The sequence below is a fragment of the Melanotaenia boesemani genome, chromosome 13, assembly GCF_017639745.1.
Source record: "Melanotaenia boesemani isolate fMelBoe1 chromosome 13, fMelBoe1.pri, whole genome shotgun sequence".
In the NCBI taxonomy this organism is placed as follows: Eukaryota; Metazoa; Chordata; class Actinopteri; order Atheriniformes; family Melanotaeniidae; genus Melanotaenia; species Melanotaenia boesemani.
In genome coordinates, this window is record NC_055694.1 from 1,291,755 (window position 1) to 1,578,697 (window position 286,943).

The following is a 286,943-nucleotide window of genomic DNA, read 5'->3' on the forward strand; positions in this document are numbered from 1 at the left end:
ACCTCATCAGACAGCTGTGTAGGTCTGAGGGATCTCAGGTTTCTGCGGTAGGACGCCATTTTTAGAGGCTCTTGAGTGACATGAGGAAGGAAGACAGAGAATTTAACCAGGAAGTGGTCTGAGAGGTGCAGCGGGGTGACGGACAGGTCGGCTGTGGAGCAGTTTCTGGTCAGAACCAAGTCAAGAGTTTTACCAGCTTTGTGTGTTGGAGGAGTCTGAACCCGTTTGAGACTGAAAGAGTAGATGAGAGCCAGAAAGTCAGTTGCTGTGGTTTGCAAATGTGAATGTTCATGTCTCCCATGACAGTTAGTGGTGTGCCATCATCAGGAATGTCAGAGAGAATCATGTCCATTTCAGAGACAAACTCAGCTATACAGCCACCCGGAGGCGGTAAATGACCAGAATGTATGTAGTGATGGGTGTAGAGACCTTTACTGCGTGATACTCAAGTGATGAGCAGGTAGCCATAGGACGGAGAGATAAAGTTCCACTTTTTAGAAATAAGAAAGCCCGTTCCACCTCCTCGTCCAGCTGAGCGAGGTGTTTGGGTAAATTCTGCATTGACAGAAAGGGCAGCTGGTGTAGCTGTGTTTTCTGGACGGATCCAGGTTTCAGTCAGGGCTAGGACCTGAATGTCTGAGAGATTTATCAATGAACTGATGAATTCTGTTTTGTTAACTGCAGACTGACAGTTCCAGAGACCAAAGGTAACAGAGGGTGTGACTGACATGCAGACAGTAAGCAGCAGCAGCCTCATCTTACCTGCACCTCCTCTTCTTTTTCTTCTTCTTTCTCCTCCTCTGGTTTCTTCAGAACCCAGTGATCTCCCCAGACCTGAAACCAGTGGAGAACAAACACTGAACACATGCCGCCATCTTGCTGGGGTGGAGGGTCTGTGTGTCCTGGGACGGTCACCCTCAACAAACAGGTACTAGGTGAGGGCCCAGACCAACACAGCCTCATCAAGACCTTCGAATCTTTGTTGAAGGTATTACAGCGATGAAACAGTAATAAAGCCCCTGTATCCCTCTCTTAACGACACACACACACAGTCAGCAGACAGTGTGTGAACACGCAGGTCGACAGACCTGTTTAACCTGCTAGTTGGCTTAGAACTAGTCCTTATATACACCCCATTCCCATCTGGGAACGCCGTTATCTCCATCCGATTATTGAGGTTTTAAAATGACAGAAATGAAAATTTAACATGCTTTTATAGCTGTTCTCAGAGACACTCCAAAGACAGAAACCTGTACAGAGTTCTGGTCACTTCTGACCATCTGTCTCTATCACAATATCATCCATACAATCATTTCATCACACTCACCCTCCCCAGTAGACCTGGAGGGGCCATGAGAGTTCACCCAACCAGGATCCCCCGGGGAGTCCTGGAGGAGGGCTCTCATGATGGACGGATGGATGGATGGATGGATGGATGGATGGATGGATGGATGGGTGGATGGATGGATGGAGGGTTAGTTGGGTGGATGGATGGATGGATGGATGGATGGAGGGTTAGTTGGGTGGATGGATGGATGGATGGATGGATGGATGGATAGCTGGATGGATGTATGGATGGATGGATGGATGGATGGATGGGTGGATGGATGGATGGATGGGTGGGTGGGTGGGTGGATGGATGGATGGATGGATGGATGGATGGATGGAGGGTTAGTTGGGTGGATGGATGGATGGATGGATGGATGGATGGATGGATGGATGGGTGGATGGATGGATGGAGGGTTAGTTGGGTGGATGGATGGATGGATGGATGGATGGAGGGTTAGTTGGGTGGATGGATGGATGGATGGATGGATGGATAGCTGGATGGATGTATGGATGGATGGATGGATGGATGGGTGGATGGGTGGATGGATGGATGGATGGGTGGGTGGGTGGATGGATGGATGGATGGATGGATGGATGGAGGGTTAGTTGGGTGGATGGATGGATGGATGGATGGATGGATGGATGGAGGGTTAGTTGGGTGGATGGATGGATGGATGGATGGATGGATGGATGGATGGATGGATGGAGGGATGGATGGATGTAGTGTTGTGTTACCTTCTTAAACACGATGCTGTGTTGCATCTTCTCTGGAAGAAAATCAAAGAGAATCATAAACAGGAATAATGTCTTTGTTTACTGTTGTTAGGAAATAAACCAGATTTGTTACGTGATGGAAAGTTTAGGCCCCACCCCCAATCAGGTGGATAGGTGCGTGCTACCTGGAGAGAAGCAGCAGCAGTCTTTGTGTCCGCAACAGGACGGCAACCTGTAAACAACAACCAATCTTGATATCACACCTGTGGTGATGTCACTGAGACAGTCTCCTGTTAGCTTCTCCCTTTCTTACCTGACATCTTCTGATTGGCTGTCACTTTCAGGTTCATCTCTAACCCCCCTGTGGAGGCAGTAGGTGTGGTCCATCATCAGGTGCAGGGGGGCGGAGTCAGTGTTGACATCAGAGGACTGTTTCAGGCTCAGCTGTCTGTGGGGTCTCCCTTGTCTATCTTCAGGGGCATGCTGAGCCTGAAATCTGACCTCCACCTTTTTTACAAAACTCTTTGATCTGCCATCACACTCCTGCGGCTCCAGCGGCTGCATCCAATCACAGTCTGTACCCGAGTCATGTGGCCTGCAGTGGTGGCCCCACCTCCTCCACTTCCACGCCCGCAGCTGTTCAAGTGGAGGACGGACGATCATGATCCGGCACTTCTTGATGTCGGGGAACAGCTTCCTCCATCGCTCCTCCTCCTCTTCCATCCTTTGGGTCGTCATGGAAACCACAACATCCTTCCTGGTTGTGGAGCGTGTATGGGTCAGACGGACCTCCCCTATGTCTGGAAGTCCTACTGCCTCTGCAGGACAAACAGAACCTGGGTCAGAACCCAACAATATGAAGCATCACAACAGTAGCAGAAGCTGACAGACACCAAACAGAGAGGTACACATACATATGTGGTGAATGGATAGCTGTAGGAAAGTTTGAATTCCACGGGGACATTTTACAAAAGGGCGAATATTAACACCTTCTAACACACCTTTAGGAAAGACCTTTAATGCTACTGCATAACCACCTCATGAGGGCAATCAAACAGAGACAACAGCCCCAGTGATGAATGAGACGAATGAGATGAGAGAGCAACTGACTCAGACGTCGCCTGGTCAAACAAGGTCATAAGATACTGGGATGGGATACTGGAACACAACATAGGACACAAGATGTGAAGAAGTTACTGCTGGAATTCTACGACTCTAGTAACCTAGTGAGTGGGTCTACATGAAGAGAACGTGGGATATGTGGATTCTTTGATACCCACATTCTACCTGACATCAAAATAACTCGTAGTTCAGTGTTTCAACATCCACAGGAGATACAACACGCCAATGCTACAGCAAGGGGGAGCCAGGCGATAGGTCAGATGGGGAGTTAACATCGACTACCCCAGAGACGGGGTACCGAGCCCAAGAGATGAATGAGAAAAGAGAGCAACTGACCTGAGGGATGAGAGCCTGTCAACCCGACACCGACTAGCAAGACGAGAGAAGTACCACCAGAAAGTCTTCTAGCTGATGTGAGTGCAGCGATGAGAACAATTCCTACTGAAACCATCACTGAAACCAATGAGCTGATATTCAGCACAGCAGCAGTGATCCTGGAGATGCTCGGCCAACATAACATCAATTTGAAGGGTGCCATGGAGGAAGAAGTTGGAAGCCACAATCAAGGCAACTCAGAGGGATGTTAGTCAACTGTCAAACCTCCAGAAGGGTTCAACCACAAAAGGATACCCAATAGGTTCGACCAGGTGTCCATACCTGAGGCTGGAAGCTGAAGAAGCCACAAGGAAAGCTGCCACAGCCACATATCTGCAACGAGTGAGGCAAGTCCGGAGAAGTCAGCTCAATTGAAAGAACGAGATCAGGGCAGCTAACAGCGATGGCCTGCCAGTGATCAGATACCCTGCTGGGATAATCAGCTGCCAAAGGAGGAAGCTCAGACCACAGATGTTAAAACACGGAAGCTGTTCACCATGCATGGAGGGTTCCACCCCAAAGCCAGAGTCCAGAGGCTCTATGCTAAGCACAGAGACGGAACCAGAGGACTAGGGAGCATCAGGGTCACTATCAAGATGAAACATCCAAGTTTCATGAATACATCAGGAAGATGGACCAAAGGGATGAAGCACTAAGTGAATGCTTCAGGCAATGGAACCTGGATGAGAATGAAATGGAGGAACCATCATGGAGGACAAGCCCTGCATGGGATGAACCACCGACACAGAGCTGAAGTGGTGGATATGAACAAGTCCTACCGACGGCTAGAGAGGGCTGGACTGAAGGACAGCACAGAGGCGGTAACCATGGCAGCGCAGGAGGAAGTCTTAAATACCAGGGCAATGGAGGCCCAGGTCTACCACACCAGGCAGGACCCAGATCTACCACGCCAGACAGGACCCAGATCTACCACGCCAGACAGGACCCAGATCTACCACACCAGACAGGACCCAGATCTACCACGCCAGACAGGACCCAGATCTACCACACCAGACAGGACCCAGATCTACCACGCCAGACAGGACCCAGATCTACCACGCCAGACAGGACCCAGATCTACCACGCCAGACAGGACCCAGATCTACCACACCAGACAGGACCCAGATCTACCACACCAGACAGGACCCAGATCTACCACGCCAGGCAGGACCCAGATCTACCACACCAGACAGGACCCAGATCTACCACGCCAGACAGGACCCAGATCTACCACACCAGACAGGACCCAGATCTACCACACCAGACAGGACCCAGATCTACCACGCCAGACAGGACCCAGATCTACCACGCCAGGCAGGACCCAGATCTACCACACCAGACAGGACCCAGATCTACCACGCCAGACAGGACCCAGATCTACCAAGCCAGGCAGGACCCAGATCAACCACACCAGACAGGACCCAGATCTACCACGCCAGAGAGGACCCAGATCTACCACGCCAGGCAGGACCCAGATCTACCACGCCAGGCAGGACCCAGATCTACCAAGCCAGGCAGGACCCAGATCTACCACGCCAGGCAGGACCCAGATCTACCGCGCCAGGCAGGACCCAGATCTACCACACCAGACAGGACCCAGATCTACCAAGCCAGGCAGGACCCAGATCTACCACACCAGACAGGACCCAGATCTACCAAGCCAGGCAGGACCCAGATCTACCACGCCAGGCAGGACCCAGATCTACCACGCCAGACAGGACCCAGATCTACCAAGCCAGACAGGACCCAGATCTACCACACCAGACAGGACCCAGATCTACCAAGCCAGGCAGGACCCAGATCTACCACGCCAGGCAGGACCCAGATCTACCACACCAGACAGGACCCAGATCTACCACACCAGACAGGACCCAGATCTACCACGCCAGGCAGGACCCAGATCTACCAAGCCAGGCAGGACCCAGATCTACCACGCCAGACAGGACCAAGATCTACCACGCCAGGCAGGACCCAGATCTACCACGCCAGACAGGACCCAGATCTACCACACCAGACAGGACCCAGATCTACCACGCCAGACAGGACGCAGATCTACCACGCCAGGCAGGACCCAGATCTACCACGCCAGACAGGACCCAGATCTACCACACCAGACAGGAACCAGATCTACCACGCCAGGCAGGACCCAGATCTACCACACCAGACAGGACCCAGATCTACCAAGCCAGGCAGGACCCAGATCTACCACACCAGACAGGACCCAGATCTACCACGCCAGGCAGGACCCAGATCTACCACGCCAGGCAGGACCCAGATCTACCACACCAGACAGGACCCAGATCAACCAAGCCAGGCAGGACCCAGATCTACCACACCAGACAGGACCCAGATCTACCAAGCCAGGCAGGACCCAGATCTACCACGCCAGACAGGACCCAGATCTACCAAGCCAGGCAGGACCCAGATCAACCACACCAGACAGGACCCAGATCAACCACGCCAGAGAGGACCCAGATCTACCACGCCAGGCAGGACCCAGATCTACCACGCCAGGCAGGACCCAGATCTACCAAGCCAGGCAGGACCCAGATCTACCACGCCAGGCAGGACCCAGATCTACCGCGCCAGGCAGGACCCAGATCTACCACACCAGACAGGACCCAGATCTACCAAGCCAGGCAGGACCCAGATCTACCACACCAGACAGGACCCAGATCTACCAAGCCAGGCAGGACCCAGATCTACCACGCCAGGCAGGACCCAGATCTACCACGCCAGACAGGACCCAGATCTACCAAGCCAGACAGGACCCAGATCTACCACACCAGACAGGACCCAGATCTACCAAGCCAGGCAGGACCCAGATCTACCACGCCAGGCAGGACCCAGATCTACCACACCAGACAGGACCCAGATCTACCACACCAGACAGGACCCAGATCTACCACGCCAGGCAGGACCCAGATCTACCAAGCCAGGCAGGACCCAGATCTACCACGCCAGACAGGACCAAGATCTACCACGCCAGGCAGGACCCAGATCTACCACGCCAGACAGGACCCAGATCTACCACACCAGACAGGACCCAGATCTACCACGCCAGACAGGACGCAGATCTACCACGCCAGGCAGGACCCAGATCTACCACGCCAGACAGGACCCAGATCTACCACACCAGACAGGAACCAGATCTACCACGCCAGGCAGGACCCAGATCTACCACACCAGACAGGACCCAGATCTACCACGCCAGACAGGACCCAGATCTACCAAGCCAGGCAGGACCCAGATCTACCACACCAGACAGGACCCAGATCTACCACGCCAGGCAGGACCCAGATCTACCACACCAGACAGGACCCAGATCTACCAAGCCAGGCAGGACCCAGATCTACCACACCAGACAGGACCCAGATCTACCACGCCAGGCAGGACCCAGATCTACCACGCCAGGCAGGACCCAGATCTACCACACCAGACAGGACCCAGATCTACCAAGCCAGGCAGGACCCAGATCTACCACACCAGACAGGACCCAGATCTACCAAGCCAGGCAGGACCCAGATCTACCACGCCAGGCAGGACCCAGATCTACCACACCAGACAGGACCCAGATCTACCAAGCCAGGCAGGACCCAGATCTACCATGCCAGACAGGACCCAGATCTACCAAGCCAGGCAGGACCCAGATCTACCACGCCAGGCAGGACCCAGATCTACCACGCCAGGCAGGACCCAGAGCTACCGCAGGGTGCAAGATACTGGCAGGAAAAAATACATGGAACATCAAAACCAAGTAACCGGCATAGTGTCCAGAAACATCTGTGCAGAACATGGACTGGAGACCCCTCGGTCACAATGGAAACTACCTCCCAAGGAGGTGCAGAATTAGAGGACTAAGATCCTGTGGGACTTCCAGATACAGACCAACAACATAATGGAGACCAACTAGGTGGACATTGTGATCGTGGACAAGCAGCAAAGGAAAGCCGCAGTAATGGAAGTATTACATATTATATATTTGCATGATATATTTGAATATATTTACAGATTACAGTACAGTAAACATCATTATGTTTACAGATCCGGTATGTAGCTGACATACTGACAGGCTGGACATGGAATGACCAGATGAGCTGGTCAATGAGGCCTCCAGTAATGAAGTAGCCAAGAAATAAGCCAGAAATACTCAACACACTCACGGGGCGTCATCGCGCCATCACTACTGCCAAATGATTGAAGTTTTTAATCCGAGTAATCCCAGCTTCAGCTTACAAATGAATTAATCATGATTAATCACTATGCCTGAAATTTGCCCGTTTTTACTGCAGCCGATGCAACAAATATTTAGTGTCAACTGACCTTAGATGTCCCAGGGTCAGTAAATGCAGCATGTAATGTACTTCTATTTGTTCTTCATCCTCTCTACCATGTTCTAGATCATAATGCAGAATTCATCCAGCATCATCTCACCACCCGTCTCCATGGTGATCATTTCTGTCCTAAAACCAGCAGATGTTGACAAATGATGTTAAACAGCCGACACTGATGAAGAAACTGGATAAAAACACAAAGGTCTCATTTATGCCCCCGTCACAACTTTACTAGCCCCTCCGCTGCAAACCTGAGGTTCAAATCCTGGCTACCGACCGCGTGTCAGCGACTGTGTTTGAGAACGGTCCTTCCAAAAACAATAGTTTGGAATAAATATTTGTTTTCCATCAAAGTTCTTTTCATTCTCCAGTCCATCCATAGAGCCAGCCGGCTCATCTCTTCCACCTGGCCTGGGGCTGTATGTCAGGCCCCGCGTTAAAAATATTAACACACAAATTAGTTACCACTGTTAACGTGCTAATTATTAACGCCTTCGATTTTTTTTGTCTGTCAACGCAAAGTTCTTGCTACTGGCTCTGAACCAGAGGAACCTCATACAGAGGCTGCATCCAGGCCTCTTCCTCCATGTCTGGTCCTGCTGCTGCGGCTTTATTAACATGAAGAGACATTTTCCGTCTGGAACTGAAGAAGAAAAAGAAGCCACGTTTCTCCGTCCGTCTAAACGCATGCACATGGTGGAAAGTTGTGATTTCTGGAGGAAACTGAATTTTTTTCTTAACTAAATGCAGTTTTGTCCTGGAGGACAAAGGTGAGACATTTTACCTGACAGGTCTGTGACACGCTGCAGCAGTCACATGACTGAACAGAGTCTTACCTCCCACTTCAAGCCCCGCCCCCAAACACAGCTCGTCCAATCGCTCCACGTCCATCTCAGGATCTGTTTCGAGACCGCCCAGTCCGCTACCGTAGCCAATGAAGGTGAGTCCTGCACCTAGTGGGCGTGGCCTCTCTGTCCATCTTGTCAGAGTGAGGGTCCTCAGGAGGTCATGTGACACCAACAAACCTGCTGATTTGTTAAAGGAAGGATCTGCTTTTAAACCAGGGACTGTCAATCATGGTCGATGGATGGCATCAGGAACCTGGAGAGGAAAGAAAATAAATATAAACATAGATGATGTGAAAATTGAAACAGAGACCAGAGAGGGGGTCTCGCTCCACATGTCCCCATTTCCTTCTGAACCTGTTTACTCAGGTTCTGTTATTCAGGAGCTGGAGGAGGAGCCAGAGGAGGAGGATTCCTCCTGATCCGGTGCTACACTAGATGTCACATCCATCATGGGGACGCACCTAAATCTATGTCACTGGAGGTCTTAGAGCCGTATTTCAGCTTTAAATGGATCCAATATTCTCTGTAGGTTTTATTAACATCATATTAAATATTATAACATTTCACCTGAGATCTGGACTTTATGAAGATTTACAGATTTCATTACTGTTCCTGTACCAAGTAGCTTTTGTTGTGTTGTGGTTTTAGACCAAGCGGCAACCTCCGGCGGTAAAATGTGAAGCCTGTGCAGAAGTACAAATAAACTGCAGTTCCCCCCTCGTCCACTAGGGGCTCCAAAACAGAGCAAATCTCCATAGACTCCCATGTTAAAAAGACCAACTTCACAGCAGAAATAAACATGTTTAAAGCCTGGTACAAAAATCCATTTTAGGATTAATAGGTCAAGTTTACCTTCATGACGACTGTGAGGGGGTGAATTTTTTCTGACTCATCAGTTTGGATGTTATTTAATCTTGAAATTTGGCATAATTAGGGGCGTGTCCATTTGATTGACAGGTATCCAATATCTGCAGAAAGAAGGGAGAGTGTAGCACAACCGCGGTTTTTAGTCGGCTAACTGCACGCCTTAGCTTTAGCCCGCCTACCTTCGTTAGCTGGTTAGCTACCGTTGCTCCGGGGTAGCGCTTAGCTACAGGCAGCTCGGAGTTTGATGGGTATCAATCATCCACCCCCACCTTCACAGTCCCCATCTCAGCTCCACCTCTTTGACCCTTTTTTGGATTTTTTCGGGAATGACGACAGGCGTGAAGCTGCCAAGATGGCGACGGTGGGAACGCCCAATGAGCTTCAATTCAGCTCTTCAGAAACCTACGGGTGACGTCACAGAGGCTCCGCCCATCTTTTATATACAGACTATGGTTTAGACAGAAATCCCCTCTTTGCTTATTTAGGAAAACTGGTCTGGAAATATGACGTGACTTCCCAGCTGAGTCCTGCTGTCACATGATGTTTAAATCAGGCTATGGTGGACTTAGCTCTAGCCTCTGGGTCAGGCCTCATATCTGGACTCGGGTGTGGCTCCAGAACTTTCTCTGCAGACTCTTGAGTCCTGAGTCCATGGAGGGAAACTGAATGAACCTCCAGCTGAGCCAATCAGAGTGGAGTATGCTGGGACGTGGAGTCCGCTGCTGTTCGGGTCTCTGTTGGTCCGTGAAGGCAGAACCGGGACATAAACGGACTCCAGAGACCACCAGGGACGAACCGAACTTCACCACAACACGCGCACTATCAATGACTGACACACATGCACGTGCACATTAGCATGTTCATGCGCACGCACGCCGGGACCAGCGGAAATGTTTCTCCTCTGCGGCTCCGGAGACCCCAGCGGGGCTCTGCGCCTCCTTCTCCCGCCTTGCAGCTCCTCTCTACGGTGCGCGTGTTCACAGGTCCCCGGTCTCAACCTCGGTGCGCGCGCTCGTTAATAAATCTGGAAATGTAGATGAATTAAAGCTGTTTTTGTGTCTTACCGCTCCGCGAGACCCTCCGCTGCTCCGCCTCTGCTCCGCCGCCGCATTCACAGACCGCAACGAGCGTCGGAATTCATAAAACAACAACCAAAACGATTCTTCTGGAGAATTGTGTCTTTGGAGGCTTAAATCAATTTAATGGATTATTAGTATTTTACGTAGATGAAACAGATATTCTATGACGCATAAGCTTCTGTAATTAACCATTCCTGTGGAAAATAAATATATTTTCTCACATGTTTTGATTAATATATTCATTTTTGTTGAGTGAGAACTTTATTAACTTTATTCATTTGGCTTTTTATTATTTTTAAAGTCTGTAAAAGGGCAAAAATAACTTTTTCATGGGTAGGAAACAGAAACCTGCTGAACTCGTTTTCCTCCGTGAATTTATTATACCTGCAGGTGTTTCCAGACTGAATCTTCCAGGTCCTGTTACACATTTATCTCGGTTTGACTAAAAGCTTCATGATATCCATTGTTGTGGAGTCCACTGACACAGTCTCATCAGTAATGTCAGATTCTATTACCTTTAAACTGACATTATTAGCAGAAAGATTCAAGACAACTTTATTGATCCCACATCACATCTCAACAATCATTCACCAGAACAAAGGACGGTTCATGTCAACCCCAGCAGTCCCCACCAAGATCATCAGAAGCATAAAACAATCAAAACCTAAAAATAAAAATAGAAGAAAAATGAATCAAACTTCAGGTTAAAACTGGATTAGAAAACTGCTGCCAGGATCCTGATGGTTGAAGGAATAAATGAACCTGGACTACAAGGCATCAGAAACCTAGCAGCCATAATGTGATGATGATGATGATGATGGTGGTGGTACTGATGATGGTGATGACAATGATGATAATGGTGGTGGTGATGATGGTGATGGACTGATGCAGACTGATCCAGTCATCTTTGGACTGATCGTTGTTCAGGCTGTTCAGGGAGCCCAAAAACCAGGAGAAATAAGAAAAAGTTTAAATAAAAACGAATAAATGGACTTTAAACATGAAAAGACGTCATCTTCCTCAGTTTTCTGTCTGAAGCTGCGGCTGCTGGAGGAGGAAGATCATCTGCGCTGGTCTGCAGCCTGATGTCCAGGAGAACCTGAAGGCATCATCATCATGGCACTGTGAGCATGCGCAGCGTGTCACTGGGATCAATTGGGTCGATCAGTTTGGAAAGTTTGTGTGAGGAGGAACATGCTGGAAATAAAACCTCTTTTTCTGATCTGAAATCACCTGAACATGCCTGATGAATTCAGGTGATTATGACGGGATGATTCGACCACCTCCAGTTACCCGGAAAACTTTTATCCTGGAAAACTTTCATCCTGGAAAACTTTTATCCTGGAAAACTTTCATCCTGGAAAACTTTTATCCTGGAAAACATTTATCCTGGAAAACTTTCATCCTGGAAAACTTTTATCCTGGAAAACTTTCATCCTGGAAAACTTTACATGGTTTGCTTGTGGAAGCATTTAAATATTTTATTGATATATTTATATTTGGTTTTAGTTTGTTTCTTAAACATTAAAACACCAGTTCCCAGTTTGGTTCCTGATCCAGAAACCAGGAGCCTGGTCCAGAAACTAGGAACTAGGAACCTGATCCAGAAACCAGGAACATGATCCAGAAACCAGGAATGTGATTCCGAAAACCACTTTCCTCTACCCTCCCTTCCCACTCAGACTTCTCCTTACTGTCTGTTAATGAGGCTACAGAAACACTCTGCTCCTCTCTCGCCTCCTCTCTGGACAAACTCTGTCCTCTGGTGTCAAAACCAGCCAGACAAAACCCTCCCAGTCCATGGCTCACAGAGGTCCTAAGGGAGCACAGAGCCGGACTCAGGGCTGCAGAAAGAAAGTGGCACAAATCAAAAGAGCACACTGGCTTGTCTGAGTAGCAGCAAAAACCTGAAACTTTCACATCCAGCCTAAAGGCGGCCAAGAAAACCTTTTATCAGAACAAGATCCGCAATGCTCCCAACACACGACATGTTCATGGTGTTTAACTCTCTTCTATCTCCACCACCTGCTCAGCCTCCCACTGTGCTGACTGCAGAAATGTTTGCTTCCTACTTCACTGAAACGGTCGCTACCATCAGTAACCAATTCACTGAGCCTGATCAACTCAGCCTTACCAAACCAGCTACTGGTTCCTCACTCTGCTCCTTCAGCTCTCTAAATGAGGACCAAGTCTCTAGACTTCTAGTCAGCTCAAAACCCACAATCTGTCCTCTTGATCCTGTTCCCTCTGACATCCTGCAGAGCATTTTACCTACAATCAAACCTGCAGTAACCCATATTATCACCTCCTCTCTTAAATCCGGTGTCTTTCCTTCTGCCTTCAAGCAAGCTCGGGTTACCCCGCTGCTGAAGAAACCCACACTCAACCCAGCCCAGGTTGAAATTACCGGCCGGTCTCACTGCTTCCATTCATGTCTAAATTACTAGAACGTGCCGTCTTCAGTCAGGTCTCACAGTTCCTCCAAGACAACAACCTGTTAGATCCATATCAGTCTGGCTATAGGCAAGGTCGCTCTACTGAAACTGCTCTCCTGTCAGTTACTGATTCCCTACGGGTTGCCAGATCCACCGGTCAATCCTCAGTCCTTATACTGCTGGACCTGTCTGCTGCCTTTGACACGGTCCACCATCATATACTGTTCTCCAAACTCTTGGAGCTTGGCATCTCAGGAGCTGTCCTCTCGTGGTTTATGTCCTACCTCACAGGAAGATCCTTCAAAGTATCTTGGTGAGGGGGCGTGTCCAGATCACATGGGCTGACAACAGGGGTGCCTCAGGGCTCGGTGCTTGGCCCTCTTCTCTTTTCACTATACACCTCCTCACTCGGTGCATCATTAGCTCTCATGGTTTCTTCTACCACTGCTATGCAGATGACACTCAGCTTTTCCTCTCTTTCCCACCTGACGACACAACGTCTCAATGTGAATATCAGCATGTTGCTGATATCTCTGCATGGATGAAGGATCGCCACCTTCAGCTAAATCTGTCCAAGACCGAGCTTATTGTCTTTCCAGCCAATCCTTCCACACTCCATCATGCTTGTGCCTACATCTTCTACCAGGAATCTTGGTGTCATGGTAGACAACCAGCTGACCTTTAAGGACCATGTTGCCTCGGTCGCTCGATCTTGCCGATTTGCTCTCTACAACATCAGGAGGATCAGACCCTACATGACTGAACACACGGTCCAGCTCCTGGTCCAGGCTCTGGTCATTTCACGCATTGACTACTGCAACTCCTTACTGGCTGGCCTGCCTGCATGCTCAGTTAAACCTCTGTAGATGATCCAGAATGCAGCAGCACGTCTGGTCTTCAACCAGCCCAAAAGAGCTCATGTCACTCCGCTGCTAATCGCTCTCCACTGGCTTCCAGTTGCAGCGCATCAGATTCAAAGCTCTGCTTCTGGCTTACAAAACAATAACCCAAACGGCTCCGGTCTACCTCCACTCCTTAATCCAGAGCTACACTCCCTCTCCACAGTTACGCTCTGCCAGTGAAAGACGCCTAGTGCTCCCACCACAAGGTGGCGCCACATCAGTAGCTAGACTCTTCTCCTCTGTTGTTCCCCGGTGGTGGAACCATCTACCAAACTCCGTCCGATCCGCAGAGTCCTTATCCACTTTTAAAAGCAAGTTAAAGACTCAGTTATTTATGGAGCATTTCCACACTTAGTTTAACTCTTCTACTCAGAATAAGGTAGAAAGATTTGTCCAGATCTTTGGCTCAACAAGGTACTGAAGAAGCTGCTGCACTTATGTCCAAGATGATTGATGAAATCGGGATGTTTGTATTTAAACAAAATGACTTACAAAAACTACAAAAAAACAAAACAAAAAAAATTATTACATGCACTGCCTCTAGAACTACATGACACACCTGGTCCACCTGGACTCCAGCAGTCTGACTACAACTTAATGACAACGTCCTGCTTGTGTTGTTCTTCTTCTCAAATGTAAGTCGCTTTGGATAAAAGCATCTGCTAAATGACTGTAGAATAGAATAGGAGCCTGGTCCAGAAACCAGGAACGTGATCCAGAAACCAGGAGCCTGATCCAGAACCCAGAACCTGATCTAGAAACCAGGAACCTGATCCAGAAACCAGGAGCCTGGTCCAAAACCAGGAATAATTATTTACATGCTAATTTTTTAGCAGTTAAATCAGGAGCTGGCTGGTAGAAGTTGTCATGACAACCAGTTTTAGCTGATCATCACAGGAAGTGGAGCTCCCAGATGATAACAGCCAATATGGCCACTCTTAGCTTCCGTACGGATTCTACACCTCATTTGACGGTTTCAGTTTGTTTCTGACGGTTTAATGTGCATGTGTGTGTGCACGCTGTGGTTGCTGCCCAGACGCCACACACACACATTGGTGGTGTATGCACGCCGTCTCTGGCCGGCCTCAGACCACCAACCGCCTTCTCTTCATCTCCCTTTTCCTTTCTTGGCCTTGTTTTTCCTGACTCCGGAAAACCAGAACCTCCTGCATTGCACAACATCGGCCTCCAGCAGCAGGGGCAGGGGGGGCCTCACTGTCTGTTTTTAGACATGATGGTGGTCTCCGATCTGCTGCTGAAATCTCTGTGAGGTGTTCAGGAGCAAGGGACCTACAGGGGTCTGACGGGGCTCTTAGGGTCAACCGTCCAGTCCCATACAAGCCTGTGGGGGCAGTCTATGATCTGGGGTTGCTACAGTTGGCCAGGTCTAGGGTCATGTCGAGAGTCAGGTGTAGTATCAGGTCTGGCTTCAGAAACATTATGTATCCAACAAATGAGGTCAGCTGATACCTGAATATGCTGAATGAGCAGGTTATTCCATCTTCCCTGATGGCTCAGTGCAGGATTCATGGAGCTCAGATTGTGAAAGAGTGGTTCAGGGAACAGGAGACATGTTCACACGTGGATCCAGACCTGAATCCCATGGAGGATTTTTGGGATGTGCTGGAGGTCAGACTCTCCATCATCAATACAAGATCTTGGAGAAAAATAAATGCAACTCTGGATGGAGATAAATGTTGATGTTGCAGAAGCTTCTAGAGACGATGCCTCAGAGAAGCTGCTGGAATGAGAGATGAAGGAGGTCCAACCAGATATTAGAGAGTGGGACTATTTTTGTTTTACAAAAACATGATAAAAGTCCATAAAAACACTTTAAAGAGACGTGATTAAATTCAGCAGTTCCCATTTATCCCCCGTGTAAACAAAACTGTAAATATTTGGTTTTCTTCAGTGATTTTTAATGAGGTTTATGAAAATAATCAAATATTAAAGGTGAATGATGAAGAACAGCTGATCATGTCCTCAGTTTAAATTTTATGCTGAACATTATGTTTGTCTACATTCAAGAAATGAAGCAGGATCCTGAGTTTGGTGCCAACCGTCAAGACCTGGAGCCACATGTACAAAGACGAGCGTGGATTTCCCACTGAAACATGGCGTATGCTCAAATCCAGAAAATGTCTAGAGCACATCCCTTAAAGCTGCTGATAGTACTTACCTCAGACATGCACCTTACTGTTTTAGTTACCTGCTATTTATTTACAGTGTTTTTATTGTTGCTTAGTATTTATGTGTTTTAGGATGTGTTATATGTTTTTTAAGCTTGTGTTTTGTATGTTTTGTCTGTTTAAATGTTAACACTGCCCTTTGAGCTCTTTGCAACTGTTTTCTAAAGTTCTTTTTTTTACTGCAAATGGCAAATAAACTGAACTGAACTGATGAGCCGGTTGTCATCATGTCCAGTAAATCCTCTCACTGCTAACACTGCTAATGCTGCTAACGCTGCTAACACTGATAACACTGCTAATGCTGCTAACGCTGCTAACACTGATAACACTGCTAATGCTGCTAACGCTGCTAACACTGCTAACACTGCTAATGCTGCTAACGCTGCTAATGCTGATAACACTGCTAATACTGCTAACGCTGCTAATGCTGCTAAAACTGCTAACACTGATAACACTGCTAATGCTGCTAACGCTGCTAACACTGATAACACTGCTAATGCTGCTAACGCTGCTAACACTGCTAACACTGCTAATGCTGCTAACGCTGCTAATGCTGATAACACTGCTAATACTGCTAACGCTGCTAATGCTGCTAAAACTGCTAATACTGCTAACGCTGCTAATGCTGCTAAAACTGCTAAAACTGCTAATACTGCTAACGCTGCTAACGCTGCAAACACTGATAACACTACTAATGCTGATAACGCTGCTAATACTGCTAACACTGCTAATGCTGATAACACTGCTAATACTGCTAACGCTGCTAATGCTGATAATACTGCTAATGCTGCTAACACTGCTAATGCTGATAACACTGCTAATACTGCTAACGCTGCTAATGCTGATAATACTGCTAATACTGCCAACACTGCTAACACTGATAACACTGCCAATGCTGCTAACGCTGCTAACACTGATAACACTGCCAATGCTGCTAACGCTGCAAACACTGATAACACTGCTAATGCTGCTAACAATGCTAACACTGATAACACTGCCAATGCTGCTAACGCTGCTAACACTGATAACACTGCCAATGCTGCTAACGCTGCTAACACTGATAACACTGCTAATGCTGCTAACAATGCTAACACTGATAACACTGCTAATGCTGCTAACGCTGCAAACACTGATAACACTGCTAATGCTGCTAATGCTGCTAACGCTGCTAATGCTGCTAACGCAGCTTAACTTCTTGGACTGTTTCTAGACGATGAAAAAAAGTGTGTGAACTGTGAAACCAAAACAACGATTCTGTGGAGGAAGAACAAGGACTGACAGTCGGTCTGCAATGCCTGCGGGCTGTACTACCGACTATACCAGGTACTACTGCTACAGACTACACCAGGTACTACTACTGTACTACAGACTACACCAGTTACCACAATGGTGTTTCTGTAGCCACTCTTATCACCAAAGCATTAACAGCTGTAGAAATGTGCGTACACCAGCCATGAAGATGGCGTGAGGCGCCACACATTTCCATGGTCATTTCACTCTTCATACATCTGAACTTTGCCAGTGTATACCACATTTTTGCGCATACATCTTTGTACATGAGGTCCCTGGTCCCCTTCCTCCTCTTCTTCCTGTGGCATCTGACGATGAGGCAGAAAATCATCATCTCAGAGGTACGTATCCATCCACTCAAACACAACAAATAGTTCCATTAAAAGCAGCTGACATTACCACAGATTACTGAAGAGAGGAGGAGGAGGAGGAGGAGGAGAAGGGAGGAGGATGCTGCTGAACAAAGGAAGAAAAGGTGGCATCCTGACTGGGAGGGGCTAGCCAGGAAAACCTGCTCTCTGATTGGCTGGTTCTCTTCTTATTCTTGTTCACTTTACGGTTTCTGGTGCGGACTCCATCCTTCTTCAAGGTCAGAGGTCGCTGCACCTGCAGACAGCACAGTAATACTTATACTACCAGTACTACAACACAGTAATACTACCAGTACTACAACACCTTATTACTACTAGTACTACAACACAGTAATACTAGCAGTACCACAACACAATAATACTTACACTACCAGTACTACAACACAGTAATATCACCAGTAATACAACATAGTAAAACTACCAGTACTATACAAAGTAATACTACCAGTACTACAGTACAGTAATACTACCAGTACTACAACACAGTAATATTACCAGTACCACAGCAAAGTAATGGTGTAGTCTGCAGTACAGCAGTAATCCCCGGTGTAGTCTGTAGTACAGTAATAGGATCCAATGTAGTTTGTAGTACAGTAGTAGTACCTGGTGTAGTCTGTAGTACAGCCCACATGCGTTGCAGACCGACTGTCCGTCCTTGTTCTTCCTCCACAGACTTGTTGTTTTGGTCTCACAGTTCACACACTGAGATTTTTTCATCGTCTGGAAACAGAAAAACCATTTTAGTCAAGTAGGACTGTTGTAATGTTAAGATGTTCATGTTATTGTGTTCATGTCGTTGTGTTTATGTCATGTTCATATTGGTGCGTTCATGTTGATCTTGTGCTCATGTCGGTGATCTTGTGATCATGTAGTGTTCATATCAGTATGTTCATATCGTTGTGTTCATGTCGGTGTGCTCATGTTGATGTGTTCATCTTGTGTTCATATTGGTATTTTCATGTCGTGTTCATGTAGTTGTTTTCATGTTGGTGTATTCTTGTTTTCATATCGGTGAGTGCATGTCATTATGTTCACATTAATGTGTTCATGTCAATGTGCTCATGTCACTGTGTTCATGTTGTGTTCATGTCTGTGTGTGCATGTCGTGTTCATGTCAGTGTGTTCGTGTTGTGTTCAGGTTGATGAGTTCATGTTGGTGCACTCATGTCGTCTTCATGTCGGTGAAGTCATGTCAGTGTGTTCATGTCGTGTTCATGGCAGTGTGTTCATGTTCATGTTGGTTGTGATTATGTCGTGTTCATGTTCATGCTGGTGTGCTCACATTGGTGTGTTCATGTCATGTTCATGTTGATGAGTTCATGTTGGTGCGCTCATGTCGTCTTCATGTCGGTGAAGTCATGTCAGTGTGTTCATGTCGTGTTCATGTCAGTGTGTTCATGTTCATGTTGGTTGTGATTATGTCGTGTTCATGTTCATGCTGGTGTGCTCACATTGGTGTGTTCATGTTATGTTCATGTTGATGAGTTCATGTTGGTGCGCTCATGTCGTGTTCATGTCGGTGAGGTCATGTCATTGTGTTCATGTCATGTTCATGTCGTTGTGTTAAAGTTGTTCAGATCATGTTGGTGAGTACATTTTGTGTTCATGTTGGTGTGTTCATATCATTGTGTCATTATGTTGATGTGTTCATGTTGTGTTTATGTCGGTGAATTCATGTTAGTGTGTTTGTGTCATGTTCATGTCGGTGAGTTCATGTCAGTGTTTTCATGTTGGTGTGTACATGTCATGTTCATGTCAGTGTGTTCATGTCATGTACATATAGATGCGTGTTGGTAAGTTCATCTTGTGTTCATGTCAGTGTGCTCATGTTGGTGTATTTATGTTGTTTTTATATCGGTGAAGCCATGTCTGTGTATTCATGTCATGTGTTCATCTTGGTATATTTATGTTGTTTTCATATTATTGAAGTCAAGTCTGTATATTCATGTTGTGTTTATGTCGGTGTGTTCATGCTGATGTTTTTATCTTGTGGTTATTTTGGTATGTTCATGTTGTGTTTATGTCATGTAGTTATGTTCTTGTTGTTTTCATATCGATGAGTGCATGTCAGTATATTCATATTTGTGTTCATGTCAATGTGCTCATGTCATCGTGTTAATGTTGTGTTCATGTTGGTGTTTTCTTGTCTGTATGTGCTTGTCGTGTTCATGTTGTGTTCATGTCATGTTCATGTCGATGAGTTCATGTTGATGTGTTCATGTCGATGTGTTCATGTCGAGTTCATGTCGGTGTGTTAATGTCGTTCAGTTCATGTTGGTGAGTTCATTTTGTGTTAATGTTGTTTTCATGTTGGTGTGTTCATGTCATTGTGTTCATGTCAGTGTTTTCACGTCTGTGTGTACATCGTCGTGTTCATGTCGATGAGTTCATGTTGGTGTGCTCATGTCGTATTCATGTCATTGTGTTCATGTCGTGTTCATATTGTGTGTTCATGTCATGTTCATGTCGACGAGTTCATGTCAGTGGGTTCATGTCAGTGTGTTCATGTCGGTGTGTTCATGTCGTTCAGTTTATGTCGGTGAGTTCATATTGTGTTCATGTTGGTGAGTTCATGTCATCATGTTCATGTCGGTGAGTTCATGTCGTGTTCATGTCGGTGAGTTCATGTCGTTCAGTTCATGTTGGTGAGTTAATTTTGTGGTCATGTCATGTTCATGTCGGTAAGTTCATGTCATCGTGTTCATGTTGGTGAGTTCATGTCATCGTGTTCATGTCGGTGAGTTCATGTCATCGTGTTCATGTTGGTGAGTTCATGTCATCGTGTTCATGTCGGTGAGTTCATGTCGTTCAGTTCATGTTGGTGAGTTAATTTTGTGGTCATGTCATGTTCATGTCTGTGAGTTCATGTCATCGTGTTCATGTTGGTGAGTTCATGTTATTGTGTTCATGTCGGTGAGTTCATGTCGTGTTCATGTCGGTAAGTTCATGTCGTGTTCATGTCAGTGAGTTCATGTCATTGTGTTCATGTTGGTGAGCACATTTTGTGTTCATATCACTGTGCTCATATCGGTGTGCTCATGACGAGGTGTTCATGTCTGAGTGTAGGTGTGTGTGTCCTTACGGTTCTTCTTCTCTGTCTCAGCAGTGGTGTGTTGTTGCTGTCTTCCTGTTGGAGGCTGCAGGTGTTACACAGGTGTTGACCTGAAGCATCTCTCCTCCATAGGGGGGAGCTCTTCACCCCACAGCTCACACACACACGCCACCCTAACATAAACAACATCACACACGTGTTGTATTCACTGTTATTCATTCATTTTCTTTATTACTCATTCAAATTCACGGTTGCCTGGAAGCTGGAGTCTATCCCAGCAATCAGCAGGTGAGAAACAGGTACACCTGGACAGGTCACCAGTTCATTGCAGGTATTGACTGTTAGTCGATATAAAATCCTGAACAACAGCCGAGGTTGTTAGTAATGACTTTAATTTCTTCATTACATTGACTTGAAGGAAGAACTTCTAAGGATAGTTTTACTGCATCATAATTTTAGCAAATACTGTATGATTACATTTTTTTTACACAAATCATGCATACAGGCCAGCTAGCATTGATAGTAATGAATGGAAGAAAATCTGTCTATGCAGAATTACACCCTGTTGCCTTCGAGATCCAGGTTGCAGACCACTGGTTTAGATGGATCCTAGTCTTGTTAGTTTAAATAATTTCAATGATGAAAAAGGAGTCTCACATATGTACTCTTTTAGTGTTTTGAAACATTTAATTAAATGCTGCATAAGCTAATCATAGCACTATACATTTTCTGTGGAGGAATGAATCAGCGTTAGCTAGCTTAATCCTCATAAACTGATTTTTCTGTCAACAGAGGGTCCACTCCAACAACATGAAGAAGTAAGCAGAACTAACAGACAGAAAATGAAAGTTCTCTTCTGAAGTAACGCTACTCTACCACCTCTGAACTCTAAACTCTTACCTGGTGAACAACAAAACCCTGAATACACACTGTCAGGTGGAGTCCAACCCCCTGAACAGGAAGGGGGCGGAGTTGAAGTGTTCCATCTAGTTGCTGAGGGCAGGACAGAGATGGGAGGCGGAGTCAGAGTGAGATGCCCATATAAGGATGAGGACAAAGCAGGAGAGCTGTTAGCAGAGCTGAGGTGGTCCAACCAGGGGGGACGGCTGAGGAACTGGGGGCTGGCTTCACTACAAGGTGATTGGAGGAGGGCATCTAAAGGGGAGGAGCCAAACTGAAAACAGGAAATGAAGAGTAGAAATGAGCCAGAAGCAGCAAAAAGCGGAGTTTTACACCATAATTCTTTCAGCTACATATGACCCGCATGAGGAGGAGGAACCAGCTGGTGGATCTTCATCACTACTGAGAAAAATAAGCAGTAATTCAGTTTTTCCTTCTTACTGTGGGAGAGTTCACTCACCCAACCCACCAAGAACCTCAGAACCAGACTGAGCACCAACAGGAGAATATTACAGGGGTTTGGACATTTAAGGAGAAACTACCTTCACATTTAGCTTGTTACGGCGACCATGTTGGATGCAGCATTACGGACTGAGCCAGGTCTAATGTCCTAATATGAAAAAAGAAATCAATTTTTCTGTTTTTAGTTTTATGAAAACAATAACTTTGTGTTGAAATATTGGCATTTCAAGGGTTAAAAAGAATTTAAATTATTTAATATTTGGTGTTTTTGGTTAGAACTGAAGATGATTAAAACATCTGAGCAAAAAAAAGTGTTAAAAAATATTATTTCATCATTTTCAATAGCAGTTTTTAAGAGGGGACTTTTTTTCACCAACGACCTGAAAGGATAATAAATTTGTCCCCAATGAGCTGTTGACCTCTGAATAAAACTGAAATTGGAATATCAAAGTTCTTCAAAAGAAACACTTTCTTACAAAAAATCAACAAAAATGGTGGCCAAAAAGGACAAAAAAGTCCCTGATTACCCATAAAGGTTAAATCAGTTTTTGTGCAGTTTGCTCATCAAAAAGAAGTTTGATTACATAACAAGTCACATGACCACTGCTCTCTCTCAATTCCACTAAGTGATTTAATCCACAGCACAGTAATGGATCAATAACATTCCTCCACACATGAAATCATTTACATCTGAGTAAATAAGCAATATTATAAATAAAGAGTTTGTACAAAAAGTAATTCATAAATCAACTTTTACAGTCGTAGTAAGGAGAGAAATTCTGATGAAAACTTAAATAAATCCTGAATTTCTGATAAATGCCGTCTCATTTCATTAACTGTTGCTGTTATTATATTTGAAAGGACTTTCTGAATGGAAATGATTCAGTTATTAGCTGTTATTACATCATTGGCTCTGTCATGATGAACAGCTGAGGATCAGAGCAGGAAAAGTTCCTGCAGAAATGATCAACATCAAGCTGAAAATCTAAAACTAATTCAAATAAACAGGAAGTTTAAGACTTTAACTGTTTAAAGCCAAACAGACAAACAGATCCTGGGATTAAAACATAATCAGAAAGATGAAACTTGTGTCTAATCCGACATCTGAGCTCCAGGCCAGCATCATCCACTGGTGACAGATTCACCGTCAAGTTAGCTTTTTCACTGGTTTCACTGCTCAGAGGCACTTCAGTAGCAGGACAGATTCTGACCTTCGCGTTGGAGCCTGACGATGTTTCGGTTCTGCTGTTCGGAGCAGCTGAGGACCAATCAGGAGACGGCCAGGGAGCAGACATGGTCAGAGCGAAAGGAGGCAGAGTGAGAGCTCCGTCCGCTCAGAGGATCTCTGATTCAGCTGCTGCAGAGTAAAAGTTTTCTGGTGTGATGCTCAGTGTGGAGGAAACCTTCATCTGAGGAGGAGGAGGATGTTTAAGCTCCTCCTACAAACTCTGAGCTGCTTCCTTCGGCTTTTCCAGCAGCTTGTAAAAGTTTTCAACCCGTTTTTTTCTGGTTTTTGTTTCTTTATTATAAACTGAAATAAAAAAAACTGGTGGGGGGTTTATATATATATATATATATATATATACATACTTGCCTCCATCTCTCAGCTGCACTCGTAGAGCCTGCTGAGGACTCTTGGACGACTACGTGCTCGAGTCTGTTGGTCCTGTGGTCACGTGTTGCCTGGCACACGGGAACCTGGATTCAAGTCCAGCCATTCTCCCCCTCTGACGGCTGTGGTCCTGCTCAGCCTTCCTTTTACAGATGCACCCTGAAGTAGTGTTTATTTGATCGGCTGCTTCTTGTTAACTCTGGCTGCACCGTGCCAGTGGCAGGAGGAACGATGGCTCCTCACTGCAGGCGTTTAAACCAGGAAGCTGCAAACTGCTGCTCTGTACCACAGCATAGTTTATTTCTGAAGTCATCCACAGGCTCTTGTTTGTGTTCAGGAAGCGACGCCGCGAGTAGCTACGACTAGAGATGTGACGTTCATGAACGAATCGATTCTTATGAACGACTCTTTTAAATGAACGATGGGAACCGATTCACAGCTGTGAGCCGTTCTTTTTATATACAAATTTTTGACACTGCTTTCATCAAATCAAATCAAATCAAATCAAACTTTATTTATAAAGCGCTTTTCATGCCATAGGCAACAAAAAGTTCTTTATATGATTAAAAACATATTAAAAACACTCAATGAAATCTTTCACACAGTCACACGCACACACGTGTACACACACATGCCAAATACATATTTGGATTGTTTGTCATTCTTACATATTGTGAAATTTTGTAAGATATTGTGAGAACGAGCCAGTCTTTTGAATGGCTCTTTGAAAGGAACGGCTCCTTAAGATCCGGCTCCCTTCAAAGAGCCATAAATCCCATCTCTAGCTACAACACACTGCGGTCTCTCTACGTTACCCCCCACTGACCAGTACCACTACTCCACCTTCTCCTGGTCCAGGGCAAGACACGCCTTTTTTTGTACTTGAAGTCTTTGCTCTGGATCCATCATTGGTACTTTCAGAAATTTGTCCTGTTTTGCTACCAGTGCTGTGCCCCCCTGGGGGCCGGCCCCACAGTTTGGGAACCACTGCTTTAGTTACATGATTTCAGTATAAACGGGGTCCAGTTATCTAGAGCCGCTTTTTATAAAACGTGTTCAAAGGTGATGAAACCAGAAGATCAGGGTTTAGCTGGAAATGATCCAGAACTTGTGAATATGGGAAAAACTTTGCAGCAGAGCAACAACTGCTGGAAAAAACTAATTAAATATCAAATAAATTCATAACTATAACTGACTGAAGCTCTTCCTCCGTCTCACAACCTTTTGGTGAATCATTTCTGGAGGTGCAGATGTTTAGAACTTTCCTGGTCCGGAGAATATTAAAATCTTTGTACCCTGAGAAGCTGTCGATCTCTCTTTAATCCAGTTCAGTAAAACAGACTTCCAGCCAGTCAAACGCCGTCTGGAACGACGCCGTCAGCTGCAGCAGCTCAGAGGGAAGACCAGCACCTGCATCTGGTCCTCATCTCCACATCAAAAACCTACAAATGGGTCTGCACTCCCAGAAACAATGAGCAGGTCCATCTGCTGCCGTGGTGAACCGCTTCCAGGAGTCCGGTCTGCTGGAAACAAACGCATGAACCAGCTTTTCCAGGCCAAGGACACATCAGTCCTTGAATTCTGGAAATATTCTCCAGGTGACACAAGGCGGCTTTTGTACGTGATTTAATGTGACGGTTAAATTCAGCTCCGAATCCTGAATAAGACCCAGATTTCTGGCTCGGTTTGTGCCAACTAACAGCAACATCCTGTTCAGCTGTAAGAAACCACAAAGAACCTGCAGAGGACTGAAAGTCCGGTTCGGTGGACTCGGCACAGCTCTGGTAACTAACCCTGGATGAACAGACCAGGCCCAGACCAGATCCCTGTGGTCCTCCACGTCAGGGTTCTCCGTCTGTCAGACAGGATCCGGGTCGGTGGCAGAGGCCTACCGAGTCTTCCAGGATGTTCACAAGTACAAGACGTTCCACTGTTTACGTTTATTTAAGACACACACACACACACACACACAAATACAGCCACGTGAGGTGAACATATCCCGTCAGCCTCCATCAGATTTTATGAACAGAAGCAGTTTTGTTGATTTCTTCTGGTCTGTTAGAAGCTAAAGGCTAAAGGTTCTGGATCTGGTCAGAACCAGAACGGGATCCGAGGAAAGTTCTGCTCCTCCTGACCTCCATCAGAACCGCTCAGAGACAGGAGGCGTGCTGCTGCAGCAGCGCAGGGTTCACCACGCTGTTCTGCAGGGGCAGGTCCACTGAGAAGTCAGTGGGCGGAGCCTGGAGGCGCTGGCGGGGGGGTCGACCCCCCCTCTGAGGGATGGGCAGCTCCGAGTGGTGAGCAGGAAGAGGAGAGGAGAAGAAGTATGGATGGAGGAGAGCCTGGAGGGAAGATCAATAATCTGTTAATCAATCAGCTGCTAGCAGGACTGATCAGTTATATAAAAAATAATTAATAATCACCAATCAGACCAGCAGGGGGCAGCAGAACCACCGGACAGTTAAACTCCGCCCCATCTGACACCAGCCTCTTACATAACCCTGTCCCCATCTCCCTTCCTACCCCACTTCCTGTCTGACCCCGCCCCCAGCTTGAACCCGCCTCTCACCTGTCTGGCGGAGCAGCGCTGTCTGGACGGATACACCAGGAACTTGTAGAGCAGGTCGACGGCCTGAGGAGACGTGTCAGGGACAATCTCGTCCAATGGGATCGCTGGATTCTCCTTAAAGGTGATCTTGTTGTAGTCGGGCAGCTCTGCAATCTCCTAAAGAAAGCAGCAGAGTCCAGCAGTTAGACTCCAGACTGGATCGGTTCTTTAGAAGCTTTCAGAAGGAACCTCTAGAAGACCTAGAAGAAAACATCAGAACTCTTCAGGATATCCTCTACATCAGGTCCTCAGTCCAGGTCCTGAGTCCAGGTCCTCAGTCCTTGGGACCTGGACTCAGGACCTGGATACAGACAAGCTGATCCCCTGTCTGCATCCTCACCACCACATCTCATACCATCCCTGAAAACCACAACCAGAACCCGCTCCACCAGAACCCCGACAGGACCCAAACCCGCTCCACCACAAGTTCGACAGGACCCAAACCCGCTCCACCAGAATCCCGACAGGACCCAAACCCGCTCCACCAGAATCCCGACAGGACCCAAACCCGCTGCACCACAAGTTCGACGGGACCCAAACCCCGCTCCACCAGAACCCCGACAGGACCCAAACCCGCTCCACCACAACTTCGACGGGACCCAACCCCGCTCCACCAGAACCCCGACGGGACCCAAACCCGCTCCACCACAACCCCGACAGGACCCAAACCCGCTCCACCACAACTTCGACGGGACCCAAACCCGCTCCACCACAACCCCGACGGGACCCAAACCCGCTCCACCACAACCCCGACAGGACCCAAACCCGCTCCACCACAACTTCGACGGGACCCAAACCCGCTCCACCACAACCCCGACGGGACCCAAACCCGCTCCACCACAACCCCGACAGGACCCAAACCCGCTCCACCACAACTTCGACGGGACCCAACCCCGCTCCACCAGAACCCCGACGGGACCCAAACCCGCTCCACCACAACCCCGACAGGACCCAAACCCGCTCCACCACAACTTCGACGGGACCCAACCCCGCTCCACCAGAACCCCGACGGGACCCAATCCCGCTCCACCACAACCCCGACGGGACCCACACCCGCTCCACCACAACCCCGACGGGACCCAACCCCGCTCCACCACAACCCCGACGGGACCCACACCCGCTCCACCACAACCCCGACGGGACCCAACCCCGCTCCACCACAACCCCGAGGGGACCCAACCCCGCTCCACCAGAACCCCGACAGGACCCAAACCCGCTCCACCACAACTTCGACGGGACCCAACCCCGCTCCACCAGAACCCCGACGGGACCCAATCCCGCTCCACCACAACCCCGACGGGACCCACACCCGCTCCACCACAACCCCGACGGGACCCACACCCGCTCCACCACAACCCCGACGGGACCCAACCCCGCTCCACCACAACCCCGACGGGACCCACACCCGCTCCACCACAACCCCGACGGGACCCAACCCCGCTCCACCACAACCCCGAGGGGACCCAACCCCGCTCCACCAGAACCCCGACAGGACCCAAACCCGCTCCACCACAACTTCGACGGGACCCAACCCCGCTCCACCAGAACCCCGACGGGACCCAACCCCGCTCCACCACAACCCCGACGGGACCCACACCCGCTCCACCACAACCCCGACGGGACCCACACTCGCTCCACCACAACCCCGATGGGACCCAACCCCGCTCCACCACAACCCCGACGGGACCCACACCCGCTCCACCACAACCCTGATGGGACCCAACCCCGCTCCACCACAACCCCGATGGGACCCAACCCCGCTCCACCAGAACCCCGACGGGACCCAAACCCGCTCCACCACAACTTCGACGGGACCCAAACCCGCTCCACCACAACTTCGACAGGACCCAAACCCGCTCCACCAGAACCCCGACAGGACCCACACCCGCTCCACCACAACTTCAACGGGACCCAAACCCGCTCCACCACAACCCCGACAGGACCCAACCCCGCTACACCAGAACCTTGACGGGACCCACACCCACTCCACCAGAACCCCGATGGGACCCAACCCCGCTCCACCACAACTTCGACGGGACCCAAACCCGCTCCACCACAACCCCGACAGGACCCACACCCGCTCCACCACAACCCCGACGGGACCCACACCCGCTCCACCACAACCCCGATGGGACCCACACCCGCTCCACCAGAACCCCGATGGGACCCAACCCAGCTCCACCAGAACCCCGACAGGAACCCAACCCGCTCCACCAGAACCCCGATGGGACCCAACCCAGCTCCACCAGAACCCCGATGGGACCCAACCCCGCTCCACCAGAACCTTGACGGGACCCAACCCAGCTCCACCAGAACCCCGACGGGACCCAACCCGCTCCACCAGAACCCCGACAGGAACCCAACGGGACCCACACCTACACCCGCAGAACCAGAACTTCACCAGAGGGCAGTGTTGAGCAGTCTAACTGAAGAAGAAGAAGAAGAAGCTGCGATGCGTTTAATGTCCTCTCAGACCGCCTCCATCTTCGGTTCTGCCTCATCTCTTGTCTTTCTGACAACGAACACCATCATCATCCTCCACGTTTGTTATTGTCTGGAACTGAATCAGAAGGAGGTGAGCTCTCAACTCGGTGCTGCCCTCTGGTGGATGTGTTGGTGAACAACCACGCTAACGTAGAGGACGCATGGGGACAGGGACGTTTGGAAAAGGACAGACCTTCACCAGACCAGGACAGCATAAAGGACTCAGAAATGAGGCTTCAAACCAAAACCTGACCCCCCATCTAGAACCACGATGTTAATGAGGCTTCACAGAACCTCCAGGGTATTTTCTGGGTCTGGAGAGGTGGTGTCATGAACCCCTAACACCACCTGAATTCACCTGGACCAGCTCAGAATGGTTTGGTCTGAAGGTCTATGAAAGGGGCAGGACCTAAAGCAAAACCGCCACCAGCTGATCAGCTGATGGGAAGGTGGTCCACCACTTTTTATATGTCGGAACCGGATCCAAATGGCCCAGCAGGACTCCTGGTTCTATCAGCTCATCTGGATCTGAGTAAACTTTGGCGGCCGTCCATGATGTGTGTGTGTTACCGGCCAGCTATCCTGCGTTGGCGTTCCCAGCACTCTGAGAACGCAGCAGAGCTGCTCGATGTCGTTCTCTCCAGGAAACAGAGGAGACGAGTTCAGCAGCTCCCCGAAAATACAGCCGACCGCCCTGACACACACACACACACACACACACACACACACACACACACACACACACACACACACACACACACACACACACAGGGAGAGGTCAGTTTGAGCGCAGGCTGCTGCCCCCTGCTGTTCACTCCTGATCACTGCATCATTAAACACAGTCTTACCACAGATCCACTCCCTCGTCGTACTTTCTGGCTCCGTAGAGCAGCTCAGGAGCTCTGTACCACCTAAACACACACACACACACACACATACACACAGATGTAACTCAGTTGGGCTCATTTAAACAGAAGTAGGTCTAGGACGCCACATGCTGGAAAGAAAAGTGGAAACATGGAAATAGTTTCTGTTGTGTGTTTGTTTCAATAACAATATTTTTTCTCCTGAAAGCCAAGACTTGAGAGAACGATGAGATGAGAAAAGGTTTGGTCACTGTTGGTCTGTGTGTTATTTCTACAAAGTTCTGTTAGTAATAAATTCTGCTTTCTTCTTCTGGTCGACCTTTATGCTGCTAAATCTATTCATACATTCATTTTACATCATTTTACCTCCCAGTCTGACACCTGCTACAGACTGGTTTATACTGGGATTAAAAGCTGCTACACACTGGTTTATACTGGGATTAAAAGCTGCTACACACTGGTTTATACTGGGATTAAAAGCTGCTACACACTGGTTTATACTGGGATTAAAAGCTGCTACACACTGGTTTATACTGGGATTAAAAGCTGCTACAGACTGGTTTATACTGGAATTAAAAGCTGCTACAGACTGGTTTATACTGGGATTAAAAGCTGCTACAGACTGGTTTATACTGGGATTAAAAGCTGCTACAGACTGGTTTATACTGGGATTAAAAGCTGCTACACACTGGTTTATACTGGGATTAAAAGCTGTTACAGACTGGTTTATACTGGGATTAAAAGCTGCTACACACTGGTTTATACTGGGATTAAAAGCTGCTACACACTGGTTTATACTGGGATTAAAAGCTGCTACAGACTGGTTTATACTGGGATTAAAATCTGCTACAGACTGGTTTATACTGGGATTAAAAGCTGCTACACACTGGTTTATACTGGGATTAAAAGCTGTTACAGACTGGTTTATACTGGGATTAAAAGCTGCTACAGACTGGTTTATACTGGGATTAAAAGCTGTTACAGACTGGTTTATACTGGGATTAAAAGCTGCTACACACTGGTTTATACTGGAATTAAAAGCTGCTACAGACTGGTTTATACTGGAATTAAAAGCTGTTACAGACTGGTTTATACTGGAATTAAAAGCTGTTACAGACTGGTTTATACTGGGATTAAAAGCTGTTACAGACTGGTTTATACTGGGATTAAAAGCTGCTACAGACTGGTTTATACTGGGATTAAAATCTGCTACAGACTGGTTTATACTGGGATTAAAAGCTGTTACAGACTGGTTTATACTGGGATTAAAAGCTGCTACACACTGGTTTATACTGGGATTAAAAGCTGTTACAGACTGGTTTATACTGGAATTAAAAGCTGTTACAGACTGGTTTATACTGGAATTAAAAGCTGTTACAGACTGGTTTATACTGGGATTAAAAGCTGTTACAGACTGGTTTATACTGGGATTAAAAGCTGCTACAGACTGGTTTATACTGGGATTAAAATCTGCTACAGACTGGTTTATACTGGGATTAAAAGCTGTTACAGACTGGTTTATACTGGGATTAAAAGCTGCTACAGACTGGTTTATACTGGGATTAAAATCTGCTACAGACTGGTTTATACTGGGATTAAAAGCTGTTACAGACTGGTTTATACTGGGATTAAAAGCTGCTACAGACTGGTTTATACTGGGATTAAAATCTGCTACAGACTGGTTTATACTGGGATTAAAAGCTGTTACAGACTGGTTTATACTGGGATTAAAAGCTGCTACACACTGGTTTATACTGGGATTAAAAGCTGTTACAGACTGGTTTATACTGGAATTAAAAGCTGTTACAGACTGGTTTATACTGGAATTAAAAGCTGTTACAGACTGGTTTATACTGGGATTAAAAGCTGCTACACACTGGTTTATACTGGGATTAAAAGCTGCTACAGACTGGTTTACACTGGGATTAAAAGCTGCTACAGACTGGTTTATACTGGGATTAAAAGCTGTTACAGACTGGTTTATACTGGGATTAAAAACTGCTACACACTGGTTTATACTGGGATTAAAAGCTGTTACACACTGGTTTATACTGGGATTAAAAGCTGCTACAGACTGGTTTATACTGGGATTAAAATCTGTTACAGACTGGTTTATACTGGGATTAAAGCTGCTACACACTGGTTTATACTGGGATTAAAAGCTGTTACAGACTGGTTTATACTGGGATTAAAAGCTGCTACACACTGGTTTATACTGGGATTAAAAGCTGCTACAGACTGGTTTATACTGGGATTAAAAGCTGCTACAGACTGGTTTATACTGGGATTAAAAGCTGCTACAGACTGGTTTATACTGGGATTAAAAGCTGCTACAGACTGGTTTATACTGGGATTAAAAGCTGCTACAGACTGGTTTATACTGGGATTAAAAGCTGCTACAGACTGGTTTATACTGGGATTAAAAGCTGCTACAGACTGGTTTATACTGGGATTAAAAGCTGCTACAGACTGGTTTATACTGGGATTAAAAGCTGTTACAGACTGGTTTATACTGGGATTAAAAGCTGCTACAGACTGGTTTATACTGGGATTAAAAGCTGCTACAGACTGGTTTATACTGGGATTAAAAGCTGTTACAGACTGGTTTATACTGGGATTAAAAGCTGCTACAGACTGGTTTATACTGGGATTAAAAGCTGCTACAGACTGGTTTATACTGGGATTAAAAGCTGCTACAGACTGGTTTATACTGGGATTAAAAGCTGCTACAGACTGGTTTATACTGGGATTAAAAGCTGTTACAGACTGGTTTATACTGGGATTAACACTAGAAAAACCAAAGCTGCGCCATTTGGCGTTTCTACCTTCCATGCCCAGAGTTCAGCCAAATGGCTGGATTAGTTTTAGCTAATGTCCTAACTCAGGTGTGAACGACACTATTGTTCTGTAAATGAGATGTTCTGTGAGCAACCCCCCACACGTTGGCCAAGTTGTGGGGGGTTGCTCACTCTCACTCTCCTATTCACCTTCTTGGCTCCCAAATAAGAATGTGCAAGCTCACTGGCAAGCTCCACCAGGAAGTCCACCAGCTTCCCCGGCACAGTGGAGATGCTCAGCACAATATTTCTAAGACCAGTGTATGCACAACCTGTCTAGCAAGCTGCAACGACAAATGATATTTTCACATTATGATCAGAAAATTATTTTACCCTCTTTTTTAAGCAAGAGATCAACACAGTCTGTCTTTTTCATTCCTTCATGACTTTTATTTCTGATGTACAAGATTTGAACAAGGAATCTTTTCTTATAGATGCAAGAAAGTGTACAAATAAATCAGTGCAGTATGTGGGTGAAGTGATTGACATTTAAAATACTCAGTGCAATGAAGTTACAAAAATTTCACATGTTCCATGATGGTGGAATGTTCTCTGTGATTTTGACCTGCATTGTCTGAGCAGACTTGGCACTGCCATGCCACCTCCTTTCTGCATTTGCCACACGTGTACCTGTAGCAATCTACACAGCGCACAGTAGCGTGATTTCTCTTTTTTTTATACTGGGATTAAAAGCTGTTACAGACTGGTTTATACTGGGATTAAAAGCTGCTACAGACTGGTTTATACTGGGATTAAAAGCTGCTACAGACTGGTTTATACTGGGATTAAAAGCTACTACTTGGTTTAGATTAAAAAAAAATTCTGTTTTGTAGTTTTAAGGGTAAAGTTATTTTAGGCTGCCTGTTCAATAATGGATTAAACCTGAAAGGTCCCCCAAATGAGGATGCAGAGCCCAAGGTTACCTGGTGGCCACCTGGTGGCTGTACAGCCGTTCACCACGATCACTGAACAACCGGGCCAGACCGAAGTCGGCAATCTTCAGGTGACCAGAGGAGCTGATGAGGAGGTTTGCTGGTTTCAGGTCCTGCACGCACACACAGACAAACGCACTTGTCAGCAACCAGAACACAAAGACTGACGGCTGGTTATCCAATCAGAGGAGGCGGAGACGGACCCGGTGCATGATGTTGTTGTGATGCAGGAAGGCCACGCCCTTCAGCAGCATCATCATGTACCCTTTCACCTGAGCAGGGGTCAGAGGTCGCTGGTAGTTCCTGATGACCTCAGAGAGGTCCGACAGCATGAAGTCGAAGACTAGGACGAAGCCGGTACCGTGAGGAAAGACGTCTTTCAGCTTCACCACCTGCAGACGAGACAGAAGCTCAGACTCCTGGACATATTTCTGTCTTTGAGCTGTGGGGTGACAGGTCCGCCCATCTAGGCGGAGCCTGGATATCATCATCATCATCAGGTGTTCCCTATCTGGAGCAGGGACGTCTAACACCTGCAGGGCCTGAGGACTAGAGATGTGACATTCATGAACGAATCGATTCTTTTGAATGACTCTTTTAAATGAACAATGGGAACCGTTTCACAGCTGTGTGTTCTTTTTTTCTTTTTCTTTTTTTTTTTTTTTACTTGTCCTGTCCAGCATCATAGCAGCAAAATGATAATCTGGTTGCTGTATCATGCTGAACAAATTTGCTCTGCCAAGGGGAGGCCTATGGGTAAGGCTACTCTTGATAATCTGATTAATTTATTTATTTATTTACTTTGAATCATGGAATCTATGTAATCTTGCTGGACCTGACCGGAGGGGACAGAAAAAGATGGAAAATAGCAAAAACAGCAAAAGGGAAAGAAGAAAGGAGACAAAAAGATCACAGACAGAAGGAAACGACCCTTCAATCCACACCATCACCAGACAACAAACTGTTACACCTGTACATGAACACACCAGAACATTTCCTACAACTTTTACAAAAACAGAAACACACACACAGAAAAAACAGAGCTGCCAGTCATTAAGAGTTTTTAAATAATAACCAAATCAAAAAGACATAACAGCGACCAGATACTAACTCACAGGAAAAATACAAAAATAAAAATTAATTATCGCTTAGCATAAAAACCCACTGGACAACTCAGTGACTGTGTCAGCATGCAGAGGATGAGGAAGAGGAGTGATCAGTGATGAAGGGTGGTGAGTGAGATCATGCAAATGCGACCACGCCTCCACGGAGGCCAAAGGCAGACCAGGGCCAGAGACCTGGGCCCTCAGCAGCAGCCCCGGAGCACCAACCCAAGCCACCCCACCACGAAGACGACTCCAGCCCCACCCGAAGGGCGGCAGAGGAGAGCCCCAGCAAGAGCCCCCCACGGTCCCGGGGCACAGGTCCCAGTGGGCCAAGATCAGCAGCCGCCGGCCCCGCCAGGGACCGGCTACCCAGGGCAGCCCAAGCAAAGGGCCCAGGGCCCCAGGAGCCCAGAGGCGGCCGCCCCACCCCCCAAAGGCAGGGGGCCCGCAACATGTCTAGGAGGACCAGGCCCCCCCAGACAGCCACCCGGCGTAGCCCAGCACACACCCCGATGTTCCAGCCGCACACCCCGGGAACCAAGGTGCTATCGGCCCCCTCCCCCCACTCCCCACCTACTCCAATCTGCACCCTATATAACCCCACACTCACACCCTCCCCCGCGCCGCACCCACAAGCACTCACCACCACACAGTCACGCCACACACAACCCACCCACCATGCCCCGTGGGGGACACCCCAGGCGGACCAGAGGACAGCGAGCCCCAAGCACCCCCCCTTGACCCAACACCCACAGAGCCAGCAGCCCACCAGCGCAGCCACCCCGGGACCCGGCCCCGGGGCAACCCCCCAGCCGCCCCCAGCCACACACAAGGAAAACAGGGGTGTGAGAGGTCCCCAATACCCTCTCCCTCCCCGCTCCTGACTGTTTATGTAGTGTGTGTTGTGTGCATTTAAAATTGAGGGGCAGTGACCGCAATGAGCCGGGAGCCGGGCCACCGGGCACCGCATGCCATGCCCCCCAGGTGTTGTTTGTGTGTTGTGTTTCTTGTGTTTTGGTGTCTTGGTGCAATTAAAACTGAGAGGCGAGTCGCCACAGGGTGCATCCAAGGAGACCACTGATTGGTCTCCTCCGTTCCACCCCGCATGGCTCCACGCCTCCCAACTCCCTGGGAGTGTGTGTGTGTGTGTGATACAGAGAGAGCGGGAAGTAAGAGGGGTCTGGGGATGTACGTCCTGAGGGAAGTAAACTTCCCTCTGGATGTTGAGCCTCTAGTGGCATTAGGCACCCGCGCTCCCCAGGAGGCCCCCCAGGGCAAGACAGGCCAGGAGAGGCCGCCCCCCACGACCGGGCCATTCAGGGACCACAGCCAGTGAGCCGTCACCAACCCTAGGAAGTACCCACCCTCCTACACCCCTAACGGGGAATGAGAGGATGGGGACAGCGGCAGACCCACGGCCCACCACCCCCAGACCCGCCCAGGCCCCCCCCCACAAGTGCACTTAACCCCGCCCCAACCACACACAGAAACACATGCACACACCTGTTTCCTTGCACACTCTCGCTCATCCTAACGCATATACGCCCTCTCAGCCCCACCCACACAATATAAACACTCACACAGCATCCAACCCTCCCACTCTCACTCCCCAGACACACCCCCACTCATCCTAACACATGCATACACACGCACACACGTGTGTTCTTTTTATATACAAAGTTTTGACACTGCCTTCATCAAATCAAACTTTATTTATAAAGCGCTTTTCATGCCATCTGCAACACAAAGTTCTTTACATGATTAAAAACATAAAAATAAAAACACTCAATAAAATCTTTCACACAGTCACACACACACACGCCAAGCCCAATCCCCCCCCAGCTAAAAATGACTGAATGAATAAATAAATGAATAAATAGGTAAATAAGAAGTAGTACAGTTGAGTAAAATGAAAATAAAATAAATAACACGCTCCGTTCATGTGAAGCATCGATGGGCAGAGAGAATTGTTTGGAAACAAATACTGTGAGTTTTATCCAAAACATTTACTAGAATTTACACTGCCTGCTCAGGTTTATCCCTTTTTATCTATATTTTTCCTATCATTTTTAATCTTGTATAGTAGATTTTGTTTGTCATTCTTATATACTGTGAAATTTTGTAAGATACTGTGGGAACGAGCCAGTCTTAGAATGGCTCTTTGAAAGGAACAGCTCCTCAAGATCCGACTCCCTTCAAACAGCCATGAATCTCATCTCTAGCCAGGTTAAAACCTGAGGAACCAACAGGAGGAAGACCTGCAGGAGCATCCGCTGGCCTTCCAGAATCTGACACTCACGTGCTGGTTGTCCTCGATCTTCTGGAGGGCCTTGATCTCCCTCAGAGCCTGGTTAGGGATGCCGTCCTCCAGCCGTCTCAGAGCCACCTTCTTCAGGGCCACCGTCTCTCCTGTCTGACAGAGAGCACGCGCCATAGTTATGATCCAGAAATCAGAACCAGGCCAGGTTACCTGCAGGGTGACTGACACGCGCCAGGACTTCCTGTTACCTCGACGTGTTTGGCCTTGAAAACGATGCCATGGGCTCCTTCTCCGACCCGGCCCAGGATGCTGTACTGCTCCATGAAGCGGGACTTGTTGGTGTTTAATGTGACGATCATTCAAATCCACCGTTCAGTGTCTGTGTGAGCTTGGAACCAGCGAACCTCATCACATCCTCACAGAGACAAAGTCCAGTTATTTCATTTTTCATAGAAGGACCACAGCACCGGAACAAGGTTAGCTCGCGTTGCCATGGTAACCTGTGATGCTAAGCTAACCGCTAAATATCCATTTCACACATTTATCAATGTAACAGCGAGAATTTGTTCCAGACAGGAAGTTAGCAGGTGTTCGGCTGCGTTCTGTCTTTTCCATTTAGAAACATCTCGTTTGAAACGGAGCTCTGCAGCGACGTCCGCCATGTTTGTTTACATGACGCCATGACGTGGGGCAGACATAGAACCAGAGCAGGTAGAAGAGACTCCCTGCTTCAGTAACGGCAGGACTCACAGAGACAGCAGGTAGAAGACAGAGCTGTCTCACAAACTGGAAAAGTAGAAACATGAACCTTGATGTCTTTCCAGCGATCAGATACAGAAACATGATCCGTTTATAAGGAAAATCAGATAAACAGTGAAGAACTAAAACTGACAAAAAGCAACAGAAACCGCAGAAATAATTTATACTTTCATTTAATCCATTAGTTCTGTTTTTGATAAAGTTAAAGTTCTAATTATGATCCGGCGTGTAAAGGGTTAAATTTCCAAGAACAGGCTCCATGTTTGGAGTCCTGCAGACTGAAGGTGGAGAAAACAAAATGATTTTAAGCATTTGAACTTGCAGTAGAAAGTGGTTTATTCAGCAACATGGATACAGAAGACATGAAACAGAACAAGTCAGAGCAGAAAAACGTAACGTTGAACAAGTTCCTCTGTAACAGAAACACTGCGGTTATACACAGGCTGTTACACATCCGGCTTACAGTCAGAATAAACCATGATATTAATAATAAGATCCGTGTTTAACACAAAGCTCTTTTCATAAATCCATCAAACTTGACACATTTAGAGCCTGAAGTGTAGAACAGACAGTTTCTAACAACTGGGACGATTGTGCTGCTGGTCCAAGCCGCTGGTCTGAAGCCGCTGGTCCAGAGCCGCTGGTCTGAAGCTGCTGGCCCGGTGCTGCTGGTCTGAAGCCACTGGTCCAGAGCCACTGGTCTGAAGCCACTGGCCCGGTGCCGCTGGTCTGAAGCCTGTGGCCTGAAGCCACTGGTCCAGAGCCACTGGTCTGAAGCCGCTGGCCTAGTGCTGCTGGTCCAGAGCTGCTGGTCTGGTGCCGCTGGTCTGAAGCCGCTGGCCCAGTGCTGCTGGTCCAGAGCCGCTGGTCTGAAGCCGCTGGCCTGGTGCCGCTGGTCCAAAGCCGCTGATCCAGAGCCACTGGTCTGAAGCCGCTGGCCCAGTGCTGCTGGTCCAGAGCCACTGGTCCGAAGCCGCTGGTCCAAAGCCGCTGGTCCAGAGCCACTGGTCTGAAGCCGCTGGCCCGGTGCTGCTGGTCCAGAGCCACTGGTCTGAAGCCGCTGGTCTGGTGCCGCTGGTCTGAAGCGGCTGGTCCAAAGCCACTGGTCCAGAGCCGCTGGCCCAGTGCTGCTGGTCCAAAGCCACTGGTCTGAAGCTGCTGGTCCAGAGCTGCTGGTCTGAAGCCACTGGTCCAGAGCCACTGGTCTGAAGCCGCTGGCCCGGTGCCGCTGGTCTGAAGCCGGTGGCCTGAAGCCGGTGGCCTGAAGCCTCTGGTCTGAAGCCGCTGGCCCAGTGCTGCTGGTCCAGAGCCGCTGGTCTGAAGCCCCTGGCCCGGTGCTGCTGGTCCAAAGCCACTGGTCTGAAGCCGCTGGCCCGGTGCTGCTGGTCCAGAGCCGCTGGTCTGGTGCCGCTGGTCTGAAGCCGCTGGTCCGGTACCGCTGGTCTGATGCCGTTGGTCTGAAGCCGCTGGTCTGAAGCCGCTGGTCCAGAGCCGCAGCTGCAGGTTTTTAATGCGCGCTGAACGATTTATCATATCAACTCTTTCTAGAAATATCCCAGCTGCACCTTTTTATTATTGTTACTCTTACTTCCATTGTACATGTTTTGCTCTAAACCCAGACCGGCTCTGGTTCAGGAGTTCATATTTAAGACGTTTTCTAGCTGTTGTGAAAAGGTGTGTAGTTTGTAAACAGATGTTTATTACTGGTTATTATCCGGTCTGGAAGGACGAACTGTAAATGTAAGTTAATGGTTCTGAGATGCCATCTTTAATTCTCTTAACCAGTGCCATCTGTATAGAGCGTGTTATCACACAACATGTTATTACACAACATGTTATCACACAACATGTTATTACACAACATGTTATCACACATGTTATCACACAACATGTTATTACACAACATGTTATCACACATGTTAATCACACAGCATGTTATTGCACATGTTATCACACAGCATGTTATTACACGTTATCACACAGCATGTTATTACACATGTTATCACACAGCATGGTATCACACATGTTATCACACAACATGTTATTGAACAACATGTTATCACACAGCATGTTATTACACAACATGTTATCACACATGTTATCACACAACATGTTATTACACAACATGTTATCACACATGTTATTACACAACATGTTATCACACAACATGTTATTACACAACATGTTATCATACATGTTATTACACAACATGTTATTACACAACATGTTATCATACATGTTATCACACAACATGTTATTACACAACATGTTATCATACATGTTATTACACAACATGTTATTACACAACATGTTATCACACAACATGTTATCACACAACATGTTATTACACAACATGTTATTACACAACATGTTATCACACAGCATGTTATCACACATGTTATTACACAACATGTTATCACACAACATGTTATTACACAACATGTTATCATACATGTTATCACACAACATGTTATCACACAACATGTTATTACACAACATGTTATCATACATGTTATCACACAACATGTTATTACACAACATGTTATCATACATGTTATCACACAACATGTTATTACACAACATGTTATTACACAACATGTTATCATACATGTTATCACACAACATGTTATTACACAACATGTTATCACACATGTTATCACACAACATGTTATTACACAACATGTTATCACACAGCATGTTATCACACATGTTATTACACAACATGTTATCACACAACATGTTATTACACAACATGTTATCATACATGTTATCACACAACATGTTATTACACAACATGTTATCATACATGTTATCACACAACATGTTATTACACAACATGTTATTACACAACATGTTATCATACATGTTATCACACAACATGTTATTACACAACATGTTATCACACATGTTATCACACAACATGTTATTACACAACATGTTATCACACAACATGTTATTACACAACATGTTATCATACATGTTATCACACAACATGTTATTACACAACATGTTATCATACATGTTATCACACAACATGTTATTACACAACATGTTATTACACAACATGTTATCACACATGTTATCACACAACATGTTATCACACAACATGTTATTACACAACATGTTATTACAGAAAATATTACAGAACATGATATTACAGATTTTAACCTCCAGCTCGTCTGCTGCTGAAACCTGGTACACACATAACGTTTTAATCTTGTGAGATTTTTTATCTGGTTGAGACCTCAAACATGAAGATAAAAAAATCAGTTTTGATCGTAGTGTGTGTGGTGGCTCAGAAATCTGTGGGCCCCCACCAGACCTGATTAAGAGGGGGCCAACCCGCCTAGCCACGACCCAGAGGAGGGAGCCCGTCTTCCGGGGAGCTGCCGTTGTTTTCCTTAAACATCTCGCCGTGTTCATATTTCAACACCAAACATCAGGTTGTTGAACCGTGACAAAAAAAGGCCGAGAATAGTCTTTTCTATGCGTTCTATTTCTGTCCACGCCTTTCCTGCCGAAAACCGGAAGTACTTGTTCAGTTGCTTCCGGCGCATAGCGGCAGTTACAGAATGCTAACCGCGCTAACTGGACTGCGTTTGACATACAAACGTAAACTGTAACATCGAGAAAAACACCGACCGGTGACTGCTGGCGGTAATCTGCGCCACACCGGGATTTATTTACATGTTAACGGGAGACGAGCGAACATGGCGCCGCCAGCTGATGCTAATGCTAACGCTAACGTGGAGCAGAAGGTTCTGCAGTACGAAGCGTTTCTAGACGAGGTTCTGAGGAGAGACCTGCAGTAAGGACCAAGTTCTGGTTGGGTTCCCTGTTCTGAGTCCGGGTCTGGGGTTCAGTTGGTGTTTCTGCTGTTAATCCGAGAGAAGAAACAAACTCGGCTTCTTTCTTATTATTATTTAGAAAAATATTAACTCGTTAAATTTCGCCAAGCAGACAAAAATGTTCATATATTATTTTAAATAAAACTTTATTTTTTAAAATAGAAATTTAACGATATTTATGTGAATAATTTCTTTCTTAAGTCTGAATCCAACTTTATATTTAAGTTTTAGTATTTTTCTGCTTTTGCAGATTAAAGTTAATTTAATAATATTTTTTCTGGTTGGAGTTTTAATCGGTTTCTAAATATTAATACAGGTGAAGGATTCTGTTTTTTATTGTAAATATAATTATTTATATTTAATAATAATGTGTAGATTTCTTTGTTGATGAGTTTTGGACTTTTGAAAATATTTTTCTCTGATTTTTTTGGATCAAGCGGATCAAAACTTCTAATCTTTAAGTGAATGAAAAGAAAATGTTTCTTTGGTTAAATCCTCGCTCGGCTGTTGGCTGAAGCTGAGTGAACGCGCTGCTGTCTGCAGGAAGGTGATGGAACAGAGGGACCAGGTCTATGAGAAGATCTCTCAGTACCTGCAGCTGAAGAACACCATCCAGAGTCTGCAGGTAAACACGGTGATAAGACTTCGTCATGTATGACGCGGTATCATAAGAGATTGTTTATTGGTGAAGATGCATCACTCCGGTGCTCTCACCCAGACGCCGGTCTGGACGCTCAGATTTCTGTGAATCGGCCTGCGTTCACACCTGTTTAACCTGAATGGACGTGGGAGGACTTTACTATGTGGAAGTAAATATCCACATCTTGTAGATTTCGTCCTGGAGGTTGATGGTTCAGTCATCAGGTCCCTTCATAGCCTCAGCTTTCCCAGAATAAGCATTAGATTCTAGACCCTCCAGCAATCACAACTGGTAATGCCAGTTCAGCTGATCCTGCAGATTCTGGCAGCTTGGACCAATCACAGCACTCGTCCACATCACCTGATGCACACGCATCGGATTTAGTTCCTGTTTCTGGTCATCAGATGTGCTGGACCTGCCGTCTGACGGGGCCATGAGGCTCCGGGTTCAGGGAGGCGGGTTGCGCTTTTCTGGTTTCAGGCTCTGAGATCTTGATGATAAAAATCCCGGAGCCTGAAAATCTGTTCCTGGTTCTGACCCCGACTCATCGGAGTATAACCTGGTTTATAGCTGCAGCACTGAGGAGGAAAACACAAACATTTTCCTCCGGACAAGGTGTGAAATGCAGGAATAAAAGAGGAAAATCACCACGATGAGTCTGTATCACCTAAATCTGCTGGACCTCCTTCTGTGAAAGTTAGAACATTTCCACCTGAACAATAGGGCTGCAATGATTAGTCGACGTTGTCGACAATAGTCGACAATAAAAATAGTCAGCAACGAATTTAGCCGTCCACTATTGTCGGCAAAAAAAAACTACAGAGTAAGACTTTGTCTTTTAATCCTATCTCTGCTGAGAGTTGCACAATGCACATGCTCAAAGAGGGGAAAAAATACAGAGTGAGACATCGTCTTCTTTTTTAATCTCTGCTGAGAGTTGCACATGCGCAATAAGTCCGCCAGAGGAAAAATATGGTGGCGGACCAGGGAGGAAAACGGCGGCGGAAAACGTTAAAAGTCTGGGATAACTTTACGTTAAACTTACAAAATAAATACATGTGAGGTTTGTGAAGCGGACCTTGTGTACCACGGAAGTACGTCTGCAATGCTCGAACATTTAAAGAGGAGGAACGTCAGATTTAACAACCTCATGTAAGATTTCAAAGCTGAAAGTGAAATAAGATCCATTTATAATAATCATGAGATACAGAATCCGATTGGTCGACTAGTCGTTTTAATAGTCGGTGACTAATCGACCATCAGAATGTCATTAGTTGCAGCCCTAATGAACAATGAAGGAACTCAAGGGACTGAACAGCTGTGGAGCCAGAAGAAAACCACTAACCAGTGAGGCTAACCGGAGAAAAAGGCTTCAGGTTGCTAGGGAGCAGAAAGACTGGACTCTGGAGCCATGGAAGAAGGTCATGTGGTCTGATGAGTCCACAGGAGGATGAAGGGATGCAGCATCATGTCTAGAGCTGCTGTACAAGCCTGTGGGGGCAGTCTATGGTCTGGAGTTACTGCAGCTGGTTTCTAGTCTAATAGCCAGAGGTTTCCTGCATCGTTGTGCTTCACTTAGAGGAGATATTTCCAAACATCAACTCTCGTTAGCAAATGAAGCACTGAACCTAAATATAAAAATCTAGTGAAATACAATATTTAAAGGTCAAGATCAAACGTTCAGCTAAGGATTACAGGCTAATGATTACCAGACTAAACAGCCACGCTAGCCAGGAACAGCTAAAACGTTACAAGTATTAGGGGTCGATTCACGTCCGAATCACGATTCTTATTTTTTAGATTCTGAATCAATCCAAAAATTTCTTAAAAAAAGGCATTTTTCAGACATTTGCTAGCTTGCGTGCATCGTGTAACGTTGGTCAGGTAACGGCCTCGTAGCGTGTCGTTCCAGCAAGGCGCGGTCTGCTGCTACGTGCTAGTTAGCGTTAGATGATAGCTTAATGTTTCTGCCCGTCTTCGCTTACGTATTCTGTGTGTAAAATCTGCTAAATAAAAAGACACTACAAACGTCCGAGCCTTTAGGCCTTCACGCCGAGCTAAAGGAAGCGGAGCAGCGGCCGCTACCAACTCTACCAACACACTCTTCACCGCTCTGAAGAGATGAGTAAATCTCTCGCCCGACTACAGCGCTGTGGTGCAACGACCGAGCCTAACTACGTCACGTCAGGGCTTCACAGAGAAAGCCAGAACACAACTACCTTGAAAGCTGAGGAAGCAAAGCCCAAAGAGGAGCGCAGGAACACCGCTGAGTGACAAAGTAATGTTAAAGTTAGCAAGATGAGCTAAATAAAAGCCTCTAGCCAAGCGATTGCCTTTGTTTACAGTTTAGAATCTCCTGCTTGATCCTCGTAAATCTACTTTTTTTTTTAACGTAACCAGTTTTACGATTTCTCAGACCTTTCCAGCTTACAGAGGAACGGAGTAAATCCTGGATCTGGCCCCTTTGTTCCTAAAAGAGTATTGATTGTGAATCAAAAATAGATTCTGAATAGAATCGTCACCCCAAGAATCAGGATGGAGTTGAATCGTGAGTTGTTGTAAGATTCACATCCCTGATAAAAAGAACCGGCTCATACCTTCCGCCATTAACCTGACAAGTCGCAGGGAGACGGTTAGCATTAGCGTTAGCATACGTTATGTTATAAAACACCTCCGTATGCGAGCGAGATGAGGCCGGAATCTTCCACTTGCATCATTACACCTGAACGTCTCACAGAACTAATAAACATACTGAAGACTGAAGCCAGCTCTACCTCCCTGTGTGTGGTGGACGAAGCCGCCGCCATCACTGGTCACATGACCACAGCGAGTCTTGGTTCTGTGTTTCCATCTAGTCTGCATAGCGGCGGGAAACCAGCTACCAGCGGTGTGGCGTTCAGGTGGCGACGACGTCACAGGTGTGAACGCGCCGGCCGGGTCACCCGTCAGGTTCAGGACCTGGTCCCGGTGTGAGACGGCCTCCAACATGGTGGCTTCCTCGCGGATGTTCCACCTTTCATTCAGTTTCGTGTTTGCGAACATTTTGTTGACGTTTGCAGATGTAAAACATTTTAACGGGTTTTACTTTTTTCATCTTTCAGAAAATTGAATGAAACTTTATTGGTCATGTTTGATGTTTCATTTAACGTGTTTATTGCAGATAAATGACTGAAAAATGTCAGGATACACTCTTAGTACATGATGTCACGGTGATGTCACGGTGATGTCACGTGTGTCCCTGCAGGAGGCGGGCTCTCAGCAGCTGAAGACAGACGTTGATCTCGGCTGTAACTTCTATGTTCAGGCTGAAATGTGAGTTGAACGCCTCTTCATCACCAGCCGTGCACGTGAGCCGGCCGTGCACGTGGTCTAACCTGACCCGGTCTTCCTGTCCTCTCCTCCGAGGCAGCGAGGACTCGTCCAGGATCCTGGTGTCGGTGGGTTTTGGGTTCTTCGTGGAGATGACTCATGATGAAGCGCTGCGATTCGTGGAGAAGAAGACCAATCAGCTGACGGCGTCAGTAGTCACATGTTTTTAATAAGTTAGCGGCTTCTTCACGGTAGCCGTCGGTTTGATTCCCTTTGAAGTTATTTATTGATTTTTTTGTTCTGTGTGGAGCCGTGGGTCATCCAGCTTCCTCCCACCATCCAGACACATGATGTTAGCTTAACTGCTCTAAATTCTCCCGAGAAGTGAGTGTGAGTGGTTGTTTGTCTCTGTGTGATGGGCTGGCCACCTGTCCAGGTGTAAATTCCATATCATCCTGCAGTATCATTGAAAAATATAAAGTTCACTGAGTTTGAACGCAGCTTGTCAGCTGCAGTGTTCATTGTTACAAATGAAAGATGCTAACAATGCTAACAATGCTAACGCTGCGTCTGTTTTCCAGCTTCACGGAGCAGCTGACCAAAGACTCGGCTAAAATCAAAGCCCACATCCGGATGGTTCTGGAGGTCTGTTTCATCAGGTTTTATCTTCCCTCACATCCAGATTCAGCTCATCGCATCTTAAAATGTGTTATGATTATTCATGAATATTTTCATGTTTAAATCTCAGCTTTGTATTCTGTTAGTGTCAGATCATTCCAGCTAATGTTCTGGATGTAAAAATCCCAGTTTAATTATCGATGTTTATGCTATACCTTTTATTTATTTATTTACAGTATATTAATTATTTTTCATTTAAAAGATAAACAACTTTACAATAAAATATACCTTATTAATCTCTTAAGAGACTTATAATTGAATCCAGCCATCTTTGTTCTACGGAGCGTTGGACCTGCTTCTGGTTCACACTAACAGAAAAAACTGCGTGGTGTTCAGGAAGTGGTTTTTCTCTGCTTCAGAGTCCAACAACAGAAGCACCTGCTGATTGGCTGCCTTCTGTCCCAATCAGGGCTTTGGTTTTGAGAATAAAAGTAATTTCTGCTCGCTGTAGGTAGGCAAAGCAGTACGTCTGTCATCCTCCCCTCCATCTGCTGTTAGCAAGGTTGTTAGCCAGCACATCCAGCCGGGGGCGGAGTTTATCTCTGAGTTCAGACGATGAACATGGAGACGATGATGATGAGCACAGCAGTAGACGGAGGTGGTCTGAGAGGACGTTAAACACGTCACAGCTTCTTCTTCTCTGTTCCTTCCACTGGTCACACATCAGCTGTCCTGCTCACCACTGCCCCCCGTGGTGTCTGGTGGTACTGCTCCGTTTGCTGTTTGGATACGTACCTGCTGGCTCTGAAAACAGACTTGAGAGACGACGGACTGCTTAGCACTGATTGGTTCCTCTGCTTTCTTCTTCTTCTTCAGGGTCTGCGGGGGCTGCAGGGGCTAACTGATCTGCCAGAGGCCAGAAGAAGAGACATTTTCTAGACTTCCTCAGGTCTGCTGATGGATCCTGCAGGACCCCCAGTCACTTCAGCTGGAGGAGGACGAGCTCTTCATCACAGAGGACAAAGACAAATGTCTCCTCAGAGGAAGATAAAAGAAGCAGAAGCAGACAAATCTGAATCTGAACGGACATTTCAGACTCGCCGTGACGTTACTCCCTGACGACGTAGCGACTCCCTGACGACGTAGCGACTCCCTGACGACGTAGCGACTCCCTGACGACGTAGCGACTCCCTGACAACGCCATCAGCTCTGCTGCTGAGAATCAGAATAACGTGACAGGAAGTGGAAATAAGATGTTGTTTGAATAAAATAAAAGGTGGACAACAAACTTTTTTCTTTAATAATTTTTGTAAATTTTGTAAAATGCAAAATGTTTCACAAACATTTAGTTTTACAGATATTTCTAAATAAAATATTTCCCAGATGATAAATAAATGCTATATTTGTAATTCTCAGAATTAGTTTTTTTCATTCTTAATTTTTTGGGTGTGTATTTTCAAATTTTTAAATTTATTTAATTTTCTGTCCAAATATGAATTATTAAAATTTTTTTTAAACCAACATTTTTCCAGATCATTTGGCTGATTTTAACCCACCCTTACTCTGCACCTGCACCGATCAGAAATGGTTGGACATGACGACGTCGGGGACGTCACACTTTCACATTCATGAAAACCATCAGCTGGAACGGCGACCTTTGGCAGAAGTAATGAGGAGGAGATGCTTGACAACGCAGAACCTGTTGCCATGGGAACAAGCTGCTGAGCAGAGGAGCTTGAAATAGATTCAGTGGAAAGAAAAGAGCTGCTGAACTTCCTCCTTTTCAGAAGTCTCGGCTTTATGGTTCAGAATATTTCTGGTCATTTCCAGTGTCGTCTTCCTGAAACAGGTTTTTGTTCTTCTCGCTTCTGAAACATCTTTTCTGGATGTTTTCTGGAAAAGGAAGTGCTTTAACCTTGAAAAGGGTGAGGTTCCTGTCTCTTGATCGGCGGCTATGCGGCACCAGCAGTGGATTCTTAGGCATTTCCATCCTGTTGCTGCAGAAACGGCACGTGCGTCAAGTTAGAACCAAACAGGAAGTCAAATAATTCTATATTTCCTTCAAAATAAAGGTACAAACAGTCATAAAACAGTTTTAATTCAGGAATTTCAATTCAATTTTCTCTCAAGTTTTAACGTGAAAGTAATTGTATTTTCTGTCATGGCAGAAATATTCCCTGTTCTGAAGTTTGGATGCAACAATTCCTTCGCTTCACACTTAATCGCGGTATTAAACGCCACATTTCAGTAATCGTAACGATTCCTCAGCTCACCCTGCAAACGGAACCAATTAATTATCATTAATATGGAGGATAAAGTGGTTTTTGCCTGATTCTGTTCACAGATGTGATGTCTACATATTCAAAAACTGGCTTCTCTCACTGAGATGAAGCCAAATTCAGGTTTAAACATGACACAAGTAAAAACTTTGGTATTCATGTGCTAATTCCCCAGATGAAGCTCTTTGCATTAACGTATTAATTTTGACAACCTTAATTAAAACTTAAAATCCTAAAAGGAGTGTTCCTGTGGTTTTACATATTTATTATGTTGAGAGTTTTACATTTTAAAGCCCAGCCCTTGAAAAATGGGGAGAAAATTCAGATTTTGTTAATCTATACTTTTTTTATTTGGCCCTTCAACAAACTGTTAAAAAATATTTGATAAAAATCCTTCTTGCACATACGTTTAGAGTGATGTCAAAATGATTGTAGTGCAAAAGATTTCCACCAGGGGGCAAGGCAAGGCAGTTTATTTGTACAGCACATTTCATGTACAGGACAATTCAAAGTGCTTTACATAAAACAAAGACATTACAGATATTTAGAAATAGTAAAAGGCAACAACACATAATCACAATAAAATAATAAGTTACATTAAAATGATTAGGGCTGAAGAGTGTCAGATTGTGTTCAACAGGGTTTTTACCATTAAGTGGTAGTAAAGGTCTCAGTCTGAATCAGATGTGATACACATGACATTGAAGGGTTAATTAATGCAGGATAATCGTAAAATCATGATTATTTCTTTGACAATAATCATACCAAGAAAATCTGAAATGGTGACATCCCTCATATGTAGAGATCAGAGAAAAAACACAGTAAACCAACCAACCAGAAAACCAACCAGGATCAGACATGAAGATAAACATCACAGCAAATCAAAAGTCAGAACCACATCCACCTTACCAAGTCCACCTTCTACTACTGGATCATTCTCTTCGTCAGTCCAGTCTGTGTCTAAACGGGGACTGATGTGTGTCTAAACGGGGTCCAGTCTGTGTCTAAACAGGGTCTGGTCTGTGTCTAAACGGGGTCCAGTCTGTGTCTAAACAGGGTCTGGTCTGTGTCTAAACGGGGCCTGGTCTGTCTCTAAACGGGGTTTGATCTGTGTCTAAACGGTCTGGTCTGTGCATATCAGGTCCAGTCTGTGTCTAAACAGGGTCTGGTCTGTGTCTAAACAGGGTCTGATCTGTCCATATCAGGTCCAGTCTGTGTCTAAACAGGGTCTGGTCTGTAGATATCAGGTTCGGTCTGTGTCTAAACGGGGTCTGATCTGTCCATATCAGGTCCGGTCTGTGTCTAAACGGGGTCCGGTCTGTCCATATCAGGTCCGGTCTGTGTCTAAACGGGGTCCGGTCTGTAGATATCAGGTCCGGTCTGTGTCTAAACGGGGTCCGGTCTGTAGATATCAGGTCCGGTCTGTGTCTAAACGGGGTCCGGTCTGTCCATATCAGGTCCGGTCTGTGTCTAAACGGGGTCCGGTCTGTCCATATCAGGTCCGGTCTGTGTCTAAACGGGGTCCGGTCTGTCCATATCAGGTCCGGTCTGTGTCTAAACGGGTCCGGTCTGTACATATCAGGTCCGGTCTGTGTCTAAACGGGGTCCGGTCTGTCCATATCAGGTCCGGTCTGTGTCTAAACGGGGTCCGGTCTGTACATATCAGGTTCGGTCTGTGTCTAAACAGGGTCCGGTCTGTAGATATCAGGTTCGGTCTGTGTCTAAACGGGGTCTGATCTGTCCATATCAGGTCCGGTCTGTGTCTAAACAGGGTCTGGTCTGTACATATCAGGTCCGGTCTGTGTCTAAACGGGGTCTGACCTGTACATATCAGGTCCGGTCTGTGTCTAAACAGGTCCGGTCTGTACATATCAGGTCCGGTCTGTGTCTAAACGGGGTCCGGTCTGTAGATATCAGGTCCGGTCTGTGTCTAAACGGGTCCGGTCTGTACATATCAGGTCCGGTCTGTGTCTAAACGGGGTCCGGTCTGTCCATATCAGGTCCGGTCTGTGTCTAAACGGGGTCTGGTCTGTAGATATCAGGTCCGGTCTGTGTCTAAACGGGGTCTGGTCTGTACATATCAGTGGACGTGTGCACAGGAGTCTTTTTGAATTCAGAAACGATCCCTGGAGCTGAAGGTAAAATATTGTTTGTGCACTTTGTGTGTGTAAATGGTTTTTGTCTGATATGTGTGTGTTCGCATTTTTAAATACTCAAAGTTACAAAATACACAGTTTACAAATCACGTATTACACCTTTATAAACAATATTGAGTTTTTCTCTCCATATAAAACTGGGAATATTATTCTTCCATTTAAGGTTTTATTTCAAATTTTTCTTATAGTGCTTACAGGATTTACTCAGGTTTTCTGTTACTGTGTCTCTTTTCCTTCATAACACGCTGTAATACAGGAACTCTGCAGTCTTCGTTCAGAGTAAATGAATTAAAGGTGTAATCTGAATACTTCGGTGTCTCCGGAGCAGCAACCGGAAGCCCGCAGGTTCAAACTGCGGTAAACTTGACTGCGGTGAGGCGCAGTGAGGGGGCGTCCAAACCAAACAGGAAGAAACTGGGAAAAGTCCCCGGACTTAAGCCGTTCATCCCGGACACCGGCGGCAAACAGCCGGACGGGTTTTACAAACTACTTTTCCTCCGTGTTAAGAGGCTTGCGGACGGTCCCGATGAACTCTGGATGCGGTCCGCAGTCAGCGGCGCTGTTTCTGGGCTGACGCACCAGGAGGAGAGGAGGGAGGCGGGGGCTGTCACAGCAGCATGCTAGGCTCGGTAGTTAGAGCGCTGGGCTAACGGATTCTCTTACTAGACCTTAAACTTGTTAAAAACTTTTTAAAAATCCAGCAGAGTCCTGTTTTTTTTTAAAAACAAACTCACTGGAACACAAGTAAGATTAAAATATTTAAGCCTTTCATCAGGAAAGTTAGCTTGTAAGCGCTAGCACAGCAAGTTAGCCTGCTAGTTAGCCTGCTAGTTAGCGCTCACCAGTATTGTTGAAACAAATAAAAAGTTAGCTTGTACGCGCTAGCATCGCTAATTATGTTGCTAGCTGCCTCTCAATGCTGACCACAGTTATCTGTTAGAAGTTAGTTTGTCAGCGCTAGTATAGCTGGGTGTCGCTCATCAGCGCTCAGGTTGTGCCAGCAGGTCTGTTAGCGGGTTAAAACGCTTCAGATCACTTCATCGGCGCTGAAGACTTAACTCCTGATCTGCTAAGTCCGTCTGCTCTGAGCTTCGGATGGACAGAGGCTGATCTGTGGAGATTAAATCTACTTTTCCAGTGTTGTGGTGGTGCTTTTTGTAACTGAATTTCCCCGCTGCGGGTGAGTGTTGTTAGCATGGAGGCAGGGGAGCCTGGCAGCAGCAGCTCGGAGCGATTACATAACGCCAACAGGTCGGGAGAGAAGCTGCTGAACGTCGCCGCCTCCTCCTCCCCTGCTTCCCGATTCTGACAGCTGCAAGCGGCTCCTCTGGACACAAACACCCCGACAACAGCAGCAGGGCAGCAGCATGAAGGAGGTGTGAGCTCGTTGGGAGACAACACACGCAACAAGAAGCCGACCATTCTGCTGAAGATGGAGTCAAACCCGCTCATTAACGGTAAGATGCTGCTCCATGCTGTGCGCGCGCTGCAGAAGCAGCAGCGCAGCAACAGGTGTGCGGAAGCTGCTGAAGCCCGCAGCTGCGTGTGTGTGTTGCAGCGGTGTTGCCATGGTGCAGGTCTGGTTCTGGCATGCGGAGACCTGCAGCAGTGGAGGCCTGGTGCTGCAGGTCTCCTCAGGGTGGGGTGGAGGGGACGGGCCCAGGAACTGAGCTGAAAGAAGTTTAAAGACGGGGGTAAAGTGGGAATGTGGTATTTCTGTGATTCAGATCTGCTAAAGTAAATTCATGTCGGACAGTCCAGGGCGTCCAGTGGTTGATTAAATTATTTTCAGTTTGTTTTAATCAGCCCCGCTTCCACCGACAGGTGCAGGTCTGGTCAGGACGTGTGTTCCACATGTGAAAACAGGGAAGGGTGCCCAAATATCCAAACAGTCCTACTTTGTTGGGACCCTTCCGTTGGGGTACCAGTCTAACCCACCCGACCTGAGAGGGTGGAGCCTGACACGCTGCAATCTGCTGATTGGTGGAGAAAAAAGCCACTTCCTGTGCGACCTGCTATAAAAACAAAGCAGGAACGGCTCCTCTTTCAGAACAACAGATTTTCTTTTTGTTGATTAAATCTCCATTAAAATGGCGTCACGAAGCTCCGCCAAGAAAGAAGAACCCAGACTGGTGGACGACCTCCATCCTCCGTAGTTTCTGACTCGTGTTCTGGTTCTGCTCTAAGGTCGCGCTGCGATGGCGTCGCGCTGCTACGTAGCTGAGGCAGCTATCGCTGATGCTCCTCCTCTCAGGTAAGGTTAGGGTTGCTGTGGAAACGCAGTGAGGTTACAGACCACATCCAGACCCGTCCCAACCCACACCTGGAAACGAGACTTTTCTTAACCCTTTTCATGTTGAGGTCCAGTTTTTCCAGGACACAGTGGTCTGTTCAAATACTAAGATGATTAGTTTTAGTTGATCCTCACTCTTGGTTTAATTTGTAATCAGTAACTGAATCAAATCCACTTCCAGTTAAACGGCTAAAACTATCAGAGACATGACATGTACCAGGACGAGCAGCACGCTAGCAGTTCCTGGAATAAAATCGGGCTGGACGTCAGGAGACGGGAACTAGCAGTGATTAGATTTTACTGCATCGTCACAGCAGCAGTTTACAAGACTTCAAGAGAAAAATGTCGGCAATAAAACGACGTGGTGGTAATATAACAATTCAAAGACTGATATTTGTAGTTTATTTAAAAATAAGTAAATACGCATTTTGTTAAATAAAGTTCTTGTTTTCTGGGAAGAGTTGCCGGAGACGACGGAGACGTCTCGGAGCGCTCATTCAGTGTGTTTGTTGCCTCTGCAGACGTTCTGATTTCTGCTGCATCAGTGCTCCACCTGCCCCTCCACCAGTCCACCTGCCCGTCCACCTGCCCCTCCACCTGTCCATCCGCCCGTCCACCTGTCTGTCCGCCTGCCCCTCCGCCCGTCCACCTGCCTGTCTGCCTGCCCCTCCGCCCGTCCACCTGCCTGTCTGCCTGCCCCTCCGCCCGTCCACCTGCCTGTCTGCCTGCCCCTCCGCCCGTCCACCTGTCCGTCCACCCGTCCGTCTGCCTGTCCCTTCGTCCGTCCGCCTGCCCCTCCGCCCATCCGTCTGCCCCTCCACCTGTCCATCCGCCCGTCCACCTGCCTGTCTGCCTGCCCCTCCGCCCGTCCACCTGTCCGTCCACCCGTCCGTCTGCCTGTCCCTTCGTCCGTCCGCCTGCCCCTCCGCCCATCCGTCTGCCCCTCCACCTGTCCATCCGCCCGTCCACCTGCCTGTCCGCCTGCCCCTCCGCCCGTCCACCTGCCTGTCTGCCTGCCCCTCTGCCCGTCCACCTGCCTGTCTGCCTGCCCCTCCGCCCGTCCACCTGCCTGTCTGCCTGCCCCTCCGCCCGTCCACCTGCCTGTCCGCCTGCCCCTCCGCCTGTCTGCCTGCCCCTCCGCCCGTCCACCTGTCCGTCCACCCGTCCGTCTGCCTGTCCCTTCGTCCGTCCGCCTGCCCCTCTGCCCATCCGTCTGCCCGTCTACCTGTCCGTCCACCCGTCCGTCCGCCTGCCCCTCCGCCCGTCCACCTGTCCGTCCGCCCGTTCACCTGTCTGTAAAATATAATACTGTTACCTAACATCCATGTTTCTTGTTCGGAGCTCCTTCCCAGCGTGGCGGTGGACGGACATCAGGACACTCCTACGGCCACCAGCTTCGCCTCGTACCTTTTTCTAGCCTTGATGCTGAGGAGACCAGAATAACTGGATGACATTACGGATCATTTTCTATCAGAAATCCTCGGAGGAAACTTTGAACTATGAGAACAAGTTGCATACTTCCATGTACGGAAGTACGCAACTTCCTGTGGGGAGAAGATTTAGATTTTCTAGCTCTAAAAGTAATGCCCATAATCACTGGGAACACCATTACAACGTTCCCTTGTTTTGTTTCTGAGATTTCCTGAAGCCTCAGGCCTCCAAAAAGGCATCGTGATGTTTTCATTCGCAGGTACTAGTTTACTCCCTCATGTCATGTACACGTGAAGCACCCAGCGTTTATCGTGTGCACGGTCCGTCTTCATGTGTGTGGTTGGTTTTCAAGCGGGCCCCTTTTGGAACTAAAGAGAGGCCATAGCACCCTGCGTGCTGCGTTCAAGTGCAGAGCAGGGGCCTGTCGCGATAAGCAACAAGCCAATTAATTGCACAGTAAGAAAAAATAGCGCGATAAGTTTGCTGGCCGCGATCATTTTTATTTGTGTCATACTTGACAGCAGCGTGTTGCAGCACCAGACGGTGGTGAAGCACCTGTGTGAGCCGGTACGCCACATTTGGTTTGCAGGGCTGCCAACACGCATCGGCCGTGACACTCGCGCATTTAAGTGGCTTCTCACGCTCTCGTGCTAAACCTCCGATTCTCGTGCTGAAATATGTAAATAAGACGAATGGAGAAATAATAGCTGCAAGCACTTCCTCATTTATTGTTTCGTTGCTCCCCACAAGTAGGCAGAACACACACACGTAGCCTACGACGTCAGTACAAAGCCCACACTTCCTCGTCTACCGTAATAACCCCTGTAATGCGCAGGCACATTACACAAATAGTCAGCCTATATACTACCGTATATGACAAAATACGCATCACGCACTGCTCATAGATCAGTGTTGCACGCAACGATGAGGGGAGATATTTCAGCTTTACAATATATATATATATGTATATATATATGTATATAAATTGTCATATATAAATAAATGATCGGCAGGACGTAGCAGTTGATTGTCCAGACCTTGTTCTTGCCATTGAGCTGATTCCTCAGGACCTGCCTTACTCTTTGGAGGTATTTGGCTGTGGCCGCTTTTCTTGTGGCCTGTTCGAGGTTGCCATTTGCTTGTGGGATTCCAAGATACTTGTGTGTGTGTGTGTGTGTGTGTGTGTATATATATATATATATATATTTAAAGGCAATTTTGCTCACAGAACAGACTTTATTATCCATCATACTTACTGTTTGGTTTTCTTTCATGGTTAATGAGGCTGAGAGTCTGTTTTATTTATTGTTTTTGTTTTATTTAAAATCTCCTCCAGTTCCAGTGTAAAATGTTCTTTAGAAATTAAAGTTTATTGATCTTTGAAAGGGTGTATTATGGTATTGTAATTATATTTGTTTAAAATGGTCTCAAAATGACAACATCATCGCTTTGCGCAATATTATTGTTTAACGCGGAAATTTATCGTCCAGCAGAATTTGTTGTCGTGACAGGCCTAGCAGCCGCTGCTGCGGAGACGTTGACGTTTATGTGAAACTATTTAATTGTCGGTAGTTTGAAGGCGTGCCGTGGTGGCCGAGTCGGTGTCGGGAAACACTGACGTTTCTTTTACTAGTTACTGTGATTTTAAACACGAGTTCACGATGCATCACTTTTCATGGGAAAAATGAGGTCATGAATTCTGAGGTCCTGAATGAACGACGTACGCTAGGCGGCCGTGATGAACACGCATACGTGTGATTACAGATCCTCGCCTTCTGTTTCTGCAGAGCAGCATTTCAGACGTTTCTACGAATATTCGTCTCTGTGTCTTCACAGGTCTCACCGTTCGATTCAATCCAGCGACGCGTTAGCATGTGAAGCACCAGCAGGTTTTTATCACCACACGTCGCCGAACTCTGTTTATTTATAATTATTTCAGAAATCAGTCTGAATGTCCTGATATTGACAGACATCAGAAACATGTAAACAATTATGTTATTTTCAACTTCATTATTAAACTCTATTCTTCCATTGCTGGAAAATCAATAAACTACAACGCTGTTATAAAAATAGTTAATCTGCCCCCTAGTGGCCAGATTTCTTGCAGTAAAGCAGGGTGTTTTGGCCCTTCAGTTTTTCCGTAGTCAGGTCAGACAGAATATGGAATATGGTTTTTCTCCTTTATGGCCTTTATTCTCTTTATTTGTCATTGAACACAGAAAATATTGTTGAGGTGAACATTTATTGAAGGACAAAGTTGTTTTAATCCCTTCAGTCCGTTCACACATGCTAACCGCTAGCTCGCCAATGGTATTTTCCATAGACGTTAGCCTTAAGCTAGCATATCGGTTTTTATACGTTTCCATGTGAAATCTTTTGTGATTTCACCGGTACAATGAAAGTGTTTCTAGTGAGATACTGACGTGAAAACAGATCCAGCCTCGGATCTGCCGAGCTGTTGCAGCAGCCAGATCACGCCGCACATGCAAGGAGCAGAATATATTATCCACCTTGTTTTGCTGCTGCATCGATGCAGAATCGTCTTCGTCCGCATCGCAATGCATCGTGGAAACGATTAAATTAGAACTGAACTACTGATCAAACCAACAGCGATGAGACGCAAAGCGAAGAATGGCCCAGAAGGTTTGATGGTACAGAAAAGTCTGACTGGTCAGCTGACTCTGTGGTGGTTTAGCTTCCTGTCCTTTTCCAGACACGTCCTGCGTCCATCTGTCCAGATGCTGGTGTGTGATAAACATCTGGGTTCAGAGGTGGACGGATTTATGGTTGCTGATGGGACACTTCAGGGACCATCAGTTTGTGTGGGATATATCGCCATCTGCCATGAAGTCAGTCGTGTGTGTGTGTAGGTGGAGAAGTTCGTGTGTGACTGCTGCTCCACAACTTCCATTAAGAAAGCCCACGATCGACACACACTCATGTTGTTTACAGTTCAATTTCAGATGCCGCACAACATCTGGCCCCTGATTGGTCGGTCTGTTTCTGCTCGCTGATGTCATCCTGTTGATTTCTGAATAATAAGTCCTAGATGGAAATATTCAGTGTGATGAGTGACTCACCTCATCCATCAGAAGAGCACATCTCACTCTGTCCTTACAAACTAAATAATAGAGAAATAAATAAAAGGCGTTGTCATGGCAACACTGACGCAGTCAGAGCTGTGAGATGTTTCTGATGTGTTCTGTGCTGATGATCCACAAAACTGCTGTCAGAGCCAGAACCTGGTCCGATGATGATGATGATGATGATGATGTATCAGTTTGAAGTGCAGCCAAGAATAAAACCCGAAAACGACCGAGTCGTCAATAACAACACGGAACAACGAGAATCCAGAGCAGAATTCACTTCAGCGAATAAATAAAAGCCAGCTTCCTCGTTGGCAGTATTAAACATAAAGGAACGTAGCTGTAGATGTTTGCAGGACGTGGACCGTTAACGGATTTTACAAAATGTAAAAATAGATAAAAGGAGTGAAAACAGATAAGACCAAGTGTTGCAGATAAAATCAGCATAAAAACCTGTTCATGCAGCTTCTGGCTCTGCGGTTGAGCCTGGTTTTCCTCATGTCCCTGTAGCTGGTCCTGCAGAGCAGAAGCAGATCCATCTTCAGGACTCCAGACTAACTTTCTTTACCAGGAACACGGCGCACAATGAAATCACCTTACAAAGCAAATGTTCACATTTCCTCTTATTTTTACCGTATTAGTGATAAAAACTTAAACAATAAATTCAGAAATCACATTTACAATTCACATTTTTTTGCAGTTGACATGTAGTCGAAGCAGAAGGACGACTGGTCCACGTAGTTCCTGGTAATAAACAGCTTCAGGGCCTGATGCTCCTCCAGCTGCTGTTCCCACTCCTCAGTAAGAACAGCAGCTATTGGCTGTCCTACAAGTCGCTAATCAGCATCAGCCTGGTACATAAAGCTGTAATGGATGCTGTTATAAAGAGGGATGAAAGAAAAAATCTATAAAAAGACAACCTAAAATGTTTAGAACAGCAAAATAAATAAAATAATAATTCTATGAATATTTTATTTATTGTTTAGTTCTGTTTTTTAAGTGTATTTGTTTTTTAATTAGGAGTCTGGAGTATGTTTAAATATTTCCTCCACACTCTTCATTAACAGACGTTACTGTGACGGTAAACCAGCAGGATCCTCCAGCAGCAGCTTCTACGTTTCATTTCCAGCCTGGTCATGAAACAGAGGTGAACGTCGTCTGAATGCAGCAGCTGCTGCTGCGAGAAGACCAAGCCTCGTATGAGAGGGTCTGACCAGCACCGCTCCTCGTTGGGAAGATAAACTCCCTTCATTCACCTCCGTCTCCAAAAGTCTCCAATAACCAGAAAAACCCGCTAGAGGGTCTGAAAACTCGCTAAATACAACCACAAAGTCGCTACGCTGGCAACCCTGAGGAATAACAAATTCCTCCAAGACCCGCCTCTTTCCACACATCAGCCAATCACAGAGCTCGTTCGTTCCCGCTCACACACGCATTGGCTGTCGTCTTCTTCGTTGGTGTTTGTCTCCTTTTCTCGTAATGAAGTTAGTTTGAGACAAACCAGCAGCTACTTTGTTTTTACTGTGAACTACTGGGCTGAAGAGGGAGCAGAAGTTTGCACCGTGTCCATCTGTCCAACACCGTGTCCATCTGTCCAACACCGTGTCCATCTATTCTGCACCGCGTCCATCTAAGAGGATGGAGCGGGAGATGAACAGGCGGATCGGTCGGCGTCTGCAGTGACATGGACTCTGTATCGGTCTGTCGTGGTGAAGAAGGAGCTGAGCTGGAAGGAGAAGCTCTGGATTTCTCACCCTATCGTCCTTAGAGATCCGGGAGGGGCTCAGAGTAGAGTCGCTGCTCCTCCACATCGAGAGAAGCCAGATGAGGTGGCTCGGCCATCTGGTCAGGATTCCTCCTGGACGCCTCCCTGGTGAGGTGTTCCGGGCGCGTCCCACCGGAAAGAGGCCCCGGGGAAGACCCAGAACACGCTGGAGGACTACATCTCTCGGCTGGCCTGGGAACGCCTCGGGATCCCTCCGGATGAGCTGGTGAATGTGGCCGGGGAGACGGAAGTCTGGGTTTCCCTGCTTAGGCAGCTGCCCCCGCAACCCGACCAGATGATGGATGGATGATAATAATATTAATAATGATAATAGTAATAATAATAAACCCAGGATTTCATCGTCAGAAACCTCTGCGTTTCCTCACCATTGTCAGACTTTTGGACCCTCCTCGGTCCTGGGTCTGACTTTTGGGACCCATCAGCTTCTGCCTCAGACAGTTGGTGGATTCCTTAAAATGAAATGTTTGCTTCAGCTTTGAATCTGTTTGTGTCATGTTGTCTTCTGATTGGTCACTGATTAAATGACCAGTGTGTGAAGGGGAATTCTGAGCAACTTCAGGTTGGAGTGCCTGTGAGCAGGGCAGCAGCAGCTTCTCTGCATTCACACTCATCGCCTCTCTGTCTTTTTCCCTTGGTTACCACCGATGAAAGGTCACCATGGCGATGGTTTCCAGGCTGTGTGATAGGTTGGTTGTGTAACTGGTCAGCCAATGGAAATGAGTTTGATTTACATGGCCGTGTTGTGTTTAATGTCAACCCTCAGCGGAGTCTCTTCTCAGGACGAGTTTGTTGACGTGGTTTCCGTCCTGAAGGTCGTGAATCACCTCGGACCTCTGCGTGTCTGGAAATCTGTCTGGTTTCAGGCTTTAAAGCTGAAACTCCTCCATCCAACTTCAACATGACAGTCCTGCAGAGAGCAGATTTAAACAGCACCGTTCATCCACCAGCCGGCCAGTAAAGTTCAGTTCACTCAGTTTTAAATGAATAATTCACCAACCTTTGATGCCACAATATGAAATTAGATGAGTAATTTTACTGACGTCATAAACTCTGGTTCATATTCAACAAGTTTTCTCATTTACAGTTTGCCTTAAAAACTTTAAAACCTCCTGCACCTGAAAGGTTCGGTTAGAAGTGAGAATGAAGTAGAACTAGAGAAGCCTGTAACTAACCATCTAACCCGTTACTGGGAAGCCATCTCTCTGAAGCTGCACGTTTGTTAAAATGTTTTGAAATGCAGTCATACATGCATCTGAGGCTGCACACACCAATTTACCACTAGTGAAAAAAACAAAACAACAACTCGTCAGTAAACTAAAAACACAATAAAAATAAATCTAGTGAGCCACAGCGATGTGCTGCTGTACAGTCTGACTACATGTACATAGAATATTTCCAGTGTAAATGGAGCAGAATATAAAGCCGTGAGGAAATGACAGTTTCCAGCAGAAAGTGGGACGCTCGCCAGGGCCGCTAGAAAAACTGACTCTTTGTCTCCGCTTGGTGTCCTTCACCACATGTCAGTCTGCATGGCGTCACTTTGTAGTCCTCCATCTTGCTGGTGAGCAGTCCCGCGTTGTAGGCGGCAGCGTGTTGAAGATAGATTTGTCCACCCAGGGCTTCTGGTTCTGGAAAACCCAGACAATCGTCATGGGAACGACATCGTCTACCAGCTTGAACATGTCTCAGTCGACGTCTGACAGAGCGTCCGACAGAGCGTCCGACAGAGCGTCCTGCAGCGTAGCCTCCGCCTGGGCGTTCCATGCACGATGAGGACAGTGACCGGGTGTTTGGTCTGGTGGCGACACGTCATGTAGGTCCGATAGCGCTGTGTTGTGTTCGGGTGGTGAAATGTATATGGCCGTCATGTTGATGGCTGGAAAATTCCCGGAGGAGAGAGGATGGTCAGCACAGGATGGAAAGATGCTCCAAATCTGGCGAGCACGAGCTGGACAGTTTTAGTGTTTCGGGGTTACACCAGCTGTTCTCGAGAAAACAAACTCCTCCACCTTCAGACTTGCCTGATTCCTCTGTTATGTCCTTGATGAAAACAGAGAAGGATTCTGACGTGGCCCGGTCCGGCACCAGAGGAGCGGACCATGTTTCGGTCCTCACGTCCCTTTGGTGTCTCCCGTGAGTTCATCCAACTTGTTTTCCAGGGATGGGAAGTTAGCAGGTAGGATGCAGAGCAGAGGTGGGCGGCGGGCCTGGGATCCGAACACCGCCTCGATGATCTCGGTGCTGTTTCTTTCTCTGTTTTGGCGATGCGTGTCCATTGTTATCAGGCTGGATCTCTGCGGGCCACTCCTGGTCTCCGTGAAATAAGTCTGAAAAAGTTTTCTAATGTCCAGAAGTGCTGCAGTCATAGTTGATCCTGCCTGAGAGAACTAGGATAACAAAAGTTATGAAAACTGAATAAAAAAGGAATAAAACAGCCTAAGCGGAGCAGCCGGGCGGCGTCTGGACGATGCTGCGCCGTCTTGAAAAGGCTGCAGGCATTGTAATCTGGGTGGTTTGGGGTCTGGCCCTTTTCGAATGGCTTTATTTTTTAATGGCGAGGAGTTGCAGATATTCTCTCAAACTCCAACATTTCTTTACGTCCGTGAGGCTGATGTTCTAATTTGCTTTTTAAGTGCAGGCAGACATAACTTGCATAGAAATGTTAGATTTCTGCTGTCGGAATCTTCCGCAGACAGAACGTAAAATTCCCGTAAGTAATCATGAGAACACGAAGCATGTGATGCTGCGTCTGCGGCCTCTCTCCTTTCACCTGCCGCTCCAGAGCCGGGCTGCACCGACGTGGCATTGCCTGCCATGCTTGACGTGTTCTAACGTGGTGTGAAGCTGTAGCGCCATGTAGTCAGTGACTGTTACAGGACCTCTTGTAATCCCAACGAGCTCACCTTCTTTATTTACAGATGTGTTGGTTCAGCGTTTACAGAAAAACCCACGTGTTAAATGGACGTTCTGGTCTTTGGAGGTTGGCGGCTGTGCTGCAGCTGCTCCAGCTTACAGATTTTAAACTTGTTCGTATGTGCGCGGTGACATCACTTGCTGTCATGGAACGTGGTGGCGCCCGCGGTCTTAGCGTTAGCTGCTAATGTGAGTGGTAATACGCTGCAAACTACAGGTGATTGCAGTTCATACTGGTGAATGAAAACACCTGAATGTGACATCATCTCAGCAAGAGAAGCTGATTGGACGGAGGCGACACAGGAAACCAGTTGTGTGTATATACGCTACGATGTAGCCGAGCCTCGGTAAGTCACGCAAGAGCAGGGTCACGTTACGGAAAAGGGGATGTACAAAAATCCGTGTCCAAGTTTTATGAATCGATATTGGTTTTATTTTATTAGTATCAATTCAAATGGATGAAGGGACTCATTGTTTACTTGAATATACTAGAATCTATCAGATAAAAGTGACTTAACCCTAAAGCCTCCAGCCGATCTCACTGAGGTCTACCTCTTCTATCACCATCAGTGTCTCCGGAGCAGTGCTACGTAACTCTGTGGCGTAAATGGTGATGGAGCTTACCCTTTAGGTCTGGGCTACTGAATCTGGTCCTACGAGGGCCACAATCCAGTAGGTTTTTAAGGTGTTCCTGCTTCGACAGACCTGAATCAAATTAAATGGATCTAGCAGCTAAACAGGTTCCACACAGACTCATTAAATTGACTCAGGTGTGTTTGGACAGGGATACATGACAACTTGTCCCTGGTGAGACATTAGAATCTGGACTGTCTTTGTGTCTCTTCAGCCATGGACCCGTCCATCACTCTGTGGCAGTTCCTGCTCCACCTGCTGGAGGACCAGCAGCAGCGTCACCTGATCTCCTGGACAGGTGAGGATGGAGAGTTCAAGCTCCTGGATGCTGAGGAGGTGGCACGCCTGTGGGGGCTCCGCAAGAACAAGCACAACATGAACTACGACAAGCTGAGCCGTGCTCTCAGATACTACTACGACAAGGTAGGACAGTCTCACCACCACACACCCATCAGTTCGGACATGGTTCTGATGGTCCAGCAGCTCCAGCTTCACAGACATGAACAGGATCCAGAAAATGGCTGACGTCTGCGATCTGCTGTTGGTGGTTCATTGATGGAAACCTGTGGACGGTGTAATGGGGGAGCTCCCCATCCACAGGGTTTGTGTGGAAACGTTCTTCCTTTCACTGTTACATCCCTGAGTTTAGGTGCTGACCGATCACCATCATGCAGGATATTTTTATGACCACATTTCTTCCCCACCAGTTTTTACTATGTGCTCAGTCGAACATCCAGCATCCTTTCCAGGACTACAGGACGTGTCTTCCACATGGCTGAATGAGAAGCTGCTCATTGCATAGCCATGAGTCCAGCTGCGCTACGTGGTGAGCGCCGGGCCGCTGCATCAGTGGCTGCCGCCATCTTGAACCACATACCCTCCAGTATCTCCACATCACTCTAAATCATCAGCTGATTTTGAACCACAAAGCACAAATCAGCTGTGGAGCTGCATGTGATGAAGAGGATGTTGGTTTGAAACCGCCTGACATGGACCAGCTCCCCATGAGGTTTTATGTTTCATAGCTGCTGGCTGTGAGGTGTTTTGTAAAGCCTGTTGGTCACACAGTAACCAGCTTCTGTTTGCTAAACGTTCTGTTAAGTTCTGACATCTACAGGAATTCTAGCAGAGTACCGTCAGGAAGCTCATTGGTTACCCCGTGAGTGACCTCATCGTCCTCTTCTTTCAGAACATCATCAAGAAGGTGAGTGGTCAGAAGTTCGTCTACAAGTTTGTGAGTCAGCCTGACCCGACGGCGCCCGAAGGGGTCCGCAGCTCAGAGGAGGGTCCAAAGAGAGACGTCTTGGACCCAAACAGCCAGTTAAAAGGCCTCATGGCCTCCACCTGCCCGTCTAAAGGCTTACCCCAGGTACACCTGACTTCATGTGTTAGGCTTGTATCCGTGGGGGTGTGGCTTCAGTGCTCTGATTGGCTAGTTTTCTGATCCACAGCGCTCATCACCCAGCAGCTCCCAGAAAAGCTCCAGAAACGACTACATGAAGTCCGGTCTCTACTCCACCTTCACCATCCAATCACTGCAGACCCCACCCAACCCACGGCCGGTCAAATCAGAGGTCCTGCTGCAGCAAGACCCCGCCCCCAAAGCTGACCGCATGTCTAGAGAGGTGAGCAGATTCAAAATAAATCGGAAAAAGGCTCAATAAAACATTTAAGATGCCAATCAATGAGACAAAACCTGAAAATGGTTTTCCATCGAGTAGTTTATGAAATGTGTCAGGCATCAAACCTGAAAACTTTGAGGTCAGCTCCTCTAATCAGATGACTGCATCTTTTCTTTCTTCCTCCTCTTCCTCAGGTCTGTGTCCTACCTGAGTCTCAGTCCTCGCCATCAGTGGGTGGCGCTGTTGACTCTGCTCTCCAGGTGATCGTTACTCACACGTCTCCCTGTCCGACACCAGCTCTCAGCCCGCAGATACCCGCCAACACCACCAGCCAATCACAGGTTAGTTGCAGGCTCCGCCCCCACTCGGTCACTCCTATACACAGGTAGCTGCACCCACCTCCCAGGAGACAAACCTCCAGTTGATTCCAGAGTTAAATCCTTTACTACCATTACAGCTCATGCATGCTGGTCCTGTTTGGTGACCAGAACTGTCTCGTCATTCCACAGAACCCTCCGGGCCCCCCCCTGAATGACCCTCCTCAGATTTATCTAACCAACGTTGGGGACCCCTCCTCTCTCACCCCCCTTATTCCTCTCGGACCTGTGGGCGGGGCCATCAGTCCTGTCCCCCCTCCCCATGTATCTGTGGGCCCACAGGGGCCGCAGCAGGATGACTGTGGGGGCGTTACCAATGCCACTACCTTCCCCCCTCACCCCCACCCGGCTCCTCACCCAACTCACCCCCCACCCGTCTTCGTCATCATCAACCCCCCAACCCCCCAACAGTCACAGCAGCAACAAGGAGCCATTACAGCCCCTCCCCCCTCTCTCCTGTCTCCACCCACCGCCCACCCACCTCCTCTGCCCATCGTCATCAAGGAGGAGAACCTGCCGTCAGAGGAGGAGCTGCTGGAGATGGTGGCCCTGGAAAGGAAGCAGGTGGAGGAGGTAAGCAGAGGAGATGGTGATGATGTCACAAGATATGATGACATCACATGATGATGTCATTTCACCTTGTCCTCTTGTTTCTTCCTGACAGCTTTCCTCTGCTCTGCTTTTCAGGTTCCTCAGCTGATCTGTGGGTCAGGGGAACCATCACCCCCCCTCACCATTGTGGAGAGCCCGCCCCCCCCCTGCATGGAGCCTGGGGACAGGGTTCAGCAGGTAGGAGGGGAGGGCGGTGCAGAGGAGGGGGCCAAAGACACACGTACAGGTAACGGGAATCAGAACCACATTCAACCGCTTAGTTTGCGGTTAGTTTTGTTACAAAATGCTAAGAGTTTATCCTAATGCTAACAGCAGACGCTAATGCTATCAGTTCATGCTTATTTTTACAGCTAATGCTAACAGTTTATGCTAATGCTATCAGTTCATGCTTATGTTTACAGCTAATGCTTACAGTTTATGCTAATGCTAACAGCGAGTTCTAATTCTATCAGTTCATGCTTATGTTTACAGCTAATGCTAACAGTTTATGCTAATGCTAACAGCGGATGCTAATGCTATCAGTTCATGCTTATGTTTACAGCTAATGCTTACAGTTTATGCTAATGCTAACAGCGAGTTCTAATGCTATCAGTTCATGCTTATGTTTACAGCTAATGCTAACAGTTTATGCTAATGCTAACAGCGGATGCTAATGCTATCAGTTCATGCTTATGTTTACAGCTAATGCTTACAGTTTATGCTAATGCTAACAGCGAGTTCTAATTCTATCAGTTCATGCTTATGTTTACAGCTAATGCTAACAGTTTATGCTAATGCTAACAGCGAGTTCTAATTCTATCAGTTCATGCTTATGTTTACAGCTAATGCTAACAGTTTATGCTAATGCTAACAGCGGATGCTAATGCTATCAGTTCATGCTTATGTTTACAACTGATGCTAACAGTTTATGCTAATGCTAACAGCGGATGCTAATGCTATCAGTTCATGCTTATGTTTACAGCTAATGCTAACAGTTTATGCTAATGCTAACAGCGAGTTCTAATTCTATCAGTTCATGCTTATGTTTACAGCTAATGCTAACAGTTTATGCTAATGCTAACAGCGGATGCTTAATGCTATCAGTTCATGCTTATGTTTACAGCTAATGCTTACAGTTTATGCTAATGCTAACAGCGGATGCTAATGCTATCAGTTCATGCTTATGTTTTCAGCTAATGCTAACAGTTTATGCTAATGCTAACAGCGAGTTCTAATTCCATCAGTTCATGCTTATGTTTACAGCTAATGCTAACAGTTTATGCTAATGCTAACAGCGGATGCTAATGCTATCAGTTCATGCTTATGTTTACAGCTAATGCTTACAGTTTATGCTAATGCTAACAGCAAGTTCTAATGCTATCAGTTCATGCTTATGTTTACAGCTAATGCTAACAGTTTATGCTAATACCGAGAGTGAATTTGATTTGCAGGTTGTTTTAGTTGTATTCATTTTTAGAGAACAAATAATCAAACAACTTACAATAAGCAAAGTAAAACGAGAGAAAAGAAGCCGGACTAAGACCGTAGATCAGGTAGAAACATCAACACGATAACGCCTTGCAGTTTACTTTCACACCAGTCTGTTTTTATGTAGTGAGCTGCAGCAGGTAGGGTTCAGATCCATGCATCATGTTGTCTAACAACTCCCAAAACCTCTAGTGGTTTCATCCACTTCCACAAGAAAAGATGTTCAACGTAGTTTCTAATTTTTCCCATTTCTACCTGGGAACAGGAGGGTTTCTCCCGTCTGCACCCGTAACGGCTTTTTTTGCTAACATGAGATGAAACTGGATCAGACTGACTGCTGTACAGACACTAGAGCTTGAGCTCAGGTCGTCCATGTTTCAGTTTCTCTCTCTCTGTCAGATCCCTCCATCGCTCCAGCGGCATCCTCACCAGCGGTGACCCCGACGTCGGAAGCTGCTCCCCCCAAACCAAAGAAGCCGCGGGGGCTGGAGCTTCCCTCGTCCCCGTCCCTCCCTCCCGGCCTTTCCCTGGATAAGGTGAGTTGGTCGGCAGTGTGTCCCACAGATGTCGTGGTGACTGGTGGAGTGTATGCAGCGGGCGGCGTTCTCACACTTATAATTGGTATTTTAGTGAAATAGGTAAAACACCTATTTTCCCATCAGGCTGTGTATCTGCATAGAGAGGCATGGTGGGGGAAAGGAGCTGCTAACAAATATTAAGTGTAAACTAACCTTCACTTAGGTAAACTTCAGATGTCCCTAGTGTCAGTGAATGCAGCGTGTAATGCGTTTCTATATGCTGTAAAACGGGAAAATGTCATTTGCTGTTTGTTTAACACAGCTGACATCTGATGGCCACTCAAGTTGTAATAATCAGCTTATTATTTTCTAAAGTCTGGGGCTTAAAAAAACAGAAAATTATTTATTTGTTTCCCCTTTTCCTGGTCAGCCCCCCCCTCATGAAAATGTTTCTAGACACGCCCCTGCATATAAATCCTTCCCATCACTTGGTTAGAGAAGCTGCTCTGATCCGTTTTTAGAACCTGTTCATGATTCCGCTTCACCTCATTCATGGCTCCTAAAAGACGAACCTGTGGTTTAGAGAAGACCTGCTCTTGTTTCACCTCGTTGTTTCTCTCACTAGAAACCTGAACCTGGTCCGTCTGGGGGTTTCCAACCAGCAGAGGGAACCGCTGGTGAACCAGCGAACCTCAGCTAGCAATCAGAGTAATAAAAAATAAATGCAAACAATTAAAACTCCACTGTTTCGCCTCAACGTCCTGCTAGTTTCCTCCTCAACACGAGCTGAATGTTTGCGAGGAGAGATCAGCTGATCAACGACAATCACGCTGATTACCAGGAGCAACAGGAGAGGGAGGGTGGAGGAGGCGGAGCAGCGTCTGCACTGTCGCCAGCGTTAGATGCTGACTCAGGGCAGGCGTTTGAGTGCAGCATATCATGCTAACCTTTGTGAACTTCAGACGTGGTCGACCGTCTTCTCTGTACCAAATGTCCCGCTGCTTCGGGGCTTCTTATTGGTCTCGTGGGTTGTTCGTGGAGAGGAGGAGTGGGCCAATCAGCTGTCAGGGCGTGTGCTCGTATCAGTGATGTGCGGGTTGATCGACATTGAGCGGTTGCAGGACATCTAATAAAGATGTTTCTTAAAATATTCAGATTTTATGCTTGAGACAGCATCAAGGAGGGCGAGGTGGGAACTGTGGAGCTTGGAGTTCAATCTGCGGTGCTGCGCCACACATCGGTCTACGTGTGGGAAGCCCGGTCAGCCACACAAGCAAACCTCTGTTAAAACTGCTGTCACGTCACTTCCTGTTTCCTCTGCAGGTGAATGCAGCCGTCAGCAGTTTACTGGCTCCTGGATCAGCGACCAACACGCTCACGCCGACTGTCATCACCTCCCACGCTCTGGTAAACACTGGTGTATGTGTGTGATTGTTGCTTGACCTTAAACGCACCAGGACATGACTGACACAGACGCAACGTCTTGGTCTGTGTCAGTTCTCATGAGTTCTCCTGTCTGCTGTCCAGACTCCAGTCCTGCTGACTCCCAACGCGCTCCCCTCCACCATCCACTTCTGGAGCACGCTCAGTCCCATCGCTCCTCGCTCGCCGGCCAAACTCTCCTTCCAGGTAATACACTGAGCCCACAGAGCTCAAACACACTCAGACACTGTTCTATTCTATTCTAGTCTAGTCTAGTCTAGTCTAGTCTAGTGACGAGTCTCCATTTCAGCTCCACATTCAGATGCTCGGCTCAGAATCTGCTGGAAACATCATGAAAACATGGATCCATCCTGCCTTGGATCAACGCTTCAGGCTGCTGCTGGTGTAATGGTGGGGGGAGATTTTCTTGGCCCACTTTGGGCCCCTTAGTACCAACGTGTCCTGGTTTAACCAGCACAGCCTACCTGAGTATTGTTGCTGACCATGTCCATCCCTTTATGACCACAGTGGAGCATCTTCTGATGCTACTTCCAGCAGGATAATGCACCATGTCACAAAGCTCAGATCATCTCCACCTGCTTTCTAGAACATGACGATGAGTTCACTGGACTCCAACGGCCTCCACAGCCACCAGATCTCAGTCCAGTAGAGCAGCTTTGGGATGTGGTGGAACGGGAGATTCTCATCATGGATGCAGCCGACAAACCTGCAGCAACTGTGTGATGCTGTCATGTTAATATGGAGAAAACCTCTGAGGAAGGTTTCCACCACCACCTTCATCTATCACACCAGGATTAAAAAGGTCCGACCCGGTACTAGAACGTGGACCCGATGAAGAGGACGACCCGGTACTAGAAGGTGGTCCCGATGAAGAGGACGACGCGGTACTAGAAGGTGGACCTGATGAAGAGGACGACCCGGTACTAGAAGGTGGTCCTGATGAAGAGGACGACCCGGTACTAGAAGGTGGACCTGATGAAGAGGACGACCCAGTACTAGAAGGCGGTCCTGATTAAGAGGACGACCCGGTACTAGAAGGCGGTCCTGATGAAGAGGACGACCCGGTACTAGAAGGCGGTCCTGATGAAGAGGACGACCCGGTACTAGAAGGTGGACCTGATGAAGAGGACGACCCGGTACTAGAAGATAGACCTGATGAAGAGGACGACCCGGTACTAGAAGGCGGTCCTGATGAAGAGGACGACCCGGTACTAGAAGGTGGACCTGATGAAGAGGACGACCCGGTACTAGAAGGCGGTCCTGATGAAGAGGACGACCCGGTACTAGAAGGTGGACCTGATGAAGAGGACGACCCGGTACTAGAAGGCGGTCCTGATGAAGAGGACGACCCGGTACTAGAAGGTGGACCTGATGAAGAGGACGACCCGGTACTAGAAGGTGGTCCCGATGAAGAGGACGACCCGGTACTAGAAGGTGGACCTGATGAAGAGGACGACCCGGTACTAGAAGGTGGTCCCGATGAAGAGGACGACCCGGTACTAGAACGTGGACCCGATGAAGAGGACGACCCGGTACTAGAAGGTGGTCCCGATGAAGAGGACGACCCGGTACTAGAAGGTGGACCTGATGAAGAGGACGACCCGGTACTAGAAGGTGGTCCTGATGAAGAGGACGACCCGGTACTAGAAGGTGGACCTGATGAAGAGGACGACCCGGTACTAGAAGGCGGTCCTGATTAAGAGGACGACCCGGTACTAGAAGGCGGTCCTGATGAAGAGGATGACCCGGTACTAGAAGGTGGACCTGATGAAGAGGACGACCCGGTACTAGAAGGTGGACCTGATGAAGAGGACGACCCGGTACTAGAAGGCGGTCCTGATTAAGAGGACGACCCGGTACTAGAAGGCGGTCCTGATGAAGAGGATGACCCGGTACTAGAAGGTGGTCCTGATGAAGAGGACGACCCGGTACTAGAAGGTGGACCTGATGAAGAGGACGACCCGGTACTAGAAGGCGGTCCTGATTAAGAGGACGACCCGGTACTAGAAGGCGGTCCTGATGAAGAGGATGACCCGGTACTAGAAGGCGGTCCTGATGAAGAGGACGACCCGGTACTAGAAGGTGGACCTGATGAAGAGGACGACCCGGTACTAGGAGGCGGTCCTGATGAAGAGGACGACCCGGTACTAGGAGGCGGTCCTGATGAAGAGGACGACCCGGTACTGGAAGGCGGTCCTGATGAAGAGGACGACCCGTTACTAGGAGGCGGTCCTGATGAAGAGGACGACCCGGTACTAGAAGGCGGTCCTGATGAAGAGGACGATGGGGGAGCAGAGCAGGTAGAAAATGAAGACGAGCTGCTTTCATGGACTTCCTGTAGTGACCGTTTTCCTGCTAATGGATCTGAAACGAGCTCGGTGGATTCAGCTCCGTCAGGAAGCAGAGGTCTTAAACTGTGCTCAAACTGACTAACATTACCGATCCAGATCAGGAGGTCTTCACTGACCATTAAATGTTGTGGACATGAGAACCGGTCTCCTTCGGTCCAGATCTAATAGAGCTGGGACTCACTGCTGCTGTGTGCAGCTTCCTCTCAGTCTGAACATGTAAAATCCAGCTGATAACACGGGTCAGAGCTCAGATCAGAGCAAATCCTTTTTCCATCCAGAAGGACACCGCTTGGACTCGTTGGTCCTCCCAGAACCACTGAGTCCAGATAAAAGATGGGATATGAACATGAAGGCGTCCCATGTTGGTAATAACACATATGTGCAGTTACTCCCACACAGAACGCTCAGCAGAGATGGACCCGCTGAGCTCTGCATGGACCTGAACCCGGTCCAGGACAAACACACACGTGTACCTTCCTGTCTCTGTGAGGACTCGCTGCATTCACACCAGCTCTGCAGTAGGTCCCCATAAAGGTACGAGTCCAGGTTCTGGTGTGTCTGCAGGTTTCTGGCTCTGCTTTTCCTCCATCTGTCATCTGGTGAAGTTATTAAAGGTTCACTCACACCGTCGGCCCTGAACGAACCAGAATCCGTCACATCTTTTATTCCCAGCAGAAGAGAAACGTCACACCAACGAGGAGACATTTCACCATGTGATGGAGAATCTGAACCCGGTCTAGAAGAATCCTCTCATATTTTCCATCACATGATAAAATTCCAGTTTCTTCCTTTGACATGTTGGTGATCTTCTTCTGGGAATACAACACGATGAGATTCTGCTTTTATTTACAGTTCAGACGACTTTTTAGGAGCCTGAGTTGCATTTAGGTGATTTTAAAGACAGCTGGATTAGAATTAGAGTTCAGGACAAATCCAAACAGCCCTCTCAGATTGTTTGGGTATGAATACTTTCTGAAGGTACTGTGAAGGCATCATTCAGCAGGTGGAGGAACAGCTGAGCCAAACAGACATGAGCAGGTGGAGCTGAGAGTCACTTCCTGGTTTGGTTTCTGAGGAGCGGCTCAGATTATTTTCTCTTAGTTTACCAGAACCTGGAACCTGAAGGTTTCCTGATGGTTTCGGGTTCTGGTGGCAGACCTGGTGAAACGGGTAACGTCTGCGCCTGAGCAGGATCAGCTGTACCTGCTGAACCGTGTCATGGTGGCGCTTTGTCGCCTCCTGGTGGTGCAGCTGCAGAATGAACGCTCAGGATTCTTTCACACCAGACCGGCAGCAGGTTCCAGTTGGACTTCCTGTTCCTGTAACAGGTTCTGGAAGTCAGACTCCATCCTCATGAGATTAGTTGAAACCTTACGGAAAAAAATGTGGTAATGATTTCAACATTTTAACCTCCTTCTGTTTCTCTGCAGTTTCCGTCTAACGGCAGTAACCAGATCCACATCCCGGCTCTGAGCGTGGACGGCCTCTCCACCCCCGTGGTTCTGTCCCCCGGACCCCAGAAGCCCTGAGCTCAATGCCCTACTTGTGCAGCTCCTTGCTGGGCACAGCTTCACCTGAACACCCCCTCCTTTCTGGAGCTACAGAGGAAAACTGGATCTGGACTCTGAAAGGCTCCTTTCATAACCATGAAGTGTTTCTGCAGCGTCAGGTTTGAACCACGAAGACTTCCCTGGTTTTTAGCATCCAGAAGCTGGAGGATGTCCCAGGTCCTCCTCACAGAGGGGCTGAAGGAAAACCTGATTCTTGGACCCTGAATGTGTCAAGAGACAGATGAGGAAGAGGATTTGTTCAGCAGCAGGAACCAGTTTCTGTTCTCTGAGTGATGACTAATTCCAGGTTCTGATTCTGGAGAACGACTCCAGCCAGAACTCCTCTAACGTTAAAGGATGAAACGAGGACGGATGGACGGAGGCCCTGCAGGCCGGAGACGTTTTCTCTTCATCAGATGGTTTTAAATCATTTTGTTTATTTGTGTTTCCAGTTGGTGAACTTTGGTGTTTGTATCTGAGCAGAACCGGGTCATGCCAGAGGACATTCTCTGACCCAACTTCTGTTGGATTCCTTCAAAAACTACTTTAGGATGTTTAAAGTTTTCTGCTTTATTCTTATTGGCTGTTTTTCAGGCCACGCCTTCCTGCAGTTATGTGCGGCCTGTCATTGGACTGGGCATCACTCTGAGCCGACCAATCACAGAGAAGGACGTTGGTTGATGGACGTGATCCGCAGCGTTCCAGGTTTCCCTGAGCTGCTCTCGGGACAGAACTTATCTGGATTTTCTTGCTTTTTGTTGCGGAAGTTTTTGTATTCAGAGCGGGAAATGTGCAGAGATGTCACAAGTTTGATTCTGGGACAAAAACATGTTTCCTGAAAAACACTGAAGACCCACCGAGGGCTCAGACGCTCGCTCCGCGTTTCCAGGACATGAAACTTCATGTGATCAGAACTTCTGATGTCCCTCATCTCTGAGGCGCTCCAGACCGTCTTCGTTGCTGGACCAGGTTCTGGTCCGGTCCACCGGGTCGTGTCTAAGTGACAAAGTCGGATTGAGAATTTTAATTCTTATTGTTGCCATGAATCTAATGAGTAATATTTTACAAGAAAAAAAAAACATTTTTGTTGCATTTTCCTACCAAAGCTACTGGAAAACCAGGAATTTTAGGTCGGAATCCTGGGACGATGAAAACTGATCAGTTGAATCCACATTGTTGATGTTTTAGTCAGAAGCATTAAAAATGAAAACTTGTTTAAATTCAGAAGATCAGAACGGAAACGTGAGTCTGGAGCCTGAAGAGATGAAGTTATCAGATGATGATGATATTGATATGTGACGTCACACACACAATTTAACACACTCTAAAAACTGAAGACTGTTCTTTTTCCTGATGCTAGCTGTGGTTTCCATGGTAACCTGATGACTGTTCTTGTTCTTGTTGCTGCTGCTGTAAATGTTTCTATGCTTGTGTGTTAATGAGGCTGCTGACACGCACACACCTGAAGCATCAGGAACTGATGGTAACTCGTCAGCTGACTCGGTAATCTGCAACTGACTCGTTAACTTGTCAGCTGTCTTGTTAACTCAGCAGCTGACACTAATTTGACAGCTGAGTTGGTAACTCCTCACCTATCTTTGTAATTTGGCAACTGACTTATTAACTCGGTAGCTGTCTCCGTAACTCATAGATGACTTGGTAACTTAGCAACTGACTCCGTAACTCTGTGGATGATGCGGTAACTCGGCAGCTGACTCGGTAACTTGGTGGATGACTCAATAACTCAGCAGCTGACTTTGTAACTCTGTGGATGACTCAGTAACTCAGCAACTGACTTTATAACTCTTGGATGACTCAGTAATTCAGCAACTGACTCCGTAACTCTGTGGATGACGCGGTAACTTGGCAGCTGACTCTGTAACTCGGTGGATGACTCAGTAACTCCGTGGATGACTCGGTAAGTCGGCAGCAGACTCCGTAACTTGTAGATGATTGGTAACTCAGCAACTAACTCTGTGGGTAACTCGGTAGCTGTCTCCGTAACTCGTAGATGACTCGATAACTCGGCAGCTGACTTCGTAACTCTGTGGATGACTTGGTAACTCGGCAGCTGACTCTAACTATCTGCATTGTGCAGTTTTTCCTGTTCCAGGTCGGTGACGGAGCCTCCAGGTTTATCCAATCGAAGCAGAACCTTTATTGTGGGTTCCCTGGTGTTTGCCTCCGATCAGTTCCTGATGCTGAGATTTCCCAGCCTGTAAACGCAGCGCAAGCCTTGGTGTTGGACTGTTTTCTCCCCGTTCGGCATGACTTTATTTTTCTACGTCTTACTGGCGAATTTGAAGACAACAAAGCCTTAAAACGTCTTTATAAAGATTCTCTGATAAGGTTCTTTCAGAGCACGAGGAGGAAGAAGAAGAAGCCATTTTTAAAGATTGACGTGAACATTTCTCACCAGCAGAACATGAAGAATGTCTGATCAGTGACAGCGTTGCATTCTGGGTAAACCCCCTCAGCCAGCAGATTTTCTAAAATGTGAACATCAGTCCGTAACTGAGTGAACCGGACCTTTAAACATTCAGATTTAATGTGCTGCAGTGCATGATGGGATTTTTCTGACTGAATCTCCGTCTTTGTGTCTCAAACGTCGTGTCTTTTTCAGCCTTCATCCACTCTGAGAAAACTGAGAATTTTCCTGTTTTCATGCATGAACACGGATCATTTCCTCCGTTTGGGAATCAGTCGGAGCTGCAGCTGACTCATGGTTTAGTTTCCCGCCATCAGCATGTCTGTTTTCCAAAGAAAAGCAGGACTTGGTCTCCTCCATCACTGCCGTCCACGACGCTACATGAATGTTTGATCAGCAACCAATCAGAATCTCCTCCAGCCAAGTTTATTCCTGGAAAATGATCCAGATTACCAGTGAAACCCTGTATGTAATCAGACATGTTTCTCTTGTCCATTAAAGATCAAAGTAACTCTTGTTCTGAATCTGAATAGATCAACTTTTATTAGGTTTATTAACATGTTCTGATCAACAATCAGGACTTAATTAATAAAAACTGTTCCTAAAAGTGATGACCAAGCTAAAGGAAACCAATGAGCTGGATCAGATCTTCTCTTTGATTCAATCCTCCATCCTGAGCTGCACAAGGAGACGGTGGAGGACCAGAACCAGGAAAGAAAGCTATTTTCCTGAGTCAGTGTCAGTCAGCTGTAGCTCCGAGGTCACATGACGTCCTGTTTTTACTGACCAGTTATTTCAGCTACTGTGAAAAAACTATGATACGGATCTCTGAGGGGGAGAGCGCCCCCCAGTGGTCTGACTGGAGCTTTCATCTTCACTTTGTTTCCTCTGTATCTGCACACACTTCCTGTTGCTTGTTGTGTCTCTCACACTTCCTGTTAGCTTGTGTTTCACACTTCCTGTTTGCTTGTGTTTGACACACTTCCTGTTAGCTTGTCATGTTAGAGGCACTTCCTGTTAGCTTGTTGTGTTTGACACACTTCCTCTTAGCTTGTGTTTGACACACTTCCGGTTAGCTTGTTGTGTTTGACGCACTTCCGGTTAGCTTGTTGTGTTTGACGCACTTCCTGTTAGCCTGTTGTGTATGACGCACTTCCTGTTAGCCTGTTGTGTTTGACGCACTTCCTGTTAGCCTGTTGTGTTTGACCAACTTCCTGTTAGCCTGTTGTGTTTGACGCACTTCCTGTTAGCTTGTTGTGTTTGACGCACTTCCGGTTAGCCTGTTGTGTTTGACGCACTTCCGGTTAGCTTGTTGTGTTTGACGCACTTCCGGTTAGCTTGTTGTGTTTGAGACACTTCCGGTTAGCTTGTTGTGTTTGAGACACTTCCTGTTAGCCTGTTGTGTTTGACACACTTCCTGTTAGCCTGTTGTGTTTGACGCACTTCCTGTTAGCTTGTTGTGTTTGACGCACTTCCTGTTAGCCTGTTGTGTTTGACGCACTTCCTGTTAGCCTGTTGTGTTTGACGCACTTCCTGTTAGCCTGTTGTGTTTGACGCACTTCCTGTTAGCTTGTTGTGTTTGACGCACTTCCGGTTAGCCTGTTGTGTTTGACGCACTTCCTGTTAGCTTGTTGTGTTTGACGCACTTCCGGTTAGCCTGTTGTGTTTGACACACTTCCTGTTAGCCTGTTGTGTTTGACACACTTCCTGTTAGCCTGTTGTGTTTGACGCACTTCCTGTTAGCTTGTTGTGTGTGACGCACTTCCTGTTAGCCTGTTGTGTTTGACGCACTTCCGGTTAGCTTGTTGTGTTTGACGCACTTCCGGTTAGCCTGTTGTGTTTGACGCACTTCCGGTTAGCCTGTTGTGTTTGACGCACTTCCGGTTAGCTTGTTGTGTTTGAGACACTTCCTGTTAGCCTGTTGTGTTTGACGCACTTCCTGTTAGCCTGTTGTGTTTGACGCACTTCCTGTTAGCCTGTTGTGTTTGACGCACTTCCTGTTAGCCTGTTGTGTTTGACGCACTTCCTGTTAGCTTGTTGTGTTTGACACACTTCCTGTTAGCCTGTTGTGTTTGACACACTTCCTGTTAGCTTGTTGTGTTTGACACACTTCCTGTTAGCCTGTTGTGTTTGACACACTTCCTGTTAGCTTGTTCTGTTTGACACACTTCCTGTTAGCCTGTTGTGTTTGACGCACTTCCTGTTAGCCTGTTGTGTTTGACGCACTTCCGGTTAGCCTGTTGTGTTTGACGCACTTCCGGTTAGCTTGTTGTGTTTGAGACACTTCCTGTTAGCCTGTTGTGTTTGACGCACTTCCTGTTAGCCTGTTGTGTTTGACGCACTTCCTGTTAGCCTGTTGTGTTTGACACACTTCCTGTTAGCTTGTTGTGTTTGACACACTTCCTGTTAGCCTGTTGTGTTTGACACACTTCCTGTTAGCTTGTTGTGTTTGACACACTTCCTGTTAGCCTGTTGTGTTTGACACACTTCCTGTTAGCTTGTTCTGTTTGACACACTTCCTGTTAGCCTGTTGTGTTTGACACACTTCCTGTTAGCTTGTTGTGTTTGACACACTTCCTGTTAGCTTGTTCTGTTTGACACACTTCCTGTTAGCTTGTTCTGTTTGACACACTTCCTGTTAGCCTGTTGTGTTTGAGACACTTCCGGTTAGCTTGTTCTGTTTGACACACTTCCTGTTAGCTTGTTCTGTTTGACACACTTCCTGTTAGCCTGTTGTGTTTGAGACACTTCCGGTTAGCTTGTTCTGTTTGACACACTTCCTGCTCGGACATCAGAAGTCTTCAGAGCACAGAACTCTTTTGAATGGCAGTGACATCTTTAACCGTCTCAGATCTTTAATCTTCGGATGTTGAACCTGCAGTTTGTGTCACCTGGATTTGGGTAAAGTTTAGCTCCGCCTCCAGGTCTAACACATCCAGATGTTCCAGCTGTTTTAGGAACATCGGATGGTCCCAGTTTTCTGTCTGAGCTGCTGAGGTGATCATGCATGGAAAGCTTCCCCCTGCAGTCAGTCTGACCTTAGACCAGCTTCTGCAGCTCCCATGATGCTTTGCAGCAGAATCAGGCAGGAAGTTCTGGATCTTGTTTCAGATTATGTACATACATGACATCTGTAATCACGTGACAGGCCTGACCAATGACATGTTGTTTTTGTGGTCTGTCAAAGTGCCCATGTGGCCCCTCCCCCCCTCAGCTGTGATAGGCTGGGGATTGATTGATGTAAGGGGGTGGGGCCTGATTTATTTTTCTGGGACTGAGATCATGTTTAACATGATGTTTACTGGAAACATTAAAAAAAAAAGTATTTTTATGGTGTAAATGTTTTCTACGATCACACACACACACACACACACTCTGAATGTAATAAACTAAAGTGGTTCTGAACGGTTTGTTGTGTGTGTGTGGTTCTTCTCCTCTCTGGTCCTGGTCCTGGTTCTGCAAAAATAAAAGTGATATTTCTAAAATTTCGACAAAGTACTGCGATTTGCGGGTGTTTCTGCTGAACAGCGTTTAGCACGTTAGCCGTTATTCTGGTAAAATCTCGTCCCGTGACTTCGCTTTGAGGAGGAAGGAGGTTTTACTTCTCTGTAAAACTGCATTTCGCTGCCGTTTGATACCAAGAATGACGGTTATATTTTTCTTAAAGTATTTGTTAAATGATTTCCGTGTCCTGCATCTGCTCATACTGCGCCATCTTTACTTGGAATGATCTGGTCACATGACCCCCGACGTCACGCCGTGTAAATGCAAAAAAAGTGTTTTCGTTACACTTTTGCAACTTTCTTTTTTTATCAACACGTCTGAAAAACGCCTCATGACAGTGTAAAAACGTTTTAGTGATATTTGAGAGGTTTTTAGTTCTGGAGGTGATGGAGACTGACAGGAAGCAGAACCTTCAGTTAGACCCGTCTCTGCGGATCCAGCTCCCAGTTCGGCTTCAGGTATCAGAGCCTGTAAGAAAAATCACCTCCTATCATGATGTGGTTCATTTTTCAGTCGTTCACTTTGAAGTATCAGAAGTACTCGGCAGCTTCTTTGTGCAGGTTTGCTGGTTTTTATGGCCCGGTTCTGATGGAGGGTTTGGGTTGGTTAAAGCAGATAACCAGAACTTAACCTGGTTATGTTAAACCTGCCAAGTGGTTCAGAAGGGGAGTTGAATCCCAACACACACACACACTGATGATGACAACTACTGCTCAGTTTTAGTCCACATAGGACTGGATTTCAGATCCAGGATGGTTTTCCAGTGTTCAGATCCAGAACCATCGGATGGTTCCGGTGATCCAGGTTTGGAAGATTCTGGTACCGACTCGCTGCTCCTGATCCAACTTCATCCTCTGACATCATCCTCCTCTTTTTCTCCTTCCTGCCTTCATCACCTCACCGTCATCCTGACCTACGTCATGTCCGTGACATCACGATGGTCGTAGTTGGCGCCTTGCGTGGCAGCTTCCGCCATCAGTGTGTGAACGTGTGTGTGAACGTGTGTGTGAAGATGAGGTACATGTAAAGCACTTTGGATAAAAGCGCCATATAAGTTCAGACCATTTACCGTGTACGTTCCATCAAGTGAAGAAACTTCTGGAAAACGGAATCAAACGTGATGCTCGTCCTGAAGGAGCCTCCACATGTTGGACAGGATCCGGATCAGTTCTTAGACAGCAGACCGGAATTCTGGATCAGAACCCGAATTTCCAACTTTAATTAATTTCTTCAAACTCCTGAAACAAACACAAGTTAAACAGAGAAGAAGAAGAAGTGAGGAAGAGGAGGAAATCTGGAGCATTACGTCATCCCTCCCCCCTCTCTCCTCATCCAGCTGTCTGTGACCTGATTGGCTGATCCCGAGTCAGCTGCTGCGGACCTGACAGAGAACAGGAGGCTGATGCTCCAGATAAAACCGGGAGGACGTGGATCCGGATCAACAGAACCTCGGACCGAACCGGAGAACCAGGCCGACTGTGAGTGACTCTGCGAGCCGGTTTCTGCGTGTCTGAAGGCGGCCTACGGACCCCGCAGCAGTTCGGAGCGCGAGGAGCTGCGGCTGCGCGCGGAGGAGCAGGTGAGCGCGCACCGGGATATCAGAAGCGGATGTTCCGAAACATAGAGAGGCCTTAGTAAGAGGAGGAGGAGGAGGATGAAGAGGGACCGCAGGAACGAGCGGGCCACGTGACGCCCGCTGTTCTCTGGGTGTTCGAGGCGCAGGAAGTTCAGTTCTGGCGTTTGTGAGGAGGCGGTTCGGTTCGGTTCGGCCGGTCCGAACCACGAGAGGCGCACTCATGTTCCGGTTCGGCTCCTGGGTCCGACAGGTTGGATCAGCGCGTGCTGTTTGACAGTCACAGCAGCGCCTCTGCTGGACGAAACCGGAACTACAGAAGAGTTCTGCCAACCTGAGATTCTGGTGTTGCTGAGAAGCAGAAAAGGTGGATTTCATCACGTGATCACCTGGTCTTCGTCAGAGGAAGCGTGTGCACGTGCGTATGTGTGTTTCTGAAACTGAATGAAAGGACAGAAATGGGAACTATTTACTGGCAGCAGTGTATCCTTCCGCCGTCTGCAGGTTTATTTCTCTGGAAGTTTGAGACGTTCGGTAGTTTGATGCTGCGTTGAATCACCACTGATCTTAAGAAATAACGTCATAGTTGTTCAAAGATTGATGTTTATTTTACTAAACAAAAGTCTCATAACACGGCACATCCGTCAACTCCTCGAGGGACAGTGAACGCAGCATCAACTGTTGGTTTACATCTGGATTCAGGTTCAGTTCTGATCCAACTTCATCTTCCTCACATCAAACCTTCATCATCTCCGATCAGAACCTGAGCGAATCCATGAAGCAGCTGCATCACATGATCTCCTCCTCCTCCTCCTCTTCATCCTCCCTAGCAAATATGAAGGATGAAGAAAGATTTTTACTTCAGGAGGTTTCCACGGTAACACTGACTCATGTAGCCTCTCAGTTTGACTTCAGCTTGTCAGGATTTACCTGTCAGAGATGTTCCGTTCCGACAGAACCCCTTCCAGTCTCATCAGGATCCACAGTGTGCCAGTCCAGGTAGCCTGGAACTCCTGGAACTCCTTGAAGACCTAGGACACCTCAAACACATGGAAGAACTGGAGCACCTGGATCTTGTCATGTTTGGTGGATTCTGGTTGTTTTGCGTCTCTCTGGGCTCCTGCTGCCCCCTAGTGGTGAAGTCAGAGATCGCCACCGTCTGGAAGTTCGTCCACCAACAACCTTCACCTGCGGATTAAATCACCTGATGAGGAGCAAACGAAGACCTTGTTCCTCTGAGAGAAACTGCACCAGCATTCCTCCATCCATCCTGAGTTCTCCATCTTTTCTGTCTTTTCTTTCATCACATACGTCTGTTCCTCCATCTTTCAGATGTTTCTTCAAACTTCTCATGAAACAGCATCAACAACCTCTGATTCCTCCACGTTCTTCTTCTCTTGAGCACGACTCTTCTTCATGTGTTTGATGATGGAAACGTAGAGGTTCCTGCTGTGGACCAGATAGAACCGTTTCCTTCCGAGCTCATAATTCTGATGGAAAGATCGTTTCTCATGAAAATGGAAAACATTCATCCACCTGAAGGGAAACTGCCGACTTGTAATTCTGTCCTGATGAAACAGGTTCTTCTTCCTTCGTGTTACTGCTGCCTTGCTCAAAGGTCCTCACAAAGACCTAAATTAAATTAACCTTCGTCTGGTTCTCCTCTCTCAGGACCGTTAATGAGGCGCTCGCTGCTCATTAAATATTTCATGTCACCTCATCAATATTCCATCTGCTGAGGAGGAAGAGGAGGATGAGGTGAAAGAGGATGAAGAGGATGAGGAGGAGGAAGCAGGATATGAGAAGGATGAGTGTGAGGAAGAGGAGGATGAGACCTTCGGTGTGTGCTGGGTTAAAAGGATGTTCGTGATGTCAGATTGATGCAGCGCTGCATTCAGGTTCGACGTGTTTTCTTGCTCATGAAGAGAAAATAGAAACAATCCGACCGTTATTTCTGACTCACCTGAAGAAAACACCTGCAGTGAACTGCGGGAGGAAGGTGGGCGGAGACACCGTCACCACACGGTCATCTTCACTTCCTGTGTTATTTTCTGTGTTACTTTTTATCTTGTTTACTTCCTGTTAATTTTACTTCCTGTTATTTTTACTTCCTGTTGGTTTACTTCCTGTTATTTTTACTTCCTGTTAATTTCACTTCCTGTTACTTTCACTTCCTGTTATTTTTACTTCCTGTTGGTTTACTTCCTGTTATTTTTACTTCCTGTTACTTTCACTTCCTGTTGGTTTCACTTTCTGTTAGTTTTACTTCCTGTATCTACCTGGCTGGACTTCTTGCTGTACCTTTACCTTTACGTTTGTTTACAGATAGTTTATTTTATAACAGCTAGTATGAGGTGTTTAAGGTCCAAACATGTCCACTCTGGTCTGGTCTGTCCAGAGGACCTGGTCCCAGAAGTCTGGTGGTTTGTTCAGATGCAGCTTTGCCAACTGAAGCCGTGCTGTTCTTTTTTCTTTTTTCTTTTAGCAACTTTTTCTAAATTTCTAACGTGCTAACTGAGACCTGGAGAGTCTGAGATGTAGCTCTGGGATCTGAACCTGCTGGGATGTCCTCTCCTGGAAGTCTTCCTGGTGGTCTTTCTCTCTGCAGGAGGATGGACTCCAGATAGTCTGGAAAGGACCTGATAACCATCAGAGTTGTGCAAGTTTTAATTTCAGTTTTAAGTTAGAAGTGAGAATGAAAACCTGAACTAGAGAAATCTGTTACTAACCAGCCAACCTGAAGCTGGGAAGTCCTGCCCCTGAAGGCTGCAGGCAGTGTGGTCCGGGCGGTTCAGGGCCGTTGGCAGGGGGTCTAGTCCTTTCCTAACGGCTTCTATTTTAATGGCGAGGTTTTGCAGATCTCCTCTTGAAGTGGGCGGATGCTTCAGCCGACGTTCTAACTTGCTTTTTAAGCGCAGACATAACCTGCATTGAAATGTTAGATTTTTATTTTTGGAATGTTCTGCAGCCAGAACGTAATTTTCCTGGAAGTCTAAGCAGACGAAGCATGTGATGCTGCGCCTGCAGCTTCCCTCCCTTCACCTCCGCTTGCCATTTCCAAGCAGGACTGCACCAACGTCGCTGAGGAGCGTTGCTGGTTTGTTATGCTAGAATGTGTGATGCATGTTGGGTAATGTAGTATGAAGTGGGTGTAGCGCCGGTGAAAATGTAGTCAGTGACTGTTACAGGACCTCATGTGATTCCAACAAGTTCAGCTTCTTTATTTACAGATGTTTTGTGTTCAGTTCAGTGTTTACAGAAAACCCAACGTATGCACAACACGGATAAAATAACCTTTCTGGAACACACCTGGATGTTTCTTCATCAACTCTGCTGCTCTAAGAACTGAAACCTTACAGTCAGTAAAGTAACTGCAGAGACCTCGTCAGCTGCTGGACTCTGTCCTATGATGCTCAGCCTTCACAGAGTCCAGATGTGGTTCAGCAGAGGAGAAAACATCAGCTCTGACTGTGGTGCATTCACTGTCATTTGATGCATTTAGGATTTAGGTCACTGGAAGCAGCCCAGCCAATCACAGAGATGCTCAGAGGTCACTCCCTCCCCCTTTATCCTGCAGTGTCACTTCCTGGATGGTTGCCATGGCAGCAGAGGGAAGGTGTCCCGGTTTTCTACCCTGTTGTGTGTGTCTGACCCTAGAACATCAGCATCACCATCATCATCATCACAGCTGTCTGGTTACATGAACTCGGTGTGTCAGGGAGGTATTTTTAACCTGACTCTTCCGGATGTTTGTCTGCTTCAGAGGGGTCCATACCACGTGGGGTGTAAACATTTCACATCACATCTCCATTATTTATCTCATCTTCCTCCTATTTTACACATTTTCCTACATTTAACCAGACTGTGAACTACACGTGTCAACAGGTGAGAAATGTGTAAATGTGACGGCAGCTTCACGTTGGGTTCATGTAGAAAAGTGTGTAAAATACAAGGAAAGTTAGACTATTAATGACAGTGTGACAGCTTTTACGTGAAAGGTTTATGCTTGGCATCCCATGTATCCATGACAACCGTTTGCTGCATCTTTAATGGTTTATTCACTCCAACTTTCTGTCCCCAGATCCGTCTCCTGGAGACCGCTCAGAGGAACACATCTTGCTTCGTCCTTCCTCACCTTCTAAACCTTGGACCAGTATGGGATGTGCAGTCCTCTCCGAGCTTCTCCTGTCCCTGGTTATCTCCTCAGTGGGAGCTGGAGTGTGCGTGGCCAGCCAAGGTAGACAGCCGTTGCTTGTTTTCTTCAGGTAAACAAGACGACCAGCTGATCTGTGTTTGTCCTGCAGGTGGCGCTGCACTGTGTCCTCTGCAGTGTGTGTGTGAGACGAGACCGTGGTACACTCCACAGTCGGTGTATCACCAGGCGAGGACAGTGGACTGCAACGAGCTCCACCTGCAGAGAGTTCCCCCAAACATCTCTGCTGACACACAGGTGACTTCACCTGGTCTCACCATCTATAAACAAGCCTCCAGGAAATTCCAAACACCTTTTCTCCCCTGACCCCCCATGTCTCAAACCACAACCCCCCACTTACTGGCAGTACAGCAGAGCAATGCAACCGCTTCATGGATTTTTTCACCTGTAAGATACATACATTCACTCTGCCCTTTCTGGTTCCTCCAACATCTCCCAACCCCTAAACTGCTTCCCTCTGGTTTCGCCAGTAGAGGTGATGAAACCCTCCACCTGTGCTCTGGACCCTGTCCCTTCCTCCCTGGTAAAAACCCATGTCAGTGCCTGAAGCCCCCTGATCATCTCTGCTATAAATCACTCTCTCCAAAGTGGCCACATCCCCCCCTGTCCTAAAGCAAGCCATTATTAGACCACTTCTAAAAAAGCACACCCTTGACCCAGAAGTCCTTTCCAATTACAGGCCCATCTCCAGTCTCCCCTTCATGTCCAAAGTACTTGCCAAGGCAGTTGCCCCCCACCTAGAGAATAACCTAAAACTCAATAACCTCTATGAAAAATTCTAGTCTGGTTTTCGCACAGTACAGAAACGGGACTTGTACGAGTCACAAATGACCTACTGATGCCGGTTCTCCATCCCATCTCGTCCTCCTGGACCTACCTGCTGCATTTGACACAGCTGACCATGTCCCCCTAATAAACCGGCTCCGTTTCATTACTGGACTCACTAACTCTGCCCTTAGTAGGTTTCAGTCATACCTCACAAATCGGACAGAATACATCTCCCTGTGTCACTCCACCTCCAACCCACACAGTCCTCTATGGAGTTCCCCAGGGGTCAGTCCCTGGCCCCATCCTCTACCTCATCCCTCTCAGCCAGGTCGTCAGCCGCCATGGTTTCTCTTTTCATTGCTATGCTGATGACACTTGGCTCTATGCTAATGCCACAGCTGAGGGCACCACAATCCACCGACTGTTTTATGAAAGGCCAGGTCCACCTGCTGTAAGCAGGTTTAAACCTGTGAGATGACCTGACGTCTTCTTCGTTTGTTTCAGGTTCTTCTTCTACAGAGCAACAACATCTCCTCCATCACTTCTGAACTGCAGAGTCTGGCCAACCTGACAGAACTGGACCTGTCACAGAACCACTTTAAACAGGTAACACACCTGTGGTCACATGGTAACATGTCACATGACAACCCAAAATGTGTGTCTTCCTCAGCAGGGCAGTCCATCAGAATGTCCAGAGTTTGGGGAGGTTTCTTTGTAGATGTGATGAGATGTTTTGGTGTCTGCAATGTCTTCATTTCTTTATGGTGAAATCAATCCCGTCTGTCCAGGTGAGCTCCATGGGCCTCGCCTCTCTGGGCCACCTGGTGACTCTCTACATGGAGGAGAACCACATTGAGGAGTTGGAGGACTTCAGTCTGAGGAACCTGTCCAGCCTGGAAGAACTCTACATTAACCACAACCACATCTCCTCCATCGGACCCAAAGCCTTTGATGGTCTCACCAACCTGCTGCGGTAATTTCTCCAATTTAGGAAATCCATCTGAAAACCCCAAAGAAAACCCAGACCAGCATAAAACCCCTGGAAGCTTTAAGAGCAGAACTTCGGCGGGTTTATCTGTACGTCACATTTACATGTACGAGACAACTCAATGAGCTCTACATAAAACATGAAAGCATGACAACAGGAAGAAACTTTAAAAGCACGTAAATAGGTCCATAGAAGAAGAAACTATATTCAGACAAGAAATCTGTAAAATAGTTAAAACTATTAAAAGCAGCAACATTTAACAGATACAGAGCAGATTTCATGAGAAAAGAAAGGTTTTTAAACTGGACTCTGGTCTGGACTCTGGACTGGAGTCTGGTCTGGACTCTGGACTGGACTCTGGACTGGAGTCTGGTCTGGATTCTGGACTGGACTCTGGTCTGGACTCTGGACTGGATTCTGGTCTGGACTCTGGACTGGACTCTGGTCTAGCCTCTGGACTGGACTCTGGTCTGGACTCTGGACTGGAGTCTGGACTGGACTAGCTGACCTGAGTCCTTGGATCTTGGAGTCTTGCTAGATTTATATTCTCTTAACGTATCACAGATGGATTCTGGGATGTGAACAATCAGCAGGGTTTAAATTCTATTCTGTGTCTGACCAGAAACCAGTAAAAACCAGAAACCAGTATTAATCGGAAACCAGTATAAACTATAACTGGTGTGATGTGTTCAGATCTCTTAGTCCTGTTAAAACTCCAGCAGCAGCATGTGGATGAGATGCAGATGTTTACTGGTCTTACTGGGAAGTCCTGTTCAAGACCAGTCCTCAATAACTGGAGAACTGGGTGGCCTCTCTGGCGCTACACTGGTTTAAATCTTATTTAGAGAACAGGAAGTACTTTGTGTCAGTAGGTAACTTTACATCTGAGCAGACAAGAATTACATGTGGAGTTCACCAAGGTTCCATCCTGGGGCCTCTTTTGTTTAACATCTACATGCTCCCACTGGCACAGGTTATAAAGAACAACATTAGTTACCATAGCTACGCAGATGACACACAGGTATATATTACAATGTCACCAGGAGACCGAGGCCTCGTACAGGCTCTTGGTAAATGTATTGAGGAGATTAATGGCTGGATGAGTTTGAACTTTCTTCAGTTAAACAAAAAACTAAACTGAGGTGATGGTCTTTGGAGCCAAAGAGAAACGATTAAAGGTCACCACATAGCTTCAGTCTATACATCTAAAAACCACCAACCAGACCAGAAATCTGGGTCTAGTGATGGACTCAGACCTAAAAACCAAAAACCAGGCCAGAAATCTGGGTGTAGTGATAGACTCAGACCTAAAACCCACCAAACAGGCCAGAAATCTGGGTCTAGTGATGGACTCAGACCTAAACTTTGAGAACCACATGAAGGGAACCACAAAGACAGCCTACTATCACCTTAAGAACATATCAAGGGTAAAAGATGTGATGTCTCAGCAGGACCTGGAAAAACTAGTCCAGCTTCCATCTTTAGTCGGCTTGATTATTGTAACAGTATTTTTACAGGTTCTACCTAAAACATCAGTCAGACTCCTGCAGCTGATCCAGAACTCTGCTGCTCCAGTCCTCACTAAGACCAAGAAAGTGGACCACATCAGTCCAGCTCTGAGGTCTTTACACTGGCTGCCGGTCCGTCAGAGGATAGACTTTAAAGTTCTGCTGCTGGTCTAGAAGCTCTGAATGGTTTAGGACCAACATACATCAGAGACCTCTTGACCCAGTATGAACCTACCAGAACCCTCAGGTCATCTGGATCCAGGTTCTTATCAGTTCCAGAGTCAGAACCAGACATGGAGAAGCTGCATTCAGCTTCTATGCTCCACATGTCTGGAACAAACTCCCAGAAAGCCTCAGATCAGCTGAAACACTCAGTTTATTTAGATCCAGGTTAAAGACCCACCTGTTCTCTGCTGCATGGACTAGTTTTTATTTACAGTCCAGATCTGGATCTGGTTCTTTAAGCTGGAATCATGTTTTAATATTGTCTTTCCCACACTGGAACTTCATTTCTTGCATTTTATCTATTTTATTTTAGCATCTTCGTTCTGTTTAATTTCATTAATTGCATTTCTTTTAATCTTTGTTTTATTTTTTAATGCACTTGTATTACTTTCTGCACCTGCTGTAATGTTTTTATGTTTTATGTAAAGCACTTTGAATTGTCTTGTACATGAAATGTGCTATAAAAATAAATTTGCCTTGCCTACCAGTACAGTAATCCAGTCTACTGGAGCCGGTTGTTCAAAAAATTTATTCCGGATAAAAGCTATCCGGATTTGGGAATCCCGTTTTTTGGGACAGCGGATCACCTTTTTTTTTACTCTGGACTGGATCACCCTGATCCAGATTTTCAGGATCACCTAATCCGGATTTCCAGCATGTAGATGGCTGCCGTCACATGATCGGGTAGAAGAGACGTCTGCATGCCTTCTACCTGTGGGAGCATGTAACACGTATTGTCCTGCATCAAATGGCGACTAGGTGGACTGTCCCTCTCTCTGACCATGTTCATGATGCACCTGAGCCCTGTGTGGAGGCCCAACCTCTGGCTTTCTGTCAGAATGAGGGACGGACGGGACGTGTAGAGGGATGCATCATTTTTCTTTTTTTGACAGATTCTTTACTGATGATGCAGCAATGAATACCAGGAACATTTTATTAGTGTTTGTTACTGGATTTGTTTGGGGGTTTATTTCGTGGGGATGTGATGATGTCATGTTTTTATTTTTTATTTTTTCTTACCGTTTTATTTTACTACACTGAAAGGCTTTATAGGAGCCTGTCCCTATGTTAACCTCTTTATCACTGTAACACTGCATAAAACAAATACAAGCATCTGCACCAAAGAAAGAGTTTTATTATTTGATCAGCTGTTCCTGAAATCCGCCTGGTAATCCTGCCCTCTGTTGGGATCAGGATAATCCTGTGTTTTTGGATCAAAGTTATCCAGATTCTACTTAAAAGTTCTGAACAACCCAAACTGAGGGTTTTATCCGGATAACAACCAGGACTGGATTACGTGATCCAAGTGGATTTCAGAACTTGGATTTCCGTTTTGAACAACCCATTTTTAAGATTTGATCCAATCCGATAACTGAAATCCGACCGGCCCCTGGAGATTCTACTGGTCTTACTGGGAGACTAAATGTTTAATTCTCTTGATGTTTCTGAGCTGGTAAAAGCTGTTAGTGACAGCTGTGATGTCAGATCTGAGCCTAGGGGCAGGTTTTCATCCTGGTTGGTGGTTTTAAGGGTCTCCAGGTGATGCTGACCCGCTTCTCTTTGCTACCAAACACAATAATCTCAGTTTTGTAAAAACCTCTCTCATATCCAGGCGTTTCTTTGCTCCAGACTTTAACGGGGTAAGTCTGAAGTCAGGAGGAGAACGATAGACCTTCAGAACCACCTGAAACCCACCTGGAGTTCCTGTTCCTGTCTGGTAAAACGTTTCCATCATCTGGTTCAGTCTCAACCAGTTTCCTGTTCTCCGCTTCATCTTTCAGACTCCATCTGAACTCCAACCGTCTAGTGGCCATCGACAGTCGCTGGTTCGAGTCCCTGCCGTCCCTGGAGATCCTGATGATCGGGGAGAACCCCATCCTGGGATTAGAGGAGAAGAACTTCCTGCCTCTGTCCCGCCTCCACAGCCTGGTTCTGGCTGGAATGGGACTGGTCTCGGTCCCGTCCGCTGCCTTCAGGGGCCTCGACTACCTCGAAAGCCTGTCTTTCTACGACAACCGACTCAGGTGAGTGCGCCACTGCCGGGGTGTGGTTTACTTCCAGTTTATGCTCCACAAAGGTTGGAAGTTACAAATAGAGGTGAATAAATTATCCCTGATACCTCTAGTCTGGTGATGGACACAGTCCTACTGTTGTTGTTGTTGTTCTTGTCGTCTTGGTAACGGTGGAAATGGAAATAATGTTTTCCAGAAAATCTTGCCCAGAAGAAGGTAAATATTGAACAGGAGGGGCCGGAGGATGGAGCCCTGGGGGACACCACCGCTGACTGGGAGGGCTGGGATTGGTAGATTTGAAGAGACCCAGGAAGGTCTGAATGAACTGTTATCCTTCCTCCAGGTCTGTTCCTCGGGATGCTCTAAGCATGCTCCCAAACCTGAAGTTCCTGGACCTGAACAGGAACCCGATCAGCCGAATCCAACAGGGAGACTTCCAGAACCTTCAGCACTTGGAGGAACTCAGGTGAGTCTTGAAACCTGGTCCTGGTCTTCCTTCCTGTGACTCGGACCCAACAGAGAGGGCCTCCTGGCTTCTGGCTGGTTCAGACTGATCCGATGCCACGCTGTGTTTGTCTTCAGTCTGAACAACATGGAGGAGCTGCTGATGGTGGAGCGGGAAGCCTTCCAGAACCTTCCAGAAATGGCCAAGCTGGAGCTCTGCAACAACCCTCAGCTGTCCTACATGGACCCGCAGGCCTTCAGGTGACCATCATGTTTCTGTTTAAGGTCTTTTATGAACTCAGATTATTATTATAAATGAACGCAGTGTAATATTTCTGTTTGAGGAAGACTTGATGTTCATCAGGAAGAAAAAACGGTTTAAAACATCTCATCCGCTGCTTCCTGTCTGAGTCTCCCCAGATAGGATCTAATATCCCAGAGATTAAGGAATTCCCTCCTCTCGTGGTGAAGGAGGCGTGTGGCTGTGTCAGATTTAATGAAGCCTAAATGAAAAATGGATTCAGATGTGTTGTTGTTTCATTTACTCCTGTCCTCCCCACTCAGTGCCCTGCCCTCCCTCCGGACTCTCCTCCTCCATTGCAACCAGCTCAGCCTCCTCTCCGGTGACCTCCTCTCCTCTCTCCCGGCTCTGGAAGAGGTGTCCCTGTACTCTAACCCCCTGCGCTGTGACTGTCTCTCCTCCTGGGGGCCTCACCTAGGCAACCAGTCTCGTCTGAAGCTGCTGGAGACCTCCGTCACCCTCTGCTTCTCCCCGTCACACCTGATTGGCCAAGTGCTGCAGGAAGTGGTGGCAACTGGATGGGGAGGGGGCGGGGCCAACAGCTGCCTGCCTAACATCTCGCCTCACGCCTTCCCTCCAACCATGAACGTGAGCATAGGACAACCAATCACGTTGGAGTGTTGGGCAGATGCTGACCCCACCCCCCAGTTCTACTGGGTGACACCAACTGGAGATAAGGTGGGCGGAGTCTTGGGGACATTTTTGTCGGCACCTGCGGTTTTTGTGTACTGCTGCTACGACTGTGTTTCAAATCGCCCTCTGGGACAAATAAAGTTTTTCATCTGTGGTCCTAAGTATGTTTGGGATCATATCTGATGTTTTTCTGCTCATGTGGGGACTTCAGGGCCATAAATTGTTCACACTGAAGTCTGATGGTGGTTGCATCTAAATTATATGAACAACCCAAAAAATTGAGCATTAAAGAGGCTCTACTGACCCCCTAACAACTGAGACCACCTAACAAGATCTAGTCCAGCATCGTCTTCATTCCGTCTTCTCTCTGAGACCTCCCCTCATCCCCTGGTCTTCTCCTTAAGAAAGGTCCGATTCGTTTCAGTAGTGTATCGTGAACACAAACTCGGTCCAGAAGAATATTGCTCCCCCCAACTGAACCGAATCCCCAGCTGTACCAAGTCTAGCGGACTATCCTGGTGTCAGTGTAGCCTTAGTACCACATGTGTAAGCGGCTTGGGTTGAATTTTAATGAACCGGATTTGTGCTGTTCAGAGTCTCATGGAAAGACCAGATATGGGTTACATCTGGACAAAAAGGTTGGAATTGAGTCATTTTTGCCTTGAGTGTGAATGGAGCCCTAATCTGACTTGTTATGTTGGCGTTTACCAGTAGATGGCGCCCTGTGTCACTTACTGTATATCCATTATGCAAGGATGGCCATTTCCGGACCTCGAGGGCTGCAGTCCTGCAGGTTCTGTATGTTTCCTACTCCAACAGCTTGTTGTCAATTTCTGCACAATGAGCCATTAAACTGAATCAGGTGTGTTGAAGCAGGGAAGCATCTAAAACCCGCAGGACAGAAGCCCTCGATGGCTGGAGGTGACCATCCATGCATTTTAGACTGAAAAATCCTGGTTTAGACCCCAATGACGTCAGTAATTTCCATTTTATTTCCAGTTTATCTTTCCTCTCCAAAATACTTGAAAATATAGTTGCAGTGGAAATCCACATAATACCAGTCTGAGCAAGTCCAGTCTGGTTTCTGGCCCCTCCACAGCACTGCCCTCCTCATGGCGGCTGACTCGGGTTTGCTGGCCCTTCTCATCCTCCGTTCAACAGTTGACACGCTTTGTTCGTGAACAATGAGCTGTGGTGCAGATAAAAACAAGACCAGGACCTCCTCTCAGAGTCCCTCTGGCCTGGCAGTCTCATCATGAAATGACTGAACATGCTGATTATTGTTAAACTGAAAATGGTTTTCTTCTAAGCCAGACCAGTAAACACTGGTTTCAGCCGTTCTGGAAAAGATGCAAACTGGAGATAAAAAACTGAAATCTCTGTTCTGCTTCCTGCTCAGGTGAGCACTGAGGCGGTGGCTGCACCAATCACTTCAGAGGAGGGGCGTGGCCTGAGCAGGAGGAAGAAGAAAAAGCATTGCATGTCGGAGCCCGGAGCATTGGTGATCGAACACGCCGAGCCGTCAGACGCCGGTCAGTCAGAGTGCCGTTTCATGTTAGCCTTGTTCCAACAGGACTTCCTCTTTTCTGATGTATTAAATTTACCTGTCTGTCTCCTCAGGTGTATACACATGCGTGGCCTGGAACATGGAGGGAGCAGACACCAAGAGCGTCTCTGTGTATGTGGACTCTGATGGGGGCAGCAAGCCCAGCAACGTGAAGCCTTGGCGGGGGAACTCCTCTCTGGTGGTGCTTGCTAAGGTAGCTGCGACCATCATTGCGTTTGTTGATTTATCAGCCATGTGTCTCTTTCTATGTATAACATGTTCTAAAGAAATCAATTTTAGACTTTTATTATCATCACACAAATGTTCCTTTTTTTAAGGAGTTAGGAAACTTTTACCTTGATGTGTTTCGGCTACTCTCTGTAGCCTGTACCAGAGACAGCATGAACATATTGTGACTTTTACCTGGTGGCATTAGAGTCTTCCCAACACTTGGATCATGTGGACTTACATTGTTCCTGCTTCCTGTTTCCTGTGCAGGTGGTCCAAGCCCAGTCGGTGGTGCTGGAGTGGAAGTTGTACCCCAGCATAGGAGCTTTGTTGGTTGGTCAGAACCAGGACAACGCCCCCCCCTCCTCTGCCCCGGTGGACCAGCGCCACCGTGCACATCGACAACCCTCAGATCAGTTATACCGCCAAGGTGAGCACATCAACATTCACAGGGGTCCTGCCAGGCAGGAAATGACTAATACAGGTCACATGACCTCTTGTTATCGTGTTAATTTGCTTTTGTAACCACGACTACTGAATAGTGTAAGAGGACAGGCTTGAAATAGGTACGAGAAGGAGAACTGATTAGATGGTATGGATCTGTGGTCTGAATCATCTAACTAGACGTTGGAGGAGACTCAGTTTTGCCACTACATGGTATCAGTGTCTCTACAGCTACTGTAGCTACTAACAGCTACTGGTCAGCTAGCTTTAGCATGTTTCTGCAGGTTAGAGTCTTTGTTTTATTCCATTGTCTCTTTCTGAAACTAAATTTGACTCCTCACACCTACATCCCAAAAATCCAGGACAGCAGGCTTTCCATCCCTCCGTTTATGTCACATGGAGAAGAGGAGGAAGGTGGTGGATGGACAGATGATGGATGAATGATGGATGGATGATGGATGGATGGATGGATGGATGGATGGATGGATGGGTGATGGATGGATGGATGGATGGATGATGGCTGGATGGATGGATGGATGGATGGATGGATGGATGGATGATGGATGGATGGATGGATGGATGGATGGATGGATGATGGATGGATGGATGGATGATGGGTGGATGGGTGGATGGGTGGATGGATGATGGATGGATGGATGGATGGATGATGGATGGATGGGTGGATGGATGGAGGGATTGATGGATGGATGGATGGATGGATGGGTGGGTGGATGGATGGATGGATGGATGATGGATGGATGGATGGATGGATGGATGGATGGATGGATGGATGATGGATGGATGGATGGATGATGGATGGATGGATGGAGGGATTGATGGATGGATGGATGAATGGAAGGACAGATGGATGGATGGATGGATGGATGGATGAATGGAAGGATGGATGGATGGATGGATGGATGGATGATGGATGGATGGATGGAGGGATTGATGGATGGATGAATGAATGGACAGATGGATGGATGGATGGATGGATGATGGAGGTTGGATGATAGATGGATGGATGGAGGGATTGATGGATGGATGGATGAATGGAAGGACAGATGGATGGATGGATGGATGGATGGATGAATGGAAGGATGGATGGATGGATGGATGGATGGATGATGGATGGATGGATGGAGGGATTGATGGATGGATGAATGAATGGACAGATGGATGGATGGATGGATGGATGATGGAGGTTGGATGATAGATGGATGGATGGAGGGATTGATGGATGGATGGATGAATGGAAGGACAGATGGATGGATGGATGGGTGGGTGGATGGATGGATGGATGGATGGATGGACATCTATCTGAGTGCAATCCGTCTGATTGGCTCTCTACTCTCTGCAGGTTCCAGCTGATGTTCAGGAGTACAATCTGACCCACCTCCTTCCTGCCACGGAGTATCACATCTGCCTGTCCGTCTCCTCCTCCACCACCCCCCCTTCTAGCTCCACCTCCTCCCTCATCTCCCCCTCCTCCTCTGCCCTACCTTCTGTTCCTGTCCAGACTTCCTGCCTGAACATCACCACTAAGGAGGCAGGTTTTTCAGTGGAACTGGTGGCGTCCCGGCAAAGCAGTGTGGCGCTGGCGGCCGTCATGGGCTCCATGTTTGCTCTGTCCATCATGGCGCTGCTGGTGGTGTACATGGGCCGCCGCATGCAGCAACACAAGTCCTGCGGACACTCGCTGAAGAATTACATGCAACACGCCACGTCCATCCCTCTGAACGAGCTGTACCCGCCGCTCATCACGCTGTGGGAGAGCGAGGCCGAGAAGGATAAGGACGACAAGGAGGAGGAGGAGGGCAGGGAGGGAGGAAGGAGAGGGGAGGAAGAGGCTGTGGGGAATCAAATCAACACCACCAAGACATATATTTGGTAACTGGAAGGGGGGATGGTTGGACTGGTACTGAAGAGAATGGCAGAGGTAAGGGACGGATGAAAAGATACCAGAAAAGTGGGTCATGTGACCTAGTAAGGGTAAAATGAACACTTCTGACAGGTGGAGGAGGGGCTGACCAACCTCAACCAATCAGCTGGAGGACCAGATTATTTTTTTTGTTTGAGCCATAAAATCACTGATCTCATCATCATCATCATCGCAGCCCAACCAGACCATGTTTTCAGCATTCCGACTCCTGCTGAATGATCTCAGCATTCCGACTCCTGCTGAATGATCCCAGCATTCCGACTCCTGCTGAATGATCCCAGCATTCCGACTCCTGCTGACTGATCTCAGCATTCCGACTCCTGCTGACTGATCCCAGCATTCCGACTCCTGCTGACTGATCTCAGCATTCCGACTCCTGCTGACTGATCCCAGCATTCCGACTGCTGCTGAATGATCTCAGCATTCCGACTCCTGCTGAATGATCTCAGCATTCCGACTCCTGCTGAATGATCTCAGCATTCCGGCTCCTGCTTACTGATCCCAGCATTCCGACTCCTGCTGACTGATCTCAGCATTCCGGCTCCTGCTGAATGATCTCAGCATTCCGACTCCTGCTGACTGATCTCAGCATTCCGACTCCTGCTGAATGATCTCAGCATTCCGACTCCTGCTGAATGATCTCAGCATTCCGACTCCTGCTTACTGATCTCAGCATTCCGACTCCTGCTGACTGATCTCAGCATTCCGACTCCTGCTTACTGATCTCAGCATTCCGACTCCTGCTTACTGATCTCAGCATTCCGGCTCCTGCTGACTGATCTCAGCATTCCGACTCCTGCTGACTGATCTCAGCATTCCGACTCCTGCTGACTGATCCCAGCATTCCGACTGCTGCTGAATGATCTCAGCATTCCGACTCCTGCTGAATGATCTCAGCATTCCGACTCCTGCTGAATGATCTCAGCATTCCGGCTCCTGCTTACTGATCCCAGCATTCCGACTCCTGCTGACTGATCTCAGCATTCCGGCTCCTGCTGAATGATCTCAGCATTCCGACTCCTGCTGACTGATCTCAGCATTCCGACTCCTGCTGAATGATCTCAGCATTCCGACTCCTGCTTACTGATCTCAGCATTCCGACTCCTGCTGAATGATCTCAGCATTCCGACTCCTGCTGACTGATCTCAGCATTCCGACTCCTGCTTACTGATCTCAGCATTCCGACTCCTGCTGACTGATCTCAGCATTCCGACTCCTGCTGAATGATCTCAGCATTCCGACTCCTGCTGAATGATCCCAGTATTCTTGAAAAGCGCAGTCTTTATTTGGAGGTGTGTTCTTCCACGTAGTTGGATGATGTGGTGAAGATGCTGATGGGAAATTCCTGGTTCCTCCTCGTCTCCTTGATGTCAAGGATGTGGGGAAACATGAGGAGGAAATCAGAGAAAAGATTTTGGCTTAAACATGAAAAGCAGTTGCAGCTGGAGAATGACGTTTGACAAACTGTGGCTCAGGGGCCTTTTATTGTTCTGTTTGCAGGTTTAACTGGGACGGCTATTCCTCCAGCAGTGCCACAGGAGACTTTTCTGGATGTCCTCACCTCTGTCTCTCTGACAGGAAACGCACTGTTAAACCAGATTATTGTAACTTAGTTCATGTGATGAACACGAATGCAGCACGAACACTCAGCACAGGCAGCATGTGGAAAAAAACTCCCTGTAAATGTTCTCCAAGGAATTTAAAGGTCTCATCTTCTGGTCATAAACCTGTTCACAGAAACTCAGACAGCAATATTTTACAGTGGGGGCATCTGATTTCTGCTTCTGTATCAGCACCTGAACCTCCATCTGTTCCTGTCATCCTAACACAAACAAACAGAGCACCTGTTTGAATGAAGGATCTGATTCTGTAGTTCTGAAGCCGCTTCTGGTCTCGCAGGTACTGATCATGGTGGACGTCCTGGATCATAATCTATAACCTGGAAATATCTGTAATTTCAGAAAAACTGAGGTTTTTTAAATGAATGTCGTACGCTTCGGCAATTAAAAAAGCAAATCTGATGTAAACTCCAGAAAAGCTACACAAAGAAACACGACTGGTTATATGAACTGGTCTGCAGTTAATAAACTGGGCTGTGCGGGGTCACCAGAGGGGGCGCTAGAGGCTGCACTGCTGGTTGCTTCAGTAGTAGAACACCACAAGGGACTGTACTTTCACCATTTCTATTCACGCTGTACACCTCAGACTTCCAGTACAACTCTGAGTTCTGTCATCTGCAGAAATACTCTGATGACTCAGCAGTTGTTGGGTGTATCAGTGATGGACAAGAAGCAGAGTACAGAGAACTGGTCGGTCAGTTTGTGAAATGGTGCGGTGACAATCATCTCATCTTGAATACCAAGAAAACAAAGGAGATGATTGTTGACTTCAGGAGGAACAAGAACACACATAGAAGTGTTTCCATCATGGGAGAGGAGGTGGAGGTGGTGGAGGAATACAAGTACCTTGGAGTTCAGCTGGACAACAGACTTGAGTGGAAAAGCAACACTGAGTACATTTACAAGAAAGGTCAGAGCAGACTCTACTTCTTAAGGAAGCTGAGATCTTTTAACGTCTGCACCAAAATGTTGCAAATGTTCTACAGGTCTGTTGTTGAAAGTGCAATCAGCTTTGCAGCAATCTGCTGGGGCAGCGGCATCAGAACCAGAGACTTGAAAAGAATTAACAAACTGATCAAGAAAGCCGGTTCTGTGCTTGGAGTAACTCTGGAGCCGCTGGAGTTGATTCTGTACAAGCTGACGAAGATAATGGAAGATCCTTCACACCCTCTACACAACGCCGTGACGAAACAACAGAGTGTGTTCAGTGGGAGGCTTGTTCAAGTCCGATGCAAGACAGAGAGATACAGAAGATCCTTCCTTCCAGCAGCTATCAGGCTGAAGAACAAAGCCCTTAATTAATTAATGTGATTGTTTTACTAAAAATTACTACTACTACAATATTGAATTTCCCTTTGGGATTAATAAAGTATTTTTCATTCATTCATTCATTCATTCAGTAGAAGAAGTTCTAACTGGAAACCAGCAGCTCTGGCGGACGTATACTGAGGACCACGGAGAGAGCTTTTATGCCAGTGAGCAGTTTTATCAGGAAGTCAGCAACCTCTTTCCTCCTGACTGTCCCTGAATGCCTCACAGCTGTTTCTCCATCCAACCTGTCAGAATACGAGACCTTTAACTTCCTGAAACGTCCTCATGGTCTCCACACGCCGTCCTCATCAGCAGCATGAATGACACCCGTCTGATCTCCACCTGTTCTCCACCTGTCTGATCTCCACCTGTTGTCCACCTGTCTGATCTCCACCTGTTCTGATGTTCTCCACCTGTCTGATCTCCACCTGTTCTGATGTTCTCCACCTGTCTGATCTCCACCTGTTCTAATGTTCTCCACCTGTCTGATCTCCACCTGTTCTCCACCTGTCTGATCTCCACCTGTTCTGATGTTCTCCACCTGTCTGATCTCCACCTGTTCTAATGTTCTCCACCTGTTTGATCTCCACCTGTTGTCCACCTGTCTGATCTCCACCTGTTCTGATGTTCTCCACCTGTCTGATCTCCACCTGTTCTGATGTTCTCCACCTGTCTGATCTCCACCTGTTGTCCACCTGTCTGATCTCCACCTGTTCTGATGTTCTCCACCTGTCTGATCTCCACCTGTTCTAATGTTCTCCACCTGTTTGATCTCCACCTGTTCTCCACCTGTCTGATCTCCACCTGTTGTCCACCTGTCTGATCTCCACCTGTTCTCCACCTGTCTGATCTCCACCTGTTGTCCACCTGTCTGATCTTCACCTGTTCTGATGTTCTCCACCTGTCTGATCTCCACCTGTTCTGATGTTCTCCACCTGTCTGATCTCCACCTGTTCTAATGTTCTCCACCTGTCTGATCTCCACCTGTTCTCCGCCTGTCTGATCTCCACCTGTTGTCCACCTGTCTGATCTCCACCTGTTCTCCACCTGTCTGATCTCCACCTGTTCTGATGTTCTCCACCTGTTCTGCGTCAGTGGTGTGTGAGCAGGTGGTGCTCCTGCATGCCTTTGTTCTCCACCTTTGTCACGACCTGCAAACTGTGGAGTCTGAAACTACGTCAGGAGTTTATCATCAACGGAGGCGGATGTTTCGTTTTACAGATTTTTCTCCTCAAAGTGAACAAATATTTCTTCGTGTTCTTGGTTGTTTTATTCTGTTCCTGCTGCAGCATGAAGGGTGGAGACGATACCACCCTTCTTCTCCATCTTTATTCATATTCTGCTGATGCTGGATGCTGAATCCGTGTCATGTGACCGGTGTGGTGTAATGTGATTGGTTGTCTTGTTTTTGATTGACTTCAGGGGTGGTCTGGCTGATGGTGGATCCTCCTTCGGTTTAGAGTTTGGACTCCACAGTTTGCAGGTTTCATCTTTCAGAACCTCGACCCAAAGTTCCCTCAATTGTCCGTCAACCAAAATGTTCAGTAACAACAGCCCGAAGGATCTTCGGGGCTTTTTGAATCGAGCTTTCTGTAGATCTGCTCTGGATGAGCTGATGGAGGACGTGTCTCTGTTTCTGCTTCAGAGGGCTCTGAGTCTCAGAACTGGGAATCTTTGTTCTGGTTTTGGTTCTTCCTGGACTGCGAGCAGCTGTTGTCATCAGCTGGAATTCTCCGGTTTATATTTCCAGAACCGAATCAGAGCTGAAGCGATGGGATGAGTGCTGTGGTTCTCGCTCTTAAATCAGATTAAACTTTTCCAGGTTTTCCTCCGCCCACAAACAAACATCTCTGGGGTTTGGTTCTGTTTGTTTGGACTGAGATTCTGAACTGGATCAGAACAGGGTGGATGGCTGAGGAAACCACGTTGAGTCTGTTAGCTCACCATGGAAACGGATGCTGAACGTTCAGTTTCAGGTTCTCGAGTCTGATCATTCTGATGTTAGATAGATAGATGCCGACATACTGATGCCCAAAGATGTCCACCAAAGGTCCTGAGACTGAAGGTCCAGAACCGGGACCTCCTGACATGTTCTGGTCAGGAGGTCTTCTCATGCCCTTCATCTCCCGATTAAACTCATCATTATAATACGAAATGACATTAGTGGAATATTTGAATGATTAGAAGAACCGATGTAGTGATCCATAAGCCACTAGCTATGTGCACTTGTTTACACGTTTCCATGGACACAAGTATTCAGATTAAATCCTGATTGGAATAAAAATGCTTCACGTAAACATTCCGATTCTGTTCAGGGTTTTCCCGATTGTTGTTCTGATCGGCAAGCATGAAAACATCGTGTGACTGTCAGGTAGAAACGGTCCTTACTGAGCATGTCCGCTACGTCAACCGTACGTCACTCAATAAAGTTTCGTTCAAAAGAAAGAGCCGGTTCTGTTAGAACAGGCGGAACCACGAACTGATGGAATGCTTTCCAGTTAATGAAAGAGCCGGTGGGTTTCACCCTTGTTGGTCAACCGTTGGCCATTTTAAAGTTTAAATTTCTTCAAAGGCCATCAGGCCACAGCGGAGACATTTTCCACACGTTTGGGTCATTAGAGGACAGAAAAGTCCCCTCCCAAAAACTCCTACAAATAATTACAGAATAATATTTTTCCAGTGGTCACTTTGAGCATTGATTGTGGTAAAAACTGTTTCAGAGAAAGAGGAATTAGAATTATTATTATTAATTATTAATAATAATAATTATTATTATAAATGATAAATTATAATTATTAGTGTATTTAGAATGATTTTCATATGAAAGACGGCAGGTGTTTCGAGCAGAGGTCTGTAACGGGAAAATGGCACCATGTCATGATGAATAGTAAAAAGTTTGACTATTTTTCTGTAAAATTAAACTCTGATATTAGAGGATGCAGGATTATATTTTGTTATGGTCAAGAGATTAAAAACTGTGGTTTTTAAGGGGATTTTTGTCTCCATATGACCCGAAAGGAAAGTAAATCATTAATTTATTTTATAGATTTTTATTTATTTAAATTTATTAATTAATCTGCTAATTTTAAACAATTAATTTTAGTATAACTAAGACTGACCTTACATAAGATCCACAACCACCCAAACTCTGTTATGTGGATAAAAAACTGTAAATTTTTAGTTTTGTTTCAGAAAAGAATAGTAACTTGCTGTTAGTATCTGGCGTTTAAGGGTTAAAAATCCTTTGAATGATGCATATTTTTGTGATTAGGACTGAAGGTGACTGAAAGATCTGAGCGAAACAAAAGCGGAAAGTATTCTGTAAATTTTTATATCTATTTTTTCCTGAAAGGGTCGATTTAACAGTTAATATAATTATTATATTTTGATGGAGTCAGATGTTCCTCTGAGTCCTGGGCGTTCCTGGAAAACTTTCCTGGACGCTGCATCGTGTAGAAAGGGTCGTCGATTGAAGAAAAGTTGGCAAAGGTCCGGCGTTCTGTAAAAGCTCGGTTCTCGTCCCTATGGTCTAAAACCGCTGACGTTCAGAGACTAGTTGAGGGCTGAAGCTCCACGGGAAGCAAGAACTTTGTTTGTGACCTCGAGGCCGCAAGAACAAGAAAAAAGTTTATATTGTTCCGATCATTCATCCTCTGAGAAGCTTCGTCTGCGATGGGGCGGGGCTTACTGCGGGGCGGGGCTTACTGCGGGGCGGGGCAACGAACAGCTGACAGAGAAACTTGATCGTGGGAGGGCAGCTGTGCGCGTGGCGGTGTCTGTGTCTTTAAATCACACAAAATACTCCTTGGAGAAGAAAGTTCTGCCTGGCTGATGCGTCGAGAACCGCCCCGTTCACGTCCGCGAGAGCAGAATGACGCCATTTTGTTCTCGCGGCCTCGAGAGCAAGAAAAAAAAATTTCTGGGAGTGTGTCACAGCATTTAACCTAACCCTGAACATCTGGCTCTTCCGCTCCCCTGAACAACTGGATCAGCTCCGGTCCTGGTTCCTGTGGTGGAAACAGATCTTCAGATCCATCCACTTGGTCCACATGTGGACTGAAAACTGAAATAATCCAGTTTTGAACATCTGGACTGAACGAAGGAGAATTTACTACAGTTTCTTCTTTCTGAGTTGATTTTTTTCTTCATCTGCTGAGGAAGACCCCAGTGGACTCAGCTGATGAGCTGTAAAAGTGGCGACAGTGCCCCCTGCTGGCAGAAACAGAGACCCGGCACACAGAGACTCCATAGTAATATGCAGGGTATTTTGTACTGTGTATTGTGTAAGTCTGTCTCTTTATAATTGAGGAATTATTAATACTATTGTTATTATTTATTCAACACTGAGCACCAGCTGTAACTAAAGGAAGTGTGTGTGTGTGTGTGTGTGTGTGAGACAGGATGCTTATATAAACACTTTGTCACCTCTCAGCTTGGTTTCTGGTTTTTAATGAACTCGTCTGCATGTGGAAAAGAAAAAGCTCCAATTATCATCATCAGGGTGTTATAGTTATACCAAACATATCACCTAGTAGAGGGTTAGTTACTCAATCCTACTTGCAAACCATTTCTCATTGTTCCAGATAAAGTAACTGGGATGGAGATGTTGCTTTTAAATAAGGAATCAACTACGGAGCATTTGTTTATGTAAATTTGATCTTGAAATTTTATCAGCTGTTAAACCACTCGTTGAACAGGGATTGATCTGTGGCTCCTGGGGCTGATTGTCCAAAGAAGATGCTGCACAAACTGTTGAACATGGACAATTTCTCACATCCTCTGCACGACACACTAAGGATACAACAGCATGTTCAGACAGAGGCTTCTTCAGGTCTGCCAGCAGCTGTTTACAATAGGAATTTATTTCAATGCATAAAATGATTTAGTACTTTTAGTAAATAATACCCCCCCCTAAAAATAAATAATCAAATAAAACCTCTGCAACAACATTCCTTTTGGGATTAATAAAGTACTTTTCATAATTCATTATCATATAATTTAATTTTATTAAGAAAATAACTATAATGATTATGTGCGTTTACATCAATATGAATAATAAATGTAGTTAATGATTGGATCAATAAAAGTCATACGTTTTTATTAAAATAGCTTTTTGTATGTGGACGGTTTGATTAACGGCCTGACGTAAAACTGCCGTCGCAACCAGGAAGTGACGTCACCACGCCGCGTCAGGCTGTGTTGATGTTTTGGAGAACGGGAAGACGCTTTTTGTTTTTGTTCAACTGAACCGTCGAAAAGAAGCCGACTCGTCGCTTCTTTCTTCTGTTTCACCTCGTTAAGAGCCTTATCTCGGTGATTTGAAGCGAACGGCCGGGCCAGAGGGCGAACAGACCGACTCTTTTGATCCAGAACGGGAGGACTTGTCACCCTCTGACCCCCTCCCTGCTCCCTTCACACACACACACCACCATGACGATTCTCCCGAAGAAGAAGCCCAGTTCTGGTGTCGGTGTCTCGGACCACGCCGATGACAGCGACCGTCGAAGCGGCTCCGATCCTCATCAGCACCCGCATCCCCATGCAGGACGAACGGGAGCGCGACCCAGGGCTTCGCCTCCGCCGTGGTCCTACCAGACCGCTCCGCCCTCCGCCAGGGACGACAGGCGGAGCATCGAGGCGAGTTCCCGGCCGCAGCAGGCCTCTCCGCCGCCTGTCGGCTCCGTGTCCCCGGTAGGACCGGGCGACGGTCGGGACAGCACCGGAGGAATGGTCGCTGGGTCCCGCGGAGAGCTCGTCGTCTCGGCCGGGGTTGTGGGATGCGGCGGAGGCTTGGGAAGTTGCTGCTCTGGGCCTGGGCTGAGCAAGAGGCGGCGGCAGGCAGGCACCTGCACCGGCGGGGTGGTGGCTGCTCTGGCCGGGGGTGGCCAACCCGGGGTGACCGGACCGGGAGGTGTGGGCTCCAGCCAGGACACAGAGGAGGGAGCAGGGAACAACAGCGAGGACGAGTACGAGAACGCCGCCCGGCTGCAGTCCATGGACCCGGCAACCGTGGAGCAGGTAGGAAGCTAACGCCGATGCTAGCAGCGATGCTGAGTGAGATGCTAATGCTACTGTGGCTACAAATGTGTGACTTCTGGAAGCTTTTATCTTTTACAAAGCGCGTGCTGCTTTGTCAGGTATTTAAAGGAACAGCACAAAAGGAAAACAATTCGGGTTTTATAGACCCGCAACGTTTCAGGTTTACTGGAATAATGTGATTAAATGACTGTCCGTTCACATCGCCATAAATAAAAACACCTGCCACATCAAAGCAGTTCATACATGCTTTCATAATGCTTCCTCTGGGAACCATGGCAACAGTATGGGTGCTTTAGGTACCTGGCAGTTTGACTGACATGAACCTAAAATTGTAAACATGTCCTCCCCCTCTGTGTTGTTTTGTTTAAACAGCCAGGTAGCTGATGATGCTCTGACAGGTGGGACTGCTCTGTGGTTCCTCCGTCTCCAACAGAAACTGGACCAAGTCCAGGCAGAGTCCACATTCAACAGTCTGACGCTTTAAATTCCCAGCGACGGTGACATATACGCACATTAGTGACCAAGATTAATATGTTGGTGTCACAAAGGTGTTTGCTCTTTTATATTTACTCAAGTGATGAACAGATCACCATGGTAACGGGAATGGGGTTGAACCTGGACCTGTCAGGCTAGGTCTTGGTGGTGTCCCAGATGAGAACAAAGATAAATATTTTAGTTTAAACTTCAGTAAACTGTCTTAGTCATAAATATGTTGAGATTAGGTTCAGTTTAAAACAGCACTAACAATAAATAATTTAGCTCTAAATAAAATAATCTGTTTTCAGAGACCGAAGCGGGTTTAATCTGAGACGGAAGTTAAACACACATGCTTTAAAAAGTGTGTGTTTCAGTATGAGGCGCGAAAGGATGCAGGAGCTTAATAAAGAAATAAATTAAAAACATCTACCAGTTTAAAGAAGGTACAAAGAGCTTATTTTAAATAAATAAAAGCTTGAAGAACAGCAGTTTAATTTATGTGTTTATTTTGAGGGGGAAAATCTTTTATTGTGAAATTGTGGGAGAAATGGACAAGCTGAGTGGTGTGTTTATGGAAATGAGGCAGGAACATATATTTCTGCCTGCTGCTTTCCAGATGTGAGGAAAAGGAAATGTAAAGGTGGAAATATATTACAGTTGTCAAATGATTAAAACCTTTAATCAGAATAATCACTGCTTACAAATTAATCATGATTCGCGTCTATGCCTGAAATCTGCCTGTTTTTACTGCATCGTATCACCAGAACGAGCAGATGCTACAAATATTTACTGTTATCTGACCTTCTCTTGGATAAAGAAAAGAAGTCCAAGGGTCAGTAAATGCAGCACCGTCTATATGTTGTTCTAAATCATCTCTACCATGTTTTAGATCAGGGCTACTCAGTTCGGTCCTACGAGGGCCGCAATCCAGCAGGTTTTCCATGTATTCCTGCACCAACACACCTGAGTCAAATTAATGAGTCATTGTGTAGAACCTGATTGGCTGTTAGATCCACCTAATTTGACTCAGGTGTGTTGGTGCAGGGATACATGGAAAACCTGCTGGATTGCGGCCCTCGTAGGACCGAATTGAGTAGCCCTGATCTAGATCATTGAAGTGTGTTTGTGCAGCAGTGATAAAAGTCCTACAGCAGCTTCACCCAAAGCAAACACCTGCTGATAAAACACATCATTGGCTGCTTGTTTTAATGGTTTTTATTCACTTTTTTACATTAGATGACCACTTTAGTTGTAATAATCAGTTCAATATTTCATCAAATCTAGACCTAAAAAAGGTCTCATATGTGCCCCCCTTTTCCTGGTCAGGGCTCCTGGCCCCCCATCAGAACTTTTCTAGACCCGCCCCTGCACAGCTGAAGTATAAACCCTGTCTACCACCAGCAGCTACCATGTTAGAGAAGGTCCTGCTAACAACAAGACTTTGGGGTAAATATGTGACGGTGTGAACCATGAACAGCTAGTTTCCTCCTTCTCAGCTGATCCATAAACACAACGAGAGAAAAGCCGATCAGCTGATCACCGACAGCCGCCATGATTCACGGAGCAACATGAGAGGAGGAGGAAGCAGCTGCTGCACAAACAGAGAGACCAGAGATCCTCTAGAGCGGCCATGTTGCTGCAGGACGCAGGATGAGTTCAAATAAAAACAGGAAAAGTTCAGGTGTGGCTGATCTTCTCCGTCTCTCCTCGTCCACATGACGGATGTGTGGCGCTCGTCACGCCGCCCCAAAATATTAACCTGATTAATTACATAAACTAGTTTCCGCTGTTAACGCGTTGCTTCTGACAGCCCTGAGATATTGTAAATGTATTTTAAATAAACTGTCAACATAAAAAATAACTAAATAGATTTAATCATGAAATAAAAACTATTAATCCCCAAAGTGAAACTTTATTGATTAATATGAGATATGTGGAATATAATATGAATAATAATGTCAGTGGTTTGGATTCGGCCTGATAAAATCCCGCCTGCTTCGGACCTCACAGTGGTCTCTGTGTGTTTCTGTTGATGTTCACCATGTAGAGAGGAGGTTTTAGCCGGACGTGGTCTCTGTAGATGGACCGGCTTCGGGCACCGGTTGATCAGATGGAAACGTCACACGTCTGAAGGAAGCCTGGGTCATGGAGACATTCAGTGATGTCAGTCAAACATTTCTGCCTTGATGTTTTTATTTTACCTGAACAGGTTAAAGATGGCTGCATTCCACTTTGTGGAGGTGCTGCTTCAGGTTGAGGGTTCACAGAGAGGAGTGGTTCATGTGCCCAGACCGGGTCATGTGACGTCCAGGCTCAGAGCGCCACAGGACTCATCCAGCTGCACCCTTCAGCTGCTTGATCCAAAAGTAAAACCCAGTCATCATGTCGGTCTGGACAGAGAAGTTTCAGCTGCATGAAAGCCGAGCGTGGGGAGCGTGCACACAGCATGTGCAGCGTGGGGAGCGTGCGGGTAGCATAGGGAACGTGTGGGGAGCGTGGGGAGTGTACGAGCAGCGTGGGGAGCGTACGGGCAGCGTGGGGAGCGTACGAGCAGCGTGGGGAGCGTACGGGCAGCGTGGGGAGTGTACGAGCAGCGTGGGGAGCGTACGGGCAGCGTGGGGAGCGTACGGGCAGCGTGGGGAGCGTACGGGCAGCGTGGGGAGCGTACGGGCAGCGCGGGGAGCGTACGGGCAGCGCGGGGAGCGTACGAGCAGCGTGGGGAGCGTACGGGCAGCGTGGGGAGCGTACGGGCAGCGTGGGGAGCGTACGGGCAGCGTGGGGAGCGTACGGACAGCGTGGGGAGCGTATGGACAGCGTAGGGAACGTGCGCAGCGTGGGGAGCGTGCATGGTTCATGATAACTTCGGAGGAACGTCGTGTCAGTGCAGGAAATGACTGAAGCAGTAAAACACAGACAAGCACATGATGATGAGGATGATGATGAGGATGTGTTGGAAAAGCCAGCTGAGGTTCCAGGTTCGGATACGGAGCTAAAACACCAGCTGATTGAGGTTCTTCAGGTCTTTATTTATCATGGAAATGAGGACCTTTAAAAGGAGGAGAGATCTCCAGATTTAAAGGGTGATTTTAGTCTGCTTGTCCATAATCAGAAACAGGAAGTACAGTGGACGTATATATATCAGGTAACATGGAGGAGCGCTGTGATTGGTCAGAGTCAAATAAACTTCCATCTCCCTGAGGTCCTCCTCCTCCACCAGGAGTGGTGGTGTGTAGCTCTGTGGGGTAAATGTGATGGATATTTTACCCTTTAGCTGATCTACTGAGGTTTTCCAGCATTTCTATCCCGTCCAGGAGGTTTACAATCCAGCCACTAAATGTAGTTTTATTCAGAGACTCTATCTGGTAAATCCACAATGATCCATGATAACAGCATTATTTATCACATTTCACCATAAAAACATCACCATCACTACTATGTTGCTAAGAGACCTCTATTTAGACCTGGACATGATGATGAAGCCACTTCCTGTCAGACTTTCCACCAATCAGAGAGCTTAGATTGACGGTAACGTCCAATCAGGAGCAGCCAAAGATCAACCAGTGAGCAGAAAGTTCTATGTGTGTGTGAAAAGAAGAAAAATAATGCTCCTCTATGGCTGGAATAAAGCCAAGAAGACGTTTCTGATGCACGGTGGCGCCACAAAGCAGCTGAGCTGGAGTTGGTTTAGTGAGGATAGCAGGTAAATAGTAGCAGGAATAACTGGAAATGAGGAAAAAGTGGATTTATAAAGCACATTTACAACAGCCTCAGCCGACCAAAGTGCTGCACAGAGTGGTCAGAAGGCCCAAACCATTATAACAATAAAAGAAACCAGTTTAACTCATAAAACAATTTACAGAATAAAATGACATAAAATACGTTAACATAGCATGAGAACTAGGGCTGCAATTAATGACATTCTGATTAGTCACCGACTATTAAAACGACTAGTCGACCAATCGGATTCTGTATCTCATGATTATTATAAATGGATCTTATTTCACTTTCAGCTTTGAAATCTTACATGAGGTTGTTAAATCTGACGTTCCTCCTCTTTAAATGTTCGAGCATTGCAGACGTACTTCCGTGGTACACAAGGTCCGCTTCACAAACCTCACATGTATTTATTTTGTAAGTTTAGCGTGAAGTTATCTCAGACTTTTAACGTTTTCCACCGCCGTTTTCCTCCCTGGTCCGCCACCATATTTTTCCTCTGGCGGACTTTACTGTGCATGTGCAACTCTCAGCAGAGATTAAAAAAGAAGACGATGTCTCACTCAGTTTTTTTTTTTTTTTCTTTTTCTTTTTGCAGACAATAGTCGACGGCTAAATTCGCTGTCGACTATTTTTATTGTCGACAACGTCGACTAATTGTTGCAGCCCTAATAAGAACCATTCAGATGCTCAAGCTGGAGGAAAGGCCGGTGTTTTTGATGTAAAAAGCGTGACGCTCTGCGCTGAGCTCATGTTAAAGGCAGAATGTTCTGGGTCTGGGAGCAGACAGAAGGACCTCCATCACCTCTGCTTTTACCTGCTTCTGGGACCTGAGGAGCAGCCGATGATCTCGGCTCTGACAGGTCTGTGAGAAGCTGAAAGCTCTGATAATAAGCTGCTGCTGCGCTATCAAGACTTCTAAAAACAAGCAATGAAACCATGACCTGCATCCTGTACCGAACAGGAAGCAGCTCCCGGCGCTTCCTCCCTGTCAGACGGCGAGCCGCCGAGTTCTCAGCTCAGCGACGGAGCAGCGACGGAGCAGCGACGGAGCAGCGACGGAGCAGTCCGTAAAGACAGAGTTGCAGTAAAAGCATGAAGAACTCTCTGGATCTTTGAAAGGGACGGTTCCCCTGCTCAAACCATAGATGGGAAAACTGACCACAGAGCAAATTTGTTTATCATATTTAAAACCAGAATCCCACCGAGGTTTCTCTCAGAGCTCCAGAGATAACAGTGACTACGCTGACATGGCAGACCAAAACGAATATTCTGTCTTCTCTTTGGAGGAAACATGGAACTCGTTTCTGTTAAATGTTTGTTTCAATGCCAATACCAAGACTTGAGAGAACGATGAGATGAGAAAAGGTTTGGTCACTGTTGATCTGTGTGTTATTTCTACAAAGTTCTGTTAGTAATAAATTCTGCTTTCTTCTTCTGGTCGGCCTTTATGCTGCTACATCTATTCATACATTCATTTTACATCATTTTAGCCTCAGGAGCTGACAGCTGAGGCTGGAAACGTGGCCGTCCGTCACCAGAACTGATCCCAGCTTTGTGACTTTGTGTTGGTTCAGCAGGAACACTGGTTTGAAAAAGCTCTGAGGGAGAAGAAAGGATTCGTCATCAAGAAGATGAAGGAGGACGGAGCGTGTCTGTTCAGGGCCGTGGGTGAGTCTCACACCAGCGACCGAGGCTGGATCCATCCTCATCCTCACCATCATCAGGACGAAACGGCTGTTTCAGGTCCACACCGACCTGCTGGTGATGATGATGATGATGCAAAGCTGAAGGCATTTAGACCACGTCTTCATGTCCTTCATGCCTGATCCTCTTTTTTTGCTTCCGTTTCTGTCATTTGTTTGTTTGTGTTGCTCAACGCGAGTCTAGAACAAACAACCCAGTAAAAAGTGCCGCGAATCCTCCAGCATCTCCCGCACAGGTCAGCTGGAGCTCCATGACTTTAACATAGAGACTTCATTCACCAGGTCAGAGGAGGGGCGGTGCGCATCGCCCCTGGTCCACCATGCGACAGCCCCTCAGTGCAGCCGGCCCAGGTTCCAGTCCCGACCTGGTCCCCCCTCTGCAGGGCATTCCCACCTCTGACCCACATTCCTGCCCAGCTGCTGTTAAATTAACAGGAGAATAGAGCCCAGTAAAACATAAAGAACAAAAAGAAAAGAGCAAACTTCACCCTGACAGGACGTTTAGACATGATTTTACTGTGCTGCTGCAATCAGAGTTGAAGCTTTATGAAGATGAAGGAAGTGAGCCAAAGCTTCAGGAAGGTTTAAATCTGAGAAACAAAAGACTGAACTGCGTAGCGTTCACGACCTTCCGGTGCCTGCTGTTTCCTGAGCGAGTGGACATTTGAACGTAGCACAGGTGAGTTCCTGCAGTTCTTCTGATGAGCAGCAGGTGTCAGCGTGGAGCTGCATATCAGCCTGGCGCTTCACACGATGCCTTCAGGTGTCAGAGGACATCAGGAGACTGCTGTTTCTGCAGATGCTTTACTGACAAACAATGTAATGTCCTGCTGTCTGACAACTACAGCCTTCGCCCCTGAGAAGCATCATCAGTTCTCACCGAACATCCCTTTTTCCACATGTTTCCCCATCTCTCCGTCCTCTGCTGTCGCCAGGGCAACAACAAATTCCGGTTTTCAGTCCCCGTAAAGACCTGGTACTCTTCCCAAAACTACATGTGGGAGCAGGAATATCCAGGAGTTTCCATCTGTTACAGACTGGTTTATACTGGGATTAAAAGCTGCTACAGACTGGTTCATACTGGGATTAAAAACTGTTACAGACTCGTTTATACTGGGATTAAAGGCTGTTACATACTGGTTTATACTGGGATTAAAAGCTGCTACAGACTGGTTTATACTGGGATTAAACGCTGTTACACACTGGTTTATACTGGGATTAAAAGCTGTTACAGACTGGTTTATACTGGGATTAAAGGCTGTTACATACTGGTTTATACTGGGATTAAAAGCTGCTACAGACTGGTTTATACTGGGATTAAAAGCTGCTACAGACTGGTTTATACTGGGATTAAAAGCTGTTACAGACTGGTTTATACTGGGATTAAAAGCCGCTACAGACTGGTTTATACTGGGATTAAAAGCTGTTACAGACTGGTTTATACTGGGATTAAAAGCTGCTACAGACTGGTTTATACTGGGATTAAAAGCTGCTACAGACTGGTTTATACTGGGATTAAAAGCTGCTACAGACTGGTTTATACTGGGATTAAAAGCTGCTACAGACTGGTTTATACTGGGATTAAAAGCTGTTACAGACTGGTTTATACTGGGATTAAAAGCTGTTACAGACTGGTTTATACTGGGAATAAAAGCTGCTACAGACTGGTTTATACTGGGATTAAAAGCTGTTACAGACTGGTTTATACTGGGATTAAAAGCTGTTACCGACTGGTTTATACTGGGATTAAAAGCTGTTACAGACTGGTTTATACTGGGATTAAAAGCTGCTACAGACTGGTTTATACTGGGATTAAAAGCAACTACACACTGGTTTATACTGGGATTAAAAGCTGCTACAGACTGGTTTATACTGGGATTAAAAGCTGCGACACACTGGTTATAACAGGGATTAAAACCAACTACAGACTGGTTTATACTGGGATTAAAAGCTGTTACAGACTGGTTTATACTGGGATTAAAAGCAACTACAGACTGGTTCATACTGGGATTAAAAGCTGCTACAGACTGGTTTATACTGGGATTAAAAGCTGCTACAGACTGGTTTTAACAGGGATTAAAAGCAACTACAGACTGGTTTATACTGGGATTAAAAGCTTTTACAGACTGGTTTATACTGGGATTAAAAGCTGTTACAGACTGGTTCATACTGGGATTAAAAGCTGATACAGACCGGTTTATACTGGGATTAAAAGCTGTTACAGACTGGTTTATACTGGGATTAAAAGCTGTTACAGACTGGTTTATACTGGGATTAAAAGCTGTTACAGACTGGTTTATACTGGGATTAAACGCTGCTACAGACTGGTTTATACTGGGATTAAAAGCTGCTACAGACTGGTTTATACTGGGATTAAAAGATGCTACAGACTGGTTTATACTGGGATTAAAAGCTGCTACAGACTGGTTTATACTGGGATTGAAAGCTGTTACAGACTGGTTTATACTGGGATTAAAAGCTGCTACAGACTGGTTTATACTGGGATTAAAAGCTGCTACAGACTGGTTTATACTGGGATTAAAAGCTGCTACAGACTGGTTTATACTGGGATTAAAAGATGCTACAGACTGGTTTATACTGGGATTAAAATCTGCTGCAGACTGGTTTATACTGGGATTAAAAGCTGCTACAGACTGGTTTATACTGGGATTAAAAGCTGTTACAGACTGGTTTATACTAGGATTAAAAGCTGCTACAGACTGGTTTATACTGGGATTAAAAGCTGCTACAGACTGGTTTATACTGGGATTAAAAGCTGCTACAGACTGGTTTATACTGGGATTAAAAGCTGTTACAGACTGGTTTATACTGGGATTGAAAGCTGTTACAGACTGATTTATACTGGGATTAAAAGCTGCTACAGACTGGTTTATACTGGGATTGAAAGCTGTTACAGACTGATTTATACTGGGATTAAAAGCTGCTACAGACTGGTTTATACTGGGATTAAAAGCAACTACAGACTGGTTTATACTGGGATTAAAAGCTGTTACAGACTGGTTTATACTGGGATTAAAAGCTGCTACAGACTGGTTTATACTGGGATTGAAAGCTGTTACAGACTGATTTATACTGGGATTAAAAGCTGCTACAGACTGGTTTATACTGGGATTGAAAGCTGTTACAGACTGATTTATACTGGGATTAAAAGCTGCTACAGACTGGTTTATACTGGGATTAAAAGCAACTACAGACTGGTTTATACTGGGATTAAAAGCTGCTACAGACTGGTTCATACTGGGATTAAAAGCTGCTACAGACTGGTTTATACTGGGATTAAAAGCTGCTACAGCCTGGTTTATACTGGGATTAAAGCTGCTACAGACTGGTTTATACTGGGATTAAAAGCTGCTACAGACTGGTTTATACTGGGATTAAAAGCTGCTACAGACTGGTTTATACTGGGATTAAAAGCTGTTAAAGACTGGTTTATACTGGGATTGAAAGCTGTTACAGACTGGTTTATACTGGGATTAAAAGCTGCTACAGACTGGTTTATACTGGGATTAAAAGCTGCTACAGACTGGTTTATACTGGGATTAAAAGCTGCTACAGCCTGGTTTATACTGGGATTAAAAGCTGCTACAGACTGGTTTATACTGGGATTAAAAGCTGTTACAGACTGGTTTATACTGGGATTAAAAGCTGTTACAGACTGGTTCATACTGGGATTAAAAGCTGATACAGACCTGTTTATACTGGGATTAAAAGCTGTTACAGACTGGTTTATACTGGGATTAAAAGCTGTTACAGACTGGTTTATACTGGGATTAAAAGCTGCTACAGACTGGTTTATACTGGGATTAAAAGCTGTTACAGATTGGTTTATACTGGGATTAAAAGCTGCTACAGACTGGTTTATACTGGGATTAAAAGCTGCTACAGACTGGTTTATAGTGGGATTAAAAGCAACTACACACTGGTTTATACTGGGATTAAAAGCTGCTACAGACTGGTTTATACTGGGATTAAAAGCTGCGACACACTGGTTTTAACAGGGATTAAAACCAACTACAGACTGGTTTATACTGGGATTAAAAGCTGTTACAGACTGGTTTATACTGGGATTAAAAGCAACTACAGACTGGTTTATACTGGGATTAAAAGCTGCTACAGACTGGTTTATACTGGGATTAAAAGCTGCTACAGACTGGTTTTAACAGGGATTAAAAGCAACTACAGACTGGTTTATACTGGGATTAAAAGCTTTTACAGACTGGTTTATACTGGGATTAAAAGCTGTTACAGACTGGTTCATACTGGGATTAAAAGCTGATACAGACCGGTTTATACTGGGATTAAAAGCTGCTACAGACTGGTTTATACTGGGATTAAAAGCTGCTACAGACTGGTTTATATTGGGATTAAAAGCTGTTACAGATTGGTTCATACTGGGATTAAAAGCTGCTACAGACTGGTTTATACTGGGATTAAAAGCAACTACACACTGGTTTATACTGGGATTAAAAGCTGCTACAGACTGGTTTATACTGGGATTAAAAGCTGCGACACACTGGTTTTAACAGGGATTAAAACCAACTACAGACTGGTTTATACTGGGATTAAAAGCTATTACAGACTGGTCTATACTGGGATTAAAAGCAACTACAGACTGGTTTTAACAGGGATTAAAAGCAACTACAGACTGGTTTATACTGGGATTAAAAGCTTTTACAGACTGGTTTATACTGGGATTAAAAGCTGTTACAGACTGGTTCATACTGGGATTAAAAGCTGATACAGACCGGTTTATACTGGGATTAAAAGATGTTACAGACTGGTTTATACTGGGATTAAAAGCTGCTACAGACTGGTTTATACTGGGATTAAAAGCTGCTACAGACTGGTTTATACTGGGATTAAAAGATGCTACAGACTGGTTTATACTGGGTTTAAAAGCTGCTACAGACTGGTTTATACTGGGATTAAAAGCTGCTACAGACTGGTTTATACTGGGATTAAAATCTGCTACAGACTGGTTTATACTGGGATTAAAAGCTGCTACAGACTGGTTTATACTGGGATTAAAAGCAACTACAGACTGGTTCATACTGGGATTGAAAGCTGTTACAGACTGGTTTATACTGGGATTAAAAGCTGCTACAGACTGGTTTATACTGGGATTAAAAGCTGCTACAGACTGGTTTATACTGGGATTAAAAGCTGCTACAGACTGGTTTATACTGGGATTAAAAGCTGCTACAGACTGGTTTATACTGGGATTAAAAGCTGCTACAGACTGGTTTATACTGGGATTAAAAGCTGCTACAGACTGGTTTATACTGGGATTAAAAGCAACTACACACTGGTTTATACTGGGATTAAAAGCTGCTACAGACTGGTTTATACTGGGATTAAAAGCTGCGACACACTGGTTTTAACAAGGATTAAAACCAACTACAGAGTGGTTTATACTGGGATTAAAAGCTGCTACAGACTGGTTTATACTGGGATTAAAAACAACTACACACTGGTTTATACTGGGATTAAAAGCTGCTACAGACTGGTTTATACTGGGATTAAAAGCTGCTACAGACTGGTTTATACTGGGATTAAAAGCTGCTACAGACTGGTTTATACTGGGATTAAAAGCTGTTACAGATTGGTTTACACTGGGATTAAAAGCTGCTACAGACTTGTTTATACTGGGATTAAAAGCTGCTACAGACTGGTTTATACTGGGATTAAACACTGCTACACACTGGTTTATACTGGGATTAAAAGCTGCTACAGACTGGTTTATACTGGGATTAAAAGCTGTTACACACTGGTTTATACTGGGATTAAAAGCTGCTACAGACTGGTTTATACTGGGATTAAAAGCTGTTACAGACTGGTTTATACTGGGATTAAAAGCAACTACAGACTGGTTTATACTGGGATTAAAAGCTGCTACAGACTGGTTTATACTGGGATTAAAAGCTGCTACAGACTGGTTTATACTGGGATTAAAAGCTGCTACACACTGGTTTATAGTGGGATTAAAAGCAACTACACACTGGTTTATACTGGGATTAAAAGCTGCTACAGACTGGTTTATACTGGGATTAAAAGCTGTTACAGACTGGTTTATACTGGGATTAAAAGCTGCTACAGACTGGTTTATACTGGGGTTAAAAGCTGCTACAGACTGGTTTATACTGGGATTAAAAGCTGCTACAGACTGGTTTATACTGGGATTAAAAGCTGCTACAGACTGGTTTATACTGGGATTAAAAGCTGCTACAGACTGGTTTATACTGGGATTAAAAGCTGATACAGACTGGTTTATACTGGGATTAAAAGCTGATACAGACTGGTTTATACTGGGATTAAAAGCTGCTACAGACTGGTTTATACTGGGATTAAAAGCTGCTACAGACTGGTTTATACTGGGATTAAAAGCTGCTACAGACTGGTTTATACTGGGATTAAAAGCTGCTACAGACTGGTTTATACTGGGATTAAAAGCTGCTACAGACTGGTTTATACTGGGATTAAAAGCTGCTACAGACTGGTTTTAACAGGGATTAAAAGCAACTACAGACTGGTTTATACTGGGATTAAAAGCTTTTACAGTCTGGTTTATACTGGGATTAAAAGCTGGTACAGACTGGTTTACACTGCGATTAAAAGCTGTTACAGACTGGTTTATACTGGGATTAAAAGCTGCTACAGACTGGTTTATACTGGGATTAAAAGCTGTTACAGACTGGTTTATACTGGGATTAAAAGCTGCTACAGACTGGTTTATACTGGGGTTAAAAGCTGCTACAGACTGGTTTATACTGGGATTAAAAGCTGCTACAGACTGGTTTATACTGGGATTAAAAGCTGCTACAGACTGGTTTATACTGGGATTAAAAGCTGATACAGACTGGTTTATACTGGGATTAAAAGCTGATACAGACTGGTTTATACTGGGATTAAAAGCTGCTACAGACTGGTTTATACTGGGATTAAAAGCTGCTACAGACTGGTTTATACTGGGATTAAAAGCTGCTACAGACTGGTTTATACTGGGATTAAAAGCTGCTACAGACTGGTTTATACTGGGATTAAAAGCTGCTACAGACTGGTTTATACTGGGATTAAAAGCTGCTACAGACTGGTTTTAACAGGGATTAAAAGCAACTACAGACTGGTTTATACCGGGATTAAAAGCTTTTACAGTCTGGTTTATACTGGGATTAAAAGCTGTTACAGACTGGTTCATACTGGGATTAAAAGCTGATACAGACCGGTTTATACTGGGATTAAAAGCTGTTACAGACTGGTTTATACTGGGATTAAAAGCTGTTACAGACTGGTTTATACTGGGATTAAAAGCTGTTACAGACTGGTTTATACTGGGATTAAAAGCTGCTACAGACTGGTTTATACTGGGATTAAAAGCTGCTACAGACTGGTTTATACTGGGATTAAAAGATGCTACAGACTGGTTTATACTGGGTTTAAAAGCTGCTACAGACTGGTTTATACTGGGATTAAAAGCTGATACAGACTGGTTTATACTGGGATTGAAAGCTGTTACAGACTGGTTTATACTGGGATTCGAAGCTGCTACAGACTGGTTTATACTGGGATTAAAAGCTGCTACAGACTGGTTTATACTGGGATTAAAAGCTGCTACAGACTGGTTTATACTGGGATTAAAAGCTGCTACAGACTGGTTTATACTGGGATTAAAAGATGCTACAGACTGGTTTATACTGGGATTAAAAGCTGCTGCAGACTGGTTTATACTGGGATTAAAAGCTGCTACAGACTGGTTTATACTGGGATTAAAAGCTGCTACAGACTGGTTTATACTGGGATTAAAAGCTGCTACAGACTGGTTTATACTGGGATTAAAAGCTGTTACAGACTGGTTTATACTGGGATTAAAAGCTGCTACAGACTGGTTTATACTGGGATTAAAAGCTGCTACAGACTGGTTTATGCTGGGATTAAAAGCTGTTACAGACTGGTTTATACTGGGATTGAAAGCTGTTACAGACTGGTTTATACTGGGATTAAAAGCTGCTACAGACTGGTTTATACTGGGATTAAAAGCTGCTACAGACTGGTTTATACTGGGATTAAAATCTGCTACAGACTGGTTTATACTGGGATTAAAAGCTGCTACAGACTGGTTTATACTGGGATTAAAAGCTGCTACAGACTGGTTTATACTGGGATTAAAAGCTGCTACAGACTGGTTTATACTGGGATTAAAAGCTGCTACAGACTGGTTTATACTGGGATTAAAAGATGCTACAGACTGGTTTATACTGGGATTAAAAGCCGCTACAGACTGGTTTATACCGGGATTAAAAGCTGCTGCAGACTGGTTTATACTGGGATTAAAAGCTGCTACAGACTGGTTTATACTGGGATTAAAAGCAGTTACAGACTGGTTTATACTGGGATTAAAAGCTGTTACAGACTGGTTTATACTGGGATTAAAAGCTGCTACAGACTGGTTTATACTGGGATTAAGAGGTGTTACAGACTGGTTTACACTGGGATTAAAAGCTGCTACACACTGGTTTATACTGGGATTAAAAGCTGTTACAGACTGGTTTATACTGGGATTAAAAGCTGTTACAGACTGGTTTATACTGGGATTCAAGCTGCTACAGACTGGTTTATACTGGGATTAGGAGCTGTTACAGACTGGTTTACACTGGGATTAAAAGCTGCTACACATTGGTTTATACTGGGATTAAAAGCTGGTACAGACTGGTTTACAATGCGATTAAAAGCTGTTACAGACTGGTTTATACTGGGATTGAAAGCTGTTACAGACTGGTTTATACTGGGATTAAAAGCTGCTACAGACTGGTTTATACTGGGATTAAAAGCTGCTACAGACTGGTTTATACTGGGATTAAAAGCTGCTACAGCCTGGGTTATACTGGGATTAAAAGCTGCTACAGACTGGTTTATACTGGGATTAAAAGCTGTTACAGACTGGTTTATACTGGGATTAAAAGCTGCTACAGACTGGTTTATACTGGGATTAAAAGCTGCTACAGACTGGTTTATACTGGGATTAAAAGCTTTTACAGACCGGTTTATACTGGGATTAAAAGCTGTTACAGACTGGTTTATACTGGGATTAAAAGCTGTCACAGACTGGTTTATACTGGGATTAAAAGCTGCTACAGATTGGTTTATACTGGGATTAAAAGATGCTACAGACTGGTTTATACTGGGATTAAAAGCTGCTGCAGACTGGTTTTTACTGGGATTAAAAGCTGCTACAGACTGGTTTATACTGGGATTAAAAGCTGTTACAGACTGGTTTATACTGGGATTAAAAGCTGCTACAGACTGGTTTATACTGGGATTAAAAGCTGTTACAGATTGGTTTATACTGGGATTAAAAGCTGCTACAGACTGGTTTTAACAGGGATTAAAAGCAACTACAGACTGGTTTATACTGGGATTAAAAGCTTTTACAGTCTGGTTTATACTGGGATTAAAAGCTGTTACAGACTGGTTCATACTGGGATTAAAAGCTGATACAGACCGGTTTATACTGGGATTAAAAGCTGTTACAGACTGGTTTATACTGGGATTAAAAGCTGTTACAGACTGGTTTATACTGGGATTAAAAGCTGTTATAGACTGGTTTATACTGGGATTAAAAGCTGCTACAGACTGGTTTATACTGGGATTAAAAGCTGCTACAGACTGGTTTATACTGGGATTAAAAGATGCTACAGACTGGTTTATACTGGGTTTAAAAGCTGCTACAGACTGGTTTATACTGGGATTAAAAGCTGCTACAGACTGGTTTATACTGGGATTGAAAGCTGTTACAGACTGGTTTATACTGGGATTCGAAGCTGCTACAGACTGGTTTATACTGGGATTAAAAGCTGCTACAGACTGGTTTATACTGGGATTAAAAGCTGCTACAGACTGGTTTATACTGGGATTAAAAGCTGCTACAGACTGGTTTATACTGGGATTAAAAGATGCTACAGACTGGTTTATACTGGGATTAAAAGCTGCTGCAGACTGGTTTATACTGGGATTAAAAGCTGCTACAGACTGGTTTATACTGGGATTAAAAGCTGCTACAGACTGGTTTATACTGGGATTAAAAGCTGCTACAGACTGGTTTATACTGGGATTAAAAGCTGTTACAGACTGGTTTATACTGGGATTAAAAGCTGCTACAGACTGGTTTATACTGGGATTAAAAGCTGCTACAGACTGGTTTATGCTGGGATTAAAAGCTGTTACAGACTGGTTTATACTGGGATTAAAAGCTGTTACAGACTGGTTTATACTGGGATTAAAAGCTGCTACAGACTGGTTTATACTGGGATTAAAAGCTGCTACAGACTGGTTTATACTGGGATTAAAATCTGCTACAGACTGGTTTATACTGGGATTAAAAGCTGCTACAGACTGGTTTATACTGGGATTAAAAGCTGCTACAGACTGGTTTATACTGGGATTAAAAGCTGCTACAGACTGGTTTATACTGGGATTAAAAGCTGCTACAGACTGGTTTATACTGGGATTAAAAGATGCTACAGACTGGTTTATACTGGGATTAAAAGCCGCTACAGACTGGTTTATACCGGGATTAAAAGCTGCTGCAGACTGGTTTATACTGGGATTAAAAGCTGCTACAGACTGGTTTATACTGGGATTAAAAGCAGTTACAGACTGGTTTATACTGGGATTAAAAGCTGTTACAGACTGGTTTATACTGGGATTAAAAGCTGCTACAGACTGGTTTATACTGGGATTAAGAGGTGTTACAGACTGGTTTACACTGGGATTAAAAGCTGCTACACATTGGTTTATACTGGGATTAAAAGCTGTTACAGACTGGTTTATACTGGGATTAAAAGCTGTTACAGACTGGTTTATACTGGGATTCAAGCTGCTACAGACTGGTTTATACTGGGATTAAGAGCTGTTACAGACTGGTTTACACTGGGATTAAAAGCTGCTACACATTGGTTTATACTGGGATTAAAAGCTGGTACAGACTGGTTTACAATGCGATTAAAAGCTGTTACAGACTGGTTTATACTGGGATTGAAAGCTGTTACAGACTGGTTTATACTGGGATTAAAAGCTGCTACAGACTGGTTTATACTGGGATTAAAAGCTGCTACAGACTGGTTTATATTGGGATTAAAAGCTGCTACAGCCTGGGTTATACTGGGATTAAAAGCTGCTACAGACTGGTTTATACTGGGATTAAAAGCTGTTACAGACTGGTTTATACTGGGATTAAAAGCTGCTACAGACTGGTTTATACTGGGATTAAAAGCTGCTACAGACTGGTTTATACTGGGATTAAAAGCTTTTACAGACCGGTTTATACTGGGATTAAAAGCTGTTACAGACTGGTTTATACTGGGATTAAAAGCTGCTGCAGACTGGTTTATACTGGGATTAAAAGCTGCTACAGACTGGTTTATACTGGGATTAAAAGCAGTTACAGACTGGTTTATACTGGAATTAAAAGCTGTTACAGACTGGTTTATACTGGGATTAAAAGCTGCTACAGACTGGTTTATACTGGGATTAAAAGCTGTTACAGACTGGTTTATACTGGGATTAAAAGCTGCTACAGACTGGTTTATACTGGGATTAAAAGCTGCTACAGACTGGTTTATACTGGGATTAAAAGCTTTTACAGACCGGTTTATACTGGGATTAAAAGCTGTTACAGACTGGTTTATACTGGGATTAAAAGCTGCTGCAGACTGGTTTATACTGGGATTAAAAGCTGCTACAGACTGGTTTATACTGGGATTAAAAGCAGTTACAGACTGGTTTATACTGGGATTAAAAGCTGTTACAGACTGGTTTATACTGGGATTAAAAGCTGCTACAGACTGGTTTATACTGGGATTGAAAGCTGTTACAGATTGGTTCATACTGGGATTAAAAGCTGTTACAGACTGGTTTATACTGGGATTAAAAGCTTTTACAGACTGGTTTATACTGGGATTAAAAGCTGTTACAGACTGGTTCATACTGGGATTAAAAGCTGATACAGACCGGTTTATACTGGGATTAAAAGCTGTTACAGACTGGTTTATACTGGGATTAAAAGCTGTTACAGACTGGTTTATACTGGGATTAAAAGCTGTTACAGACTGGTTTATACTGGGATTAAAAGCTGCTACAGACTGGTTTATACTGGGATTAAAAGATGCTACAGACTGGTTTATACTGGGATTAAAAGCTGCTGCAGACTGGTTTTTACTGGGATTAAAAGCTGCTACAGACTGGTTTATACTGGGATTAAAAGCTGTTACAGACTGGTTTATACTGGGATTAAAAGCTGCTACAGACTGGTTTATACTGGGATTAAAAGCTGTTACAGACTGGTTTATACTGGGATTAAAAGCTGCTACAGACTGGTTTATACTGGGATTAAAAGCTGCTACAGACTGGTTTATGCTGGGATTAAAAGCTGTTACAGACTGGTTTATACTGGGATTGAAAGCTGTTACAGACTGGTTTATACTGGGATTAAAAGCTGCTACAGACTGGTTTATACTGGGATTAAAAGCTGCTACAGACTGGTTTATACTGGGATTAAAATCTGCTACAGACTGGTTTATACTGGGATTAAAATCTGCTACAGACTGGTTTATACTGGGATTAAAAGCTGCTACAGACTGGTTTATACTGGGATTAAAAGCTGCTACAGACTGGTTTATACTGGGATTAAAAGCTGCTACAGACTGGTTTATACTGGGATTAAAAGCTGCTACAGACTGGTTTATACTGGGATTAAAAGATGCTACAGACTGGTTTATACTGGGATTAAAAGCTGCTACAGACTGGTTTATACTGGGATTAAAAGCTGCTGCAGACTGGTTTATACTGGGATTAAAAGCTGCTACAGACTGGTTTATACTGGGATTAAAAGCAGTTACAGACTGGTTTATACTGGGATTAAAAGCTGTTACAGACTGGTTTATACTGGGATTAAAAGCTGCTACAGACTGGTTTATACTGGGATTAAGAGCTGTTACAGACTGGTTTACACTGGGATTAAAAGCTGCTACACATTGGTTTATACTGGGATTAAAAGCTGTTACAGACTGGTTTATACTGGGATTAAAAGCTGCTACAGACTGGTTTATACTGGGATTAAAAGCTGCTACAGACTGGTTTATACTGGGATTAAAAGCTGCTACAGACTGGTTTATACTGGGATTAAAAGCTGCTACAGACTGGTTTATACTGGGATTAAAAGCTGATACAGACTGGTTTATACTGGGATTAAAAGCTGATACAGACTGGTTTATACTGGGATTAAAAGCTGCTACAGACTGGTTTATACTGGGATTAAAAGCTGCTACAGACTGGTTTATACTGGGATTAAAAGCTGCTACAGACTGGTTTATACTGGGATTAAAAGCTGATACAGACTGGTTTATACTGGGATTAAAAGCTGATACAGACTGGTTTATACTGGGATTAAAATCTAGATTAAATAGAACCTGTCCCGGCGTTAGCTTGGGGGTGTGGTGTTGGTGTACCTGTGAGTGGTGGGAAGGTATGTGGAAATGTGGGTCAGTGTGAAAACTGAGGGTTTGTGTTTTCGTTGGCGACACACAGAGGTCCATTCAGCCGAGTTCAGGCCGTGTTTCAGGTTTCAGCCTTTGTGTTCCTGCAGTTATATCACCACCCTGACCTGTGTGTGTTACCTGTAAACACACACCTGCCTCCCTGTTGTTATGTAATAAACTGTTTCAGCTCGAACACACAGTGAAGCTCTGTGTTCTGATTTTGTTTTCTGACCCATGGACTCTATTTATTTACTTTAAAAAGTTCTTATTAGAGGAGCTGATGCTGATAATGCAGCAAGGTGTTGGATTAAAGTACAAATTATTCACCCGAGATCCATTAAACTCGGGGTTCTGTCTAAAATGTAAATAAACCAGAATCTCATGAATATATTTTATCTCCAGTAGAAGATAAACAACATCACAGATGATGAAACCGAGACTTTTAAGCATGTGATGGAGAATATGAGCTGATAGTGAATCTGTGATGGATGCAGGATTCTAGCTGCTCTACAGTCCTGGACCTTGGTTGCTGGATTCCTGCTTCCATGATGCTCCAGATGTTGTGTACTGGTGAAAGGTCTGGACTGCAGGCAGGCCAGTTCAGCAGCCGGACTCTTCTCCTGTGAAGCCATGCTGCTGTGATGGATGCAGGATGTGGTTCAGCATCGTCTTGCTGAAATCTGCAAGGTCTTCCCTGAAAGAGACGTTGTCTGGATGGGAGCAGATGTTGCTCTAAAACCTCCATGTACTTTTCAGCATTGATGGAGCTTCACAGATGTGGAAGCTGCCCACGCCATAGGCACTAATGCAGCCCCATCCCATCAGAGATGCAGCTTTTCACCTGTCCACTGATAACAAGCTGGATGCTCCCTCTCCTCTTTAGTCTGCAGGACACGCCGTCCATGCTTTCCACAAACTAGTTCACATCTTCATCCAGGTTTCCACTTTGTCTCAGACCATTTTAAATGAGCTTTGGTCCAGAGAAGATGGAAGAAGCTGGTTCTGGATTCTGTTCACATCTGGCTTCTTCTCTGCATGATGGAGCTTTAACCTGCATTTGTGGGTTTCAGGGTGAACTGTGTTCACAGACAGTGGTTTCTGGAAGTCTTCCTGAGTCCATGCAGTGGTTTCCAGTAGAGAATCATGTCTGCTTTTAATGCAGAACACCACCAGCATCCAGCCTTGTCCCACGCACACAGAGATCCCTCCTGATTCTCTGAATCTTCTGATGATATTCTACACTGTAGATGGTGGATCTTCAAAGTCTGAGGAACATTTTTCTGAAATTGTTCCAGTTTTAGATCCAGTTTGTCTCAGATTGGTGAAGCTCTGTCCATCTTTCCATCTGAGAGACTCTGCCTCTCTGAAATGCTCCTTTTATACCAGTCATGTTACTGACCTGTTGCCAGGTAACCTGATTAGTTGTTAAATGCTCCTCCAGGTGTTTCTGGTTTGTACCAGGTACTTTTCCAGCCTTTTGTTGCTCCTGTTCCAACTTTTTCCAGACGTGTTGCTGCATCAGATTCACTATCAGCTCATATTTTCATCACATGGTGAAACGTCTCCGTTTCATCCTGGAAACCTGATTGGACCAAACTCTTCATCCTGTAACGTATCAAGGTGGATCCGGAGGAGCCGACCCTGGAAGCACTTCTCTCTGTCATTCATGAGCTGTAATTACACGGTTATTAGACCGGAGGCCATGAAGCTGCGTTTCGCCGCTGAGTCAGTGGAAGCTAATGCTGACACGAGCTGATGATGTTTCTCAGAAATCAGTGGGGTGTGTGTGAGGATGATGGTTGACACCCTTCATCACCGCAGCCTCAGACAGCCGTCTGAAGCTTGACGTGTTAGGACTGTTTTCACACCGAGACAGACACTTTCTGTTTCAGGTGGACAAGTGCGTCTTTCAGTTTCTGTGTGGCGGTCCAGCTGCAGGGAAGCGACACCCCAAAACCATCTGAGACGCTTTTCATCACATTTAGGGTCTGATTTCCTAAAACGCAGGAAGTAGTAACCGGATGATGGATCAGATAAGCTGTTTTGAGAGCAAAACTACATCTATACGTGGAGACGTGGTAAGATGGGAGGAAATGTATCAGATCTGAACGATGCCTTCAGGATCCACAGTCCTCTGAGATCTGCTGATACCAAAACTACCTGAAGATGAGTCCCCGTGCACGTTAACATGCTGAGATGTGTCCTGAGTTCCATCGTCCGTCCTGGTGGAGCTTCGCTGGATCCACCATGGATGGGTTTCAGCCCATCAGCTGATCCACATGCACCCGACTGCTTAGCAACAATCGGCTGATCTGAAAATAAAACAGCAATCCTCCATTTGCTTTGACCCAAGTTCATGACCAATCAGAGCATTCCCTGTGGTTTCCTCTGTGTGTGTGTGTTGTTATTAATTCTGTAAAAGCCTGTGGGTGTGTCTTGTTGCGTGAGTGCACTGGAATGTAGCGCACACTGAGCACTTTCCTCTGAGGTGCACGCCATCGTGGGAGTGCCGAGCCAAATGCAACACGTACCGGCAGGAACGCTCCAGCATTTGATGGCAATTCTTCTTCCCGCCACAAATATCTGCCTTAATTTACAGAATGAACTTCAGCTCGTGGTTTCTCTTGTTTGCTCCTTGCTTAACCACGTGTAAACTACGCTGCATCCGACGCAGACGCAGGATCCTGAACACGAGTCGGAACTAGAAATGTCACATCTGCTGAAACGAGTCCCGATCCCATACTTAATCAATGCATTATGAAGATAAAAAGTCCTCTTTAGGTCGTGTCCCAGCACTGAAACGGCTTGTAACTGGTCATTGTGGAGCTTCAGCTCTTCTCATTCTTCATGATCTAACGGCTGCTCTCGATTCGGTGGATCATGATATTTTATTTCTACGTTTGTAGCAGTCTGTCGGAGTTAACGGCTCAGTACTCTAATGGTTCGAGTCCTGTCTAAGAATCAAGTTTTTCTCTACATCCTGGGCCTTTCTCTTCCTCGGAGTCTTCATTTAAAAACGGGGTACCTCCAGGCTCCATCCTAGGCCCTGTTTTATTTTCACTTTACCTCGTCTGGGGTCCTTTTTTTCATTTCTTTGTTATGCAGACGACATCCAGATTTACCTGCTTTTAAAACCTGCTGGAGCTGGACGCACAGAGAAGCTAGAGAAATGCTTGCTGGACGTTAAACCCTGGATGGAGATGAACGGGGGCCACGCGGTGGGAGAACATGACTCCAGTTCCGCGCTCCCTTCACCGGCTGCCTCTCTTTTACAATTTCTGTTAAAATTTTGCTTTTAAATGTTTAAATGTTCTGGCTCCTCCCCATCGGTCTGAGCTTCTGCACCGTGCTTGTAGAGCTCTGAGGGCTGAAGAACGATGGCGGACTCGTGACTCGGCAGCCCCTAAACTCTGGAACGGTCTCCATCTTTCTGGTCTGCCAGAACCCTGAAAGAATTTAAATCTCTTTTAAAAACTCGTCCCCTTGTATTGGCTTTTCCTCCTGAGAGCGCCATCATCAGGCCAGGCTTTCCATCTTTTCCCTTTTGTCTTTTATTGTTTATTTTATTGTTTGATGTTTTATTTTGTGTTATTATTCTATGCCAGGTCGCACAGAAAGTGACTTTTTGTTTTAACCAATCAACGGATGGCAGCATGTCAGGCTCCACCCTTTCGGGTCAGGTCAGTTAGACTGGTACCCCAGCAGAAGGGTCCCAACAAAGTAGAACGGTTCCCTTCCCAGTTTTCACATGATACACTGAAAAATGCTCCCCATCCAGGCCCCATTGGTGGAAACGGGTTTTAAACCCTCCCTGGTCCCACCAGGTCTGACTCATCCCCCCAGACAGGCCGGGTCTGGTCTGAGTCTGGACCCGGGGCCTCATTTCTAAAGCTGGCGTAGGTACAAAAACCGGCGTACGCCAAATATTGTCAGCTTCTGGGATTTATAAAAACCTAAACCTGGCGGGAGAATGTTCCCATCTCCACGCAAACTCTGACCCTGGTGGACGCACAAAATCTAGAAAACAGGAAACGGTGACACCACCGGTCCGGAATAAAATCAAGGAGATGATGAGGTGGAGAGTCTGCTGCCATCTTTTACCAGTTAGTAAAAGAAGATGTGGAAAGAAGCTTCAGTCATTTATTCTGAGGTCCTGCAGAGTGGGACAGACTGGAGGTCTAGAAGTGATGCAACACTTATGAAACACACAAGAGGTGGATTTCCTTTATTTATTTTTATACAATCCTTTTGTAATTGTTGTCCCAATTTCCATCAAGACCGTCTCCATGTCCTCCAGCTCCTTGTCCACCTGGTTAATAGCGGGGATGGTTCCCTCAGCACCTGCAGGACTTCCTCCGAGGACACGGCTGCTGCGGTGGTGGGTGGAGTCTCTGGCCTCACCCTCTCCAATCACAGCTGGAGCCCCACTCACCCAGCTGGAAAACCCAGGAACTAGAAAGAAATATTATTTAACACTAAATAAACTGCTACCAGTCTCAGATGTATCTGTACATGTCTATTTTAGACATTAAAACCAAAGATGACATTACCGGCATCATGACTGTCATCTAGCAGCTTTTCTCCAGAACCATCTACTGTGGGCTGCAGCGTCTCGCCGAAGACTCCAACTGGAAGGTTTTACTGTTCACCTCAGTGGGAATCGAACTTCGGTCTCCTGCATGGCAGACAGATGTTCTACCGACTGAGATATCCATCCGTACGTTCCGACTCCTCTGGCGTTTCTTCCTTCTTCCTGTGATGACAGCGTCTCCACCTGCTGCCACTATTCTGTCTTTCTGACACCAGTAACGTCCACGCCGTGTCCACCAGTTACACATTTTTACCTTTTCCAACGTGGTCCATCAGGATCTCTGTCTCACACCCTGAAAAATTCCTCTTCTTCCCTCTTTTTCCCTCCCGAGCAACCATGGAAATAATGTGATGAACATGTATTACAGGCGTCCACCTGACCTTTTATAGCCACCATGTGGGCGGGGCAAGGCGGGTCCGGTTTGAGTCCGGACCAGGTCTGAGTCTGGACCAGGATGGTTTTAGGTGGATTCCCTGTGTGTTTCTGACACACACACCTGCTGCTGCTCAGCCATGTGTGTTAGTTTTGTTATGAGTGTGTGTGTGTGTGTGTGTGGGTGTGTGGTAACCACTGGTGAGAACAGGAAGCTGTCGGGGGTTCTGAGAATCACCGCGGTTACGGGTCATGTGACTTGCTGGAACTGCAGCTGAAGTGAGGCTGATTTACAAACCGCCACCACCAGGGAGGAAGTTTGCTCTGAATTTAAATTTAAAGGCCGGACCGGAAGCTTCTAGACCTGAAGGTCTGACCTGGGCCTGGTGGAAACCTCGGACAGCAGCCCTCGGTGGGCAGGTTCCAGATCAGAGTCCAGATTCCAGCAGTGTTACAGTCTGCTGGTTCTGAACTGGTCTAAAGGTCCGGCCCAACATTTACAATCTGCATAATAAAGAAAAGTTTGTTTGTTTGTTTGTTTGGCTGCTTTAAGTTCTTATTAATGTTGAGCTTTAAATTTACCGAAGTTTTACTTCTGTCACAGCTGGTAGATTGTTTCTATTATTTTTAGTTGACTTATTTTAGTTTTTAATTTATTAATTGTTTTTATTTTTAATTCAATTGATCTTAATTTAAAAGTTTTATCAAATTCGATTTAGTTTTTTATTTTTATTTATTTTATTTGTATTTTATTATCAATTTATTTTTCAATTTAATTTTTTTTATTGAATTTTAGTTTAATGTCCTTTTTATATTTTATTCTTTTTTTTTTATTTAATTGTATCTATTTATATTTTATTCCTTTTGATATTTGTGTAGTTTTATTGTTATTCTTATTTTCAGTATTTAGACTTTTTTTTTCTCCTCCATCATCTCATCAGTGTTTCTTTGTAAATATTCAAATCATTGAGAATTTTGTTGGTGGAGATGAAGTCTGATCAACCAGTGTTTTGTTTAATGTTTAATCCTGAATGAAAAACTTCGTTTTATGGACAGTAACTGGACACTGAAGGTGTAATTTCATCAGATTTTTCCAGTTTTAAATATTAAGTGTAAACCATTGTTGTTTCTGTTGTTAATAAAAGGTTAATAGCTGGTTGATAGCTGGTTGATAGCTGGTTGGTAGCTGGTTGATAGCTGGTTGGTAACTTGGTAACTGGTTGGTAGCTGGTTGATAGCTGGTTGGTAGCTGGTTGATAGCTGGTTGGTAACTGGTTGGTAGCTGGTTGGTAGCTGGTTGGTAACTGGTTGGTAGCTGGTTGATAGCTGGTTGGTAGCTGGTTGGTAACTGGTTGGTAGCTGGTTGGTAGCTGGTTGATAGCTGGTTGGTAGCTGGTTGGTAACTGGTTGATAGCTGGTTGGTAGCTGGTTGGTAGCTGGTTGGTAGCTGGTTGATAGCTGGTTGGTAGCTGGTTGGTAACTGGTTGATAGCTGGTTGGTAGCTGGTTGGTAGCTGGTTGGTAGCTGGTTGATAGCTGGTTGGTAGCTGGTTGGTAACTGGTTGATAGCTGGTTGGTAGCTGGTTGGTAACTGGTTGATAGCTGGTTGGTAGCTGGTTGGTAACTGGTTGGTAGCTGGTTGGTAGCTGGTTGATAGCTGGTTGGTAGCTGGTTGGTAGCTGGTTGATAATTGACTAATGATTGTAAATAAAAGTGTGAAGTAAACTCACCTGACTGGATTTGTGTGTCTCAGCTGATCAGGTGTACGGAGATCAGGACATGCATGAAGTGGTGCGGAAACACTGTATGGATTACCTGGTGAGTTTCTTTACATTGATCACATGACTCTCGTCTAAGCCAATCAGCTGTGAGCTCACTATGTTTGTTAATTAAGTTTGTTTGGGTCTCCAGATGAAGAATGCCGATTATTTCTCCAACTACGTGACAGAAGACTTCACCACATACATTAACAGGAAGAGGAAAAACAATTGCCACGGCAACCACATTGAGATGCAGGCCATGGCCGAGATGTACAACAGACCTGTGGAGGTGTACCAGTACAGCACAGGTGAGTCAGTGTGTCCATCTGATCCGCAGTCAGCCAGTCACATTCCTTCAGCCTGACCCCGCCCCCTCTTCCTGCAGAGCCAATCAATACGTTCCACGGCATCCACCAGAACAACGACGAGCCAATCAGAGTGAGCTACCATCGCAACATCCACTATAACTCTGTAGTGAATCCTAACAAGGCCACAATCGGGGTCGGATTGGGTCTTCCCGCCTTCAAACCCGGGGTACGAGAACCAGAACCAGAACAAACACATTTACGGCTGTGTGTGTGTTATCTCAGCATGTGTGTGTGTTATCTTTCTCCCAGTACGCAGACCAGTCTCTGATGAAGTCGGCCATCAAGACGTCTGAGGAGTCGTGGATCGAGCAGCAGATGTTGGAGGATAAGAAGAGGGCGACGGACTGGGAGGCCACGAATGAGGCCATTGAGGAGCAGGTGGCCCGGGAGTCCTACCTGCAGTGGCTGCAGGACCAGGAGAAACAGGCCCGGCAGGTACGGAACCTGGGGAAGGACCCAGGGTGGTTCGGCCCTTCAGATCTGAACACAAACAGTTTCTGAACCAGTGCTGCAACCGTTTTTTATTTTCCTCTCTAAGAACACCAGAATGGTAAAGCCACAACATTTTGCTGAGCCCTCTAAAGGGCTTAGTTCATCACCTTTTTACACTTTTTGGGTTTGCAGGTTTGATTTAAACGGAATGCAATGATCTCCAAACTTTATCAGTTTCAAAATCACCTCAAATTTTCCATGAAGTGGTAAAATGTCTCAGTTCCATCATCAGACATGTTGTTTATGTTCTACTAGGGATCAAATATGCTTCCATGAGATTCTGCTTTTATCTATATTTTAATCAGACCTGAGTTTCACGTTGGGTTGTATTTAATTTCTCTTCTCTTAGTGATGAAGCAGGTCTATCGTTGTGGTCGTGTTCAGGTCAGCCGAGGAAACCACAAATAAACAACATCTTGTTCTCTCTTTCAGCCTCGTAAAGCCAGCGCTACTTGCAGCTCGGCCACTGCAGCAGCCTCCAGCGGGCTGGACGACTGGAGCGCCCGGTCACCGCGGCATCGTGACTCCGACCCCTCTCATTCACACTCCGACCTCACAAATGCTCCGTCGACCCACAACAAGCCCCCCTCCCCCGCAGGAGCTGCCCTTATCCTGAGCAAACCGCCCTCACCCTGCGCTCCAGGTAACACCCACACACCTGAGCCACCCCAGGTTGCGTCTACATTCCTGACCCACCCCCCACCCCCCCATCCTGCACCCCAGGTTACACCTACATTCTTGATCCACCCCGCCCTGAAATGTACTGCTGGACCTCATGGGGACTCTCTGTGGTTTCAGGTCCCAGTAATCAGAGTCGTCATCACTTGGAGTACAGAGCCATCATGCAGGAGATGTCGCCCACTGCTTTTGGTAAGAGACATGCATTTGTGTTTATGTATTTTTTTTTCTAACCAAAAATACAAACAATCAAAGTGAACATTTAGTCAAAGTCAGCTTTATTGTCAATCCGCCAGCATGAATTGAAATTACAGTTCTTTCAAACCTTGGTGTAATAAAAATGCAAACATATGAGCCAGTAAGCAAAACAAACAGCTACTATCAGTAAGTAAATGAAAGACGATAACAAATAGATGAATGATGGTGTGGTTAATGTGTGTGGTCATAGAGCAGCAGCAGACGGAGCTTCTGGTCTGGTTAAACTGGTTAACATGTTAAACATGTTTTAATCTACTTGGTTTTGTAATGTTTCTACTAAAGTGTGATAAAAAAAAAACGCGCTCTTCTGAGCTCGGCTGCTCATTCGCCACCGTCTTGTGCGCAATGAATTCTGGGAGAACCAGCAGCCTTCGCTTGAGGCCAAACGAAGGGCGGATTGTAGGGTGGATTCAGAGAGTTCTTGGCACCATGACGACGTGACTTCGCACTTCGAAGTGTGCAGAACCTGAACTGGGACACAGCTGTTCTCCAGGATGACGGCGGTGGTTTTCAGGCACGTGGGGACGACAGCCTGGCTCAGCGAGATGTTGAAGATGTCCATGAAGACATGTGTGAGCTCCCTGGTCTCTCAGCACACGACCAGGTATGTTATCAGGACCAGAAGCTTTGTGAGCATCGATCCTGCTGAGTGTCCTCCTCACACTGTCCGGGGTCAACACCTGTTCGCCAGGAGGGGGCGGAGTCTTCAGTGCTGTACAAATGGGTGATCAGAGCCAGAACTGGTTGCGCCTTTGGTGATACTTGTCGATTTTAAGAGTCTGACAGAGCTGCTGTGAACCATCTTACTGGTGAGGTTTCCAAACCAGCCAACAACACAGACCCAATAAAAGATTGGTAAAAAAAAATCTGCGTCTTATCTACGTTGAGTGTTTAGTCTGCGTAAAAAATAAAGTCTTTGTCAGCCTTTTATGTAGATTGCAGACGTGTTGAGGTCTAAATTCAGGTTTTTGTCAATCCCTGTTTCCAGGTATTCATAGCGCTCTACGTTTCTACGTATGAGCTCTGAAGGGAGCGGTTCTCCTAACGTCGATGGCCATGTCTTTTGTTTTTTGGATATTTAGCTTAAGAAAATGGTTGTCGCACCACTCTACAAGGTCTTCCAACACTGGTCCATAATGGACCTCTCCTTCCTGAAGCAGGCTGAACTGTATTTGCGCCTACAGTCATTTGTATAGAGAACATACAATCAGGACACACTCCTGTGGTGACCCTGTTACTGGGAGAATACATCATCAGCCCTGACAGCCGACAAGTTAAAAATCACGCGTTTCACCAGTCCAGCGCCAAGATTAAGATCCAACAGCAGTTTGTTAACTAAAGCGTGTGGCTGGGTCAAAATATACGCCGAGGAGAAATCTAAGAATCAAAGTCTGCTGTGAGTTTTTGTACCTTCAAGATGTTTCTACAGGTAACAGAGCTGGTAGCATCATCTGCCTCTGCTGACATATGCAGACTGCACTGGGTCTAGCTGGTCCGGTACCTTCACCACAATTCGTTTGACCAATCGCTCTAAGGTCTTATTGAAGTCAGGGCTACAGGCCTCAGCTCATTCAGCTCCCTTGGTGACTTAACCTTAGCCACGGGTACTGTAGTAGACTCTGTCCATGGCTTTGGGATCGGTGCTGAAAAAGCGACGGGTATCTGCACAGACTCAGAGGTTTAGCAGGGATCCTGTCTGGCTCTTTCTGGCATTACGTTAAAGGAACAGGGATCTACCAGCAGGTTGGCAGGGATCTTTAGTAAAATCATGTTCAATGTAAGAAGTTGTCATTCAAAGCAATTGTCCTGAGTTTGAGTGGAACCAGGATTCTGCTCATCTTGGCCTGTCAGGCCTTTGTGGCAGCCCACTCTGCCTTCAGTTCATCGCTGTGAAACTTCTCCTCTATTTTACTTTTGTACTGTAGTTTCGCCATTTTAGTTTCATATCTGACTCTGTTTTTAGCGTCTATCCCGTCCTTGCTTTGTGCATCCTTCACGGCTTTGTTTAACCAGGGTTTGTTATTTGGAAACACCTTGACCTGTTTAGTGGGGATGGCTCTTATTTCAAATAAGAAATATTAGATGAAATCACATCAGTGTTTGAAAACGTCCCATTTGGTGCACTTCAGGGCTTCCCTTACTTCCTTAACAGCATCCCCAGGCAGCTTTTCACCGTTGAGAAGCTATTTTCCCTCTTTTAAGATGTAACCTGCAGGTTGGGATAAGCAGTGTGATCTTCTGATCAGAGGAGCCGGGAAGGGGTAGAGCTTTAGACTTAAAGGCATCTTTCACTGTGCCGCAGCACAAGTCAATAGTTCTATTAAGTCCGGTGGTGCAGGTACTGATAGTCATGAAAGCTCATCGGTCTCAGATTACAGTGATTAAAATCACCAAGGACAAAGCAAGGAGCATCCGGAGAGAGAGACAGGAGCTCTGTGTTACTTCTTGTATGGTTTTACAGCAGTTTTTGTGTTGGCTTTGGGATGTATGCATACAACATAATACAGCACAAAGACAGACATCAGCTCATCAGGCTCTCTGCCAGTGACATGTTTGCACCACCGCTGATCGGCGTAGAGGCAGACCCCGCGCCCTTCGGATTTCCCTGTGACGGCAGCGTCGCTGTCGAGCCTCACCGGCTCTCCTAAACCGGTGAGTTATGTCGGTGTCCAGATCTTCAGGAGTGAGACATGTTTCTGAGACAGCCACATAATGCTTCTCTGAACGTCGAAATCCCGGTAAAGGAGCGGGCCTCTGGAGCAGAGCGAGGTCTGGGCCGGGGGTCGGTGATGGAGCGGGCCTCCGGAGCAGAGGTCTGGGCCGTGGGGCGGTGATGGAGCGGGCCTCCGGAGCAGAGCGAGGTCTGGGCCGGGGGGTCGGTGATGAAGCGGGCCTCCGGAGCAGAGGTCCGGGCCGTGGGTCGTGATGGAGCGGGCCTCCGGAGCAGAGCGAGGTCTGGGCCGGGGGGTTGGTGATGAAGCGGGCCTCCGGAGCAGAGGTCTGGGCCGTGGGGCGGTGATGGAGCGGGCCTCCGGAGCAGAGCGAGGTCTGGGCCGGGGGGTCGGTGATGGAGCGGGCCTCCGGAGCAGAGGTCTGGGCCGTGGGGCGGTGATGGAGCGGGCCTCCGGAGCAGAGCGAGGTCTGGGCCGGGGGGTCGGTGATGAAGCGGGCCTCCGGAGCAGAGGTCCGGGCCGTGGGTCGTGATGGAGCGGGCCTCCGGAGCAGAGCGAGGTCTGGGCCGGGGGGTTGGTGATGAAGCGGGCCTCCGGAGCAGAGGTCTGGGCCGTGGGGCGGTGATGGAGCGGGCCTCCGGAGCAGAGCGAGGTCTGGGCCGGGGGGTCGGTGATGAAGCGGGCCTCCGGAGCAGAGGTCCGGGCCGTGGGTCGTGATGGAGCGGGCCTCCGGAGCAGAGCGAGGTCTGGGCCGGGGGGTTGGTGATGAAGCGGGCCTCCGGAGCAGAGGTCCGGGCCGTGGGTCGGTGATGGAGCGGGCCTCCGGAGCAGAGCGAGGTCTGGGCCGAGGGTCGGTGATGGAGCGGGCCTCTGGAGCAGAGGTCCGGGCCGTGGGTCGGTGATGGAGCGGGCCTCTGGAGCAGAGCGAGGTCTGGGCCGAGGGTCGGTGATGGAGCGGGCCTCCGGAGCAGAGGTCCGGGCCGTGGGTCGTGATGGAGCGGGCCTCCGGAGCAGAGCGAGGTCTGGGCCGGGGGGTTGGTGATGAAGCGGGCCTCCGGAGCAGAGGTCTGGGCCGTGGGGCGGTGATGGAGCGGGCCTCCGGAGCAGAGCGAGGTCTGGGCCGGGGGTCGGTGATGAAGCGGGCCTCCGGAGCAGAGGTCCGGGCCGGGGGGTCAGTGATGGAGCGGGCCTCCGGAGCAGAGGTCTGGGCCGTGGGTCGTGATGGAGCGGGCCTCCGGAGCAGAGCGAGGTCTGGGCCGTGGGTCGGTGATGGAGCGGGCCTCTGGAGCAGAGCGAGGTCTGGGCCGGGGGTCGGTGATGGAGCGGGCCTCCGGAGCAGAGGTCCGGGCCGTGGGTCGTGATGGAGCGGGCCTCCGGAGCAGAGCGAGGTCTGGGCCGGGGGTCGGTGATGAAGCGGGCCTCCGGAGCAGAGGTCCGGGCCGTGGGTCGGTGATGGAGCGGGCCTCTGGAGCAGAGCGAGGTCCGGGCCGTGGGTCGGTGATGGAGCGGGCCTCCGGAGCAGAGCGAGGTCTGGGCCGGGGGTCGGTGATGAAGCGGGCCTCCGGAGCAGACCGAGGTCCGGGCCGGGGGTCGGTGATTGAGCAGGCCTCCGGAGCAGAGGTCCGGGCCGTGGGTCGGTGATGGAGCGGGCCTCCGGAGCAGAGCGAGGTCTGGGCCGGGGGTCGGTGATGAAGCGGGCCTCCGGAGCAGAGGTCCGGGCCGTGGGTCGTGATGGAGCGGGCCTCCGGAGCAGAGCGAGGTCTGGGCCGGGGGGTTGGTGATGAAGCGGGCCTCCGGAGCAGAGGTCTGGGCCGTGGGGCGGTGATGGAGCGGGCCTCCGGAGCAGAGCGAGGTCTGGGCCGGGGGGTCGGTGATGAAGCGGGCCTCCGGAGCAGAGGTCCGGGCCGTGGGTCGTGATGGAGCGGGCCTCCGGAGCAGAGCGAGGTCTGGGCCGGGGGGTTGGTGATGAAGCGGGCCTCCGGAGCAGAGGTCCGGGCCGTGGGTCGTGATGGAGCGGGCCTCCGGAGCAGAGCGAGGTCTGGGCCGGGGGTCGGTGATGAAGCGGGCCTCCGGAGCAGAGGTCCGGGCCGTGGGTCGGTGATGGAGCGGGCCTCTGGAGCAGAGCGAGGTCTGGGCCGAGGGTCGGTGATGGAGCGGGCCTCTGGAGCAGAGGTCCGGGCCGTGGGTCGGTGATGGAGCGGGCCTCCGGAGCAGAGCGAGGTCTGGGCCGGGGGTCGGTGATGAAGCGGGCCTCCGGAGCAGAGGTCCGGGCCGGGGGGTCGGTGATGGAGCGGGCCTCCGGAGCAGAGGTCTGGGCCGTGGGTCGTGATGGAGCGGGCCTCCGGAGCAGAGCGAGGTCTGGGCTGTGGGTCGGTGATGGAGCGGGCCTCTGGAGCAGAGCGAGGTCTGGGCCGGGGGTCGGTGATGGAGCGGGCCTCCGGAGCAGAGGTCCGGGCCGTGGGTCGTGATGGAGCGGGCCTCTGGAGCAGACTGCGGTCTTGTCGCTCTTCTACATGTGCGGAGTTTAACTTGTAATAAGTGGTCGTGTCCACATTAAGCAGAAGCTCAGGACTATGTGCTTTTGAAGATGGGCAGACGTCATGATGGATGTCAGTGATTCAAAGACGTACAAAAACACTGCGACTCACATGAGGAAGAACAGAAAATCGTTTTGTTCAGAGAGCGAAGCCGCAACGTCTGCCATGCTGCTACTTACAAACCTTTACCACACAGAACCAAAGTTTACAAAGTTCAAAATATTACAGGATGAAGTGAAATACTAAATCTGGTTAAATCGGGCTTCAGTGCTGTTGGTGTTAAAACATATTTTACGATTGGTGTACATTCTGCATATTATTCCATTTCTGTCATTATACTACTAACACTGGTCCCAAAGCTTCAGATCAACCCCCACAAAAGTTACATCAAAACATCCGTCTCAAGTGGGAGAAGTTTGCTTTGACTCTTGCTGAACAAACGTTTTCCAGTTTTTACGAAAATCACAAAAAAACTGCGATTTTTGGTCCCAGTGAAACGAAGAGGGTTTTCACTGAGCCCTGAGCATATTTTCACATAGAAGCTTGACTCAAATTTTAAACGGCGATATAAAAACTAGCGTCTGGGCTTCCATCAGATGGAACCAGCATTACCTTCCACCTCCCACTTTTCTGCCACATGGCCTCAGAGCGCAGGCTGCTTTCAGTCCTGGCTTCATTTACACACGTGGACAAAAGTGTTGGTTCAGTTAATGAAAGAAAAACAATGGTCACAGAAATAACTTGAATCTGACAAAAGTAATAAATAAGATGTAATATTATTATTTTCAGTCTTTTCTAGGAATACCATCATTTTTGTCCAGGCCTGTTTCATGAGTTTATTTTTTAAATAATTCTGTAGAAACATGGTTAAAAAGCAACGTCTGACTTTCACTGGTTAAATTTCATAGAATTTTTATTTATTATTACTTTTGTCAGACTTCTTTAGATTTTTTCGCAGCTTGTGTCTTAAATTCAGGAGGTGTTTTTAACTTGTCGTAAAGACGACATAGAAGACGGTAGAATGATGAATGTACACGTTCAGCCGAGCAGTGGTTCTGAGCGATTCAGCAGACAGAGATGTCTGTCGTCGTAGCAACAGCGTTTCAGAGGAGCGAGGATTTAATGATCAGTTTTTGTTGGTTCATGATGGCCGTCAGTGATTCATTTGGGAGGATTTAGTATTTAAATACAGACGCCTGTGTTGTTTTATGTAGATATTTGTTCATATGCAGGAGGTATACATACATCCCAGTGGGCAGCAGCTGCACTTATGTGAAATTCTTAGGAATTTTTTGTAGTTATTCTTTTGGCTTTATTCTGAATTTGTGTCCTATACACTGCTTGGGAGTGAACTAAGCAAACATGTAGCAGCCTCCTTTCGGAAATCTCCTGAGGGATGATGATGCTTCAGCTACAACTAGTTATTTAACTCCAACCGATGCAGCGAGCAGCTTCTCAAGTCTTAAAAAACCATGAGGAAAGACACATCCATGGTCGTAGAGAAGATGTTAGTCTGTCTCAGAAGGGTCAGATCTTCGGCATCAAGCAGGGAAAACATCTCAGGAGAAGCAGAAGCTACTAGAACTGAGTTCAGAACTGTCATCATCAGCCATCATTAAAAACTGGAAGGATGGTGGGAACCATCGTTTTCCAGGAAGAAACGTGGTCAGGAAAACATCCTGAATGATGGTGATTCAACGTTTGGTGGAACCAGATGGAAGAAAAACAGCAGTAGAACTCAGGACCATGTTTAATAGTGAAAGTTAGAACTTTCCCACATGAAAAATGTGAAGGAACTCAAGGGACCGAACAGCTGTGGAGCCAGAAGAAAACCAGTAACCAGTGAGCCTAACCGGAGAAAAAGGCTTCAGGTTGCCAGGCAGCATAAGGACTGGACTCTGGAGCTGTGGAATAGTCTGGAACTAAAAACTCAGAGTTTCCCATTAGACTCAGGATTAGTTGGACCTGCTGAGAAGTTCAGGTCCTCGCAGGGTCTGCTGCTGTCAGTCATTTGTGTTGTTTACAGTCAAACCTCATTCTGAGTCAACAGGAAGCAGCCGAGCAGATCTGTGTGTATCTGAGGTTTTCACAGGGTGGGTTTCAATACACACACATTTTCTTTGCATCAGTTTTTATCTCATTTTATGAGCACAGTGTTAAACGCGCCGCCATTGAACGCACCACATAAAGACAAATCCTCATCGAGCTTTCAAAACGGCTTCACTGATGCGTTCATGTCAGCGCTTGTTTTTAGGGTTTTTACTTCCTGTTTTTCTACTTCCTGTCTGTGTTGGTGGTTGTTCGAGCCTGGTCCAGTTTGGGTTCGTAGCAAAGATCAGCCCAACACATCAGTTCAGCTTCCACCGGAAAAACTCAGGACCAGAAGAACCGGATTTAACTCGCCCCCCCACACCCAGCCGACCTCGCCACGGGGAGGTTGGTGGTCAGAGCTGCTCGTCCATGTGAAACCCACTTTATGCCAACATGAAACATGTCCAGTGGAAACGAAGAGAAGCTAAAGTGCGCGTCATGTGGTGTTGGCTAACTTCCTTTTTGTGCACTAGCCGTCGGAGCTGCCGCTGCAGGCGACGACACGACTCACGAAAAGTTTAAACCATAAAATATTTGTCAGAAATTCAGAATGAAAGCAAAGATGAAAGAAACATTGACCACAGCTGATCTGCTGTTGACAAACTGTTGGTTCCCCCAAACATGGTGGACCAGTCCTGATCCGAATAAATGTTGGCGCTGAAAGCTAGCCTGCAGGGCAGAGTGGGCTCGGGTTAACCTGCTGTGTGTGTTTCAGGTCTGACCGACTGGGAGGACGATGAGATCCTGGCCTCGGTTCTGGCCGTCTCCCAGCAGGAGTATCTGGACAGCATCAAACACCAGAGCTCCTCCTCCGCCGCCATGCACCGAGAGAGGGAGCCGTCGCCTGACAGCAGCTGATCCCGGCGACGCACACACACACATAACACACACAGTGACATGCTGACACCCCTCCCCTCCCCCTCACCTCTGCCCACCGACGGAGCTCAAACAGGGAAAAAATAAAACATCCAACAGAATTCACCTTTTTTTTTCATCGTCACCTTCCTCCTCCCTTCTTCCTGTCTCACTTCCTTCTGCTTCCTGGTTACCTCTCAGCTCGGTCTTAAAGCTGATCTGGGATCAGTTGTCATTATTTAAACATTTCATTGGCAGCTTCCAGCAGTTTGACCCTTCTGTTGTCATGATCAGGCTGCTAGCTCTGTGGCTAACAGAGCCATTGGTTTCAATGAAGAATGCTAATCAGGACTGAAGCTGTGTAGGAAACGTTAGCGCTCGTTAGCCAGCAGGCTGTCACACTAAGAAGTCTTATTATGTTTTTTTGCTGCTGTTAGCTTTGCCGTCAACAGCCAAATCATTTTCTCCACACTGGCGGCCATTTTGTGTTGACACATTATCATCTGCCAGATAAAAGCCTTCGGCCTCTCGGCCCGTAACACCTTCCTCATCCTCCTCCTCCATCACCTTCATCATCAGACTTATTTAGCTGCATGTTTAATTGACCACGGCCGATATCATAGAGAAAACATGATGAATAAAAAGGAGGGAAAATAGAGAGTTGTCATACTTATCCTCCTAATGATTGATTATTGTTGTTATTATTAATAATATAAGTTTGTTTTATTTTCTCGTTTGGGATGAAAAAAGTTTTTTTTCTTGGAATAAAAAGCGGAAATTGTTTCTGAAGAAGTTTCTGATTTTCATTTTATCTTCTGACTCTCTCCTCCGTTCAGTTTCTTCTCTTCTTCATTTCTTGCAAATATTCTCTTCTTCTCTGGTTAAACGTACGAACTCGAAGCGGGAACCACTTCCAGGGTTGGATGATGAGCAGAGTGAGGATGAGGAGGGTCACCGTATTCGCCAGCAGGATGTTTGCCTTCGCCTACAGGTCGATGAAAGAAAGCTTTAACCTGAGCGTCTTTGTTTCCATGGAAACGAGTTAAATTCATTAAAAAAAGAGGTTGTTTCCTTTTTTTCTGCATTAATGAAAATTTTACCCCCAAGTGGTCTTTTCACTCCATCGTGTCTCCATTATGTCTCTATCGTGTTTCCATCATTTCTCCATCATGTCTCCATCATGTCTCCATCATTTCTCCATCATTTCTCCATCATGTCTCCATCATGTCTCCATCGAGTCTCCATCATGTCTCCATCATTTCTCCATCATGTCTCCATCATTTCTCCATCATGTCTCCATCGAGTCTCCATCATGTCTCCATCATTTCTCCATCATGTCTCCATCATTTCTCCATCATGTCTCCATCGTGTCTCCATCATGTCTCCATCATTTCTCCATCATGTCTCCATCGAATCTGAGTCTCCATCATTTCTCCATCATGTCTCCATCAAGTCTCCATCATGTCTCCATCATGTCTCCATCATTTCTCCATCATGTCTCCATCAAGTCTCCATCATGTCTCCATCATTTCTCCATCATGTCTCCATCATTTCTCCATCATGTCTCCATCGAGTCTCCATCATTTCTCCATCATGTCTCCATCAAGTCTCCATCATGTCTCCATCATGTCTCCATCATTTCTCCATCATGTCTCCATCAAGTCTCCATCATTTCTCCATCATGTCTCCATCGAGTCTCCATCATGTCTCCATCATTTCTCCATCATGTCTCCATCATTTCTCCATCATGTCTCCATCGTGTCTCCATCATGTCTCCATCATTTCTCCATCATGTCTCCATCGAATCTGAGTCTCCATCATTTCTCCATCATGTCTCCATCAAGTCTCCATCATGTCTCCATCATTTCTCCATCAAGTCTCCATCATGTCTCCATCATTTCTCCATCATGTCTCCATCATTTCTCCATCATGTCTCCATCGAGTCTCCATCATTTCTCCATCATGTCTCCATCATGTCTCCATCATTTCTCCATCATGTATCCATCATTTCTCCATCGAGTCTCCATCATGTCTCCATCGAATCTGAGTCTCCATCATTTCTCCATCATGTCTCCATCAAGTCTCCATCATGTCTCCATCATTTCTCCATCATGTCTCCATCGAGTCTCCATCATGTCTCCATCGAGTCTCCGAGTCTCCATCATGTCTCCATCATGTCTCCATCGAATCTGAGTCTCCATCATGTCTCCATCGAGTCTCCATCATGTCTCCATCATGTCTCCATCGAATCTGAGTCTCCATCATGTCTCCATCATGTCTCCATCATTTCTCCATCATTTCTCCATCATGTCTCCATCGAGTCTCTGAGTCTTCATCATGTCTCCATCGAGTCTCTGAGTCTCCATCATGTCTCAATGTTTCCATTTTGTCTCCATCCTGTCTCTATCATGTCTCCATCATGTCTCCATCGAGTCTCTGAGTCTCCATCATGTCTCAATGTTTCCATTGTGTCTCCATTATGTCTCTATCATGTCTCCATCATGTCTCCATCGCGTTTCCATTGTGTCTCCATTATGTCTCCCATCTTGTCTCCATCGTTTCTCCAGCATGTCTCCATCATGTCTCCATCGAATCTGAGTCTCCCATCATGTCTCCATCAAGTCTCCATCATGTCTCCATCGAGTCTCCATCATGTCTCCATCGAGTCTCCATCATGTCTCCATCGAGTCTCCATCATGTCTCCATCGAATCTGAGTCTCCATCATGTCTCCATCATGTCTCCATCGAATCTGAGTCTCCATCATGTCTCCATCAAATCTGAGTCTCCATCATGTCTCCATCAAGTCTCTGAGTCTCCATCATGTCTCCATGTTTCCATTGTGTCTCCATTATGTCTCTATCGTGTCTCCATCATGTCTCTATCGCGTTTCCATTGTGTCTCCATTATGTCTCCATCGAATCTGAGTCTCCATCATGTCTCCATCATGTCTCCATCGAATCTGAGTCTCCATCATGTCTTCATCATGTCTCCATCGAGTCTCCATCATGTCTCCATCGAGTCTCTGAGTCTCCATCATGTCTCCATCGAGTCTCCATCATGTCTCCATCGAATCTGAGTCTCCATCATGTCTCCATCATGTCTCCATCGAGTCTCTGAGTCTCCATCATGTCTCCATCGAGTCTCCATCATGTCTCCATCACGTCCCACTACAAGAACTTGACCTAAGTGTTTGTGAAGAGAAACTAAAGGATGTTTATTATGATTTTATTATTTTATAAAAACAGAAAAAACCCAGAATTAGAAAAACTTTATTAATCTGGAGGGAAGCTGCTGCTCCTTTAAAATGACACAGTGAGAGAAAAGAAGACAGAAAATACAAAAATAAAGAGTCCAAGTAAAATTAGAATAAGGTTCTGAAATCAAAAGAATAAAAATTAAACCTAATAAAATCTGAGATATAAATAATATGAAGTCTGATAAAGATTTATGATATTTACTATATAAAAGCTTATGGCTCAGATTTCTGGTTCAGTGCAGAGAGAAGTCATTTAAAACGTTGATTCAGAGAAACAGCTTTTATGTTTGTCAATTAAAATTATAAGTGAAGAAGATGAAGCTTTTAGTTTGTTGGACAGAAGCATGAAGTGGTGAGTTCAAGCCGGTTTGACAGAAATCTTCATAGTCCTGCAGGAAGAAGACGAGACTGATGATGTCATAGTCATGTGACTGACTGATTTAAATAAAAACAAACCAGATGATCCGAGATGGTCCAACAGCTGACCAGGCATCACGTGATGCTGCATTTACAAGCAGCTGAAACCATAAAGAAAAGGTTTGGATGGAACGAAGACCTGCAGTGACTCAGTGTCCTGAACCAACCTCGCTAAGTTTCAGATGCTTCACTGGAACCAACATCAATCGAAATCTGGTATCTGAGCCAGAACCAGAGTCCACTTCTACGACTCCACATGATACAGAGTAAGGTCCAGGTGGGTCTCTCAGGTCCTGGTTCAGGTCTTTGTGAATCACCTTGTTGCTGCTACTGTCTGGTCCTTGCTGGTTTTACACATGAAACTAAAGAAATGGGAACAAATGATGCGTGTTTGTGAGAAAGAGTCTAAAGATCCGGTTGAAACCGGTTCATTCCTGAGTTCTCTTTTATGGAGACGACACAACTCTGGTCTTGAGTTAGGAGCCTTTTTATCCTGAAGGATTCAGAGGTCAGAGTTGCTGTGGACCTGGTCCGGTACCGGGACTGGACCAGGTCCGGTACCGGGACTGGACCTGGTCCGGTACCGGGACTGAACAATTGATGAAAAAAAGCTGAAAATCTTTGTCTTTCAGGAAGATGGAGAACTGTTCATCAAAACCACTTTGGAAGATTACAACAGAGATGTCAGGACTCTGGATCTGGACTCTGGATCTGGATTCTGAATGAAAACTCTGGATCAGTACTCTGGATCAGGACTCTGAATGAAAACTCTGGATCAGGACTCTGGATCAGGACTCTGGATCAGTGAGGTCATGTAGACTCAACCACTTTGTTCTGACTCTTCAGGTCTGAAACTTCTCTTTATTTCTGTGCCACGGTGACAGGAACAGGAAGTTGGTGTCAGATCTGATAAAAAAAAGGTGTGAACGTCACACCTGACCTCATGCTGCATTCAGTGTACATCCGAAATGGGATGTGGAAGTTCTTTTAAGAACTAATAGAATATTTGATGAATTTATTTACATTTTATTTATTTTTATTTGAACATTTTTTGCATACTTTACAAATTTGAAATAAATGAAAAATATTTTATTAATCCCAAAAGCAAATTACACTGTTGTAGTAGCTTTTTCCTTTAAAATTGGATGTTAATGTTTAAAAATAAATAAAATGTAAATATAAAATTAATATAAATTGTTAATGGTTTTAGTTGATTTCTTTTTACTTAAAGGGATTTCTGAACCCCCACCTGCCCCTGAACACAACACAGCGCCATGCTGAGCAGCGACAACAAACCTACCGGAAACTGAAGCGTGACTGCGCGCGCGTGACAGAGCGAAACCGTCGCGTTTTGCAGCTTGTGTGTAAGCGCACGCGCGCATCGTTGAAGGGAAACCGTCACCCTGTTTCCCGTCAACACTGCGCGCGCTTTCCCCGCCTCGTTGCTCTGAAAAATTCTTAGAATTTCTCTCGCTGCGTTCATGACCTGCAGATTAAATCTGGTTGGTGGAACGATTCAAAACATTGACACACGTCTTCGCGGTCATTGGAGAAGGAGCGCGTGGTGGGCGTGGTCGCAGTGAGCCTATAAAGAGGATGCAAACAAGCGCAGCGCAGAGAAGCGGTTCGAGGGGAAGCGGAGCGGTTCCTGTCCCGGATTTTACCTCTCAGCGCCCAAAACTGCCCCGAAACAGCCGAGAGAAACTTTAAGTATAATTTTCGAGTGAAATTAGGTTTAAAAGACGAAGGAAAACGGGAACTTTTAACTGAATAAGAAGGAGAAAAGTTTTACACCGGAGTTCCGCCAACAGCAGGATGGATCTGACGAGCTTCGACTGACCGAAAAATCCCAGAAATGTTGGATAAAACATCTGTGGAGTTTCATCTGGAGGAAGAAGAGATCCGAGGGAAAAACGGTAGGAGCAAACAAGTCTGCGTTTTTAGATTTAAACCGATTTAAATGTTTACTGATAAACAGCCGTTTCTGTGGTTGCGTGTCAGCTGTTAGAGGCTGGAAGATATTTATAAAGATCCTTTTTTTAAAATTAAGTTTTATTAATTTTTTCTTAAGAATTAAACCTCGTCTTGCGGATCAGCTGATCCCTGCGAGCTGAAATAATAAATTAATTTCTAGTTTTAGACCATGAAGTCTGAGACTATGTTGTCAGACGTTTAGTTAAAAGTGAAGAGACTGTGGGCATTTTGTCACGGGTGAACACTGACTCACCTGTACCTGGTCACCTGCTCCTCAGAGAAGCAGCCGTTCTGCAGCCTGTACTCCTGCGGGCCTCTGCTGGGCAGCGGGGGCTTCGGCTCGGTCTTCTCAGGTCGGAGGCTGTCAGATGGACTTCAGGTGAGGATGCACACCTTCCTCTCTGCAGATCACGTGACCTGAGAGGTCTACACCTGCAGACTTACAGCTCTACTGGTTTGCTCTGTCCATCCAGGTTGCCGTGAAGCAGATCTCCAGTGAGCGAGTCCACCAGTGGGCCCGACTGGTGAGTTGTGTTTTTGATGTGAATAATAAACAGGAAGTTGTTTGCTGAGGCTGCTGGTGCTTCAGGCATCTCTGCCCTCTGCTGGACAGCTGCTGTACTGCAGATGTGTGGTGGGGTTCCCATGGAAACCTGTGATGTCACAGCTCAGGATTTCCCCGGTGACAAACTGGTGCCTTTAACTGGGACTGTCCCACCACTTAAAGAAAAACCCCAGAACGCACCTGCAGACGAGAACTGAGGGCAGAGAAACCCCAGCAGTGACTCAGAACGTCCTGAAAGTTCCTCAGAACGTAAACATGGAGGAAAAATGACTCATCAGTGCCCTCCCCAGCCAGGTGAGCTGGAGCCGGTTCCCATGGAGATCGCTCTGCTGCAGCTCCTGTCGGAGGTCGGAGGTCACAGCGGCGTGGTCCGCATGCTGGACTGGTTCCGGGTGGAGGGGCGGGGCTTCCTGCTGGTGATGGAGCGCCCGCTGCAGTGCCAGGACCTGTTCGACTTCATCACGGAGCGGGGAGCGCTGCCCGAACGCCTGGCGCTAAGGTGCGACCCGGCCGGACCCGCCGCAGCTCGCCGCCCCGGTTCCGATCCGTTAACCGCTCCGTTCTGTTCGCAGGGTCTTCCGGCAGATTGTGGAGGCGCTGCGCTTCGTCCACGCGCACGGCGTCGTGCACAGAGACATCAAAGACGAGAACATCGTGGTCGACACCAGAACGCTCAACGTCAAGATCATCGACTTCGGCTCAGGAGCGCCGCTGAAGGAGACGCCTTACGGCGAGTTTGAAGGTACCGAGGCTCCTCCTCCTCCTCTAACCCTCCTCTTCCTCCTCCTCCTCCTCTAACCCTCCTCTTCCTCTAACCCTCCTCTTCCTCCTCTTCCTCTAACCCTCCTCTTCCTCCTCCTCCTCTAACCCTCCTCTTCCTCCTCCTCCTCTAACCCTCCTCTTCCTCCTCCTCCTCCTCTAACCCTCCTCTTCCTCTAACCCTCCTCTTCCTCCTCTTCCTCTAACCCTCCTCTTCCTCCTCCTCCTCTAACCCTCCTCTTCCTCCTCCTCCTCTAACCCTCCTCTTCCTCCTCCTCCCCTAACCCTCCTCTTCCTCCTCCTCCCCTAACCCTCCTCTTCCTCCTCCTCCTCTAACCCTCCTCTTCCTCCTCCTCCTCTAACCCTCCTCTTCCTCCTCCTCCCCTAACCCTCCTCTTCCTCAGGAACTCGGGTCTACAGTCCTCCGGAGTGGGTTCTGTCCCAGTCCTACGAGGCGGTCCCGCTCACCGTCTGGTCTCTGGGCGTCCTCCTCTTCGATATGGTCTGCGGCGACATCCCGTTCGAGCGCGACCAGGAGATCGTCAAGGCCACGCCCACCTTCACCAGGCGGATCTCTAAAGGTGAGCAGAAGCTCCGCCCTCCAACACCTGATTGGGTGTCCCCTGGTTCTGGCCCCTTACCTGGTCTCTCTCTCCTCAGAATGCCAGTCTCTGATTCGCTGGTGTCTGTCGTACCGCCCCGAGGACCGCCCCTCCCTGGAGGAGCTGCTGTCTCACCCCTGGATGGAGGGAGATGAGGAAGAGGAGGAAGAGGAGCACGGCTCGCTGCCCAGTCCGTCCCTCTGAAACCAGAACCGGACTGGGATCAGAACTAGAATTAAAAGTGCACTGATGTAACTTCCTGTTTGTGAGGAGGCAAATACTCTCCTCATCATCCTCTTCATCGCTGCTGTTCATTTATTTTTTTCTATTTATTTGCTTCTGATTGGCTCAGCAGTCCGCCCTCCTTCCTCCAGATGATGATGATGAGAATAAAGTTGGACGTGAAGTTCTGGTTCAGGACGTCCTCTGTAGATACTTGTGTATTATCCTGGACTTTCTGCAAAGTGATCCGAGTCACTTGGTTCCGTTTATTTACATTAAATATGAATGTTTGGCTCAGCTGGAAACCAGGATCCATGTTGGAATAAAACCGCTTGAGTCACGTCGTCTCTGCCTGTGTCCATCAGAACCAGAACCCACTAGAACCCAGCTGGTCCAGTAGAACCGGGTTTATTTGAGTGTTTTACATAAAATCTTAAAATGAAAACGTTTCTTGGAGGAAACGAACCCGTTTGTGCGTTTCCACGTTTTATTGTGTGGATATGTAAATAAAATGTATTAAATCATTTTTATTTAAAATTTAAACAGTCTTTGATTTTTTTTCATTTTATACAAACTTTTCTATAATTTGTTTTTATTTTATTTACATAGTTTATATTAGTTAAAACTTACATTTTAAACATCTTTACTTTTATATATTTTTAGAAATAGAAATATATATTATATACATTTACTTTTTAAATAAAAACTCATACATTTTAGGTTTTTTTCATAAATTTCAGACTTTATAACCAAACAAAATTATTTAAAGACAAATTTTAAACAAGATTTTTATAATACAATAAATTGTTTTTTCTATTAAATACACTTTTGTCTTTATATTTATTTACTCTATTTTACTTTTATTTCTGTATTTGCTCATTTCAGACCAGCATGGATGCATGAAACCAGTAAAGATTTAATTCCAGGTGATGATCAGAACTTTTCCAGATCTACAAATTATAAATGTTCAAACATTTAAATGAAATATTACTTTATTAATATATTACAGTTACTTTTATTACAATATATACAATAAAAAAAACTAAACAATAACAACCAAATAAAGAATAATTTCATGATTCCGGTGAAAACCAACCGCACCTGTAGCGCCGCTGTTTGACCAGCAGGTGGCAACAAACACCTGGAAGACAACAAGAAAGTCATCTTTTCTTTGGGATAGCGAAGAAGAGGTCTCACTCTGACGGTTTTTCCGGAGGTCAGGAAAGTTTCCTGAGACACAGAAGAATTCAGTTTAATCCGCAGATGTTGAGCAGGGCTAGGACTACCTTGGCACACCACAAGCAAACGGCAGCCACAAGGAAAGCTGCCACTAAGCTGTAACAGCAGAGTGACACCTCCTGTCAGTGTGCCCATCTCTGCAACTGTAGTCTCCTCACTTCCTGGACACCTCAGAGCCTCCACGGAGTCTTCTCCCCCAGCAGCTCCTGGAGGTTCCTTCTCTCGTCCCTCCGGAGAACACCTCCTCAGCTCCGGTCACATCTTTTCGACAAACTCTCCTCCCGCATTAACAGAGCAACAAGCCGGGGGTCGGAGCTCCGGCTGAGTCTCAACTGTTCGCACGGAGCTAGCTTGGAGGCTAGCGGCGTGTTAGCCGAGCAGGCAGCGGGCTGAAGGCTCGGTCCGGACGGCGGACACAAAGCGCGCAGCATGACCGAAGGGAACCAGAGCAAGGCGGCGGAGGAGCGGGCAGCGAAGGGTCAGAGCGAAGGTGAGCGAACCCGGTTCAGTTCTCCCGGCCTCCGTGCCAGCAGCGGGGCGGGTGAACCGGGACCAGAGGGGAGCTGTTCGGACTTTCATTCCGGAGGTTAACAGCTAGTTAGACCGCAGAGTTCCGGACGGTTAGCGAGGTAAACCCATAACTTAGAGCCAATTTAACGAGGCTCGCGCCAGGTACAGCCGGTTTAACAGGTGAGTTCATTAACGCGCCGACTGATTAAACGTTGATGTGGATGAAAGCCAGAACTAGTCAACTGGACTAACCAGATAGTTAACCAGTCTCACTGGTTAGTGATTCTAGAGGCTGAACCTCGACAGGTGAGGCCGACACCTGAAGGTGGAACAATGAGGTGTGTGTGTCAGAGAGCTGGTGACGTGGACTGTTGGCTGTGTGTAAGTAAACACACACACACACTCTCTCTGTCCACATTGAGAAGGCTTGAGGGGGGGGGGGGGGGGGGGGGGGCTGTGCTCTTTCCTATGTATTTATTTATCGGGGGTCATGTTCAAACTTTATTTATAAAGCACTTTTCACAGAGTCTAGTTTCCGAGCTGAATGCTGCTGTTGGCCCGAGAAGTGAAGATTGTTGCAGATGTGTGTTTTCTACGTGTTTATGTGGTGTGTTTTGTGTTTACATGTTTGTGTTTACTTGTTTACACATGTTTATAAACAGGAACTAATATCAGTTATTGATCTGTCAGTTTTTAGAGAAGCTCATCTTTCTCTGCATCATTGAACATCACATTGTTTTTATACAGTTTGTTATCTAAACGTGTGTGTGTGTTTGGAAATGTTTGTGTGTTTGGGATGTTTTCTGGGCCTCAGGGGCCACCGTCAGGGGTGTATTGTGTGTTTCTGTCAGTTTGAATGCGTGTATGATGCGTTTGTGTTTCTGTGTCTGCAGCCAACAGGAAGTTGAAGTACATCAGCTTGGCCGTCTTGGTGGTCCAGAATGCGTCACTTATCCTCAGCATCCGCTATGTGCGCACGTTGCCTGGCGACCGCTTCTTCACCACCTCAGCCGTCGTCATGGCGGAGATCCTGAAGGTGCTGACGTGTCTGCTCATCATCCTGCAGCAGAAGAGATGTGAGTTCTGTCGGGTCTGGTTCTGCCTTGATGATCGGGTTCATTCAGGGTCTTGATGACGTGTGTTTGTTTTGCTTTGTCGTGAGAACCATCATCAACCTTTCAACCTCTGGATTGGGGACAGTATGCATAGTGAGGACATTGTGGCCGGCCCAACCATTTTTCATTTCAATGAAAGAAGCCGATAAATTCTAAGTTTTAGACACGTCCTCAGAAAGCTGGCAGAAGGAAAAACCTCAGCAACCACACACCAAGCGTGCAGATGTACACACACATACTGTGTGTTAACCCGTTGGCCTGTCGCGATAGCTAATTTTGCTGTGTGATTAATTTAGTCAGAAATTATCGCGATAAACGATAATATTGTGCAAAGTGATAATGTTGTCGTTTTGAAACCATTTTCAACTAATATAATGACAATGCCATAAAAATGCAAGTACATACTTTCAAAGATCAATAAATTTATTGATCTCAATTTATTGACTCTCGGTCTCATTAACAATGAATGAAACCAAACACAACCAAAAACAATAAGTATGATAGAAAATAAAGTCTCTGTTCTGTAAACAAAACTGCTCTTCAAAAAATATATAAAGAAAAAAATAAACATGGGCTCAGACAGGGAAACCCGGCAAAACTGCCAGTTAGTACCATTTTAAATAAAAAACAAGAAAATCTAAATACTGCCCATCGTTGCTGTTTGTAAAGCTGAAATATCTTCCTGCGTCTCTGCTGCCAGACTGATCTATGAGCAGCGAGTGGACTGCTGCGATGCTGCAGCGACGCCACGCTGTGCCTTTCCACATACGCCGGGACACCGGCCCAGAAGTAATGCGACCACTGGAAATCCTTCCAAACCTCTGGATTTGCCGGCATCGCTCTTAATGTGTTTTTCAATGTGAGAAATTGGAGTTTTAGTGCAAGAACGTAAGAAGCCATTTAATTGCGTGAGTCTCATCGCTGATGCATGAGAGTCGGCAGCCCTGTAAAACAAATGCAGCGTACCGGCTCACACAGGTCAGTGCTTCAGCACGGCGCTGCAACATGCTGCTGCCACGTATGACGCGAGACAGATCAGAGCCTTCAGTGGAGATGCTCCGTAGTGAAACTTGTTATCATACACAGTCTATGGTAAAAGATAGAAAAAAAAAACTAATGAAAATTATGGCAGCCGGCAAACTCATCGCGCCTAGTCGTTGGTAGCAGACGTAATAAATGTGTGTTTTACTCCCTTCCCAGAACCTCCACGGTCTACACCGCTGGAAAGCCAGATTCTTTAGGGTTAGTGATGTGGACCATTCCAAGCTCCAATCAAAACTAGTTTCAGTTAACTCTTATTTCAGACCAGCCGCTAATCCTCTTACATCAGCCGTTGTCCAGTACAGCACGGCAGGTTTTTTTTATCCATAAAACCCATTTTAAAGGGACATTGACAGGATTTGAAGGATTAAAAATAGTACACAGTATGCTCAGCGGTACTCTGTGAGGAGGTCCTCGCTTTGCAGGTTATACACGGAATCTGTTTTTTAATAATCTGAGTTGAGAATTTGGTGTTAAACAGAAACATGGGGCTCATTTCCAGCTTAGTTTGCTCTGTCCTCACCTTGCTGCTTAGACAGAAATGTGTGTGTGTTGCAGTCAGTGTGAAGGACACCTTCTTCTTCCTGCTGGACGCCATCGTGTTGCAGTACAAAGACACCCTGAAGCTGGCCGTCCCGTCCCTCATCTACACGCTCCAGAACAACCTGCAGTACGTGGCCATCTCCAACCTCCCGGCCGCCACCTTCCAGGTGAGGACAGGTCCACGTCCGTCTGACACAGCGTCACATTTCCATCAACTCTGACCAAAATAAATTTTGTTTCCATCTTTAGATTTCTCTCTGATTTCCCAAACACGTTTTCCTTAATAAAATCCAGCTGAAAGGGAATCACTGACCATCGGATATCTGGTGGTAATCAGATTACTGTAATAGAGCTAATGTGTCTACATCCCTGTCTGAAATGTGATTTTTCTAAAAAACCTGGTCCACTTTTTCCAGTCTATTATCACATTTCTTTCAAGTACTTATGTAGTAACATAACTTCCTGTTTCCAAAACATCGGGTTTTTGTTGAACATGGCGGCGCCCATGGTCCTAGCTGCTTCGGTCTACGTGCAGGAAGACATTTTATTATTGGGGTGAAATCTCGTTGTATAGTCCGATTTATCATAATCAAATTATGCTGTTTACTTAATTAATCTGACAACTCCAGAAGTCAGATAATAATAACAAGTTCTACATGTTCCTTCATGTAAACACTGATTGCTGATCAGAAACCTTTTCCAGAGAACCAGACAGCCTGGTCAGGTAGTTCATTCATTCATTCATTCATCAATACGAAGAAGGAGAAACTTCCATTCAGAACCATCAGTTTGGTTCATCGATCAGCAGCTTAAGATAAAATCTGATAAAGTCCTTCAGCTGTCGCTTTCAGTTGAAGGATGAAAAGCTGTTTTTCTGAATTAATGAGATACTTCCAGGTTCAAATGATCAGTGACTTCCACCATGATGATGATGATGACGAGGGGGGGTATCTGCAGTATCAGAGGGTGCTGCTTTTGACCCACAGAACAGGAAGTCTGGATATAAACAAAGTAAAACATTCACATGTCATCTATCTCGCAGCTTATTGGCTCCCACATTAGCAGCTAACGCTATGACGGCGAGCTTCCAGGTTAGCAGCTAACGCTATGACGGCGAGCTTCCAGGTTAGCAGCTAACGCTATGACGGCGAGCTTCCAGGTTAGCAGCTAACGCTAAGACAGCGAGCTTCCAGGTTAGCAGCTAACGCTAAGACAGCGAGCTTCCAGGTTAGCAGCTAACGCTATGACGGCGAGCTTCCAGGTTAGCAGCTAACGCTAAGACGGCGAGCTTCCAGGTTAGCAGCTAACGCTAAGACAGCGAGCTTCCAGGTTAGCAGCTAACGCTAAGACAGCGAGCTTCCAGGTTAGCAGCTAACGCTAGGACAGCGAGCTTCCAGGTGAGCAGCTAACGCTAAGACAGCGAGCTTCCAGGTTAGCAGCTAACGCTAGGACAGCGAACTTCCAGGTTAGCAGCTAACGCTAAGACAGCGAGCTTCCAGGTTAGCAGCTAAAGCTAAGACAGCGAGCTTCCAGGTTAGCAGCTAAAGCTAAGACAGCGAGTTTCCAGGTTAGCAGCTAACGCTAAGACAGCGAGCTTCCAGGTTAGCAGCTAAAGCTAAGACAGCGAGTTTCCAGGTTAGCAGCTAAAGCTAAGACAGCGAGCTTCCAGGTTAGCAGCTAAAGCTAAGACAGCGAGTTTCCAGGTTAGCAGCTAACGCTAAGACAGCGAGCTTCCAGGTTAGCAGCTAACGCTAAGACAGCGAGCTTCCAGGTTAGCAGCTAACGCTAAGACAGCGATCTTCGAGGTTAGCAGCAACCTCTTAAACGGCGAGCACCGCCATGTTCTTCAAAGATGTTTTGTAAACAACACAAAGTTGTCACTGCGTACGTACTCGGAAAGTAATCTGATTATGGTTTGTGAAATGGAGACCAGGCTTTTTGAAATATCACATTTCAGACGTGGATGTAGACGCGTCAGATCTAATCATTACAGTAATCGGATTACTCCCAGTTAACAGATTTTTATGTTTATGTGAACGGGATAATTGCGTTCTCTCTTTTACATGTGCAGAATAATCTGAAACACCGTGTAGACTACTACCTGACAGGTAATCTCTGGCTCCTCCCCCTCAGGTGACGTACCAGCTGAAGATCCTCACCACGGCGCTGTTCAGCGTCCTGATGCTCAGGAAGTCTCTGTCCAAAGTTCAGTGGGTTTCTCTGCTGCTGCTGTTTGCTGGCGTCGCCATCGTCCAGGTAGGTCTGACCCACCTGTCTGAGGCGGTCACATGACCAGGCTGCTGAGGTAGGAGTTGGGATTGGTTTTCAGATTGCACAGAATTCCTGCAGTCTGGAATCAGATAGAGAGAGCAAACAAAGCTTAATTCCAGCCTGCGCTCCAGACGATGGAGGCAGCAGTTCCTGTTTATTAACGTCTGACCTGCACAGGTGAAGTAAGTCCAGGTCACCTTCTTCTGTCTCTCTGCAGGTGCAGCAGGAAGGAAACAAAGAGGCGTCGGTGGCGGACGGATCTAACCAGAACTACACGGTGGGCTTAGTTGCCGTGGTGATCAGCTGCATGTCGTCGGGATTCGCTGGCGTTTACTTCGAGAAGATTCTGAAGGGGAGCTCGGCCTCCGTGTGGGTGAGGAACGTGCAGCTGGGGATCTTCGGCATGGCACTCGGCATGCTGGGACTGTGGTGGAATGACGGCGCCGCCATCGCTGAGCGCGGCTTCCTGTTTGGCTACACCGACATGGTGTGGTGCGTCATCTTCAACCAGGCGTTCGGCGGGCTGCTGGTGGCGGTGGTGGTGAAATACGCAGACAACATCCTCAAGGGCTTCGCCACCTCCTTCTCCATCATCGTCTCCACGGTGATGTCCATCTACCTGTTCGGCTTCCACGTGGACCTGCTCTTCACGGCGGGGGCGGGGCTTGTTATCGGTGCCGTCTACATGTACAGCCTCCCCAAAGCACCCGGCGGCTCTCTGTCCCCGAGCTCCCACTCGTCTTCCTCGGCGTCTTCCTCTGCGTCTTCAGCATCGCCCATGGCGGCCGGAAGCGGCGAGATGGACGCGTTTCTGCCGAAGTCAGTTATGGTGAAGTGATTCTGTTTCTCTCTGGCGCCCCCGGGTGCTCACTTCCTGTCTGCTGTCTGCGGGGTGAAACTAACCAATCACTGAGCTCCATCTGCTGCTGCATCTTCTCCTCTCCCTCCGTAGCTGTCTGCCCTTCATCTCAGCCTCCTCCTCCATCCTGCTCTTCTAAACACTAACTCCTCCTCTTCCTCCGTCCACGTCAGACTAACATCACCGCAGGAGGAGGAGGAGGAGGAGGAGGAGGAAGGAGCTGCAGCATCTGTTTCCTCTCTGCCTTAAACTAACTGAATGAAAGACGAAGGCCTTATGCTGCTCTTGATTATTGATCTGTGGAGGGTGTCAGCTTTCTGTGTTTCTACGCAGCGTCTGAAACATGACGCTTTCTTTGTGTTTGGTGCCTTTTCTTCATCTGTACAGAAGCCATACGGTCGTGTCGCTGTCGCATTGATCGGCTGATCGATCCCGACAGATTCCCGACGCTCGTCGTCCTGCGGAGGCGTCTGAATGTTTCCTGCTCCGGGGACGACGTCGGTCATCCGTTTGCTGCTGGTTGTGGATCCACTTTCAGAGGAAAACTGAAGTCTTTTTGTCTCCCGACCGTCAGCTAGGTTCCCTCGGATCCCGTTTGGATCCCGTTTGGATCCCGTTTGGATCCCAAGCTCAGCAGTGTTGGAAAGTTTTCTTTTAGATTTTTGGCTCTCATGAATGTGATGCTGATTGGTCAAATTATTCCAGAAACAAAGACAGAAACGGAATATTTCACGTTAGAGCTCCATCCGTCTGAATAAACACTACTCACGTAAAGTTTGGCATTTTCAGCTTTTCGTATGATGTCAGAACCTAAAATATCCCGAAAGCTGAACAGGTCCACTTCCTTTTACGTATTCATGCTGTTCTCTAATCAGATGTTTGTCGGTCGCTTTGATTTACCACCCGTTTAGGTCATTAGAGGACCAAAACGTCCTCTCCCAAAAACGGCAGTAAAAATGACAGATCAATAGATTTTTCATTAATTTCAGTTCTAATGAAAATGATTGAATATGTAATTATTCAAATTATTTTAAACCATTAAATTTCTGTTTGACAAACCAACAAAAAAAAAAGTTATTTTCCATTTTAATGGATTTGAGTGGCCGGGGTTTTATTTCTCCATCTCTGTTATCTGTTATAAGTTATCTGAATTATTTAATCGTGCAGTGTTAAAAGTGTTGGAATCATTTTCATAATTACCTATTTTAAACTTTTAATTAGGACTGAAGTTAATGATAGAACTGAGCAACACCTTGTAAAGAAGGAAAGTATCGGAGTAGCATCAACTTTTATATCGTCCAAAAAGTCCGCCTGAAAGAAATTTCCCCAACTTTTAGTGAGTAGTGTGAATTTAAAATCGAAGATTTTTGTTCAGACGGGTCCAAACTTCGGCGTTTTCTGCTTGTCTGACTGAGGACGGATCCCTGGTTCTGTGGCCGGTCCGGATTCAGACGGAAGAAATTCCCCGAGTGAAGAAACGCATCCGAGACTTTGCTTTGGCTGAGATGACTTCTAGTGCTGCGTTCACTGACCGAGATCTCAGAGCGTCTGGATTCTGAGCCCGTCACTCGGACAACTCCACACGTCCATGTGAAATATTTCAGTTACGTGAACTTTGGGGACGTTTTTTGTAACTTCTTCCAGTTACCGAACAGCTGACTGGAGGCGGCCATGTTGTTTCCACCACCCCTCTTTAGACTGCCTTCATCTCTGCTGAGGTACTTGAATGCAGCTGAGCTGAGACGAATCTGAGACGCAGGAGTGAAGATCCCACGTGTTTTCCTCATGAGCCGGTCCTAAAACTGATCCCGGGTCAGATTAATCTTCCTTTTGCTCAATCTGGAGACAAAAACTGAGCAAACTCCCAAAGTACGAAAAAACTTCAGGATCGAATTCTCGAATCAAACTGTGAAAGAAAAAATCAGTTTTTAAGCAAAGCTCCTGCAGCCGGTGTTTGTGTTCCATGATGAAATATTAATATACGAGTTGTTTTTCTTTACTGTGGGTGTGGCTGCTGGTTTGCCTGGTTTCGGGGGTGAAGGACGAGGAAGAGGAGGCTGGAGATGATCTGCTGTGATGAGACAGAGTTCAGCAATGAGGTGGTTAAAGAAGACGAGGAAGCTTTTCTAAAGGTTTTTCTTGTCCGGACGCTCGGCACAGAAATAATTTTTTAAATAAAGTTTTTATTTGCAGCATAATTTATCTCAATTATCTTAAAAACAAGTTCAGTTTTTTCAGCCTGTATGTGGAGATTTTTGTTGGGAAACATTATTTTCTGGATTAATTTACATATCAAATTTCTATAGCTAGCATATTTCTGACTCAACCCACAGGAGCATCATGAAGACAACGAATTTATCTGCTCGTGTCACGTGAAGGTTTCATCTCTGGACTTATTTCCATGAAGAAACAGAAAAGTCAGTTTTTGCAGCTTCGTTTTCTTAATGTTGAAAAATAAAATGTAAATTATTTTAATAATATTCAGTCTGTTTTTTCATACCTGAGCGAGTTAAAGCCGTGAGAGATCACCTGAAGACAGGTTTTTATACGGAAACCATTTCTGGTAAAAACATTTCGGCTCTCGCCACGAAGACAGAATTTGGTTTGTGACAATTTCTTTTTGGAGAAACTTTTATTTTTCAGCATAAGAGATCAGATGAGAAAATGGATTATATTTAAAAACGTTCTTTTCATTAATTAAATCAATTTTTCTATAAAATTTGTATCACAAGGTCATGAATACGCACTTTATGTTCAATATAAAGGCTTTTTTTCTTTAAAACAAATTAGAAATGAAACTAAATTTTTGGTGTTTAAAAACGAGAACACATGATAATATAATACGAGTCCTGGCAGCTCGAGGGTCCTCCAGCATCTCAGCTGTTCCTAGGACTGCTCTCTACTGGATGGAGGTGTCTGATGGTTCTCCAGGTTTCTGGTGGAGCCTCTTCTCCAGGGTGGGGGACACGACCCCCAGAGCTCCGATCACCACTGGTACTACTGGTACCTTCACCTTCCAGGCTTTCTCCAGCTCTTCCTTGAGTCCTTGGTATTTCTCCAGGTTCTCGTGTTCCTTCTTCCGGATATTTCCATCGATGGGGATGCTACATCCATCACTACGGCTTTCCTTTGCTGCTTATCCATGATCACAATGTCCGCTTGGTTGGCCTCCACCATTTAGTCGGTCTGTATCTGGAAGTCCTGCAGGATCTTGGTCATCATTCTCCACCACCTCGGGAGGTGTTTCCATCGTGACCGAGGGGTCTGGACAGTCTGGATTGGACTGCAGTTGGGCCAATTCATCAATCCATCTCGATGCGCCTCATGCCGATTAAATAACAATTCATAAATGTTAAAAAAATGTATAATCTTTACATGAGTAAAAGTCGTGCATGCCATCCAGACCGGTGGAAAAAGGTAAACAACAGATACCAGAAGCTAGCCTTTCAGCCACTGTTACCGAGTACGAGATCTCATCGGGTTTAAAGGCCGGCGTTTGGAAACATTTTGGTTTTTATGGACATGAGAACAGACAAGACTTACTTCAAATGTAAGCTGTTTAAAGCCTGAATATAATAGTAATACTACAGACATTTGACATCCTGTTATGATCGGATCCTAACACCCTGGATTGTAATCGCATCATGAGGTACCTAAGATGTCACACCCCTACAAAATGTAGGGATGTCCAGTTTGGCCCTCGAGGACCACTGTCCGAGTATGTCCTTCAAGTTTTAGATGTTTCCCTGCTCAAACACAGCTGATTCAAAGGAAGCGGATCTCCCTAACAGCTTGCAGAGAGGACAGTCCTGTTAATCATGCATTCATTTCCTTTCCGCCATGCTGTTGTACCGCGGGGGATCCCGAAGCCGCCACTGTGTGCAGCACTAGCAGCAGGGATGACGTTTCAGAAACGATCACCATGGTCCAACTCAGAGGTTAAGACCTTTGGTGCTTGTTGGCTAACGAAAAAATCCAGAGTGAGCTGGACAGTGCAACTCGAAAAGAAATGACTTCTTGGTACTTACTGGCTAAGACAACCCGCCCACACTGAACGCAACCTCCACTGCCCTCTGTTGTAATGGGAGCAATCAAAACCGGGGTAGTGTGGTTTCGGCTGAATTAAGGACGGGCTAACTTAGTACTAGTGGGAAAGGCCATCTTCTCGCTGTAGAAGAGGTGGCTGATGGCTGCTCCATTACAGAACCAGGATGTGTGGACGGTCTCAGCCCTGTTTCTACAGGACGGGACAGTACGAACTTCCTTTTGCATTTCTACAGACAAAAACTAGAAACTGTGCCTGTATATCTGATCCAAGCCGTTCTACGTTTTTTAGACCCTTCCATTGGGGTTCTAAACTTAGTGTGTCAAGCTCCACCCTCAATCCGTTGATTGGCTGAAAGTGTCGGTCCTTCTCTTGCAACTTGCCAATAAGAACAAAGCAGGAACAACTCCGTGTTCCTTCTTTCAAGGAATTCAATTCTTTTTCTTCAAGCAGGGCGTCGCGGTGCTATGATGTCATGCTGTAACGTAGCTGACGCATCCATCGCTATCCAGCTGAGACCCCGCCTACCAGGTAAGGGTACAGTTGCTGTGGAAATGCAACAAAGATTGTGTGTTTACCAAACCATCCCATCCTAAGCCGGACTCGGTGGAAACAGCGACTATCTACGAGGGGGCTCCGGGCTGTGGGACAGATCGTCTCCTTGGTCCGGCCCTGTGCAGTCGGCTCTGAGTTGCCCTCCATGGCCGTCTTCCTCGGTCCCGTTGAGTTCTTCATGAAGGCTCAGTGTTGTGTTGATGTTGTGGACTTCCGATCATACCAGCATCCGTGCACCGATACGTATGTCTGGTCTTCCGGTCTCATGCGACGGCTCTGGCCATCAGCCGGTTTTCAGCTCCTCTGGTTTTACGTCGCATATGAACCTAAAATTAGAAGCTGCACCATTTTCATCCTCTAATGTTAAAAAAAACATTTATTTAATTAAATTGCACATTCCAATTTTATTTTTCAGCTGCTAAAAATTATTTTTTTCCGACAAATCTTCGCTGACTGTTGCTGATTCTCAGCAGCGCCACCTGCTGGAGGTCTGGAAGAGCTTCCCGATCCCGTCAGAACCTTCCAGACGTTTTTTTCTCTGAGACTGGAGGCTTTTCAGTCTGGATCCAGGAGTTTGTCGTCCAGCCGGAGTTTGTTGGTGTGAAACGGATCTTTCGGACTGTTTCACTGTTTTATATAAACGGGACCTGGGCTCAAAACTGGAGTTTGTCTTTACTTTGTGGTGAATGATGAAACTATGGAACAACAGTTCTCAACAGAAACATAAATCTGGAAAAGAATAAGAAAAAGGCCAATAAATTAAACAGTAGACATGAATGTTAAAATAAACATTAATATAAATATGTGGAAACATACAAACGAAATGCTAAAGATATAAAGTCAATATGTGGATGGAAGTAGTAATAAAGATAATAGAGTGTAAATGTATAGAAAATAAAAATAATAAAAAATATGAATAAATGTGGAAATATAGAGGTGTTAATAGAACTATTAAATGTTAAAAAAATTGGAAATATACGGATGAATAAATATAAAATACTGTTTGTTTCTTATATTTAAATAGATACATATAAATTATAAATATATTTACTTTTATTCTATTTCCATATTTATTTTCTAATTAATTTCTTTCCATATTTAATTTATTTACGTATTCTTTTCCAGATTTTTTTTTCTGGCACTCCTTTGATTCTAGGTGCTGCGATGATTAGTCGACGTTGTTGACAATAGTCAAAATAAATTAAATACATGTGGTTTGGAAGCGGACCTTGTGGACCACGAAGTACGTCTGCAACGCTCGAACATTTAAAGAGGAGGAACGTTGGACTTACAAAACAACCTTACACAAGATTTCAAAGCTGGAAGTGACATAAGATCCATTTAATAATTGAAATACAGAATCCGATTGGTCGACTAGTCGTTTTGATTACTGACTAATCGACTGTCAGCCCTACTTGATTCCATGCGTAACAGGATGCTATCCTCTAGTTTAGCAACAGCATCAGAAATCTGTTCGTTTTAAAAAAATAAAGCTGTGAAAAAGTCATGAAATCCCAGAAGTTTAATCCTAACCCAAAGATAAACAGGTAAGGTTGAGACGGTTTTCTTGACTTTATTTAACCCAGCTAGTCAGGCGCTGCAGCAACAGCTGTTCTCCGGTGCTGTCGGTGTTTTGATTGGCTGCTCGGGAGCTGCTGGCATCTGCGTGACGTTACGTCTGAAGAAATGACAGGAGATCATTGGAAACGTTCACGAATACAAAATTGTGAGTCCGAGTCAAGTCTCGAGTGACTCGAGTCCATATCTCTGCTCGACACCCTGGAGATCTGAGCTTTCTGCAAGACTCGTAATATAAAAGCAGTTCTGATAAACATTCAGAGTAAAAACCATTAAGAGGCTTAAAGACCAGCAAGAGAATCCTACATAAAACTGACTGGACGCCGGTGCAGTGATGAAGTCTGTCATCCCAGTCCTGGTACAAACTCCGTTCTCTAGCAGCTGCAGAGCTTCTGACTAGAAAGGAGAACATCACAATAATCAATGCAAGAAAAAGTAACTTGAATCAGGATCTCTGGCCTGATTAAAATTGTTTGAATGATAAAACAGTCCTGGCTGCATAATATGTTGCTCTATACCAGTGCTTCTCACACTTTGTCTACCGTGCCCCCCCCTTTGGAGGAATAAACCTTCAGCCCACCTGCCCTTTTATTTAATTTTAAATATATATATATATAAATATACATATATATTTATTTATTTATATATATATATTTTTTTATTTATATATATATATATTGATTTATATACACATCCATATACACATCCATCCATCCATCCATCTTCTGCCGCTGATCCGGAGTCGGGTCGCGGGGGCAGCTGCCTAATCAGGGAAACCCAGACTTCCCTCTCCCCGGCCACATTCACCAGCTTGTCCGGGGGGATCCCAAGGTGTTCCCAGGCCAGCCGAGACACCCCTCAACACCTCGGCTGCGCCTAGAAATTATGTCCATAAAAGTTATGAACCGAATCGGTGACAAAGGGCAGCAACGGTGGAGTCCAACCCTCACCGGAAACTATTCTGATTTACTGCCGGCAATGCGGACCTAAAAACCGGTCATACCGGACAGCTCGTACAAGGGGGTCCAGCACTCCATACTCCCAGAGTACCCCCCACAGGAGTCCCCGGGGGACACGTTCGAACACCTTCTCCAAGTCCACAAAGCACATGTAGACTGGTTGGGCGAACTCCCATGTCCCCTCCAAGACCATGAAGAGTGTGAAGAGATGGTCCACTGTTCCATGACCGGGACGAAAACCACATGGCTCCTCCTCAATCTGAGGTTCGACTATTGAATGGACCCTCCTCTCCAGCACCCCTGAATAGACCTTACCAGGGAGGCTGAGGAATGTGATGCCCCTGTAGTTGGAGCACACCCTCCGGTCCTCTTCAAAAAGGGGGACTGGAGGGTTCCCCGATGTCCACGCGATGCTGCAGAGGCGTGTCAGCCAAGACAGCCCTACAGCATCCAGAGCCTTAAAAAACTCTTGGTCGACCTCATCCACCCCCGGTGCCCTGCCACTGAGGAACTTTTTAACCACCTCAGCAACCACAGCCCCAGAGATGGGAGAGCCAACACCAGGGTCCCCAGACTCATCGGAAGTTGTGTAGGTGGGATTGAGAAGGTCTTCAAAGTATTCCCTCCACCGCCTCACAACGTCCCGAGTGGAGGTCAGCAGCCCCCCATCCCCACTGTACACAGTGTTGACAGAGCACCGTTTTCCCCTACTGAGCCGCCGGATGGTGGATCAAGATTTCCTTGAAGCCGTCCGGAAGTCATTCTCCATGGCCTCTCCAAACTCCTCCCATGCCCGAGTTTTTGCTTTAGCGACCGCCGAACCTGCGTTCTACTTAGCCCGCTGATACCCATCAGCTGCTTCTGGAGTCCCACAGGCCAAAAAGGCCCGATAGGACTCCTTCTTCAACTTGACGGCATCCCTTACTGCCGGTGTCCACCAACAAGTTCGGGGGTTACGGCCACGACAGGCACCGACGACCTTATGGCCACAGCTGCGGCTGGCCCCCTCAACAATAGAGGCATGGAACACAGCCCATTCGGACTCAATGTCCCCTGCCTCACCTGCCTCTCACTGGGAGTAACTCCAGAATGGAAGAGGGTCCAGCCCCTCTCAAGGACAGTGGTTCCAGAGTCCAAGCCATGCGTCGAGGTGAGTCCAACTATATCTAGCCAGAACCGCTCAACCTCGCACACCAGCTCAGGCTCCTTCCCCGCCAGAGAGGTGACATTCCACATCCCTAGAGCTAGCTTTTGCAGCCGAGGATCAGACCTCCAGGGTCCCCGCCTCTGGCAGCCGCCCAGCTCACACTGCACCCGACCCCTATGGCCCCCCCTGCAGGTGGTGAGCCCAAGGCCAGACCAGAGTGCTCCCGAGCTGACCCGAGGGCAGAAGACAGTTATGACTCATTCACTGGTTTGTTTTGGACTTGGGTGGATGCTGAGGGGTCCGGCTTAAGAGGCTAAAAGTCATATTGCGAGTTCAGAGCCAGACTAAAGTCCAGGAGGCCTTTCATGAAGGGGACAGGGAGAAGCTCAGAAGGGTTCAACATTCTATTCTATTCTGTTCTATTCTATTATTCTATTCATTTAGCAGACGCTTGTATCCAAAGCGGCTTACATCTGAGAGGAAGAACAACACCAGCAGCAACCAACAGGAGGGACGTCATCATTAAGTGGCAGACTGCTGGGAGTCCAGGTGCTGTCATGTGGTGCTGGAGGCGGGGCTTTCCTTCCCTACAGTAGTTCTTTGTTTAAATACAAGATCACGATTTTATCCCACAACATTAACTTGGGCGTAAGTGTACCAGGATGCACTTACCATCTTTGGCACCTGTACTAGGCCCTCTTCAGTTTGCATATCAGGAGCATGTTGGAGTGGAGGACGCCATCCTGTTCATGCTTCTTCGGGTCTACTGTCATCTGGACATGCAGGACATGTAAGAATGATGTTTTTTACTTTTCAAGTGCTTTTAATACAACCCAGCCCTCCACCCTGAGACGAGCTGGAAGTAAGGGATGCACCTTCCTCCATCACCTCCTGGATTACAGACTGTCTGACGGGACGGCCACAGTTTGCTAGGATGGGGAATTGTGTCTCCAGGATGGTGGTGAGCAGTATGGCGCCCCATGGGGGACTGTCCTTGCTCCTTTAATCACGATACTGCATCATGCTACATCCAGACGTCTGATGACAGCAATGGTGGCATGGATTAGTGATGGACAGGAGAAGGGGTTCAGGGAGGTGGTGCTGGTGTGCTGCCAACTGCCTTGGTCTGAATGCATCAAAGACCAAGGAGATGGTGGTGGACTATCCTAGGTCAAAACCACCCTTCCAGGCTGTTGGCATCAAAGGTGAGGTCGTTGGACGTATGCAGGGAAATGCTGCGTATGTTTTATTAGTCAGTGGTGTCGAGCGCCATTTTCTTTTCTGTTGTATGCTGAGGAAACGGACAAAAAGAGACTGGAAAAGCTCATCAAAATGATTCTGGCTCCGTTCTGAGCACCAGAACCTTTGACTTTGTGGAGAAGGTGGTGGAAAGATCCACGGGGCTGGAGTTCAGGCCTTTCTGGACAACAGAAGACATCCTCTGTACGAAGCAGCAGCAGAGGTCATTTTACTTTGGTTTATTCATCACTATTAATAGTGGGTTCTCTTGTTTTTTTTTATCATTTTAGTTGATTTTAGTTGCATTTTGAATGTTGAATGTTTTTATAGGTGGGTGTGTGTGGGCAACACAATTCCCCCAACAGACAAAAAAAGTTGTCTGTCATTCTAGCCACTTAGTTTCTTAGTTAGTTGTTAGTTATTAGTTGCTGTTAGCATCGTTAGTTGCTGTCAGCATCATTATTAGGTGCTGTTAGGATCGTTAGTTGCTGTCAGCATCATTAGTTGCTGTCAGCATCATTATTAGTTGCTGTCAGCATCATTATTAGGTGCTGTTAGCATCGTTAGTTGCTGTTAGCATCATTATTAGGTGCTGTTAGCATCGTTAGTTGCTGTTAGCATCATTATTAGGTGCTGTTAGCATCGTTAGTTGCTGTTAGCATCGTTAGTTGCTGTCAGCATCATTATTAGTTGCTGTTAGCATCGTTAGTTGCTGTTAGCATCATTATTAGGTGCTGTTAGCATCGTTATTGGGTGTTAGGTTACCGTCATCTGTTGTTTTTATTAGCATTATTCGTTACTGTTAGCATCATCGGCATGGTTTTGTTGTTGGCAGACATTCATGTGAATAACGCCATGAAACGGTGCCATGACATCACCATTTTAACCCAGTTCAATGTTCTGCATCCAGTCTGCCACATGCAGCCACAGACCAGTACACATACCGGGACAGTATACTGGGGTTCATTGGGCACTCTGGAGTGGACAACCACTCTTCAGCCATAGACATACGTACAAGCCTCATTACACGTTGCAGCGTGATGCAGCGCCGCCACCATATTGGATGGATCTCCGCATTCCAGGCAAGTTTCAGAACCAACCGGAGTCCAGGCAGCAAAGTATGCCCGTATTTTGTGCAGCCTACGGTTGCAATAACTGGCGTGGCGTGGTCAGGGCAGCAGAGCGTCATTCGCCAAAACGAAACAGAACAAGATGTCAGAGTCCTGTCAGCCATTTCGTTCGTTCGTTTCGTTTATTGTGTTAAGTGTCGGATTAATTAATTTATACATGTATTAATATTTTAATGTGTCCTTGTTAAAGAGCGTAATGAAATGATTTCAGCGTGAAAGCAGTTTTTATGTGACCTGCAGCATAACTTCATCTTTGCTGTTTGTAAAGAACCAACCTGTAAGAAAACTGAGTAAAAATTTGTGGTGTTGCGATGATTGAAGCCGGGCTACACCTCAGAAATAAATGCATTGGAGACGCACGGGAGACCCATCCAAGATGGCGGCCGCGTTGATACCTCAGCGTTGGTCTACGAGGTGTCTACGTATGTGTGCTCCGCAGCTAGCCGCCATCCCTTAGGGGTAAAATGATGTGTTTAAGTGCTGCATGGAAATTTGGACCAAACATTCAGTGTTGGTTTGATGACTCAGCAGAATGAACTGGTTTCTAATCATTTCATCTTCGTTCTGATTGGTTCTGCTTCTCGAGCCTGTAGCGTTTCTGTCTGGTTGTCCAGCGTGAAGCAGCCAGTGTGATGAGTCTTCCTCTCTTCCTCCTCTTCGTCCTGTCTGTCCTACAGGTGTGCAGGTAAAGAAAAGGGATGCTGAAACTTCCTGCTCGGTGAGGCCCAGCGGCTCTTCTCCAGCTTCACTCTGGCAGGTTCTGCTGTACGCTGCTTGTTATTTATCACCCAGATGAACTTGTTTACGCCCCCTCAGAGCTCTGGTTGTGACCAACTTATGTCACTTTCATAAAGCAAAACATGTTTCCTAAACAAGTCTTTAGCCCTGAAACTGAGAACGTTTTTCCTTTTGAACCTCATCTTCATTATTGTTCTCACGGCTGCTGACTGGAGGACTCCACTAGGGGGCGCATAGAGAACTCAGACCAGACAGATTTGCTGAACGTGTAGTATCATGTGGGAGATTTTGCCAAACTGAGCTCCACTGTGTTGCGTCTTGAACTGGAGCATCGCCCAGAACGGCTACAGGTCTAAATGCTTCCGACTAAATCCTCCAGGTGTTCTCACGTGACTCCATCTGGATGCAGCTGCACCGGCTTCCGGTTTATTGAAGAGTAAAGTTCCAGATTCTTTTACTGACCTGGACATCCCTTCATGGACGGGCCACGTCTCCCCGGCCGGTCCCGGAGGTCCTGTGACCGGGGTCTGCTGGTGGGGCCCCAGACTGGAACGCTGAAGCAGGGACTCATTACACAGCAGGTCAAAATGGAAAAGCCTGGAACAAGCTGAGGGCCAGACTGGTTCAGTGCCTATGACACCACATTTATCATTAAATCAATGAAAAGATAAATAAATTGTTCATCTTTTATGTCTCTGTATGATTTTTTCAGCATAATTTCAAGTGAAAATGTTTTTGCAGAACAGCCAAAAATTTCCTCATCAAGTCAAATGTCAGGTTGAAAGATTTTCATTCTCCAACAAATATCTACATACAGAAGAAGAAAGTCTGTCTTTCCTCTTTTTACACAAGTTTTATGTTTTTCTTTATTTTAAAACCTAAAAATAGAAATAAAATCTGGTTCTTCTATAGTAGATATTTATCTGAAATTATATCTTTTTTCTAAAAGTCTGGTAACATTTGCGTCTCTAAAGGAGTTTTATTTAGCTGGCTGAGGGAAAAATGGCTCTTTGGATTGGAAAGGCTGCAGACCCCTGCACTAAACACATAAACAGGTTTAACAGCAGTTTTCTCTTTAAACAGCAACAGTTAAAATATTTCTTCATATATAAAATCACATATTCATGAGAAAGAAGGATGAAATGTTCAGGTTTTACTAACTAAAAGGTAAAAAGTCAGCAGGATGAATTTAAAGCTGTGAAGCTGCTTCCTTCTAAACACAGAAGGAACAATATGTGATGAATATCAGCATCAGGTGAACAGACAGAAAGCAGGATGAGAATCTCACAGCTTCTAGATGGTGAGGAGAGAGAAATGTTCACAAAATGCACAATAACTTCTATCCATGCAGCTTCACTGCTTCATTATCCACATTTCTGGATATAATTTCTCTAAACTTTCATTCTTAGCTTGACTGTTTAGCTTCACCTCTGCACCTGCAGCCTCCGCTACCGGGAGTTAAGGGTTAACATCTGGTTTCCGGGTGTAGCGTCAGGTCTGTAGATGTAACTATAAACATGTGTGGTGTCCACAGAAAGTCCAGAATCTCAGCTACCAGCTCAATAAAACCATTTCTATCACCAACAAACACAGTTAAGACAACAAATTCAAAGACCAGGTACACAAAGTCCAAAAAACATGTAAACACAGATGGCGTCTCCCCATGAACACGAACAAACGGCTCCTCTACTGAAAGCTCACATCTCACAGATTCCACAGCTGGAAGTTTCATCTTAATATGACCAAGATTCACCGAACCAGAGGCAGAAGAAGACCCGATTTATGCTTCACGTTTGTAAAAAAACATGTCTTACCTTTGCTGTCAGGCCTCAAAACTCGGGCAGCTCCGTCAGGCTGCTGGAGAACAAGCAGGGTACATGCTCGCGGCCGTGGTTGACGTGCTGGCAGTGCATTGTGGGACTTGTAGTATTATGGTGGTGTGTGCAGTCGGCGGGCCAGCTTTGATATGATTAGATATGATCATGCAGGCCAAAGATAAGTCATACACGGGCTGGATGTGGCCCGCGGCCCTTAGGTTTAACACATATGTATGATCCAACTGGTCCCTACGCTGCCCCCTACTGGTTACTTTTCAGATAAAATGTTCAAATTAAATTTGGAATATTTTTCATCAGTGTTATCAGTTATCTCCGCTGGAAGGTTTAGTTTAGTTGGTTTAGTTCAGTTATGGCTAGTCTAACTGATTTAGTTTAGTTGGTTAAGTTTAGCCGGTTTAGTTTAGTTATAGCTAGTTTAGCTGGTTTAGTTTAGTTATGGTTAATTTAGCTGGTTTAGTTTAGTTATAACTAGTTTAGTTGGTTAAGTTTAGCCGGTTTAGTTTAGTTATAGCTAGTTTAGTTGGTTTAGTTTACTTGATTTAGTTTAGCTGGTTTAGTTTAGTTATGGCTAGTCTAACTGATTTAGTTTAGTTGGTTAAGTTTAGCCGGTTTAGTTTAGTTATAGCTAGTTTAGCTGGTTTAGTTTAGTTATGGTTAATTTAGCTGGTTTAGTTTAGTTATAACTAGTTTAGTTGGTTAAGTTTAGCCGGTTTAGTTTAGTTATAGCTAGTTTAGTTGGTTTAGTTTACTTGATTTAGTTTAGTTGGTTTAGTTCAGTTATGGCTAGTCTAACTGATTTAGTTTAGTTGGTTAAGTTTAGCCGGTTTAGTTTAGTTATAGCTAGTTTAGCTGGTTTAGTTTAGTTATGGTTAATTTAGCTGGTTTAGTTTAGTTATAACTAGTTTAGTTGGTTAAGTTTAGCCGGTTTAGTTTAGTTATAGCTAGTTTAGTTGGTTTAGTTTAGTTGATTTAGTTTAGCTGGTTTAGTTTAGTTATGGCTAATTTAGCTGGTTTAGTTTAGTTATGGCTAGTGTAACTGGTTTAGTTTAGTTGGTTTAGTTTAGACAGTTTAGTTATAGCTAGTTTAGCTGGTTATGGCTAGTTATGGTGGTTTGGCTGACACGCTTTTGCAGCATCATGTGGACATCGGAGACAGTTCCCCTGGACTGGCAGACTAGGGTGGAGGTCCCTCTCTTCAAAAAGGGGGACCGGAGGGTGTGCTCCAACTACAGGGGCATCACATTCCTCAGCCTCCCCGGTAAGGTCTATTCAGGGCTGCTGGAGAGGAGGGTCCGTCGGATAGTTGAACCTCGGATTGAGGAGGAGCATTGTGGTTTTGGTCCCAGTCGTGGAACAGTGAACCAGCTCTACACCCTCTTCAGGGTCTTGAGGGGACATGGGGATTCGCTAAACCAGTCTACATGTGCTTTGTGGACTTGGAGAAGGCATTCGACCGTATCCCCCGGGGACTCCTGTGGGGGTACTCTGGGAGTATGGAGTGCCGGACCTGCTTGTATGAGCTGTCCGGTCCCTGTACGACCGGTGCCAGAGTTTGGTCCGCATTGCCGGCAGTAAATCAGAATCGTTTCCAGTGCGGGTTGGACTCCGCCAAGGCTGCCCTTTGTCACCGATTCTGTTCATAACCTTTATGGACAGAATTTCTAGGCGCAGCTGAGGTGTTGAAGGGATCCGGTTCGGTGGCCTCAGGATTGGGTCTCTGCTCTTTGCAGATGATGTGGTTCTGTTGGCTTCATCGGGACGTGATCTTCAGCTCTCACTGGAGCGATTCGCAGCCGAGTGTGAAGCGGCTGGGATGAGAATCAGCACCTCCAAGCCCAAGACAATGGTCCTCAGCCAGAAAAGGGTGGAGTGCTCTCTCCGGGTCTGCAATAGGGTCCTGCCCCAAGTGGAGGAGTTCACGTAACTCGGGGTCTTGTTCAGGAGTGAGGGAAGGATGGAGCGGGAGATGGACAGGCGGATCGGTGTAGCGTCTGCAGTGATGCGGACTCTGCATCGGTCTGTCGTGGTGAAGAAGGAGCTGAGCTGAAAGACGCTCTGAATTTACTGCTCAGCTGTGGGTAGTGACCAAAAGAACGACATCATGAAAACAAGCCACCGGACATGAGTTTTCTCCGCAGGGTGGCCGGGCTCTCCCTTAGAGATAGGGTGAGAAGCTCGGTGATCCGGGAGGGGCTCAGAGTAGAGCCGCTGCTCCTCCACATCGAGAGGAGCCAGATGAGGTGGCTCGGGCATCTGGTTAGGATGCCTCCTGGACGCCTCCCTGGTGAGGTGTTCAGGGCGCGTCCCACCGGAAAGAGGCCCCGGGGAAGATCCAGGACACGCTGGACGGACTACATCTCTCGGCTGGCCTGGGAATGTATCGGGATCCCTTCGGATGAGCTGGTGAATGTGGCCGGGGAGACGGAAGTCTGGGTTTCCCTGCTTAGGCAGCTGCCCACGCGACCCGACTCCGTATAAGTAGATGGATGGATAATAAAGTATAATATGAAATACATATAATTTTATAAAATAAAAAAAAGATATCCCTTTCTAGAATGCCCCCATTAGAAAACATCATGTAAACATGTAAGATTACAGAAATAATTCTTATTTCCAGCAGCAGTAAAAACATGTAAAACAAGTAAATATTTTAATTATCCAGGTTATGATATATAAATGTATATTTTGACTGTTTTTATATAAATTTTTATATATTTCTGGATTAATTGTGTTTAATCTCATCATATTTGCCACAGAAAGCAACATTTTTTTATTTAAATGGAATTCAGTGGACGACTGGATCAAATAATAGAACCAGACGTTAATAATGTAAACTCTGGTGATGTCTGGAAAAAATGCATTTAATTCCATTTTAATTCATTCATTCATTTCCTGTACCACTTCGTCCACATCAGGGTCGCAGTGAGCGGAAGTCTGTCCCAGCATTTAGCAGGTGGGAGGCAGGTACACCTGGACAGGCACACAGGTAACCGGTCCATTGCAGCTGGACAACCGTTCACTGCTCGGGAGGATTTAGAGACCAGTTAACCGGACATCACATCTTTGGTCAGTGGGAGGAGGATTTATCTAACGTGTTCATGGGTTTTATGTTCCAGTGTGATGGGTAATGGTTGGGACAGCGCTGGCCCAGGACGCCGCTTCATGTGCATGTATCTGCATGTGGTTGCATGTGTGCGTGGCTATACGTCATGTAGTTTGTGGTCTGAGGGAAAAGATTTTTGTTGTTGCTGTGAGGTGGCTGCGCTAACCACGTGTTCCAGTTCAGAACAGTAGAAAAAGAAATAGAAAACATCCCTGGTCAAAAATGAACAGATCTGAAGTTAAAGAGTCATTTTTAGTCCTTTAACCAGCAGCTCCAGCTGTTCTCTGATGAAAAGTCTGAACATGTTCTAGAAGTTTTACTTTCTACATGTTCTCCTCCACACGCCTCATTAACAGGCTTTAATACGTGACGGGAAACAGGACGGGATCTGCAGCAGCAGCTTCCACCATATATGCATATTTATATATAAAGAATGTTTCATGTTTGTAGGCTGCACGGTGGTGTCGTGGTTGCACAGTGGCCACAGTCGCTGGTTTGATCCTCGGCTGGGTTGGAACAGTGGCCTTTCTGTGTGGAGTACTCCCGCGTCCTCCCACCATCCTAAGACCTGATGTTAGGTTAACTGGTTCACTTCTTCCTGTGAGTGGTTGTTTGTCTCTGGGATGGACGACCACCTGTCCAGGATGCACCTGCTAAACGCTGCGGTAGGCTGCAGCTTCCCCGCCGCCCTTCACTGGACCAAGCGCTACAGAAAATGTTTATTTCATATTAATATATATATATTATGTATATATGAGATCAATTTTAAAACATTTAATACATTTTATAATTATAATTCTTTTTCATGAATCTCATTTACTTTTTAATTTATATCTATTTACTTCTTTTTTCTTAAACATGGATCCTCTGGAGGACCAGATAGGATCCTCTGGAGGGCCGGTTTTGGGCCCCGGGCCCCATGAGATGGTTTCAAGTGCAGTAATGTTTGAATCTGCTGCCGTGTTTTAGTCCAGGTCTAAATGAGAGGATGTTGTTGGTGTAAATTCATGTGAGGGTTTTATCAGGAACTCTTTCCTCTGCTAGGTTTTGCAGAGTTTGATGAGGAGCCACCAGGGGGCGACAGAGGCTGATCCAGGACTCTGTTCAGGACAGTCTGCCTCTGGGTCTGATGAGTCTGCAGATAAACGCTGTGTTTCACACACTTTGTCCTCAGAGGAGGAGGAGGAGGAGGAGCTCTTCCTCCTCTGAAGTGCTGACGGTGAACTCTGAGTCGTTCTGACAACATCTGGATGCTCCACCTGCTCTTTGCTCCAAAAAAGATCTGGAATCCTGATCTGGTCTGACGTGGTCCAGGTCTCCATGGTGAGATGGTCCATTGCAGATGCATCTGAGTCCAGAGAAGTCCAGTCTGGAGCTCTGGACCAGGTTTACATGCAGCTTCTTTTCTGCTCAGTAAAGTCTGAAGTCACAATGTCCAAGAAATGAACCGTCTTTTATTTCTTACTTAGTTATTAAATCCTCAAACGTCAGTTATTTTACACAAAGATGCATCGTTGTGTAAAAACACGTTTCACAACCTCCCAGAAGCAGCTCAGTAAAGGTGGATTAGAAATCATGAAGAATAAAAACCAGATTTAAGTTTCTTTTCTACTTTGTCGAATTTATTGTGTTTCCTCCAGAACCCGACAACCTTCCAGCAAGTCGGCTTCTTTTTACAAACCTGCTCATTAAATCGGTGAAAGCTTCGGTTTTCTGCGGCGGGTTTGCAGCTGAATTAAAGTCTGAATCTTCTTGTTCGGGGTTTTAGATCATTTTGATTTTACTGCCTCGGGTTTAAAAATGTCCACCAGAGAAACTGCTGCGGGACCACCAGGGGGCGCTAGGAGGGGCTTATTTATGTCATTCTATTTACTCCTGTTTATTTTTAGATAATTATTTATTATTATTTTAACTATTAAAAATCCTGACGAACTTTTTGGTTTTACTATCAGGAGGACCAGACTGGATCTGACGCTGGCTGGGTTATGAACGGCCAACCTTCCGGTCAGTGGACAACCCGCTCTTCCACCTGAGCCACTAGCCCCGCCCCCAGCTGGTCCAGGTGAAACAGGGAAACATGTTCTGGAGTTTTACACTTCTCTGGTCACTAAATGCTGTATTTCTGTACTTCATGGTGGTATTTTTGTCTTCATGTCTGGCGTCTTTGAAAGAAGAAAATCATCTTAAATTCCATCTGAAGCCAAGACGACCCAACTGCAGTTAAGATGGCCGACAACGGCGTCGCCATCGCTCAACTCTATTCTGGAAGTCACGTGACCTCGCCACCGGAAATTGTTCTTCTTCAGCAAAAGTTTCGGTTGCTAGGATACGATCAATGCGTCCGTCATGGAACGGGAGCAGTGGACGGTTGTCGCATTAAAACGGATTATTTGTTTATGAATTTAGCAGCTGACTGACTGTTATGTAATTTTTCAATAATAATCACAGATGTTCAGCAGTGTTTTAAGTTGATTACATAATAAATGGAAAGAAATCAATGTTTCAGTCAGAAGTAGATGTGGTTGTCTGTTTAATACTAAAGATCATTTTTATTCGGCCTATTAACATAATCATTATATTTCTCAGATTTAAAAGGCCTGATTAAATTAAGCAGTACAACACTTTTCATACACCATCACACCCAGAAGAGAAGAAATTCATCTGGAATCAAACATGAAACGGTTCCAGTTGACTGAATGTGCTGCGGTTCACCGTCACCGGACACCCGAACCCAGACTGCAGGGTTCGCTCCAGCGGGTCATCTGGACGAGAGAAGGTCAGCAGGACAGTTATTAGTAAGCAGCTTGTAAAACGAGCTGGCTGAGAATCTTTACCAATATACAAAGAAAATGGAGGAGGAATTACGAGTCTGCATCCACACAATTATTAAAGCTGCCATCAGCAGGGACTGTTATGCTGTTTCTTTACATTAAGGTGGAAGTGATGAGCACAAATTTATTTTACACCACAACCCACCAAAAGGCAGATTAAATTCCCACAAATTCCCAGAAAAAAGGACATCTAACGTTTGCCTGCATCGCTGCATTAATCTCAAAGGCGGAGAAACAGCAGCTAACGACGTCTAAAATGTTATATATTGTATTTGTACATAGAAAAAAAAAAAAAAGCATATTAGAGACGATAACACTTGATAATTAAAATACTTTTATGTTCTTTCTTCACGTCTTACTGCCAGTAGAAGAACTTCTTCGTGGGGTTCTGGACGCAAGTGCGTGTTGCTGCCCCACGAAGAAGAAAACTTCCAGTGTGGAGGTCCTGTCCTCTCTGAAGCTGCAAGAAAAACCTAAACCAGATTGTGGTCTGGTTTCTGAGTCCAGAACAGAAACATGATGACTTTCTGGAAGTGTGCAGGTGCTGCTTGAATCATTAAAAAAGGAAATGTGACTTTCTGACCCAGCTGCTGCAGATCTTCTGACTCGTTTGGACCTCCAGACTGGAGGATCCGGTTCCTCTTAAAACCAGAGTCCAGGTCCAGCAGGAACCTGAGATGCTGTTTCAGAGTTTGCAGGGTTTTTCCTGGTCCTGGTCCCCCTCGCTCCTCCTGCAGGACCCCATCAGGAGACACGGCGCGCGCTCCCTGCTGACCACGCGGTGACGTCACGAGGAAGCGGAGCCGGTGTTTGTGAATGAACCGGTCACTGCGGGGATTCATTCATGCGCAGCGGGCGCGCGCGTGACGTTGGAGATGTCACAATGATGAGGGAGGGGGTGTGAAGTCAGAGAGGGCGGGTCGTGTCTGTGACGTCACGACCATCAGCCTCCCCCCTTAAAGCGGCTGCTGGTGCGCGCGCCTGCAGGCAGACGGACGGAGCAGGTCCAGAAACGCCGTCTGAAGCGGGACGTCTGACAGCGCAGTGACCGGCTCAGGGCGCCTCTCCGCGGCTCGCCACCGCATCTCCCCCCGCTGATGGAGCTCGAGCGATCCCTCCAGCGTCTGCTGCTCCTGCGCGCCGCGCGCCGCCGGGACTGAAGCGCTTTTCTGTCGGTGTTTCAGATCACGGAGGAATAACCGGGCTCGTGTCCTCTCCGTCTTCCAGCAGGCCGCCGTCTCCTCCGTGACTCTCAGGTCCACATGCGATTCTTCAGACTCACATTCAAGTGTTTCGTGGATTGTTTTTGAAGGTCGCTGCCGGACAGTCGGTGTTTCCTCCTTTTCTGTTTCTTTTATTTCACCTTTGCCCCTCATTCCAGAAAGAAACGTCCCGGATTATTTTAGGTTCTGAATTTGTTCCATTTTTTTTATTATTATTATTTTTTCCTTAAATTTGACTAAAAAAAAAAAAAGAATTTATAAAAATCTGGATCTGAGAGGAGGATCTGAACTGGACCGGTTCTGACCTCACTGCCTGTTCGAGGCTCAATAAAAGACTGAAAGCTGCACAGTTCAAAGAGACTGGTTCCTGACTGGTTCCTGTCTGGTTCATGACTGGTTCCTGACTGGTTCATGACTGGTTCCTGACTGGTTTCTGGCTGGTTTCTGACTGGTTCATGACTGGTTCCTGACTGGTTCCTGACTGGTTCATGACTGGTTTCTGGCTGGTTCCTGACTGGTTCCTGACTGGTTCATGACTGGTTCCTGACTGGTTCATGACTGGTTCCTGACTGGTTTCTGACTGGTTCCTGACTGGTTCCTGACTGGTTTCTGACTGGTTCCTGACTGGTTCCTGACTGGTTTCTGACTGGTTCCTGACTGGTTTCTGACTGTTTCCTGACTGGTTTCTGACTGTTTCCTGACTGGTTTCTGGCTGGTTTCTGACTGGTTTCTGACTGGTTCCTGACTGGTTTCTGACTGTTTCCTGACTGGTTCCTGACTGGTTTCTGACTGTTTCCTGACTGGTTTCTGACTGGTTCCTGACTGGTTTCTGACTGTTTCCTGACTGGTTTCTGACTGTTTCCTGACTGGTTCCTGACTGGTTTCTGACTGTTTCCTGACTGTTTCCTGACTGGTTTCTGACTGTTTCCTGACTGGTTTCTGGCTGGTTTCTGACTGGTTTCTGACTGGTTCCTGACTGGTTTCTGACTTTCCTGACTGGTTCCTGACTGGTTTCTGACTGTTTCCTGACTGGTTCCTGACTGGTTTCTGACTGTTTCCTGACTGGTTTCTGACTGGTTCCTGACTGGTTTCTGACTGTTTCCTGACTGGTTTCTGACTGGCAGCTTAGGGGAAAACGGAACAACTTGACTAAAATTTGCAGGTTATAACAAGAACCAGGAAACTTGGACTGACTGCTCCTACTGGTTCCTGACTGGTTTCTAACTGGTTAACTGGCTCCAACTGGACCTGAAATTGGAGCAACAGAAGTAAAAATCCAGAGAAGAGACTGAAAGTTGTAATTCTTCCTGACTGGTTCCTGTACTGGGAGTGATGGAGAAGCAGGCTCTACCCGCCTCCTCCTGCTCTCTGGTTCTCCTGGAGGAGACCAGGAAGAACCCCCTCCTCCTGTCTAAAGGAGGCGGCCCTTTCCCGCCAGCAGCCGCCAACGGCGGCCTCGTCCCACTGACGTCCGTGTCCGGTGGCGGCGTGGCAGGCGGTGGCGGTGCTGGACAGGACAAGATGGTGGGCGTGATCAACGGAGCGGGGCCAGGATACCAGGAGCGTGAGACGTGGACCCGGCAGATGGACTTCATCATGTCCTGCGTGGGCTTCGCCGTCGGGCTTGGGAACGTCTGGAGGTTTCCTTACCTGTGCTACAAGAACGGTGGAGGTGAGGCTCAACGCACACGATACACCTGGAGGCGGCGGGGCCAGAGAGTTAAGCCCGCCCCTTTCTGGTTTAGACGTAAAACAGCTCAGGTTCCCAGTCCAGGTTCCACATTCAGAACAATCTGGTCTCCAACTGGACCGGACGAGTTTTAGTACAAAGAAGAACACGATCCATATGTTCCCTGAACTCTCCTTTCAGGAAATGTTATGACCTGAACAATTTTTCACCTCAAATACATCTTTATTCCGATTTCCAGACTGGCAGAAAAATCCAGAATTTCACTTGATTTTTATTATATTTACTTTTATTAAAATATTTCAGTTATTTTATGTCATTTTTATTTTTACTAAAATCATCTTGGGGACCAGATTGGACCTTCTGGTGGGCCAGTTTTGGCCCCCGTACCGTATGTTTGACACCCCTGATCTAAATGATCCTGACAATCCGACCTGCTGCATCTACGGGTGTGTTGGTTGGGAGGGGCGTGGCCTCGTGGGGGCGGGGTTACAAAGACTGACGTGTCTCGTGTTGGAAGTGATTTGTGTTATTGATCAGAGTGACAGCAGCAGGTTCAGCTGATCGACTTCACTCACATTCTCTCTGTGTGAGTGTGAGTGTGAGTGTGTGTGTGTGTGTGTGTGTGTGTGTGTGTGTGAGAGAGAGAGAGTGCATGCAGAGGGGCTCTAGCACCACGTGCACGGCATGAAAAGGGTAGAAGATACTATTTCCTACAGCTGATGTGTTTTACTATATTTACATGCAGGCTGTGTGTGTGTGTGTGTGTGTGTGTGTGTGTGGAGTTCATCGAGTTTTAGGATCCTGACTCGTCTCAGAATGTGATCCTGCAGCAGTTTCAGCTGGTCGGATCAGGAAGGTTATAAATCACCGTGTTTAGTTTCTCTCTTTCCTTTGATGCAGTTCACAGTTCGAGCCACTAGATGTCGCCTCAGACCAACATTTACTGAGATATTTAAGATAATCCTTATTTAAAATGATTATATCTTCTTCTCTCTTCTTCGCTTGTGTTCCTTCTCTCTTTCTTTTCCTCTCTTCCTCGGTAATGTCACCAGGTCAGCGGGCGGACGTTACGTGATCGTTTTAAATAGAAAAACTATTTCAAATGAAATGAAAAGATAAAACTCAGAGAAAATCTCTTTAAACACTGAGTTAAATAAAAATGACATTTAATCATTTCAATCATTAAATAACGTAATTACAGTAAGAGGGAGGAGGAAGATGAGGAGGAGGAAGATGAGGAGGTTTATCACCTCAACAGCCAAGAGACAAACGAGATGCTGAAAGGTCCTGAAAAGGTCTTGTTCTCACGGATGGAAAGGTCCCGGTGTTCACAGAGAGGAAGAGGAGGAGGAAGAGGAGGAGGAAGACGACAGACTTAAATCACAAATGCAACCGAAAAGGTTCAGTTCTCACATCCCAGGAGGATTTCCTAAAGGTCGTCTGTTTCACACCCGATTCATCAAACGTTCCAGTTGTTTCCTCCGTCCTCCTCCCCTTCAGTCGGTGTAGAGGTCTGAGAGGTCTTGAGGTCTAGAGGTCTGAGAGGTCTGGAGGTCTGAGAGGTCTGGAGGTTTGGAGGTCTTAGAGGTCTGGAGGTCTGAGAGGTCTAGAGGTTTGGAGGTCTAGAGGTCTGGAGGTCTGGAGGTTTGGAGGCCTGAGAGGTCTAGAGGTCTGAGAGGTCTAGAGGTTTGGAGGTCTAGAGGTCTGGAGGTCTGGAGGTTTGGAGGCCTGAGAGGTCTAGAGGTCTGAGAGGTCTAGAGGTTTGGAGGTCTAGAGGTCTGGAGGTCTGGAGGTTTGGAGGCCTGAGAGGTCTGTGAGGTCTGGAGGTCTGAGAGGTCTGGAGGTCTAGAGGTCTGGAGGTCTGAGAGGTCTAGAGGTCTAGAGGTCTGAGAGGTCTGAGAGGTCTGGAGGTCTGGAGATGATGGTTTCTACCAGAATATTTCCCTCAGAGAACGGAGTTTGAGTAAAGATGGTGGATCATCGCTGTGGTTTAGATGGTCCTGCTTTCATGTTTATTTGGTGAAATCAGATGAAAATAATCAAGTTTTTCCATCTTCTCACATCTGAAAAGCAGCAGAAAGAAAATCTATTATTTCAGTTTTTATCTTTCTTTCATTTATCTCTTAAACTTTTCCATCATGTAACCTCTGATAATAAAACATACAAGTCATCATGACACGCTGCGTTATTAAATTCAGTTCCCCTCTTAAATTATCCCTCTTTCTGAAAACAGATTTTTTATTTATTAAGATTTTTATTGTTAAGGTGTTTTATTATGTTATTGGATGGATGGATGGAGAGATGGATGGATGGATGGATGGATGGAGAGATGGATGGATGGATGGATGGATGGATGGATGGATGGAGAGATGGAGAGATGGATGGATGGATGGATGGATGGAGAGATGGATGGATGGATGAAGAGATGGAGAGATGGATGGATGGATGGATGGATGGATGGATGGAGAGATGGAGAGATGGATGGATGGATGGATGGATGGATGGAGAGATGGAGAGATGGATGGATGGATGGATGGATGGATGGATGGATGGAGAGATGGATGGAGAGATGGATGGATGGATGGATGGATGGATGGATGGATGGATGGATGGAGAGATGGATGGAGAGATGGAGAGATGGATGGATGGATGGATGGATGGATGGATGGATGGAGAGATGGAGAGATGGATGGATGGATGGATGGATAGAGAGATGGAGAGATGGATGGATGGATGGATGGAGAGATGGAGAGATGGATGGATGGATGGATGGATGGATGGATGGATGGAGAGATGGAGAGATGGATGGATGGATGGAGAGATGGAGAGATGGATGGATGGATGGATGGATGGATGGATGGAGAGATGGAGAGATGGATGGATGGATGGATGGATGGATGGATGGATGGAGAGATGGATGGATGGATGGATGGATGGATGGAGAGATGGAGAGATGGATGGATGGATGGATTGAGAGATGGAGAGATGGAGAGATGGATGGATGGATGGATGGAGAGATGGAGAGATGGATGGATGGATATGGAATTATGGGACAGAATTTTCTTTTTCCTTCCTATTGGAGGCAGGAAAAATTGAAGCTTCTTTCCTTGGAATTTAGAATCATTTCATTCAGCGTTCAAGTTTCCAGAGAAAAAGGGAATATTTGATCCAACCTTTTGTCTTATTTCCTTAAACACCTCTTCCTTCCTTCCTTCCTTCCTTCCTTCTGCCTTGTTTCTGTACGTTCTGTCCTGTAGTAAATGCGAGTCTGTGATTTACTATCCTGCAGAGTTCCAGGTTTATATCTGCTGCTGTCCTTCCAAGGACGTCACGTAACTGATAATAAATTTTATAATCACTTCTGTCCTTCAGATGTGTCTTTGTGACCTCTCCTCTGCTTTCTACTCGTCTCTTCCTGTTTTAACTTCAAAAACTTTCAATTATTTTAGTGTGAGGAATGAAAGAAATCCAGGCACTTTATCAGGTTTTTCTTTTTTAAGGTCAATTAAATATTCCAGATGTGTCTGATGAAGCTTCCGTTGATCCTTGAGGGCTGTCACGTGTCTAAGAAAATGTTCCAGGTTTTCCTTGAGGAGGTTCCAGGCATCACTGGGAAGGAGACCTGGAAGCACTTTCGGGAGGTTTGGAAAACCTTGAGAGGTTTTCAGTGGAACGTTCCTGTTAATGTCAGGAACATTTTCAGGAATGCCAGGACTTCTTCCAGGAACCTTGAAATATCTTCCAGCACCACTGTCCTCAAGGACCCTCAGAGTTTCTTGGATTTATTGGTTATTGGTTGAATTCTCAGATTAAAGTTTTATTACCATGACAACAAGGAGACAGGAAATAAGGAGAGAAGGAATGCCGACAGAGGAAGTGAAAAGAGGACATTAGGAGAGAAGAAACAAGGAGAGAGGAAACAAGGAGATGATACAAATAAAGGAGAAAGGAGGAGATGAAAGAAAGAAACAGTGAAAGGAAACGAGGAAAGGAAAGTAGGAAGCGAAGGAGGAGGTAAGATGAGGCGCAGCGAGGTCTGTGGTGGACAGGATTAAAAGATTACCGGCCACTCTGGTTAATCTCTGCTCCACATGGTGAGAGGGATGATGATGTCACACTTGGCAGCCAATCAACACACAGAGTCATAAAACTGAACACGTTGCTGCCTGTTGACACCGACTCTGTCTGAAGCTTCGTTACCATGGAGACGAGCATCTGAGCCACCCAACGAGAGTCCAGCTCACTCCAGATCACCTCAGATCAGACTCGATCAGATTGATCTGCTCGATCAGCGCAGCAGCAGAAACAGATGAAAGATTTTCCAGGAGGAAGAAAGTTTTCCTGTTTTCTTCTTCGGATCGACGGTGTTTGTGATGAAGAGTTGTTCCCTGACTTAAATTCAGTGATCAATAATCTGCATTGATCAGTCAGGTTGTCCTTTTTCTGTCTGACAAACAAACATAAAAAACCCAAAAGACACAGACTGATGAGGATGATGATGGTAAGAGATAAAATAAAACTTTATTGGAGTGCAGTTGCACAAAAACAAAAACAGTTTAAAAATATCAATCAGAAAATCAGCAAGGACATAAAATCCGTAAAACATATTAAAATGCGAGCTAAACATGACTCAGCACCGCGGCCATCGAATTTCAGCGTCAGAAACCTTCAGCACTTCGAGACACACACAAACCGGCAGGATGCCACCGGCTGAGCAGGGAGAGGGCGAACAGGATGTCATCAACATACGCACACGCATGGTGACGACGATGATGCAGGAGGGGGCTGAGCGGAAGTTCGTTGACCCCGGTGCTGAGTCATGTTTAGCTCAGCCATGTGGGCCACAGGAAGCATCAGCATTGGCATAAATGTCATGTGACTTCAGTGTGTTATGTGTGTGTTGTATGGTTGTTACTGTAGTAACGAATGCAGCTCCTCATGCACGTCCTGCAACTTTGTTCAACTTTAATCAACTTTTTTTTTGTATGAAATTTGGCCTAAAAAGCTGAAGGTTTTGTCTGCATGGTCTGGAAGGAGGAAGGAGTCAGCTGGTGAACTTTAACCAGTCTCAGGCGAAGGTTTCCATCACACCTAGCTGCTCTGATGAGAACATTCGTATTGGTCCGTTAATGATTGATCTGTTCCAGCTGCACCTGACCCGCGTGTGGACTTTAATTAAAGCTGGTTGGATCCAGCATGATGGACGGCGTCCTGGCTGATCCTGAGTCAGCTGGCAGGAGATCAAAGGTAGGTGAGCTAATTACAGATCAGAGCACAAACCGGAGTGAACTTCATCCCCGTTGCTGGAAGTTCCCCATGACTCCATGGCAACCTTTAACAGAAGCCACAGGGCCTCTGCAGAGCCTTCACGGGCCGCCAGTGAACCAGCTGAGCTTTAAGGCCATATATATATAAAACTCTCTCCTCACCCACCCTCCATCTCTCCTGGGTATTCTGGATGGATGTTCATCTCCAGCCTGGGTCCTCCACCAGAGCCCTGGGAGCTTGAGGGTCCTCCAGTATCTTAGCTGTTCCTAGGACTGCTCTCTTCTAGATGGAGGTGTCTGATGGTTCTCCAGGTATCTGGTGGAGCCTCTTCTCCAGGGTGGGTGACACGGCCCCCAGAGCTCCGATGACCACTGGTACTACTGTTGCCTTCACTTTTGTACTAAAACATCATTTATAGGTTATTATGCTGTTATTTTATTATTTCACTGGTTCGGTCCAGCTGGAGACCAGAACCTGGACTAGGATGAGTTTAACATCAATTTAAACCTGCCTCTTTAACTCATGACGACAGGATTGGGTTTATTGGTTAGTAGTTGTTGGTCTTTGGTTCGTTCTGTCTCTGTCTAATCAATTAAACATGAATAATCAGGATTTAATGAGACGTGTGGACAGAAACAAAAAACTGGAGTTCTATTTGGTCGCTCCGTTTCATTCATCCTCCACTGGTCAGTTTACGTATAATTGATTATAACTAGTCCTCAGAAGAGTCTAACTAGTTGCCACCTCGTGTGAGTGAATGATAGTTCTCGGCTGTAAATGTTTCCAGATAAATAAAACTCTTGAAACAACAACCACCGTCTGAGCTGCAGTTCTATGTAGAAATGTGTATTAGATTGTGGTCCAGTAGCAGGAGGGAGGACAGGTTCAGGTTTAGATGAAGCCCAGTGTAAACGACTGGAAATGACGGTTTGTAGCAGAAGCGGCTCCTGACCTGGAGGCAGGTGGAGCTCCGCCCTGCGCCTGGTGTGGGCCAACATGTCTGACACGTGGTCGGCTGGCGCTGAAGCAGGAACGCAGTCGCGGCTAATCTGCAGCGCTACAGTTAGCGAGCTAAGCCGGCTAATCCGGGTAAGTCAGTGGGCTAAGTACCAGCAGGCTGATGACAGAGCAGCTTCATCATCATCATCACATGCTGTTTGTGTAAGGTGGAGCTTCCTGTTCCTCGGCCAACCAGGATACACCGATCTGCAATATCCACCTGAACATTCACATCACGGGTTAGGGCTGAGAAATTACCACGTACACGTATAAAATATCTGCTGTTAGACTGTAATCACCCTCCACATTAACCCTTAAAACTCCAAACCAGTTCTTACTGTTTAATCTAAACCAGTTCACTATAAACCAGTCTGCAGCAGCTTTTAATCCCAGTATAAACCAGTCTGCAGCAGCTTTTAATCCCAGTATACACCAGTCTGCAGCAGCTTTTAATCCCAGTATGAACCAGTCTGCAGCAGCTTTTAATCCCAGTATAAACCAGTCTGCAGCAGCTTTTAATCCCAGTATAAACCAGTGTGTAACAGCTTTTAATCCCAGTATAAACCAGTCTGTAACAGCTTTTAATCCCAGTATAAACCAGTCTGTAGCAGCTTTTAATCCCAGTATAAACCAGTCTGTAACAGCTTTTAATCCCAGTATAAACCAGTCTGTAGCAGCTTTTAATCCCAGTGTAAATCCCAGTATAAACCAGTCTGTAGCAAGCTTTTAATCCCAGTATAAACCAGTGTGTAACAGCTTTTAATCCCAGTATAAACCAGTCTGTAACAGCTTTTAATCCCATTATAAACCAGTCTGTAGCAGCTTTTAATCCCAGTATAAACCAGTCTGTAGCAGCTTTTAATCCCAGTATAAACCAGTCTGTAGCAGCTTTTAATCCCAGTATAAACCAGTCTGTAGCAGCTTTTAATCCCAGTATAAACCAGTCTGTAACAGCTTTTAATCCCAGTATAAACCAGTCTGTAGCATCTTTTAATCCCAGTATAAACCAGTCTGTAACAGCTTTTAATCCCAGTATAAACCAGTCTGTAACAACTTTTAATCCCAGTATAAACCAGTGTGTAGCAGCTTTTAATCCCAGTATAAACCAGTCTGTAGCAGCTTTTAATCCCAGTATAAACCAGTCTGTAACAGCTTTTAATCCCAGTATAAACCAGTCTGTAGCAGCTTTTAATCCCAGTATAAACCAGTCTGTAGCAGCTTTTAATCCCAGTATAAACCAGTGTGTAACAGCTTTTAATCCCAGTATAAACCAGTCTGTAGCAGCTTTTAATCCCAGTATAAACCAGTCTGTAACAGGTTTTAATCCCAGTATAAACCAGTCTGTAGCAGCTTTTAATCCCAGTATAAACCAGTCTGTAGCAGCTTTTAATCCCAGTATAAACCAGTCTGTAACAGCTTTTAATCCCAGTACAAACCAGTGTGTAGCAGCTTTTAATCCCAGTATAAACCAGTCTGTAACAGCTTTTAATCCCAGTATAAACCAGTCTGCAGCAGCTTTTAATCCCAGTATAAACCAGTCTGTAGCAGCTTTTAATCCCAGTGTAAATCACAGTATAAACCAGTCTGTAGCAGCTTTTAATCCCAGTATAAACCAGTGTGTAACAGCTTTTAATCCCAGTATAAACCACTCTGTAACAGCTTTTAATCCCAGTATAAACCAGTCTGTAGCAGCTTTTAATCCCAGTATAAACCAGTCTGTAACAGCTTTTAATCCCAGTATAAACCAGTCTGTAGCAGCTTTAATCCCAGTATAAACCAGTCTGTAACAGTTTTTAATCCCAGTATAAACCAGTGTGTAACAGCTTTTAATCCCAGTATAAACCACTCTGTAACAGCTTTTAATCCCAGTATAAACCAGTCTGTAGCAGCTTTTAATCCCAGTATAAACCAGTCTGTAACAGCTTTTAATCCCAGTATAAACCAGTCTGTAGCAGCTTTAATCCCAGTATAAACCAGTCTGTAACAGTTTTTAATCCCAGTATAAACCAGTCTGTAGCAGCTTTTAATCCCAGTATAAACCAGTCTGTAACAGCTTTTAATCCCAGTATAAACCAGTCTGTAGCAGCTTTTAATCCCAGTGTAAATCCCAGTATAAACCAGTCTGTAGCAAGCTTTTAATCCCAGTATAAACAAGTCTGTAACAGCTTTTAATCCCATTATAAACCAGTCTGTAGCAGCTTTTAATCCCAGTATAAACCAGTCTGTAGCAGCTTTTAATCCCAGTATAAACCAGTCTGTAGCAGCTTTTAATCCCAGTATAAACCAGTCTGTAACAGCTTTTAATCCCAGTATAAACCAGTCTGTAGCAGCTTTTAATCCCAGTATAAACCAGTCTGTAACAGCTTTTAATCCCAGTATAAACCAGTCTGTAGCAGCTTTTAATCCCAGTGTAAATCCCAGTATAAACCAGTCTGTAGCAAGCTTTTAATCCCAGTATAAACAAGTCTGTAACAGCTTTTAATCCCATTATAAACCAGTCTGTAGCAGCTTTTAATCCCAGTATAAACCAGTCTGTAGCAGCTTTTAATCCCAGTATAAACCAGTCTGTAGCAGCTTTTAATCCCAGTATAAACCAGTCTGTAACAGCTTTTAATCCCAGTATAAACCAGTCTGTAGCATCTTTTAATCCCAGTATAAACCAGTCTGTAACAGCTTTTAATCCCAGTATAAACCAGTCTGTAACAACTTTTAATCCCAGTATAAACCAGTGTGTAGCAGCTTTTAATCCCAGTATAAACCAGTCTGTAACAGCTTTTAATCCCAGTATAAACCAGTCTGTAACAGGTTTTAATCCCAGTATAAACCAGTCTGTAGCAGCTTTTAATCCCAGTATAAACCAGTCTGTAGCAGCTTTTAATCCCAGTATAAACCAGTGTGTAGCAGCTTTTAATCCCAGTATAAACCAGTCTGTAGCAGCATTTAATCCCAGTATAAACCAGTCTGTAGCAGCTTTTAATCCCAGTATAAACCAGTGTGTAGCAGCTTTTAATCCCAGTATAAACCAGTCTGTAGCAGCATTTAATCCCAGTATAAACCAGTGTGTAACAGCTTTTAATCCCAGTATAAACCAGTCTGTAGCAGCTTTTAATCCCAGTATAAACCAGTCTGTAGCAGCTTTTAATCCCAGTATAAACCAGTCTGTAGCAGCTTTTAATCCCAGTAAAAACCAGTGTGTAGCAGCTTTTAATCCCAGTATAAACCAGTGTGTAGCAGCTTTTAATCCCAGTATAAACCAGTGTGTAGCAGCTTTTAATCCCAGTATAAACCAGTCTGTAGCAGCATTTAATCCCAGTATAAACCAGTGTGTAACAGCTTTTAATCCCAGTATAAACCAGTCTGTAGCAGCTTTTAATCCCAGTATAAACCAGTCTGTAGCAGCTTTTAATCCCAGTATAAACCAGTCTGTAGCAAGCTTTTAATCCCAGTATAAACCAGTGTGTAACAGCTTTTAATCCCAGTATAAACCAGTCTGTAACAGCTTTTAATCCCATTATAAACCAGTGTGTAGCAGCTTTTAATCCCAGTATAAACCAGTCTGTAGCAGCTTTTAATCCCAGTATAAACCAGTCTGTAGCAGCTTTTAATCCCAGTATAAACCAGTCTGTAGCAGCTTTAAATCCCAGTATAAACCAATCTGTAGCAGCTTTTAATCCCAGTATAAACCAGTCTGTAGCAGCTTTTAATCCCAGTATAAACCAGTCTGTAACAGCTTTTAATCCCAGTATAAACCAGTCTGTAGCATCTTTTAATCCCAGTATAAACCAGTCTGTAACAGCTTTTAATCCCAGTATAAACCAGTCTGTAACAGCTTTTAATCCCAGTATAAACCAGTCTGTAGCAGCTTTTAATCCCAGTATAAACCAGTCTGTAGCAGCTTTTAATCCCAGTATAAACCAGTCTGTAACAGCTTTTAATCCCAGTATAAACCAGTCTGTAGCATCTTTTAATCCCAGTATAAACCAGTCTGTAACAGCTTTTAATCCCAGTATAAACCAGTCTGTAACAACTTTTAATCCCAGTATAAACCAGTCTGTAGCAGCTTTTAATCCCAGTATAAACCAGTCTGTAGCAGCTTTTAATCCCAGTATAAACCAGTCTGTAACAGCTTTTAATCCCAGTATAAACCAGTCTGTAGCAGCTTTTAATCCCAGTATAAACCAGTCTGTAGCAGCTTTTAATCCCAGTATAAACCAGTCTGTAACAGCTTTTAATCCCAGTATAAACCAGTGTGTAGCAGCTTTTAATCCCAGTATAAACCAGTCTGTAGCAGTTTTTAATCCCAGTATAAACCAGTCTGTAGCAGCTTTTAATCCCAGTATAAACCAGTGTGTAACAGCTTTTAATCCCAGTATAAACCAGTGTGTAGCAGCTTTTAATCCCAGTATAAACCAGTGTGTAGCAGCTTTTAATCCCAGTATAAACCAGTCTGTAGCAGCTTTTAATCCCAGTATAAACCAGTCTGTAACAGCTTTTAATCCCAGTATAAACCAGTGTGTAGCAGCTTTTAATCCCAGTATAAACCAGTCTGTAGCAGCTTTTAATCCCAGTATAAACCAGTCTGTAGCAGCTTTTAATCCCAGTATAAACCAGTCTGTAGCAGGTTTTTTTTTTTTTTTTTTCATGGTTCTCATTTCTGCCATGTCTGTTTTTATTTAACATATTTTATTTGCAGATAAATGTACATGTATCTCAATTATTCCACAACAGTTTTTTTTTTTTTTTTTTTACATCCAGAACAAGCCCCACCCCTGTGCTGCCGTATCAATCAAAGACATCCAGAACATAGATGCGTACATCAAATGAAAGTTGGCACATTTTGAGAGAAAAAAAAAAAAAAAAAAAAAAAAAAAAAGACAACCCCGAAAGCCAATATGCCAATATAGTGCGTACAAACAGATTCAACCATACAGTATATACACTTAATTTAAACAGAAGAAATAAATAAGTAAATAAATAAAATGAAATAAAATAGTAATAATAATAATAAGTAAAAAAAAAAATGAAATAAAAGAAATAAGTACCTGTGTACCAAAGTCGTGCAGGTGGATGATCATGGAGATTTGGGTCATCAGCTTATAATTATCGGTGCCTTCATTTTCTTATCTTAGTTCAGCGGGAGGACATCATGTCTGTTAATGTAGGACAGTAAGGGGTTCCATGTTTCATAGAATTTTTGAGTCGACCCTCTAATACAAAATTTTATCTTCTCCAACTTAAGATATAGCATAAGGTCTTTCATCCAAGATGTTGTTTTGGGTGGTTGTACAGATTTCCACTCCAAGAGGATCCTTCTACGAGCAAGGAGGGTTGAAAAGGCAAGAACATTTTTAAGTCTAGTTGTCAACGGTGCACCCTCCCCTGGGACACCAAAAATTGCCATTTCAGCACTAGGTTCAATGTCTTTATTAAAAGCTTTAGATAACGTTTGAAATATGTAGCAGCTTTTAATCCCAGTATAAACCAGTGTGTAGCAGTTTTTAATCCCAGTATAAACCAGTCTGTAGCAGCTTTTAATCCCAGTATAAACCAGTCTGTAGCAGCATTTAATCCCAGTATAAACCAGTGTGTAACAGCTTTTAATCCCAGTATAAACCAGTCTGTAGCAGCTTTTAATCCCAGTGTAAATCCCAGTATAAACCAGTCTGTAGCAGCTTTTAATCCCAGTATAAACCAGTCTGTAGCAGCTTTTAATCCCAGTATAAACCAGTGTGTAGCAGCTTTTAATCCCAGTATAAACCAGTCTGTAGCAGCTTTTAATCCCAGTATAAACCAGTCTGTAGCAGCTTTTAATCCCAGTATAAACCAGTCTGTAGCAGCTTTTAATCCCAGTGTAAATCCCAGTATAAACCAGTCTGTAGCAGCTTTTAATCCCAGTATAAACCAGTCTGTAGCAGCTTTTAATCCCAGTATAAACCAGTCTGTAGCAGCTTTTAATCCCAGTATAAACCAGTGTGTAGCAGCTTTTAATCCCAGTATAAACCAGTCTGTAGCAGCTTTTAATCCCAGTATAAACCAGTGTGTAGCAGCTTTTAATCCCAGTATAAACCAGTCTGTAACAGCTTTTAATCCCAGTATAAACCAGTGTGTAGCAGCTTTTAATCCCAGTATAAACCAGTCTGTAGCAGCATTTAATCCCAGTATAAACCAGTGTGTAACAGCTTTTAATCCCAGTATAAACCAGTCTGTAGCAGCTTTTAATCCCAGTATAAACCAGTGTGTAGCAGCTTTTAATCCCAGTATAAACCAGTCTGTAGCAGCTTTTAATCCCAGTATAAACCAGTGTGTAGCAGCTTTTAATCCCAGTATAAACCAGTGTGTAGCAGCTTTTAATCCCAGTATAAACCAGTCTGTAGCAGCATTTAATCCCAGTATAAACCAGTCTGTAGCAGCTTTTAATCCCAGTATAAACCAGTCTGTAGCAGTTTTTAATCCCAGTGTAAATCCCAGTATAAACCAGTCTGTAGCAAGCTTTTAATCCCAGTATAAACCAGTGTGTAACAGCTTTTAATCCCAGTATAAACCAGTCTGTAACAGCTTTTAATCCCAGTATAAACCAGTCTGTAGCAGCTTTTAATCCCAGTATAAACCAGTCTGTAGCAGCTTTTAATCCCAGTATAAACCAGTGTGTAGCAGCTTTTAATCCCAGTATAAACCAGTGTGTAGCAGCTTTTAATCCCAGTATAAACCAGTGTGTAGCAGCTTTTAATCCCAGTATAAACCAGTCTGTAGCAAGCTTTTAATCCCAGTATAAACCAGTGTGTAACAGCTTTTAATCCCAGTATAAACCAGTCTGTAACAGCTTTTAATCCCAGTATAAACCAGTGTGTAGCAGTTTTTAATCCCAGTATAAACCAGTCTGTAGCAGCTTTTAATCCCAGTATAAACCAGTCTGTAGCAGCATTTAATCCCAGTATAAACCAGTGTGTAACAGCTTTTAATCCCAGTATAAACCAGTCTGTAGCAGCTTTTAATCCCAGTGTAAATCCCAGTATAAACCAGTCTGTAGCAGCTTTTAATCCCAGTATAAACCAGTCTGCAGCAGCTTTTAATCCCAGTATAAACCAGTCTGTAGCAGCTTTTAATCCCAGTATAAACCAGTGTGTAGCAGCTTTTAATCCCAGTATAAACCAGTCTGTAGCAGCTTTTAATCCCAGTATAAACCAGTCTGTAGCAGCTTTTAATCCCAGTATAAACCAGTCTGTAGCAGCTTTTAATCCCAGTGTAAATCCCAGTATAAACCAGTCTGTAGCAGCTTTTAATCCCAGTATAAACCAGTCTGTAACAGCTTTTAATCCCAGTATAAACCAGTCTGTAGCAGCTTTTAATCCCAGTATAAACCAGTCTGTAGCAGCTTTTAATCCCAGTATAAACCAGTGTGTAGCAGCTTTTAATCCCAGTATAAACCAGTCTGTAGCAGCATTTAATCCCAGTATAAACCAGTGTGTAACAGCTTTTAATCCCAGTATAAACCAGCCTGTAGCAGCTTTTAATCCCAGTATAAACCAGTCTGTAGCAGTTTTTAATCCCAGTGTAAACCAGTGTGTAACAGCTTTTAATCCCAGTATAAACCAGTCTGTAACAGCTTTTAATCCCAGTATAAACCAGTCTGTAGCAGCTTTTAATCCCAGTATAAACCAGTCTGTAGCAGCTTTTAATCCCAGTATAAACCAGTGTGTAGCAGCTTTTAATCCCAGTATAAACCAGTCTGTAGCAGCTTTTAATCCCAGTATAAACCAGTGTGTAGCAGCTTTTAATCCCAGTATAAACCAGTCTGTAGCAGCTTTTAATCCCAGTATAAACCAGTGTGTAGCAGCTTTTAATCCCAGTATAAACCAGTCTGTAGCAGCTTTTAATCCCAGTATAAACCAGTCTGTAGCAGCTTTTAATCCCAGTATAAACCAGTGTGTAGCAGCTTTTAATCCCAGTATAAACCAGCCTGTAGCAGCTTTTAATCCCAGTATAAACCAGTGTGTAGCAGCTTTTAATCCCAGTATAAACCAGTCTGTAGCAGCTTTTAATCCCAGTATAAACCAGTCTGTAGCAGCTTTTAATCCCAGTATAAACCAGTCTGTAACAGCTTTTAATCCCAGTATAAACCAGTCTGTAGCAGCTTGTAATCCCAGTATAAACCAGTCTGTAACAGCTTTTAATCCCAGTATAAACCAGTCTGTAGCAGCTTTTAATCCCAGTATAAACCAGTCTGTAGCAGCTTTTAATCCCAGTATAAACCAGTGTGTAGCAGCTGTCAGACTGGGAGGTAAAATGATGTAAAATGAATGTATGAATAGATGTAGCAGCATAAAGGTCGACCAGAAGAAGAAAGCAGAATTTATTACTAACAGAACTTTGTAGAAATAACACACAGACCAACAGTGACCAAACCTTTTCTCATCTCATCGTTCTCTCAAGTCTTGGCTTTCAGGAGAAAAAATATTGTTATTGAAACAAACACACAACAGAAACTATTTCCATGTTTCCACTTTTTCCTCATTTCCAGTTATTCCTGCTACTATTTACCTGCTATCCTCACTAAACCAACTCCAGCTCAGCTGCTTTGTGGCGCCACCGTGCATCAGAAACGTCTTCTTGGCTTTATTCCAGCCATAGAGGAGCATTATTTTTCTTATTTTCACACACACATAGAACTTTCTGCTCACTGGTTGATCTTTGGCTGCTCCTGATTGGACGTTACCGTCAATCTAAGCTCTCTGATTGGTGGAAAGTCTGACAGGAAGTGGCTTCATCATCATGTCCAGGTCTAAATAGAGGTCTCTTAGCAACATAGTAGTGATGGTCATGTTTTTATGGTGAAATGTGATAAATAATGCTGTTATCATGGATCATTGTGGATTTACCAGATAGAGTCTCTGAATAAAACTACATTTAGTGGCTGGATTGTAAACCTCCTGGAAGGGACAGAAATGCTGGAAAACTTATGTAGATCATCTAACTTCCCTATAAATGGACCAAAGTACGCACGTAGCCGACGCAGGGTACAGACGAAACTGTCCGTCTGTCTCCTGCGTCCAGCATACCACAGTTTTACAGCTTACCACAGACACCAGTCAGCATTCAAAGTGCCATGTGTCGGACATGATCCGTGCAGAGTAGCCATGAGGTCGTCAGAAGACACGAGGAATGTTTCTGAATCTGCCTGTGATGAGTTCGCAGAGCTCTGTAATCCCATCACACTGGGTTTTTGACGAGCTAACAGCATTACACCACTTATCTCAGAGTCTGTGTGTGAGAAGGATTTTTGTTGAGCTGCTGCCATGAACGCCCCTCCCCCACTTCCCATGACTCACCAGCAGTTGGCCTGTGCTAAGCTACGCCAGGCTAACGCTAACCAGTGCTTACGTCACAGGTGATGCCAGCTGAGTTCACCTGAGCTGTTTCTGATGTAACCTCATTGAGCTCTCATACCTGGCCTTGTTTATTTGTTTCTGTGAATGTGGACTCTGTAAAGACAGTCCAGGACAGTGAGGACTTCATGTCCCGTCCTTGTCTTGGGGTAACTCTGCAGACTCACCCACTTACTGGAGGAGTTGAGCTGCCTCAATATATCGCTTTTATTCATGTGACATCACATCCTGCTCATTAGTTATGCGTAGCAGGAAGTGGTGGTCAGCCAGCTCCTTGTAGACCAGAGTGGTGGTCTCTGGGAAATCTGCGGTTCTCCAGCCGTGCTACGCATACTACTGATGGTGATGAAGAATTTCCCCTATCAGCCAATTCCCAGATCATGCAGTGTGATCTGAGAGTTATGGACAAATATTTTATATGATCTGAGTCAAACCATCACATTTTTTTTTTATTTATTTTTTTTATGGTCCGTTAATGTCAAAGAACCGCTGGTTAAGGTTTGCTAACTAGCTGTTCCACTTTAACGTGATCCTCAAGCAACCAGATACAAAATAAATGTGGTTGTTTACACGAGTTCTGATCCGAACCGGTTCACCTGGAGGACTCGGATCTGACCCGGTTCACCTGGAGAGCTTGGATCTGAACCGGTTCACCCGGAGAGCTCGGCTCTGAACCGGCTCACCTGGAGGACTCGGATCTGAACTTCTCCCAGTTTGTCTGATGTTGATGGAGCATAAACCAGAGATGATGTCATAATTTAGTTTAATAATGAAGTTTAATAATACAAGAATATTTATCTGGGTGTAAAACCGAGGTAAATAACCGCTGTGTTTGTCCTTTTTACTAAACAGAATGTGGTGTTTGTGGGTTTTATTGTAATAGAACTATTTACAATGTAGATTGAATTATTTTTGTGTATTTTTGGGCCCAATTTCTTAGTAAAGTAGGCCTCATGTGAGGCTGGTCGATGCAGGAAGGACTAAATCTGGAAGATGGTGAACTGCTCCTTTAATGTCTCCGTGGGTGACGGCTGCCGTCTCCTTGTGTAAGAGCTCAGTGTCATTACAGCCAGCGTTATGTAACACCCTCCCACCCCCACCCTCACCGCTCAGCCTCAATGTCATTCCGCTTTGATTCCATTCATACCAGGTCCTGTTGGCACCCCAATCCACCCCCCCCCCCCCCAGACATGAAACTGGACCTGGATCTGGTCTAGGATCTGGACCAGGAAATGAACCTGGACCTGGAGCTGGTCTAGGACCTGGATCTGGAACTGGACACGGACCTGGACCTGGTATAGGATCTGCTCTTCAACTTAAGAACTATTAAACGTGAACTTGAAGATACCTGTTACTTCGTCGCTATGCCATCGTTACGCCGTCACTCGCCGTCGCTACGCTGTCACTCGCTGTTGCTACGCCGTCACTCGCTGTTGCTACACCATCACTTAAGTCGCTACGCCATCACTCGCCGTTGTTACGCCGTCATTCAAGTCACTACTCCGTCACTCGCTGTTGTTACGCCGTCATGCGCCGTCGCTACGCCATCACTCGCCGTTGTTACGCCGTCATTCAAGTCACTACTCCGTCACTCGCCGTTGTTACGCCGTCATTCAAGTCACTACTCCGTCACTCGCCGTTGTTACGCCACCACTACACCGTCGCTGGTTGTTCTGGTAAATGAAAACCAAAAACTATAAATTAAAAAAAGTAAAAACTTCCTGTTGCGAAATGTCTTTTTCAAATTTTTCCTTTTTTAATTTATTTGTGGTCAATAATTTATTATTTGTGTATTTATTTTATATTATATTTATATTTTGTTATTAATTTCATATTTAATTGAAATCTTTTTTCTTGTTTTTTTTGCAGTATTTATTTTGTTTTTCTATGACTGTAAATCATCGTTAAGGGTTAAAGCCGCATTTTTGGACCATTTGGCATAGTGTGTGTTTTATGAATCAGTCTTATTAATGTCGTGAAGTGAGTCATTTTTACTGTTTTTATATGTGATGGATTGTATGTGATAGAATGTATGTAAAAGGGTTGAAATGTTTGTAAAAAACATTCTCAGCCGATGTTCTACAACAATCAGGTTGAGCTTCAGATGATCTTCGCTACCAGAGCGGCTGTTTTCAGATGTCAGATTGTCCCTGAACGTGACATCTCCATGTTTGTCTCTGGCAGGTGTCTTCCTGATCCCGTACCTGCTGATTGTGTTTGTCGGAGGAATTCCCATCTTCTTCCTGGAGATCGCGCTGGGCCAGTTCATGAAGGCCGGCAGCATCAATGTGTGGAACATCGCGCCGCTCTTTAAAGGTGCAGAACGCCAACTTACAGCCCACGTTCCCTGCAGGAAGTTTACTGTCTGATAGATCCCAGGTGGAGGTTTTCCTTGATGGTTCTAATGAAATTTTTAGCCTGGTACAAATTATTAAATGAGGAAAGGATGTAAAATATTAAATAAACCATTTAAAGCTTTTTATCTTTTATTTCTGTGGATATTTACATGTAGGCTATTAGATAAATAAATATGTTAGATGAAAACAATGAAGAAGTGCTTTCAAACTTTTATTTACTTTACATATTTCTGCTTGAATTTTATTATTTTTTCCCTACATGTTTTATTTTATTTTATTTTATTTTATTTTATTTTATTTTATTTTATTTTATTTTATTTTATAGGACAGAACTACAAAAATAATGAGCTGACAACAAGTTAGAAAAGATGACTTGATGCTTAACCAGTAAAACTTTTCCAGGTGTAACTGCACCTGTGGAGGGTGGCCATGTTACTACCTGAAGTGCGTGTGTGTGTGTGTGTGTGTGTGTGTGAGTGATCACAGAACTGTATCTTTATTTCTTATTTAAACATAAACAGACTTTTGACTGGAGATTCCAGGAAATTCCTTGCATCAGACTTAATTCAGCAACAAGGTCACATCCCTGCCTGAGCGTTGCCATGGCAACCATCATAAATCCATCCAGTAAGCAGTTTAGGTGCGTTTGAGTCAGTCTGCGGATGCACACTGAGCTCTGTGTGGATGTTTATCTGGAGGTAATAATCTGTGATGTGCTACGTGCCGCCATGCACTCGCAGGCAGACGTGACAAAAGCATCTCAGCTTATCAGGACTTGAGTGTTTATGGCTTCGTCCAGAAGTCAGTTTGCTACACAAGCCTTGGTCTGACCCAGCTGCACTCTCACCATCTGACACAGATTTGGGAGTCCAGCAGAAACCTGTAGAAAGCCGGTCTAAACATCAGATTTTCAAACCTTTACACTTTCCTCCAAAATCAGGCTTTATTTCTGGGTCAGAACCAGTACCAATCAGCACTTGGTTTCCATGGCAACTCCCCACCCAATAGTTCTGCTCCAAACAGCTGGGATCGGTTCTGGTTTCCAACTGGTTCTGAGATTAATGATGGAATACGTCGTAGAGTTCTAAGTTTTAGGTTGCTGACTTTTTTTTAGTAGTTAATGTGTTTATAATTTATTTATCTAGATATTTATTTATTTTTATGTATTTATTAATTCATTTATTTATATACTTATTTATGTATCATTCATGTATTTATTTATTATTTACTGAACCAGAGCGGGGGTCGTGGGTTTCTACGTCAGGTTGTGTAATAATCCGACTCGCTCCAGACGAGCTCCGGAGTTTTTTCTGCTCGTTTATCCTCAACTTCCTCCAGAAGGATTTCCAGGTAAAGGGGATCAGTCCAACTCCAGACGGGATTGTAATGAGCCGGAGCTGAAACTGCTCTGTCAGGATAAACGAATGATCCAGAGATGGTTGTTGCTTCAATGTCCGGGATGATTTGGGTTTAATGTGGTTCTGAAAGCTCTACATGACCCCTCTAAATCCCGGTTCTCCTTCCTCTGCAGGTCTGGGTTACGCCTCCATGGTCATTGTCTTCTTCTGCAACACCTACTACATCATGGTCCTGGCCTGGGGGTTCTACTACCTGATCAAGTCCTTCAGCTCCACGCTGCCGTGGTCCTCCTGCGACAACGAGTGGAACACGGTCAGCTGCATCGAGATCTTCCACCACCAGGACTGCAAGAACGCCAGCTTCGCCAACGCCACCGTAGGCAGCGGCAACATGACCTGCGCCGATCTGGCCGACGCCCGCTCGCCCATCATCGAGTTCTGGGAGTAAGTCTGGCTCCAGCCGCCTCGGCTCGCTCCGGGTCCTGCTCGGTTCTGATGCTGCTTTTGTTCTTTTTCTGTGGACAGAAACAAAGTGCTGAACATCTCATCTGGTCTGGATGAAGCCGGACGCATAAACTGGGAACTGATGTTGTGTCTGATGGCGGTCTGGGTTCTGGTTTACTTCTGCGTCTGGAAGGGAGTCAAATCCACCGGGAAGGTACAGTCAGAACTCCTCATACTTTCCATCACTGCCACTGGTCCATCATGTCCGTGGCCAACTCCATCCCCTCCAACAGTCCAAACAAACATGATGTACATGTTTCATTTAATTCAGCTCTATTTATACAGAACCAGTTCACAACAAAGTCATCTCATCTTCACAGACACAGTCCAGTCACTATGGTCCAGTTTAGTCCAGTTAAAACTGTTTATATTGTCCAAATTAGTCCAATTTATAACAAATGTCTTTATATAATTTATTCATCGGACTACTTTCCTAGTTAAACCAAGCTGAAACCAACGGATTGGATCAAATCTGTTCTTCTGACCTAGCTGGTTCCGCTTCCTGAAGTCCCACAAAGAGGGCCCTAATAACTGAAGGTTCTGCCTCCCATTCTACTTTCAGAACCTCTAGGAATGACCAGTACACCTGCAGTCTAAGCGTGAAGTCACAGAATAAAACTTTGGGTGTGAATATGAGGAAACAATAGAAATCTGTAAACAAATGCAAAACAGAGAAATTATTAATTATTGATAGATGTTTAATTATAGAATTATTTAAAGAGAATGAGGATTTTTCTTATGTGTGTGAAGTAGTGATTTTTGCTGCAGATGGAGGTCATGTGACTCATCTGAACGGTTTATGTCCTCAGACAGCAGCAAAGTGGAACATGTGGGACTGTTCCTTTAAAACTACAACCTTCAAATGACTGCATGTTTCATCATGATGATGAGACTCATACACACTGAGGTCACATGGTAGGCTAAGCGTTGCTATGACTACCCTGTGGGTGGTGGAGGGAGGCAGTGGGACCCGTGAGGTGGCAGATTGTGATTGGCTGTCTGATTGGAGGGCAGCTTGACTGCAGTGGGACGTGACACCCCCCTCCACCGCCGTACTGCAGGATACCTCTTCACTTGGTCAAGACATGAAACCAGATGCAAGATCATCAATTTATTTTAAAAATGAAGTAAAATAGAAAAATAATCCAATGATCCTTTTATTATAATAAAATATTATTAATATATTATTTTTTATTAATATAGTTATATTATAATTTTAATTAATTTTTTTTTATAAAGTAATTTAATTTACGTTATTATTCTGAGTTTTCACACACATTCTTAAACTCACTCGCCTCACACACACTCAGCTGCATCACTTCAGATGAGCTGATTCTTCAGAGTGATGATGATATTGGAATCATAAACTTCCAGAATTCCTGCTTCGGCATTAACTTTTCGAACACATTTCTCTGTGATTTTGCTTCAGTTCATGTCCAATCCAAAATAAAGTGGCAGTTACCGTGGCAACCACAGTGGAGACTGTGACGTGAGGAACAAAAACTCCAAAATCCAAATAAAAAAGAAGAGATAACATTAACATGCCAACTAAGTTTCTTTGTTTCTGCTTTTTATTATTTTTTTTTTTTATGTGCAAGTAACACAAAAGAGTGAACTGGAAAGAAACAAAAACAGGACAAAAACAAAAAAACAAAAACAAAATACAACAAACAATAATATATAAACCCAACATATCCGAAATGGTTGAAGCATCAGCTTATTTACACCTACCCCAATCTTCCCAAACACACGTTTACATAAAGGTATTTACATCAATTAGAAAATAAATATTTTATATATATATATAGCAGTTCCTGCTTCCTGGGACTGAAATATTGGAATTTTCATGTGGTTCACCATTTTAGGATATTTAGTTTTTATTTAGAAGAGGCTGATTTTCATTCTGTTTGTTTGGGGTTAAAAAGGGTTAAAAAATATGGTGACTTCAGATTGGACTCAGACTCGTGAACAATCGTTTATTTTTAGTCTTCCTGATCTGTTTGATTTTTAATGTTGGTGGAAGTAGACAGATTACCGGTTTATTACTGTGGACATTAAGCTGCAGTTAACTGATGATTTCTGGTCAAACTTCTACTAAAATACAGGAAACAGCAGAGTTTCAGAGTCTGATCTTCATCACTGGTTTTGCTCAGATACTAGATTACAGTGTCATTCTGAGCGCAGCCGTGCGGCGTTCTCACGGCTGTCAGTACCAACAGAAACATGTTGTGCTGTTGGTCATCAGCAGGAGGCTGAAAACTGAGCCGAGCGAGAGAGCCTGAGACACACAGATGAGCAGAGAGAGAGAGTCAGTCCATTTCCGGAGTGTAACACAGGTCTTCTTGTTAGTGAAGCAGAACTGGTGGGTCTTACTTCGCAGGTTGATGTGCTCGGTCCTCACCTTGCTACTGAAACAGGAATATGTGTGTGTGTGTGTTAAAGTGACCGTGTAGGATTGAAGTTAAAGTCAACCATCTGACTGAAAACTGAACTCCATCTGAGACCTGCAGCTCCCGGTGGTGCTGAAACCTTTTGTTCCTGCACATATGTGTTTGTGCGCATGCATGTGTTCATGCACATTCATTCTCAGCAGGTCTCAGATCAGCTTCCTATCTGGTTTCCTCTGCTGTGTTTTCATTACCTGATTCTCACAGATCGTCCTCGCAGAGTTTTCAGCTTCACAAACAAACAGCAGGAACTCTGATAAAACTCATCATCATCATCATCATCATCATCATCTTGATTTATTAACTCAGATTCACTAAAACCGTCTGAACCTGTGAGGCACACAATGAGTTCAGCTGTAGACAGATTTAAAGTAGATTCTCTGTCTGTAAAGAAGTGAATGTTGGTTTAAAACTCGATTCGTAACGCGGCGCCCCTGGTGGAAACGAGGGGAAAGACGGCTGAAGAGATCCTCAAACAAAAGTCGCTGTGTGAAAAGTAGAAGTTAGATTGAAATAATTGATGATAATTGATTCTGATTAATCGCATGTGGATTAGAGATTTTATTTTCAGATTAAGGAAATCGAAAATATATTTAGACCCCAGCTGGAGTTTAGGTGATGGACAGAGATTTGGGGAAAATCTTCATGTTTAGATTTGGAAACTTAGAGGAAAATTAGTTGCCATAAAACTAATTTAACCCCTTCTTTGTTGTAAATTTGCGACAAATAAACTTTTGTTCTTTTTTTTTTATAATTATTTTTTTCTAATTAATTAATTAATTTATCTTTATTTACTCTTATTTAGGTATTCTTTTACTAATAGATTGTTTGAATTTATTGAATATTCTATTGTATTATTATTATTTACTGCATTTATTTTGTTTTTATGTAATTGTAAATAAATTAAGATGTTAAGGGTTAAAACTGTGCATTTTCAAAGATCAACACATTCCCAAATAAATAAATAAACAAACGTCCCGCCCAAACCACGAAACTTAAATGGTGAAACGATAAAAAAAAGAAAAAACAGAATCAGTCCAACTTCCTGTGATGTGAAGGTCAAAAGTAGCTGAGGAAAAAAAATTCTCAGATCATCTGAGCTGTAGGTGGAGATCGGAGTGGAAACGCTTTCAGGACCAGGACCCTGCAGGATTCTAGTTGAGAAATAAACTCTGTTTGTTTCAGATCGTCTACTTCACGGCCACATTCCCGTACGTGGTCCTCATCATCCTGCTGGTCCGAGGAGTCACTCTGCCTGGCGCGTATGATGGCATCATGTACTACATCAAACCAGACTGGTCCAAACTGGAGGAGGCTCAGGTCAGTTCAGCTTCATGGGTGTTTTCACCTGACTGTTACTGGGTTTAGATTCAGGTGTGAACACACCACACCTCTCACCTCTCACCTGTGACCTCTGACCCTGCAGGTGTGGATAGATGCTGGCACACAGATCTTCTTCTCCTACGCCATTGGCCTCGGAGCACTGACCGCTTTGGGGAGCTACAACCGCTTCAACAACGACTGCTACAAGTACCGTTACCATGACAGCTAGATTAACCAAAACTACAAGCAGTTGTGTCCTTCAGGGAGCTCTGCATCAGATCTGTGCTCAGGTTCTGCTCTCTTGCAGGGACGCCTTCGTCTTGGCTCTCATCAACAGTGGGACCAGTTTCTTTGCGGGTTTTGTGGTCTTTTCCATTCTGGGCTTCATGGCGGCTGAGCAGGGAGTCGACATTTCGCAGGTCGCCGAGTCAGGTAACAACTCAGGCAGCAAATCTCCCTTCTCCTCCTCAGATGTGAGGCCCAGCTTTTCCTATAGAGCCTGAGCAGTGGTCATCTTCTTCTTCAGGTGTTTGTTAGATGGATATACCTGTATGGGCATGTTACCTGTCCTGCCTGTCTACCTGTCCTACCTGTCTACCAGTCCTACCTGTCCTGCCTGTCTACCTGTCCTGCCTGTCTACCTATTCCTACCTGTCTACCTGTCCTACCTGTAGGAATGTAAAACATAAAGATGTGAGACTCAGCTGCAGCTTCATCTACATCTAAAATAATTTAAAATCTCTTATCCACTACTACTAAACCTGTAATCCCACTACCACCTGTAACAGTTCAATAAGAAAATAAAATGTATATATGTATATATATATATATATATATATACATATATATATATATATATGTTTCCTTTGCTGCTTATCCATGATCACAATGTCCACTTGGTTGGCCTCCACCATTTCGTTGGTCTGTATCTGGAAGTCTCAGAAGGTCTTACCCCTCTAATTCTCCACCACCTTGGGAGGTGTTTCCATTGGGACCGAGGGGTCTCCAGTCCATATTCTGCACAGATGTTTCAGTACACTATGCCGGCTACCTGGTTATGGTGTTCCATGGATTCTTTGCCTGCCAGTATCTGGTCCCCTGCTGTGAGGTGCTGGATTGTTTCAGGGGCCTCTTTGCACAGCCTGCACCTTGGGTCCTGCCTGGTGTGGTAGACCTGGACCTCCATTGTCCTGGTACTCAAGGCTTGCTCCTGTACTGCCATGGTTAGCGATATCCTTCAGTCCAGCCCTCTCTGGCCATTGGTAGCTTCAGCTATTGGTTGGTGGTACATCCTATGCAGGGGCTTGTCCTCCCATGGTGGTTCTTCCATCATGGACAGAACCATCATGTCCCCTCTGCCACAGTGATGGTTACAGGACTTTGTTCAGGGAGGGAGTTGTGGGCCACTCTTAGTTCTTTTAACCACTGTGCTTCACTGTTATGTGATGCCTCCTTCTCCCATATGTTTGTGTTTGTGTGTGGTATTATCTGCCACTGGGAGGACACTTTCGCTGGGTTAGTGGAGAACAGCCGGTTTATTTTCCTGGCCTCTTTTTCGCTTGTGTATCTCCTCAGTCGTGCAGCCAATGCTTGGAGTCTTTGTTTGGCAGTTTCCAGAGCATCAGATATGGTGACCTTATTGTACCTCTTGGGTACCCCTGTTGTGGTTGTACCCTTCTGGAGGTCTGACAGTTGACTAACTTCCCTCTGTGTTGCCTTGATTTTGACTTCCAACCTCCTCCTCCATGGTGCCTCTTTCTTGCTCTTCATATTGATGTTATGTTGGCTGAAAACAGCTCCTAAGCTTTTCAGAGTAGAGCCTCTTGGCTGCTCTGATCTCCATTGAAAGTGTGTTCCTGGCCTGCCTGTACAGGGCTCTGTCTCAACTCCTGTAGACGTCCTCCTTGGCTCAACGGAGGTGTCCAAGGGGCCATCGCCTCGGAGCTGAATTACATTATAACAGTGTAAAAGTATTTTAGCAATCCACCCTTTCATCCCCATGAAACCAGAGATTAGCCTCCATGAGAATGATCATGTCTGAAACCAGGTACCAATGTGGATCGGTTCAAAACCTCTACTGTCTGTTTTCCGTCAGGACAGAGTAGCTGCACAACTGGAGGACGTCAGTGTGATGAACACGCACAGATTTCCAATGCACACCTTCCTCAATCTCTTTTGCTTTGTAGTCCAGCGCTACTCGAAGAAGAAGCTCAACTTCTTCATCAGTCCAAACAAATGTTTCTCTGGTACCTCGCTGTGAATCCTCAGCCATCTTCTCTTTTTCCAGTGTGAACTTCCTGCAACACGCAGTGGCCTTTTCCTGCGCATGTGCTACGTCTTTTTCTAGCTTTGGAGTGTTACTCTTTACTCATCGTAGCGCCCCCCCCCCCCCCCCCCCCCCCCCCCCCCCCCCCCCCCCCGCCCTGTAGTATGTACTACAGCAGTTTCGTGGGTATGGTGAAGCCTTTTTCTCCTACTTTTCTTCACCGTTTTCACACCTGAACCAAATTCGGCAGTGTGTGGACAAGTTTTGGAGTGAACTCAGGTTTGTTGTCATTGTACGCGTCAAATGACTTGGTTAGCACACATACATCCTCACAAACGCTAACGTACAATGTCACAGTGTTTGCAAATTCATGCAGGTTTGTGGTTACAGCTTCAGAAACACTCCAGTCAGTGGAGTCCTGGAGTTCCTGTTTGGCTTCATCTGGCCACTTCTCCTCCATCCCAACTACAGGCTTAGCAGAGTTTAGTTTCTGACTATAGGCGGGGGGGACAGAGCGATAAGCATGTTTCAGAACGGTGTAACTATGGTCCAGTATGCTTTTGTAACCTGGTGGGACAGTTCACATGTTGTCTGTATTTAGGCAGTTCATGGCTGAGTGTTGGTCGGTTAAAGTCCCCTAAAATTACAACCAGAGAGTCCCTGTGATCCCGTTCTAGATGTGTGATCTGTTCGGCCAGACGCTGGATAGCCTGAGGCGGGATGTAGACCCCCACAAAGATAAAGGATGAAAACTCTGTGATAATAAAAAAGCTTAAAGTTCAGAACATGGAACTCTAGGTTCAGGTCACAATGTTCGTGTATCACTGTGACATCAAGTACACCAACCTTTGTATATGTAGAAGCATTTTCCGTCGAACGGTTCACTCCTCCGCGTCGTCCATTAATTTATGATAATGGACACCTCGTTGGGCATTATCCCACTTATACCATGGTCACTTACAAAAGAAAAAAATATTAAATAAATTATTAATGCCTTAACGTTGTTTTTTACAGTTAAAATCTTAAGTTATTCACGGGAAGCGGCTGAGTGGACTATTTTGTTGTGACGCGTTGCCAAGGTAACCGGCTCTGACACAGAACCTGCAGCTCGGTCGGTCAGCTGTTGTATTAGACCTGATCAGTGGAGGGAAGGAAGATGATTGCTTAACGTTATGTTACAAGACACAAAATATAATTTCAGAGGGCGGGTGCAGCTCTTACAGCTGGTGTCCAGAGGATGAGGCGACATTTTTGTTTCAGTCAAAGTCCACAGATCGTTTCCTAAATTGTTTTTATAATGTTATCCACCATTACCTCTGTATCAAGTATGTAAGTAAGTGTGGTGGAGGAGGTTTTTCTTTTTTAATGTGCTCGCTTCCCCATTGAAGGCGAAAGGTGTAGAATATAGCAGTAATTGCGGGGCGGAGTAGAGCGTCTTTACATCCAGGCGGGTATTAGTCCCTCCCCTGTTATCTTAGGAGCCATAATCTCTTTCCTTCTCTGGGGCTTTAGCGGTTCTTGGGTATTTACACCCGCATGTTTCTTTGCAGCGTTGCGGTTTGCTTATTGTTGCAGCTGTGCGGAAAGCCGCATGACATTTCACCTTTGCGGTGAACTGCTGGGTTGTGACTGAGTTTGGTGCTGGGGCAGCTCATTGGAACCTGTCACGGTGTTCCTGGTCTTCTCTCCCTTCCCATGTTGGGATGTACTGGTCAGACTGCTTTCGCTCGTCAGACGGAGCGGGACGTTAATCTGCATCATATGATTGGTGTGTTTTCCTCTTTTTCTAGACACGTGACGCTATACTGTGCTAAGAGGTTGCTGTTTTGTCTCCGCTTGGATTTCCACCAGCTCCTCCAGTTCATCAGCCCTCCATACGATCTAAACCCCGGCATATAGAGTTGTTCTGGGAAATTGTCTGTTTTTATGTTTTCTTATTGTTTTAAAATAAATTGTTTAAATAAAATATCATTTTTATGGGAATCCACCTACCTACCGCTTCTGGTTTAACGTCTGTGGACTCTGACCGCTGCCGGTTTAACGTTTGTGGACCCTGACCGCTGCTGGTTTAACGTTTGTGGACTCTGACCGCTGCTGGTTTAACGTTTGTGGGCTCTGACTGCTGCTGGTTTAACGTCTGTGGACTCTGACCGCTGCTGGTTTAACGTTTGTGGACCCTGACCGCTGCTGGTTTAACGTTTGTGGACCCTGACCGCTGCTGGTTTAACGTTTGTGGACTCTGACACTGCTGGTTTAACGTTTGTGGACTCTGACCGCTGCTGGTTTAATGTTTGTGGACCCTGACCGCTGCTGGTTTAACGTCTGTGGACTCTGACCGCTGCTGGTTTAATGTTTGTGGACCCTGACCGCTGCTGGTTTAACGTCTGTGGACTCTGACCTCTGCTGGTTTAACGTTTGTGGACTCTGACCGCTGCTGGTTTAACGTTTGTGGACTCTGACCGCTGCTGGTTTAACGTCTGTGGACCCTGACCGCTGCTGGTTTAATGTTTGTGGACCCTGACCGCTGCTGGTTTAACGTCTGTGGACTCTGACCTCTGCTGGTTTAACGTTTGTGGACTCTGACCGCTGCTGGTTTAACGTTTGTGGACTCTGACCGCTGCTGGTTTAACGTCTGTGGACTCTGACCGCTGCTGGTTTAATGTTTGTGGACCCTGACCGCTGCTGGTTTAACGTCTGTGGACTCTGACCGCTGCTGGTTTAATGTTTGTGGACCCTGACCGCTGCTGGTTTAACGTCTGTGGACTCTGACCTCTGCTGGTTTAACGTTTGTGGACCCTGACCGCTGCTGGTTTACCGTTTGTGGACTCTGACCGCTGCTGGTTTAACGTTTGTGGACTCTGACCGCTGCTGGTTTAATGTTTGTGGACTCTGATCGCTGCTGGTTTAACGTATGTGGACTCTGACCGCTGCCGGTTTAACGTCTGTGGACTCTGACCGCTGCTGGTTTAATGTTTGTGGACTCTGACCTCTGCTGGTTTAACGTTTGTGGACTCTGACCGCTGCTGGTTTAACGTTTGTGGACTCTGACCGCTGCTGGTTTAACGTCTGTGGACCCTGACCGCTGCTGATTTAACGTCTGTGGACTCTGACTGCTGCCGGTTTAACGTTTGTGGACTCTGACCCCTGCTGGTTTAACGTCTGTGGACTCTGACCGCTGCTGGTTTAACGTTTGTGGACTCTGACCGCTGCTGGTTGAACGTTTGTGGATCCTGACCGCTGCTGGTTTAACGTTTGTGGACTCTGACCGCTGCTGGTTTAACGTCTGTGGACTCTGACCGCTGCTGGTTTAACGTTTGTGGACCCTGACCGCTGCCGGTTTAACGTTTGTGGACTCTGACCCCTGCTGGTTTAACGTCTGTGGACTCTGACCGCTGCTGGTTTAACGTTTGTGGACTCTGACCGCTGCTGGTTTAACGTTTGTGGACCCTGACCGCTGCTGGTTTAACGTTTGTGGACTCTGACCGCTGCTGGTTTAACGTTTGTGGACCCTGACCGCTGCTGGTTTAACGTTTGTGGACTCTGACCGCTGCTGGTTTAACGTTTGTGGACTCTGACCGCTGCTGGTTTAACGTTTGTGTCGTCTCTCCTGGACTGACGGAGCCCAATAATCCTGCACCTGCTTTCACAGCGATCCACCGTCACAGACATGATCTGGTGTGTCTGCAGCCGGTGTCTAAGTTTCTGTTGCTATGGTTACAACTACTGTTTTAGTCAGCACAGTAATTTACAACAAGAAGTCTATTTAACCGGAACTTCTTTTATAGGTGTACATTTTCACTTTTTAGTGGACACCCTCCAGCCAATCAGAATTGAGTATTCACCCAGACCGTGGTATAATCATGATTAATTTGTATGCTGTGAGAATTCTGATTAAAAATGTAAAACTGTAGACATCTGCGATGCTAATTAGTGGACACAGCTTGGATTAACACGTCCCTTTGGTCACATTATTTTTTTTAGTCTTTTCTAGGAATACCATCATTTTTGTCCAGGCCTGTTTCACGAGTTTATGTTTTTTAAATAATTCTGTAGAAACATGGTTGAAAAGCAACGTCTGACTTTCATTAAATTTCATAGAATTTTTATTTATTATTACTTTTTCAGATTCAAGTTATTTCTCTGAACATTGTGAGTTTTTCTTTCATTAACCGAAGGGAACCAACAATTTTGTCCACGTGTGTGTTTACAACTTCAGACCAGTGTAACGGAAGAACTGAATGAGCTGAAAGGATTGTTTATTCAGTGCTGTGTGTGTGTGTGTGTGTGTGTGTGTGTGTGTGTGCGTGCATATCTGTGCGCGTGAAGCCGTCTGCCAACTCTACGTGTATAAATAGCTCTGCAGCGCATGACGTGACTTCACAAGCACAGTTATATTTAGTTTGTCCTCAGAAGGGTACTGGTCTGAGCCGCTCACATGGACTGAGTTCTGGATCAGGTTCTGTTTGGAAGCCCGGTTCCACGAGTTCATTCACACTGGTTTAATTTATCTGCTGCAGCATCACGCCATTAAATTTTACTCTTTATACCGGAGTAGATGGCTGTATGCAGCAGAACATCCTTCAATCTTTTTATTTTAATCTTCCTGCAAAAAGAATAACAGTAAATCCACTTTGCTCTGATTCCTGACACGTTTACAATGGTTTAAAGTATTAACCTGTGTGTGAATACAGGATTATTTAACAACCCTGACAACATGTGACTTATCGCTGTTTCATGTTTGAGCAGCAGGAAATCTGTGTAATGCTCCTTGATCTAAAAACCAGTTTAAAGCAGGTGAATGGAGCTGATTGGACAAGACATATGTCAATTAACGCAAAGTGTGACAGAGCCGAACATGATGCAGTTTAACACCCTGTTCACGCTTCAGTCCGATTCATTATAGTCCGGTTATAATCTGATTAAGCCTGGTTGTATGATCCTAATATGGCTCATACAACCAGACTTAATCAGATTATAATAACTGTCCTCATATAAACCAAATCATAAACCTAAAACTAATGACCTCGCTCAGCAACGCCAGATGTTTCTGCATAGAGAGTAAAGAGACAGAGAGGAGCCCAGTGCATCATGGGACGTCCCCCAGCAGACAGGAGCCCAGTGCATCATGGGACGTCCCCCAGCAGACAGGAGCCCCGTGCATCATGGGACGTCCCCCAGCAGAGAGGAGCCCGGTGCATCATGGGACGTCCCCCAGCAGACAGGAGCCCGGTGCATCATGGGACGTCCCCCAGCAGAGAGGAGCCCGGTGCATCATGGGACGTTCCCCAGCAGAGAGGAGCCCGGTGCATCATGGGACTTCCCCCAGCAGACAGGAGCCCGGTGCATCTTGGGACGTCCCCCAGCAGACAGGAGCCCGGTGCATCGTGGGACGCCCCCCAGCAGCCTCGGTCTATAGCAGCAGGACTAGAGGATGGATCAGGGTCACCAAATCAGACCTGCTAGAAGATCTGAGTAAATTAGTATCAGTAACTTTTTCATTAGAATTTTCCAAATATTTCTTTCGTGTCATGTTATTTTACATATAAATGGAACGTTTTATAAAATATAACAAAAAACAAATTCCTAAGAAATAATTTTTTTCTCCTCTGACCAACTTCATGGTTTAGAAACCAGAACCAGGACCTGGTTAGAAGAAGTTAAATAGAGTGCTGTTTCTATTGTTCCTGTTAATAAACTGAGGATTTGGATTGTTTTAATTTCCCAGAGGATTCTGTGTCCATCCTGGTAAATCCACGCTGTCCATCCTGTGTGTTCCAGGTCCGGGTCTGGCCTTCATCGCGTACCCGAAGGCCGTCAGTCTGATGCCCGTGGCCCCGCTGTGGGCGGCGCTGTTCTTCTTCATGCTGCTGCTGCTTGGACTCGACAGTCAGGTGACCAACCCCGACTCACCTTTTCCTTACAGAGGGAGAAAATTCCCAGAATTCCATGTAAAATCATCGAGACCTGGAATCTTTCTTTTCATGCATCACTACAGTGAAAATCTAGATCTCTAAATTGCCACTTCACTCGATTTTCCCACTCACATTACTAGATATATATATAATCATTATTACCTATAGAATTAAGTTAATTATAGAATTGATCATGAAAATATTATTTTATTAGGTCTGATTAATAAATACAACGTCCACCACATCTGCCAGTATTTGGCTTTGTCTTTTCAATAATTCATGTATGAAATGGTTCATTGGAAAAATGAGGAAAAAAGTACACAAATAATTAAATATTTTATCAAATAAACTTCATTCTGCGATGTGACACTTTACACATAAACAGGAAGTAGAATAATTTTCCAGTGAATGTTTTTATAGAAATTGGAGAAAAGAGTTTTCATAACTAAAGAGATGAAACAGAAATGAAGGATGTCAACATGTTAAACTCAGAATAAAAACCTAATGCCTGATAATTACGTTTTAACGTCCAATTTAAAACGCAGAAACATTTTCTTTTAATGGCCTTTTTATATATTTTGTGTGGCTTTACCCCCCTTACACCTGGATTTATTAAAATGATTTAAAAAGAAAATAAATACAACAACAATTAAGGAAAAAATAACAGAAAGACAAGATTGGTGTTAAATAAATAAATAACAATATATACAGATAAATAATTAAATAATGTCAATGAATATATATATATATATATAGATAATAAAAGCAAATAAATAAGTATAAAAATAAAATAAGGGCCAGAAATGGTTTATTGAGATCAAAAGATCTAAAAGTTTCACTGCTCAGTCGAAGCTGGACCATCATCATCATCATGCAGGGATGAAGATGACGTCTGAGGGTGTGTTCAGGGAGGCTCAGACATGTTTTCTCTGCAGTTCGTCGGGGTGGAGGGCTTCGTTACCGGGATCCTGGATCTCTTTCCTGGAAAGTATTACCATCGCTACAAGCGTGAGATTGCCGTGGCGATATGCTGCTCGCTGTGCTTCATCATTGACCTCTCCATGGTGACGCAGGTCAGACAGAAAACTTGACAAACACAGGGAGGCTTTGTGCCGATGACTGACGCTGGGCTTGCCTCTGCAGGGAGGGATGTACGTCTTCCAGCTCTTCGACTACTACTCGGCCAGTGGGATGACGCTGCTGTGGCAGGCGTTCTGGGAGTGCATCGTGGTTGCCTGGGTCTACGGTACGACGCACACACCCAACATGTCTGGCCCTGATATATGACTCATTTCCCATGAAGTCAGAGAATAAAATGCGAAGAATGTTTATGTTTCGTAACTTATCGAGTCACTGGAAACAAAACTGTTGGGAAATCTGATTTAGTGATGTTAGATTTTTTTTACCGGTTTCCAGCAGGTTTCCAGTCCAGCCTCTAAACGTAGTTTTATTCAGACTCTATTTGGTAAATGACATTCACCATAAAAAGAAGGTCCTGGATATCTGAGCCGACCATCAGAAGACTCGTCAGACCATGTCTTCATGTTGCCGTGTGATTGGCTGGTCAGGAATTAGTGTTAACAGGAAGCTGAACAGGTGGAGCTGATGAAGAGGACGGTGGGTGTAGATAAGCAGGTTAACGGTGTCAGAAATCAGGTGAAACTTCCTGCTGCAGGAGTCGCCTCCTGGTGGCGGTTTGGTAGAAGGCAGCTTTAGACATCCGTCCTCGGTCTTGTCTCTGACGGCTGCTGGATGCCTGCAGGTGCCGACCGCTTCATGGACGATGTGGCCCGGATGATTGGGTACCGGCCGTTCCCGTGGATGAAGTGGTGCTGGTCATTCATAACGCCGTGTGTCTGCATGGTAAGCCTCAACCACACTGCACGCCTCCATTCCTGCTTCGACTTTGTTTGACGCCCAGCTGCTCCTTCAGGGCATCTTCCTGTTCCACCTGATCAACTACAAGCCGCTGACCTACAACAACGTGTACGTGTATCCGTGGTGGGGCGAGGTGATTGGCTGGTGTCTGGCTCTGTCCTCTATGCTCTGCATCCCCGTCAGCCTCCTCTACAAGCTCTTCCGAGCTAAGGGAAGCTTCCGAGAGGTCAGCTGACACACAAACCATCACTCTGCTCATGCTAACACTTATTGGCTCCAACTCTTCCTGTAAGATTCCCACTTCCACAAACGTCCGTGTGTAAAATGTAAAAACAGAATCTCATATTTTATTCCCAGTAGAACGTAAACAGCATGTCAGATGTTGTTTGTCTTTAGCGGTGTAGCAGCCATGGCGACTTCCTCCTGATGTTTCCGCTCTGTGTTGCAGCGCTGGGCCCACCTGACCACTCCGGTGTGGGGGGCCCATCATCTGGAGTACATGGCCCCCGACATCAAGTCGCTGACCTCTCTGTCACCCAGCACTGACGACAACAAGGTCATCATCTTCGAGAGCGTCATGTAGGCAGGACTCTGTGTGTCCCACCTGCAACAAGATGGCCGACACCCCCCTCCCTCCCCCACACTCACACATGCTCCGCCTCCAAACGGGCCGCACAGAGACTCTCTAACCGAGCCGAGCCTCCCTGGACTGACTGGAATTCTCCTGAGATCCCCCGTTGTGTCTCTGCAAATCCATCCATTGATTGGTGGCTTGATATCACCATGGCAACCAGATCTATACGTGACAAAACTACAGGATGTTTTCAGATTTGTGGTAAATCCAATGGATCTCTGCTGCTTCTCCTGTTTAAAGGATGGAAAATCCCAGATTTCTGGGTCTAGTTTCCCGTTTGGGACGAAGGGGATCGGTTCATTCTTGTGTTGGGTGGGTGAGGTGGACACACACACACGTACACACACACACACACACACGCCAGCGATGATGCATGCTCTGAGGTTGCGTGTGCATCATTGCTGTTTATGGAGACAGAGTTTTAGACCGACCGGCCCACAAAAGATCCAAGATCTGAACAGTACTCCAGTTCCGCCGGCAGGACCAGTGATTTAAAGAAATGGCAGCAGTCCCTGAAAGCACCACCAGACCTGATATCTGATCCACATCCTGGTTCTCTGACCACTGACATCAGATCTGGTTTCAACAGTCACGCCAAGGTCCGGCTCACACAGGAACCAGCAGGGAAGGGTGTAAGCAAGTTCCAACTAGTTCTGGTCCAGATTTCTGGATCTTTGTTGTAACATGTAAGTTTAGTTCTTCCAGAAACCGAGTCTCTGAGGGGTCAGTAGTTACCCATCCTCCCGTTTCTGTCATCATCTGGTTCTGTTGGGTTGTGTTGGGGGTAATTTGAAACCTTGCGAGAACAGAAACAGGTCAGGTCAGTGCCCCCCCCCATGCTGGGAGGAGGTCCAGGCCTGTGTGGGAATCAGGTCAGAGGCTAGGTCGCCTTCTCATGTTTCTTATCTTATAAAAGTAACAGGATAACATTTATCAGGCCTGGGCAGATCTCTCCAAATGTCGATATTAATTTAGGATTAATTAATCGTGGAGTTTAATTCTGAAATCTCTGGTCAGGTACCAAACGTTGCCTTACGTGTTGTTGTCTTAACTTCAGAGCCCGTGTGGCTGACCAGCCGAACCCGAAGCCTGCAGGACGTCCTGCACGGCTCTGGTTAAGAATCGGTCACAACTCTGTCTCCTACCACCCACGATCCACCATCACGAGACACATGCTGATTAGAATGTAAAATAAAATCTAGTAAAGCGACGTCCATTTGACATCGTTGTGAAATAATGTTGCAGCACTTTTTCAGAGAATCCTAGAAATCGTGTTTTGTTGTAAAATGATTCAGAAATTTATTTTGCTGAAAAATATGATATAACAAACACATACATGTATATATATATATGTATATACATGTATGTGTATATATGTATATACACATGTATGTGTATATACATATATGTATGTATATGTATATATGTGTGTGTATGACCTGAATTTGATGCACATGTAAATGAAATGATGACTTTTGGCCGACTTCAGCAGAGCTTCCAGCTTCAGGCTACCTCACACTCAGATCTGCAGAACAAACACATTCATATGCAAACAGCGGCTCTGAGGAGGAGAGGATCATGGGAAATGAGAACATTTCTGTCTCAACCTGCTTCCTGTTGCAGCTTTGAAGGATTTCAGACACCTGTGAACTTTTTAAATCTGAGTTTTATAGAGAATTAAGGGAAGCTTGTCTGGCGCCGTGAGGCCTTCAGGTGTCGGAAGGACTGATATGAACCAGCAGCAACGGGCGGCGTTCGTTAGCTGCAGTGATGTTCATGCTGCTGAAGCTACATGTGGCTTGAAACGCACCATGAAAGGGAATTTTCTTCCTCTACTTTTCTGACTTCTGATGTTCAAAGTGCTCAGAGTTTTCAGAGTTTTAGCTTCTGATCATTTCAGCTTTTTACTCTCTGATTAATCAGTGTTTGCCTCGGACCTCCCATGGCTCACATCTTCACATGCTTTTCATTCATCTGTTTTATTTCTGGCTGAAATATGCTTCCGTCATTTTAGCTGCATAATTGCCAACAGCAACTCTTACATGTAAAATAAGCAGAATGTTCCCGACCGACGTGCCGCGGGAGGAAAGCTACTGAAGTTAATCCAGATTTAATTACATAACTAATTAAATAATAAGTTAAGTCAGAATTTACCTGAGAATCAGCTTGATCTCTCTGGCGTCAGTTATCGGATCGTCTAAGAGGAAACAGCTGCTTTAACCAGATAAATCCAGACTAAACCGGACTCGTTCCATCTTCCAACACTTACTACAACAGAAAAACAGAAGTTTGTCAAATTCTACTAAAGAAAAGAAAAAAATTAGAGAAACGCTTCAAAAAATTTTAACTGGCCTAAAAATAATCAGTTTTTAATCAGTTTTCAGAGTTTGTTGTTTTTACATTTGCACAGAGAAATGAGTTCATTTGAAACAGGAAGTTTTTCTAGAGACGAAACGAAAACAAGTTCGTTTATTTCTAGAGTTTAAAATCAGTTTATCTGTATTTTCTTTGTACTAAAACAAATTTTAACTAGCTAATGAAAATTAAAACCGTTATTAAGATAATGTTGAATTTTGAGTATTTTTAACCTGCTGATGCTGATCAGAAGGATCAATGTGTGATCAATAATGAGCCAATCAACACTGACACGTACAGAGATTTTAGTTATTATCACAGTTAGTGCCACAAATTTCAGTAAAGAAACTTACACAGTGTTTTATAGAAAGTAAGACAAATTTTAAACGTGGAATATTTTTTAATCTCGTGTTTTGTCTCCGGAGTGGAGCCCGGGAGGGTCACAGGCCGGAAAAGATTCAGTATTGACATTTTAGACAAGAAAAGAATCTGTATTACCAAAAAGCAGATTTCTTTTCTCCATGTTTTTCTGTCTGTGCTCTTCTGCCAAAAATCATGTGTTGACAGTATTTTTTGTTTCTTATCCAGAAATGTGTGTAAAAGTGGGCGAGACAGAAAACCCACATTTAACGAACCGAAACGTGTCAGCCGGTGTTTATGGAGACAAACTGGTGGTTTTTCCACAAATTTATTCTGAATTTTATTTTCCTTCCAATAAAGTCTGCGTACTGAGACAATAAATGATGTAGTTAAAAGTCATTTGTAATTTCAAGTTCAGTACTGTGAGAAAACATTCTCTAAATATTTCTGCCCGATGCCCGTCACAAAACTGATCTCCAGATGTTTTCAGCTGATGTTCTTTGCTGGCTGTTAAAAGTCAGTAAATGTATCACCAGTTTGTCTCCAACACTGACCAACATTTCACACCGTGATGTCAGAGTGATGTCAGAGTGATGTCACTGTACTGGATGAGCTATGCAAAGAGTTCTGTTAGCGTTCTACAGGTGAACAATCAGATCTGATGGACCAGTCTAACTTCCACCACAAGGAATCTGATCCAGTCCGAGCCAAACCCCTGATCCAGATGTGTACATGGAAACCAAAGTTTTAACCGTCTCAGGAGAAGATCTGCGTAGATTCAGCTTCTCCTCACAAAGGATGTTCAGAGTTCCTGAAAGACCAAATTTATTCATGCTTTTTACAGAGTGATGCAAAATTTAACAAATAAACAGCAAAATCATAAAAAATTGTTAAAAGTACAAACTAAGTCTTAGTGATACAAATTATTTTGTTTTAGCAAACAACTTCAACTTTGTTTTTTAAACTTTTGCACAAAATCTGAGAAATAAGGTTTGAAAATGTGATTAAATGATAAATGAAATGGTTAAAAATCTTTCTTGAGATCGATGCAGAATGATTCAGCAACGGACTGACTGGTACATCTGGCTGATTGTCCTCCAACAGGTTCTGGGACCTAGCTCTGAGACCTGGTTCTGGGAACTGGCTCTGAGACCTGCTTCTGGGACCTAGCTCTGAGACCTGGCTCTGAGACCTGGTTCTGGGACCTAGCTCTGAGACCTGGTTCTGGGAACTGGCTCTGAGACCTGGTTCTGGGAACTGGGTCTGTGTTGATTCCTTCGTTGGAGAGCGTCTGTCTCTCAGAAACCTCCAGCTGATCTCAGACCAGTTTCTACACAGCTCGATGTTTTTATTTCAGCTTCCAGCCAAAAACATTGCCAAAATGTTTTTTTTTTTTAAACCTCCAAATAAAACGAAACTAGAAAAGCTTAAAAGGGAACATTGAACAAAATCATGTTTTCTCTCGTCTGTCTTGGTTTTTTCTCTTTTTGTAATAAGTTTTCTTTTATCTTTACAACAGGCAGGACTTCAGGGTGCTACAGAAAACTACGGTTAAAAAAAGACATTTTAAAGTTGTGTAACCTGCAGGGGGCGGTTTAACCTGCAGGGGGCGGTGTAACCTGCAGGGGGCGGTGTAACCTGCAGGGGGCGGTTTAACCTGCAGGTGGCGGTTTAACCTGCAGGGGGCGGTGTAACCTGCAGGGGGCGGTGTAACCTGCAGGGAGCGGTGTAACCTGCAGGGGGCGGTTTAACCTGCAGGGGGCGGTTTAACCTGCAGGTGGCGGTTTAACCTGCAGGGAGCGGTGTAACCTGCAGGGGGCGGTTTAACCTGCAGGGGGCGGTGTAACCTGCAGGGGGCGGTGTAACCTGCAGGGGGCGGTTTAACCTGCAGGGGGCGGTTTAACCTGCAGGTGGCGGTTTACCCTGCAGGGGGCGGTGTAACCTGCAGGGAGCGGTGTAACCTGCAGGGGGCGGTTTAACCTGCAGGGGGCGGTTTAACCTGCAGGTGGCGGTTTAACCTGCAGGGAGCGGTGTAACCTGCAGGGGGCGGTTTAACCTGCAGGGGGCGGTTTAACCTGCAGGGGGCGGTGTAACCTGCAGGGGGCGGTTTAACCTGCAGGGGGCGGTTTAACCTGCAGGGGGCGGTGTAACCTGCAGGGGGCGGTTTAACCTGCAGGGGGCGGTGTAACCTGCAGGGGGCGGTGTAACCTGCAGGGGGCGGTTTAACCTGCAGGGGGCGGTGTAACCTGCAGGGGGCGGTTTAACCTGCAGGGGGCGGTGTAACCTGCAGGGGGCGGTTTAACCTGCAGGGGGCGGTGTAACCTGCAGGGGGCGGTGTAACCTGCAGGGGGCGGTTTAACCTGCAGGGGGCGGTGTAACCTGCAGGGGGCGGTTTAACCTGCAGGGGGCGGTGTAACCTGCAGGGGGCGGTGTAACCTGCAGGGGGCGGTGTAACCTGCAGGGGGCGGTGTAACCTGCAGGTGGCGCTCTCCTCTTGGAGGAAAAGGCATCATGTTTGGGTTGGAAACTCGTACAGATCAAATCATAAAAAACAGCGTTGTTAATCAAAACTAGGCAGAAAAAGAAAATCCTGCAGAGTTTAAATGAGCAGACTGATCTAGTCCCGCCTGGGCCGTGGCTGTGCAGCCTGGCTTCTAGCCGTACGCTGGATCTTGTCACTGTTTTCTCACAGCTAGCAATGGCTGCTAAGACAGACAGCTAGCTGATTTTCTGTTGTTTTGTTTTGGTCAAATAAAAAAATCTATGCACACCATGTCAGCGAGCGTTCGATGCTAAACGCCTGTAGTTCCGACTGTGACCCGTCAAGTCCGATCAGAACTGAAGCAGAACTGAATCTGAATTTATGTCTGCTGATAAAAAAAACGTCTGCTGTTTGTTCCAGCCCAAACGTGGCCACATGGCGTCCTCTTTCATCCCAGCATCTGCCATTTTGTTGTTACTGTGTTTGTGACTTCCTGTAAACTGCAGTCTTCCATCCATAACTTTAGAAGAGCAGAAGTAGTTTAACAAATGACTGTGTAGCTGTGGTCGTGATCAAACTTGGGGCTCGATGTTAACGAGTCACCAGCCAAAACCTTCAGAGTTAATGATGAAACTCTGAGCCATGATGCTGCCATGTGTTTCATTAACGTGTGGTCTCCATGCTTTACGTCTCTGTGATCACTGTGCTCACCAGCAACTAAACCAATGGCAATAAAACTAATGTCAAGACAAACAGCTGATCCGTCTCTGTGGTTTCTGGGTGGGTCTGCTAGACGATCACTATATGGGCTAAAACTTCCTCTCTATTTAATTTTTGTAAAATTTTTGTCATGTTCCTGTAATTAAAAACAAAAACCCTTCTCCCCCTCATTTCTGTAAATATGCTAGCGAGTAATCGAGTGTCCTTCACAAGTCTTCATACTCTGTTCATGCATTTCACTCCCTCTGGTGACCTTAGTGGCCAAAAATGTCCACACCCAAAAACTATTATAAAATACAAACATTAGTTTCTTCTTCTACTTTTTTTCTTCATGAAATACTGAAACAAGTGCCAACCTGCTCAGAACTACCAAATATTCAATCATCTTTTAACCATTTAAATGCCAGTTTGAGTAAATAACTTACTGTATGATCTGTTTTGGAGGGATGGGGCTGGCGGTGATGAGAGGCTTGTACATCAAAGAATAGTAAATAAATTAATTGGATTTTATTAACAATATTAATGTAGTAATGTAGTATCAGATACTCCCTCGGGTGACTTTTCTTCCAAAAATTTAAATTGCACAATAAAGCTATAAAATCGTCATAATTATTATTATTTTTATTTTTAGCTTTCATAAATTTTTCTGAACTTGACCTGCATATTAATGGGAAATAATTTCCTAATAAACATCTGATCTAATGTGTAATTACTGTAAGATTAAAATAAGTAGTTAGTAGAGATATTTTAGACATCAAGGTCCCCAGAGGTTTTACTGCTTAACTTGACATATGCAAAACTCTAATCACCACCAAACCCCGTTCCCCACGATTTTAATAAAATAGTAAATATTTCATGTTTTGTGGATTTTATTTTTTCAATTAATTATCAAGCAAGTATTTAAAGAGTTAAAATGATATGAATGAAGAAATGTTTGGTAGTTTTGAGCAGACATGAACAGTCCAGTGATACGCAGATGATACTAAGCTTTTCGTGTTTGTGAAACCAGGTAAAACCGCTGAGTCATTTGTCTCAAAGACATAAAAACCTGGATGACTATCATCATGTACAACCAAGAGTCAGATGTATAGACCCCACCATGTTCATGGGGTGTGAATCTAGGAAACAATCTGGCCAGTTGTACAGAAACTAGCGTTACCATGATCTGCTAACGTTTCAGAGCTTGTTGGTTCCAATAATAACAATAATAAAAGAGCAGCTATCAGTTGCAGCTATGAAGGCTGCTGTTCCTGAAAATAAACACGTGCACATAAATCTGCTTTAACCCGAAACCTCCGTGTCCAGCTGACTCAGAGATTTCAGGCAGGTTAATGTTCACGTCTTTTTCATTATATACGGCAGGACTATTTCTGTCAGAGCCCAGAACCAAAAACCAGCTCTGAGATCTCAGCTACATAAAATAAGATGAAAAGAGCTGAAGAACACGAACATGTAGGAGTTATTGTCCAGCAGAGGCTTTCGTGCTCGTCAGGGTTCTTCTTTCATGATATTTTACTTTTTTATTGTTCATCCTAGACTTCTGTGGCCAAATTTAAACTAAGCTGCTGCTCACTTGAGTTTATGAAAACTAAAATTTAAAGACTTAAATAATAATAATAATAATAATAAAAAAAGCTCAATAAAAAAGTTAAAACCTTAAAAATATGTAAATATTAAACTTTATGATGCTTGGGCCGTTTTCCAAATTTAGTTTTAACTTCTTTTACAAGGTTTTACAAAAATCAGGCCTCGTTCCTACCAACACATTTTTTAGTGCCGACATGTTAAAACGAGTGTTTTTGTTCTTTTCTGCTCAGAAAAATAATAAATTTACAGTCATGTTTGTACTTTTTTTAGTTTTGTAAAATAACTTTAAAAAGGTTTTTGGTAAGTTAACGGAGCATTTTGGTATTTTAAATAAACAGCAGATCGTGTCCTAACATTATAATCTCCCACAGGGAAAATAGGTTTAATTTATTCAAGAACAAGTCAGTGAAGGTCGCTGGCCGTCCTACAACCAGTTCAGCAGATATTCTGTTTATCTTTCCTTTTCTGCTGAGCTCTCTGTCTCGTAACCTTTTACATTTTCAGATGCAGCTGGTCCCAGTCAGACATTCACCAGTCAGACATTCACCAGTCAGACATTCACCAGTCAGACATTCACCAGTCTGACATTCACCAGTCAGACATTCACCAGTCAGACATTCACCAGTCAGACCTTCACCAGTCAGACATTCACCAGTCTGACCTTCACCAGTCTGACATTCACCAGTCAGACATTCACCAGTCAGACATTCACCAGTCAGACATTCACCAGTCAGACCTTCACCAGTCAGACATTCACCAGTCAGACCTTCACCAGTCAGACATTCACCAGTCAGACATTCACCAGTCAGACCTTCACCAGTCAGACATTCACCAGTCAGACCTTCACCAGTCAGACCTTCACCAGTCAGACATTCACCAGTCTGACATTCACCAGTCAGACCTTCACCAGTCTGACCTTCACCAGTCAGACATTCACCAGTCAGACATTCACCAGTCTGACCTTCACCAGTCAGACATTCACCAGTCAGACATTCACCAGTCAGACTTTCACCAGTCAGACATTCACCAGTCTGACATTCACCAGTCTGACATTCACCAGTCAGACCTTCACCAGTCTGACCTTCACCAGTCAGACATTCACCAGTCAGACATTCACCAGTCAGACATTCACCAGTCAGACTTTCACCAGTCAGACATTCACCAGTCAGACTTTCACCAGTCAGACTTTCACCAGTCAGACTTTCACCAGTCAGACCTTCACCAGTCAGACATTCACCAGTCAGACTTTCACCAGTCAGACATTCACCAGTCAGACATTCACCAGTCAGACATTCACCAGTCAGACTTTCACCAGTCAGACATTCACCAGTCAGACTTTCACCAGTCAGACATTCACCAGTCAGACATTCACCAGTCAGACTTTCACCAGTCAGACCTTCACCAGTCAGACATTTACCAGTCAGACTTTCACCAGTCAGACATTCACCAGTCAGACTTTCACCAGTCAGACCTTCACCAGTCAGACATTTACCAGTCAGACATTCACCAGTCAGACTTTCACCAGTCAGACCTTCACCAGTCAGACATTCACCAGTCAGACATTCACCAGTCAGACATTTACCAGTCAGACTTTCACCAGTCAGACCTTCACCAGTCAGACATTCACCAGTCAGACTTTCACCAGTCAGACCTTCACCAGTCAGACATTCACCAGTCAGACATTCACCAGTCAGACTTTCACCAGTCAGACATTCACCAGTCAGACATTCACCAGTCAGACTTTCACCAGTCAGACTTTCACCAGTCAGACTTTCACCAGTCTAAGAAGACGATGAACATGGTGGTGAGTCTGATGGGGGTTTTAACATAAAAAAATAAAAAAAAACGTCTTGAGGAAAAATGTACAAAATCTGCAGTAAAATCCTCCATCAATTAAAAGAATTATTAAAAAAGAAAAAAATCAAAGTTCCCACCATCTACAGCAGGGATCACCAAATCTGGTCCTTGAGGGCCGGTGTCCTGCAGGTTTTGGATCTTTCCCACTGCGACACCTGATCATTTAAAATGAGGGAACGTGGAAAACTGTGTCGTGGTCAGATGCATTAAATTTGTAATTCTTTCTGGAAACCTAAAGAGAGGGGCTCCCCGTGCTTGTCATCAGTGGAGTCATTTAATTCTGCTTCATCTATATTTTACACAGAGACGCCCTGAGGCCTTCCTCAGGGGCCCGCAGTGGTTCCCCTCAGTCGCAAGCTTAGGGACCGAGGTCCACCAGACCCAAGCCCATCTCTGGAACAACTATTTTCTGAATGTGCTAGTTGTGAAAACTGATGAACCTGAAGTCCTCGACCTCTCAGACAGAAACAGGAGCTGTCCAGGAACACCCTGAACTTCCAGGAAGCTGCAGGCTGAAATGCCGGAAGCGGAATAAAAGTTTCCAGCACAAATATGTTGGCAGGTTTTGATGCGAGGCGCTGGGCTCGGCTGTGAAAGCTGAGCTGGTGAGATGCTGTGGAGGCTCAGCAGTGCGGCTCAAACCGGTTTCTGATGCCAGGCTGCCGTTCAGACCAGCAGCTGCTGTAATCAGACAAAGAGGAGGAGGTGAAGACGGACTCTATGTTTAGCCACGAGAAAGAAGAGACAGAAAACAGATCTTCATATTTAACAAGTCCTGATTTGATGACTTTAACCTGATACATCTGAAAAAAGTAGAAAACAATCTTTGCATCTTTATTCAGGCTGTAGACAGAAAAATAAAAGCAAAGCTTACGATATACATGCACTTCTTTTCATGTCAGACTTTTCATTTCTTAGTGTATCTTGTCGTTTTTTTCAGGTGTTTTTAGTTTTGTAACATCTTCTTGTGTATTTGAATCTTTTAATTAATAAAACTGAAACGTCCTTTAAAGATTTGTTTTTTTTATGTAACTGGACAAATTCCTGTTTCTGTTATGGAACAGACAACAGATGGATGGATGGATGGATGGATGAATGGATGGATGATGGATGGATGGATGAATGGATGGATGGATGGATGATGGATGGATGGATGAATGGATGGATGATGGATGGATGGATGAATGGATGGATGATGGATGATGGATGGATGGATGGATGAATGGATGGATGGATGGATGGATGATGGATGAATGGATGGATGGATGATGGATGGATGATGGATGATGGATGAATGGATGGATGGATGAATGGATGGATGGATGATGGATGATGGATGGATGATGGATGAATGGATGGATGGATGATGGATGGATGATGGATGGATGATGGATGATGGATGAATGGATGGATGGATGAATGGATGGATGGATGATGGATGGATGATGGATGATGGATGATGGATGAATGGATGGATGGATGAATGGATGGATGGATGGATGGATGATGGATGGATGGATGATGGATGGATGATGGATGATGGATGATGGATGATGGATGATGGATGAATGGATGGATGGATGAATGGATGGATGGATGATGGATGATGGATGGATGGATGATGGATGGATGATGGATGTTTTATATTAAATATTGTGTTTATAGAAAATTGATAAACACAATGAAACATTTGAAAATGAAAACTAACATTTTACAGTTTTTAGGAGAACAAATTGCAGGTTTTTTCTCTGCCAGCTTCTCGTTGGCCCTGACAAATAAAAACAAGGTGGGTTTAGTTTAATTAGAACTGCTCTGTCATACTTCTAGATTCACATTATCCTCATATGAGCACATTCAGTTTGAGCCATGCTGAAATACAGCGGCTCAACAGAAGGAATGATTACAACGTAGACCACAACAATCCCAGTATCATGTCTTAGCCTGGAAGTGGTCACAGGTTTTTATTTGATGCTCCGAACATCCATTTACACTTTTTCTTATTTCAGAACTGAAATTCTCCAAACTACCTGTTCAATCCTAACCCAGTTTTGCACATGAAAACCTTTTCACGCGGTCTCTGTTGAATATTCTCACCCCTCAACATTTATGCAATACTTCACCAGGTAAGTCTTTACATGCAGCATGACTGAACAAGCTGTAATATGTCCAACATATTTGCATCCATTCCTGTTAGACTTCATCTAATCTACGTCTGATCTGAAACGGTAATTTGCTTCCACGCTGGGGGGAGGTTTGTACCTGGGGGGGCGTGGCCTTTCTGTGTAGAGTCTGCATGTTCTCCCCGTGTATGCGTGGGTTCTCTGGCTTCCTCCCACCATCCAAAGACATGATGTTGGGTTAATGGATGACTCTAAATTCTCCCTAGGAGTGTGTGTGTGTGTGTGTGTGTGTGTGTGAATGGTTGTTTGTCCCCTATGTGCTGGCCCTGTGGGCTGGTGACCTATCCAGGTGTACCTGTCTCTCACCTGTAAATGCTGGGATAGGCTCCAACTTACCTGCGACAAGGAATTGGACGAGGTCAACAGTCCAGATCAGTGAGAACAATCAGGGTCTTTGGGGAGCTCAGGTTTGGACTGTAGATGAAGCTGGAGGACATACCACGCTGCCACACTGCCAAGCGCCTGCAGGGCAACACGTCTTCGCTGACGCCGATATCCTCAGGTGGTTCTGGGCCCTTGTCTAGCTTTTTAGGCAAGACAATGTGCAGGAAAATTCAAAGTGCTTTACATAAAAGCATTACAGATATTAAGAAACAGTAACAGGAAGCAACACATAGCAAGAATCAGAATAAAAGAATAAGTTACAATAAAATGAGCAGATTTCCTGCATTAGAAAAGAAATTTTCTCACCTGGATTTAAAATGCAGAACAGCTAAATGCTGCTTCTCCATATTTATTCTGGACCATGATCTGGATTCTAGTCTGGATTCTGGTCTGGACCCTGGTCTGGATTCTAGTCTGGATTCTGGTCTGGATTCAAGTCTGGACCTTGGTCTGGATCCTGGTCTAGACCCTGGTCTGGATTCTAGTCTGGATCCTGGTCTGGATTCTGGTCTGGACCCTGGTCTGGATTCTAGTCTGGATTCTGGTCTGGATTCAAGTCTGGACCTTGGTCTGGATTCTGGTCTGGACTAGCTGACCTAAGTCTTTGGATCTAGGAGCTCCTCCAGGTTTATGTTCTCTGAACGTATCAGATGGATTGGAAGATCAACTTTTACCAAGTTGAGTTTTAAACTGGACGATTTCAGATTTCAGATTTCAGACTGGCCCGCCAGATTAAATCGGTGGTAAAGTCCAGCTTTTGGGCAAAATCAGTTTTAACTGCTCTGCTCACTTCCGGGTTGGATTACTGTAACGCTCTTCATCAGCCAGTCATCTCCCACGCGTCTTCAACTCGTCCAAAATGCCGCTGCTCGTCTTCCGGTTGGAGTGTTACCACATTACGTCTATTTTATCACCGCTTCACTGGCTGCCTGCATTTAGAGTTCATTTTAAGATTCTTTTGTTTGCTTTTAAATCTCTCTCTCTCTCTCTCTATATATATATATATATCTATATATCTATATATCTATATATATCTATATATATACACACATACACACACACATATATACATATATATACACACACACTTTTTATTTATCCTTTAAAGATCAACATCTTTCTGTGTGAACGATCTTTAAAAAGCACACCGACTGAAACGTCTCGAGACAAAAGGAAAACAACGTGATGCTGATCAAGCGTTTTTATTACAGCTCATCAGAAACGAGTCCCGGTTCCTCCGGAGCTCATTTCTGACGTCTTCAACATGTCAAACAAGTTCAGGCCACGTTTTAACTGAGATATACATCCAGAAATAGACAGCTTAAAACATTCATTTCACAACAGTCTCCATGGAAACCACAGATGTGGACTGGAATGTAGCTCATCTCTTCCTGCAGAAAAAACCGTTTTGTTCTTCCAAGAACAGAAAAGTAGGAATGATCAGCTCAAACTTTACAGAAACAAAACCAGAAATAAATCAGAGAAAAACACAAAGATCCGTCATCCAATCACAGCCCAGAGATGTCAGCTGACTCATGACATCAAAGAGCGAGGCAATGGGGACGACGCAGAAGATGCTGTTGAGGACGATGATGATGATGAAGAAACGAGCAGGAAACATCTTCATCCTCAGTCTGATTTCTTGTCGCTGCTCGCCTGCAGACAAGAAGGAGGGATTAAAAACAGGTCTTCTCCAAGTTCCAGAAACCCTGAGAGGAAAAGGGCCACCAGCGGGTTCCACAGGAACGTTCATCCACCCACCCACCAACCAGAACGTTCATCCACCCACCCACCAACCAGAACGTTCATCCACCCACCCACCAACCAAAACGTTCATCCACCCACCCACCAAAACATTCATCCACCCACCCACCAACCAGAACGTTCATCCACCCACCCACCAAAACATTCATCCACCCACCCACCAAAACATTCATCCACCCACCCACCAACCAGAACGTTCATCCACCCACCCACCCACCAAAACGTTCATCCACCCACCCACCAAAACGTTCATCCACCCACCCACCAACCAGAACGTTCATCCACCCACCCACCAAAACGTTCATCCACCCACCCACCAAAACATTCATCCACCCACCCACCAACCAGAACGTTCATCCACCCACCCACCAAAACATTCATCCACCCACCCACCAAAACATTCATCCACCCACCCACCAAAACATTCATCCACCCACCCACCAAAACATTCATCCACCCACCCACCAACCAGAACGTTCATCCACCCACCCACCCACCAAAACGTTCATCCACCCACCCACCAACCAGAACGTTCATCCACCCACCCACCAACCAGAACGTTCATCCACCCACCCACCAACCAGAACGTTCATCCACCCACCCACCAAAACATTCATCCACCCACCCACCAAAACATTCATCCACCCACCCACCAAAACATTCATCCACCCACCCACCAAAACATTCATCCACCCACCCACCAACCAGAACGTTCATCCACCCACCAACCAGAACGTTCATCCACCCACCCACCAAAACATTCATCCACCCACCCACCAACCAGAACGTTCATCCACCCACCCACCAACCAAAACGTTGATCCACCCACCCACCAAAACGTTGATCCACCCACCCACCAAAACGTTCATCCACCCACCCACCAAAACATTCATCCACCCACCCACTAACCAGAACGTTGATCCACCCACCCACCAACCAGAATGTTAATCCACCCACCAACCAGAACGTTGATCCACCCACCCACCAACCAGAACGTTGATCCACCCACCCACCAAAACGTTGATCCACCCACCCACCAAAACGTTGATCCACCCACCCACCAAAACGTTGATCCACCCACCCACCAACCAGAACGTTGATCCACCCACCCACCAACCAGAACGTTGATCCACCCACCCACCAACCAGAACGTTGATCCACCCACCCACCAACCAGAATGTTCACCCACCCACCAACCAGAACGTTGATCCACCCACCCACCAACCAGAACGTTGATCCACCTACCCACCAACCAGAACGTTGATCCACCTACCCACCAACCAGAACGTTCATCCACCTACCCACCAACCAGAACGTTCATCCACCTACCCACCAACCAGAACGTTCATCCACCCACCAACCAGAATGTTCTGTCATTCTGCGTTTTAGTAGTGTGTAAATAAAGTTTTTATTCTTTATTTGAACCTGAACTGGATCTGAACCACGAAACTGACCTGCATCCACATCGCGGACAGGTGTGTGCACGTATGTGTGAGCGTTACCAACAGCTTGCTGTGCTCCTCCAGCAGTCTGTCGTACTCCACCGTCAGGTTCTCCGCCTGTTTCTTCATCGCAGAAACGTCGCTGTCAGACTTCTGCAGAGCTGCAAAACATCATCATCGTCATCATCATCATCGTCACCATCATCGTCGTCATCATCATCGTCACCATCATCATCATTGTCACCATCATCATCATTGTCACAATCATCATCGTCATCATCATCAGCTCAGTGCGGATTCCATCTGAATTCTCATCCTTCACCTTTATCCATCATTTAATTCAGCTTCTCCAGTTTACAGATACGGTCCAGTAAAAATGCACCATATAACCCAAGTTAGTCCAGTTTATTACAACTGGACTAACTTTATTACAACTGTTTTTATGTGAACCCTTGGTCTCAAACCCACCGCCCCAGGGCCACTTCAGGCCTCTTACCTGAAGTCAAAAATTAGTGTTGGTCCGATTGGAGCGTTTTTCTCAAACACCTTTTTGCCGAGTCATTGTGCACGTGCTCCAATCAAATGTAGCCATGGCGTCACATGACCACATGCACACAAACCAAAGCAGAACAAAGTCCATCCTCCATCTGGCTGACAGGGGAACCGTGAGAACCACCAGAGCAGCCGTCTGAAGGAGGACAAAGACCTCTGGACTTAGAGGATAAAATGGTTTTTAGTGGATTCTGTTCACACCATGACCAGAACCCCTGATGATAAAGATTCAACATGTAAAGCTGGAAAACTGTCAGAATCTTCATAAAATAGAAGGAAAAACAGTCAACTGCTTCACTGCAGCCAGATGTGGCTCAGCTGTGAGAGAAAGCACTGCAGGAGTCTGGAGATGAGGAGTCAGCAAGAAGATCCACATCCCGAAAAGGCTGCTGGCGTCCCGAAGAGTCGCTGGCGTCCGATGGAACGACTAGTGTCCCGAAGAGTCGCTAGCGTCCGATGGAATGACTGGCGTCCCGAAGAGTCGCTGGCGTCCAATGGAACGTCTGGTGTCCCGAAGAGTCGCTGGCGTCCAATGGAACGTCTGGTGTCCCGAAGAGTCGCTGGCATCGCTGGCGTCCGATGGAACATCTGGTGTCCCGAAGAGTCGCTGGCATCCTGAAGAGTCGCTGGCGTCCAATGGAATGACTGGCGTCCCGAAGAGTCGCTGGCGTCCGATGGAACGTCTGGCATCCCGAAGAGTCGCTGGCGTCCGATGGAATGTCTGGCGTCCCGAAGAGTCGCTGGCGTCCGATGGAATGTCTGGTGTCCCGAAGAGTCGCTGGTGTCCCGAAGAGTCGCTGGCATCCTGAAGAGTCGCTGGCGTTCAATGGAATGACTGGCGTCCCGAAGAGTCGCTGGCGTCCGATGGAACGTCTGGCATCCCGAAGAGTCGCTGGCGTCCAATGGAATGTCTGGTGTCCCAAAGAGTCGCTGGCGTCCGATGGAATGTCTTGCGTCCCGAAGAGTCGCTGGCGTCCGATGGAACATCTGGTGTCCCGAAGAGTCGCTGGCATCCTGAAGAGTCGCTGGCGTCCAATGGAATGACTGGTGTCCCAAAGAGTCGCTGGCGTCCGATGGAATGTCTTGCGTCCCGAAGAGTCGCTGGCATCGCTGGCGTCCGATGGAACATCTGGTGTCCCGAAGAGTCGCTGGCATCCTGAAGAGTCGCTGGCGTCCAATGGAATGACTGGCGTCCCGAAGAGTCGCTGGCGTCCGATGGAACGTCTGGCATCCCGAAGAGTCGCTGGCGTCCGATGGAATGTCTGGCGTTCCGAAGGGTCACTGGCGTCCGATGGAATGTGTGGTGTCCCAAAGAGTCGCTGGCATCCCGAAGAGTCGCTGGTGTCCGATGGAACGGCTGGCGTCCCGAAGAGTCGCTGGCGACCGATGGAATGTCTGGCGTCCCGAAGAGTCGCTGGCGTCCCGAAGAGCCGCTGGCGTCCCAAAGAGCCGCTGGCGTCCTGAAGAGTCGTTGGCGTCCAATGGAATGTCTGGTGTCCCAAAGAGTCGCTGGCGTCCGATGGAACGACTGGCGTCCCGAAGAGTCGCTGGCGTCCAATGGAACGACTGGCGTCCCGAAGAGTCGCTGGCGTCCGATAGAACGACTGGCGTCCCGAAGAGTCGCTGGCGTCCAATGGAATGTCTGGTGTCCCGAAGAGTCGCTGGCGACCGATGGAATGTCTGGCGTCCCGAAGAGCCGCTGGCGTCCCGAAGAGTCGCTGGTGTCCCGAAGATTCGCTTGCGTCCGATGGAAAGTCTGGTGTCCCGAAGAGTCGCTGGAGTCCGATGGAAAGTCTTGTGTCCCGAAGAGTCGCTGCCGTCCGAAGGAACGTCTGGTGTCCTGAAGAGCTGCTGGCGTCCCGAAGAGCCGCTGGCATTCTTAACAACCACTCGTGTTCTAAAGAACCGTTTTGAATAAAGATTGGATCAGTTGTACTTCTGTCAAGACCAGAACCAGGAAAGAAAACCTCCATCAGGACCAGAACCAGGAAAGAAAAACTCCATCAGGACCGGAAGCAGGAAGGAAATGGTCAACCAGAATCAGGAAGGAGAAACTTTCTGGACCAACTATGATCCATCCTCATCCTCCTCTTCCTCCTTTATTTGTTCTCCTCACCTTTCTTGGTGGTCTCCAGCTCTTGCTTCAGGGTCTTCACCTCCTCTTTCAGGGTCTTGTTCTCCTCCTGGACTCCTCCTCCTTTCTTTCCCTCCTCCGGAACTTCGACTCCAGCATTGCGCAGTTTCTGTGGAAACATAAAAACCGGATCAATCCAGCTGTAAAGTCTGAAGACACCAAACCAACATGGGAAACGATACTGATCCAGTCCATCACACAGCCCACACACACACACATCAGGAGACATGAAGTCAATGATGGCCGGGAATCGATCCACCGACTGGCCAGATTATAATTAATATAGAATTATACCATTTAAATATTTATAATAACTTGAGATGACTTTGTTGTAGATTGTTTAAAAAAAGTTGAATGAATCTACATAAAAGACTGTAACTAAACCTGCTGTTCTGGAAGCACCGATTGGTCGGTTTTGGACATGATGATGATGATCTAAGAGGTTTCGGCTGCAGTAGAAGAAGAAATAGGCCGTCAACTTCCTGGCTTTTTATCTCACTATCTGTCTAACACATGTCTGACTCCGCCCGCTCAGAGACCAACAGGTGCACATACCAAACACCATCATGCCCTCACAGCTGTGTCACTACTTCACACAACCCTGCTCTCTGATTGGCTGACACACTGCAGATATGTTTCAGCTCAGATCTTTTCTCACACATTTCCTGTGTTCGTTCACGAACATGCTCGGCGATTACTCCCAGAGATCTGATTTTCATGTAAACAGGCTCAGTGAAAACGTGGTGAAGATCTGGTCCTGGATGGAAAACACCTGTCGTTCCCAGTGAAACCATCAGACTGGATCCAGTCATGCTCCATAGTCTCGTTTCCAGGAACTTCTCTTATCTACCCTGGATCACATTTCCCCAACATTACCCAGGAAAAGGCACCTTGTAGAGGGGTCAGACTTTATATTCCCTGGAATTCCTGGCGAGCTGAAGAGCTCTGATTGGTGGATCACAGCTGCAGCGTTCTGGACTTCCGGGTTCAGGCCGGCATGCAGCTATAACATGTTTATAGCAGCAGGGCCCCGCCTCAGTGAACATCAGCTGATGTGTAAGTCAGCTTGGGCGGTGTCGGCCTGTCACTGATGAGTCGGACTGACGAGTCGCCACCGCCTCAGTGAACATCAGCTGATGTGTACTCGTCACACCATCCAATCACGCCTCTGATGAGGGCGGAAACTTCCCGTCCAAACATCTCAGCTTAACATAAAAGTGTCTGATAACATAAGAACTCAGTCAGCTGTAGAACTTCATAGACACCATGAACTTATTGAATTATAAACATGCTTGTTCTGCTTCTGCAGACTGAACTCTGGAGGTCTGAGACGAGGTCCAGGATCTTCTGAATGGACTCATTGGGATGCGACTTTGGACACGACCGTCTGGAAGAATAAAAATGTCCGTACCAACGAGCAGGAGGGTTAGATGATCATTTTTTCTGGAACTTTGCGGTGGAGATAAAAACCCTGCAGATTCCCTGGGCATGTGGGTGAGAAAGCAGCTGATGGAACTGTTGCTGGAACCGGACCACCGTCCCTGGATATCAGGCTCCATGTGACGTAATCCAACATGCAGACATGTCCCGGTCCGAACCCTGTTCACAACCCCGTCACACACCTGATCGCACCGTGGCAGTGGTTATGTCACACAGACTTCCTGTCCATCCAGAGCATGCTTGTGCAGCCCCACGTGCACGGCCAGTGTACAAGGCTCCTCGGTGGACCAGATGTGGCCATAGACTGTATATAAAAGATGGGCGGAGCCTCCGTGACGTCACACGTAGGTTTCTGAAAAGCAAGTGAAGCTCACTGGGTGTTCCCACCATCACCATCTTGGCAGCGTCACACGTGTCGGTAGTCCCGGAAAATCCAAAAACGGGATGAGGCGGAGCTGAGAGGGGGCTGTGAAGGTGGGGGTGGATGATTGACAACCATCAGACTCTGAGCTGCCTGTAGCTAAGAGCTAACGGAGCTAACCCCGGAGCAACGGTAGCTAACCAGCTAACAAAGGTAGGCAGGCTAAAGCTAAGGCGTGCTGTTAGCCGGCTAAAAACTGCGGTTGTGTTACACTCTCCCTTCTTTCCGTGGATATTGGATACCTGTCAATCAAAAAGACACGCCCCTAATTATGCCGAATTTCAAGATTAAATAACATCCAAACTGATGTGTTAGAAAAAAAATTCTCCCCCCTCACAGTTGTCATGAAGGTAAACTTGACCTTTTAATCCTAAAATGGATTTTTGTACCAGGCTTTAAACATGTTTATTTCTGCTGTGAAGTTGTTTTTTTTAACATGGGAGTCTATGGAGATTTGCTCTGCTTTGGAGCCCCTAGTGGACGAGGGGGGAACTGCAAGTTTTTGCACTTCCGCATATGCTTCACATTTCACAGGCGGAGGTTGCTGCTTGGAACATCTGTCCACAGCTGGTCTCATCCACACGCCGTCTTTGTGATGTTGATGTGATGTAACTGGATAACGTTCACCTTTCAGATGGGCTAAGGGACTATTTAATGTCTCTAATAACTTTACATCTGAGCAGACAAGAATTACATGTGGAGTTCCCCAAGGTTCCATCCTGGGGCCTCTTCTGTTTAACATCTACATGCTCCCACTGGTACAGATTATAAAGAACAACAGCATTACATTGGTAAAAGCATTGAGGAGATTAATGACTGGATGTGTCTGAACTTTCTTCAGTTAAACAAAAACTAAACTGAGGTGATGGCTTTTGGAGCCAAAGAGAAACACACTTTGAGAACCACATGAAGGGAACCACAAAGTCAGCCTACTATCAGCTTAAGAACATATCAAGGGTAAAAGATGTGATGTGTCAGCAGGACCTGGAAAAACTAGTCCAGCTTCCATCTTTAGTCGGCTTGATTATTGTAACAGTGTTTTTACAGGTTCTACCTAAAACATCATGTAGAGTCCAGATCTGGATCTGGTTCTCTTAAGCTAGAATATTGTCTTTCCCCACATGGAACTTTATTTCTTGCATTTTATCTATTTTATTTTAGCATCTTCCTTCTATTGTTATTTAATTTTATCTCTTTTAATCTTTGTTTTTTTAATGAGCTTGTTTTGCTTTCTGCAGCCTGCTGTGATGCTTTATGTGAAGCACTTTGAATGGTCTTGTACATGAAATGTGCTTTACAAATAAATTTGCCTTATCTGCAACCAGCCCTGCTACCTTCCAGTAACTAACCCTTAAAACGGGATCTATATTCTCAATAAAATGATGTCAAGAAACGCAGGACCGGACTGGAAAGCTGACTCAGCCAGACCAGAATTAGATTCTGGAAGGATCAGCCTGAGGATGTCTGATTTGTCTCTATTAGAAATATTTCCTCAGAGAGCCTTTTGCTTTCATTTCCTGTTTTATCTCCGTCGTACATGATCGTTTGTTTCAGAATGATTTTTTAAGAGTTAACGAAATCCAGCGTTAGCTAAAACACGTTGCTAGCGTCATCACAGCAGACGTCGCTGTTTTTCTCCGTATGCGAAAACATCAAGACAGCATCAAGTTTTATTTATCGCCGGTCCTATCGCCATGGCAACTCTCAGCAGTGTTACTGCCTGTTTTCCTGCAGAGTTTTTAATTCAGGCGTTTCTTTCCAGCACCGACAGGTTTCGTTGATAGGATGGAGTTCCTGGGAAATATTGGCGTGAAGCCTCCAGCTAAATAAATGATTAATGATGAGGAGGACGCAGCATTTTCAGGTGTCAGCACGCCATCCCTGCCTAAGTCTTCCAGCTTGATTTAATACCAGAGATGATTAAAAGACGAGAGCAAGTCTGAACTGGAGTAACTGGTCACATATCAGAAGCTCCACCTGAACCAGATCAATCATCCACAGGAAGACCTGGAACAGTGATGGCCGGAAATCAGTGGTTAATGATGTCATCATAGATTCATTCATGATGCAAAGCAGGAATTTTGCTGCTCGGCCCATTGGCCATGGCTCAACCAATCACCTTCATGTTTGATAATTTTGCTTTTATTTTGTAAAACTTCTCCAGAAGAACCCAAAGATTTAAACCCAGAAATGAGTTCAGCATAAATCTCCAAGAGGAAAAACGGACAGAAAATAAATGAAACAGAAGAAGGCAAGAAAGAGTAGGAGGAAGAGGACGAAGAGGAACAGGATGAAGGGAAAAAAAGAGGGCAAAGAAGAAGAAAGGGACAAAAAAGAGAGGAGGAAGACAAAGACATGATGAGACACAGATAGAGAGAGACCAAAAAAAAAAAAAAGAAGAGGATGATGAAGAACAGAAGACGAAGAAAAAGACCATGAAGTAGAAAAAAAGATAAAGACTAAAGAGGATGACGAGAAGCAGGAAGAGAACTAAGAAGAAAAAGATACCACAGGGAATGAGAGAAGAAAGAAAAGAAGAAGCTACAACGTAGGCTTCATAACGTATGTACGAATGTCTGCACCCCCACCGCTGTCGGGGGATACGAAATCCGTCACAAACATCGAGCATGTGGACGACAGCGGTGCGTCTCCTTGGAGACGAGGAGGAAGACTCCAGAGAGGAGGTGCAGCAGAAACAGCCTGATCCTGAATGAACTGGTGGAGAGACACCACCCCATCCCCGGGTCCTCACCGTGGACCAGTTCCCCCCCATCCCCGGGTCCGGCCCGTGGACCACTTCCCCCCCACGCCCGGGCCCCGGCCCATGGACCAGTTCGCTTTCACCGTGGACCAGTCCCCCCCCCCCAAGCCCGGGTCCGGCCCATGGACCAGTTTCCCCCCACCCCCAGGCCCTCACCGTGGACCAGTTTGCTCTCACCGTGGACCATTTCCCCCCCAAGCCCAGGTCCGGCCCGTGGACCGTTCCCCCCCACCCCTGGATCCTGCCAGCCTGCCAGCTTCAGGAAGAGTTTCTTTCCCACCGCCTTCCATCTGAAAGTTTGTGCAGCTTCTATTTATTTTCTTGTTTTACATTTATTTATTCATTCGACCGCACCAGTCTTTTATCTTTTATCTGTTATGTGTGTTTTTATTGTTCTGGCTGCTTCATCGTGTCGTTCTGCATCTCTGATGTTATAAAAGGCATCTGATGATTTAAACCAACATCCAGTTTCTGGAGTCTGAACATTTCTACTAAAACGTTTCCAGAACCACTAGAAACAGAACCACTCTCTGGTTCTGGATCAGTTCTCCGCATGATGGGAACGTTGTGGGTGCTCGTGTCACGTCTCACCTCCTGCAGCAGCTCGTTGTCCTCCATGTATTTCTTGGCGGCGGTGCTGGCGCCCTCCGCCTGCTTCTTGAAGGCCTCGTTAGAGGCCATGAGCGAGGCCTGCTGAGAGAGCAGCGTTGCTAGGCGACGCAGGAGCCTGTAACACAACCACACACATGCATGCACGTCATTAGGAGCACAATCAGACAGGAAGTGTTTCTACTTCCATTCTCATCAATCCAAGAACTCGTTAATTCGTTGTCATGGTGATTTTACAACCTGAAAGTCTGTTTTACCACTAAAACCGTAGTTTGGGTCCTTCGGGTTTTATATAGAAGCTGAAGCCTTTAATCCCAGTATGAACCAGTTTGTAGCAGCTTTTAATCCCAGTATGAACCAGTCTGTAACAGCTTTTAATCCCAGTATGAACCAGTCTGTAGCAGCTTTTAATCCCAGTATAAACCAGTCTGTAGCAGCTTTTAATCCCAGTATAAACCAGTCTGTAGCAGCTTTTAATCCCAGTATGAACCAGTCTGTAGCAGCTTTTAATCCCAGTATAAACCAGTCTGTAGCAGCTTTAATTCCCAGTATGAACCAGTCTGTAGCAGCTTTTAATCCCAGTATAAACCAGTCTGTAGCAGCTTTAATTCCCAGTATGAACCAGTCTGTAGCAGCTTTTAATCCCAGTATAAACCAGTCTGTAGCAGCTTTTAATCCCAGTATAAACCAGTCTGTAGCAGCTTTTAATCCCAGTATAAACCAGTCTGTAGCAGCTTTTAATCCCAGTATGAACCAGTCTGTAGCAGCTTTTAATCCCAGTATAAACCAGTCTGTAGCAGCTTTAATTCCCAGTATGAACCAGTCTGTAGCAGCTTTTAATCCCAGTATAAACCAGTCTGTAGCAGCTTTTAATCCCAGTATAAACCAGTCTGTAGCAGCTTTTAATCCCAGTATGAACCAGTCTGTAGCAGCTTTTAATCCCAGTATGAATCAGTCTGTAGCAGCTTTGAATCCCAGTATGAACCAGTCTGTAACAGCTTTTAATCCCAGTATGAACCAGTCTGTAGCAGCTTTTAATCCCAGTATGAACCAGTCTGTAGCAGCTTTTAATCCCAGTATGAACCAGTCTGTAGCAGCTTTTAATCCCAGTATAAACCAGTCTGTAGCAGCTTTAATTCCCAGTATGAACCAGTCTGTAGCAGCTTTAATTCCCAGTATGAACCAGTCTGTAGCAGCTTTTAATCCCAGTATAAACCAGTCTGTAGCAGCTTTAATTCCCAGTATGAACCAGTCTGTAGCAGCTTTTAATCCCAGTATAAACCAGTCTGTAGCAGCTTTTAATCCCAGTATAAACCAGTCTGTAGCAGCTTTTAATCCCAGTATGAACCAGTCTGTAGCAGCTTTTAATCCCAGTATAAACCAGTCTGTAGCAGCTTTAATTCCCAGTATGAACCAGTCTGTAGCAGCTTTTAATCCCAGTATAAACCAGTCTGTAGCAGCTTTTAATCCCAGTATAAACCAGTCTGTAGCAGCTTTTAATCCCAGTATGAACCAGTCTGTAGCAGCTTTTAATCCCAGTATGAATCAGTCTGTAGCAGCTTTGAATCCCAGTATAAACCAGTCTGTAACAGCTTTTAATCCCAGTATGAACCAGTCTGTAGCAGCTTTTAATCCCAGTATGAACCAGTCTGTAGCAGCTTTTAATCCCAGTATGAACCAGTCTGTAACAGCTTTTAATCCCAGTATGAACCAGTCTGTAGCAGCTTTTAATCCCAGTATAAACCAGTCTGTAGCAGCTTTTAATCCCAGTATAAACCAGTCTGTAGCAGCTTTTAATCCCAGTATAAACCAGTCTGTAGTAGCTTTTAATCCCAGTATAAACCAATCTGTAACAGCTTTTAATCCCAGTATAAACCAGTCTGTAGCGGCTTTTAATCCCAGTATGAACCAGTCTGTAGCAGCTTTTAATCCCAGTATAAACCAGCCTGTAGCAGCTTTCAATCATAGTATGAACCAGTTTGTAGTAGCTTTGAATCCCAGTATGAACCAGTCTGTAACAGCTTTTAATCCCAGTATGAACCAGTCTGTAGCAGCTTTTAATCCCAGTATAAACCAGTCTGTAGCAGCTTTAATTCCCAGTATAAACCAGTCTGTAGCAGCTTTTAATCCCAGTATAAACCAGTCTGTAGAAGCTTTTAATCCCAGTATAAACCAGTCTGTAACAGCTTTTAATCCCAGTATAAACCAGTCTGTAACAGCAATTAATCCCAGTATAAACCAGTCTGCAGCAGCTTTTAATCCCAGTATAAACCAGTCTGTAACAGCTTTTAATCCCAGTATAAACCAGTCTGTCGTAGCTTTTGATCCCAGTATAAACCAGTCTGTAGCAGCTTTTAATCCCAGTATAAACCAGTCTGTAGCAGCAATTAATCCCAGTATAAACCAGTCTGTAGCAGCTTTTAATCCCAGTATAAACCAGTCTGTAGCAGCTTTTAATCCCAGTATAAACCAGTCTGTAACAGCTTTTAATCCCAGTATAAACCAGTCTGTAGCAGCTTTTAATCCCAGTATAAACCAGTCTGTAGCAGCTTTTAATCCCAGTATAAACCAGTCTGTAGCAGCTTTTAATCCCAGTATAAACCAGTCTGTAACAGCTTCTAATCCCAGTATAAACCAGTCTGTAGCAGCTTTTAATCCCAGTATAAACCAGTCTGTAGCAGCTTTTAATCCCAGTATAAACCAGTCTGTAGCAGCTTTTAATCCCAGTATAAACCAGTCTGTAACAGGTTTTAATCCCAGTATAAACCAGTCTGTAACAGCAATTAATCCCAGTATAAACCAGTCTGCAGCAGCTTTTAATCCCAGTATAAACCAGTCTGTAACAGCTTTTAATCCCAGTATAAACCAGTCTGTAGTAGCTTTTGATCTCAGTATAAACCAGTCTGTAACATCTTTTAATCCCAGTACAAACCAGTCTGTAGCAGCTTTTAATCCCAGTATAAACCAGTCTGTAGCAGCAATTAATCCCAGTACAAACCAGTCTGTAGCAGCTTTTAATCCCAGTATAAACCAGTGTGTAGCAGCTTTTAATCCCAGTATAAACCAGTCTGTAGCAGCTTTTAATCCCAGTATAAACCAGTCTGTAGCAGCTTTTAATCCCAGTATGAACCAGTCTGTAGCAGCTTTTAATCCCAGTATAAACCAGTCTGTAGCAGCTTTTAATCCCAGTATGAACCAGTCTGTAGCAGCGTTTAATCCCAGTATAAACCAGTCTGTAACAGCTTTTAATCCCAGTATGAACCAGTCTGTAACAGCTTTTAATCCCAGTATAAACCAGTCTGTAGCAGCTTTAATTCCCAGTATAAACCAGTCTGTAGCAGCTTTTAATCCCAGTATAAACCAGTCTGTAGCAGCTTTTAATCCCAGTATGAACCAGTCTGTAGCAGCTTTTAATCCCAGTATGAACCAGTCTGTAGCAGCTTTGAATCCCAGTATAAACCAGTCTGTAACAGCTTTTAATCCCAGTATGAACCAGTCTGTAGCAGCTTTTAATCCCAGTATGAACCAGTCTGTAGCAGCTTTTAATCCCAGTATGAACCAGTCTGTAACAGCTTTTAATCCCAGTATGAACCAGTCTGTAGCAGCTTTTAATCCCAGTATAAACCAGTCTGCAGCAGCTTTTAATCCCAGTATAAACCAGTCTGTAGCAGCTTTTAATCCCAGTATGAACCAGTCTGTAGCAGCTTTTAATCCCAGTATAAACCAGTCTGTAGCAGCTTTTAATCCCAGTATGAACCAGTCTGTAGCAGCTTTTAATCCCAGTATGAACCAGTCTGTAGCAGCTTTTAATCCCAGTATAAACCAGTCTGTAGCAGCTTTTAATCCCAGTATAAACCAGTCTGTAGCAGCTTTTAATCCCAGTATGAACCAGTCTGTAGCAGCTTTGAATCCCAGTATGAACCAGTCTGTAACAGCTTTTAATCCCAGTATGAACCAGTCTGTAACAGCTTTTAATCCCAGTATGAACCAGTCTGTAACAGCTTTTAATCCCAGTATGAACCAGTCTGTAGCAGCTTTGAATCCCAGTATGAACCAGTCTGTAACAGCTTTTAATCCCAGTATGAACCAGTCTGTAACAGCTTTTAATCCCAGTATGAACCAGTCTGTAACAGCTTTTAATCCCAGTATGAACCAGTCTGTAACAGCTTTTAATCCCAGTATGAACCAGTCTGTAACAGCTTTTAATCCCAGTATGAACCAGTCTATAGCAGCTTTTAATCCCAGTATAAACCAGTCTGTAGCAGCTTTTAATCCCAGTATAAACCAGTCTGTAGCAGCTTTTAATCCCAGTATAAACCAGTCTGTAGCAGCTTTTAATCCCAGTATAAACCAGTCTGTAGCAGCTTTTAATCCCAGTATAAACCAGTCTGTGTGCTGTAACACACCCTGAGTCACCCCTGACATTTTCCAGGTTGGGCGTTCGTGCTGCTGAAAGGCAGTGATGTAACCGTGAGTAATGGTGGTGTGGGAGACAAACTTCTGTCTTCGGCATCAGGGCCGTTGCTAGCCATGGAGCTCTACTGGGGCCCAGCTTGGTTGTGGGATGTTTACAGTGGAGGTGTATGACCGAATGGCTGCAATGGACACCCTGCAGATATCACCCTGAAATGGACGCCCCGAGGGGGACGCCCTGAGGGGGTCGCCCTGCAATGGACACCCAGGAACGGACACCAGGCGGCAGATGCCCTGCAGGACAAGCAGCCCTCTGGAGGTAAATTTACCCATCGGTGAAGTCACCACGTGGATGTTTATTCACAATCACATGAGGCTGAAGCGGTGAACATGTGCTGGTTGTAAATATCTCCCCGGTGATGCATTCAGGGACTTTCTGACACCCACACACAGACAACAGAAGCTGGCAGGTTGCATCTGCGTACGATGGACACAAACTCGTATTGGAGTGGCTTCTGCAGCTATTTTCAGAGTGTAAACGTGTCCCGGCAACAACAGCTCACACAAAAATGTCCAAATATAGACTGGCCAGTTTGTGACCTGCGTTCTGCCCAATGCGAGCGCCTCGACACGTCTGCAGATTCTCCGACTTCCTCTGCTGCTGCTCACAAAGAGAAACTGAGCTGAGAGCAGCTGTTCCAGCCAACAGATCCGAGGCCACGATGTCATAAAACACCAGATCAACAGTCTAATTAAGTCAAGTATTTAATAAAAGAATCCGTTTCGGTCTAACTCTGGATTTATTTTTCTTCTAGTATAAAGAGAAAAACGTGATAGGAACTATTTTCAGTGGCGGATTAATCCACATGTATGGCTGTGATGTGATTTGTGTACATGGAAATTAATTCAAATAAACAGTTTGGCTGCTTCTGAATCAATAATTAAGTCGGGCATGACGGGCTGATTTATCGTTTGAGGAATGAGATTTTCCCATCTTAGTTCCAAATATGGCCGTTGGTTCCTTCACAGGCCTGAAATAATCGCAGCAGCTGCCAGCGCCTCAGCCTTTCCGCCAATCGTTGCTTCTTCTGGGCTCAAACATCCTGAGTCAGAGTGGGCTCGGTCTAAATGCTGGGAACTTCCTCCTGGAAGCAGCTGCTCCATCACATGCTGGTGTTCGTCAGGGCTGAACGAGGCCGATGCTGCCCCCTGCTGGACAGCTAGAACATTTTTTACATTTAGAAATTATCTCACAATCCGACTACTGAGGCTCTCCTAAAAACAAAGTCTGGATGCAGACTGGGACCAAAACGGAAATAAAAGCAGATGACCCCAGGTTTTACTAACTCACCGCCATCCTGCCAACCAAAATGAGGTGCAGTATTCTACGTTTAGAGCCATTAACCAACATTTATATAAACACACACATACAAACACACACACATATGTGTGTGTGTTTATATACATGTTGGTTTATATAAACTGGTCTTTTAATTATTGTTGTCTTAACTGTGTTTGGTGGTGATAGAAATGGTTTTATTGAGCTGGTAGCTGAGATTCTGGACTTTCTGTGGATACCACACATGTTTATAGTTACATCTACAGACCTGACGCTACACCCGGAAACCAGATGTTAACCCTTAACTCCCGGTAGCGGAGGCTGCAGGTGCAGAGGTGAAGCTAAACAGTCAAGCTAAGAATGAAAGTTTAGAGAATTTATATCCAGAAATGTGGATAATGAAGCAGTGAAGGTGCATGGATGGAAGTTATTGTGCGTATTGTGAATATTTCTCTCTCCTCACCATCTAGAAGCTGTGAGATTCTCATCCTGCTTTCAATTTTAACTGTTGCTGTTTAAAGAGAAAACTGCTGAAAACCTGTTTATGTGTTTAGAGCAGGGGCCTGCAGGGGTCTGCTGAGCCTCTAAAGCTCTCCTTCTCTTTATTATATATCTTTTATATATCACATAGTTTTTCGTGAGCATTGTCACTGTCTCTCTCAAGTGAAGTTGGGTGTGTGCGTCGGTTCGGATGACCGTGGTAACCAAGGTAACGGGGCTGTGGACACTAGGAAGGACTGTTGCGTCCCCGTTCTGCATCCAGAGGTGGATTTTGTGGACAGCTGTGAGAGAATCAGGAAGCCTTCTTGAAAGGAGCAGACGAAGCTTCAACCTGCAGCTACGTTTTAAGTAATGTGTCAGAGTTACGGTGTTACAGTAATTACTAGGTCCAGCACTGGTCAACACATCAGCATGAAAGCGGAGAGAAAACGGTTCTATGACGCAGCTCCAGACCGTCCACGCGTCAGCCCGCCGGGTTCATTAACACAACTCATCGCTCCTCTGAAACCGAGCTGCAGATCCACGTCTGTCCTCACATTCATGGTCGAACGTGGAACAACAGGATGAAAAACTACTGAAACACCTGAGTGGGTCTTACAGGCAGAGCAGCAGAGCAAAGCCGGCGATGTACTCGTTCCTCTGAGCTCTGAACAGCTTCATGTGGATGTGTTCGATGGCCGTCGGGTTGTTGGTGAGATCCACCTTCTCCGTCACGCTGTACTTCCTCACCTCACGAAACGCATCTGTAAACAAACACAGCAAACCTCATTATCTACCGACAGCATACTAGCCTGTTGTTTCTGAGTGAAGCTGTCCTGGGAAGGCCCGAAGCCGTCCTGGGAAGGCCCGAAGCCATCCCGGGAAGGCCCGAAGCCGTCCTGGGAAGGCCCGAAGCCATCCCGGGAAGGCCCGAAGCCGTCCTGGGAAGGCCCGAAGCCATCCCGGGAAGGCCCGAAGCCGTCCCGGGAAGGCCCGAAGCCGTCCCGGGAAGGCCCGAAGCCGTCCCGGGAAGGCCCGAAGCCGTCCCGGGAAGGAGTGAAGCTGTCCCGGGAAGGAGTGAAGCCGTCCCGGGAAGGCCCGAAGCCGTCCTGGGAAGGCCCGAAGCCATCCCGGGAAGGCCCGAAGCCGTCCTGGGAAAGCCCGAAGCCATCCCGGGAAGGAGTGAAGCTGTCCCGGGAAGGCCCGAAGCAGTCCCGGGAAGACCCGAAGCCGTCCCGGGAAGGAGTGAAGCTGTCCTGGGAAGGCCCGAAGCCGTCCCGGGAAGGCCCGAAGCCGTCCCGGGAAGGCCCGAAGCCGTCCCGGGAAGGAGTGAAGCTGTCCTGGGAAGGCCCGAAGCCGTCCCAGGACGGCGTGAGTTTACATTGTAAGTACAATGTCATCATTACAACTACAGCACGTTGTAGTAAAAACTGACTTCTGTTCTGGCTTTTCTTCATAGAAACGTTCAGTTTGTTCAGGACTCGTGGAGCTGTACGAGTCCTTAGTCCTGAACCCTGAAGCTACCACAAGTCCCAGAAACAGAAGCTGAGAAACCCGAGTCCTGCTTCTCAGACTGGAGCTCAATAAAAGAGCTCCAGCTCCATCGCTCAGGACACGAAAATAGACATGAAGACATTAAAGTTAAAAACCTCACGTGGCTCCTAAAAGCTCCCGTCAATCATTCTGACACGTGATCACGTTTAAAGACAAACTAAAGACGCACCGATAAGGAGGAAGACGAGGATGGCGATGGCCACCATGAACCAGGTGTTTCCATAGAGAGCGATGGTCTGGATGAGCCGAGACTTGAAGATCTTGTTCCACCTGAAAAACACAGAATAATCAGAGTTCAGACAGCAACAGAGACGAGGAAATAAAACATTTCAGAGAATGTAAACCATCATTTAATAAAACCATCAACTTCCTGTAGCAGAAGAAGAACCCCACCATGACGTCCTCTCTACAGTCACATGACAGCGGCGCCCCCTGCTGACTGAACAGAACCCAGCAGGGCTGGTATCTGGACCGGACCTGCTCAGAACCAAGCAGCACCATGCACCTGTTGGACTTCACCTGATTCTGATGTCCAGTGGACGACTTCCTCTCTGATCAAACAGCTGATCGTGTACAGATTTACATTTATTAATACAAAGATGCAGAAACAGCTTCAAGACCAAGCTTTAAACTTCCCTTAGAAAATAACGCCCGGTAACTGGGCGGGTGAGGGGGGGGACGGTAACTGGATGGGTGAGGGGGGACGGAACTGGATGGGTGAGGGGGGACGGTAACTGGGCGGGTGAGGGGGGGGACGGTAACTGGATGGGTGAGGGGGGACAGTAACTGTGCGGGTGAAGGGGGGGACGGTAACTGGATGGGTGAGGGTGGTGGGGGGGTGCACTGACCTCTTGGGGGAGATGAAGGGGATGCAGAGGAGAAGAACGAGGAAGACCTCGACGTAGAGGAAGGTGGCGACGGCCGTCCACTGCAGACTCATCCCGATTCCTGGACAGGAAACACGAGCAGGTGGAAAACACCTGACCAGAAGCAAACCAGGTAACATGTTAACATGTGATGATGCAGGTGTAACAGGTAACTTCACACGTGGTTTCCTCCCTTCGTCTTTGGATGGAGGCAGAACTTCGGTTTTACTCAATCATTCAAAAATATATTTAATTTTTTTAGATTTTGATTTAATTTTCTTTTTTTTAACAAAAAATGTAAAAATTATTTACATTTTCTAACATTCTATACAAAATACAACAAACATTTTTTTCTTCATGAGACGAAGCGCATCCCGAGGCTCGACCTTGAAGGTTCGAAGACCTGCTCAACGTTCGTGGACCTGGAACGGCTCGGTTTTATACGTGCAGACAATCCTGATCCAGGTTCGTGTTGCTCACTTTAAGATCATTAGAACGGGACTAACTTTGGTTCTGATCAAGACACTGGATTCATAATTATGTTGGAACATGTTTCAGTAAATAAATGCACTTTCCTGGAGATTTACTGGTATGAGCGTCTCCAACTGCTGCACAGTGCTGCAGTTTGTTTCTGACCCACAAACATTTCAGGGCAAAAGAGAATTAATTTAGCAATTTCAGATAAAACAGAGGCTGTGTGTTCTGAGTTTCTGAAGACACACTTCTGATAGTGATCTGATTCAATCAGCAACAAGCTGCTGTCTGTGAGGAATGTGTGTCAAAGGCCTGCACGTGGACCAGGGAGGCCTCGGGGTGAAGTTTATGGGGGGTGTGGCAGCTTAGAGCAGCTGTGTCATGATCCAGAGCTAAGCTAACTCCGCACACAGGAATGCCACAGTTATTAGCTAACTTCCAACACACAGACTGCTTTCAGCTCAGATGTCTGGTTTTGAGACTGAGTGAAAAACACCAGACCAGAATCTCCTAAAAACTAATGATGATCTGCTTTGGGTTCCGTGTATTTGCTGGAATGTGGCATGTCAAAAGTTCTGCTAGCATGTTAGCTACATTCACCCGTCTTTAAATGGTAAAATGTAATCAACAAATTGCTAATTATCCATAATTAGCTGGATATATGAACCAGTCTGTCTGTTCCGTAGTCTGGAGCGTCTACGGTATAAATCCTGTCAACACAAGCCTCGTTTCGCGCCAGGCGTTTGAGCTAACTAGTAGGTAGTTATTAGCATTTTAGCAGAGGCTAACATAAATAGGTTGAGACAAAGCAGAGCGCGTGTCATGAGTTAGTAATTCAAACTCACCTTTATGCTGAACAGAACCGGTACTGATGAAAGATGGATCTGTTCGCTGCGGTGGAGCTGAAAACCTGCGCCGCCTTTGGTTTCTTAGCCTGTTAGCTCAGCTCTCTGGTGTAAACACTTCCGGCATCTTAGTGCCAGCTCATCTTGAAACCTAATTGGGTGAACTGGACAAGATGGGCGGAGTCAGTGTGACGACTCATTACAGCAGACATTTTATTTATTAGTAGAAATGATGAAAAAAAACCTTCTGTTTACATCTGTTTTTTTAAGCATGTATTTATGCTTCAAAATATGTTTAGCTATTTTAGTATAACTTAAATATGTAAATAAATGATTTTCACTGCAGGATTTAGGCTAAATGCACATTGATAAAGCAGTGTTTTTTTGTTTTAGAACTGAATGTTGCACTTTATATATACATTTTATAGATCAGATCATCTCACTAGCACCTTAAAGTGTATTTATTCCATTTTTCTACTTTTAATATTTCATCTTATTGTGTTTTAGTGTACTTTGGGGTATAGTGTGTAGGCAAAATTAAAAGATTAAAATTAAGTAAAAAAAAATCCATCAATAATCCATTAATTGAACAATAATAAAAATAAAAAATGTTTAGTTCCTGGTTCTGACCAGCAGAGGGAGACAATGTCCACACAAATCATCACCTGACCTGTAGCCGTAAGAAGAGACGGGTTGGAAGTGCAGACATCCCACTCTGACTGTTTTTCTGCAAACCTATAACATGTTGTGTTTCTATTGTAAATGATGAAACACCTGCAGACAGGTTACAGGTTTATTAATCCCAGAGGGAAGGTGTTCAGAATGATGATGAAGAAGAAGAAGCTGATATGTCAACTCAAATTTTAACATCAGATGTTGATGAACAGAGAGAACAAACAGGTGCATCTTATCATTGAACATGTTCACAACGTGTTCATTCATTCAGCTGCGATCAAACAACAGAGATGCTGTAAACGCTGCCACCATCAATGACAGATTCAGGGTTCATTTGTTTATTTGAACAGTTTATTTGTCGGGGTCCATGTAGCCAAAATCTTCAGCGCAGACTGAAATGCTCTGCAACAGATTATAGCTCTCTAGCTAGTTTTCATCTGCAGTCCCTGCGGCAGGTAGAAAGGTCATTAAAAGGATTAAGAAAGTAGAAAAGATGAAAGAAGATTAAATAAAGATTAGAGCCACATACATAAACTGCATTATAAAGTCATACAGGACGTGAAGGTGTCACATGACCTTCATCAGCAAATATGAAATCATTTCAAAGCTTAGCGTCTAACGGCAGGTGTGTGACAGCGGTGACGCTGCCGGTTCGTCTCAACCAAGACTGAAAACTTCTTAAAACAGAAACGTCAGGAGCTTCAAGGTTGTTTCATGAGCTTGAGACGAGACGAGATGCAGCAGGAGAAACGTGACAGAGTCAAAGTTCTGGTCCAACCAGTCCGAGTTCTGGTCCATCCAGTCCGAGTTCTGGTCCATCCAGTCCGAGTTCTGGTCCAACCAGTCTGAGTTCTGGTCCTTCAAGTCTAAGATTCTGGTCTATCCAGTCCGAGTTCTGGTCCATCCAGTTCGCATTCTGGTCCATCCAGTCTGAGTTCTGGTCCATTCAGTTTGAGTTCTGGTCCATCCAGTCTGAGTTCTGGTCCATCAAGTCAAAGTTCAGGTCCCTTCCAATCCAAGTTCTGGTCCTTCAAGTCTGAGTTCTGGTCCATCAAGTCTGAGTTCTGGTCCAACTAGTTCAAGTTTCTGGTCCAACTAGTTCAAGTTTCTGGTCCATCCAGTCAAAGATTCTGGTCTATCCAGTCCAAGTTCTGGTCCATCCAGTTCGCGTTCTGGTCCATCCAGTCTCAGATTCTGGTCCATGCATCCATCCATCATGGGGGCAGCACCCTAAGCAGAAAATCCAGGCTTCTCGCTTCCCAGCCACTTCTTGCAGCTTATCCGGATGGTTCCTAAGGTGTTCTCAGGTCTGGACTTTGGTCTGGAGTCCTTGGATTTAGGAGTTCTGCTAGGTTTACATTCTCTAAACATTAAAACAGATGTATTCTGGTTCTAAACCGTTCTGTGGTTTGATAATGTTCAACAGAAATTTAAAATCTTTTCTGAAACCAGTATAAACTAGAGACCAGTGTAAGCTAGAAACCAGTATAACCTGGAAACCAGTATAAAATAGAAACTAGCATAAACTAGAAACCAGTGTAACTGGAAACCAGTATATACTAGAAACCAGTGTAAACTAGAAACCAGTATATACTAGAAACCAGTATAAACTGGAAACCAGTGTAAACTAGAAACCAGTGTAAGCTAGAAACCAGTATAAACTGGAAACCAGTATAAAATAGAAACTAGCATAAACTAGAAACCAGTGTAAACTGGAAACCAGTATATACTAGAAACCAGTGTAAACTAGAAACCAGTATATACTAGAAACCAGTATAAACTGGAAACCAGTGTAGACTAGAAACCAGTATAAACTAGAAACCAGTATAAACTGGAACCAGTATAAACTGGAAACCAGTATAAAATAGAAACTAGCATAAACTAGAAACCAGTGTAAACTGGAAACCAGTATATACTAGAAACCAGTATAAACTGGAAACCAGTATAAAATAGAAGCCAGTGTAAACTGGAAACCAGTTTAAACTAGAAAGTAGCATAAACTAGAAACCAGTGTAAACCAGAAACCAGTATAAAATAGAAGCCAGTGTAAACTGGAAACCAGTATGAACTAGAAACCAGTGTAAACTGGAAACCAGTATATACTAGAAACCAGTGTAAACTGGAAACCAACATAAACTAGAACCAATATAAACTGGAAACCAGTGTAAACTGGAAACCAGTATATACTAGAAACCAGTGGAAACTAGAAACCAGTATATACTATAAAACCAGTATAAATTGGAAACCAGTATATACTAGAAACCAGTGTAAACTAGAAACCAGTATAAAATAGAAACCAGTGTAAACTGCATACAAGTATAAACAATGAACCAGTGTAAGCTAGAAACCAGTGTACACAGGTAACCAGTATAAACTGGAAACTTGTATAAACTAGAAACCAGTATAAACTGGAAACTAGTATGAACTGGAAACCAGTGTAAACTGTAAACCAAAGTAAACTATAAACCAGTGTAAACTGGAAACTAGTATAAACTAGAAACTGGTGGCTCTAGGTCTGGCCCTGTCGGGGGCTGTGGGGGGCCAGTGGTTGGGGTCGCCTTGTGGCGGGGGGTGAAGCCACTGGTGGCACCTGGGTCGGTGGATGTGAGTCCAGGGCTGGGCGGCCAGGTGGTTCCCCCCTCCCTCCGAGGTGGTGGGGTCCGTATGTGCCGGGGGTCTGGGCCTGCCCGGATGTGCTGCCATGGTGTGGGTTGGTGTATGCCCTGGTGTCTGGTTGCCACCCTGCGTATGGCACCGGGGGCAGGAGGGGTGTAAGGGTTTGAAGGAGGACTGAGTGGGATTCGGGGGATTATAGGGGGAGGGGCTGGGGTGTGTTGTATGCAGGGATGTCTGTTTGTTGTGTGTGTCTATGTTGTGGATGATATGTGTGTGTGTGGGGGGGGGGGGGGTATGTTTGTGTGTTTGCGTATGGATGTGCCAGGATGAGTGGGAGTGTGCAAGATCATAGGTGAGTAGGTGGGATGTGGACCCTGACATGACCTTGTGGGGGGGCCTGGGTGGGTCTGAGGGTGATGTGCCACGGATCTGGGCTCTCCTGCTTTTCTCCTTCCGCTCCTCTCCTTCCCCCTTGGGTGTCTGGTGGTTGGGTCTCTTTTGGGGTCGGTGGCGGCTCGTTGGCTGCAGTCGCTGTGTGTCCTGGTCGTGGGGGGTGGCTGCCTCTGACCTGTCTTGCCCTGGGGGGCCTCCTGGGGAACGGTGGTGCCTAGTGCTGTTAGCAGCTTGCCATCCAGAGGGAGGTTCTCTTGCCTTTGGACTTACATCCCCAGACCCCTCTTTTTCCCTGCTCTCCCTATCTCTCTTACATACACATATAGGGGTACCCAAGTGGCTTCCTTAGCTGCACCCTGTGGCAGCTCGCCTCAGTTTTAATTACACTTAGACATCAAAACACAAACACAACACACAAACAACAAACACAACACACAAACAACTTCTGGAGGGCGTGTCATGTAGCGCATGGAGGGTGGGACTACTGACATGACCTTGCTCCAAGCAAAATATGGTCACTGCCCTTTAGTTTTACTTGCAAAAAAACACACTCACCACAAACAGTGACAATGGGGACACCTCACACCCCTCTTCCCTGGGGCGCCGCCGGGAGTGGGCAGGGGGAGCTGGTTGCCCTGGGGGCCGGGAGGGAAGGGTGGCTGGGGAGTGAGAGTGGGAGGTTTGTATGCTGTGTGGGTGTGGGTGAGGAGGTGTGTGTGTGTTAGGATGAGTAGGAGTGTGCAAAGATATAGCTGTGTGCATGTGTTTCTGTGTGTGTTGGGGGGGGGCTGGGCAGGCTTAGGGGTGGCGTGCCGTGGGTCTGGGCTCTGCCGCTGTCCTCCTCCCCGTCCTCTCATTCACTGTTAGGCATGTGGGGGGTGGGGACCTTCTGGGGTTGGTGGCGGCTCGTTGGCTGCAGTAGCTGCGTGGCCTGGTCGTGGGGGGCGGCCTCTCCTGGCCTGTCTTGCCCTGGGGGAGCGGGGATGCCTAATGCCACTAGAGGCTCAATATCCAGAGGAAAGTTTGCTTCCCTTCACTCTGGCTGCCCTGGATGGCCTGTCCCTGGCGGGGCCAGCGGCTGCCGATCTTGGACCACTGGGATCTGTGCCCCAAGACCGTGGGGGGCTCTTTCTTGGGCTCTCCTCTGCTGCCCTTCGGGTGGAGCTGGAGTCATCTTCAGGGTGGGGTAGCTTGGGTTAGTGCTCCGGGGCTGCTGCTGAGGACCGGGTCTCTGGGCTGCCCTGGTCTGCCTCTGACCTCCGTAGAGGCGTGGTCACATTTGTACAATCTCACTCACCACTCTTCATCACTAATCACTCCTCTTCCTCATCCTCATTTTGCTATTTTCCTTCATCCTCTGCATGCTGACACAGTCACTGAGTTGTCCAGTGGGTTTTTATACTAAGAGATAATTCTTCTTTTTATGTTCCTGTGGGTTTGTATCTGGTCACTGTTGTGTTACTTTCATGATATGTCTTTTTGATTTGGTTATTATTTAAGAACTCTTAATGACTAGCAGCTCTGTTTTTGTAAAAGTTGTAGGAAATGTTCTGGTGTGTTCATGTTCAGGTGTAACAGTTTGTTGTCTGTTGACAAATGTAAAAATGTGTGTTGAGGCAAAAAGTTACTCTGTCAAGGAATGAGGAGTCTGGTTCTGAAGTGAAAAGTGATTACAAGTTTATTAAACACAGAATTAAAATACAAAGAATAGAAAGAATAGAAAGAATAGAATTGCAATCCGAGACACAGTTCAGAGGTCTGACAGCACAGAGATCTGAAGAGAATCTGATAAGAAACACACAAGCAGCATCTTTTAAGCAGAATGATCACATCACAGCACATCATATATCTTGTAAGATAAAAACAAAGAGATTGTTCCTCACACAGGATTAGACACTTCAGCAAACCTAATGAGCTTTTGCATTTATTGAGCACATAAACAACCCCAGTGACATTAAGGCAGGATGCCCTGCTGGGTCATCCTGAAGGTATCTGGCTGGTATCAGATAAGTCACACAGGTCAGTGTGAACTGCTCTAAGGAAATGCATCCACTTACGATAGAAACAGGCTGCTCAGCATTAATCTCTGTTACCAAGAACTTAAACAATCTGTTTACCTTGAGAGTGATCAGTAGACACAATATTAAAGGGAATATATGAAATTTCCACAACAATTCCCCTCTTTTGATTATAATGAAACCCATTTCATATTGATCACACCAGAAAAGAAAATTTCATAAGATTAAAGCATAAAAGAGGGAAAAAAAATGCATCAAACAAGGATAACCACTGAGGTAGAGTTGTACAGTGGATAAATGAGAACACCACAATTAACTAGTGAACTCAAAACACTTAGGGTGTCATCAAACTACTAATAAACTCATAAAAACAACGAAAAAGACATATGAACCAAAAAAACACCAAAAAAAAAAAAACAGAAAACATAAAAGATAAATGTAATAAATGTAATGTAATAGCAATAAGAAACCTTTAATGATTACATTCAACATCAAATCACCATTTTCCCAATATACATTCAGACAAAACATCAGAAGTTGCAATTCACGAGGATTCAAGAAACTCCATCATAACTCTGAATGGGGAAATAAACACCAAACTCATTACAACCCCAAGTGATACCAGCAAAAACACACCAGAATACATATGAATGAGAACAAACTAAGATGACCAATCAGAAAACTATCCACACAGCCTAAACCTCATCATCACTAGAAAAATCAAGAGGGAGACCAGTATCATCATAACAGATCCGTGGAACGCAAGGGGGAGAAGAAGCCAGGAAACCTAACGGGGTTTTTAGAAGAGTGGCCTGGAGCACTAACAAACATCTGGAGGGAATGACCAGAAAACGCAGATGTTATCATAACCTTGAGGCACCGGGGGAGGAAAGTCACCACAAGCCAGCAGGTAATCAGAACTGGTGGACATGGCGTGGACGTTACTGGTGTCAGAAAGACAGAATAGTGGCAGCAGGTGGAGACGCTGTCATCACAGTGTCAGAAGGAAGAAACACCAGAGGAGTCGGATCGTATGGATGGATATCTCAGTCGGTAGAACATCCGTCTGCCATGCAGAAGACCGAAGTTCGATTCCTTTGGTGAGACGCTGCAGCCCACAGTAGATGGTTCTGGAGAAAAGCTGCTAAATGACAGTCATGATGCCGGTAATGTCGTCTTTGGTTTTAATGTCTAAAATAAACATGTACAGATACATCTGTAGGTAGCAGTTTATTTAGTGTTAAATAATATTTCTTTCTAGTTCCTGGGTTTTCCAGCTGGCTGAGCGGGGCTCCAGCTAGGTGGGTGGGGCTCCAGCTGTGATTGGAGAGGGTGAGGCCAGAGACTCCACCCACCACCGCAGCAGCCGTGTCCTCAGAGGAAGTCCTGCAGGTGCTGAGGGAACCATCCCCGCTATTAACCAGGTGGACATGGAGTTGTGGGAAATAAAGACGTGTGGACAGAAATGAGGACAAGAATAAAAACATTGTGTAAGAATAAATAAAGGAAATCCTCCTCTTGTGTGTTTCGTTAGCGTAGCATCACTTCTAGACCTCCAGCCTCCAGTCTGGTCCCGCTCTGCTGGAATGAAGGACCAAAGCTACTTTCCACACTGGCTGCTACATGCTGGCAGCAGACTGGCTCCTTATTTATCTGGATGGGTTTTATAACATGAAGTTTTGTTTCACTATGACAGAACATGTTTTAGTGGTTGAGTTTCTTTTTAATATCATCTCCTTTTTCCCAAGAGTGGCTCTTAGGAGGATTAATAAGGAATGTGTCTTTATTTATTTCTGCAAACAGCTTTAATATCTAACATGTGGGGTGGAAGGTGATAGTGGATTGTGTACAAATGTCACATTTCACATCATTTCCTGGTTTTATTCTGGACTGTTGGTGTCGCCGTTTCCTGTTTTACCAGATTCTGTCCGTACGTCTGAATCAGAGTTGCCATGGAGGGAGGAACATTTTCCCGTCAGGTTTGGTTTTTATAAATCCCAAAAGTTGACTATATTGACTTTAGAAATGAGGCCCCTGGTGGCTGTGGAGGCCGTTGGAGTCCAGTGAACTCATCGTCATGTTCTAGAAAGCAGGTGGAGATGATCTGAGCTTTGTGACATGGTGCATTATCCTGCTGGAAGTAGCATCAGAAGATGCTCCACTGTGGTCATAAAGGGATGGACATGGTCAGCAACAATACTCAGCCTGAAGGGGAAGGAGATCCGTTGATCCAAGGCAGGATGGATCCATGTTTTCATGATGTTTCCAGCAGATTCTGAGCCGAGCATCTGAATGTGGAGCTGAAATGGAGACTCATCAGACCAGCAACGTTTCTCCATCTTCTATTGTCCAGTGTTGGTGAGTGTGTGTGAATTGTAGCCTCAGTTTCCTGTTCTTAGCTGGCAGGAGGCACCCGGTGTGTCTTCTGCTGCATCCTGGTCCAGACAACTGCTGCTCTGGATGTTTTCTCTTCTTCAGACCATCTCTGGAAACCCTGGAGATGGTTGTGGGTGGAAATCCCAGTAAATACTCAGACCAACAACCATGCCACGTTCAAAGTCTCTTAAATCCTCTTTCTTCCTCATTCTGGTGCTCAGTTTGAACTTCAACAGGTCGTCTTCACCACATCTACATGACTACATGCTGCCGTCTGATTGGCTGGTTGGATTTTAGTGCATTTGAGCAGGTGAGCAGGTGGAGCTGATGAAGAGGACGGGGACGTGACAACTGCCTTTGTAATACCATTTCCAAAATATTCAACAATTTATTAGAAGGAAACTCAGATTGAAGTGAGCCAGAATTTTATGGAAATTCAAACACTAAAAATGTGTTTAACCATTTTTACTGTAGCTTCTACATTTTTAATGTAAAATGTAACTTGAACATCGGACTGACTCATATTTGATGTTCTGAGCATCCTGCTCCCTGAAACTCTACGAGGGATAAGAGCAGCATTAACGTGACCTACGGTAGGCGAGTTAACCAGAGGAACAGCCGGCTGGAACAAAACTATCCTTGAATGAAACAGAGGAAGAGAATCTGCTGCTGTATTTTAGCTGTAGGGAGGACTGCTGCCTGCAGGGGGCGCTGGGACAACTTCATACACTGGAACCGAGTCTTCAGCCTATCTGCTCTTACACATCATTTCTATTACATCTGAATTTTGAACTTAATGGTCGCCCATGTTTCACCATCTTCATGGTCTCATCGCTGGTTTGGTGTCTCGGCCAGTTCAGACTTATATTTCAGACCGATCGATCGATTGATCGGCTGCCACATGAAACCAGAGACGACTGAATCCTCCTGAGAGCCAGAGTGTTGTTATCAGCCGTGTGCAGCCCCCCGATCCTGGCAGAGCTGAGCCGGTTCAGATAGAGGCTAATGTGTTTTCTGCTGGGTGTGTTGGAGTCACGCTGCATGGATAAAACGATTAGAGAAAACAGCCATCAACAGAGAGAGCACAGACTCTGCAGAGGAGGCAAGGAGACAGGAAAAGAAACAAGGGAAGGAAAGAGGAAGTGTGAAAAGATGAGAGGATTTTAAAGAAAAGGAAAAAGGATACATGGGAAAGGAAAAGAAAGGTAAAAATATAACAAAAGGAACGAGAAAATGTAAGAGAAGGAAAAAGGGAAAGGATAAGGAAAAAGAAAGGAAAAGACAAAAAGGAAAGACAGGAAATGAAAAAGGAAAGGATAAATGAAGGGAAAGGAAAGAGAAGGAAGGGAAAGGAAAAAGGAAAGGAAGGAAGGAAGCAAGGAAAGGCGGAATCAGGGAGTCGTGGGATTGGCAGCTCAGAGGAGGAAATAAAACAGAAACTGCTTCATTTTTCATTTCATGCTGATTAACTTTAATTAACGATGCTTGAAAATGAAACTGAATCTTTAAACGAAGCTTTGTGGCCATAAAGTGTCGTCAGGTTAAACTTCGGGAAGCTCTCAGTTCGCTGAAGAACCATCTACACCCAGAGTTACCCCGCAACATCGGTCTGTCTCCATGGTAACAGCACATGATGGAGGAGGAAACTGGCTCATCTGTCAGTGAGCTGGACCAGGATCTGCTGGATCGTCTCCTCCAGGGCTTTCTTCTTCTGATGATGGTGATGATGATGATGTTCACTCCAACGCTGCTGCAGCTCTGGTTGGTCGGCTCACCAGCACCGGCACCTGCAGGATTCCAGCTGATTGGTCGGAAGGATCCAGGTGAAGAACCACCTCATCTCCCCGACGCTGTCACGTCATTTAGTCCTCATCTCATTCTGTCTACATCATCTTCCTCCTTGTGCTACATCTCCATCCCCCTCATCTCCTGCTCCTCATCACACACCAACAAGATAATTCGGGGGTGTCAAACAAACGGCCTGGGGGCAAAAACTGGCCCGCCAGAGGGTCCAGATCTGGCCCGCTGGATGGTAAAAGTGGAAATGGGTGGTCAGGTTTACTACGACCATGTTTTCATTTAAATGAACATTTAAAATAACTTCTAGATCTTAATAAAAGTTAGAAAATATTTTAAAATACAATACATAAAAATGGGGTCGGACTTGACTGAAAAAATAAGCCGATTAGATTCTTTGTAATTAATTAATCGCAATTAATAAAAAATAAATACATTTTTTATTTAAATGTATTTTAGTGGACGACTGAATCAAATAATAGACACAGACATTAATATTGTCAACTCAGCTCTAGTTAAGTCATTTAATTGCATTTCAATTCCAAACAGTAGAAACAGAAGTAGAAACCATCCCTGGCCAATAGAGCAGACCTAAAACGTCTGGTGTGCTGGGATTAAAGCTCGAGCTTCTACGTGTGGTTCTACGTTAACAAACACGTGGACCAGAAATAGTAATAAGTTGAGTTTTAAGGCTTAATTTCATATTTGTTGTTTTTGGACAGTATGGCAACCCGGTGGAGAGAACACCTGGCTGACGAGCATCACCTGGCTTGATCCAGTGATCCAGTCTGGTGGTTTCCATAGCTACGTCATAACTTCTTTAACTGGTTTATATGAACACAGCGGGTCTGATGTGGACCATTTAATAATGAATCAGACTGAATTGGTCCATCTCTGTAAAAGTGTCTTGAGATGACTTTGTTGTGAATTGAAGGTTAATAAATAAAGTTGATTATAATTGAACATGAGTAGAAAAGCTCCATGTACATGAAGACGGGCTGTGTTTATGGGTCGTGTAAGAGAGAATATGGAGGGAGAACGACTCACTCTGTTTGTGGCTTTTTATTTATATTTCATTAGATGAGGTCACATGACCCGCCACCGCCCTTTTAATGCAACATAAAAACCATTAATGTGTCTGCAACCAGAGGGTTGACCAGACATCATTCATTAAATATTAAAAACACTGCATCATGTGACCTGATGACATCCAATCATCAATGATTAAACAGTTACTTGGCTGTTGTTAGGCAGTTTCACCTGGAAACAGCTGCTGGGGGTTTGGCTTCGGTTCTGGACCGACCATCTACTTCCGGTTTACCTGCTTCCGCTCACCTGGATCCCAGCCCAGCAGCAGGACATGCGTCCTTGAGCAGATCTTGTGCTGAATCAGATCTGAAACACAGAATGAAAACATTAGAACCGGAGCAGAGTCGAGCTGTGCTGGCAGGTATGGAGGACTCGGCGGATCCAATCAGCTCTAATCGAATGAATCGGCTCCATTCTGCAGCCTGCAGGAAACCACATTAGACCCGGGTCTGCTTCTGATCCACAGCAGCAGAACCCGAACGAACTGAAGTCCTCCCGGGCCCCAGGGCCAAAACCTCCAGCTGTCAGAGAACCGGATGCTCCTCTGGTCATCTCTGACTTCTAACTGTGAGCTGATGTGTCGGATAATCAGACAACCAATCACGAGGCTCTGTCCACGCGGCACTGAAGCCTGTTCAGGTGTGAAATCAGGGTGACAACTGGGAGAAAGGCTTCACCATCCCCACAAAACCCCTGTAGTACATACTACAAGGCTGTGGGGGGGCACTACGAGCTAGAACAAGACGTAGCTCATGTGCATATAATGATGTATCTGCTTGCTCCCGCTGGTGATGGTACAGCAGCACTGTGTTGTAAAAGCTGCACACAAGCCAAGACTGTCTGCAGCAGCACCACAACGCAGCTGTTGTGTTCGGCACACGTTCATCACACTGACGTCATGTCCTCTAGTGGTGCGGCTATGCTGTCCTCACAGTATGGTAGAGGTCTCACCGATCCACCTTGGTACCTGGTTTCAGACATGATCGGTTTCATGGAGGCTAATCCCTGGTTTCGTGGTAATGAAAGCTGAATTGCTAAAATAGTTTTGCGGTTTTACTGCAATTCTGCATCGTGAGGACGATGTCATAGGGACGATTGTCAGGAGGACAGTATCGTGGGGACGATGTCGTGGGGACGATGTCGTGGGGATAATGTCATAGGGACGGTGTTGTGTGGATGATTGTCAGGAGGACGGTATCATGGAGACGATGTCGTGGGGACGAGCTGAGCTGAAACATCAGAGGGACATGTGTCCGTTTTAAAGCTCGATGCCGGTCTTTGGACCCGGTTTTTATTAAACGTGTTTTTTAATGACATTCTCATCTTGTTTTTTTTCTGATCATTTATTTAGTTTGTTTTAGGTCAAACATGAAGATGATGAGCAGCATCTGTGTTTTATTCCAGTTTGTTTAACTTTATTTTACCAGGTAAGACACAAGCTGGCTGAGAGCTCCACATATAAACATGTAAACATACTAAACACGGTAAACAAAAACATGGTTAAGAGTAAGAAAAAATAAATTAAAGAAGAAATGTGTGTGTGTGTGTGTGTGTGTGTCTGAATTCCATAAATTATCCAGACACGTGCTGCTGCAGGTTTCCACATGCCAGGTGAAAGATGGTAAATGGTTTGTAGTTATACAGCACTTTTCTGTACCCGGGATGATTCCCTAAGCACTTTACATCACACACACACACACACACACACACACACACACACACACACACACACACACACACACACACACACACACACACACAGATTCACACACTGATGGTGGAAGAAGGTGCAGAAGCGGAAGAAGAAGGGAAGTCTGACACACTGGATTCAGGAAGTCCAGATTAGTGGAACCAGTGACGGGCCCAGTACAAAGGGAGGAGCAGAGATGGTGGGAGCCTGGTTCACCGCTGGAACCCGGTCATCCTGACGAGGGCGTGGTGGACGGATGCTGGATGTGTTCATCCCCCGTTGGTGACCTGGCTACTGGACTGGGATCTAACTTCCTGTATGTCACCTGAACAGACTGCGGTCTGTTCCAGTTTCCCACACCACTCCTGGTACTGGGAACCAGTTCCAACAGGACCACAAGCTGCAGCTTAACTGGACCAAAGGGTTTTTCTCATGTTCTGAGGACAGTCCAGACAGTAGACCAGAACCGATCCCCCTACTACCGGACCAAGATCCAGTCTACCACCACCGGTCAGTAGACCAGAACCGATCCCCCTACTACCGGACCAGGATCCAGTCTACCACCACCGGTCAGTAGACCAGAACCGATCCCCCTACTACCGGACCAGGATCCAGTCTACCACCACCGGTCAGTAGACCAGAACTGATCCCCCTACTACCGGACCAGGATCCAGTCTACCACCTACGGTCAGTAGACCAGAACCGATCCCCCTACTACCGGACCAGGATCCAGTCTACCACCACCGGTCAGTAGACCAGAACCGATCCCCCTACTACCGGACCAGGATCCAGTCTACCACCTACGGTCAGTAGACCAGAACCGATCCCCCTACTACCGGACCAGGATCCAGTCTACCACCACCGGTCAGTAGACCAGAACCGATCCAGGTCAACATTGTAAATGATTTACTTCTCATCTCTCTGATGTGACCACAGTTATCGCAGCAGTGATGGAGAGGGGAACACGATTATTTCCTTAATCCTTGGCCCCCCCTTGATAAGCCCCCCCAGGTGATTGATCAGGACTTTATTTTTCTCTGATTGCGACTGTTAGTGTTTAGTAAAAAGAAGGTTAACACGATCGCTTCAAGATTCAGGAGAAAAAACAGAAAAATTCATTTGCAAGTTAATTTTTTTCCAACAAAATATTTTTCAGTGTTTTTTATGCTGATAAATAAAAACGTTTTCTGTCATTTTATCGGCTGTGTGACATCTGAGGCGTCTTAATGATGTAAAATCCGGCAGAAACAGGATAAAACAGCATCCTTCCCCATCAGCAGAGCAGCGTCTCTGTGGTCAGGTGGAAAGCTGCTGAAGGTCTGGAAGCCATGACATGTTTAAATGATGAAGAACACGCCGTCTGATGGAATATTCTATGTGGCTGCTTCCATCAGTGACCTCACCAGCAGCATGATGTCATACGTGTCCAGACAAACCCCATTCTCTTTCTGTTTTTTTTCCAGTGGTTGTAGAGTCAAGTATAATTTCCAAATGTTGCCATGACAACAAAAGTCCCTGAGTATTTTTTTTTTTGAAGAGCCCAGCATTAATTAATTGATTAATTAAATTATTTATCAATTAATTATTTAATTAATTAATTAATTTATTATGATGAGCTGCGCTTTTACAAATGAACAAAAATGAAGTTATGGTGATGTGTTGAGTTATCATGCTTTTATTTTAAGTGTCTTTGTTGCTCAGCTGTGGCTGGCGCTTCATAAATAAAGTGATGAAGATGATGATGAAGCTATACTAACATAGAGAAGAGAGAAAAAAATAAACACAGAATGAGGAGTCTGAACAACTGAGAGAAAATGATGCATTTAAAGGATAAACACATGTTCAGATCTGTACTGCATAATAAAAGATTAGGAAGGAAATTATCTTTTTAACTGTAAAAAACAACATTAATGTATCAATAACTGATTTAATATTTATATCTTGGGCGTGATAATGCCTGACGAGGTGTCCATTATCAGAAATGAATGGATGACATGGAGGCACCTCATTGAACATTATCCCTTACTTAACTGACCTTCTCCTGGGTAAACGTCAGATGTCCAAGGGTCAGTAAATGCAGCATGTAATCTACTTCTACATGTTGTTCTAAATTATCTCTACCAGAGATGATCTAGAGCAGATCCAGAGTTCTAGATCACAATTCAGAACTCATCCAGCATCATCTTACCAACCTTATCTCATGTACCGTCTCCATGGTAATGATTTCTGTGCACCTGCTGATAAAATACATCATTGGCTGCTTGTTTACTAGATTTTCTTCCATTTTTTTTACATCAAAATATCTATTTAGTTGTAATAATCAGTTCAATATTTCATTAGACTTAATAAAAGGTCTCATATGTGCCCCCCTTTTCCTGGTCAGGGCTCCTGGCCCCCCATCAGAACTTTTCTAGACCCGCCCCTGCACAGCTGAAGTAGAAACCCTGTCTACCACCAGCAGCTACCATGTTAGAGAAGGTCCTGCTAACAACAAGACTTTGGGGTAAATATGTGACGGTGTGAACCATGAACAGCTAGTTTCCTCCTTCTCAGCTGATCCATAAACACAACGAGAGAAAAGCCGATCAGCTGATCACCGACAGCCGCCATGATTCACGGAGCAACATGAGAGGAGGAGGAAGCAGCTGCTGCACAAACAGAGAGACCAGAGATCCTCTAGAGCGGCCATGTTGCTGCAGGACGCAGGATGAGTTCAAATAAAAACAGGAAAAGTTCAGGTGTGGCTGATCTTCTCCGTCTCTCCTCGTCCACATGACGGATGTGTGGCGCTCGTCACGCCGCCCCAAAATATTAACCTGATTAATTACATAAACTAGTTTCCGCTGTTAACGCGTTGCTTCTGACAGCCCCAAAAAAAATCTGTGTAAATGTCCACAATGGCTCTCTAGCGCCCCCTAGAAAAGTGAAAGGAAACATCTTTTATTAAATTTGGTACACAGAGGAACATTTTTCTGAAACTGTTCCAGTTTTAGATCCAGTTTGTCTCAGATTGGTGAAGCTCTGTCCATCTTTCCATCTGAGAGACTCTGCCTCTCTGAAATGCTCCTTTTATACCAGTCATGTTACTGACCTGTTACCAGGTAACCTGGTTAGTTGTCCAATGCTCCTCCAGGTGTTTCTGGTTTGTACCAGGTACTTTTCCAGCCTTTTGTTGCTCCTGTTCCAACTTTTTCCATCAGATTTACTATCAGCTCATATTTTCATCTCATGGTGAAACGTCTCCGCTTCATCATCTGAGATGTTGTTTATCTTCTACTGGGGAAAAAACCTGAGCTGATTTGTAAATCATTGCATTTTGTTTTATTTACATTTTACATAGAGGAGCTTTTGGGAGGTGGGGTTTTACATTTTGACGAGCTTCAGAAAAGAGTACTTAATGTTCTTGTGTCAACAATATATCCGTCTGTAGGAGTGATGGATTGTCATTGATCCAGAAACTAAGGTATACGTTAAAGACCTTGATGGAACTGCAAAGTTTCCACTTATGTTGGTGTCAATCAGAAATGCAGCAACATGGAGCCTTGAGGTCCACCTCAGCTCACAGGCAAAGTAAAGTACGAAATATTCGCCGAAATGCTGTGAAAACCAAATATGGCTCTGGCTCGGATCATGGGATTGTTGATCTGAGAAAGTAGAGAGGAGTGTTTATAAGTTTATAAATGAGTACAGCATGATCAGGACCAGGATGTGGCACCGGCCCAGTCCAGAGGAGGACTGTAGCAGTTTGATGCCGTTTAAACACACCTTCATCAGCTCAGGCTGCAGTCCAGCAGGCCTCCCGCCATCAAATTAATGAGACTTCATGGGCAGCCGTCCCAGAGCTGGTAAAACGACAACCTGCTGGTGCTGGAAACAGATGGTTTTCTAAAGATGTTTCCGTGAAGCAACGCTGCACTGTAGCAGGACAAAACGGCATCGCTTGCCCTGAATTCTCCTCCTGAAACTTCATCCTGAAGCAGATTCTTGTTCCTGAAACAGCCAGATGAAGGAAAAGTTCCTCCTCTGATTCACAAACAGTAGAAACATAAAACATAAAACAAACAAACAAACAAACAAACAAACAAATAAATAAATAGTAATCTAATTGCTTACTAGTGAAAAATTTACTGCCTGGAACCGTGAATGTCACACTGGCTGTATATATGTTATATTTTTAATTTTAATTTCTTTTACTGCTTTAATTTCTACAGAAGATGTTTCAAGTGTTCGTGTTTTTGTTTAACACTGAATCAGAAGAAACTGTGTTTTACTCTTTAACACTGACAATAAAGACTTCTCACCTTAACTGTATGAAAAATGTTCAAAATTAAGAGATATCATTTATAATATAAACAAACTATTATATAAATGTAAAGACATATAGAAAGTACAATCAAAATATTTAAATAAAAATAAAACAAATACAAAGAAATTGAAACTAGAATATAAATAAAGAATCGGAACATTATTTAAAACATGTTTACCTATTTTGCTGTGTCTTGCTGTGTGGTTACCACAGCAGCCTGCAGACTCAGCCTCATCATCATTTCTTTCTGCTGTAGTTGCCATGGTAACCGCATCATGAGGTCAGTGGGAAAACTGAAGAAGATCAATTAAATCCTCGTCTGTTCTGCTTAATTTATTGATTATAGGCTGTAATGGACGTGAACCTTAACGAGCCATTAGCTAATTGGCTGGAGTGCCGCTGAGGACAGCGTGCATGTGCGTGTGTGTGCATACACATGTGTACATGCGTGTGCACAGATGTGTGTGCGTATGCACGGATGTGTGCATGCATGTGCATGGATGTGTGCGTGCGTATGCACGGATGTGTGCATGCGTGCGTGTGCATGGATGTGTGCGTGCGTATGCACAGATGTGCGCTTCCTCTGCAAACAGCATCAACATTCAGCCTTCGGTCAACAAGCGGAAGGAGAGATTAGACGAAATGATAGGAAGGTTGGAGGGATGAGCAGTCTCACACATCAGAAACTTCATTTCCCATCATGCACCACTCGTACAGTCGGTTTGGTTCAGTACTGGTGTTTAAAAATAAATGAGGTCATAAAGTGAGATTAGACACCGAAGCCTGTCTACCCGTGGAGGACATGGACAACCTTTACTTACACACCACCCTCCACCTCCCCCTACCCATACCCCTCCCTGGGGGTCCAGGGATTAGTCTGTAGCTCCCAGAAAGATGTGTGAATTTAGGCCTGGTCTTCTCTCTGGAGAAGCAACATTTTTATCCCATGTTCGATGCTAACTGCTGCCAGTTCTTATTACAGGTGTCGGCTGAGAGCAGACTGGTCCTGTGGGATCAGTCTAGCACTTGGAAACAACTTCAGTTATATAAACACTCAAAGAACCTTTCAGAGGAACGATTCTAGGGGGAGTCTAATCTCTGGATGGTAAGTGTGACTTACTTTAGCTCTTCTTTAAATTACAGCCTAAATATCAGTAATGAATAATACGACTCATGTCTATTCATAGGAATGTACACAACATTACCTTTCCAGAAAGTAAAGCTGAATTCTGATCCACCAGGACCAGCAAGTCAGAAAATGTAAATAAGAATTGCAAATTAATTAGACGTTGTTTATTATTTCAGCGAGTGTCTTCCAGCAGATCAGTTTTCAGTCTAATCTCTGGAGGGGGATGATGGTATTTTCTCTTTAGGGATGATGGCAGGGCTGCCAACTCTCACGCATTGGCCATAAGACTCAGGCATTTGAGTGGCTTCACAAGCTTTCACATTGAACTTCAGATTTCTCACGGTGAAAGACACATCAAGAGTGATGCCAGGAGGTTCGGGAATCAGGAGGATTCCCAGTGGGCTGCATTACTTTTAGGTTGGTGTCCTGGCATATGTGAAAAAGACGCAGCGTTACGTCGCAGCAGCGTGGTTCATTCACTGCTAAGTGATCAGCCCGACATGCAGAGATGAGCGGAGATATTTCAGCTCCACAAACAATGTGCAGGTTGATGTGTGAAGCCAAGAAACTTCATTAAACATCAGATAATCTACTGTAGCATCTGCCAGGACATGTTGAAGAATGGGTCTGTATGCGCTGTACACCCACACCAGGTCTCCGGCTTTGAAGTTCTTCCTCTTTGGTCCTCACGTCATATTCTCTTTTCTGTCTCATTCCAGCTTTCTGCAGCTGGTCACAGGTGAATTCCCACTGGTGTTCGTAGCTCCCATCCCAACATGAGAAGGGCAGGTGTACATGACGTGGAATCCTGCATATCTGATCTGTGCACTAACAAGATGAGGGGGCGGTGCATGTCCTAGTCATGCTGGTGTTGGTGCTGACAATCGCGAGTTGTTTTGCCATGGTCCAGTTGAAAGAACCACTCGATGAGTCCATTGCTCTGAGGGTGTAAAGGTGTGGTCCAAATTTTTTGCATGCCTAGATGCTCACAAATGGCAGTGAACGACTCAAAATTTCTGCCTTGGTCGCTATGAATGGCCTCCACCGCCCCAAACCTGGTGAACATGCCTTCCACCAGAGCACCTGCAATATTCTCTGCCTTCTGGTTTGGTATGGAATAGGCTTCTGGCCATTTAATGAAATAATCCATGGCTGCCAGGACATAATGATTTTCTTTGTCTGTGCAATGGAATGGACCCATGATGTCCACAGCCACCCTTTCCATCAGGACCCCCACTGCCAGCTGCTGAATCTGGGCATGAGGATCATCTGGGGGCCCTTTGTGAGCCATGCATAGATCACAGACAAAGGTCCTCAATATCTCTCCTGAGCTAACCCCAATAAAAGCTTTGCCAGAGCTGCTGAAGCGTTTTTGAGACTCTGAAATGTCCTGTCCCAGTAGCCCCGTGTGAAGCCTTTGTTATGACCCCTTTTAAAACTAGGGGAAGCGGGGTCAATAACAAAAAAAACCACCGGACTCAAACTAAAAGATATACCAGTATTTATTCAAAACCCCAGGCAAATAAAAATATCTATATACATAAAAATAAATAAACCAAAATGTCCTAGGTATTATTAGTCCGGTTTTCAGTTATCCACACAATTAACAAAACAAATAACAAAAGGTGTCCTTATTTCAAGGTTAACAAATTACCACTTAACACAACAAATGTAGAGCTAATAGAAAACAACCAAAACAATCAGCTTAACAAACAAAAGGTCTTATCTCCCAAAACAAACAAAAGCTCTCCTATTGAGACTAGTTAACAATACAAACTTAAATCAGCTACTTAATTATGAGAGCGTCTCTTCTCAATTCTCTACAAGACTACACAATCGTGTATCCAAACTACCAAAAGGGAAATCTAACGGCTTTAAACAACACTACTACAGACCAGCGTCTCTCCGACAATCCCAAGGCAAACTGTGGGCCTCCATGGATCACAGCTGCCACGAATGCAGCCTCATTCAGTCTTTTAAAGATCCAGGTGTTCTTGGATAGGTCTTGAGGCAGGAAGTGCGGGAGTGGCAGCGTCCAATCCTGACGAAGGAGGGTTGGTCTGCAGACGGAGGAAGAAGTGGCCAATCACAGAGGAGGATGGTGTAGAGGGTGGTAACCGGCTTGACAGCCACTGGTCGAAATGTTCCTGTTCAGCCGGCTTTGCATGAAACACGGTCTCAGGCCAGAGGCCTGGGGACGTGACAGCCTTTAACACAGACTCCCTCAGTGCTTTGAGGACCACCACCTGCCACCTCTCCTCATCAGTAGCTGGTTCTTTCCAGGCTCACTGGAGTACTCCATCATTCACCTGAAGATTCTCAAACTTTGTCCCTTAGTGGCAGGTGGCTTATGTTCTGACTCCTGCTGTGCGCTCCAGCTCGGTGAGTCAATAAACTGCACCTCCTCCACATACATGTGGTCTCCTTCCTCCCACAGAGCTTCTTCTACCAGAGCTCTGGGACAGGGCGTCAGCATTAGCATTGCGTGCTCCAGCTCTGTACTCAACACTAAAGTCACAGGTGGCCAGTTCCTTGAGCCAACACGCAACTTGACCTTCTGGCTTCTTGAATGACATTAACCACTGGAGTGCTGAGTGGTCAGTCCGGCGGCACAGGTGGTACGTAAAGTGGATTATCACTCGTACTGGTAAGGAGTTTTCTGCATGTCACACAATAGCAGCATTCGGCCTTGTTGAAGATTTTACTGAAATGCCACCACTTTTTCCCCTTTTGGACAACTTGGCTAAGCACCGCCCCCATTCCAATATCATTGGCACCTGTGTCCATAACGAATGGCAGCGAGAAAGGGGGACTCTGTCAAAGCCTTCTTCAAAGCGTTGAAGGCCTGCTCACACTCAGGTGTCCAGATAAAATCACTGTCTCTATGCTGCAGGAGGAAAAGGGGCGCAGCTATACAAGAGAAGCCATGTCATGGTTCAGCAAACTAGACCCTCAATAAATGTCAGAAAGCTGAGGATTGGATGAATAAGATTTATTATAATAATGAGAACGTTTCCAGGGTTGCAGAATCTGGTTAGTCAATTATCTTGCCTGTGAAGGTAGGAGAACAGGGATGAGAACCAAATTGATCTAAAGGGAATGTTCAAGATGTGATGACCACGTACCAGCAGAGGAGATGGAGTCCAACAGTGAGATCTCAGAGAGAGAGAGAGAGAGAGAGAGAGAGAGAGAGGCAGCAATTGGGAACTCCACTGGGGGCTGTTGGAACTGCTGAACCAGAAAGTGTTAATATAACCAAACGGTTAGTGCTGGGTTCTCCAATTTGGGTTGAGCCTTCCAAAAGGTCCAGATAAATCCTCTAATCCATCCAAAGGGGAGTAACAAGGTCCATAATACACATCCAATCCTAAAAGACAGTCTGAAGGTCAGAGTGCCAAAAAATCCACACAAGAATTAAATAAAATTACCAGACTGGGGCAGGCAGGAACAAAAGCTTCAGGAGGTAACAGGTCTGCAGAGAAGGCTAGAAACATGCTGGAGTAAACACAGATGATCTGGCAATGAGAAGCAGATAAACTCAGGTTTAAATAGGACACAGTACAGGTGGAGCGCATCAGCAATCAGAGGAAGTGGGAGAATGCCTTCAAGGACGGCTGGGAAATATCTACCCTAGCGTAAGCACCATGATAAGCCACGCACAAACCACTTCCAATGAAGCTCTTTAGCTCTCGTAGGTTGGTGGGGACAGGCTAGTCCTTCACAGCCTGCACTTGTTCCTCCAATGTGCTAATGCCCTGTTAGGGGATGTCAGCCAACACCTATTCAAAAGTGGCCGAGCCTTTCCCAAGCCAAAACAGAGGACCCGAAACTCCCACAACCTCCTGCCAGAGGAAGAGGCAGGAACTGCGCTGTATATCTGCAGTTCTCAAGGTTGATAAAACTTGGGGTCTGTGAAGGATGCACCATTTTGGCTGTCTGACCACAACGCGAGGCCAACGTGTTCTTCCCCCGATCCAGCACACAATGGGCAGCCCGCAGGAAGTCCAGCTCTAGTATACAGCGGTCCTGCACTGTCTCTCTCGTTACCTCACCCCTTTACTTTCTGATCCAACCACATATCTGACTTAACCCCATACACTCCGTATTACAGTCTGCCAAACCCAAGGAACATTTTAACATGTGGCTGTGATGGACTCGAGACTCATGCAGGTGTACTTGTCCAGGTGTACCTGCCTCTTGCCTGCTAGTTGCTGGGATAGGGTTCAGCTTCCCGCAACCCTGAACTGGACTAAGCGGTATAATGGATGGATGAAGCTGTCCAGCCTGCATCTTATAAGATCCAGAGTAGAATAAGTTGAATAACATGATTCATGTGTTTGTTGGTGTATCCTAGCAACCGACTTATTGCATGACAGTCATATATACTGAACCTTTCAGCACCACATTAATATTGTAACATCAGTATTGGCACATCATGAGCCACATGGTCCTCAGTCTCAAACCCAGCAGCAGCAGCAGGTTCATCATCATGTCCAGATGAGGCTGAAGTTCTTCAGTTTACAATCAACCATCTTCAGCTGGTTCAAACAGAACGACCTCTGTAACACTGACATTAACTGTTATTCTATTGTATGTTCTGCTGTAAGCAGGTTAAGATAATCTTGTTATCTTATTTTCCACATGCTGTATTCATTATTATACTTTCTCACCACCTCGATCAGCTGATAATTGAGGCCCCAAAAAAGGCCAGAAGCCAGTCCAACATACAGGTCTGGAGAAATTATTATTATTATGAAATTCCCTGTGTCTTGTCTTAGTGTCACTTCTTTTGTGTAGTTGTTTCTTGTTTTATTGGAGATTTTTGTTGGTACTTTGCAGACATATTTGTAAACTTTTTTTTTACATTTTGTTACTCATGAGAGCTGTATTTTATGATTAAACCTGCACAAAGTGAGACAAAATAATTCTCATGTCTTGCTGCCGCGTATGCGACATATTTTTGGTTGTTTCCACCAAAACTCACTCCGAGGATTACTGAGAAGTTGGCAGCCCTGTTGATATGTATTTTCTACTGAGGGTTGATGGGTATTTTCTACTAAGGGTTGATGGGTATTCTCTACTGAGGGTTGATGGGTATTTTCTGCTGAGGGACGATGGGTATTTTCTACTGAGGGACGATGGGTATTGTCTACTGAGGGATGATGGGTATTTTCTACTGAGGGTTGATGGGTATTTTCTACTGAGGGTTGATGGGTATTTTCTACTGAGGGATGATGGGTATTCTCTACCGAGGGACGATGGGTATTTTCTACTGAGGGACGATGGGTATTGTCTACTGAGGGACGATGGGTATTTTCTACTGAGGGTTGATGGGTATTTTCTACTGAGGGATGATGGGTATTTTCTACTGAGGGATGATGGGTATTTTCTACTGAGGGTTGATGGGTATTTTCTACTGAGGGACGATAGGAATTTTCTACTGAGGGATGATGGGTATTTTCTACTGAGGGACGATGTGTATTTTCTACTGAGGGATGATGGGTATTTTCTACTGAGGGACAATGGGTATTTTCTACTGAGGGACGATCGGTATTGTCTACTGAGGGATGATGGGTATTTTCTACTGAGGGTTGATGGGTATTTTCTACTGAGGGTTGATGGGTATTCTCTACCGAGGGACGATGGGTATTTTCTACTGAGGGACGATGGGTATTTTCTACTGGGGGTTGATGGGTATTTTCTACTGAGGGTTGATGGGTATTCTCTACAAAGGGACGATGGGTATTTTCTACTGAGGGATGATGGGTATTTCCTACCGAGGGTTGATGGGCATTTTCTACTGAGGGACGATGGGTATTGTCTACTGAGGGACGATGGGTATTTTCTACTGAGGGTTGATGGGTATTTTCTACTGAGGGATGATGGGTATTTTCTACTGAGGGATGATGGGTATTTTCTACTGAGGGTTGATGGGTATTTTCTACTGAGGGACGATGGGTATTTTCTACTGAGGGATTATGGGTATTTTCTACTGAGGGTTGATGGATATTTTCTACCGAGGGTTGATGGGTATTCTCTACCGAGGGACGATGGGTATTTTCTACTGAGGGACGATGGGTATTTTCTACTGAGGGACGATGTGTATTTTCTACTGAGGGATGATGGGTATTTTCGACTGAGGGTCGATGGGTATTTTCTACTGAGGGTTGATGGGTATTTTCTACTGAGGGTTGTTGGGTATTTTCTACTGAGGGTCGATGGGTATTTTCTACTGAGGGATGATGGGTATTTTCTACTGAGGGACGATGGGTATTTTCTACTGAGGGTTGATGGGTATTTTCTGCTGAGGGACGATGGGTATTTTCTACTGAGGGACGATGGGTATTTTCTACCGAGGGTTGATGGGTATTTTCTACTGAGGGTTGTTGGGTATTTTCTACTGAGGGACGATGGGTATTTTCAACAGAGGCACGATGGGTATTTTCAACAGAGGCACGATGGGTATTTTCTACTGAGGGTTGATGTGTATTCTCTACCAAGGGACGATTGGCATTTTCTACCGAGGGACGATGGGTATTTTCTACTGAGGGACGATGGGTTTTTTCTACTGAGGTTTGATGGGTATTTTCTACTGAGGGTTGATGGGTATACTCTACCGAGGGACGATGGGTATTTTCTACTGAGGGTTGATGGGTATTTTCTACTGAGGGTTGATGGGTATTTTCTACTGAGGGTTGATGGGTATTCTCTACCGAGGGACGATGGGTATTTTCTGCTGAGGGATGATGGGTATTTTCTACTGATGGTTGATGGGTGTTTTCAACTGAGGGATGATGGGTATTTTCTACTGAGGGTTGATGGGTATTTTCTACTGAGGGTTGATGGTATCTTCTACTGAGGGACAATGGGTATTTTCTACTGAGGGTTGATGGGTATTTTCTACTGAGGGATGATGGGTATTTTCTACTGAGGGACGATGGGTATTTTCTACTGAGGGTTGATGGGTATTTTCAACTAAGGGACGATGGGTATTTTCTACTGAGGGACGATGGGTATTTTCTACTGAGGGACGAAGGGCATTTTCTACTGAGGGTTGATGGGTATTTTCTACTGTGGGACGATGGGTATTTTCTATTGAGGGTTGATGGGTATTCTCTACTGAGGGTTGATGGGTATTTTCTACTGAGGGACGATGGGTATTTTCTACTGTGGGACGATGGGTATTTTCTATTGAGGGTTGATGGGTATTCTCTACTGAGGGTTGATGGGTATTTTCTACTGAGGGTTGATGGGTATTTTCTACTGTGGGACGATGGGTATTTTCTATTGAGGGTTGATGGGTATTCTCTACTGAGGGTTGATGGGTATTTTCTACTGAGGGACGATGGGTATTTTCTACTGAGGGTTGATGAGTATTTTCTACTGAGGGTTGATGGGTATTTTCTACTGAGGGTTGATGGCTATTCTCTACCGAGGGACGATGGGTATTTTCTACTGAGGGACAATGGGCATTTTCTACTGAGGGACGATGGGTATTTTCTACTGAGGGACGAAGGGCATTTTCTACTGAGGGTTGATGGGTATTTTCTACTGTGGGACGATGGGTATTTTCTATTGAGGGTTGATGGGTATTCTCTACTGAGGGTTGATGGGTATTTTCTACTAAGGGACGATGGGTATTTTCTATAGAGGGTTGATGGGTATCTTCTACTGAGGGTTGATGGGTATTTTCTACTGTGGGACGATGGGTATTTTCTATTGAGGGTTGATGGGTATTCTCTACTGAGGGTTGATGGGTATTTTCTACCGAGGGACGATGGGTATTTTCTATAGAGGGTTGATGGGTATTTTCTACTGAGGGTTGATGGGTATTCTCTACCGAGGGACGATGGGTATTTTCTGCTGAGGGATGATGGGTATTTTCTACTGATGGTTGGTGGGTATTTTAAACTGAGGGATCATGGGTATTTTCTACTGAGGGTGGATGGGTATTCTCTACTGAGGGTTGATGGGTATTTTCTACTGAGGGACGATGGGTATTTTCTACTGAGGGTTGATGGGTATTTTCTACTGAGGGACGATGGGTATTTTCTACTGAGGGTTGATGGGTATTTTCTACTGAGGGTTGATGGGTATTTTCTACTGAGGGACGATGGGTATTTTCTACTGAGGGACGATGGGTATCCCCCACAGGAGTCCCTGGGGGACAGGGTCGAACACCTTCTCCAAGTCCACAAAGCACATGTAGATTGGTTCAGCAAACCCCCATGTCCCCTCCAAGACCCTGAAGAGGGTGTAGAGCCGGTCCACTGTTCCACGACCGGGACAAAAACCACACTGCTCCCCCTCAATCCGAGGTTCGACTATGCGACGCCCCCTCCTCTCCAGCACCCCTGAATATACCTTACTGGGGAGGCTGAGGAGTGTGATGACCCTGTAGTTGGAACACACCCTCCGGCCCCCCTTTTTGAAGGGGGGGGACCACCACCCCAGTCTGCCAGTCCAGTAAAGCCTGTAGAGTTTATTATCAGTCCTTTGCAATTGGATATTTTTGTCCATAATGGCTTCAGCGAGTTTTAAATTAAACTGATGTCTGAGGATTAATAGATAGAATTTACTTTGGAAAGATGGTGTTTTGTGGTCGGATGTCAGAGCATCTTTAAGTGAGCCAGAGCTTAAAGTAGGAAAAGATTAAGAGACTCAATGTAGCTGAAAAGAGAAAACAAGAAATAATTGGAGTTAATTTTGTCTGCAGTGACATAAAAGTTTAAAAACTGAATGTACTTTTTGTATTTTCTACTTTTCCTTTTCCTGATCTGAGATTGTAATATGAGATGTATAAATGCGTCAGATGGTAGAAAAAGTGTTAAAAAAAGGATAAAAGTAAATCTGAGACGAGCTTTTGTAAGTCTGATTTTTCATTGAACTTGTTTTGGGGTTTTGGTGAACAGGATTTAGAGGAGAACCCATCTGTTGTGTCACTGCAGAGTAGCATGAGGACATGGACTCTGATCCTGTCACCATGGCAACCGTACATACCGACATAAAGATGCTCACTGGAGGAATAAATTTAGACTTGACCCTGCTTTCTTTAACCTGAATAAAACGTTTCTTTGGCCTCAGGTCGGTTTGGCCCATCGGAGAAACGTTAGACATGTTGGCTGTGTTTGTTTCTGCAGGTTTGAAGAAACCTGAAGCTTTATTTTTCTCTTCTGAAAGCATGTTCAGCTACCAGTTATTTCTGTGTAGGATAAAATCTGTCTATAAAAAACAAAAGTTATAATAACTCCTGCTGAAAGGAAGAATAATGACATGCAGACACAAACAACCCGGAGACTTTTAGCTCAGCTCGTGAGGTTCATCGTCAGGTTGGAAAACAAGAACGAGCCACGAGTAACGTTTACTGCTGATTCGGTTAAAAATGTTTCTAAATGTTTTACGTAATTAAAGCTGCTGAGGGAGAAAATAACCCCCTCGTCAGTGTAATTAGCAGAGAGAGATCAGAACTGCTGATGATGAAACAATCATGTTATGTTCAGCAGGACGGAGCAGCGACCTCACTCATTAAGATTTAATGGGCCAGACTGATCATCAGCTTTAATATGATCAGTGATATCAAACAGGATAAAAGAATCAGGACCCCGCTGGGTTCAGACACAAATGGAGAAATGTGTTAAAGTCAGTTCACTTTCAACACATCCCAACCCAGAAAAACCAGGCGTGTGCGCCGTCGGTTGGGTGAATGTGAGTTAGGCAGCAGGCAAAGAGCCTCTGGGCTCTCGGGGCCCTGGGCTCTTCGCTCTGGCTGCCCTGGATGGCCGGTGCCTGGTGGGGTCGGCGGCTTGTGCCCATGACCACGGGCGGCTCTGGCTGGGACCTTCCTCTGCCGCTCTCTGGGGGGTCTGGGGGGTCTGGGGTGGTCTTTGTGGTGGGGTGGCTTGGGTTTGTGTCTCTAGCCTCCTTCCTCCCTCTGGAACGTCTTTCCTCTCAGCCCGAGATCTGCACTCAGTTATTGCTTTTAAAAAGCAGCTAAAATGTGCTTTGGCTTAGTTTGATTTGTTTTTATGCCTCCTGTGTTGTTTCGTGAAGTGAAGTGAAGAACGTTGTGATTTGTATCTTGAAAGGTGCAATATAAATAAACATTTACTTTACTTACAGACAAACCAAAGCTGCTGAATACACGACTTATGTCTTGGTGGAGGTAATGATAATAAAAACAGGATTAGATTGGGATGATCCAGGTAAAAGTATTAGTCGGAGGTATTTCCATTAAATGCAACAGGTTGTAAGTTTATTAGTCATGAACATTTTTACCTGTTAAAGCCCTTTGAAATTAATTTTACCTCCACATTGTCACATACATAGAGCGGAAACACAACCAAATCAACCTCATTCAGAAATATCAGCTTACATTCTTCACACATTTACATCAGAACTCTAAAAAGTTATTTTGTGAATCATTATTCATTATCGAATTTATATAAGCCTGTGTGTGGGTTACTAGTTAGACTCATAAGTGGATGGCTTCTCATTTCCTGCCCCTGCCTTATTATAGCTGTCAGTGTCTGCTTATCACTGACCAGATCAGTCGCCGTCTCTGGAAAGGATGAAGTCCCTGTTGGTTTCTCATTAGTTTTAATCTTTTTATTCATACTGCATCACTAAGATATTTCTGTCTAATTTGTTGTTGAATGATCAAAATTATAATTCGTAGACGACTTCTTGTAATGCTGTGAATGATTCCTGCTGAGTCAAACCATGCAGGTGTGCAGGACATGTTCTGCAGCCACAAATGAGTCTTAATTATTCACACTGACAGGTTGACAAGGAACAATTCATTTAATCACATGACGTGTCAGAATTGAACACTTTGAATAAAAACTCCCACAAACCTCAGCAGAAAAATAAAACACGCTGATGGCAGAAGTTATTCCAACGACCACCGGCCAAGTGTGTGTGTGAACAGCAGCAGGGAAGAGGAAACTCCCGACTCAGCTCCTTTTAACGTTTATGATTAACAGTTAATTTGGGAGAGTGGTTGTGTGTGGGTGTGCTACTGCAGCTATCTTTGTGGGGACCACTATGTATTTTGGACCTTGTGAGGACATTAGTTGAAAATGAACAAATTCTTGGAACTTTAAGACATTTTTTAGAAGTGTGGAGATATTAGAGCATCAGGATATTTAGTAATGAAAGGACATTGGTACTGTGCACTTTGACTCATTTAAAAACTGCGTTGCTCCAATGCTTAATCTTTTTGCACAATTAAAGGCTTTTATGTTACATTAGGACATGAAGAAGTTGAAGACATTATTAGAATATTAGGAGATTTTAGGAAAGTGTGGATGATGTGTGGGCAGCAGCCAAAGAAGGATCTGGGTGTGCTGATTCCTGGCGACACAAACTGACTCCTAGGAAATTAAACAATTACTCACTTAGAAATGCAATAGCGTAGTCCACTACAGTTAGGTTAAAGTTAGGTTAATCTGTGATGCTTAGCTTAGTCTGCAACTGTTAGCGTAGTCAACAACTGTTAGCTTAGTCTGTTGGTATGTCCCAATTCAGGGTCTGCACACTTCGGAGAGTGCAGACTACATAGGCTACAGAGTGCCCACTGTAGTCGACACACTTCAAGTCCTCTTAACGTTCGTGAAATGGAACAGCCTACCTAGCTAACAAGAATTTCCCATAGCAACAAGACAGGATGTTGAATCACTTAAACTTCTGAAATGACTCAAAGGACACTTCAGTGGACGTTAACACTGGCCGGTAACACAGACAGTAAAGAAAAAACACGGTCTGAAGCGCTGTTGTTTTCCAGCAGGTACACACTTTATTAAGCCCTGAAAAATCAACAAACATTAAATATTACAGAATTTTAATGTCACCATCTAACAAACATGCTTTTAATGTACTTGGTTTTGTAACGTTTTCATGGTTTTCTACTAAAGTGTGGTAAAAAAAAAAACAATGTACATTTTCCTTTTGTTTTTAACAAAATTTTATTGAAACATAAAACTTTCTTTTCTGAGATTGGTTGCTGATTTGCCACCATCTTGTGTGCAATGAATTCTGGGAGAAAAGAGGCCATGAAGGATGCATTACCAGCATTCTTCATTTTAAGGCCAAACAAAGTGCAGATTTTAAGGGTGGATTCGGAGGCTCCTTCAAATTCAGTGAAATGGAACAGTGCTTTGTGCACCACAATGACGGTGGAGCAACCTCCTCAGCAGCAGGAACTACAGGAGGCTAAAGAGGAGTGACCCCCTCAGTGACGGAAACCAGGAGCTGAGGAGGAGCGATCTCCTCAGATGCAGGAGCCAGGGACGGAGGAGGAGGAGCGACTTCCTCGGACACAGGGACCAGGGGCTGAGAGGACAGTCTCGACCAGAGACCCCCTCGGAAGACAGCTTGGATGTGGACGCCTGGACGCTCCTGTGATGGATGTTGTAGAGCTGGGCAGGACCTGGGTGCTGGCGTGGGAGGTTGAAGCACTGGAGAAGACCTGGGAGCTGGCGACGACACTGGAGATGTGGACTGTGGAGCCAGTAGGTTGTGAGGCGCGGAGCCGGCAGAGACTCTGGAGGCATGGAGCCGGTGGGGACACTGAAGGCTCGGAGCGTGGAGCCGGTGGCAACAGTGCGAATCAAGGCTGTTTGGAGCCTCGCTTCCCTCTGGATTCCTCTGCCAATTGTGCAGATCATGAAACGTGGCTCTGCCCAGAGGTCTCCAGATGGCCAAATGGCGACCTCTTAGGAGACTCAGCTCTAAGGAAGGTGTGCCACTCAAAGCAGCTCACTATTTCTGCCTCATTTAAGTGAGACCAGTCCATGTTGGATGACTCATCCATCCATGAATCATCCCCCCATAGCCATTTCTCCAAAAACGCCAGGGATATGTAAGGAGGTCTTGGTGGGTCAGTGCTGGGCCAGTTCACTCTGTTTGTGGTTGGACCTTCTCTTACAGATGGACTTCTTGGAGACGGACAATTATGTAGGGTAAAATAATCTATTATGTTAAATAATCTGCATGTGGTAATGGAGGAATGTCCATCCATTGAGGCTGCATCGTGGTGTGGTGGTTAACACCGCAACATCACATGAAAAAGGTTGTTGGTTTGAGCCTCAGCTGGGGGAGGTTGGAACAGTGGCCTTTGTGTGTGGAGTTTGCATGTTCTACCCTTGTATGCGTGGCTTCTCTCTAGGTACTCCGGCTTCCTCCCACCATCCAAAAACATGCATGTTGGGTTAATAGGTCACTCTAAATTCTCTAGGAGAGTGTGAGTGGTTGTTTGTCTATCTGTGTTGACTGGTGGCCTGTCCAGGGTGTACCCTGTCTCTCACCTGGTAAGTGCTGGGATAGGCTGCAGCTTCCTGCGACCCTTAATGGACAAACTGGTATAGAAAATGGATGGATGGTGTTAGCAGAGGAATATCTATCTTTTCTAGAGATTCCTCCTGTTTGGTCAGGATATTTTATTAGAGTTACTTTTTCTTTCTGCCGAGAGCTTTATTTTAAGATTTACTATTATTAATGGACGGTAACTGGATGGAAGTGTGGGGTCTTTTCCTGGTTTTAATAGTAGTGTAATATTAGCTAGGTTCATCTTTGAATTTATTTTTGTTTTCCCTTAATTTCTAATATCACATTATATATATATATCATATTAGAGAATATGTCCTTCATGGTGTTCATCGAATGAAAGAGGCGAAACCAAGGCCTTTTTATTTTCATGTTTTCATTCTGGAAGATTGATGTTACTAGGAAATTGGTCAATATTCTCATCTGTTTAGTTGTGATGTATATAATGTTTTATAGAATTCTTTGAAAGTGTTATTTATCTTGTCAGGGTCGTGGCTGATGTTTCCTTCTGGATCTCTGACAGAGGAGATGGTTGTTTTCTCCTTGTTTGTTTTTAACTGATTAGCCAGGAACCTTCCAGATTTGTTGCCATGCTCAAAGTTCTCCAAGCGAAGTCTTTTATCTATTATTTCATTAAGTTCAAGTTTAGCTTTCCTTATAGCATTTAGTATGTGTTCTTCTGGGGAGACATGGTAAGCTCCTCTAAGGATTTAATTCTGAGTTCTAACTCTGAAATTCTCAAAGTTTCCTTCTTTTTCTTATGAGAAGAAAAGGAAATTATTTTCCCTCTCATTACTGCTTTTCCTGCTTCCCAAAGAACACACGCTGAAGTTTCTGGCAAGTCATTATTTTCTAGATATAAGGACCATTCTCTTTTAAAGTAGCTGATAAACTCAGGATCTTTAAGTAATGACGTATTAAATCTCCAGTTTCTAGTTGTTGGTTTATTGCTCTTACTTCTCAGAGTGAATGATACTGGTGCGTGATCACTAATGCTAATAGGATGGATCTTGATTTCTGACATGTCATTCATCAGCGAGCTGCTAGTTAAGAAATAATCTAATCTAGAATAGGAATGGTGGACTGAAGAGAAGAAGGTGTATTCTCTTAGTGTGGGATGGTGAGAGCGCCAAGCATCACAGAGACCAAAATCCTTCATAATCCTTCCAGATATTGACCAAAGAAAATTGGCAGCCTGTCTCAGCCATTGGCCCTAAAACATCCATATCAGTTTATCCATATTTGGAATGCCCCAGTTAAATACATTTGTTTGTAGATGATTTTGGTAAATAATACTAAATTCGCTGGAGATTTTAGGGGAAAAAAGTCCATTCTCTAGATCTTTGGAAAAAAAATTTTTTTTAGAGGGAAAATCCTTTTTTAAAAGGACATTTCTTTGTTCAGACATTTCAAAATGCTAAGAAATCTTTGGAAGGTTGGACTAGTTTGGAAATGGGGACATCTTTGAGGAGGGCTGACATGTGGATTCTTTAAAGGTGGTTGGGCACAGCGTCCTGGAAATGCAGTTTGCAGATGTCAGTCCTCATAAAGACTGCTGCGTGAACATGTGTGTGTGTGTGTGTGTGTGTGTGTGTGTGTGAGCCACCTGTGGATGCTGACTGGGCAGCTGTTGACTGGCAGCATAGTCTGACTCAGGGCTTTACAAACACACACAGACACTGTGAGCTGTAATCAAATCAAAGTTTAGTCTTTAGCGAAGCTCATTTGTTTTTCTGCTGCAGCTCGTCATGGTAACAAGCATCGACTCATGAGACAGGGTTATCTGTAGCCCCACCCACCTCGTATGAAATACTGCACTGATGGTTTGCGATGTCACAGTGATTGATGCATGTAATTAATATCTAACTTAACTCTGACCTCTGAATCTTTTAGGCACAAAAAAGGCTTGTAACACAAGGGATGAACCAGAGTTGTGTCGACACATATAAGACAACTTAGGAATGAACTGGTTTAAACTGGATCTTTAGGCATCATTTGTTCCCATTTCTTCACTTTCATGTGTAAAACCAGCAAAGATCAGACAGTCTGACAGACAGAAAATATTTAGCAGCATCAAGGTGATTTCCAAAGAGCTGAGAGATGCATCTGGACTTTCAGTTGATCCATCAACTGTTGGCTGAAGCCTCATCAGAAATGGTCTCCATGGAAACATGGCTGTCAAGAAGCCGTTCTTAAGAAAGGGAAACATAAAGAAAAAAGACTGAAGTAAGTCACATGACACAAGAACTGGACTGAAGATCAGTGGAAATAGGTCTGATAGAGGAATGGATCCTCCCCAGAACCCGGACCTTGATGGGTTTGATAAATAAATGGATGGAGATAGACTCCAATTATTCAAAGAAATGATTCCTGATCAATTTTGTTCATTAATCAGATTGTACCACTTTTTTTCCACTTAATCAATCGATGAGTCAACATGTTGAATGTTTCAGTGCATGAAGAAACCTTGCGCTGGTTCTGGAAATCCATCATCTTGCAGGTTTTCGTGTTTCTCCGACTCAGATCAACGGCTCATTAACAGGCTGGTGCAGAAGTTGTTGGAGAAGCTTTTCATTTGAATCAGGTGTTGTACCAGGGAAACACTAAAACCTGAAGGATGGTGGATCTCCAAGACTGGAGCTGGTGAGCCCTGGTTTAAACCAGCATCTGTGGTTTAAATACCTCTGATTTGATTGTAGTTTTAATCAGACTGAATGAAACCTGTTTAATTCTCTCATGACTGCAGGGCAGTTTGGACCTTCAGAGGATGTTTGGGGAAGTTTCAGGACTTTGGAGTGACCCTCACAGGATTCTCACTTCAAGCTCCTCGTCTGAAACAAACACATTGTGATGTTTTTCTGAATTATTCTTTGTTTTTTAAAGTTGAGCTTTGAACTTTTGTGAAATTGTTTCCCAGAAGGTCTCTTCTGTCAGCCTTTACATTAGTCAACCTCACATTAGTCTTTTATTATGTGCAAGTATGTGTGTGTGTGTGTGTGTGTGGGGGGGGCATTGTTTTAACCATGGAAAGCACTTTGGGCTGCATTTATGTATGAAAAGTGCTCTATAAATAAAGACTGATTGATTGTTTGATTTAGCCAAATTTTAATCAGCAACGTCCCTGATAATTAAAAACCTGCGATAACTCTTTGTTCCGGCTCCTGATAAGAAAACTCCAAAGTCCAGATCATTGTTCTCCATTAATTAGCTTGTACCTTTGCCTGTGTTTTAATGGCTGACAGAGGTTTGAACCCTGAAGTCACCTCCTAGAACGTGAAGCAAGTCATTTGATCTGTGATCCTGCCTGTGATCGGCCGCCAAAGACAATTTTTGCTATTTTTTCCACCTATTTCTTTTTTATTTTTTTATTTTATGTAAACCAGACTGTAGCATGGGGGCACCATGGCTCAGAGGGTAGAGTGGTCATTCTGTAGGGTTGATCTTTGGCCTGTCGAGCTCCTGTCAAGGTGTCCCTGATCAAGACACCGAACCATAACTGCTCCTGAGGAGTTGTGGTTGAGGGCTTTGTATGGCAGCTTCCACCATCAGTGTGTCAATGTTTGAATGTGATGTTTGTATAAAGCCCTTTGCATAGAAGTGCTACAAAAATACAGAATATTTACCATGTGTAGCAGCTGGAGCTTGAAACCCCAGTATAAACCAGTGTGTAGCAGCTTTTAATCCCAGTATAAACCAGTGTGTAGCAGCTTTTAATCCCAGTATAAACCAGTGTGTAGCAGCTTTTAATCCCATTATAAACCAGTGTGTAGCAGCTTTTAATCCCAGTATAAACCAGTCTGTAGCAGCTTTTATTCCCAGTATAAACCAGTGTGTAGCAGCTTTTAATCCCAGTATAAACCAGTCTGTAGCAGCTTTTAATCCCAGTATAAACCAGTGTGTAGCAGCTTTTAATCCCAGTATAAACCAGTCTGTAGCAGCTTTTAATCCCAGTATAAACCAGTGTGTAGCAGCTTTTAATCCCAGTATAAACCAGTCTGTAGCAGCTTTTAATCCCAGTATAAACCAGTGTGTAGCAGCTTTTAATCCCAGTATAAACCAGTCTGTAGCAGCTTTTATTCCCAGTATAAACCAGTGTGTAGCAGCTTTTAATCCCAGTATAAACCAGTCTGTAGCAGCTTTTAATCCCAGTATAAACCAGTGTGTAGCAGCTTTTAATCCCAGTATAAACCAGTCTGTAGCAGCTTTTAATCCCAGTATAAACCAGTGTGTAGCAGCTTTTAATCCCAGTATAAACCAGTCTGTACCAGCTTTTAATCCCAGTATAAACCAGTGTGTAGCAGCTTTTAATCCCAGTATAAACCAGTCTGTACCAGCTTTTAATCCCAGTATAAACCAGTGTGTAGCAGCTTTTAATCCCAGTATAAACCAGTCTGTAGCAGCTTTTAATCCCAGTATAAACCAGTGTGTAGCAGCTTTTAATCCCAGTATAAACCAGTCTGTAGCAGCTTTTAATCCCAGTATAAACCAGTGTGTAGCAGCTTTTAATCCCAGTATAAACCAGTCTGTAGCAGCTTTTAATCCCAGTACAAACCAGTGTGTAGCAGCTTTTAATCCCAGTATAAACCAGTCTGTAACAGCTTTTAATCCCAGTATAAACCAGTGTGTAGCAGCTTTTAATCCCAGTATAAACCAGTCTGTAGCAGCTTTTAATCCCAGTATAAACCAGTCTGTAACAGCTTTTAATCCCAGTATAAACCAGTCTGTAACAGCTTTAAATCCCAGTATAAACCAGTCTGTAACAGCTTTTAATCCCAGTATAAACCAGTCTGTAACAGCTTTTAATCCCAGTATAAACCAGTCTGTAACAGCTTTTAATCCCAGTATAAACCAGTGTGTAGCAGTTATTAATCCCAGTATAAACCAGTGTGTAGCAGCTTTTAATCCCAGTATAAACCAGTGTGTAGCAGCTTTAAATCCCAGTATAAACCAGTGTGTAGCAGCTTTTAATCCCAGTATAAACCAGTATGTAACAGTTTTTAATCCCAGTATAAACCAGTCTGTAGCAGTTATTAATCCCAGTATAAACCAGTGTGTAGCAGCTTTTAATCCCAGTATAAACCAGTGTGTAGCAGCTTTAAATCCCAGTATAAACCAGTGTGTAGCAGCTTTTAATCCCAGTATAAACCAGTATGTAACAGTTTTTAATCCCAGTATAAACCAGTCTGTAGCAGCTTTTAATCCCAGTATAAACCAGTCTGTAGCAGCTTTTAATCCCAGTATAAACCAGTCTGTAACAGCTTTTAATCCCAGTATAAACCAGTCTGTAGCAGCTTTTAATCCCAGTATAAACCAGTCTGTAGCAGTTATTAATCCCAGTATAAACCAGTGTGTAGCAGCTTTTAATCCCAGTATAAACCAGTGTGTAGCAGCTTTAAATCCCAGTATAAACCAGTGTTTAGCAGCTTTTAATCCCAGTATAAACCAGTATGTAACAGTTTTTAATCCCAGTATAAACCAGTCTGTAACAGCTTTTAATCCCAGTATAAACCAGTCTGTAGCAGCTTTTAATCCCAGTATAAACCAGTCTGTAACAGCTTTTAATCCCAGTATAAACCAGTGTGTAGCAGCTTTTAATCCCAGTATAAACCAGTCTGTAGCAGCTTTTAATCCCAGTATAAACCAGTCTGTAGCAGTTTTTAATCCCAGTATAAACCAGTCTGTAACAGCTTTTAATCCCAGTATAAACCAGTGTGTAGCAGCTTTTAATCCCAGTATAAACCAGTCTGTAACAGCTTTTAATCCCAGTATAAACCAGTCTGTAACAGCTTTTAATCCCAGTATAAACCAGTGTGTAGCAGCTTTTAATCCCAGTATAAACCAGTCTGTAGCAGCTTTTAATCCCAGTATAAACCAGTGTGTAGCAGCTTTTAATCCCAGTATAAACCAGTCTGTAACAGCTTTTAATCCCAGTATAAACCAGTCTGTAACAGCTTTTAATCCCAGTATAAACCAGTGTGTAGCAGCTTTTAATCCCAGTATAAACCAGTGTGTAGCAGCTTTTAATCCCAGTATAAACCAGTCTGTAGCAGCTTTTAATCCCAGTATAAACCAGTCTGTAACAGCTTTTAATCCCAGTATAAACCAGTGTGTAGCAGCTTTTAATCCCAGTATAAACCAGTCTGTAACAGCTTTTAATCCCAGTATAAACCAGTCTGTAGCAGCTTTTAATCCCAGTATAAACCAGTGTGTAGCAGCTGTCAGACTGGGAGGTAAAATGATGTAAAATGAATGTATGAATAGATGTAGCAGCATAAAGGTCGACCAGAAGAAGAAAGCAGAATTTATTACTAACAGAACTTTGTAGAAATAACACACAGATCAACAGTGACCAAACCTTTTCTCATCTCATCGTTCTCTCAAGTCTTGGCTTTCAGGAGAAAAAATATTGTTATTGAAACAAACACACAACAGAAACTATTTCCATGTTTCCACTTTTTCCTCATTAGGCCCGAGCACCGAAGGCGGTGCGAAGGCCTATTGTAATTGCTCCGTTTCTTCCTTATTAGGCCCGAGCACCGAAGGCGGTGCGAAGGCCTATTGTAATTGCTCCGTTTCTTCCTTATTAGGCCCGAGCACCGAAGGCGGTGCGAAGGCCTGTTGTAATTGCTCCGTTTTTTCCTTATTCTTCTTCTTCTTCTTCTTCTTCTTATTATTCTTCTTCTTAAACATTGGAGGCATTTTTGGGGACCTGAACATGCATGAAAACGCGCCTATTTTTGTGTACCCCCCCAAAGGAATGTGAAAAATTTGATATTTTGGGGTGCTCGGGACTGTTCGGGCCAAATTGAATGAGAGCGCCACCTATTTATTATGCCCCGCCACTGCACGTCATCAATCTTTATGAAAATCGCTAGATATATTCTAAATGTTTGGGCAAACAAAAACGCCTCTTGGAGCAACAGCCTAAAACCAACAGGAAGTCGGTCATTTTGGGTCAAAGTCGCCATTTTGGCATTTTACTGACATTTTCAAAATCTATCTCCTCCCAGAGATTTCATCATACCACTACCAAAATAGCTCAGGATGTCCAGAAGGCATGTGTCTTTAAAAGTTATTGAAAGTTTTCTAATAGGAGAAAGGGCATGGAGGGGGTGGGGCCTCAAAATTTGATGTCTCGCCGTGAAGAACGAAAGTGATATAACTTCCACGTAAAACAATATATTTGAACCAAAATTGCCATGTATGATGCCATTCCCATCCTGAACACCTCTACATGTCAATATTTGGGTTATGAATTGGCCACGCCCCCTGGCGACAGGAAGTCATTGTTTTTACTTGGAGACCCACTTATCTGACGTTTTCGAGACAACCAGGTCCAAACTGGGTCAGACAGCAGAAAACAAGTTGGTGATGATATCCAGTGAAAACTGTTGCTCTACGCTGCAGGGCGTGACCGTGGTGTCATGGCGATCTTCGATAAGACGCCATGACATCATAAATCACTATAAATCCCTCAATTCTGATCCAATCCCCATCAGACTTGCAGGGATTAATCAGGATCCGGCCCTGAACAGATCCATATGACCAATTCCAGACTAGCCCTAAGCCCCGCCCACTTCCAACAGGAAGTGGTTTTTTTCAGACGCTGGGGTCCATCTCCTCAGGAATGACACTTACACACTTGAAAGTACTTCAGAACAGGTCAAACCCTTTCATGATACCCCAATAAAAATCTCAAGTTCCTTTGCCAAACGTAACCTTGGCGAATAGTTGTCCGACGCCATCAAACAGGAAGTACTTGTAACTGACCCATTGTAACGTTGATCTCCACCAAACTCGGCAGAGAGGACCGCGGTCAGGTCGGGAACTCTGCCTTATTGACATATGCTGGAAAAATTGTAATACGGCTCTATAGCGCCCCCTAAAAATATTTAATTGATCATGTCTGCCCACTACATTGACCAATATGGCTGAAATCCAGTATATTGATAGAACATGGAAGGATGTACAAAAAAGCCTCTTGGACCTATATGATAACTTCAACAGGAAGTCGGCCATTTTGAAAAAATTGTCATTTTTGGGGTCATTTTTTCATGTTTCTTTGCCTTGCATTTGAACGAACTCCTCCTACAGATTTTATTGTATTTACCTCAAACTCAGTCTGAACACTCCAGAGGCATGCGTAGTCAAAAGTTATTGAAAATTTTCTAATAGGAGGTGGCGTTCGGCGGCGGCGCCTCATCAAGTTTTGATGTTTCGCCATGAAGCACGGAATCCATTATTTCTGAAATACAACACTCATTTTGTACCAAACTGCACATGTTTCACTTCAGTTCCATGCCAACCACATCTACATGTCCAGATGATGTCATCTGGACATTGCTCAACGCTGCATGGCGAGACCGTGGCGCCATGACAAAGTTGGATAAGATGCCATGACATCATTATTGAGTGTAAATCCCTCAATTTTCATCCAATCACCATCACACATACAGTCATTAATCAGGGTCTGCTCCTGAACAGATACATACAACTACTTCTGGTCTTGACCTAAGCCCCGCCCACCTGAAACAGGAAGTGCCATTTTCCTGCAGCGGGTTCCCTCTCGTCAGGGATTAACCTCACACACTCAGAAGTGCTAGAGATCAGTTCAAACCCTTTCATGATATTACAGAAAACAAAACTCAAGTTCGTTCCTCAAGCAAAACATGGCGAATGGCGTCCACCGCCATGAAACAGGAAGTACTTGTAACTGACCCAATGTACACCTGATCTCCACCAAACTCGGCAGGGAGGACAGTGGTCAGACCTGGAACTGATTCAAATACACATATGCTGGTTATGTGGCTCTATAGCGCCCCCTGTAAATATTTAATCTATCAGCTCCAACCACTGCTTTGAACGACATGGTAAAATGTGGCATATTTATGTAACTTGACAAGACAAACAAATATTGCCTCTTCATGTCCTTATGTACTCAACACCATAGCCCCACCCCCTGGAAAAAGGAAGTCCCACCATGTTAACCTTTCTCATCTGTATAACTAATTCTAACTCAATTTATCATCCTTCATGAACTTATGGTGGAAAATATGACTGACGTCTTACAGCATCATGATTAAAATGGCTTTCTGTGATGGTTTAAATCATTCGCCATTATACAGAAAGTGGCACAAACCCTGCTGTCAGTTGACCAATTGAGCTAATATTTTCCTGTTCTCATTAGAGTTCCAACCTGAACATGGTCCTACATTAAAACAACTTTACCACCACCTAGTGGCCACGTGGAATTTTCCTCTTGATAAAATCATGCTCCAGTTTGTGGGATTTCAACACAGTTTGTAAGAAACAAGGTCATGAATGCTTCAGATGTCATCACTGGAAAGGCTGAGTTGGAAGTTGATCCTCGCATGAGAAAAATAACCTCTTGATTGGAGATAAACTCTGGAAGAATGGGTATATGGCTGTGGGCGATAGCGGCTGTGCTGCTGGAGGGAGGTTGCGGGGTGATGGGGCGGTGCAATAGGCCGAAGCGGCGCCAGAGGTGCGAGGGCCTCCAACGCTGCTTGCAGCTTTAATTCTTCTTCTTCTTCTTCTTCTTCTTCTTCTTAAACATTGGAGGCATTTTTGGGGACCTGAACATGCACGAAAACGCGCCTATTTTTGTGTACCCCCCCAAAGGAATGTGAAAAATTTGATATTTTGGGGTGCTTGGGACTGTTCGGGCAAAATTGAATGAGAGCGCCACCTATTTACGATGCCCCGCCACTGCACGTCATCAATCTTTATGAAAATTGCTACAAATATTCTAAATGTTCGGGCGAACAAAAAATCCTCTTGGAGCAACAGCCTAAAACCAACAGGAAGTCGGCCATTTTGGGTCAAAGTCGCCATTTTGGCGTTTTACTGACATTTTCAAAATCTATCTCCTCCTAGAGATTTTATCGTACCGCTACCAAAATAGCTCAGGATGTCCAGAAGGCATGTGTCTTTAAAAGTTATTGAAAGTTTTCTAATAGGAGAAAGGGCATGGAGGGGGTGGGGCCTCAAATTTTGATGTGTCGCCGTGAAGAACGAAAGTGATATAGCTTCCACATAAAACAATGTATCTGAACCAAAATGGCCATGTATGATGCCAGTCCCATCCTGAACACATCTACATATCAATATTTGGGTTATGAATTGGCCACGCCCCCTGGCGACAGTAAGTCATGGTTTTTACTTGGAGACCCTCTTATCTGACGTTTTGAACACAACCAGG

General features: G+C 45.4%; 11 protein-coding genes and 2 long non-coding RNA genes across 26 annotated transcripts in view; 7 read left to right on the forward strand and 6 right to left on the reverse strand.

The window, feature by feature from the left end:
- The window catches only part of mbd1a (methyl-CpG binding domain protein 1a), a 32,172-nt gene extending 21,384 nt beyond the window's left edge, over positions 1-10,788 (reverse strand). For all 3 annotated transcript variants that reach the window (XM_042004789.1, XM_042004788.1, XM_042004787.1), the window contains exons 1-6: positions 10,654-10,788; positions 8,711-8,975; positions 2,357-2,861; positions 2,229-2,275; positions 2,065-2,096; positions 763-834 (exon numbers count right to left, since the gene is read on the reverse strand). In XM_042004789.1, the coding sequence (XP_041860723.1) occupies positions 763-834; positions 2,065-2,096; positions 2,229-2,275; positions 2,357-2,861; positions 8,711-8,765 (711 nt within the window). In that variant the 5' untranslated portion in view covers positions 8,766-8,975; positions 10,654-10,788. The remainder of the gene's footprint in view (positions 1-762; positions 835-2,064; positions 2,097-2,228; positions 2,276-2,356; positions 2,862-8,710; positions 8,976-10,653) is intronic.
- A 6,598-nt stretch (positions 10,789-17,386) lies between these two features.
- On the reverse strand, positions 17,387-23,804 carry LOC121651023 (GATA-binding factor 2-like). 2 transcript variants are annotated; one of them, XM_042002864.1, is made up of 6 exons: positions 23,481-23,804; positions 21,808-22,081; positions 20,938-21,080; positions 18,459-18,575; positions 17,884-18,090; positions 17,387-17,792 (listed from the first exon to the last, which is right to left on the reverse strand). In XM_042002864.1, the coding sequence occupies exons 1-5, from the start codon at positions 23,562-23,564 to the stop codon at positions 17,890-17,892; spliced, it is 819 nt and encodes a 272-aa protein (XP_041858798.1). In that variant the 5' UTR covers positions 23,565-23,804; the 3' UTR covers positions 17,387-17,792; positions 17,884-17,889. The 2 variants fall into 2 exon arrangements, with proteins under 2 accessions (XP_041858798.1, XP_041858797.1); XM_042002863.1 differs by having other exon boundaries at positions 17,387-18,090.
- A 2,002-nt stretch (positions 23,805-25,806) lies between these two features.
- Positions 25,807-37,671, reverse strand: cdk20 (cyclin-dependent kinase 20). Of its 2 annotated transcripts, XM_042004995.1 has the most exons (8): positions 37,223-37,671; positions 37,014-37,127; positions 33,812-34,000; positions 33,600-33,721; positions 29,822-29,884; positions 29,544-29,667; positions 26,451-26,606; positions 25,807-26,223 (listed from the first exon to the last, which is right to left on the reverse strand). In XM_042004995.1, exons 1-8 carry the CDS (start codon positions 37,331-37,333, stop codon positions 26,032-26,034), a joined length of 1,071 nt encoding a protein of 356 aa, XP_041860929.1. In that variant the 5' UTR covers positions 37,334-37,671; the 3' UTR covers positions 25,807-26,031. The 2 variants fall into 2 exon arrangements, with proteins under 2 accessions (XP_041860929.1, XP_041860930.1); XM_042004996.1 differs by lacking the exon at positions 29,544-29,667.
- Positions 37,672-41,211: 3,540 nt separating this feature from the next.
- Positions 41,212-47,436, forward strand: uxt (ubiquitously-expressed, prefoldin-like chaperone). Of its 3 annotated transcripts, XR_006012394.1 has the most exons (7): positions 41,212-41,541; positions 42,125-42,215; positions 45,466-45,533; positions 45,631-45,738; positions 45,841-45,914; positions 46,112-46,175; positions 47,025-47,040. XR_006012394.1 is itself a non-coding variant. In XM_042002998.1 (6 exons), the coding sequence occupies exons 1-6, from the start codon at positions 41,444-41,446 to the stop codon at positions 47,085-47,087; spliced, it is 492 nt and encodes a 163-aa protein (XP_041858932.1). In that variant the 5' UTR covers positions 41,237-41,443; the 3' UTR covers positions 47,088-47,436. The 3 variants fall into 3 exon arrangements, 2 of the variants coding, with proteins under 2 accessions (XP_041858932.1, XP_041858933.1); XM_042002998.1 differs by lacking the exon at positions 45,841-45,914 and having other exon boundaries at positions 41,237-41,541; positions 47,025-47,436; XM_042002999.1 differs by lacking the exon at positions 45,841-45,914 and having other exon boundaries at positions 41,241-41,541; positions 42,125-42,206; positions 47,025-47,436.
- Positions 43,675-52,415, reverse strand: LOC121651105. Its single transcript, XR_006012395.1, has 3 exons — positions 52,406-52,415; positions 46,991-47,000; positions 43,675-43,754 (listed from the first exon to the last, which is right to left on the reverse strand). It is a non-coding gene; the product is annotated as an uncharacterized LOC121651105 (long non-coding RNA).
- elk1 (ETS transcription factor ELK1) lies at positions 50,836-74,994 on the forward strand. Its single transcript, XM_042002997.1, has 11 exons — positions 50,836-52,040; positions 62,940-63,148; positions 63,915-64,094; positions 64,177-64,350; positions 64,542-64,688; positions 64,857-65,297; positions 65,412-65,562; positions 67,203-67,339; positions 68,645-68,728; positions 68,849-68,950; positions 72,546-74,994. Exons 1-11 carry the CDS (start codon positions 52,016-52,018, stop codon positions 72,642-72,644), a joined length of 1,749 nt encoding a protein of 582 aa, XP_041858931.1. The 5' UTR covers positions 50,836-52,015; the 3' UTR covers positions 72,645-74,994.
- A 6,865-nt stretch (positions 74,995-81,859) lies between these two features.
- si:ch211-180f4.1 (uncharacterized protein LOC100144405 homolog) lies at positions 81,860-97,569 on the forward strand. Its single transcript, XM_042005034.1, is given in 15 exon segments — positions 81,860-82,169; positions 84,252-84,407; positions 84,475-84,620; positions 85,656-85,757; positions 85,940-86,124; positions 89,654-89,896; positions 90,228-90,350; positions 90,467-90,589; positions 90,893-91,307; positions 92,662-92,794; positions 92,883-93,022; positions 93,307-93,396; positions 93,398-93,466; positions 94,841-95,419; positions 96,923-97,569. Coding segments are annotated over 13 exon segments (2,385 nt in total). The 5' UTR covers positions 81,860-82,169; positions 84,252-84,325; the 3' UTR covers positions 95,375-95,419; positions 96,923-97,569.
- Positions 97,570-99,169: 1,600 nt separating this feature from the next.
- LOC121651608 lies at positions 99,170-109,173 on the reverse strand. Of its 2 annotated transcripts, none has more exons than XR_006012453.1 (4): positions 109,146-109,173; positions 102,918-102,922; positions 99,415-99,768; positions 99,170-99,219 (listed from the first exon to the last, which is right to left on the reverse strand). It is a non-coding gene; the product is annotated as an uncharacterized LOC121651608 (long non-coding RNA). The 2 variants fall into 2 exon arrangements; XR_006012454.1 differs by lacking the exon at positions 99,170-99,219 and adding an exon at positions 99,313-99,347.
- otud5a (OTU deubiquitinase 5a) lies at positions 103,521-150,906 on the forward strand. 3 transcript variants are annotated; one of them, XM_042003938.1, is made up of 10 exons: positions 103,521-104,370; positions 110,160-110,253; positions 130,554-130,618; positions 130,712-130,868; positions 130,946-131,094; positions 131,178-131,363; positions 131,853-132,063; positions 132,219-132,315; positions 139,658-139,662; positions 150,638-150,906. In XM_042003938.1, the coding sequence occupies exons 1-10, from the start codon at positions 103,783-103,785 to the stop codon at positions 150,712-150,714; spliced, it is 1,629 nt and encodes a 542-aa protein (XP_041859872.1). In that variant the 5' UTR covers positions 103,521-103,782; the 3' UTR covers positions 150,715-150,906. The 3 variants fall into 3 exon arrangements, with proteins under 3 accessions (XP_041859872.1, XP_041859871.1, XP_041859870.1); XM_042003937.1 differs by lacking the exons at positions 139,658-139,662; positions 150,638-150,906 and adding an exon at positions 140,372-141,297 and having other exon boundaries at positions 110,163-110,253; positions 132,219-132,290; XM_042003936.1 differs by lacking the exons at positions 139,658-139,662; positions 150,638-150,906 and adding an exon at positions 140,372-141,297 and having other exon boundaries at positions 103,522-104,370; positions 132,219-132,290.
- pim2 (Pim-2 proto-oncogene, serine/threonine kinase) lies at positions 145,597-148,859 on the forward strand. The gene is made up of 7 exons (XM_042003944.1): positions 145,597-146,101; positions 146,438-146,538; positions 146,633-146,683; positions 147,015-147,223; positions 147,297-147,466; positions 147,888-148,064; positions 148,144-148,859. The coding sequence occupies exons 1-7, from the start codon at positions 146,041-146,043 to the stop codon at positions 148,287-148,289; spliced, it is 915 nt and encodes a 304-aa protein (XP_041859878.1). The 5' UTR covers positions 145,597-146,040; the 3' UTR covers positions 148,290-148,859.
- On the forward strand, positions 149,533-174,617 carry slc35a2 (solute carrier family 35 member 2). 5 transcript variants are annotated; one of them, XM_042003941.1, is made up of 7 exons: positions 149,535-150,036; positions 150,950-151,132; positions 152,771-152,922; positions 154,889-155,011; positions 155,244-155,845; positions 174,170-174,279; positions 174,392-174,617. In XM_042003941.1, the coding sequence occupies exons 1-6, from the start codon at positions 149,976-149,978 to the stop codon at positions 174,204-174,206; spliced, it is 1,158 nt and encodes a 385-aa protein (XP_041859875.1). In that variant the 5' UTR covers positions 149,535-149,975; the 3' UTR covers positions 174,207-174,279; positions 174,392-174,617. The 5 variants fall into 5 exon arrangements, with proteins under 5 accessions (XP_041859873.1, XP_041859875.1, XP_041859876.1 ...); XM_042003939.1 differs by lacking the exons at positions 174,170-174,279; positions 174,392-174,617 and adding an exon at positions 160,956-161,391 and having other exon boundaries at positions 149,533-150,036; XM_042003942.1 differs by lacking the exons at positions 174,170-174,279; positions 174,392-174,617 and adding an exon at positions 167,216-168,063.
- Positions 174,618-177,399: 2,782 nt separating this feature from the next.
- Positions 177,400-218,242, forward strand: slc6a8 (solute carrier family 6 member 8). Its single transcript, XM_042003935.1, has 13 exons — positions 177,400-177,943; positions 195,796-195,927; positions 197,500-197,770; positions 197,852-197,984; positions 201,463-201,597; positions 201,704-201,807; positions 201,908-202,032; positions 209,645-209,757; positions 210,714-210,851; positions 210,922-211,024; positions 211,541-211,641; positions 211,712-211,882; positions 212,105-218,242. Exons 1-13 carry the CDS (start codon positions 177,604-177,606, stop codon positions 212,237-212,239), a joined length of 2,001 nt encoding a protein of 666 aa, XP_041859869.1. The 5' UTR covers positions 177,400-177,603; the 3' UTR covers positions 212,240-218,242.
- Positions 218,243-225,401: 7,159 nt separating this feature from the next.
- Positions 225,402-245,445, reverse strand: bcap31 (B cell receptor associated protein 31). Its single transcript, XM_042004626.1, has 8 exons — positions 245,310-245,445; positions 243,973-244,104; positions 243,294-243,394; positions 242,190-242,334; positions 235,321-235,456; positions 230,090-230,216; positions 227,482-227,582; positions 225,402-225,871 (listed from the first exon to the last, which is right to left on the reverse strand). The coding sequence occupies exons 2-8, from the start codon at positions 244,062-244,064 to the stop codon at positions 225,845-225,847; spliced, it is 729 nt and encodes a 242-aa protein (XP_041860560.1). The 5' UTR covers positions 244,065-244,104; positions 245,310-245,445; the 3' UTR covers positions 225,402-225,844.
- Positions 245,446-286,943: the final 41,498 nt, after the last annotated feature.

Bases quoted from the DNA above. Each gene is read 5' to 3' on its own strand.
- slc6a8 (XM_042003935.1), top strand. From the start codon at position 177,604: ATGGAGAAGCAGGCTCTACCCGCCTCCTCCTGCTCTCTGGTTCTCCTG. The intron at 177,944-195,795 runs GTGAGGCTCAAC...TGTCTCTGGCAG, and splicing joins GTGCTACAAGAACGGTGGAG to GTGTCTTCCTGATCCCGTAC. The intron at 202,033-209,644 runs GTAACAACTCAG...TGTGTGTTCCAG, and splicing joins TTCGCAGGTCGCCGAGTCAG to GTCCGGGTCTGGCCTTCATC.
- uxt (XM_042002998.1), top strand. From the start codon at position 41,444: ATGGCGCCGCCAGCTGATGCTAATGCTAACGCTAACGTGGAGCAGAAG. The intron at 42,216-45,465 runs GTGATAAGACTT...GTGTCCCTGCAG, and splicing joins AGAGTCTGCAGGTAAACACG to GAGGCGGGCTCTCAGCAGCT. The intron at 45,739-46,111 runs GTCAGTAGTCAC...TCTGTTTTCCAG, and splicing joins AAGACCAATCAGCTGACGGC to CTTCACGGAGCAGCTGACCA.
- otud5a (XM_042003936.1), top strand. From the start codon at position 103,783: ATGACGATTCTCCCGAAGAAGAAGCCCAGTTCTGGTGTCGGTGTCTCG. The intron at 130,619-130,711 runs GTGAGTTTCTTT...TTGGGTCTCCAG, and splicing joins AACACTGTATGGATTACCTG to ATGAAGAATGCCGATTATTT. The intron at 130,869-130,945 runs GTGAGTCAGTGT...CTCTTCCTGCAG, and splicing joins GGTGTACCAGTACAGCACAG to AGCCAATCAATACGTTCCAC.
- LOC121651023 (XM_042002864.1), bottom strand. From the start codon at position 23,564: ATGTCTGCTCCCTGGCCGTCTCCTGATTGGTCCTCAGCTGCTCCGAAC. The intron at 21,081-21,807 runs GTAAGAGTTTAG...TGTTTATGTTAG, and splicing joins AGGGTTTTGTTGTTCACCAG to GGTGGCGTGTGTGTGTGAGC. The intron at 18,091-18,458 runs GTACTACTACTG...TGCTGTCTGCAG, and splicing joins TGTACTACAGACTACACCAG to GTGCAGCGACCTCTGACCTT.
- bcap31 (XM_042004626.1), bottom strand. From the start codon at position 244,064: ATGAGTCTGCAGTGGACGGCCGTCGCCACCTTCCTCTACGTCGAGGTC. The intron at 243,395-243,972 runs GTCAGTGCACCC...TGTGTTTTTCAG, and splicing joins CCCTTCATCTCCCCCAAGAG to GTGGAACAAGATCTTCAAGT. The intron at 227,583-230,089 runs GTGAGGAGAACA...GATGTTTTGCAG, and splicing joins GCTGGAGACCACCAAGAAAG to CTCTGCAGAAGTCTGACAGC.
- slc35a2 (XM_042003939.1), top strand. From the start codon at position 149,976: ATGACCGAAGGGAACCAGAGCAAGGCGGCGGAGGAGCGGGCAGCGAAG. The intron at 152,923-154,888 runs GTGAGGACAGGT...CCTCCCCCTCAG, and splicing joins TCCCGGCCGCCACCTTCCAG to GTGACGTACCAGCTGAAGAT. The intron at 155,846-160,955 runs GTCAGTTATGGT...GCTGATTCTCAG, and splicing joins ATGGACGCGTTTCTGCCGAA to CAGCGCCACCTGCTGGAGGT.
- elk1 (XM_042002997.1), top strand. From the start codon at position 52,016: ATGGAGTCAAACCCGCTCATTAACG. The intron at 64,689-64,856 runs GTTAGTTGCAGG...GTCATTCCACAG, and splicing joins ACACCACCAGCCAATCACAG to AACCCTCCGGGCCCCCCCCT. The intron at 68,729-68,848 runs GTAAACACTGGT...TCTGCTGTCCAG, and splicing joins TCATCACCTCCCACGCTCTG to ACTCCAGTCCTGCTGACTCC.
- pim2 (XM_042003944.1), top strand. From the start codon at position 146,041: ATGTTGGATAAAACATCTGTGGAGTTTCATCTGGAGGAAGAAGAGATC. The intron at 146,684-147,014 runs GTGAGTTGTGTT...TGCCCTCCCCAG, and splicing joins TCCACCAGTGGGCCCGACTG to CCAGGTGAGCTGGAGCCGGT. The intron at 148,065-148,143 runs GTGAGCAGAAGC...CTCTCTCCTCAG, and splicing joins CACCAGGCGGATCTCTAAAG to AATGCCAGTCTCTGATTCGC.
- cdk20 (XM_042004995.1), bottom strand. From the start codon at position 37,333: ATGATCGTCACATTAAACACCAACAAGTCCCGCTTCATGGAGCAGTAC. The intron at 33,722-33,811 runs GTCCGTCTCCGC...GTGTGCGTGCAG, and splicing joins ACAACAACATCATGCACCGG to GACCTGAAACCAGCAAACCT. The intron at 29,885-33,599 runs GTAACCTTGGGC...GTGTGTGTTTAG, and splicing joins AGCCACCAGGTGGCCACCAG to GTGGTACAGAGCTCCTGAGC.